The sequence below is a fragment of the Lytechinus variegatus genome, chromosome 1 (genome assembly GCF_018143015.1).
Source record: "Lytechinus variegatus isolate NC3 chromosome 1, Lvar_3.0, whole genome shotgun sequence".
NCBI classification, from domain to species: Eukaryota; Metazoa; Echinodermata; class Echinoidea; order Temnopleuroida; family Toxopneustidae; genus Lytechinus; species Lytechinus variegatus.
In genome coordinates this window covers 6,502,468-6,779,119 of record NC_054740.1, presented here as the reverse complement: position 1 = coordinate 6,779,119, position 276,652 = coordinate 6,502,468, and the positions used below count along the sequence as shown (strand labels likewise).

General features: G+C 35.3%; 5 protein-coding genes across 9 annotated transcripts; 2 read left to right on the top strand and 3 right to left on the bottom strand.

Moving 5' to 3' along the window:
- Window positions 1–16,023: 16,023 nt before the first annotated feature.
- Window positions 16,024–123,217, top strand: LOC121415967 (cGMP-dependent 3',5'-cyclic phosphodiesterase-like). 3 transcript variants are annotated; one of them, XM_041609567.1, is made up of 24 exons: window positions 16,024–16,215; window positions 29,747–29,806; window positions 56,134–56,295; window positions 66,001–66,075; window positions 71,852–71,893; window positions 78,527–78,595; window positions 84,797–84,927; window positions 88,419–88,530; window positions 88,848–88,887; window positions 100,829–100,892; window positions 102,022–102,082; window positions 102,893–102,916; window positions 107,014–107,074; window positions 107,923–108,039; window positions 108,609–108,647; window positions 109,250–109,323; window positions 110,640–110,717; window positions 111,295–111,417; window positions 112,098–112,291; window positions 113,716–113,803; window positions 114,837–114,959; window positions 118,069–118,281; window positions 118,810–118,955; window positions 119,386–123,217. In XM_041609567.1, the coding sequence occupies exons 3-24, from the start codon at window positions 56,146–56,148 to the stop codon at window positions 119,639–119,641; spliced, it is 2,280 nt and encodes a 759-aa protein (XP_041465501.1). In that variant the 5' UTR covers window positions 16,024–16,215; window positions 29,747–29,806; window positions 56,134–56,145; the 3' UTR covers window positions 119,642–123,217. The 3 variants fall into 3 exon arrangements, with proteins under 3 accessions (XP_041465501.1, XP_041465352.1, XP_041465426.1); XM_041609418.1 differs by lacking the exons at window positions 16,024–16,215; window positions 29,747–29,806 and adding an exon at window positions 50,970–51,236; XM_041609492.1 differs by lacking the exons at window positions 16,024–16,215; window positions 29,747–29,806; window positions 102,893–102,916 and adding an exon at window positions 50,972–51,236.
- Window positions 123,218–127,690: 4,473 nt separating this feature from the next.
- On the bottom strand, window positions 127,691–140,528 carry LOC121415883 (hsc70-interacting protein-like). Its single transcript, XM_041609297.1, has 7 exons — window positions 140,175–140,528; window positions 134,118–134,266; window positions 133,417–133,639; window positions 132,585–132,798; window positions 130,378–130,494; window positions 129,658–129,918; window positions 127,691–128,103 (listed from the first exon to the last, which is right to left on the bottom strand). Exons 1-7 carry the CDS (start codon window positions 140,282–140,284, stop codon window positions 127,855–127,857), a joined length of 1,323 nt encoding a protein of 440 aa, XP_041465231.1. The 5' UTR covers window positions 140,285–140,528; the 3' UTR covers window positions 127,691–127,854.
- Window positions 140,529–151,974: 11,446 nt separating this feature from the next.
- LOC121415739 (serine/threonine-protein kinase DCLK1-like) lies at window positions 151,975–198,835 on the bottom strand. Of its 2 annotated transcripts, none has more exons than XM_041609176.1 (14): window positions 198,643–198,835; window positions 196,811–197,548; window positions 180,315–180,411; window positions 169,392–169,505; window positions 167,691–167,821; window positions 167,210–167,258; window positions 165,362–165,512; window positions 164,636–164,693; window positions 164,049–164,168; window positions 163,099–163,379; window positions 161,947–162,024; window positions 161,311–161,488; window positions 160,187–160,300; window positions 151,975–159,415 (listed from the first exon to the last, which is right to left on the bottom strand). In XM_041609176.1, the coding sequence occupies exons 2-14, from the start codon at window positions 197,531–197,533 to the stop codon at window positions 159,311–159,313; spliced, it is 2,199 nt and encodes a 732-aa protein (XP_041465110.1). In that variant the 5' UTR covers window positions 197,534–197,548; window positions 198,643–198,835; the 3' UTR covers window positions 151,975–159,310. The 2 variants fall into 2 exon arrangements, with proteins under 2 accessions (XP_041465110.1, XP_041465035.1); XM_041609101.1 differs by having other exon boundaries at window positions 198,701–198,835.
- A 4,477-nt stretch (window positions 198,836–203,312) lies between these two features.
- On the bottom strand, window positions 203,313–257,785 carry LOC121415599. Of its 2 annotated transcripts, none has more exons than XM_041608913.1 (7): window positions 257,574–257,785; window positions 251,282–251,355; window positions 229,187–237,988; window positions 228,713–228,754; window positions 219,462–219,611; window positions 215,688–215,799; window positions 203,313–210,697 (listed from the first exon to the last, which is right to left on the bottom strand). In XM_041608913.1, exons 3-7 carry the CDS (start codon window positions 237,941–237,943, stop codon window positions 207,141–207,143), a joined length of 12,618 nt encoding a protein of 4,205 aa, XP_041464847.1. In that variant the 5' UTR covers window positions 237,944–237,988; window positions 251,282–251,355; window positions 257,574–257,785; the 3' UTR covers window positions 203,313–207,140. The 2 variants fall into 2 exon arrangements, with proteins under 2 accessions (XP_041464847.1, XP_041464926.1); XM_041608992.1 differs by lacking the exon at window positions 257,574–257,785 and adding an exon at window positions 257,294–257,503.
- A 1,871-nt stretch (window positions 257,786–259,656) lies between these two features.
- LOC121415523 (ganglioside GM2 activator-like) lies at window positions 259,657–275,035 on the top strand. The gene is made up of 4 exons (XM_041608793.1): window positions 259,657–259,894; window positions 265,855–266,049; window positions 269,034–269,189; window positions 273,231–275,035. Exons 1-4 carry the CDS (start codon window positions 259,733–259,735, stop codon window positions 273,381–273,383), a joined length of 666 nt encoding a protein of 221 aa, XP_041464727.1. The 5' UTR covers window positions 259,657–259,732; the 3' UTR covers window positions 273,384–275,035.
- Window positions 275,036–276,652: the final 1,617 nt, after the last annotated feature.

The following is a 276,652-nucleotide window of genomic DNA, read 5'->3' as shown; positions in this document are numbered from 1 at the left end:
TTTTTAAACATGAGTGTGAGAGTTCAGCTTTTAGGCCGCTTTCTTTGTTTTGATTCAGCATATTTTTTTAGGGTATTTGCTCTGTTGAAAAGTATAGGAGCTTGCGCAGTTGTAGCATTTTTTAACTTCCTTTAATTTTACAGTTCTTCATAGCCCTCATAAAAATACAAAAAAATTTCAGGTGCATGATAGAGAGGAAGATGGATAAGATTTTCAATATATTCCAAAAATCCCTATCATTTAGATTATTTTTTTCTTTTGTTTACCTTTTTTATATCAATTTAAGTTCAAAATTTGTATACCACCGGTTTCCTGCAATTATAGCTATTTATTGCCAAAGGTAGATTTCTTCTATCAGCCAAAATTAATCATAAAAACAAGAACAAGGGATCCATATCGAACTTGATTTTTAAATGTTATTAATTCAGGATTTTTTATATAGCTCTAGCTTACGTTGAGGAATTCCAATCTTGAGGCCTGGCTAGAAGGCAATCTCCAAGGAAGGGATTGCCGTCATACCGTTCCCCCGTTTCAGTCACTAAGTGATATAGAATGCACAGCTAAGTGCATCTCATTGTGAGGTTAATTTAGAAGAGTGACAATCCTGGAGGCAAATAAAATTCATCAAAATCTGTAATTTCACATTTTAGCTCGCTAAAGGGCAGGGAGTGATGGGGGAGGAAGGAATGAAGGAAGCAGGGCAATGAAATGGATTGAATGTGCAGTGGATTGAAAGAGGCAGACAGATATAGAAAGACAGAGAGAGATTAGAAAAGAATGTAACACAGATGAAGGGAGAGAGAGAGAGGGGCAATTGAGAGAAATATGGAGGGTAGTGATAGATATATCAAAGATTACCCCCATTGTTTCTTAAAATTCTTTGCCCTGATTTCTGTTAATTTAGATGAATAAAACAAATTAAGGTAGTAAAACTGAATGGTTATTTATATGAATTTGTTTGCTTTATTGAATCAGAGTCATCAGATATTTTAATCCATTACTTACTAAAAACTGTATTATTATGAACCACCCATCATGATGTAATATGCAATCTAATTGAAAATAAAGAAAAGGAAACACTTGTAGATGTTTTGTTCACTTTAAATCATTCATCAGCAAACGTTAGATAATTCCTTTTCAGCTCAATATTAAAATATCTCTGCTTTGTTTTAGATTCATGTTAAACTAGTCTCTGTATTTTGCATTCAGTTGCTCCCCTGCAAACGCTTACTCTCCTTGCTTCTTGGACCCCTGTTACATGAACCTAACAATTGATCACATGGTTTATGATTGATTGTATTGATAAATATGCACATTCAGTCACACCAATCAACATTACAATCAATTTCAAAGCTCTGTGTTACCGGGAGCTCATGACAGTGTGCTTATGAATAGGAACAATATTCATATTTTTCAGCCTGCAGTCATTGGTTATTCTGATAAGGTTATTTACCAGCTCCGGAAAAAAGTACACCCCGTATGCCAGTGTCTCGGGGACATTTTGATTTTGGCCAATCTAATATTTCTCTTTTCTCCCCGCTTATTGTCGCCAGCAGCATCCTCACTACAATAGTCGCTATATTTTAGAAATGTTTTGACCAGAACCTGCTTTTGTTTATACTCTATGCACGCCTTTCATTCTTTTTATTTTTCTATTTATTATGATTATGATTAATATTGTCATTTTATTTCTTTATCTTTTTAATGGGGGGAGGGAAGGGGCAAAGGTTATCCAGTTTTCAATTGCAAAATATATTTATCATGTAAATCATTATAAATGGGTTTCCCTTAACCTTTTTGAGATTGATATTATTTATGTTTAAGTTATCAATCTGTTTCAAAGAAATCTTTGTCCAGCATGGGCTGTCCATTAAATTGATTTGGCTTTCTTGCATTTTTTGATTGCTTTAAATTCTACACATGTTTTCTTTTAGAAAGTTGGGTTAGAATAGAAATTATGTTTCTTTCAAATGAAATCATATTTCGTCCTTTTAGAATGAAAATGATATTGATTAAAGGCTTAGTATTAAAAGTTTAATCTAGTAATGTAATACATTTAATCCTTTGGATTATAATAGAAATTACTTATTGAAATTAAATCAAATTTCATCCTTTTAGAATAAAAATGATATTGATTTTGTGCTTGAAAATGTAATCTACATAATGGACACAATCCTTTGAAATAAGTTGGTTATGAGAGAAATGATGTACCATTCAACTTCAGGATGTTTCATCTCTCTCTAAAAATATTGCTCATGAATCTTTTAATGGAAGAAAAGGAAAGAAAAGAATAGACAAGAGGAGAATGAAGTGCATGTAAAGCGATGAAAGTGTAAGCAATTTTAGTTATTGTATATTGATCTTGAATTTTCATTATAAAGTAATCAAAATTAGGCAACCGCATCGTATCTAAGTAGCGGCCAATATAAATATGTACATTTCATTTTGTTTGCAGAGCAAAGAAAAATATCTTTATTTCAGTTGCATTTGTCCTCATGCAAATCCCCCTCACTGAATAGAATAGGAGGGCACAAAGGATTGATTTTTTTTCCAAATTGGATTCTGTTGACCTTGGAGTTGATATAATTACACTGCCAATTCAGGAGTATTCTATTTGAATGAAATGTTCAACACAATCCAATTGGCACTCAGTTAAATGATATTTGCACTTTGATGACATGGCAAACATTATGGATCATTGAGTTTTAATTGAGTATAACCCAAATCTATCCGATATTATCCATGCTTTAGCAGGTAACAAATGATGGAACAGAGAATGTCACATGAGCATCAACAAATCAAACTAACTATTGTTCTGTCACTTCTGTGAGCATTGCATTATAAACCGGGAAGTTTTTTTTTCATTCATTGTTGAGTAGATAAATTATAGTCTTGAATTCTGTAAGCACATACATGTATACATGTAGATGTACTCTACAATGGATACAGTAAAGTATTTATTAGGAATGAATGCAATATTCTATTTCTAAGAAAAAAATCATGTAAAAAACATTGGCCCAGTTGAGACCATATGTAGTATACCATAGGCAATTCATTTATAACTGAGATGCTTGCCATAGTTAAGGTCAAAAGTGTGTGTTAAATTACATTGCCCATTTCAGAAATATATTTATATTCATTTGAAAATTATGAATGGAACATGAAAGAGTATGGCACATGTCACAGTATATCCCTACATTCAATGCTGACAATTTGTTTTACTTTTATCAGTCTTGGGTCAATATTCATTTTGCTGATAAAACTGGAGATTATCTTAACAAAGCCTGAAAAAGCATAGAGTGATATTTTTTCTCTTAACAGTCTTTTAACTCGGGGGGGGGGGGGGGGGGGAGGGGGTCTTTATTCATTAAAAATGAGCATTCTACTAGCGTTGTAAAGTGAGAAAATGCAAAAACATACACAATAACAAGTTTAGGGCAAATTTCTTATGCCTATTTGCATAATTAAGATATGAGCAATTAAAGTTTTACTATATAGACTTGAAGTTTACATGCGGCTCTATGTGTGTGCAAATTTTTGCGGTGATCGCGCAATCAGCGGCCAAGATCTGAAAGGGGATTAAATTGACCCCCTCCCGTATATCCTAGTCTAAAATAGCCTAGTTGACTTATGGTTAAGACAACAATAATGCAGTTGAGACAATGCTTGGTGTTGTCATTTTTTTTTCAAACATGTGCATCCGTGGTACTGGTAGCACTTTCATTTATTTGATGCAAAATGCAAGAGGAAAGAGCAATGTAGGTATAATGCTTGCCGTGCTGGGAATGGAACCCCAGACTTCTGTGGTATAGTCTGGCACCTTAGACCACCTGACCACAGTAATCTGCAGGCACAGATCCTGATTGAAACTTTAATCAGCAAGTGTGTCTTCACACAAAGACTAGTAAATACAAAACTTGCTAAGCGAGAGGGCCTTCAGTACACAAGGCATGAGTAGGCTGCACATTCAGACCCTTAACTCGATTGAAGGGTTTTCAAAGCAGACTACGACCACAGCACTTTACGGCACCTCTTTATTTCCTTACCTAACCCCTTGCCGTCACACACCCCATCTCTGAATCAGTGAGGTTCAAATGAGATTTATGGATTGAAGAAGATTCCAAGTCAGGAGAATAAAATTTGAAAGGCATGTATCGCTTCTTATCATTTCCAAACTTACACACAAAGGTGAACTCAAACAAGGACAACAACACCTCCAAAATAGAAGTCATTAGGCAGTCTTTTGAACCCTTCTTCCCTGATTTACAACCAAGCACTGAGAATGCTCGCAAGACCTTTTACTCTCTGGTTTTCCTGGGAAGTGACGCTTGAAAAGAATTCTCATGAGAGTACATGTTGCTATCCCTCGCTCGTCATAGAGCTTTACATGCTAGGTCATGTTTATCTTCGTATTATAGTTAAAACTGAAGAAATCTTATTGATCAACATCAACAGGGTTCCCAGCCCATCAGGGAAATCAGGGAAAATTATTTTACTTTTTCCAGTCAGGAAAAAATCAGGGAATTTGATTTTAAAAAATACGTCAAATCAGGGAAAAAATCAGGGAATTTTGATCAGCCCAAAAGTTGAAAGCATGGTAGTCAATCAGACTCTGTTATATTTTGTTTCATATCAAAACAAAACATCTATTGAATGATGGTTATGGTGGTACTTTTTTGTTTTTATACTGAAATTCATGTTATTCACTGCAACAACTTAGAAAACATGCAAAACTGGGAATGGGTTTAAATAATTATCAGTGAATTTTTAAACTTCATCAGGCAAAAAAATCAGGGCAGTTTGTTTTCTTGAAAAGCTGGGAACCCTGAGTCAAGGTATATTGCTGGCCAAGATCTAGTTAATAAATTATATTCAGTTCAATTTTTTTTTATCAAGCAAAATTTTCTGAAGTGATAAAAACAGAACATGCTGAAATCATTAGAAAATGTACAGTGATGATAGGCTTGAATAGAGGCCTTTCTTTTGACAAAATCAAGACTTTTGTTGGGCAAGGTAACTTTCTTTATAGAGCACTGTATATTGCAGCACATTCAACTTTATCTCATGCAACTTTAAAATGATTCTTAATCCATTCTGACTCTCTATATCCCAGACTAGCTGCTTCATTAAATACCCATGGTGATGTTTGGCCTGGTTTGGTTTACTGTATAAAAATCACAACAAAATGCATTGTGCAAATATTGAAAATAATTAAACATTGTGTCCCAGAAAAAAGGAAACCAGGATTCCCATTTTTTTTTTGTCTTGCCCACCAGAGGTGAAGTTGAGACTTAGGGATCCAAATGTTGTCTGTCGTCCATCCATCACAAACCTTATGACACATAACTGCGCAACCGTAAGTCACTTTTCAACCAAACTTGGATGGTAGATGGACTTGGGAGATATGCATGTTATGCTGCAGTCAGAGGTCACATGTTATGGTCAAAGGTTATTTTCAGGTCAACGTTAAAGTTTACATGCAAGACTCTCTTTGACACCTATCTCCGCAACCATAAGTCACTTTTCAACCAAACTTGGATGATAGATGGACTTGGGGGACCTGCATGTTATGCTTCAGTCAGAGGTCACATGGTAAGGTCAAAAGTCATTTTCAGGTCAATGTTACATGCAATACTCTCTTCTGACACATAACTCTGCAACCGTAAGTCACTTTTTGACCAAACTTGGATTGTGGGTGTACTTAGGAGACCTGCATGTTATTGTGTTCGGAGGTTTATGGGCAAGACTGTTATGACAAGTGTTATTCCATCCTAGTCATTTCACAATGAAGTTTTGATACAATTCTGTTGCATGCCCTCGCAAATCACAATATTTCTGGGTTTTTTCGTAAGTGGGCAAGACAATATTACTTATAAATGCCTTTTCTTCAAAGGAAAGTGAATTATATTTGATTTCATTTATATCATCATACAAGTCACTTATTTTTCTTTAATTTGATACCAAATATATGACAAACACCTTACACATTAACGAGCAAGACAAGTTTGAAATTTTAATGTCAGAATCAGGTTGTGCAGAAAAGTTGAACAAGATTGGTTTCTGGTACGATGACCGTGCTGATTTGATGATTGGGTCATTAGCATTTCTTTTGTATTTGTTAAGTTTCTCTCAATGATCCCTGAAATGAGAGTGGATTCAGATTCACACGTTAGTTTCTGCGCAAATCGTCTGACATGCCTCACTATTTATTGTTTGTAATCTGACATGCACAAACAATTTGCCAAGATGTTGGTCTCTATTAAAGATAAGATTCTACTCTTACCATAAATATCACATTTATAGTAAAAACATATTAAAAAATTGCTAAATCTGTCTCTGAAAACTGGTTTCCTTTTTTGTGGGACCATGGACCTACTAGGTCCATGTTGGGATGCTCTGTATACACAATAAAACAGATACGGCTGGATCACTGTATTCAGAGTCATTGATATGATGACTCTGTTCTTCCTAGAGGTCTTTAAGAATCAGATATAAGCAATTATGGTACCAATGGCATATCATCAGTTGGTATGGAGTCAGTCTTGATAGTGTGATTCTAGTATTAGGGGTTTTTCTTTACCTTTTTTCTCCTCTTTCTATATTGATACCCCAAGCTTACCATTGTCAGCGTCATGGTGCCTGTGGGGATTTAGGTTCACCATCGCTCTCTTATTTTCCTCTATGAATGAATGATTCAGAAATTTCAACTTGATCTAACTAGCTTGAATATCCTCTCTCTTGTATCTCTGGTGGGTTTATATGGATGAATATCAGGGGTTTTTTTTACCCACTCCCCATCCATTTTGGGCCAACATGATCGTTGTGCTGATTCTTTTATGAAAACCCTTTCTTTTTTGATAATGACATTCATTTCAAACTATTTTGTCATTTAAGTGAGGAAAAAAAGAATTCCCTACATTCAGTATGTTTCCAATGCTACTTGTTCAGATAGACTTAAGGTTGTAGAAATACACATTTTGATATATTTCTAATTATACATATTAACTACATAACTCATCGATGGTATTCAACTTGGGCATACCATGCAGTCTCTTGGTGCTCCCACACATGACCTATCAGGAAAAATAAATAGTGAATATCAGGTCACCGTCTTACAAAGAGCTGTACTAGACATTAGTAATTTTGTAATGTAATGTTGTAAATTAATAATTCTGAGTTTCCCATTTTTAAACTACACAAAGTTAGATCAACTGCAATTTGTGTTTGAGTTCAGTTTGTCAAAACTCTTTTGATACAAGATTGGGCTCAAGAATTTTGCCAGTGTGAAAGGAATTACTCCTCATATCCTTGAAAAATATATATGTGAGGCAAAGAAAATCTGCATCCTTTTGATATGAATCATGTAAAGTCTTGCTGAACCGTGAGAACTTTATATCTTGATATGCACAGGCATGAATATGCAAAACAATTTTGAGCTCGCGAAATTTATCTGATATTTTTCTGACTATGCAGATATGAATTCACCATTTTTTTTTCATGTGTTCAAGTATTGATTAATCCAATACCCAGGTTCAGGAAGCCAATATCATGATGGTCATTGATATCAGATCATCGTCTGTCAGTGTTCTAGCTATCAATCTTGACACCTGTATTCAGAGCTGATAATGATTATTTTTTGGATTTGTTCTGTATTTTCTACATGCGTCACATTTTAGTACTGTGTAGGATCCTTGAAAATGGTTGATGAAATTGTCACCTATAATGAATAGAGCATGGATGGTTTCTGTGTATCAAGGCAGGTAATGGCAGCTGTATGTTATTGAAGAGATAGATGAAGAGAGACAGAAGAGGGTGGGGTAGACTGAACAAAATCAATCTTTGATACATATGAGAGACTACAGCTTAATGGATTTATATGTTGCCAGTTGGCAACATCGGCATGTTGAAGGGATTGGGGAATCTTGGATTTTAAAAAATTCTCATTCTGATACTTGAAACAAATATGGTATGAAATGAGCTGAAGATTGAGAAGAAGAAAAAACAAGTATCATGATTTAATATTCACAGGAAGTATGTATTGATAGGGAGAAAATCTGAGTCAACAATTAAAAACAATGTTACTTCATGTACCAGGATGTGGTTTCACAAAGTTTTATAAGTTTTTTAATTGCATGCGGTATGTAATGCATTGATCATGACATGGTCAAATCATGCTCTTTGTGAAACAACCCTTCTTGTTCTTGTAAATTGTAATGACATAGCGATGAATATAGGTTCTGAGCAAACCATCACCTCTACAGATGCACATGGCTCAAATGAGAAAGAGAGTAACAAACAGGCAACGCCCCCCCCCAAAAAAAAAAAAATAATTATTGCTACTCTGAATCTATATTTTTTTAGTTTGGTCTTAAAGACCTCAATTCATTTTCTCTCTCATGAATTTCTAATTCATTTCATACAAATATTTTTTAGAACTTATTTAATATGTTGTTAAATGTAAAAAAATGTCAATGTGTGAGTAGTTAAATAGGAAATATAGAATGTCACATTCTGATGTTAGAATCAAACAGAAAGGGACAGTCCCTGTTTTTCCATTTGAAACTTATAGATAACCTAATACCAAATGTTGCCATACAATATATTCTTGCCCTGTTATGCCCTGTAATATTGTCCTAAATTACCCTTTTAGGTGATATTAGGTGACCTGAAAATATACCTGTATAAAAATGCTTTTTGACAGACATTGACTCATTATTTTCATTGTTAAAGTTCAAATGTGTCAGTCATGTATGTAGGTCTGTTTTTTTTTTCTTTCTCAAATATTCTGCAGCTCCTTGAGTATTTAGTTAAAGTGCGCTAACTAGTCTTATGTATTATTATTATTATTGTTGTATACTACCTTTCTATATTTTCCTCAGATAAATAATTTCCAAATTTCGCTATACTACACGTTCTCACAGCTAGATGTATAGGGTTTACATGTAGCTCCCTGTCCAGACTCAAAATGTTCAATCTGATACTTTGAAAACAATGTTGTTTTTCTATCATATTCATGTACATGAAGTAACATTTCCTCAAGCTCTTAACTCTCTTCAGTGTGTACCTTTAGCACTCTGAAAGGGGATTCAGTGCTTTATTCATAAATCATTTGACTCATGATGTAATTTATTTACCTACACTTTAAAAAAATAAAAGGGTGGAAAGGGGGAAATCACGTTTTGAAGGGCTGAAGAGATGGAAAACACCATCCCTCCTTGACTGTATTCCACCGTTTTCACCTTTTGAGTTTTTGGAGTGTACAATGTGGAAAAGAGTAGAAGGCATTTTTTAAAATTCTCTTAAGTTTGATTTTGTAGCCTTGATCACATCTGGAATTCATCTCTAATTGTAGAATGTCTTGTGTGAATATATGATATTTTGCATCATCTATAAATGCGCAATTAATCCAATCTGAAATAATTGGTCGCTAAGACTTGTCCAGCATTTCATTTCCTTGTATATATTGAAGTTTCATACTAGATTGTAGAGTTAATACAACTTTCCTGATTGGAAGTGATCTTCCGATCAAATATCATGATACGAGTTTTGAAAATGAGATCAATCCTTTGCAAGTATCTGGAGACTTGAAACAAATGTGCAAATAAGATGATGATGAGAGAGAAAGTTTGGGGGAAGCTGAAGCGTACAGCAAGCTGTTTGTCAAGAGCAAACGGCGAGCTGCCACGCTCATGATCCAGCCCAACACCCTGCAATATCGGTCCAAACCCCCCAGAACACAGCGGGCATTGATTTCAATCCCATTTGCATTACTACCGATGTAGAAAAGTCAAAAGAATTGCAGTAGCTCCCCGGGGCATGCTGGGTATCACATGACTGCGATTGTCGTCATCACTGCTGGAATGCTGCCGCGCTGCGATAATGTTCCCTGAATCGTTTGAAATGAAAGCTTCTTTGCTTTGGCGCTGAGCTGATAAGCTTGGAGCACTCTAAATCTAGACTTTAGGGTTCTGTTCTTTCGCAAATAATTGGATTGCGCTAACCAGCAATGAGATTCTGTCTCCACTTAAATTGTGTTACTGATGAGCTACAACTATCTTAAATTTTGGTCAGGGATGGGGGTGGTAGGGTCAACCTATGTTTTCTTTTTAACATTCAAGCCATAGACCTATTGTCTTGCACACATGGTTGTTAATTGTATTCTAACTTTCTTCAATTGTTTTTGTCTGTGACTCAGAAATAGGGTGCTTTTTGAGATGGTCAGCCAGTCAGTCTGTATAATTGTTTGTATTTATAATCGACAGGTTGTATGTTATAGTGATGTTCTCATTGTCAATGCATGTGTGTTTAATACAATCAGTGATATAACTAGATTTTTGTCAGTTTTATTCTGTTCTATAGGGTAGTCTGTTTCATTTGATCTCACCTGGGCCTGTCGCATAAAATTAAAACTCTGGGAAAAAAATGCCAGAGTTTTTCAATATATTTTATTGTCAATGGCATAATTTTGTTTGCCAGAGTATTTTGTTCTTTGCAAGACACCTGTTGTCACATTGGTGCTAGAACAATTTTTTTGGGGGAATATCTGTATGCTTTGAATGCAGCAAAGTAATGTGCTTGGCACATAATGATGTTAGCTTTCAGGGATATGATTGAAGACGTTTTTTCTAATAATAATATTGGAAAAAAAAACACATTCACTTCATAGAAGATGAATTTATTTCAGTAAACTTCAAATTTAGAGTGATTTTAGAGTGACCTATAAATCACCAAAGACCCCTCCAGTGAGTATAGACTGAGCTCTAAGATAAGTACAGATGCAAGTTTTCACTCTAAAAGTACTCCAGATTGATTTACTAAAAATTCACCCTTTTCTAAATCTTTTCAAAGATTTTCTTGATAATTTTTTTATTTTTTTTATCGAAGTGACAGTGGGAGCAGATTTTCTGTATAGAAATTTATTTATGGATATGATGACTAATGAGAGTAAGACCCCCACACTCCTATAGAAAAAAAAAGAAAGAAAAAACATCATTAACTCTACATTCATCTTGAGCAAATACAAAGTTTGATGGAGACTTTCTCTTGTCATACCGTATGTGTGAATCTTATTGGGGATTTTCCACAGTCTATGAATTATGAAGTATAACCATTTGGAATTTGGATCCGATGTAAAAAATGCAAATTTTAGATTCAGGTTATGAATTGGAATATTTAAAGGAAGAGAATATGAGACAGATGTGACAAGATTGAGGATCAGAATGCTTTATTGTCATAATGAAAAAACAAAAACATATTTTTGAGAGGGGAAGAGAGTATTGGCCGGGACACGAGAGAGAAAGAAATACATGTAGACGAAAGAAAGAGAGAGAGAGAGAGAGATATGGAGATGAGGCGAGGGCCCTGTCTTACAAAGAGATACGATTGATCCAAGCAATCTCAACTGTATGGAGATCCATCCATGCCATAATGTTTTTGACATGAAATGATCTTGACCTTTTTATTAAGCAGACTGACACTGAATATTTTAGAGAGAATGATATATAATACGAATAAAAATTGAATATACATCATTTAACTAGAAAATATTTTGAACAAATTTGCATTTTAGATGTTGATTTTGCTGGCTGTCCATAGTTCTGGTTGATTGGATCAATCGCAGTTTTCTAAGACGGGCTGAGATTATCATTTACATGTACAAAGATCCTTGCCATTGCCTTTAGTACACTTTCATTTTGATATTATGCTGAAGAAAAAATGGCTACCTTTGAATTGACTTCAGTCAATGTACTGCAAGAGAAGAAGAAAATCTTTAAAGCAAGTATGAATAAAAACAAATTATTTCATGTTGAAAGAAAGGAATTGTGAAGATCATATCATGTTCTTCCCATTAATAATGTCTCATGATTCTATTGTGCTCAATATAAAAATACAATTTGAAATACATAACACTTTTAACATTTTTAATATTTGGTAAATTTTACAGTGTGTTCATATCTTCACGAGATAGTGCCTGCCAGGAGTATGATGTACATGTATACAAACTATACATGATGTTAGGTTTTGAAAAGTGTAAAAAAAGATTGTGGACAATTTGAATGATTTTAAACTTAAAACGTTTCCCTCCCATACATGGATTGGGGGGGGGGGGGAGGCTAGAACCATTGTGGGGTGTCAATTTTTTGTAAGCAAAAATGCTTCTGTGAGCAATAACAACCCCCTTTTTGTATTGTAAGTTTTTGTTTGGGTGCATCAAAATTTTGTAAGCAAAAATGCTTCTGTGAGCAATGATAACCCCCTTTTTTATTGTCAGTTTTCATTTAAAGAGCCCCACTTGTTTAATCCTTGGATGGATTCCGCTCTGGTTGTACCCTCTTACATGTACAGTACCTCTTACTCTCTTTTTCTCTCTTCTGTATTGTATTTAATTACCCTTTTCTCTTTCCCTCTTAATTCTCTTCATTCTCTCTTTTTTGCCTGCCATCCAACTGCACCACTCTGCGTATGTTGAACAAATAATTATTCATTCTTTTATTCTCTCTTTTAGTTTTGTGTTTTTGATAATCCTTTCCCCTCTTACATTCTTCTTTGTTTTTTGTTTTTTTAGTTTTCCATCGTTAAGGTTTTGGTCTCATTCATCATTTTTATCATTGTTGTTGGTCTTGTGCTTTTCATTCTTTCTCCCCTCCTCCTTTCTCTTTCTGTTCCTCTTCCCTTCCCCCATCCCTATTTAGCACCCTCTATCTTTTCTCAATGCAACCTTTCACCACCCTCCATTCTTTTTTCTGATCATTATTATCACAGTCTGCCTATCTTTCACTCTGTCTTTCTCTCCTGCTCCCACTTCTTTGTCTTTCACTCTGTCCTTTCACCTCCCTATCCCCTGTCTTCCCATCACCACCCCAGTCTGTCTCTCTCTCTCTCTTACTCCTCCCCCTTTCTCCTCTTTTCTGCACCCTCTCCCTTTTCTCCTGTATTTTTTTTTTTCACTCTCACTGTCTATCTCTGCTCATTCTTCATGTCACCTCTGCCCAATTCAAATGGTTAAAGTACTTGACATGTTTGTTACAGCATGTCAAACCCATGCCCCACATCCAATCATGTCACATATATCTATACAGTGTGTCCCAGAAAAAACAAAACCGAGATTTAAGTGACGATTTATCACAACGTAATCACAAATACAATAGACAAATGACCTACCAATGTAAAGCTTAGAATCTCCTCTTTCATCTGATATTACCTAGATGATTCCTCATTCACGCATGAGTGAGCAAAAACAATTTGAAGAAAGGATACCAAAAACTCATTTGGTGGAGGGTATCTGAATTTCAAAAAGAAAATCACAGGTCTAAAAAGTTCAATATCTGCTCTTTTATTTGATGCCTTAATCACAACAAATCGTCAAGATGTAAAAAAGTTATGTTCCCTCGAAACAATGCTTGTATTTCCATAATTTCATTAAATAAACATGCTTTCACCGGTTTCCCGCAGAAGCTATCGCATGGTTAACAAAAGACTCAATGCATGGCTGATCGTCAACAAAACAGAGTATCGAGTGAGTTTGAATGCTAGCCTGTAAAACCTCTTCATTTTGTGAAATTATTGAAATTCAAGCCTTATTTCAAATAACCAGAATTTTGTTATTTGATGACCATTTTCTGTGATTGAGGTATCAAATTAAAGAGCAGATATTGAACTTTCTAAAAATGTGGTTTCCTTTTTGAAACCCAGATACAGCCTGCCAAATGACATTTTGGTATCCCCTCTTCAAATTGTTATTGATCACGCATGCGTGAATGAGAAATAATCTAAGTAATTTCAGATGAAAGAGGAGATTCTAAGCTTTACAATGGTAGGTCATTTGTCTATTTTATGTGTGATCAAGTTATGATAAATCATCGATAAATCTCGGTTTCAGTTTTTCTGGGACGCACTATATAGCAGTCTGCACTTTAGAGACATATTTGGGACAAATTGTCACTGCATGTAGGTTGTATCTCAGGTACTTCTTGGACATAAGTTTTCAGTTTCATTAATCTCAATAGATTTTCTTCCACATTCCCGCTGTCTATACCTCCAACACAATTCATCACATGTCAAAGGGAAGAAATAGATGTATCTATGAGTTTTCACTAGAGCACTGTGACTGTCAAGTTTTTTATTTCACTCCCTGAACATTTAGAATTTTGATATTTTGTCACCTTTTGTCACCCTAGTCCATGTCATATAGTAATATCATCATTAATTTGAAATTGACAATTATTTCTGTGTTCATGAACTTCAATTATGTTACATGCAAAAAAAAAGCTTAATCAACTTAATGCATTCTATTCTGTTTGTCTGATACAAAATAATATTATCCTCTTTTGTAGTTTGTTTGAAAGTTCATTCATTTTATGAAGTATCCAAGAGGTCTGTATACTGTTGATTTTGAAACAAAGACATGCAATAAACCTATACGGCAAACCCCAACCTCCAAATCCTTAATATTGACACATTGATCAATAGTCTTATAAATGTTTTGCTGTACTATCTATCACTGAAATCCAAAGAGAAATGAAATAAATTAATGTGTACTTTTGTCAAAACTTGCCGTTCCCTTTGCTGCTCTCATGGTCTAGAATGGGCTATAAACTCCTGCAGAGCATTTATCCTCATATTTTGGGGTTTGACCGTGAATGCCGACATTTCTTCCAAATTGCCGGGAAAGTAGATATGAGGGGCAATATTGTTATTGATTGCATGGAGCGATGTGCATCGGAAGGGTTTTTAGGAAGCGGCGCTCTTCGGCAGAAAAATCAATGGACCAACGTTTGCTCAGAGATGAGGGGATGATCAGGGAGAGAGAAAAAGAAATGAAAGAAGAGAGAAAGAGAATGGTAAAGAGTGAGAATTATACGTATGTTGGTAATCTATGTCTTCAGGGGTAGTATGTGTTTACATGACATCACTTTTAATAGGAGATGTAATTGATGTTAATTTGTTTTGTATGGTTTTCTGATGTACTGTCAATGGATGGCTGGAGGTATTCTGACTTTGCAGTATTATCTTGCATATATCTCGCATAAAGTACATTTTAAAAAAGCTGATGAAAGTGTCAACATTGAATGTGGTTTTAAGATGGATTTGAGGTTTTCATGAGAATTTTTTTTAGAGTTAGAAATCAGCAACTGCTTATTTGCTTATCACCTAGAAGTTATAATACTTCCCTTATGAATTCAGTGCAACTACACAGGGAGAATAGCATTCCAATGTGATTGCTCTAACTATCATTGGAATCATATCCAAGGGCCTTCTTGGTAATTTTATTACCCCACGTGAGGGTAGAGAGCCCTCGTTGGCCTAATCTCATTTAGAGCACATACGTGGAGCCGATCACGGCTGCTAGCTGCTGGGTTATTTATCCGCCTGTCCCGGAGCAGCGTGGGACACAAAGGCTGTAATCCCAAGCCAATTTCACTTGCTATCTTGGAGTTCTCTCTCTTTCACCATCTCTCATCCTGTCCCGTACTCTATCATCCCGCCTGCTTGTTATCGCACTGCCAGACGACGATGCCGTGGTTGTTGTTGTTTTAAGCCTGGGCCAACCAACCGACCCACTGACGCTTGGCTACCAGCAATCATAATTTGAAGAGCCAGCGGCCAGTCTAGCATGCTGTTAGGGCTCCGGTGTGTTAGAGGACGTACGCTGCATCAATCAATTCACTCCCCCACCCCCCCTCCATACCCAACAGGGGCAAAGAGTTGAGTTACTCGTAAGTTGTGGTGTTGATGGAACGGAGGATTCTTCATCGGCTTACGCCAGATGGACAGGAAAGTGAGCAAGGCTCTACCTTTATTAACTTTCATCTTGCAAATAAATGACATTCTGGATTTTTAAAGGCTTTGATAAAACCCCACGAGTGGCTGCATTTATCCATCACATCAGTCTTCTGTGACCACGCGACCCCCTTACCCTATTTTACCGCGAACATCAAGTAAGATCAGGAGAACAAGTTGAGAAAGAAAGGAGCACTGTTTAATCAGGGAACAGAATACCTGCTTAGTGACGGAGCAGTGTTAAGCGTTTGGAAAGTGTTTGCTGTAGATGTTTACTTGCTTTGTCGGTCTCTCTTTCCCTTGAAATGTAAACTAAGACGGGTCTTTGGCGGTCTGCTGATGTTGTAGGGTTAAGAGTAAGCTGGCCAAGAGAACTACTACAGGAGTAATAACACTTCTTCAACTACTTTTTGTTCATACTGTCAAATAAGTGAGGTGAGTGAAATACTTAACGTGAAATGTTAAACTAGCATAATGCTGAAAATTCCATCAAAATCGGATGTAAAATAAGAAAGTTATGACATTTTAAATTTTTGCTTATTTTTCACAAAACAGTGAAATACACAACTTAGTGACATGCAAATGAGACAGTTGATGATGTCCCTCACTCACTGTTTCTTTTGTTTTTTATTGTTTGAATTATACAATGTTTCATTTTTTACAGATTTGGCAATAAGGACCAACTTGACTGAACCATTTAGAATTAAACAAGGCTGATTCCACATGTTCAGGGAGGAACTAATTATTGTTTCACTTGACAAGGAGGAGAAAACAAGAATATTCCATATTTCATATAATAAAATACAAAAGAAATAGTGAGTGGATGACATCATCAGTCTTCCCATTTGCATACCAAATTAAGCAAGACTTTAAAATGTCATAACTTTCTTATTTTATATCAGATTTCGATGAAATTTTCTGTGTTATGCTCTTTGGAGTTTTCTCTTTTTATTCAAATTAACCTTTTTTTTAGGGTGGACTTTTCTTTAATTTAAAAATGCCTTCTTTAATCCTAGAGATTATTTATAATAAAAAGGTGCACATTTTACCTCTTTCTTATAAGGGCTGCAAATAAAATCAATGGATTTTTTCATTTTTCAAAACTCTTTTCTTAATTTTGATGAGATCCTACATATACTTCTTAGTTATTGATAACAGTATTCATACAAGTTTCATTCACACTATCCATTATTTGAGTTGTGTAATTTCAATCAACTCTACAATATCTCTCAAACTGAGTTGAGTGTGTCCGAGGAACTTATCCTATTGATATATTATTTCCTGTACTTACTGGCCATATATATAAATCATTTAATAATAATAATATATAGCACTTATGAGGCGCCGAATTATCTAGTTGCCTATTCAGTGGCGCACTATATATTACCCCGACTGTAGCTCCAGCTGCTAAAGGCGCTTGGTGCATTCAAGGAATTAATCATGCCGGGTACCCATTCACCTCACCTGGGTTGAGTGCAGCACAGTGTGGATAAATTTCTTGCTGAAGGAAAACAGGCCATGGCTAGGATTCGAATCCACGACCCTCTGTTTGAAAGATGAGTCAGAACTACTAGAACACGATGCGTCCACATTTGTTGTGATGTAATAATTTACTGTAGTATTTAGGTCATATTCCTTGCTTTTACAGACCTTATTGTTAAAAAGAAAAGTGACACTAGATAGTTTAGCATTTGTGTAACCTCAAAAATCTGGAATAGCTTCCCCCTAGATGTCAGGATAGCATCTGCAAATAACTTTGAATAAAAAAAAAAAAATCAAGACATATTTTACAAGCACATGGAGAGGCTTATGATTATGGTGCAGTGGGGTGTACTGTTTCTGTGATTTGGGTTCAGTGTTTGTATATCTGAAATATGTATTCAACATTGTGTCATGAAGTACATGTATGTGTCCTTGTGAGGGTAAGCCAATCAGTCAAACTTTTATCATAAATTATTGGATTGATTCGTCAGTCTGCAGGTGTTACATTCTGAACGTAATTGTACTCTTTGAATTATAGAAACATGTATGTTGCAGACAAAGAAAATAAAAAGAAATGTTTTTTTAAAAGGAAGTTTAATGTTTGTACTAGCTTATCCACCCCTCTACTCTTTTTCTCACTTGCTCTCTTTGTCTCTCTCTCTCTCACTCTCTCTTCCTGCCTTTCTTTTTGTCTCTCTATAACTCTGTCTGCTTGTATTTTTCTGTCTTCCCCTCTCTCTCTCCCTCTCTCTCTCACACACACACATACACACTCTGTCTTCATCATTCATGTTGTTCTGTCTGTCTGTTTGCTTGTCTATTTTTCTGTCTCTGTCACTATCGATCTCTCTCTCTCTACTAGTCCCATTTTTCTCATAGATGTAAAAACATTGCAAGACCAAGCATCTGCCTTTTTTTATCTGGCGTTTCTTCCCTTCACACCTATCCTCCTGAAAAACATGATGGCATTTCAGAATTTATGTTTTGCTCAGGACCGAAAAACACGACTTAGTTTTCTGTCTGTAGTATGCCTTAATGTGTCTTACTATGAATAAGAAAATAGTGTTCTGAGATTTGAATGAGAATTAATGGTAATCCAGTTCAAGCTATTTACTGTAGACACCATGTTCTTTATGATTTTGCTTCATGACTTTGACAGTGACTGTATTATTGAATTCAAATTGTGTAGCTTTGCTTAATGAAAAAAATATCACTACCACAATGTATGGATAATATATTGTAATTAGACCACTCCCTTCATTGACATGATAATTGAGACAAATATGACCGATCGTACACAACTATTGTATAGGCTGTGTTCATCTCTACCAAAACTGAACTATGTGAGTCAGTGTGTAAACACATATACATACAACTAGATAAATTATTCTACTTTTGACTCTGCATACCAGTAATTAACTGAAGTTGATTGGACACGTATATATTATCACATCCAATTAATTTGATCAGTGATGTCCTTGGATCAATAAATATGGAATCTACAGAGATAAAATTGAATTAAGATGCATTCAAGCAAATTCCGAGCCTGGAAACTTGAGCCTGATTTGTGAATTATTTTTGCATTTTGTAACTCTATCTGTTTCAACAGAGGCATTTATGATCATTTGCTTTTTATTAAGTATTTAACCAAATGCTGGATATAAAGTTCCTTTTGAACTTAGGATAAAAATTATGTTGCAATATGACCTCTTGAATATATTTCAATTTCCTTAATGACTATCACTGCTGGTTTTTTTTTACATCATTATGAATGTTTTTGAAAATCTCTTTTGCCGTCACATATCTTTTGCAGTCATGATTCTTGCAGAATGACCGTTTAAAACATATGTCTATCAACATTTGATGATTTAAACCTTTTCAACATATTAGAACTAATGATAATTGCTTGTATAAAACCATTCTTGCAACTATATACAGGTTTCAAAATGGCGTTCCTGAAATGCATTCTTTTATTGTTTTGTATGATGTAACAACAAGCTTGAACTATGCAAAAATTATTATTCTATTATTTAAAAAGTTTTTTGCTCTTTATTTCATTTTTACTACGGAAACGCTATTCAGCAGATAGAGAGAGAGTCGCTCATATACACAAATATACACACACACACACAGGGAGCACAAAAGAGAATGAGAAAGAGACCCTCACCCAAGAAGTGGTTTGTTGAATTCAGTATTCATATCTTGTTCCCATGGGAAAGTGGTAAAAATGGAAGTAGTTTGAATAGGATTTCTGTGGAGGAATATTCATTTAGAGAAAGATCAGTGGAAGATTTAGTCCGTGCTTATTCTTTAATTCCTCCTAGGAATCATGCATGAAGACGTTTTTCTATGCAGTTCTATATCCAACAGTAACAACAACTTGTTTCTAAAAATACACAATGTTATATTCTATCTGTCTTACAAATATTGTGTCAAATTGACATTTTCCTTTCCACACTATTGGCAGAACTTGAGGTTAATACGAATAATGCAATGTATATTATGTTTGTTAAACCTAAATTAATTTTATTTGAAAAAATCTGAAATTAGGAAGGTTGATTCATGAAGAGAATATTAATTTGATGGAAAACACTTATTTTAGAGGAACTAAATTCTGATTTACTATTCCAAAGGTTGGCAGCTCTGGTTATCAAGTTTCACTATGATTGGTCTTACTCTTTTTGTCTGAATATGCTGTCAATCCTACTATATATCATGGTACTATATTATGATTTATCTGTACCCTCAATATTTTTCTCCATATTGCAAAGAAGAAAGAGTAAAATTTCTAAGAGAATTAGCATTATTTGGATATTTAATGAATAAGGCAAATAGTACAGGCCACCCAAGTGAAGATCTTATACTGTATATGAGGTGTCTGTTGGTTTGGTTTGATTTCATTCATAGTTGAAAGAATACATAACTATATGAAATATTACATGATCAAATATTTATATACAATAAAACGATAATTAAACTTAACAATACATGTAATACAAAATTATATGAATTGCAGAGATATCGCATGTGACATTGGTTTCATAGGTGTACAAAGCCCTATGCATGCACTGCTGTAGTGCCAGCATGAGTGCTCATAACTTTGAAAGTAACTTTATTATAATTGTGATTTTTTAAAATAGTTTACTGAAAAATCTCAAATGTAATGATTTTTTTGCTAGATGCTCTCTTATATTATCTTTTTATCAATATAAGGTAATATGGAAATGATTTTAAAAGCCCTTTGTTCTACCAAAAAGCTTCAAGTCCTGGAAGATCAAAAAAATGAATGCTCAATAACCGACAACAGGAAGCTTACAATGGTATATTGTGTGATGTTGAATATTTTTGTTATTTTAGCTTTCTTGCAATGTTGACACTTAACTCCAAACTTTACTTTCAAAACTTTCAATGAGACTCTGAAGCTGCTTTTGAGCATAGCCAGAGATGATGACACACACAGGCTGAAAACTTTGGACAAGTCCCTGCTCATGTAGAGCGAGTTCGTGGCTGTTGGCAGTGGATGTTGTTAGACTGCACTAAGTAGATAATGGTTTGATACGTCGTTGTCCACCCAAAAGTAGTATTAAGGGTACCCTGATGCAGATGTACTAGAAATCAGCCTTGGTGGAGGTGTCGTGGTCGAGTGGTCTAAGGTGCCTTTTAATACTAGATGCAGGAGAGTTAGGGGTTTGATCCTTGGCTATATGTATGGCACTTATGCCCTTCAGCTAGGCATTTAATCAAGTGCTTGTTCAGTCCAACATTGAAATGAATGATAATGCTTCAGGCATTAATGGTTCTATTATGTTCACATATTTAGGAATAGAAATGAAAGTCCTTGCCAATCCTCCTTTTGCTATCACTGTTAAACCTCATCTTTAGACTCGATAGATACCTTCATATAACAGGATTTAATTCACTTCATCATGTTATCTATTCTCATTAGATAACATACTTCCACACATTAACTCTCCCCTTAAAACCTGGAATGTAATCTCTCTTCCTAACTTAATATCTCTGTTGTAATGAAGCCAGGAGTCTGCACCAAATGTCACATCCATGGCAATCTCATATCATGTTGTTTGAATATGATCTTGAGCTGAGTGTGTTTGGATTGATTACTTAGTATAGGTGGCTTCTTGAGGGGAGAACCGATTACTCTCTCCTTATATGAAGCTATTGATGGATTAAATTGGACTTGGGGTTGACATTAATTATATGAGCAGATGAAGCTGATACCTTATAGAGGAACATTTGAATGTGATCTGATGAAATGCCTTTAACTATTGCATAAACCATAGTGTGTTTCAAGAAGATACAACACAAGGTCAGTCATTTTATGAGAAACTTTAAGAGACTTCGGCCCCATTCCATGAAACTTCATAACAAAAACAAACTTCAATGACAGCAACTAATGCTGTGTTTTTAGTATTTCTATTTTGTTTTAATATTGTAACAATTTTTTTCCATTATGAATTGGAAGCCGACCCCCCCCCCCAATTTTTTTTTTAATTTTCTTTGTTACTTTCTGGCACATTGTTTAATACTTCCATGTAATGTTGTTCTGTAAGTGTAAGCATATGGACAGTATTGATTAGTATAATTATGAAGTTACATCACCATCATCATTAACCCCACCATCTTCACTGTATTCTTCATGATCTCCATCATCATCAGCATTATCATAATTACCACCTCCTCAACTACAACCATCATCACCACCACCAACACCAACACCTCCACCATCACCACCACCACTACCACCACCACCATCATCACCATCATTTTTTGATCATCCTCATATTTCTCCTCATATTTCTCCTCCTCCGTCGCCACCACCATCACCACCACCACCATCATCATCATCATCACCAGTACCACCATCATTATCGTCATCACCATCATCATCACAATCATCAGCATCATCATTACCATAATTTTCATGATTATCATCATTACCACCACTGCCACCATCATCATCATCTTCATTATCATCGTTGTCATCACCGTCCTATAGAGTCGTATTTGGTTTTTCTTAAAAGTGAAAGTCTTTTGTGTGCAATTTTCACTTAGCAATTACCTGAAAAGAATAGAGTTATAATACCCAAGGCAAACAATACAGCCTTCATGTTGTTCAAGAATTTGTCTGGGCTTTTCTTCCTAACTTGTTTCTCAGCTCTGATTGCCATTAACCACATTGAATCTGTGCCCACAACCACAGAGAAGGGACTAGGGAGGTAACCACTTGTTTTAATATTAACTAAAGTCTTTGTTACATGGTTCCAGAAAGAAAACTTGATACTTGTAAATTTACCATAAAAAAGAAGTTAAAGCCAGATCCGATCAAATTTGATAGTTAAATTGCAAGTCTTTTTTGACTAGTTGGTTTCCAGAAAAAAAAAAAATGTTTTCTCCCAAATAACATTTGACTGGAAGCTGAGGTATTATATTTCTAGTGAATTGTTGAAGTAAAGAATCACCAACATGCCATGATGAAACTACAGTAATGTGTTGTTTCTAAGAAACTTAGGAGTTGAATCTTCTACGATTGCCTTTAAATCAATAGTTTTGTTCAATGCTAGAAACAGGATTTTTTTAGATGTTTAGTTCAACCCTTGGAGCTATTTTGTGTGAGATATAATTTTTTTTTTCAAATCGTCATGTGAAATGGTGAAAAAATGTCCCTTTTGAAGGTGATAAATTTGTTCTTTGTTCTTGATTACGTTAAATGACATTTGGTAAAGATTGTTCAAATGCAATGGAGATAAAAATAATTCTTTGATATCATTGATGCTGTGTAATCGTGGTTTGAACAGGCATTGGACACATTTTCATATTTTTTCCATTATCTCTAAAGATGCTGCTCTTCTTTTTGTGAACTCAACATTTTTTTGTGTTGAATGCATTGTCTTATATATCATATACAGAGACAATCTTCACCTATTAAAGAGAAAATATGCAACATTGCTTTATGTACAGTATGGAGAGTTGGACTACTGAAACTGTTGCTTTGAAATGAACATTCCAATTTAAGAATCGTCTGAAAAGGGAACTGAGACTTTTCAAACTTTCACAACTTTCTCATTTAACTGATTTTGATGGAAGTTGTTATAATTGCTTCTCTTTAATCTCTTTTAGGCGAAAAATTTCCAGGGAATCATTCTCTTTTAACTCATATAATGTGAGAGAAACTTAAGCATTATGTGATGTACAATTATGTGGTGCTGATCAGTCACTACAACAAGTTTAGAGTGGCAAAAATACACGCATTAAGACTGGATTCGAAATCGCACAACAGAACCATTATTCCAATTTTGCATATGCCACGCCGACACAAGTGACTCAAATTTCTTTCTTCATAGCATCCATATAATGTGTACCCTTTAACATTGCACTGTCAAGTATAGTCATTGTAATGTTTATTTCCTAATGGGTTGAGATGACCTAAACATTTAGCATAGAGTGCAAGCTAACCAGAAAGATCAACAATAATCATTGATGATTGCAAGCAGCTCTAACTGCTCACACTCTCCTGCAGTGATGATAGTGGTGATTGATTAGGCTAGTGAAGGGTCATTTATTGAAACTATTCAATGAAGACTAAAGTGTATTCAGACCGACTCTGTCACCAGAATACTCATAAAAATATAAGAGAACTTTTTTAAGCCTCAAGTACCAATAACTACTTTCAGCATTCATACCATACCGTAGTAGACCCTGTTTAAGTTCTCAAACTGCCTTTTCAAACTGTAATTTTGTTTTGTAATTTAAATGATTCCAGTGAAAAATAAGGCTACTAATGAATGTTTAGCACGTGTGAATCCAAACTAGGATGACAAATGCTTATCACAATCACAAATTTAGATTTTATTCTGGAAGTGAATTCCAGTTAAGTTTCACTCAAATTACGGTACAAATTTTACGTGTGAAAGGCTTGACCTCCAAAACATCTTTCGGGGGCGTAGCTTGCATGTACGTGTCCTTTCAAGCACTTCCGTTGATAATACAATTTTCATGCACTCATCATATTGATGCAGTGCTTTGATTGGCAAGTCTCAAGGACACATTCCTCCTTCGCTCGGGAATTCGAATTGAAATCAGTTTTCTAGTTAGCGTGTGATAGGTCCAATGATTCTAAAGACGAATTGCAATCATCAATACATTGATGATTCAAGATTCACGTGTGAAAAGACCCAAAGTTGCAATTCTGATTCTGATTAGCAGCCAAGGCCACGGCGCTCGCACCCAAATTGCTCGCTGGTTCAAGATAGTTCTCATGAATTGCTTTCTCACTGTGACCTTGTAAGAATCTATGCAAATGTTCTGGTAGTAATTTTGAGTACTATTCTGCAGGTATTTTCTTTCAGGAATATATTTATGAGGATTTTCGTTTTACATTTGCAAAATATACATAGTATTTTCTGATTGGAGTAAACCTGTGCAAATTTCCAAATCAGTGATCAATACCTGGGCCCTATTGCATAAAGTTACTATTATGGTAACTTTACCATCCAATGGTAACTGATAGTAGCAATGCTCATCAGCCAATCAAAATCAAGGATTCCATGAAGGATACCATTGGATGGCAAAACTACCATTTATCTTATCTTTTATGCAATGGGGCTCAGGTATTCTTTAGCTTCGAGGCGGTGTGAATGCGCCTAGGAGAGTGTGCAGAGTCTTGATTGAAAATCGGGAGGAGGTGATGGTGTCAGGGGGAAATGTTTTCTCGCAAAACAATCAAGTGATAATTGGCCCAGCGGTCCAGGTCTTTGGCTACAGTATATACCGAGTAGTCTTGATTGATGGTACATGAGATGGGATATGTGCACTTGGTAATGGACGTTCAAGCCCTAGAGTGCTGCAGTGGCAATGTGTTAGTCAGTTGATCAGTGTCATTACCCTACAGTATGAAATCAGACATCCTGCCCATTCTGAATTTATTTTGATACATTCCTACACACCCTGTTGTCAAATGCTGTGTCTTTTTTTAATCATTTTGAATAGCGAAATCATTTTGGTAAGGTTTGGAGATTCATATGCTATGTACCAGAGATAAACACATGTCAAGTTAAAGGTCCATTCATATAAAAATGAGAGAAATTAATCAAGCATAACTCTGAAAAAAAATCAAATTAAAAAAATACCATTTTATAATTTTCAGGTTTTTCAGTATGTATGCTTGACATAAGTGATATATGCATATGAGAAAATTAATGATGTCACACTCAATGTTTCTTTTGTATTTTATACCGTATGACAAATTATATATTTTTATTTTGTATATTAGATGCCTTGAGATTGTGAAATAGCTCTTGATTAGATTAATGTAAAGATTCCACATGTTTTAGGTGGAGCCAAGCTATGTTTTTAAATTGGAACATAGGCATTTTATAGGATACCACAAGGAGATCAGAAAATACCTCATTCAGGGACAATATAACATATGGCTGAAAATGAGAGGATAATTAATTCAATGGGTTGGGCTGATGATGGAGGAGGCACTGAATGTTAAACCCAATGTTAAAAAAGGAGGGGGTCTCCAAAGTAAATCAGTCAATGCTCCCCTGCCCCTCTGATCATAGAGACAATTTTTTTTATAAGTTTGAAATTTCTGTTTGATCCCACAAATCAGTAATGCACAAGACAGTTGATTTTCAAATACTTCCTTTGTATATTTTTGAATGCAATATCAGATATTTCATTTTCTATATCTGATAAAGAACATTAATTAGAAACCATTAATCAATCATGTATTACAATGATGGCAATTGCATATGTTCATGGAGGAGTCAAATTACATCTTTATACTTAAGTCAGAAAAGCTATAATATTTCATTTATTGTAGAGTGAACTTCAGAAATAATGAGTTTATGAAGTCATTGGTTTTCTCATTTGCACACTATACCTATGTTGTGCTTATTATTGTTTTGGTGAAACCTGTAGTGTAAATGATTTTTCTTTCTTATTTCGAATACAATTTTAATGAAATTCGCAGCTGTGACAGTTTCAATTTTCCCTATTTATTTCATTAAAAGTTGGGGTGAACTTGGTGTATAATGAATTCCTGACATGACTTGTATAGCTTCAACGACTTTCAAAATTTGTAAAGCATCCTTTCTCATCTGTGATTAAAATACATTTTTGAAAAATCACTTGTATGGACATGAATAGGTCTGTTGTTTAGGAGTGTAGACCAGCTATGTGGTGTATTGATATGCCGCTATGACCTTTTTTGTGCAAACTTTGCATTGGTGCAAGTACATATTAATTATCCTCAAAAGAATCACATATTAGGAAGATCATTCCACCAGATGGTGCTTTAATTCTCTGATAAGTGATTAAGCATCCCATACCTGACAAGCCTGCTTGAGGCATGTAGCAGTAGTGCATTCCTGTACATGATTTACATGATGTCATGTCTCGCCGCCGTGATGCTGTATTTGATGAGATGATCATGTAGCATTAATGGGAAAGATGGTTGTGAATGGAATGGGGTACGGCTATTAAAGTAGAAGGGCACATTTTGTCCAAATCATGAGAGAAAAAGATTGAGTAGATGGACTCTGACCTGATGCCATTCCAGATAGCTTTGGCAACCATTGTTTCTTTTAGGGATACATGTAAAAGGGTTAGGGTATGAGTGTTTCCAGGGTTGCAATAGCTTACTTGTATCTTATTGCCAAGTACTTCAGTTCTGACATTGTACTTACCTTAAAATGTTCAGCTGCTGAAGGACCATTTTACATAGGAGCACATCTTCCACTACAAAGATAAATGGGCCAAGTAGATACCCTTGAGGAACACACTTTATGCCTACCGATCCATATCATTCACATTGTACAGAAGCCAGAAGGATAAAAAAAATCCTCCACATCCAGTCTTCTTTTTTGTAGAATGGTTTTCTTTTTTTTGGGGGGGTGTATAAAGGAACATTTATCCCAAAATAAGGCAATATCATTTGATATGATTGGTGCTGGATGACTATAAAAGGGATCAAAAGAATAAGGAGAAATGCATATTGCTTTCACTTGAAGTTGTATTAGAGGATAGAGTTATATTATACATATTATACATGTATTTCCATTTGAATGTATTTCAAAAGGATGAAGTATTTGAATACAAGATGATTTTAAGTCTTATCTACCTTTGAATATACTCAATTATTATTGTTTTTTGTATTCACCTATACTTATCTGTTTTTTTTCTTTGTTGGGGAATCATTGGGACATGCCTGTCATTCAAATTATGGGAGATGTCAATGCTCATTTCCATCTGCGGCATATTTTTGTATCTTGAATTTCATGATTCTTTTAAACAGATTTATCATGTTTGAATATATAATCTAATTTGACCTGACATAAAGATATAGCTATTACTCAATGAACATGAAGAAAACACTTGTCATCACACACAAAGTAATAAATACCATGTATGGCACACTCCATTCACTCACAAACATTTGCTTAATTTCCATGATATTCAGATTTCATTAACCTACATGAAATGCTGGCTGTCATTTCGACATCAATCTAAACATCACCCATGACACACTGAAATTTAGAAACACCAATGAATTCTTGTCAGTTGAACAATTATCTGTCATTGAGCATGCATAGAGAAGCAGCTTGTGTTTAGACAACAATATAAAAGTTTAGCTATATGAGCAATTCATGTGTCTGAATGCTGGCACTTGTAATGAAATTTCTGGTAACATAACTTGAGTCAAAGCATCATTTAGAACTACATGTAAATAAAAGAATCCCCTTTTGAGCATAGTCTTGACAATCTTGAATCGATATACATGTACATGTAACTTAGGATCTTGGCATAACAGCAGGAGTGCTGGAAGACTGCATCTCGTTAATGTTTTTCTTTCGAATAGGTTGAGATGTGTCTGAACATAATATGCAGTGGCAATATGCATTCCTATACTGGAGAGAACAAAGTGTAATCATAAAAGCTTCATGATCACATATTCTGTGTGAAAAATTTTCCCATTTATAAACACTGTCATTGTGCTAACCCCTAGGAGACTGTATAATTTTGCTAAAACATACATTTTCCATAGACTCAGCCGTAGATATATGAGGGCTTAGTGGCGAAAGGGTTAAATTGGAGCATTTTACAATGACTTTTACAATGACAATTTTAAATTGGATATATTATATTTGTATTCACAACTGTGTTACATTGTGTTCTTTCGTAGTGTTTTTGTAATAAGTTTCTAAATAAATGTTTTGTGTCTGAAATGGGGGATGGATTGAATAGCATAGATCTATAGGCTTCCGTCACATGATGGTGAAACAAAGATGTGGTATTGAAGATGACCACACAATGAATCATCTTATAGCTTTCATTTGACAGAAACAATTTTAACAGGGATTGTTGAATAATCCATTGATGATGATATACATTTAGTGGTTAGTGGTCATGAGGTTGTTGATCTAGTGCAGTACATTCTTCTTCATGAATCTTCTTGGTAATCCATTGAAGACATTATCTCATACAATTAAGACGGTCACTTCCGAGCATACAGAAATATCATATATTATTTTTAAAAGTCAATTTTGACAAAAAAAGTGGGAGTTGCTTCCTTTTGTTGTGTGACTGCACAATAGTTATCAACTGAGATAACCGAGCTATATGTATGTGTGTAAATACAAATATTTTTTTCAATGGTTTTTAGATGTGACTTTTTGTTGTAGTGTGGCTAGATGAGCTAGCTTCTTTTTTTCTAGACACTTTCTGTCACTTATGTTGTATATCTACATGTATGTCTATACATGCATATGATTTTTTATTCATTGTGCTGAATGTTATGCAATCTTTCCTATTAAACTGAAACCATGCACCATCTTAATGCAATAAATACTGACCAACTGCTAGCTATTTCTACGTACTGTTTCTAAATCACTCCTGTGCCTATTGATATGATAATATGCATGTACCTGGTTATTGAACTTATAGTATTACATGTAGCTTTTTTTTCCAGGTGCGTTCTGTGTGCTGATGAATATATAAACCAGACTTGCATGGAAAAAAAAACTAAGCAAGAATGCAAGATCAAAGTCATCGATAGCACTATATATGGATATAATTTGAAGAAACTTGTCTTTGTATTATTTCTAGTCTTGGATCATGAATGATTATGATCATTTTCATAATGCAGATTGAAAGCTTTTCTCCAGTCTTCATTAGATATGAAATGATTATTTCATGTTAAACATGAAGAATAGCCTATTGGAAAACAAGGAGTATAGTAAAGCCTTAAAGATAACATTGCTTTATCATTAGATACTAAAAAAGTTTTATCCATATGTTTTATACAGTATTTCAATAATTATGTTTTCATTATATTTTTATCGTATTGATAATATTGGAAAAATATTGCTTATAATTGAATTTCCCCCTGAAAAACCAATGCCTATAATGCACCTGAATTTACAAAATAGTATTTTGTTTTTATCTTCATTTCTTTCAGATTGTTTGTGACTGTCCTAGCGAAACTGAACTACGAAGACTCACTCTTATTGAAAGACATGTAAGTTTTTATTAATATGAATGTATGTCATATTTGCTTATCAGGTCATTGAAAACGAACCACTAGGGGGAAGGGAGGTATGGCTCCAAAGTTTATAAAATATAGCCCCAGAAGAACCTCAGATCACTGCAATAGGTTCTGATAAAAATGTGACCCGACATGAACTCAAGTACACAATATGTGTTTAATTTATTCTCTACTGTATATGTCAATGTGCATTATAGCTATTTACAGACGAAAAATGGCCAGTGCTATGATCACTTTTTGATAAACTGACTTACTTACACAGCATCAGCAATTTTCCTATCAGTGTGATTTATAGCCTCATGGAAAAGCAGGGCATGGGTTACACATGAGTTGATGATTAAAGGTATGTCATTGCTTTTAAAATAGAAGAAAATGGGATGTAATCCAATATAAGCCTTTAACAAGTCTTTTGGTGTTTATAATTCCACGAAATAAACATGAAGTCATCAAGTGTAATTATTATCGTATATTTCTCCCTTGAAATAATACAGAATTCAACATCTGCAGGGCCCATCATCAAACATTATTTTTTCAAAATTTAATATTGTAATCTGGAACACAAAGCAATAAAAAATTTCCATATACAAATGGATATTATTACAATACTGTTCACATTCATTGATATCAAAGACTGTAGGCTGGTAATAGGAAAAAAAACATTTTGATGGTCACAAAAAAGGTACAACCGCCAGTCAAAGGAAAGAATCCTCTGGTAGTTCTCATAAAGTAATTGCAAAGTAGCATTTCACTGGTCTTTGTGAAAATGGCCCTATATCTGTCATTCAAGTCCTACTGCTTAAAATAAAGTAGAAAAATCAAAGAGAGAGAAAGAGAGAGGGGGGGGGGGGGAGATTGAAAGAGAGAGAGAGCGGCTAATAAGACTGGAATATCAATTTAATTTTGAAGAACATCACCTGAGAAATGTCATAGAATGTCACCGTGCCCATACAACATTCATCTGATACAAATTCAACCTTTCCTCATAACAATTCTGAGTTAACTAATTGGATCTAACATTCAACAATGTTGACAGGTGCTCAATTTTGCTTGTGTATTCATTGCAACTTTTTTTTAATGCATGATTATTATTTTTTTGAAAGGTGGGTGATAATTACTGCTAGTTTTCACATTCTTTTCATGGTGTTTGGGAAGTGTCATCATAAAATGGTCCACTATTAAAGCAGTGTTCTTAGATTAACCCTAATTTTCATGATACGACAAAATTTTCTAAATTGATCAGGCCAAAACATCTGTGCAGTGCATTTAGTCTATAAGTACAATTGAGTTAATTTCTTGTAATTTGAGTATCTCCAACAGCTGACACCACATAATTTTGGGGTAGATTTCAATTTACTTTCTGCAAAGCCTTCAGAAAGTCTCTTCTATATTTATTTACATCTCATACCCAGAACAGATGTTTATCTTTAAAAAGAGATTGATTGATCCATTGGATATCTTTATATTACCAAAAACCAAAAGAAAACAAAATCCTATTTATTTCTCGATAAATCTATTTTCTTATCTTGCAGATGTAGTATGCTTGAAGCCTTTAATAAAAAATTCAGTTGTCAGCAAAAGTGACAATGTGCCACAATAATTGAACCGTCTTGACAGCTTCCATATCTTATTCATAAACTTGCAAATTATGCATGAATGTGCAATTGAATTGGACTCCACATCATGCACCAATCATGGCTCATGATTTTGATGACAGTCATTGTGTGTCCCTTTCATACACATTTTCCTATGTCTCTACAAAATGAATGTGGGTGCATTCTTGTGCATAACACTTGTATGCTTTTTACACTAGCAAAACTTTCCATAACCCCATACTGGGCTAAATTGCCATCTAGCCCCTTAAGTAGTACGGGGTTAAGCTTTGTCCACTTTTCACACAGCATTTTTTCAAAGTAGGCTAACCTCACCTATAGTACAGGATTATTTAGTCCTGTTAAGTAGCTGGGTTAATTGAGCAATGGCAGTGCTAAGAGTGATTGTCCGGGTTAAGAGTCGCAAGTGCAAAAAAGATTCTCGGCCAAGCTAAGAATGATGTTCGATGTATGCCCTAGGGGCAACAGAGCCAGCGCTTGTCCAATCAAAGATAAGTGCTCATGAATGGCTACCACTTGTCCAGGATTACTGGATTTTGTGTGCGAAAGGCAAGCATTTTTTTTTAGCCGGGAGTAGGCAAAAATTTGGCCTGTGTAAAAAGGAAAAAAAAATGATTACGGGGTTAAGGGAGAGTACAGAGTAAGGAATAGTATGCGGTTAAAAAAACATAGTGTAAAAAGCCCATTTGTTTTGCTAAATTCCCCTTCCCAATGTACATGTTACTATTCCAATTTATTGCTAGATTAATGTGTATGCCCTAATATAGTTTTGATGTGGTGAATGTGATTTAAAAAAACACACCAACAGAATGAAAACAAAATTTGTTCGATGAAATTTTGTGACTTTACTAAAAAAACTAATTTGCTGGGCTGCCTAGTGCATGATAAAAGATACCTGATATATTTTTTAATATAAACCATTTCATTAGCATGGAATGAGCTTATAATGTTAGAATTATCTTTGTCAGTAGTTTTCTTGTATCTTGAATACTAATAGTTAAATCTCTTAGGGCCACCTTTAAAGATATTTATAAACCTTCCTATTGAAGAGAGGGTGCTACATGTAGACATTGAATGGAAGAATAAATAAAAAATCAAATCTTCACAGAGAATCAATGGATGTAAGAGGTTCAATAGTCACTACACTACTGTAAGTTTGAAATGTCGGATGATACTCAAGTAGAATGCACACTTCAGACAGAAGCGGTTGCATCATAATGTGTAATTGATATTTACAATGTAGTTAACTAAATCATATCAATTCCTCGTACTGTTTCTTACATCTTTTCACTTCAAATGCACAGAGGGACATTTCATAGTAATTTAAGGATATGTGATCGCACAAGCGCCTTTGGTAATTCAGAGTCGACAAGTAAGGTGGCAACTTGCCATGAATATTCAACATTGGTGACAAGACCAATCCCTGTGGAACCCCTCAGTGTGATTGTTAGCTGGATGTCAACCTACATTCCTTAACCTAATCAATACATTAAAAAGAGTAAAGCATCAAACAGACAATACTATAGATACAATGTCTGCCAGAAGTCAGCTTTTACAAAAATGTCCATAGGAAGTAACATGCCTCTAAAGCCTTGCGCAGAGTGCATCAAATCTTATAGGCCCGAATTCACAAAGGTGGTTTTTGCAGAAACCATGGTTTCAACCGTGGGTTTTGCTGATTTTGCGATTCACAAAGGTGGTTTCAAATGAAACCATGGTTTCAACAGTGGGTTTTCGGCATGATTTTGAGTCAACTGTTTTAGGTGGTTTCAAACCGTGGGTTTTAGGAAAACCATGGTTTTTAGGCACATTGACCAATCACAGATCAGTATTTCGGTACATGCTGAGCAAGTGCATAGACGACGATAAATCAGCTTTGCACGAAATGAAGAGGAGCGAAGCGCTTAATATCGGTATTTGCCGAGCTGTGAGAACATCGTAAGTAATTTACCATTTTATAGTGACAATGAATATTTTTTTCTACGTCTGCATGTATTTGTTTGTAAAGAAATATTATAATTAATGCTGTACATGCATGCAAAGTTAAGAGCGGAACGGTTTTCTTGGGATGGAAAAAGCATTATCGCACGCAAGTTATTTTCCAGTCCCACGCGTGAAGTTTTGTGTCCTGTCAAAATATAACGAAGAGCTGTCCCACCGGCGGGACGCGACTCGCTCAGGAGAAGGCATTCATTGTGATATTATCTTACTGCAGAGCGGTAACATGACAAAGCCGCCAAAGTAGTCATGGTAGTCAGACTTTCAACCACAATTGTGCAAAATTCAAGAAAATTTTGTTCTTAATTAATTTGTACCTTAGTAGTCTAATTAAAGTAGTCTAGTGATCACAAAAATAATTTTTCAACATTCACTTATTCAGATCCAACTTGAGAAATGTACTAGTAGATCTAGCCTCGCACCCCTCGAGGACTCTGATATTTTTTATAATTTTTTTATCATGAAGCCGTAGCCAAGTTAGACACGCTAGTCTAGGCCTTGGGTTAACCCAGGGAACTCCCGCCTGCGTAGCGGGCGGGAGCCCAGGAGCTCACCGTGTAATTGACCATACTCACGGGACAAGGGTAGATTATGGTCAAAATATCTAGCGAGATAAATTATGAAAACAGAAATTATGCACTTACCACGATTATATGGATGATGGTCTAACGAGTGGCAGTTTTTCTGACATCTGGGCACAGACTGGAACCTCAAAAAATGAAAAGTTTTCTCCTACCCCCGTCTCGATCGGCCATTTTTGTTATGAATTGTTACAAAATGGCCGATCGAAACGGGGGTAGGAGAGAACTTTTCGTTTTTTGAGGTTCCAGTCTGTGCCCAGATGTCAAGAAAACTGCCGATCGTTAGACCTTCATCCATATAATCGTGGTAAGTGCATAATTTCTGTTTTCATAATTTATCTTGCTAGATATTTTGACCATAATCTACCCTTGTCCCGTGAGTATGGGTCAATACATGAATTACATGAGCTCCTGGGTTAGCCTTGGGTAGGCCCTAGGGCTATGTCAGTGTGTGTCGAAGCTGGTAAACAATTGATGGAATCCCCTTCAATATCCACATCACTGCAAATTGGTTAAATACACTAAATTTAAGTTTTATACCTTTTTTACACCTTATATCATAAAAGGAATAAATATTTTTATAGGGCCTAAATAATCAGATCGATCTGGTGGCCATTTTTTTTGCAAAATCTTCCCATCCCTTGCTGCGCATTGCGTAATACAATAGGCTTGACTCGCTTTGTTTACATTCTTGATGTAGCTACAATACGATTAACACAGGGAACTCCCGCCCGCTAAGGGCGGGAATTCCCTGGGTTACAATACGATGAGCTATGTTGTGAAGCACCGTTCTGTAGAACAATTAATTGAATGGATTATTTTAACAAATCACCCAAAATGATAATAAGAATTTACATTTTGGTTGGAAATCTGGCAGGTTTGAAGAGATGTTGAATTATGTTTCATGTCCATTAGATTTAAAGCTTAATTTAATGTAGATCTATCTGTACTTTGTTTATTTCCGCAGTAAATTTTTGAATGGGTGAAAACATCTTACAAGTTAACATGCACAGGCTGTCCTGAGAGACTATTAAAGGAGGATTGTAAGAGAGGTATGTTCATTTTTGTTGTTGTTTCTATGTGGACTTTTGTCTATTTTCTAAATTTTTTCTTTGTCACCGTCTAAAACTTTTTTATCTAATTTGTTGTCATGATAAAGAACCACTTATTTTGATCAATTTCAATCTTGGTTGATGTACACATCTGACAGTGACTGAATTGATCTAAATTCCGTGTCACATGGTCATAGAGTATAATGCCTAAATGTCAAAAATTTGTAGATCCAGTTGATCAATTTAAATTTAACTTTATGAGAATGGCAGTCTGATTAGGTTGTGGGCAAAAAAAAGTCATTTGACCAAATATATGCAGATTTAAAAGGTAGGCCTATTAATTTTGACAGTACGCAGTAAAGGTAGTTAAGAATACATATTTTTTTAATGTTTAAATATTTTCTTTTGCTTCTCACTCTAACTCAATAGGAATATGCCAACAAGAACTGCAATGAGGAGTCGTTGACAGGAGGAAACTTTTTAAAAGAGACCACACACTACCTCATCAACATGCTTGAAGATGATCTGAGCCTGAAGAGGGACAAAGGGCCTAGTGATAGACTACCTTTCTGCAAGTATTGACAATTCTGCTTTTGTATGGTGTAAGTATTTTTTTTAATGAGAAAGTTATATGACAATGACATCTCAAGACAAGCCTAGTGTATGCAAGTATTAGTGATATTCTTGTAAGAAGGAAGACTCAATGTAAAAAGTGATAATAAATTTTGGCAACTGCCTGTTTTTAATTTACAATGAACTGTGCATATGATAATACAATCAGAAATGTAAATTAGAACTATATGTTTTGTCATCCATTGTGGACAGATTCTTCCAAAATCCCTAATTTACATTAAAGAAAAAAATATGAGAGGTTGCATCATGATCTTGGTTATTTGAAAAAAGTATTGCATCGGCTATGCTCAATGTATGTTTTTCACACAAATGTTTATGGGATACGGATAGGTTTAGCCTTTAGACCAGTAAAGTAATTTTTAAAGGATTCCATATGGGAACCAGTCTTTTTTTTTCAAATCTTACAATGTAAAGACAATAGAATAGTTACATTTTGTTTTCTCTTTGTCATCTTAAAAAAAGAAAAATAAATACGCAGAGTAAGATGCAACTTCTGGCAATATATCTTCATTTACAGGATAATTTCAGGGAATACGTGGTGATGAGGCATCAGTGTTGCAATTATCTGTTTGTGAGTGATCAAAGATGTTTCGCAAGCCATAGCAAGAAGAAAGAGGTTTTGTGAGAACTTCAACAACAAGAGATCTGAGATTGAGGCTACCCAACAACAACTGTGTGAGTGATCGATTGGACCCATGTCTATACAAGAATTCCTGGAGGGAAACAAGCCTTGTACTTTCCTGAAGGGCAAGTCCACCCCAACAAAAAGTTTCTTTGATATAATACAGAAAATTCCAATGAGCATAACACTAAACATTTCATCAAAATTTGATGTAAAATGAGAAAGTGTTGACATTTTGAAGTTTTGCTTATTTTCACAAAACAGACATCCTGGTCAGTATGCAAATGAGTGACAAAGTGACGTTCTCCACTCAGTGTTTCTTTTTGTAATATACTAGTATCATGATTTTTTTCCCTCATAATGTGTATAAAGTACAGGTGAGATATGGTTTGATTTCTCCCTAAAACTTTTGTAAAAAGCCATTGTGGCAACCTATACTCAATTCGATGAAGAGTTTTCTCATAATTGTGAATTCTGTAAAAAATCAAGCATTATGATATATTTCTACAGAAGAAAGAGTGAGTGTGTGATACTGATATAGACTTGTTTGCATATCACCTGTTTTACCACTTGATTAATTAATTTCTTATTTTACATCCTATTTTGACGTTTTCAGTGCCATGCATGTTTTATTTATCTCTATTCCATTCACATTAACTTTTTTTTGTACAGTGGACTTGCTCTAGAACAGGTATTTTTTGTAATGTACAAGTAAGAATTTCATTATTTATTTGTGTCTTTTTTAACACTTTTTTTCAGGGGTGGGGGGGTTGAATCGACCTCTCTTGAGATCTCTGCCAATGATCACATTAACGCCTTGAAAATTGGTTACATTACATTTTACATTAATTAATTATGCTAATTTCTGCATAAATCATACTTTTATACCATTGCTAACAATCAAAATGAAAAAAAAATCCTAGATTGAAAATGAATTTCTTATGTATTTTATTTTATGAATTTCTTATGTATATCTTTGTTTTTCAAACTTGTTTTTTGCCAAAATTATAGCAGAACATTTTTTTAAAGCATAATTATGCTGGAATCAAGTAATTTCACCTGTGAAAGTAAAAATAATCATGTCCATATGAAGAAGATGAGAAAATTCAAGATTGACTTGTACACAAAATCATGTTTTGGAGCAATTTTGGGTCAGACATGCACTTATGTAAAGTTGAGTAAGTTTCCAACAGCATGCCCATGCATCGTAAATTTGATCTCAAAAGATGTGCATGACTTCAAAGTAAAAAGTCGGCGAGTAGAATGGTCGTAAAATTTCGCACAGCAGAATGGTTGTGGAATATGTTGAGGGAGGGGGTTCATTCACCCTATCCCCACCATAGTTCTATGCCCCCCCCCCCTCCCCCGGGTTTTACATGTAGGGTTAAAAGAGCACATTATTACTAAGAATTTCACATGAATACAAGTATTTGAAATGAACTTTTATCAGATTTAGTTTCTTTCAGACTACATGTATCTTCAATTATTTTTTCATTAAAAAAAACGCTATTTAATCAGGACGCATCAAATGCAAATTCCTCATTTACTTTTTCATTTGAAATATTCTCACATAATTTAAGTTGTCTATTTCAAATGCTTAAGATTAAAACTTTGATAGCTCACAGAAAGTTTATTGCATGCCCCAAAATATGCGTATGTGTCCATGGGGGTCATCGATTCTCATTGCTCTTTCTTTGTTTTTGCATCAGTTGTGTTTACACTTTGTACAGATAACCATTGGGGATTAAATATCATATGCATGTCCAAGAGGATAATAAGGTCAAAAGATCATATAGCATACACTTTAGATTGATTGTGATATCAGGCAAGACTGGTGGTTCACCTTGTTTTTTGTTGAAATGTATTCTTTTAAAGTGTCCCCAGGGCAACAGCCTAGCTAGGGCAACCAGGTAGCCTTATGAGTAGAGCTCAACTCTGGCAAACAGGAAAACACTAGCTTGGCCTGGCACATGCACATTTAGGGAGCATGAATGAAACAAATTAAAAGGGCAATTAATGCATTTTCTTGGAAAAAAAAAAAATTCAATTGACCCCAAAGGATAACCTGATGGCCTAGTTTGGGAAACCAGGTAGCCTAACAAGTAGAGCTCGACTCGGGCAACCAGAAAAATACCAGTTAATAATTAACAATAATAATTATTCATTTGGGCCATTATTGTATTGTAATACAAGAATGATGTGGCAATACATGAAAACTTAGACCTTATTATTTCACAAATGTTTGTAATTTTGCAATGTTTTTAAAATGCCAATTGATTATTAGATTTTCAGTGTGTTATATTTTATGTAATTTCCTGGTGTGATTTTCCAAGGTGCAAGATGGTTTCATGCAAATTTAATAAAGATATACAGAAAAATGATAAAAGAAGAGTAGTCTTTTGCCTTTTTTTCTGATTTGGACGAAATAATCATGAAGATGATCAAGATGAATTTGGTGGTGATGAGGATGATGGTGTTGGTGCTGCTGATGGTGACAAGTGTGGTGGTGGTTATACATGTAATGGTGATGATAATGAGGTTGATGACAAAGATGATGGCAATGGTGATATTAGTGTTGATGATGATGGTAATGTTGATGACGATAGTAATGATCATCCCCTTTCATCTTCATCACTCTTATTTATATGTATCCCTCTCATCTACATCTCTCCTCTAATCATCTCCCTTATCATCTGAGTTCATCTCCATCCCTCATCTCACCATCTCCATCACTCTATCCTCTCATCTCCATCCTCAGTTTCCCTCCATCCCTCATCTCCATCACCCTCATCACCTTCATTCCTCCCATTATCTCCATCACCCTTATCAACTCTATTCCTCTCATTTCCATCCCTCTCAACATCTCCATTTTCTCATATCTCCATTCATCTCAGGAAAATGCATATACACAAGATAGAATTCAGCAGTAAAAATACTTGTTTTGAAATATAATATCCCTCTGTGAAGTGGGTTTTATTATTTGCCATATGAAGTTGAATAATTACATAGTAAACACTATACTTAACCAAATTTGCATTTTTGAAAGAGAAACTGAAAGTTTCATGCACATTTTCAGTGGATATAAAAGTTTTCAGTAAAATTACATTTTTAAAATAAATTCCAGGGGGGGGGGCAACTGCTGCATAGAGCCTTGCTTTTGAACATTTTTGGGGCCGGGATTATATCGTCCCAAGCTGGCCCCCATGTATATTTTCCTTTAATACATTTTTGGGGCCGTGGCAAAAAACGCCCGACCCCCCCCTGCAGCGCCTGTGCATGTGTACTATACATGCAATTTTAGCCTGAATGATGAATCGAACATCTACAAGTCAAGAAATTGAAGCCTATTACCACTTAAAACCAAGCTACACACCATGGAAAATAAATATATTTATTTTAAAAAAGTAGAAGGGCAGATCCTATGAATGTAAAGCTTCATCTAATTTTGTCTGAAGGAGAGCAGCAATAGACATTCTTTGATCGATGAATTAACAGGCTTAGTCCTACAAGTCGTTGTAGTAAACTAAACTCAGCCAAGCTCGGCTCTTTGTCTTTGACTGTACATGCACACTTCCATTGGGGATATCTTCGGGTCTGAAGCGCCCCGGCAGCTACGGGGGCCGAGCTACTAGTAATATTGAGATGAAAAGCACCCGAATCTTTAATCCGTTTTTCGCTACTCACGATCAGAGATAAAGTTGACAAACCTCAACAAATCAGGCATCTACACTAAGTTTTACTCTTTCTATGAAGAAATTGAGTTGAGGGAATACAAGGCAGTCTATCTTCTGCGACAAAAGTGAAGAAAATAATTTATGATCACAAAATTAAGTCAGTTGTTTGAGCGGGGTCCCGGGGCCGAGTCGATCACCAAATACAGTATACAGCAGCTAATACATCTTTTCCTGGAAATCGCAAGATAATAGTAGCTAGAAGCGCACAAAATTACACCTTTTTCATTTTTTTATATTTAAACGAAAGTTGTAGTAATTGAAGAATCAGACCGTATTGCCACTTATGCCAGTGCTAGCTGTAGAATGTAAGTTTTCAATGAAACTGAGCATGCTCAGTACGCGCTAAAAAGGGGAAATCCCTGGTTTTGAGGTAAAACCTGTGGTTTAAACCATGGTTTCATTTGAGTCCACTGTTGAAACCATGGTTTCATTTGAGACCACTGTTGAAACCGTGGGTTTTAGAAACCATCGTTTGTGAATCGCAAATTTTAGAAACCATGGTTTTTCAAAAACCATGGTTTCTAAAACCCACGGTTTCTAAAAACCATGGTTTCAAACGAAACCACCTTTGTGAATTCGGGCCAAAATGTTTCTTTGACTGTGCCCGGACATGGTGAAACAAATCCCTCACTTTACATCTGTTGATTAAGTAAACTTGTATTTTTCGTTACATGCATCAGCTCTAAATCATATGCAAAGTTGCAATATATTTTTTGCCTATTCTCAGTGTTTAATGCATTAAGGCAACAAGTAAACTCTAATTAGTACAAGGTAACTAAATACCATAGAGCTGTTGAGTAAGATTAGGACACTTACATGAAGTAGCATTGTGGGGATAACTGAGATAAAAGGGGAATGTTTGCCCTGCTCCCCCTCCTCCAGCCTTAAGGCACTGTCACACCTTGGCGTTTTAGACAGCGTATGCCCGACGTATGAGGAATTTGGCGAATACGCTGGCGAACGTCGAATACGTTACGGGTAAGTTTTGCATACGTTAAGAGTACGCTAAAACACGCTGGTATACGTCGTCATACGGCGAGGTCGTCGAAAATTTTGTGCAAGCACAAAATTTTTCGACGTATGCCAGCGTAAGGCTCATACGTCCCGCATATGCGGGCCATAAGTTGTAGGCAACTTATGGCGATCGTTGATACACGTTGACACACGTTACTCGTAAGTTACTCATAAGTCGATGTACGTCGAGATAATGTCCAGCGTACCCTAAAACTTCTAACCTATGAGTAACGTGCTTTGAACGTATGTGTAACTTAACTCCAACGTATATTGACGTATGAAGACGTGCTCCGGACGACCACAAAACTTACTGAACGTGTTTATAACTTACAGCTACCGTATAATGGCGTATTGACAACGTTTATCATGTTTATAGGAATTGGTATATAAAGGTTGGGTTCACAGGAGTTTTCTTCGGCATGGCGGTGGTGTTGATAGGTGATGTATCGTGCGGTTATGATTTGAATAGTCGAGCGGCAGCCTTTTTATAGGCTACGACACGTGTTCGTCAGCAATACGCTGCCGCGCGCTATGCGTAAGTTAGGCTATCGTAGGGCATAAGTTGTGTACGCCAGCAATACGCTAAGCATTCGTTGGAATACGTTACTTATAAGTTAACGAAGCGTTCGATATAAGTTACTAATACGTTATGTATACGTCCAACTCGTTATGAATACGCTAAGTATACGCCCAGAGTTGAAAAAAAAAATCAAAGTTCAGCGTATGCCGACGTTTTAGAGAAATTTTGATACGTCGGGCATACGCTGTCTAAAACGCCAAGGTGTGACACCACCTTTATATTATAGCACCTGTCCTGTCTCTATGCTGTTTGATCAGGAAACCTTACAATTACAATCCTTCCAAATGACCCCAATTTCCAGTAGTATTCCCACCACCACCTAGCATTGGCAGTCCTAACTCAATGATGGGAAGACGATACATCCGTCACATCGCGAGGCTCCCGAATTCCATGGAATAACAAGAGCACCTTCACTGTGTTCCAGGGCAACGATTTCCGATACGTCTCTCCGGGCCAATCGGGCCATAACAACCATTCAATCTCCTGGCACCCAATCAGAGATATACAATTTCTCCTGGATACCTCCAAGCACTAGTTTTATGATTCCTCCCTTCGTTTTCCCCCCTCTCCATTGTCTCATTTTGAAGATGAGCAGCAAATGAAAGATGAAATGGGGAAATTGGTTTGTGTGTTGGGGGGGGGGGTGTGGGTAGATGAAGGTCATTTTGGGGATATCAGCTCTCTGGATTCTTTGTTCATCACAATTTTCTGTCTTCCTTGTACATGTATTTTTCCATCCAGTGATATCAATTTTTGATGTCTGCTCTGAGAAAAAAGTATATCCCATAGGATAACCACCTCTTATCCTCCCACTGTGCATTAGTATCTTTTATTGGTGGTGGTGGTGGGGGGGGGGATGACAGGAGTGGGAGGTTATTGGGTGGGGTGGCCATGAATTGAGTGGGAAGATAGATAATTTGAAAGTTACTTTCATATTATTCCAACAGATATCTACTGATTGAATGCATTGTAGAAAAGTGCATAAAAGAATTTACGAAACCTTGCTAGAGAAAGATTTCTGAAAAATAAGTGATTGTATGTGGCTCTTGAGTTATTATTTTGGTCAACACTTCCTTTTCCTTTTACCATATCAGTAAGAAAGGAAGAATCCCTACACTCTTAAAACAAATCAGTCAAATAAACTAGACCAGTAGTCAGCTGGGTGCAACTGATATGTCTAGTCACACTTCTGACATATATTCTAGTCAGAAATAACTCAATTTCTAGTAAAATACGACTAGAAAATAGTCAAATATGACTAGAATAACAGTTGCACCCAGCTGACCCTATAAACCAGTTAACTAGTAATTTTTGACTGATTTGTTTTTAGAGTGTAGGATGCATGGATGACATCATATATTCAAAGAGACTTGATAATTCACAATAAACAAGTGTATTGACTATGGATTAAACCTAGGAATTGAGAGGTAAAATTCAACTAAGAAGCTTTCATTTCTATATGATTCAGCTTCACAAACATCTCTTTAAAAATCAGTTTTGTTATGATGTTGCTTTTACATACAATGCTGAACCGGTACATTCATTTTTAATGAGGCAGTAATAAAGATTTAGGTAAAAGTTTGATATATTTTTTTGAAATATTGCATTTCTCAGTGATATATTTTGTAAACAAATAACATATTCCTTCATGACAAAAAAAAATCAGGAAAACAGTCTGATTGGGAACCACAAATTGTACATCTTTCATTTCTTGAAAGGTCAAATTTTAATGAATTTGATGAATTTGGAAAGAGTGAATTCATTTTTCCCCCCGCCAACATGACAGGTGCACATTTTACATGAAAGAAAAGAAACATGAAATTACCAAACTCACAAGGCTTTATTTATAGTAGGTTCCATTTAACTTACAAGAGCATAATGTAAAACTTGAGAAATAATGCAGCATTATATCTCATTCACTAACTGTTTAATCATACTCTTTTGTCGGTTCTAAAATCAATTTTTTCTTCACTTTAATTTGACTTGTTTTTGTTGCTTAACATGGCCAACTAAGTCCTAAAAATATTTATTATAATTGATAATCCAAATTATTTGTAATCTTCATTCATGGCTGGTTGGTCCTTCCCATTGCCATGGTATGAGATGTCTGCACTGGTAGTGCGAAACAACTTTCTGTACTTTGCATCACCAAGAAATTTCCAAAGATTCAGCGCTTTCTGGAAATATGTTCACATTTGCATGTTTGAAGATGCTAGCTAGTCGATGCCAAATTTAGAACATGTTTGAAGGTGCAAATGTTCATAGGCTTAGTTGCACCAGGAAGGTGCACAGTTCTACACAGGTCTGTAAAGGTGTTCTTTTACATGGACCTGACCAATTGTAGGCGGACGAAGGGAGACGAATGGGAAAAATGGATGTGAATTAAATGAATTTAAACAAAATTTCTGTCAAATCATGCGATCAGTAACTATTGTCAAATTTTATCAACGAACGGTAAGCGAAAGGTAAATATGAAATGCGAAGGATATCAATGTCTCGGTTCACCTCTGAGTAAATTGCAACCGAAGGCGAACGAAGGGTTAATATAACCCAATAAGACGAACGAACAGTTAGCAATGGTGTGAAATGGCATGCGATTAGAAACGAAGCCGAGGGAATAGATTGGGCGTTCTTGTATTTGTGTCATCGTGTTGCTTCGTTAAGGGTTCTTTCGAGATTGATCCACTTTGGCAAGAGCGCGATGGAGGACTATGGGTGACAATAACACATGAACGACGAACGAACGATTACCACAGACTAAATAAGAGATGTGAGTTCAAACAGATGACCAACAATTTTTCAATTCGTTGGGAAATTTTAAACATGTTCAAAATTCGAATTTGAATTATCGCACCTGTTAGTTCATAAGGTGTACGACCCCAAACATGGAGGGTAAATATGATTGTCTATCAGTTACCATTGAAAACAATTTTTTTTTAAATGCATTTCGCCAGCCATCGCAAGGCATATTTCAGGCAATTTGGTTAGGTATGAGGGGGCCTTTACAAGTGTGTCATTAGTAAAAGATGCAAAGTTGAACCAATGGTTCTTAGAGTGCACAGGCTTTGCTTGAGATTATCCATATGATCGTTTGTAAAGGAGATATCGTTTGTATGGAGATATCGCTTTGTATTTTTATCAAAATGCAGAATTGAACAACAAAACAAAACAGATTGATTACTTGCAGACATATATTTATAAAAAGCTCTTATTTGTCACCATATAAACTGCAAATGTCGGAACTATGAAATAAAATCATTATTTCAGTGAAAGTAAGGAAATCTATTTAAGTTTGAATTTTAGTCTGACATGGATAAGTCATTACAAAAAGATAATGTTAAAACTTCATAGAAGACCTTAGCTATGTAAAGTACCCCCCCTCTCCTGTGCAAGGAATGCTCCCCAGGGAGTGGAAATTGTGCACTTTTCGTGCTTGATTGAAATGAATCCAATGACCGGGGTAATAATATGCTGTAACGCACTTTGGGTAACCAATTCTGGGGAAAGCGCTATATACACTCTAAATTACAGGGATTTAAAATAAGTCCAGATGGACTGTAGTTAGGGACCAATCGATTTTTGGATTTAGTTTTAATCCTAAAGACTCAAATTTAAATCTCAAATGATTTAAATTTAAACCTTTTGAGATTAAAAAAATGAATCTTAAGGATTCAAACTAAATCCGGAATTCGATTGGTCCCTAACTACAGTCCATGTGGACTTATTTCAAATCCTTGTAATTTAGAGTGTATAAAAATTGGTTATTATTATTATTATTATTATTATCGAACCAATGCTTTTCCTGGATTTCTGCAGTTTTATTATCTCTATTATCTGTTTGTTCTCGTTGACTACTGATAGAACGTTAGATTCCTCTGACTTTGTAGGAAGACTGGATGTTCCCTTATTGTATCGGTATCATTTGGAAGATAATGTTTGTCATCAGAGCTGTTTTGATAAAGAAACAAATCTTCATCCTCCGGGCTTTAATGCTATTTATTTTCTAGTTTGTATGGGAATACAGGAAAAGTCATGGGATATGTTGTGTAGATTTGCTTTACAGAAGGCATGCTTTTCAGAATGCAGAATAATTTATTGGCAACTCACTTATGACTTAGGGTAATGTAAATGCACCTTCAGAGAGAATATTTCTGGAAATATAAAACTGGCTTTCATGTGATGAAAAAAAAAACCCTTTTCTGGAATTAAATTTTGAATTTTACATGCTAAATTATGAAACAGTGACCAGGGCCCTAAATACTAAAATAGTTGAGCATGAAAAGGTACCTGAGATAATCGTTGGTGATTAATTATTGTGTGATTATCATTTACATTACAATTGGTTGCACTTCAGTTTTATGCAGTGCAGTTTGCCGATGGAATATTTATTAAAGAAAAATTCAAATGAAATTAAAATCATTCAAATGAAATCAAACTCTAGTGCGCATGTTATTTTTCTAGATGTTTCATTTACATGGCTTTTATGTGCCATCACAGACAACTAGATTGATGTTAGAATGTTTGAATATTGGAGCGTTGAATTCTACCACAATGGAGTATTCCATGCTGCAAAGTCAGTTGCTCCATGGGAAGATTGTGATCATGGAAATGAGAGCGATTATTAACCTGGATCCTTCTCTTCAAACAATGTGGCCAGTTTGCACATCTTATATATGAAGATGAGAGAGAGAATAAGAAGACTTGAAATATCCAGAACAAGACAATGGTCACGTCCCATAGGAGAGTCTCTCTTCCCCTGTTAGGGTATGATGATTGTCAGCCAATCTCATTCTCTTAGTCCCAGATATTATGGAATATGTTGTGCTTTAGTGCTGTATCTGTGTTGCAGCAGTCTTCACCTTTTTCCTTTAATTATGCTTATGTCATAAGTTTTATAAGTACATAATGATTCTAATAAATAAAAGTTTATACTTACATGTATGTATTTGTATGAGATCATAGAATAAACATTGTCTTCTTTTGTTAATCTATTAATGTTTTATTAAGGGCTTTATACTTTTCAATATCCTTACATAATATGATGATTTTAATCAATAGAAATTCATAAATTTGTACCTCCAGAGATGGTTTTCATAATATCTGTTGCTCAGCTAGTGAAATCTTTATTGTTATTGTACTTCAGTCCTTTTCTTTTTTTTTCAAATATTTTGAAATGACATGGATTATAATATTGATAACAGGTATAACTCCTTAGAATAGACAAGGATGATTATGCGTTTCTATGTAATCGATAGCTTACTGCAAAAATAGCGAGGCTGTCTTGGAAATTGTACAAGGACTGAACTCCTATTAGGTACTTAAGGCTTCGCTCAATCAGCCAGAGTTTTAAAATAACTATGCTATCTGATCTGGCAAACTACATGCATCTCGGTCAGAATGATCCCAAAGATTATATGTAATGAAGACACTATTAGCGGGTTATTTCATCGGTTTATCTCTAGATCAGAATCACAAGTCGACTTTGGTGCTTAGCAAAATAATGGGTCCTTTGGCAAATTATCCAAATCAATCACTAGTCCTGAAAATTTGATTTCAATTCTTCAGCATCGAGCCCCTGACCATGCAAATCCATCTTTTGAAGACTACCCTGTGAACTTGTGCTATGGCTACAAAGTTGACATTTATTCACATTTCCATAATACATCTAACCCTAATGCACTCGGCGGCGGCAATATTCCTAATGAAGTCTAGCAAGTGAAGACTAGCACACCTGTGCTCTATGTCAGTGATAGGGTGGAGGAAACCTTAGATGGTGTTTTGAAGAGCTGGTTGTAGAGCGCTCAAGATGCGCTCCATAAGAGGCTAGTAAAGAGTTTCAAAATTGTGATGAAGAAGCTGGAGAGGGTAGCGACCCTGAATAATAACTGTCACAAATCCATGTCCTCTTGAGGAGCCCAATGCTCTCATTTAGAAGGAAGGAAAAAAGAAAGTCTCTGATTTCTTCTTATGTGGTACAGACTGTATCAAGATGGCAAAGGAAAGCTATGAGAGAAACATCTGGAATCGGAAGGATGTGGATGTAGATGTATCTGTTGATGATGATGATTCATAGACCTCTATGCTTTTATACTTTAGCATTATTAAAATAGTTTTGGGGATTCAAGTACTAAGTCATATTGAACTATATTTACTAATGCTCAGGCCCCCCCCCCCTCCCACCCCAAAAAAATCAAAGAATACTTTTTCACTGGTTAAAATAGGATATGAGTGTGACTTGCGGTAAAACACCACACCATCTTCACATATCTTGAATCAATGGTTGTCAAGTTTCAGTCACATTCAGGTTTTTTTTTATCTATTAAAACTATCGACTGAAAAGCTTTTTACTTATTTTGATTTTTTCTCTTTATAATGCTCAAAACTTTTTGTTTTCTCTTTTCTTTCAAAAACTTACATTGAAACAATAGTACTCTATGGATATATTAATCATTTGGTGAAAAGAAAGTTAAGGATATTTTACAGATGCAAATTTATGCAATATAGGATGAGAACTACACATGGAGGGCATTTTACTGTTTAAGCATATGGAAAACAAGACTTCAAATGGCAAGATAAAGAAAGCATAGAGAATCGATTTGAGAGGAGTAAGATTTCATTTCCAGAGCGAGAGAAAAAACTAATTATGCATATCATGGTTGCTATCCAAATGGCGGTTTCATCCGTCATTCTGGGCATCTCTTCCTTCCTAGGCTCCATCCCTTGATAAAACAACAACATGCAACTATAGCCTTCAGTCACGACTTACCCGCTATCTCTAATTGTTGTACCTCAGAAGAAAACGTGGAATTATGGCGTAAGGGACACCTTGCCCTGACGTGACCACAAGCGCTTTTCACGATCAGGCAAACTATTGGTAGGGACAAAAATGAAAGCCAATCCCTTGCTAGACCTCTCTAACTCTACCCTCTTATTTTGCTTAGTAGAAGCTCATGTATCACATGGGGAATGATAGCAACCCCACAGAGGATCTTTCGACCCACTTTTCCTGCTTTGCTGCATAGCTGCAGACTGTAGGGGTGATCCAGTCATGTTTTTTTAGATTCCTCTTCCTGATATTATTTTTTCTGTTTTAAACAGTCAGAGTTAAGTCAGTTATCTAAATATGTAATGTAGTCAAATTTGGTTAAGTGACCACTTTTTAAAAAAATGCCACCTGTCTTTAAATGCCCAAATTTTGTTTCCCTTTTAAGTCTTTCTACTTGAATATTAAAGGTCTTTTAATAATAATATTCCGCATTTATATAGCGTTTAACACATCGGAAAGACGTCTCTAAGCGATTTACAGATATATTATTACCCCAGTCATCGGGTCCTTGCATGCCCGCATACAATGTATGCACCTTCTCCACTCCCTGGGGAGCATTCCAACAAGAGTTCCAAGACTCAATTGCTAGGCATACTACATAGGCTTTCGCATCCTACCGGGTACCCATTTAACACCTGGGTGGAGAGTTGCAAATTGTGGACTGACGCCTTGCCAAAGGCGAGAGTAACCACGGCGCTTTTAAGGCCAATTGCTCATAAACACCACTTTTTATGTCTCCACTGGATATTTAAAGACATGTTTCACTGTATCAAAGTGTTTTTGCAGTTGAAGTTGATAAATAAGAGAGGCATTTAGTACTTTGGCATGATAACAGTATGACATGAGAAGTGAAAGAGTTAATAGACTGAGAGCAGGGCTGGCAAGTCCAGCAAACTCCCTGAAAGACTGACAAATTTTCAAGTGATTTTTTTTTTCCCCAAAGCATTCCTACATTGATTTCTTCAATTGGATTGTGTAAGTGTAAATAAGAAAGATCTACCTCGTAAATATACAGTAAATTCTCCCTGAAAGGTGAATATTGAAGTTAGCAACTCTGAGAGGGGATCAAGGGCTTAATTGAATGAAGATTATCTCACTTTATACTGTTCTGTTAAATGGTTTCTTGAATCATAGAAGGAACAAATACCAACCTCAATTCATCCCAAATCTTGCTATTTCTAATTACCATAGAAATTTGCTTGAAGAAACAGGGCAACTTAATCAACAAGGGTGGGATTTAAGATTTTTCATTCAGTATTCTTTTTTAAGGTTTCCAATTCAATCTTACAGTTTACATAATTTTTTGGGGGATTATATGCCTTAAATTATAATGTACAGTGTACTATTCTGGTAGTAACATTTGGGAGAGATTATGAGAACGAAAGCTGTAAGTGTTATGATAATTTAATGGAGAAGAATCTCAAAATAAGTGAATGTAAAGTATGTAATTTCAAAACTTTTTTTGGAATGGATTACATTGCATTTTGAATTGGTTCTTAAGATCAATTCTTTTTTTCATATTGAATTGCAAAATTTAGGGGTCAAATATCATATATATTTGTGAAAATACCGTTCATCAATTCATTTAGATAATCTAAAGCTTTTTATAGGATGAGGATATTAATTCTTAATTTAAGTGTAAAAAAAACAATGAAAAGTGACAGTTAGGTCAAGATTTTTTGGCGGCGCAGCTGTGCGCTATTATTTCAAGCCATACTCATGTGCAGAAAGATTGAGTAGGTGAAGAAAATGTCAAGTAGAAAAAGAAAACCACTTCTTACTGAATTTAAATTTAGGTTGAGGCACTCTGGGACTCATTGTAGGGAGGATCACACATGAATAACAAACCATGAAAGGACTAGGGTTTGAGGAGAGCACTGTCTTTTTGGATTTGAGAGAAACGTTTGATGCCTGTCTACTGATTAACAGACAAAATCGTTGCTGTTTTCTCAATCCAATTTACTAAGGATTTAAAACCTAAATTGGATTGAGAAAGTAATGACTTATCACAATTTCTAATCAGTAGAAAGGAATTTTTAATCATTAGAGTTGTTTCTTTGAAATCAAAGAACTATTGCTCTACCGCATGCATTTTCTTTTTCGGGTTTGAGACATCCATGTTTTATACATGACGTCAGCTGAGATGTTAGGCAGTATGGTTCACGCTTGGAGCATTTCTGTCATTCGATGAAGAGCATTAGGAAAAGTTGATGTGAACATCAAGCCTTGTGTCCAGATGTCCGTTTATTAATTCCCCATCTTCCTTTTAGCGAGAACGGGCATATTCTCTGCGTTCTTCAAACATTGTTGAGCATCTATCCATCGGGGCATGACCGTAAAGGAGGGATTTTGGTAGTGGATCTATTCAATTAGATCTTCAGTGGAGCGGGAGAGTGTTGTGGCGAGGAGGCCAAGAGGAGAACAAGGTCGCTTGTTTTTACACGATCCGGAAAGAGACTCTTCCTTTTCAAGCGGAGCGTTAGCGCATCCCATCCAAGTCTAGATCGTTACGTGAACATGATCATGATTGCATGTCACATTGAAAACATTGTATTGATTCCATTAGATTTCTCCATGAATGCACCGTGTATAGGTTCCAGCTTGTCTGTAGAGTTCATTAAATAATTTTTGCGTCTGCCAGTTCAGGGTTAGGTACATGGTATATAGTGAATGTAGGCCTGTCATCTGATTCAATTTGTCTAACGTGGTTTGAGTGCCGATTCTCAAGGATTCCATACATGGCTTGCCTTAAAGTAAGTATATAGTATTCTCTCTGAATAAAAAACCTTGAAATTCATTTTTCAAACATTCATTACATTACATTATTCAAGTAGCTTACCAGCTGCTGGAAATAAAATACAATTTCTGTTTGTTATTTAAATATTTTCCCACAGTAATATTCATTGACTTAATTATCAGGATGTGTTGAGTCATTGACACACTTGATTCAGAACACCCTAAAAGTAATATGTCAAAATAGATTCATTACAAAAAAGTGCTGTGCATTGATAATCATTTTCTGATTTGCAATATGAGGTTCTTTTATAAAGCAGAAATATTTTGACATACTCTGGTAATTTGCAGTCACGTCGTTGGATGACATGAAGTATGGATATTCATAACATTCTAATTATTAGAACACTCTGTCACAACTTTTCAAATTAATTTGGTATGTGATGGTGGTATTGAATCAACGATGCCATGAACATTGCTTGATCTCAGTGATTTAATATCAATATCTTATTGAATTCTGTACTTAATATGGGGTCATTAGTGATCATCTATGGACCTCAGGTTCATACGCAACAAATCCTGTGTTAAACAAACAAGTCATATTACTCCGGAATTAAATGTACACTGTTAGGTCTACACACATGGGGGCTATTACAACACCTTCTGTTGATACTTAAACACTCTGTAGTGTTATGTTCAAAGTCTAGGGTGTAATTTTAAAATCTCAGTGTGTGCTCCTCTAGGGACACCAACTGTTGTCAGTTTTAACACCCTGATATTACAGTGTAATATGTTAATATCTACCTTAGATGGGGTCATTAGGGATCATGGATAGATACAAGGTTTAGAGTAGGTTAATATCTACAGAAGATTGGGCAAACGATATTCATTGATAGTTCTCAGGTTTCTAGCTGGCTATATCTCTTTCTTGTATTTTATCCTATTTTTTGTATAGAGTTCTGTGGGTGATCGTGTCTGTGTGGGGGAGGGGGGGGGGTCCACTGGTGGTTTGGAGTAATATATTTGTAAACAGGAGGATGTCATCTTGGTTTGAACAAAATAACAACAACAACAAATAAACCATATCTTTTCTGACGTTGGGGGAAAGAATACAGGGGTCATACAATCCATCTAGCACAGAAGCACACTAATCAAAGTTTGACATGAGATTGACATTACAAAGATCAGACAGGTCGAGAATAAGACTGTATCAATTACATTCAATGGATGATGAGTTTGTTATGGTATTGCATTACTGCCTTCTGAATCAAAGCATGTGACAGGGTACACTGTGGGGGGGGGCTTCTGATTTGATGCACATTATGTCTACACGATGGAGACAGATTGACAGTCGAATTCGAAATTCAGAGCATGTTCCCATACATACACATACATGTTGGTCATTACACAGGCATGAGATCGATGGGGAAGAATGTTAATGACGTTCTGATGGAGTCATGTTCCCATTCCCGGTTTGAGTCTAGTGTTATGAGATCCAGATCTACGGTTTCATATTAGAAAGGAAACAGAAGTGGGTCAATTTTTTCAGAATTTTTCATTGAGTAAAAAAGGGGGCTCTATAGCTTTAAAAAAGTACGCAATTGCGTAAATAACGCTAACATAAAGAAAAAAAGGGAGAGGGAAAATAAGGAGAAGGAGAATAAATAGGAAAAGGAGAATGAATATGAAATGGAGGAGGAGAAGAAGAAAGAAGTAGATTTAAAACATGAAGGAGAGAAAAAAGAAGAAAGAGAAGTAGGAGAAGAAGAATGAGAAGAAGAATAAGAAAAAGAAAAAGGAGGAGAAGAAGGAGAATGAGGAGGAGTGTTACCTTAACTCTCTCTTATAGAGGATGAGCCAATCTTCTTTGATACATTGGTATTCATGGGGTATTATATGGCACTCTAAGGTAGTTGTGTTGATGTTCACGTATGGCATGTTGCTCTATCGCAACCATCAAAGTCTTGTTTGCAATTCATCATGTCCAGCGTAGCGTCAATTTACCTCTCCGACACATGTATCTTGGTCATCCAATACTCCCGAGATGTGTGCTTTTGTATAGGAGCGTGTCAAACCTCCTCCTTATTATGGCTGTTCACATTGCTTTGGTTTTCATTCCATTCAGAAATCTGAAAGAAATCAACATCCTATCCAAAATAAACATTTTGTTTGTATTGCTCCCCCTTTTTTCTGCTGATTTTATCTTATTTTCATTCATAAAAAAGAAGAAGTAAAAACATAGAAAGAAAATTATAATCCTCTGCCCCACCCTCTACCAAAAGTCAAAGTGATGCTCAATATTATGCATGTGGGCCATATTGTTTGTATCATAAAACACATTGCCAGGGGGATGTTTCTTGAAACATATTTGAAAATATCAGTTAAAAATTGGCAACTGATGAATCAGTTTAAAGAATGAAACTGATATGTAGGATTCATATTGCCGAAAGCAGACCAGAAAGCAATTGTGATTTTTCAATCAGTTGCAATTCTTACAATTGTTTTTTACATACAATTTAGTTGTAACTGAGTTGAAACACTCCATTGTCAGCACTGATACTCTCTACCCATTCTGTGTCACAAGAACAGAGCGTAGAGAGAGAGAGAGCCATATCTGAAATTACCAAGTAGGAGTTTGAGATGATCCTACGATGTTGCTGTCCAATACTTTTCATATGTATATGGGTCAATCAATCCTCATGGGTGATAGTGACCTGTCAGAACATGGTGTAAGGATACACACCGATAGAGCTCTAGACTTATCTGATTTTGTCATATGGACAGCTGAAAGATTTTTTCAAAGGGGTCATAGAAACTTGAAATATTCCATTTTCTTTCATTTTACGAATCAGACATTATGTTTGCTAAAAACTTCTATTTAAAAAAAAATAATGCATTAAGTAAATTTACAAATTATTCATTATTTTGTCATTTTTAGATACCTTGTCTTGCTACAAGGGCTCATGTGACATGCATCAGATAAAAATCAACTTTTGCAATTGTTGCAAAAGTTGTTAGTTTTTGGGTAACCATTTTGTGGGGCTCTTTTCCCCTTTTCCTTGAAAATTTAGTTTCATTTTCATGAACCTTGATATTGATAACAAATTTATAAAGACGATACATTGAGGATGTATAATTTGATATAATGACCATTTGTATTGTGTGATTTTTGTACAAAAAAAGACAAACAAGGTACAAGTACTGTCTTGAAGAACAGTATATATAATCTCCCTGGGTTTTCTTACAGAAAGATATTTAATCAGATGCAACTCAAGAAATCAAATGAAATTCATCTTTTTTTGTAAGTGAATCTTTAGGACCTGCATTTGTTTCTCTTTTTTTGGTTGTTTTTTGTTGTTAAAACACTGCAATCTTTCAGCATCAAGGCCCTGTAGTATTCATCCAACTCTATTCCTTCCTGTTCATTGGTTACCTGTACATGACATTATATTATAGTATTGATGAATGACCTGTGCCATGTATTCAATTTGTGCTACCCTGTTGGTAATAATAGAGCGTATCCTTCATCATTAGTTTTAAATTGCTTAAAACCACAAGTTATTGGCGGCTACATAAAGTGAATTAGAGTGGAAGCTCTGGAGCAAATTATACTAAAAATGATCCCTTCTCACATCTGTTGCATTCTAAAGTGTTTTACTGGATTGATGCTGAATTCATCAATTACATTGCTTTGTTAAAATGTCATGCTTATGAAAAGATCTGATCTTTCAGTAAATTTCCTGGCTGGTCCCTCCTAATTGCTCAGTGTAGCCCTCTTATCTATCAACTACACTCCTAAAATGTATATGATTAGTAGGCGATCAAACTCTACAACATTGCATTCATAAATTATGACAATCTGATTTGAAGGGTTCAGTCTAAACTCTAGGGACTCATTTCCTAAAGAGATACAATTATAAACGTAGCTTATTTGGAAACTACCATGGTAACGGTGCTCAGCATCCAATCACAATTAAGCAGTCCTTCACGTTTATAATTTCGTGGAGCTCAATAAATCGCTCTCCTTATTTTTTTGAGGAGCTCAATTGAGCTCCTCAGAATCGCTCTCCGTGAGGAGCCCAAATCAATTCATTACAATACATGTATGATAAATAGTAGATTTTTCTTAACATTGTATATGCAATAGCTGTGTTAGCTAATAATTAATCTGTGGTGAAACTAGGCCTGGGTCACGTCAATACGTTTACAAGATGTCGTAAGCGCTCCTGCTAAAAATAAAAAATAAAATTGCTAAAATTTCACATTTTACATCTTTAAATCCATGAAATGGCCTTCTTTTTTCCATAATTCCTTGAAATGACTTTGATTTAGTTGAAAATATCAGAAAAATTAAGAATATTCACCTCTTTCCTGACTCTGATTTGAACTTACCTCGGTAAATATTGTATTCCCACATGTAAACTTCCATGGTGTTGCCATGAAAATCTACATATGGGACTACATGGGACTGCAATATTTACCGAGTTTCAATTAAAATCAGAGTCGGGAAAGAGATGAATATTCTTCATTTTCTGATAGTTTTCAACTAAATCAAAGTAATTTCAAGGAATTATGGAAAAAAGAAGGCCATTTCATGGATTTAAAGATGTGAAATTTTAGCAATTTTTTTTTCATTATTTTAGGAGCAAGATTTTTTGCTCTCCTTATTTTTTTTTTAGGAGCGCGGTAGGAGCGCCAGCATGATCGCGCTCCTCAAAAATGAAGGTCTGATTAAGGTTTCCATGGTAGTTACCATCTAGGCCAAATATAGTTGTTATCTCTACAGAATGGGCCAAGATATCCTTCATCCTAAAATGAATCTCTGTTTTCCTAAAAGATTCAAAGAATTTACCATCAGAAGTTAATCCAGCTAAAGCAGCCCGATTAAATGTATTTACTTCTTTCTACATGATACAGATTGGTGTGTGTATGCAGCGTCTTCGAGGCGGGGTAGCCATGGGAGGCCCTCAAGGTCAGCATCAGGTCAGTTCTACTGTTCATGATGATGCTATTCTCCAGCTGTGTGCTGACCTACATGATACAGATGCAGCATCTATGCAGCTCAAGGTCATCAGATATGTAAGTCCAACCTTCATAGATATACACCTATCATTAGTTTTGTCAATTCAATACGGTGTCCGATAAGTCTCATGCAGATGTGTGCAGTAAAATACTGGAAGCTGCAAGCATAATGCTAGTAGATGCTATTTCATGCCGACGGAGAGATATTTTTGCTCAAACTTGCATTCTATTATTTTAAAAATAACCAGATGATGCTTAATCTAAATTTACTGTTATCTTCTTATATAAGAAAACACATTCTACCATTTAGCATAATCTTACAGACTAATATTTAATAGACAATTAGATATGACACATTGCGTTGGTATTGTCATTCAACTTTAATCAATCAATCTTACATACAATCAGAGCTCTCAATTTTTTTTACCATGTTTGTACCTTTTGTCTTCTGTTTTTCATTCTTTGATTTCGCTATCTGTTCATTCTTGCATTTTGCTCCTGGCAGTGCAAATTAAAAAGCCCTTTGTATTCTGTGCTTCTTTTAAGTTTCTAACATTTCTGCATCTTGTCTGAACATACTTTTACCATATCAATTATATCCAGGATTTCAATTCTAAATCTTTTGGTACAGTTAGCACCTTTAAGACCCTGTTACATACTATAGGGATCATTCCATGTAAGGTTTTGTCAGTATTTCCACTGAATAAGCTACTACAATTGCATGCATATGATTGGTTGAGAGTAAAAGTATGCGAAAATCACTGACAGAATGTTTTCATCAGGTGTTATTTTTATACCGTCTCAAGGCAAATATTGCAAACATGAATGTTTGATTGGCTGTCTCTTTCATCCTGATCAATGGATTCATGCATTAAACCATAACAAAACCAAATGACTTAATTCCCTCGCTGATCCTCTCCGCTTGTAAGGACGTCATAGCGATTTCCTGCCCAATGGATCAATGGTTGCCAACATTCGCTTGCTGCTTCTCATTCACATATAAACTCTGTACATTGTCGTTGCACCCATAATCGGCAAACTTAAAAAAGGCGAGTGATGTCCCCTGCCGCCACCGTACGCAGGAAGTGTAAAGTGAGCACCGAGTTGCGATCAATCACGGTGTGGCAATTCTGGTCCATTCGCAATCTCTCATAGATGATGGTGCATGGCACAGGTGGCATGATGATTTATTCTATTGAATCTAGAGGTATGAAACGTGAGCGCAGCAATTTGATTTAATCACAAGATTGCTGATAGGGTACACATGGGAGTTAAACATGTTTGTCGTTCACTCTTCCCCCCTCTCTCTCCTCTTTCTCTCTCCCTCTCTTCGTCCAATTTTTCTTTGCAAATAGGAGTCAAATTGAAAGTCATTACCAGGAAACCATTTAGGCATTTGTTTCTCATGAGACAATTCCACTTTGGTCATTTTTTTATATGAGCAATTAAGATTTGCAAGAAATTGGATAGAGTATAATTGATAGCCCTAGCTGAAGTAGCGATTGCATTGTGATATTTGTAGATTTTACTTCTTCTGAATAAAACACTAAAGAGTAAAAAGCAATTCATTTTAGAGTTTACGGGGAGAGGTACTGACATCGCAAAGACCTTGTTCAGTTTATATCACTCTTCTGTTATGCAGACATATTTTTATCAACCTGCTATATTGAAATGAGAATTTTAATTATAAATCTAAATTAAATGGTAATACAATATCATTTAATTGGAATGACATTGACCTGATATTCCAGAGGACTGTTTCATAATTTAAAAAATTTTTTTTTAACTCTACTTCATAATACACTACTGGAGACCATTTTTGTGTAAAATGAGATGCCTCCCAAATTTAATACGAAGGGAGTATAATTTTTTTATAAAATCACCCCAAATTGTTGCTGATTATATTAACTGTCAGGAACCTAGTTTTCGCTCAAGTTTTCGGAAACTTAGTTTTTGGCATATATGCTGAAAGACAGTCTTCAACCTTATCGGCTAACCGAATTGCAGATCAAAATTCTCATTTAAAGATTAAGAAAAAAAAAAAGAATTTGTTTGAAACTTCATTTTCCTCCCTTTGAATTCACCAAGGGCTCTTAACCATTGTTTCTACATTTCTATCAGTCTCCTGAACTGTGCATAGGGTAAAAACCGCAACCTAGATGTTGCAGGTTTGCATATAGTGATTTTACGAACTGGTTTCTACTCACCTGCTCAAACTATGTGCGTAATATGCCTTGGTAATCCATAGTGATTTAACACGCCTCCCTCTCCATTTTCCATCTTACTGATATCATTTTTTCTGATTATGAAGGGGATGGGATACAAAGTGCTTTTTTGTGTTCTATTCGCTTGAAAAGCTCTACGATGGGGAGGGGGCTAAGGTGCAATGTTTCCCCACTGACAGGGTATCTGTTCTAATCTCTAAAGTGCTTTATGGTTTAATCATGATTTCAAGATTGAGTGGTGTGTAGATCAACACCTGTACTGTCCCATCCAATTTACTTCTCTGTTCAATTCTCCCCCAAGCCTATGCTTAGTCAACTATGATTGGCACAAGATGTGCTTGGACAGGTATCTATTGGTGTGAATATGCATTTACACATGTATATTCAGGTATGGTATAGAGCCCCTGTGGAGAATCAGTTGATCATTTTGCCCATGATTTGAAATATTTATATACTTATACATGGATATATATCGATAGGTTTTTTTATTTGTTTTGTTTTGTGCAGAAAATAGTGTTTGGCCATTCTTTTGTATCTCGAAAAAGCATACCTTCTTTTTTTTTGTGACATGGCATGTCCTCCGACATATGCTCCAGTCTTTATATCTCAGAGGGCATAGGATGAGAGTTAGGATTGTAATAGAGTTTTTGGTTCAGAATAATGTGAAGGTAAGGATTAGGGTTTATTTAGTTTTAGAGGTTTGATTTTGTGTTTGGCTAAACATGCAGATATTCCATCAGAGCAATTGTTGCCGGAGAGAATGACATGGCACCTCTTTATTTTATCATCCATTATATATTTTATATTTAATGTTATGACAGTTTAGAGTGTCAATTTCACTATAGCCCTGCTTACATCAATATCATTTTTCCTGAGCGGAGTAGACATGCAATCATATCACACATGCTCATTCAATAGAATGTACTATAGAAACATGGGGGTAATTTCAAGAATATAATTAAGAATGACTCTTAAAACTAATCAGTCAAATTGACCAGACCAGTAGTCAGCTGGGGGCAACTGATTTGACAATCACTGATAATCACATTTGTGACATAAGAAATGACTATGTTCGAGTAAAATACGACTTGAAAACAGTCATATATGACAAGAATAACAGTTGCACCCAGCTGATCCTATTAATTAGTAATTTTGACTGATTTGTTTTTAGAGTGTAGGCCTACCATGTAAGGTCCCATCAGTTTGAAACTTGATTTTTACTCAAGTTCATGGGGTACACCTGTTGATGGGGTTAAACACCTAAATGTATTAAAATAGACGTCAAAATTCCCTTGAAATGTGGCATTAAGTAAGTTTTTGATAAAGGCCTATATCTATTCATATATTTAAAAAAAATTCAAACAACTTGTTTTTATTGGAGATATGTTATGATAATATTCATCCTTTCACCATAATATTTGATATCTTCAGTGACATTGCTGCTGTTAAAATACCAGTTCGGTGGGTTTTGACATAGTGTGACGTCAGAGTGCATCTGCCTTCATTGAAGGAGATTTATTGCATCTTGAATTAGGTTAATTGGGAAGGCCACATCTATCAGCCCATTAAGGGTCTACTATAAACACTAAAGCCCCTTCTGTTATTACACTTGATAGATAGAGAATGGTGTGTATCATACAGGTGGTTCAACTTGAGAATCTTACTGAAACTTTCATTAGAAATACCTGCAGATATTCATAAACCACCTGAAGTGAATGATACATTCCAATGTAAAATCCCATTTAATGTGATTGGCAGATATCTGGTGATGCATTTTCATTAATGTATATGTGATTGAACTAATCAAGGTAATATTGGAAAATGTCTTTTTCAGAGGATTCAAAGTGCTGTTTAAAGGACAAGTCCACCCCAACAATAGATGATTTGAACTAAAGAGAAAAATCCAACAAGCATAACACTGAAAATTTTATCAAATCTGTTGAAAAGTAAGAAAGTTATGAAATCTTAAAGTTTTGCTTAATGTCACAAAACAGTTTTACGCACACCCTGGTCGGTATGCAAATGTGGGGACTATTTCTTTTGTATTTTGCTATATGAAATATGAAATATTCTAATTTCCTCCTCACCTCATTGTAAAGTGAAACAATTAATTCCTCCCTGAACCTGTAGAATCTGCATTGTTTAAAACTATATGGTTTAGTCAAGTTGGTCCTTATTGTCAAATAAAAAAAATGAAATATTGTTAGATAATTCAAACCATAATAAAAATAAAGAAGAAATAGTGAGTGAAGGACATCATCGACTGTCTCATTTGGATGTCACTGAATTGTGCGTATCACTGTTTTGTGAAAAATAAGCGAAACTTTAAATATGTCATAAATTTCTTATTTTACATCCAATTTTGATGAAATTTTTCAGCGTTATTCTAGTTGGATTTTTCTCTAATTTTTTCAAATCAACATTTTTTCTGGGGTGGACTTGACCTTTAAAGCATTGTTGAAATTAATTGGATAGATGTGTTTTCAAAGGCTATAAAGTGTAATCTTTGGAGGGAGTTTGCTTGAAAGGCATGTGTTTGAAAGGAATTGAAGCCAGCCTTTTTTTTTTCATTTGAATATGCCACATCTGAAAGGGGGGGGGGGTCAATGATTTTAGTCTAGACTGTACCACATCTAGATGATTTTGAATCATTTTTAAAGCATGACTCCTTTGGCCATTTCAGTCCTATATGTCTATTTTGAGACTTTTCCACTCGTGTAATGTCATATTTAGTAACCATACTAGTTCAAGCTGCCTTCACGATCGATATCGATTCCAGGACCCAGCATTCAAATTGCACTGGATAATCTTATCATTTCCTGGGATGCATAATTTATGAAATGAAATTCTGTATCCATTTCGGATGAAAAAAAAATCATATGACTATTAACCAGTTCTACAGGAATAACTGGTCAATGTCATTGCAGTCAACTGACACAGAATAACATTAAGAATGTACAGGACAAGCTGTATCATTAGGATATGAGAGACATTCATAGATTAGATAAAAGACAGGGCATGATAATAAAAAAGCTTTGATGTAAGAGTGACTATGACCATGAAGCAAGGGATACGATAATGGGAAATACATTTTCATCGTTGTTGAGACTGCATTTTGCAGAGCGTTTTAGATGAACAGAATGACCTCAATATACCAAGAATGCTGGAATGGTCATGTTATTGATATCATAGTGTTTTCTCAATTCCCGTTATGAATTTGTACCATGTCTTAAAAGCACAGATCTGACAGACTTTAAAATGACATTACATGATGAAATGACAATGCCTGATTTTCATGATTTCAATTTTAACCTTTTTTGTTACACAAATCAAGCAAACATTTTTTTGGGAATGTTTGATCTCGTTCCTCAAATTCATTTTGTTTGAAATTTGAATATTATTCACTTATCTTTAAATTTTATCATATTACAAAACATCAAATATCTCAGAAGATATATGGTTTGTATATTTGGATAATGTGTGGCACAATCTATCAAGTGACACGTTTCCATCTCTCATATAAATCTTTATTTCAGGATGTAGCATCTTTTTTTGTTTTGTTTTGGCCAATCAGCAAATGCAATATTTCACATGTATCACTCATTGTCAAGATATAGAATGTGTTAGTTTACTTTGTGTCTATCATAAAGTCCCCATTTTTCTGCCATACAGAAACAAAATAAACCAAAAAATCATAGCATTACTTAATTTTACAAAATGCAATTTTGAGGACTAACACATTTTGTAAACACTCAAAACATGCTATTTTGATAATATATTTGCTTTTCATTTCTTTATTATACATAACAGGGAAAAGGTGTCCATGCAACAACACAGTATATACTCATCTATGCTTTTAAGAGAGAGAAGGGAATTGCCTCTATGCATTTCTTCATCTTAACAACTGTATTCTAAGCATACGCCCTAATTCCCACATGCCTTTAGATCATGGAGAAATTCACTCCCTTACGATGACAGTTAGATGCTACAGACCTAGTATCATACCATATTCAGACTCCAGTGGCTTTGGCTATATGTATTTATGTGCATTTTAAATTAGGGGGAAACAATTTCATACTCCAAGGAATATTGAAAGGGATTTGCATCCGCGTTGTTATGAGAGAGTTAAAGGAATATCCAATAGCTATGAAATAAATTCAAATGGGGTAGGGGTAACTGACAGTGACATGGGTTGGGTTTCTATCTGTCCAAAGGTTTCTCACTTCATAATGGTGTTTTCCAGCTTTTTCATTCCCTCTCTCTCTCTTTCCCTTCTTTCTTCCTCTCTCTCTCTTCCTCTCTCTTTCTGTATATTTCTCATTCTTCCATCCTCTCTTTCTCTTGATCTATGTTCTTTCTTTTTCTTTTCCCTTTCATGTCTACCACCTCTCTCTTTGAATCTTTTCTCTGTCTCCTCCTCCCCACCCTCCTTTTCTCTTTCTCACTTGCTTTCTTACCAAACTGATGAATGTACCATTTCTCTTGTTTACTTTTTTTGCATTTTGTTATGTATTTTTGCTTTAATGTATTAAAATTTTCATTGTATTTTCATTTTATTTCATGCTTTCTAATGATTCCTCTTGTCTTTCTGGGGTCCGTTGCATAAAACTTTTTACCTGAGAAAACTCAGGTTGTTTTTACCAGAGTTTTTGCCCTGTGTTAAAGTCAATGGCAGAAATCAGACCAACCTTAGTTTTCAGTTTTTACCAGAGTTTGTTTTAAACACTGTATTAACATTATTTTCCCCTTTCCTCTCTTTTCATCGTCTTTTCATCAAGCACTATAAATTTTAAAGGCTTCAAAATATTTAATAATTGATAATTAATAAAATAATTAGTGACCAGATGAACATAAGATTTAGATTTAGACCTGGAAGATTTCAATTTAGAGCTACGGGATTTACATTTGAGGTTTAAGACTTAATCCTTAGGATTAAAAGTAAATCTAATGCTTGGTGGTTGGTCACTTTCCTATGCATCTGGGGGCGTTTCATGAAAGGACCTGTCGGACATTTTATTCGACAAGTACCAGTTCATCCGACAGTTACCATAGGAACAGTGCCCCTCAGCCAATCAGAATCAAGGAAAGATGTCAGATTTGACAACTTGTCAGATGAAAATATTGATTAAACGCTGTTTGAAATGCCTAAAACTTTGAGTGCAACCTTGTCCTTTCCACATTCTCCTCATGAATCTATATCCGTCAATCTTTTTTGCAGGTTGTATATTTTTTATTACCATAATCCATAACTTACACTTCTCCTCCGTCTTTCCTTTCAATCCATATTTTGTTTCTCTTTCCAGTGCTAAACCATTTACTAGGTCAACCCCATGAACTTTTACAGGCAGGACAGTTCCTCTTATGAATCTAAATTGCAGTTTACTTTGGAGCAGCCCTTCATCTTCTGTAGGAATCATATTCCAATGCAATTATAAGAACAGTATTGTTTAAACACAATATCATTCGTTTCAATCTTGATACAATCAAATAATACCTTTACCCTTTATCCTTTTCTTAACCCATTGAACCTGATAGGCCGGAATACCGGCCTTGCAGTAAGTGTGCAAATACCTGATAGGCCAGAATACCAGCTGAAGCCATGTTGTTTAAAAAAACATGGGTTCTAGATGTCAGGTGATCGTTTAAAAATGATGTCATCTTTCTAGTACGTGTAGGATATTTAGTTGATAATTTCAGTCAAGATTGGTATTGATTTCGGAAGGTTTAACCTAAAAAATGGCAAAAATATGCTACTCTACTGCGGAGGCTCATGTGTCATGTGCAGTAATACACGGCAGGTCACATGCTGACTATGGGGAAACTATTGACAAATTTGACTTTAGTCAAAACATTGATTTTTAGCCTAAGACAGTCAATAAAGTTGATATTTCTGTTTGTAGACTAGGTCTACATACAAGATGCTAAAGAACTTCAGCCATGCTGGGCTGGGCTGGGTTCCAGCTGGGGAAAGATGCAGTTGGGCTCGAATCATGGGAGTTTGTGAACTTGGTCGATACGTGCAAATGATTCAGGGTGTGGGTCACGTCCTTTTCAAATGAATCTTATATTGCCTTTTCATTATCATCTTATTCCTGGTAACATAAAAAATAATGATGTCAAAATACAGTCATAATGGGATGATATGAAATTTATTGTATCATATAATGCTAATTGGCATCTTTGACATGTTTAAAGTTATTAAAGTGATTCAGTAATTGTATAATATTGAGTGAAATATAATGATACAAAACATAATGATCAAACTACAACTTGAAAAGAGTTTCAATTTTCATCGTGCTCACTTCTTTGTTGTCATTACAGTAACCACTATGTATTGTATGCATTTGGTTATTTCATATCAGTATTAGATATTAACTGATTGAGGATGTTTGAGGAAAGTATTAATAGTCATGAAATTAAAGGAATAGTTCACCCTGAATATCATTGATTTCTTTCATAAAAGCAGAAAGGCTAGAAAAGGTATTAAGGTTTTGTAAGAAATCCTTAAAAATGTATAACTTTTTGTAGTGTTGATTTTGAAATGTTACATGCAGGCAATTCCCCATTATGTCTTGGTATATAAACTCCTTAAAATGCTATTTCCTTAAAAATTTGAAAATGATTTTATCTTTTGCAATTCATCATCAAACTCATTATTTGCTACATGATTTGATAAGAAAAAGTTTTTCACTTATCATGAACCCTTAATAATTGGAATTAAGAGATAATATATGACATAGACATATTGGGTAGCTGCTCAGATGTGACGATACTAAATCCGAACTTGAGAAAATCTATTCTTTGATGGGTGTCTCTTAACATCACACATACATATAGATGTGTTTCTCTCTCATTTGCCTAGTTTTATGAGAATAATTTGATGAGAGGGTGAACTTTAAACTCCTAAAACAGCTTTGTGATGACTAGAATACGAAGTGTGAAATTGTGGTCTCAAGGAGTGTTACTGATGTTTCAATTTCGACTGTTTTCTGCTATTCATATTCAAGTTGTTGCCAAAAATCGAGTTGTTGCTATGAGCAATAATTTGAGAGAGAAAAGTTAATTGAAAACAAGGCAATTTTTTTTTCTGATCATCATAAAAGTCTAGAAGTTCTTACGTAGTTTAAGCATGCCAAATGTGAAATGAAAAAAATCAATCTGAAAACTGAGTATTCTAAAAAATCAGAAAACACACATAAGCACATGATAATATTTTGATGAATTATAGTTGGGAGGGAGACTTTTCCTCTGACAAATTGGTCTGCCTTTTTATGAAATACTCAGCTCTTACTCAGGTCCTACCAGACAAAATATCTTGTGGAAAATAATTTGCAGTTGAATACATGAACAATTCATGTTCATTTTGTTGGATTCTGTTAATATCCATGTATAATCTATGCAGTTTGAAATAAACCTCAATTTAGTTTTTAAAAAGGATCATTTAGTATTGATTTTGATGATTGGAAGTATGATAAAATGTACGGAAACTTCTTCTATGAATATATTTTCTTCATCTTTCTTTTTCTTTATCTTACAGCTGGAGAAACAAACCAACTCTGAATGCTGTACCCTACTGGTTGTTTCAGAAGATACAAATGAATTATTCTGCCAGGTAAGATAATCCCTCTTTCTTCTTTTATGAACAACCTAACGACCTAATAATAGACCATCAATGATACAGTAGAAGATGTATTGTTATAATAAGAACATCTAGGTTCATTAGAATAAACCAAGGGGGCGGTGTTATACTCTAAATGTGACTTAATATGGCCATTGAATTTACAGTTGTGGTATATGATACATCATCACATTGGTTAGATCATTCTCAGAGGATGCATTCTATCTCATATTCACCAATGACATTACATTTTTAAATAAAAGACTCAAGTCTTTTTGAAACAGCCATTTATGTATGTAGTTACTTTATTGTGTTTAACTTAAAACACTTGCCATAGTCCTTTTGAAACAACCTTATGTGTATGTAGTTGCAGTTTTTTGAAAAGGTTACTTTCAAATTAAAATTTTGGTGATGTGAATATGCAAAAATAACAAAAATCGAACAAATAGGAGTATTTCACCATTGTATCTTGAATGATAATTGGCAGTACTCAATAAACACAGCTTCATACAGGGAAGTTGATTATCTAATCCAAAATTGTCATTAAAACACCTCCCAGTCGGCAGCATTGCAGCAGTTGTGTCGGCATGTTGAAATAGAGAGATTGTTTTGAAGACAAGCTCCTTGCGTACTCCTGCAGACAGCTGAGCATACTAGGTTGTCACACTCGTCTTTACTCACTGACCGATCACTATCACACGTTACGCCGTCCTACTCACACTTTGCGTCTGTCGCTACTAGACAGTATTCACAGCTCCTGGGTCACTCTGCTTCAAGCTATGAATTTGATTTGGTTGAAGATCCGCTGTGTGAGACATGTCAGGAGTGTCTTCACATTATTGTGATGCATTAAGCACAAGTTGTAATTTGAAAAACTGGAATAGGTATCTGATATGAATTACATTTCAAGGAATTATTTATCTCTTTCATTATTGAAATTCTATCATTTCTTTTTTATTTGGTTAATAATTGCTCTCTCCTGCAATCATATGCATATTTTCACGTTTCATCTTTTTTGTATTTTCATTTTCCTTTTATGGCACTCAATGTTTTATCACAGTGGCAAAATTATTTTCTCTCGAGAAATTGTGCCAAGGCGCATTTCTATAAGGATGCACATCGGTTTATGGAGAGGAATAATTGCCATAAGTCCTCTAGAAAGTGTGGACTTCATTTTTCAGTAGAATGCTGAATGCTCAACTGTGTTCCCCTTGATGTCTGCCTAAAAGGGCTGTCTAAAAGGAAAATATAGCATGAAAATTAAAAGGAACATTTCAAACAGGGAAGTTAAAAAGGGATTTATATAACAACGTATCAAGTAGATGTTAAATGCAATACTCTTCGGAAGGCGATGGAAGAATATATTCCTTTCTTGTCAACATAAGTATAGCAATCTTGCTTAAAGGACAAGTCCACCCCAGCAAAAACTTGATTTGAATAAAAGGAGAAAAATTCAAGAAGCATAACACTGAAAATTTCATCAAAATCGGATGTAAAATAAGAAAGTTATAGCATTTTAAAGTTTCGCTTATTTTCAACAAAATTGTAATATGAACGAGCCCGTTACATCCAAATGAGAGAGTTGATGACATCACTCACTATTTCTTTTGTATTTTATTATATGAAATATGAAATATTGTTATTTTCTCGTCATTGTCATGTGAAATGAAGTTTCATTCCTCCCTGAACACGTGGAATTCCTTTATTTTAACATTTTGTGCTTCAGGCAAGGAGGTCCTAATCGTCAAATTCGTAAAAATTGAAATATTGTATAATTCAAACAATAAAAAACAAAAGACAGTGAGTGGTGACATCATCGACTCTCTCATTTGGATGTAACTGGCTCGTTCATATAACTATTTTGTTGAAAATAAGCGAAACTTTGAAATGTCATAACTTTTTTTATTTTATATCCGATTTTGATAAAAATTTTCAGCATTGTGCTTGTCTGATTTTTCTCTATTGATTCAAATCAACATTTTTCTGAGGTGGACTTGACCTTTAAGTACTGCATTGTCATATCACCTTCTCAGTTTGTCCAACTATATAACATGCTTCAAGCATTGGATTTATTCATATACAGTGCGTCCCAGAAAAAACGAAACCGAGATTTAGTGATCATTTATCATTACTTAATCATAAACAAAATAGACAAATGACCTACCAATTTAAAGCTTAGAACTCCTCTTTCATCTGATATTACTTAGATTATTTCTCATTCACGCATGAGTGAGCAAATACAATTTGACGAAAGGATATCAAAAACTCATTCGGCGGGGGGTATCTGGGTTTCAAAGAGAAAACCACATCTTTGAAAAGTTCAATATCTCTTCTTTAATTTGATACCTAAATTACAGAAAATGGTCAAGAAATAACAAAGTTCTGGTAATTTGAAATAAGGCTTGAATTTCAATAATTTCATAAAATGAAGAGGTTCTCCAGGCTGGCTTTCAAACTCTCCGTTTTGATGACGATCAGCCATGCATTAAATCTTTTGTTCACCATGCGAATGCTTCTCTGCGAAATCGGTGAAAACACGTTTATCTCATGAAATTATGGAAATACAAGCCTTATTTCAAATTACCAGAACTTTGTTATTTCTTGACCATTTTCTGCAACTGAGGTACAAAATTAAAGAGGAGATATTGAACTTTTCAGAAATGTGGTTTTCTTTTTGAAACCCAGATACCCCCAGCCAAATGAGTTTTTTGTATCCTTTCTTCAAATTGTTTTTGCTCACTCATGCGTGAATAAGAAATAACCTAAGTAATATCAGATGAAAGAGGAGATTCTAAGCTTTAAATTGGTAGGTCATTTGTCTATTCTATTTATGATTAAGTTATGATAAATGATCACTAAATCTCGGTTTCGTTTATTCTGGGACGCACTGTATAACTTGAACAATAAACATGCACATGTCCTAGAATGGATCACCCTTTGCAAGTCATCTTATTTCGTGTAATGTTACTCCATATAAAACTTGTATAAATATGTGTTTGTTCAGTTATTGTACCCTCGGTTCCAATGTGTATTATCTGTTGACTGATGATGCATTTTCTAGGCCTGCAATAAGATAATGTACCTCTCCTCTGAAATAGAATTCCTGACTTTCTGTAGAGTTATTTTAATGCTTGTTTGTTGGTTATTTGTTTTGTTTTTTATTTAAAAAAATTAGAAATTAGATCTATCTGTCTGTCTGTCTGTCCTTCTGTCCGTCCATCCGCCCACCCATCCATCCATCTCTTTATGTGTATTCATTCATATATTCTTTTATTTGATTTGATATATTTGTTGTTTATTTTTATGTATTTATTTATTTTTTTTGGGAGGGGGGTAGTTTAAGGAGGGTGTGGCTGTCTTTAAATTCTATTAAAAGTGGCAAGAGTTTGTGATCTATTGCTCCTCCTGAAAATCATTTGTGAAAAAATGAATTGAATTTGAAAGATTCAACAAGAGAGAGGAAATATTAAGTGATAAGTGAAGGTGTATAAATATTGGATATTCTAATGTGTGATTAAAGACTGGAAAAGTGGTCTGGATGAATGGTGCAGTTTCCTTCAAACTTCATTTTGTGAAATGATTGTAATGGGTCAAATCATCTTGCTTTGAACATACATGTATCTGATGTGTACACTCTCAAGAGTTTACTATTTGCATGGGGTTATAACAGGATTATATTTCAACCATATGCAGTATTCCTTTTTACCCATTCAAAATGTGATGTTGATGTGTGAAGATAAACCAATGGGAACATTCCCTATTCGTTTGCAATACTGGGCTCTGTTACTTAAAGCTTTGCAATTGATCATAGGGCTGATATTTACGATTGATCATGCACAGTAATCATTGCAATCAATCATAGAACTCCACCTCATGATCAATTGCTAATCTTTATGATACAGGGTCTAGGGCTCCGTAACAAAAGCATAAAGTTTGATCGTATCCTTGATTTTATGATTGATTGTACATTGTGGTCAGTGCAATCAATCGTGAAAATTTGTTCTACGATCATTGCTAAGCTTTGTGTTACAGGCTCCTTGTTGGTAGTAGAAATGGGAACAGGCCCATACCCATTAGCAGCGTTGGTTAGGGATGGAGGACGGGGGTCCCTTCTTACTTTGAATGATAATCATAGCTGAGAGTGCTTACTAAGAGGAGCACCAATCTGACTGAAAGCGTTGACCGTAATGGTCGACGACGCCACCACGTAGCCATTGCATGCCCCTTGACATGCTAAATAAACACAACCACAACACCACAAACCCCCCCACTAACTCAATTACGCTTTTAATGTTTCCCCCAGTGCCTTAAGAATAAGAGGGGTCCTCCTAAGAGGCGTTTGTGGGACGTAGTCAAGATTTTGGAGGGGGAATTCCACCCTATCCATCAGACTCTCGGCATGTTTCAGCTTCCATCAGACATTTCTCCCACGTCATCTGGTCTCCCGTCTTGTAATTTGATTTGAATGTTTGTCTTTAAATGTATCCATTAGGTTGAATTGTGCAAGAAAAACATCTAGGAAAAATATGGTTTGATATCCTTAGTGACGATTGATGTGTGACGTGGATGAGCAAACGTCATAACTCAAATTGATTACTGTAATTCTTCATAAGCTGTTCTCTTTGTAAACAAGCCTTTCCCAGGCACATGGATGTATGTGTATGTGTGTTACTTGACTTGTGACCTTTTCAGTCATAAACAGTAGTAATTTCATTTTAATTTGTTGGATTGATTTGATAAATAAGATGTATATAGTAAAGGGAACGGGGCGGTATTCATTATCGTGGCAGTCACTGCGATTGGACTACTCTGCCTATAGGTCGAGTATATACAGTGCATGGTTTTCAATCTTTCAGAACAAGGCAATTTAAACTGGCCTTGGCTCCTCTGTTATTACATGTTTTACCATGTTCACACACCATGAAAATATGAGATTGCTAATTGATATGCTGACTTGTCTTTTTTGTGGTGGGATCACCGAAATTGAAATAAGGATACATTTATTTTTTCATTTAAAGGTCAAGTCCAACCCAGAAAAAAGTTTATTTGAATAAACAGAAAAAAATCAAACTAGTGTAACGCTGAAAATTTCATCGAAACTGGACGTAAAATAATAAAGTTATGACATTTTAAAGTTTCGCTTATTTTTCACAAAACAGTGATATGCACAACTCGATGACATGCAAATGAGACAGTTGATGATGTCCCTCACTATTTATTTTATTACTTTGTTTAAATCATACAATATTTCATTTTTTACAGATTTGAAATAAGGACCAAGTTCACTGAACCATATAGTATTAAACAATGCTAATTCCACATGCTCAGGGAGGAATTAATCGTTGCTTCACTTGACAATGAGGAGAAAGTTAGAATATTTCATATCTTAAAATACAAAAGAAATAGTGAGTGGATGATGTCATCATTCTCATTTGCATACCAACCAGGATGTGCAGGTAACTGTTCAGTGAAATTAAGTGAAACTGAAATGTCATAACTTTCTTATTTTACTTCCAAGTTTGATGAAATTTTCAGTGTAATGCTCGTTGGATTTTTCTCTTTGTATTTAATTAAACTTTTGTTGGGGTGGACTTGTCCTTAAATTATGAAATAATACATGAACACCACATAGTATCCCTATGAAAATAGTCTAATCCATGTTTTATGAGAATTTTTCATTAATTTTTAAAATATCAGATAACCATTGAGAGTGTGCCTGCAATATTTTTATCTAATTTGTAATGTTGATATTTCATTCAATTTCAAACAGGTCATTGGAGAGAAAGTACTTGAAGAAGAAGTCCGATTCTTGGTGAGTAATTTAAACACTTACAATGGGTATTATAAATTGCCTATTGCATGGTCTACACCCTCTTAGTCTACAATCTTACAGTCCTTAGAATCCTTTTGGTCTCATCCTACATGGTCTAGTCCTGCTCTACAACTAGTTCTGCTATTTAACCATTTGGTCTGTTAAAGGTAAAAGACAGTAGTTGCAGTAAAAAATCATTTCATGAGAAAGTCTTTCAAATCAAGGTTAATTATCAAAATATAATCATACATGTACTTCTAGATCTGTAAACGTACATGTATCTTTGTAAAATCATGAAATCTTAGCTAAAAATCGATTTGAGAAAAGCATATGTGGGACAATGTATGAATATTGTTTTGAAAAATAACCAACATTTGATGGAATTATGTGCTTAATTTGTTCATTTTTCATCTATTACACTTTTTTTTCAAGAGCTATTTGGCACATATGTTTTATTTATACATCCAAGCATTTTGGTGGTAATTTAATTAGAATCTGTTTGACCTTTTAAGATCGTTAAAGATCGTCACAACTGGTATTTATCTTTAAACACTACCTTACAATGTGGTTAAAATAGCTGTATATGAATTGGATTTCCTTTTGACAAAGTAAGACTAAGAAATATTAAAGTGAAAATTGGACTAACTGGGCATTACTCATTCTTGATGCCATGTATATGTGACCAAAACCCCTTTTCTTTGCGCTGGCAACTTTATGCTCATATTCATATTATTTTACAAATTTTCCCATATTAATTGACTGGTATTTAGCAAAAAATGTACCATTGTCTTCTACAGTCAAGAACTTACAGATATTCCTCTGTTTCATTTTGTCCTGTGTGTTAATTCTTTCATTTTGCACTGATCAGTTGAGATCAATTTCAGTATGTTTGTACCCTAATACTACGTTTGAAAAGTGAAGTTGAGATAAAGAATAAAATTCTAAAATAATCCATCAAGGACATGGGGCATGGTCTGAACATGAATTACTAGTTGTTAAAAATAGCGGGAACTGTAAAACTTTCAAAATGAAAATTACCTAAAGATGTATATTGAACCATCTTCTTTACTGATTCTGGATTTACTTAGTAATCAAGTGTTTGATGAGCTGCAAAATAATCAACATTAAAAAGAGGATTATGTCAAGTGCATAATGGCAAATGAAGGGTGAAATTTGTTTCCACAATCCTCTGTCTAAATGGCTAGTGTATAATCCTTGTATTAGATGATCAGAATGCTGGAACATTCATTACCAGGGTGTGAAATATCTCACCCTCCAAAATACAAGCTGTGCTTCTTGCAATTCAGACCTGATATCCCAATCAAATATTGATTATATTCCCACACTCAGAGGGTATAGATTGACTTTTACACCCAGCTTTTCTGAGAAAAACTTGTTTTGTATTCTGTCAAATTGGCTAATTTGAAAATGGGTCACCTCCGACTTTCATCCGGATTTCATCCTGTGAAGTTGCTGTTTCTTGAGTTTCTGCTGTTGTTGTTTTGCAATTTTGTGTCGGAGTATGGAATAAGGACTATAGATCTATCCAGAGATGCCCTATAAAATATAATGATATACTTTTAGCAATGGATATCTGTTAACCGGGTGCTGTTTTGTCTGCCTATTAGAATTTGTAGAATTGGCAGTGCAGTTTCATTATTATAAATTCATCATTCAGAAATAAATTAACATAGATACATGTTTCTTCAATTCTCTGAAAAATCTTTTACAGTTCTGTTGATGTGCAAGAAATAATTTCATGAGTGATGAAAGGTGTTTGTGACCAACAAACTGCCAATTTCCCTCCAAATAATTATGATGTTAATTACAATATTATTGATGTGCTCATGATAATAGTAATTTAAGGATGTTGATTATAATAATGTTAATGATAATATGAACTGCAACAACAATAGAATACTAATAATGATGTCGATAATGCTAGTAAAAAGTTATGAGGTCTATGAATTACCATTTTCCATTTATTTTCTGTTGACTTCTTTAGTTCTTATCAAATTTTGTCGAATGACGTACTAATGTGGGGTTAAATTTGTATATTCTTGAAAGCGATTTGTAGAATTGTAATTCTTTATTGCTTGCATGAACATGTTTCTTTCCGGACTCATTTATTGTTTGCATTTTGCTATTGCTAATTTTTGAATTTGAAATTTGCTAATTAGTTAACATACATGTAGTGTCTGGGCATTAATAGTTTATCATCTTTTTCAGTTGGGGGGGGGGGGTGATTTGTTGATTAGTTAACATACATGTAGTGTCTGGGCATTAATAGTTTATCATCTTTTTCAGTCGGGGGGGGGTGTCATTGCTCAAAGTCCTGAAGAAGAAGAATAAAACCCTATTCCTTAGAGCAGAGTGCAGCAAGAAACTGAAATTTGTGACAATTGCTTTAGCTTGATGCCAGATGAGCGCATGGCTGTCACCTGCTTCTGTCAAATACTTGCCCATACCCTCGGAAGGATGAGAGGAAAATTAGTGAAATTGTAGCCAATAGCTATTGATATAGATTTTACACCACCATCCCCGTACCTCGTGAGAATTCAGGTTGTAGATGTAGTCACATTACAAAATATCAAAAGAAAAAAAAAAGATTGAGGCAAAGAGACAGGTGAACTAGAATTAAGTTGTGATGGTTTTATTAATTTATATTTATTCCATTCCCACAAAAGAAACAAAAAAGTTAGAATTATAGTTAAAATTGCTTGAATTACAGAACACACTAAATGAAAAGATTATTTTAGTTGTATAAGTAAAGAAACACTAAGTAAGTACCGATAGGCATTGACTTTGCAAAACACAAATGTTTGAATATGTAAATGGGAAGAACCACATAGAAATAATATGGTGGACCACAAAGAAGGGAAAGGCCAAATAATAAACAAATGGAAAAAATTGAGACATAAGTGATACAAGGGAGAGAGAAAGAAGAAGAAGGTGTGTTGAAGTTGGGGAGGACAAGGTATGAAATGACAAGCATATAAGATCTAATACAAAAAGAGATATCAGATCAATACTATTAGAGCATAATTTCAAGCACTACAGAGATGATCACAGCACCCCATCCTTCACTAACTGAGGCCTCTTTCGAGACAAACTTCTGCTGAAATCGTGTCATCCCAATAAACGGAATAAAGGTGCCTCGGGGATTTTTACAAGGAAGGCAAGATTCATTTTTAGTGGCTTACTTTCCACGATATCATTCACATTTAAAGTTGCATTATTGCATCGGTGCCGGCTTGCTTAAGGGAATATCCCAAGAAAATTAGTTCTTTATGAAATTTATGTCTTGACGTCATCACCAAAATGAATGCACTGTAATAAATGTAGGTCTTTAGCACACATAAAGCCCTCTCCAGACTAAAAAAAGTATATGCTGAATATTTCACAGTACTACTTTGGGGTATTTCACAAATGCAAACTTTTTCACTTTCTATAAACACTATGCTACATAACAGTACATAATTGAATGGAAATTCAATTAAAATCGGAAAATGTTGATGTTGTTTATAACTCCCATTGGGCTTGCATAAACTGGTTAAGGAGTAATTAGACTGCCTTTTTATTTATTTTTGTAACTAGCATCTCAATTTTAAAGACTTGTCTCTTATTTATTACTCATTGCGATGACTTGAATTGGGCTTTGAGCTTGTTAATCTATGGTTTGGATGAGAAGGGTTGACAGTGCAAAGATGAAACAACATTGGTGATTATTGATTATATGTACAGACTGTATGTTCAGGGCTCTTCCTGGTAGCATTTTATCGATTGCCAGTTTCTGCATCAACAGAGGTTTACATGTTTTCTCACCTTAACCACCCCCCCTCACTCTCTCCCCTGTTCCCCTCCCATTCCCTCCTCCTCTTCTTCCTTCTCTCCCCTTCTCCCCTACCCTTCTTTATCCCTTCTCTTTCCCTCTTCCCCTGACAAAAATGTGACTTTTAAGAACTTTGAGAATTTAGAATAATATGCATGTACAAGAAATTAGTTCAAATGTCTTATTGTAAATTGTTTTTAGGGAATAATTTGTTGTGTTGGTTTATTCATAAGCCAATTAATCCAGATGTACCCTCGTAATCACACAATGCCAAGTAATATCTTTTTGTACTTCTTGTGTTGGCTTGGATTCAACTCTGTTCCAAGTTAAAGTAACTCATACGAGTTACTTTAACTCGTAATTGAGTAATTTTTCAGCAGATGCCACACCATTCCTAGCCAAATTCAATTTGAATCATGTTTGAATCATTTGAACTCAGAATAGTTTTGACTCCTGCTGGCATCACTCCAAGTCACATTTGACTCTGCAGATAATAGAGTCCTCAATCCCCTCCCCCCTACTCCCTCCCTCAAATTTAGCTATTTCTTCTCCTGTTCTACTTATCTTCAATGCGTTTTCCTTTTCTTTTTTTACCTCCATTAATTTTTGTTTCTTTAGTCTTTCCTCTTCTCTACACCTTTAATCACATTTTCCATTCATGGGGGCCTACCCTATTTTCAGAACCATCCCTGTTGTAATATCTGATTGGCACACATTCATGAATTCCCAATTATAAGGCGATTGCAGACACACCGACATACGTACAAAGAGTGTTATAGCGGTGCCCCAATTTTATATCTCTGATTCCATACACCTGTAGACTTATCCACTTAAGTTGTAAGAGTAAACAAGGAAAGATCTTCTCTCACTTTGTTCATATATAACTTGGAGAATGAGAGATAGATTGATTTTGGTTATAGATTTCAAAGCCCAAGGTTCATGGCCATGCATAGTAATGTAGATCAACTTCTTTGGTTTGTGTTTGGTTTGTAGAATAGCCTTGACATTTAGTGCATTGATCAACATCCAAAGGAATATGTATAGAGTGTCCCAGAAAAAATGATTCTCAGATATTTCCCAGGATAGACAAATGATTCTTGATATTCCATTCACATCATTAAAATGTTAATGTCTTTGCCTTTTGTTTCGATATACCTAAAATGAAAATAAAAAGTTCAGACATAAGCAACAAAGAAAATGTTACCTTTAAAAAAATGATTGCACAGAATGATTTTTTTTTCATAATTTGATAGGATAAAACAATAATTCCTTCTTTGATATTTGCCTATGCTGTTGTATCTATAAAGAGAGGATGAACATGAATTCATGCATGAGACAATGGACAAATTAATTAGTCCAAATTTGTATTTCATTTATAAATTCATGCTTACATTTTGATTGCAATTTGCCAAGCACTAGCAGTTCAGTGAGTGTTTGCTATGAAATATTGAGAAAAAAATTACCTTTATAATGAGTTGCCAATTACAATGGAAACAAATTTCATAATTGTAAGATCTGTTTCTTAAAACAGGTTTCTGAAACAGCTTTTTTTTATTTGCAAAATGCTCTGTGGTTTTCTTTTATATTTGTGGAAACAGAATGTGGTGACAGTGGTCTAGACCCTGTTCTTTCATTACATTGAGAGAAACATGGGTTTGTATCCCAGTGACGGAAGGCAATTTCCTTCAGCCAGAAAATCATCAATTATGTGTTGCACTCAGCAATTTCATCTTGAGGTGAAAATTTGAAAAGATGTGCCACATCTTGAAGTCAAGGATGATTCATTGGGATATTGCAAGTATGGTGTTGAAATCTTGGGTTGGTGTTGTGACAACACCAACACCAGCCACAACACCGTACTTGAAATCAGGCTGGTGTTGGGATTGACCTCTGCAAATTTGACGTATTTCCGGCAGTTCGTGTTGAATGATTTCAAGTTCGGTGTTGGTGTTGGCAATCTCGAGCTCATGAACAGGCAGCAAACACGATGAAACATCCCCGTAAAATCAGCTTTTACAGTGAAGAGGAGTACAAATCATTTGAGCGTTATATATTTTGATAAAACAATATTGTTTGCTTTTTCGAATTCTTGAATTGACTAAAGCATTGGCATTCTGTACGATGAGAATTATTAATTGCAATTTTCTCCCCGATTTCACTTTCGTTGTTGAGACTTCTCGCGTATGGTTGAGATGATTTAGCAGCATAGTGCACAGGTATAATGTCTTTAGCTATCGATTACACAATCGGTAGCGTTCTTCTGAACCTAGCTTGGTGTTGGAGCTCGGTTCTGCTGCCTTTTTACGCTTTCAACACCGAATACCGTATTTGAAATCACCCATTAAATTGTTTATCTTTCAAACCCAAATTTTTTCCCAAGGCATGGTTTATTACTATATTGGGATATGTAAATAGAATGAGAATTTCACATGATTTTTTTTCTCCTAGAATTTGGAAGTGAAACTAATAATCTGAATATGATTTCAATGCGAAACATTTTTTAAATTTCTCCTGATTTAATTATTCAATACAGTTTGATAGTGTCCCAAAAGGTTTGTGTAGAACTGTTCACTAGAATTCATCCAGTCACACAAACAATTACACATCAACAATTCTACTCTAGCCTCCTGTGGATTCCAGCCAAGATTTCACATTACGATTTGTCAGGAAATCTTACACCACTGGAATCCATCAGTGCTATTACTAACACAATTATTGTATCCTAAGATACGTGTAGTCCCACTCTATCATCATTGTGTTTGTTTAAATCTCTGCTTTTCTTTTCTACTTTGTTTATCCAGGTTCCTCTGTGTTGTTTTCATAGTGTGCTCTTAAATAAGAAGATCTTGAGATTAGATGATATCAAGGAGGTATGTATCAAAGAAATTATTTTGATAATATTATATCTACTCTCGAAAATTAAGATCTAAAAGATTTTTCCACTCTCTTAATGAGTTATTGAATAATTTTCACAATCAGTTAAATGTAAACTTGTGCATCATGTGTCTTTGTTACAAGTGAAATTCCATTCACTCTTACAAAAAAAAAGGACCGACTCTTTCCTAGGTATATGAATTTATGGAGGTCATCTCTAAGAAATAATGATGGTGTGTTTTCATATCATTGTCCATAATTGTCAAAATGTGCTTTATGAATATTATTTTATATTATTTCAGGCCATATTGGTTATTAGTATGTCATTGTGAAGAAATAGATTTGATTTGCAGTTGTGGTTATGTTGACCAAGCCTATGGCAAGTGTTTGGCATTTTCACAGCCTTAATATTCAAATAACCTATAGGTCCAAGTTGAGAAATTCCAATATATTCAGACATGTCAAGATTCTTTTTTTTTGCAAAAGAAAAAGAAGGAAAAAGGAGAAATACACTACTATGCTGAAAGAAAATCCCTCTTGAAAATGAAATTTCCAACTTTTTTCTTGTTGTAAAGAAGACATAAAATAAGTTGTTTTCCCCAAGTATGTAACACCGATAGCAGTCTATGGCTTCCTTCTCAAGATAATTGATACACTTGATAATTATCACAACCTGTCTTTAAGCTGTAATACCAAAATATACATGTATGATCAACAATAACAGCCAAGGTCACTGAGAAATGTGTTATACTCATCAGTGTTTGGTCCGAGACAATTAGCACTCGAGACAGACACTTATTTTCAGAATCAGCGAAGACGAGACCGAGACAATTACCTTTGAGAAAGACAAGGCCGAGACAATACTGCCCGAGACAGTAAGCGAATCACTAGTTATTTCTACACGATGCCGCAGTACAGGTGTGACACAGCTACATGTATCACATCATTCTATTATTTATAAATGCACTGCATTCGCATAAATCAACAAGTTATTCTGAAAACAGGTGTCGCTGTTTCGTCTTGTTTTCATTTTCATAATTTTTTTTTAATCAGGATAAAAGTTACCACTGATTTAAACTGACAATCATCAGTCATCAATCATCATCACATTTTTCATTATATTCATTGATTTCATTTATAACAAATTAAGGAAGGAAGGAAAAGAGACTAAGAGAGTTTCCAAAGAAAAGGAAAAAAACTAAAGAATTATGGAGAGGCTCAACTCAACAAATGCACAAATGGAAAGCATAGGACAGAGAAACGTACTAGTTGGCAATGGTTTTTACAGTCCTATTTCACTCTCTTTTCTTCATAAACATATGTCAGAAGCCATCAGAAAAAATACTGTAAGCAACTGCTGATTACAGAGATCACCACCCAACCACCACCTCGCATCATTACACCAAGTGCAGCCTCTTTGTGTAGTAGGAAACTCAATATAACAAGGTTGGCTACAAGATATTGGCTACAGGGGCAGATCCAGCTTCTGCCAATAGGGGGGCCCCGAAATTTTTTTCACCCATATTTTCCCAGATCGGACACTCCAAGTTGATTTTTGTTTTGTTTCTATGAAGGGGTTGTCTTAATAGTCACTTCCTAGCTTTATTCTTATAAAAAACATAAATCTGTAATAATCTCATAAGCCCAATTTAAATAGTGCAAGTGCGAACATTCTGGGCAATGCTTGTGATCCTGAATAAGATTTGTATGTAACTAGATAATTGCCACGAGCGCGAAGCACGGGCAGAAACTTTTTGATGTGCCTTATATGGCCTGATCGATAACGGACCTGTTATGGATTTTTGCAGTTAGCCATTAAGACAATACAACAATTAAAAAGCGCAAAGTTCGAGCTGAAATTTTTTGACATGCTGACATTAAAAAAATTGACATTCTAAGCACTTTTTGTAATCATGGATGTGGTAGGTATTGTATAAAGTACCAGTCAAAAGTTTGGTTACACCTGTAATCGATTTTGGTTTGGGCGGAGACATTGTTGTTGCCATGGTAGCAAGAGTTTTTGTCTCGCCCACCTGAGGTGAAGGCGAGACTGAGGGATCCAAACGTCTGTCCGTCACAAACCTTAAGACACATAACTCCACAACCATTAGTCACTTTTCAACTAAACTTGGATGGTACATGGACTTGTGGGGCCTGCATGTTATGCTGCAGTCAGAGGTCACATGGTAAAGTCAAAGGTCATTTTCAGGTCAACGTTAAAGTTCACATGCAAGGCACTCTTTCTCCGCAACCATAAGTGACTTTTCAACCACACTTGGATGGTAGATGGACTTGGGGACCTGCATGCTAGGGCCATTGTCGCCATGATAATTGTATTTATTTGTCAAATTTCTATGTGAGCTCTATATATCGCAATGACGGATGACGTGGTGGGTTCAGGGGATTCATATGCTCGGTTACGTGACCTGCCAAGCATCTCTAGTTGATATTGAGATGAGACCAGACATAGAGTACAAGAAATCCCAACACTGATACTCATAGAGTAACAGAAAGGAAGATGTTTGTGTTTGTCCTTGACAATGTCTAGTGAAATGTGTATACATGTATTTCTTATGGAGCAAGGAGAAGAGGAAATTGATGAAAGATGGAGAAAGAGATGAAATGGAGAAGAGACATGGAAGAATAATAATATAATAATAAACAATTTTTATATACCGCAAAATCGCAAAATTGCCTCTAAGCGGTTAAGAGAGAGGAAAATGAAGTATAAAGGAAATAGAAATACTTTGCACAACAAAATGTATCAAAACTAATATTACAATTTACAACTTTCTCGCCAGATCATGAATAAAGAAATACCATCAAATGGGCCAATAAACATATGATATTAAGATTTAAAAGAGAGAGAGAGAGGGGGGGGGGCAGCAGACAGACTGTAAGGAAGAAGAATTGAGGTGGAATGATACAGTACATGCAAAAAAAAGTTGGTAGGTGGAGAGACTGATATGGTATTAGTGGAAACGGATGAGAGTTGAAAGGAGGATGTGAGAAGAGTTGATTTGGATTAATAAGATGAAAGGGTAGACACATAGAGAAAGAGTGGGTGAGATGTAGGTGTGGTAATGATGATGAAGATAAAAGATGTAGCGTTGATGTAGTGGGGATTAGTCAAAATAACCAATGCATTGGTGAATGTGTGTCCAACCAACAAATATGGACGTGATTATTGGTCAGGGTCTACCAGAAATAGGTTGATATTGAATCATATTTATCCACCAGACATATATTCATCAACAGATTGGTTACTTTGAGCTCATGTGATATAAGTAGAAAGGATTCAACAGAGAGGGACAGAGAGAAAGAATGGGGGAGAAAAGAGACTGATATTGATAGGATTTGAGTCAGTTAGTGTCCATTGAGTTGACATTCCCTCAGATGTAAGGTTAGTAAAAGGGATTGCTATCTAATGGAGATATGAAATAATCATGTGACAAACATACATTACTTCTCCCCAAATTGATGAGTGTTACATGTAACTTGAAGATTGTGATCATGAACCCTCTTCAGATATTGTGGATTATAGATCACTATATTTCCCTACTGCTTTACAGTAACTTTAGTAAAGGCCTTTCTGAATTTACTGGAATGAAACTGTTTACTCTTTTGATCTTGAAGGAGTTGATTGCATCATCAGTAGTCAAAAATGGTCAGGTGAAATGATGTTAATTATGAAAAGATCAGGTGATTGCAATTATGGTAATCATTATGTGATTGAAATATTGACAATCATGTGATTCTTAGATCATTGTACCATCAATTGGTAATCATTAGATGATGACATGATTGCAATATTGACAAATCATGCAGTGATTATACAGTTGTAATATTTGATAACCTAAGCAGATGAATACAATGTAAGCAATCATCCAACTATCAATGAATTTTTAAATAAAACAAATTCTTTTAAAAGTTTGGTCACTTTAGTCACAAAGAAATGCACAACTTTCAATAAGCAGAAACTGCTGCGTGAATCGGCTTGTTTATTCCACTGTTGGATTTTTTTTCCGGAATAGAATCTGTCTATAATGTGATGACTTAGATTAAGGTTAAACATGAAACTTGGCTGGAGGGAAAGTTTACTCAAGAATCGTAAGATAGTGTCTGAATCCTCTCATGGGCCGTTGTGTCAATCTTGGCTTAATAAAGGTTCGCTGAGAACATGAGAAAAAGACTTTCAAATTTAGACAACCGCAAACATTTGTATCCTTATAAAGACTTTCATGTATACTATAAGCATAGCTAGGTAGAGTGGATTGAGACACAGCAGTAAGACAAAAATAAGATCTCTGCATTCTAAAATAGGAGTTGTTTCTTGGCTGTCTTTATTGGTGTCATACTGTGAGATGTGTTGATCTAGTATCTCATCTCATTAGTTCAGATTCTCAAATTATCTCGCTATTACTGATCTAAAGCTTGAAAGATTTGAAATGGAGATGCAATTAATGGGATATTTGGGTTTTTTTCATATTTTTATTACAATTCCGGGTCAACTTAAGTTATTTGTTGTTGTTGACATACAGTGCGTCCCAGAAAAAACGAAACCGATATTTAGTGATGATTTATCATGACTTAATCATAAATAAAATAGACAAATGACCTATCAATGTAAAGCTTAGAATCTCCTCTTTCATCTGGTATTACTTAGATTATTTCTCATTCACGCATGAGTGAGCAAAAACAATTTGAAAAGGGGATACCAAAAAGTCACTTGGCGGGCCGTATCTGTGTTTTAAAAAGAAAACCACATTTTTAAAAAGTTCAATATCTGCTCTTTAATTTGATACCTCAATTACAAAAAATGGTCAAGAAATAACAAAGCTCTGGTTATTTGAAATAAGGCTTGAATTTCAATAATTTCAGAAATGAAGAGGTTTTACAGGCTAGCGTTCAAACTCACTCGACACTCCGTTTTGTTAACGATCAGCCATGCATGAAGTCTTTTGTTACCGTGCGATAGCTTCTGTGGGAAACCGGTGAAAACAAGTTTATTTAATGAAATTAGGGAAATACAAGCATTATTTTGAGGGATCATAACTTTTTTAATTCTCGACCATTTTCTGTGATTGAGGTATCAAAGAAAAGAGCAGATATTGAACTTTTTAGTCATGTGATTTTCTTTTTGAAATTCAGATACCCCCGCCAAGTGAGTTTTTGGCATCCTCTCTTCGAATTGTTTTTACTCACTCATGCGTGAATGAGGAATAATCTAAGTAATACCAGATGAAAGAGGAGATTCTAAGCTTTACATTGATAGGTCATTTGTCTATTTTATTTATGATTAAGTTATGATAAATCATCGCTAAATCTCGGTTTCGTTTTTTCTGGGACGCACTGTATAATGGATTACATATTGAGCTTATTTGCAGGTGAAGACACGTCATAGTTTGGTTCAGGATATCTTAACCGTTTTAATTATATAACAAGTTTTGTTGAATTACAACTTCCTTTGTAGTGCTTTATGGGATATTTTGAGGGATTTAATATTGCGATTACAATTCTGGGTCAACTTTGAATATTTTTTTTATTGTTGAAAAAGGCATATAATGGAAGCTTATTATATCTTAAAATGCACTTTTTTCAGCATTTTATTTTTTTTTCTGAATTGAAATCTGAAAGGCATTAATTTTTACTACCACGAATGGGGCCAATGAATAGACACTTTATATGCGCCTCGCAGTTGAATTTTGTATGATTTTTCATATTACTGCGTAAATATAAAAATCAACATTGAACACAGTACCAAGACCATAGCAGTCAACCACTGAATACCCCATAAAACAAGTCTTGTTGAATGATATTTTTTTAATACACAACAACCAATGTTAATACATGGTGGTTCAGCTCCTGAATGACTGGAAATATGAAAAATTATGATAATTATAATATAAAGCATTTATGAGGCGCCCATTTATCTAGTTGCCTATTCAATGGCACTCTATAGATTACCCTGGCTGTAGCTTCAGCTGCTAAAAGTCCTTGATGCATTCAAGGAATTAATCCTGCCGGGTACCCATTCACCTCACCTAGGTCAAGTGCAGCACAGTGTGGACAAATTTCTTGCTGAAGAAAAACAAGCCATGGCTAGGATTCGAAACCACGACCCTCTGTTTGAAAGGCGAGCGTCAGTATGATAAGTATGAATAAGACTAAACTTGTTATTATTATTTTCTTTATAGAGTGATCTTAATGACTTGAAAAGCAAGCTGAAGGTTGAGATCAAGTCTCTACTGGCTGTACCAATCATCAACCAAGCTACCTCTAAAGTGGTGGGTGTTGCTTGTGCAATCAATAAACGAGGTGCAAAGAAGTGAGTATCATTTCCTCTTTATTACTCTTTGCGTGTCCATTGATGGTGTTAAGTTGCTAAAGATCATATCATTGTTGTCATAAAAAACAATAACATCATTAAACATTGACAACAATGTTATTATCACCACCATCATAGTCATCATCATCACCATCATCATCATCTTCACTATTATCTTATTGTGTGACATTAATTGCTTTCAAGAATATGAAGACAACTGAAATATTGTATTTTCAATTCTGTCTCTTAAATGTTCCTGAGTTTTGTGATATTTCATGTGTCTATATTGATTGGAAGAATATTTTTGTTTACTTGAACAATTGAATTTTAGAATGAAAAAAAAGAGACGTTTTGTTGTATGGTACCTTGTATTTTCTTTATAAGAAAAATAAAAATTGTGAAAAGAGTCTCACTCTACTAATTGTTAAGTGTATATTTTGCAATATCTTGCAATTTTTTGGGATAGAGAGTTAGACTCTTTTTCAAAATGTCTGTTTTCTTATCAAGAAAATTTCACTCAATAGTCGACTCTCATCATCGCAGCATAACTATTTTGTGTTGCAAAAAACGGGAGCGAAAAGAAGCTTTCTAAAAAAAAACAGCTCTTCATCATCAACAAGATGTGTACCCTTCAATCTTGCGCTTGACCATGCAAATCAGATCTAAAGTAGGTTGGGGTTGGCCAATGCACTAGTTTACCATTCATCCCCAAAGCTGTCACTCGGTGCAATCATGCGTGTAATGCATATGTAACAAATGATTGGGAATATTCAGTTTTGACCTGTTGACTGTGAACTTGCCATTAGGTCTTTAGTGTTTTTTTTTCTGATGGCTATTGACATATGTTTATGTAGAACAGAGAGTGGAAGAGGACTGCAAAAAACTAACATGGTGTTCTTAATGAAGAATAAGTGGAACAGAAATTGGTGGAAACAGAAAGATACAAAGAGAATAGTCTTGATAATAAGTGGTATTGCTGAACACTGTCATATTCATGAGCAGATGGATTAACAAGTGTGACATCTAGGATTGCCTGCCCAATTTCCTTTCAAAATCTCTGTATTGCAAAGCTAGAAGCAGTATCAGGATATTTTGAAGAAAGGGAAAGGGGGGGGGGGGGTGGACAAGACAACCTACAGTTGATGTCATATTTTATTCAATTGAATCATCGGGGTATTATTGGGTTACACAGACCATGCCTCCCCTTTCGATTCTATTTTTTTTTTCTTTCTGAACTTTTCCCCCTCTCTGTTTCTTTTTTTTTTTCCCACCAGAATTTTTTTTTTTTGGGGGGGGGGCAGTCATCCATGCATGTATGTAAATACTACATTTTGGGAATGTAAACTATGTGTTAAAAGATCTGGCTGTAAGGAAATGCTTCGCAGTCACATCCCCGTTCATTTTCTATTGTTTTATCTTGAATAGAGAAGTGGAATGATTGTTAGACGACTACCCTAATCTAATGTATGTTTGTCTAAATGTCACGTTGAGAGCTTATTTATTACCCTAACACAGCGAGGGGTGTTACTTTCACTCATCAAAATGAAATCGGAGACAGGCAGACTGATAATCATCGGGGCCCAATTTAGCATGTTCTATCCCATCATGCAGCCAATTAATTTGATCGGCAATAAATATCTGCTCCTCGCATCATCGATCCGCTATCCCTGGAAGTTGTGGAAAAGATTTGTTTTGCTGCATCATTGCTCTCTTCCTATTTCTTCTTTTCAAAATAATAAGCAAAACCTTTCACTTTGGATAAGTAGATGGAATTGAGCTGTTAGCTTCAGGGTATTTTTCATTTTCTCTATATTGGGGAAACTTTATAGTGATGCATTCTATATTGCTGTTCTTGCATTTCATCATTAAAGAAGGGTTTAAAAACAGTTTATTAGAAATGGCATAAATTATTTTTAATCATCATCATCATGCAAATAAAATTTCTTGTCATTTATCACTCCTAAATGTTAATCTTAATCTGAGTTCCATAATACTTATAAAGAATTTTTTCAAATAATTGGCTTTCATACATATTTCACAATAATAATACTTCAGATTAGTACTCAGTAGGTTTTATTGAGAGAGCGGAACAGCGTTTCAATGAATTAGATTGTTAACATATCCCATGTGCCATCCTATTGAATTCAAAATATTCCTCAACCATGCCCAGGGGTGCCAAATTACCCCCCTTTCTTCTCCCAGAGGGCATGGATATCACCCTGCATTAACATCTTTAGATTAAGTTAGAAGATCCTATTCAGTGCTGGTAATTGATGCTAAGTTGGCATGACAGAAAGAGATGAATTAGATTTAACTGATAAAACGTCAATCAGGGAGTGGAGGCAGAAGATACAGTACATGGTGGTCTTTGAAGACATATCTGTACTCAGCTCTCTGGATTGTATTTCCCCAGGGTGTCAAACTGGTTTTGTTTGGATTTTATCAAGTTTTAGTCTAACAAGATCAGTTGGGTGTTAAATAGGAGTTCATCTGGAGTAATTGTTATATCACTTTCAAGATATAGTCTCAGTGATGGAAATATTTCATCTAATTTATGCTTTTATACATGTAACATGGAAATAGCCGTTGCAAGATTGGAGTACATACGATACATTTGTGATGTTAAAAAATATACATTATTAGGTGAACAAATTTCATTAGGAATATCATGAAAATTTGTTAATGATTTTGTATTTGATCTTTCAATCACTTCGGTATATCAACATTCTTTAAAGTGACAAACCATTGAGGCTTCATTTGTTTATGAATGTTCTGATAGCTGCAGAGACTAATTCATCTTGTCATCACTGGCAATAAATTATTGTACTATTGCATATATATATATATAGTAGGCCTAGCAAGAATGGAGAGAAGTTGAGGTTGGGCATTTGAAAAGGTTATTTTAAATTGCACAATATTTCTGTTTAGAAAATAGCTTCCTACAGATCCTGTTTGATTTTTTTTTCAATATGAAATGCTTTTATCACATATTTTCTTGCTGGCCACAATAGTGATCTTGAAGAGAAATGGGTATGAAAGACATTACTTTAACAAAATTAGGGCATGTAGGAATGAAGACCATAACCCATTTCCCTAAAATTTTCCTTAACTGTGTATTCTAAACTACATTACTGTTCTCGACATTTATTATGATGTTCAGTGTTTCCAACCATTGACCTGTTTTTATCATGAATTTCTTTGATTTGATGTCAGTAACTTGTAAACACTCTCCACCAATGTGATAGGCCAAGTACCTGATAGCATGAAAACATCAATTCTTACTTATTGGAATATCCCCCCCCCCCTGAATGGAGATTGTTCTGATATTTTTTGCAGGTACACCAAAGTCTAATGATCTGATAGTAATCTGTAAAGCATAACACAGAAATATTTTGAGTGTGTGTACATGTGTGTTTTTGATGTATGAAGTGTTTCATAAAAGCAAGATGTCATTATTAACCAATGTATTCTCTGTTACTTTCAATATTTAGATACACAAATGCAGACATTGACGTGATCAAACATTGCTTCAAATACACAGTACCTGTCCTGACGAGTACATTAGCCCTACAGAAAGAAACACAGCTAAAGCATGAAACACAGGTATTCACATTCTCTTATCTGCCATCACGTTCAGAAGTTAAATAATTACCCTTCACCAATAAATTATGTTGCATTAGTATGTTTATACTCCTATAGTGTTGTTTCAAATCTAGTGATCAAATTTCTAAAATTCTGGAAAAACAGCATTTTAATTATAATTCTTTGATAAGAATTTATATGACAGATTTGCCTCTGTATGTATTATATTTCAAACGTTTTACCATATTATGTGAATACAATTTTAGACCTTTAATAATCCTCATGAATAGCATTCCATGGTAACGTCTAGTTTGGTCATTTTTCTCTCATTGCTACAGTGCATGCTTCAAGTAGCCAAGAACCTCTTCACGCATCTTGGTAAGTTCAAAGATGATGCAATCCTCTGGTCTCAGGTGCCCTTAGAATTAGCTTCCTTGAATGCACAGATCAATCTGCATGCCCCTCATAGTTTAGACGTCATCCCTTTGTCAAAGGCTCATCTTTTCACCTTCCAAGAGTCTTTCGAAGGAACAGAGTTAGATGTAGGCTTGGAGAGTCTTGAGAGTTGTGATTCTTTCGGGCGTGTGAGAGGGTGGAGGGATATGTCGGAAAAAGAGGTTGAGAGTGTGGAGGAGTTCTTGCATCTTGAGAGGTCGCTATTAGCAAGCGAGGGAGCAACTGATGATGGGGTTTCAGATGGATCAGACAGCAGTAGCACTTGCAGTCAAGGTAGTCTGGTTGGATCGTCAAGCTCTAGCAGTGCAGGAAGCCGACGGGTACTCTGGGATAGTATGGAGACTGAAACTTTGCAAGCATTGACTGAACTTGGTTTTGGAAGCAGTGTATCATTACAAGGAGACAGGTACCCACTATTCAAAGTCGCCAAGTCCTCAGGGACTTCTAGTAGCTCTATCATCTGTGCCAAATCAATATGTAGCTCTGACAGTTGTCCCCATTCCAGTACTACCACTCTTGCCGTTCCTTGTGAATCCTTGGAAGTACTGACCTCAAAGCCGTCAGCCAGTCTTGTGGATCATAAGGGCAGTGCCAAGAGTATCCTATGTGAATGTTGTTACAGGAGAGCTTCATATGACATGAAATCTGAAGGTCCTCAGCATGATCAGCAGCTGCTACCTTCATGTAATAAAAAGACAATTCCCAAGGTCATACTGACCACCCCAGGTCTTTCAGAGTGTCTTTTGCTTGAGGATTTCAATGATGTTATTCCATGTGAATGCTACGTGTCACCAAGTGGTCACCTTCTCAATACTGCCTCTGCTTCCAGTCAAACCGTTGGTGCAGGCATCAAGCCAGACACTGCAAGCATTGATCATCAGTTCTCTGCAAATGATGCTGTCCCTGATCCCCAAAGTAACAATTCCTATAAGGTGTTCCAGAGCTCCAAGGTCCTTCTTGGGACAGATGACGCTGATAGATTGCTGTGTACTAGAGGTTCTACCTTCCAGCTAGACTGGAATTCATCCAATGTAGAAATTCAGCAGATCTCTCAGTCAAGCCTCCCAGTGTCCAAAGGTCCAAGTCTCCAAGAAACATGTAGGTGGACTGTTCTTGGTTCTACAGTTGTTGATTCAGTTTTCATCTTGGCTTTTACAGTTCTAGTTGGGAGTTATGAAGTATAACTCAATTTTTCTTGTGATTTAATATTGCATTGATTTTCAGTGTTCACAGCATTGTGCTGTAGTTCTTGTCATGATTAAAACTCTCTGAAAACCTGGGGAGTGTATCATAAAACAAATAGTGATAAATCTGCTCTGAGCTAATCTGTTTTGTGAAATACTTACCAGGACTTTTTTTTTTGCCTTTACAGTTCAAGTTGACCTGTTTGAATTTCACTACATTTCATAGTTCTTTGACTTTATCGGTATTGTTGCTTAACATGTACATGTAATATTACAATGCTCTTTAAAACAAGGTTCTAGCCATTACAAAGAATAGCTCAATGGTCAACCATCTTTAATGAGGAAAAAAAGAAGAAAGAAGCCTAATTAAGTAAATCTTGGTTATAAGTCTTATATCCCACTCCTCCCTTGGAGATAAGTTAGTCAAAAGAAATGCAATCCCTTAATCCATGTTCTCCTTGCCAGTTGACTATTGAGCTCTTTATGTGCATGCATACATGTATCATGTGTTGGGGAGTGATTGATATTCAGTTTTAAAAAAATCCCTTTTGAATTTGTTCTACTCGTATAGAGTTTTATCAGCATGCAATATGGAAACTATTCTACATTTATCATTAATCTTTTTAGTATTTATTTCTATTTTCATTTTCTTTGTGCTTTTTTAAAAATCTCTTTTTCTTTTGTTTTCTTCCAGGGGAGTGGGATTTATTCATGGGGTAATTCATTGGGAGGGGGGTTTGTTTAGAGTTTCATTTCCATGAAAACTCATGATGTCATTGTTTTTCATTTCTCATGGAGATGTTTTATTATCTATTTTGTTAAAAAATATTGTACTTATTCAAAAGATGACATATTTCATTTGCATGCTGGCTATCCTTATTCTCTTTTGCTTTGATTTACTTTGTTCTGTTGTTATTTTCTCTCTTTGCACAATGAAAGTTCTCATTTCATTTATATAAAGGTGTTTATCTGATTTCATAATCGTTGAACTCACTTGATCATGTTCATACTTAAATTGATAATTTTTTTTGTACATACAGCTGAGGTATGAATATCTGTTCATTGGTCAGTGTATAAAATAAATCTGAAGAGCTCGGTTGCATTATTCCTTAGCAAAATAACAACATATCTTCTTTTTGAATTCTGTTAACAAGATATCTCTCTTGATATCATCTTCTCTCTTACCTTCCTGTGCCATCGGACACAAAAATCAGAAGCTTTCTTAGCGTTGAACTTTCACATTAGGATCTTATCCTCTTAATCTGATTTAGTTGCAGAAAACCCTGTTTGTTGCTTTGCCGTTCTTAAGCAGCTGCAGGGGGGGAGGGTGCGTGGTAAAGTAATTGGCCCCGCATTGAAAGCAATGATGATAAAGAGCTTATCCCACTTCCATCATATTTCTCTCTGATTGATTTGCAAAGTATCTTGAAGAGATTGAGGCTCGGACTTGATTATGGAGGTTAGCGGCAGGAATGTGGAGGTAAATGGAAGGCATTGACTCAGGAATTTGAGAGAGGGGGGTGTAAGCCAGGGTAGGATGGGTGAATAATATATCCGGTGGATATGTGGATGGTGAGATTAGGACATGAAACTATGTATAGAGCAGCATAGGAAATGCATGACGGCAATGGGCGATTTTGCCTCCATCACAGCCCTAAATCGCCCCTAAAATTCCGCAATTGTAGTGCTTTAGGGCGACCATATTTTCTACTTCTGCTACAACAATATTCAAGAATATGAATAAAATCAATATCCTACATAGGGCAGAGAATTTTGAAGCCCCTGTAGGTGGTTGTTAATGGCTTTGTGTTTTGGGGTCTTCCGTCTTTTGTCCATCCTGTAATCCTCCCATGATCTTATTGTCCATCAATTTCCAAATATCTGAATGAATCTCATATTTAATAATCTTCAAAGCAAAAACAAGCTCAAGCTAGACTGTGTAGGTTATGTACCTGATTAGAGGTCAGCTGTATTTGTGGATGATATGAGCTTAGGTGAGTGGATTTACCCTGAAGGTTTAGGCTAGGGATTATTAAGAGGGCAGGAACGATTGGAAAAATCCTGATGAATCCACCTAGCTTCATTGATATTTACAATATATGAAGAATTATTAAATAGATGGATGTAAGCTTTTAGACATAACACTATTTTGTAGGTCTGTAGAGGTCATCTCAGAGAGCAGAAGTATTGAATGAATATGCATGCTTATGTAGATAATGATCCTGATTTTGATTGTAATCATAAAATGAATTTTGGATGATGTTCCCAAAAGATAAAGGATTATTAATGAATATTTTCCATGCCCATGTGATAGTGTGCCATTGTGCACGGATTGGTGAGTGTATGCTGTATGACAAATTGCGCCTGATAAACCCAGAACCTGTTTATCCTTTCAAGGTGATTGCAAAAAAAGAACAAATTTACTTTTTATGTCACAAATAAGCTAATAAATAGTGTGATACATGTTACACAAATCTGATGTGGAAAGGTTCATCCATGCATGTGGACAGAAAGTCACAGATTTAAAAAAAAATAACAGTGAATCATGATTTTCAAGTAATGATGGATTATATAAATAATAATTGGAATACCAATATTTGATTTATATTTTTTTCTTGCCTGCATAGCAGAAGCAAGCATCGTCAACATCATATCTGAAGCAAGGTTAAGTTTTTTAACTGCCATCGTAACATTGGAAATTTGACTTATTTCATGAAACTTGAGATAAGGGAATTCAAGTATCGGTATATATATAGAGTAATGTAATTTCAAGTCACTAGGCAAAGTTCACAGGTCATTTTGGGGTCAGTGAACTGATATCAATGTGGAACATCTTAAAGGAAAAGTCCATCCCAACAAAAAAATTACTTGAATAAAAAGAGAAAAATCCAACAAGCATAACACTGAAAATGTCATCAAAATCAGATGTAAAATAAGAAAGTTAAGACATTTTAAAGTTTCGCTTAATTTAAAAAAACAATTATATGCACATCCTGGTCGGTATGCAAATGAGGAGACTGATGACCTCATCCACTCACTATTTTGTATTTTATTAAATGAAAAATGAAATATTCTAATTTTCTCATCGTCAATTGAAACAACGATAATTCCTCCCTGAACATATGGCATTAGCAAATGTTAAATACTATATATGGTTCAGTCAAGTTGGTCCATATTGTCAAAATTTGTAAAAGAAATAAATATTGCATAATTCAAACGATACAAAACAAAAGAAATAGTAAGGGACATCATCAACTGTCTCATTTGCATGTCACTGACTTGTGCATATCACTGTTTTTGAAAAATAAGCAAAATTTTAAAATGTCATTTACTTATTTTACACCCAATTTTGATAAATTTTCAGTGTTATGCTAGTTTGTTTTTTCTCTATTTATTCAAATCAACATTTTCCTGTGGTGGACTTGACCTTTAACTTGGATAAAAATTCATATTTTGATTATTAATCAAACTTAATGAAACTTGTATGAGATGAGATGGTATTTTGATATGAATTATATGAAATGAATAACAAGTTTTTAAATCAAGGTCAAACGTCATTTTAGATCAATTAATTTAGGATTCTTCATCAATATTTTTCTCTCTTTAAAAACTATTCATGGTAGTTGTCAAAATTAAGATGCTGATATTTTGAATAGTGCAATGAAGGCCAGAATACAAGAGGCATTCCACTTGTTCATGAAATAAATGCAAATATTGGCTCTTTGTGTAAATAGATATTTCAATGTATCACACTCATAGCCATTCAATATTATCTAACCAGTGACTGATATTGACAAAGAGATGCTTGCTGGTGAAATGATCAATATATTTTAGTGAACAGAAGATACACGTATATCTATGTATGTATGTTTGTGTAGCTGTATGATGTTACCTACCTGCGGTCAATTATCAGTTGGTCCAATTCTCTTGCTTGCCAAGTGCAAGTCAAAATCAAGAAAAGGAAGAGAATTTTGAATTCGCTTCCCCTTTCGGGCAAGTAAATATAGTCAAGCTATCAAGAAATGAAAAAAAAATCAAAGTCAATTGATACATGTATAATGTGAAAGTCCATCATTCAAGTTCAACTCCAACAGTGGTCAGATATACAAAGTTCCAAAATTCAATTGAAATAATCATTTTTTGAAATACTAGAATGATGATTTTGGCATGGTGGATAAGTTTTAGCGCAATCAAGATAAACATGCATGTGTGATCTGGACAAGTAAGTTTGAATTATAGAAGGTGGGGGGGGGGGGGGGTAGATCACTTCTATTTTATAATCCTATCAATTAATTGTTATAACATCTTTACCTTTCAGTGTGTAAAGTGCTTTGTTCATTTTCTGGTTCTGGGACCTGTGATACAAACCATAGATATTGATTATACGATGGATATGTGCGATTGATTATACGATAGATATGTGCGATTTTTAAAAAGTAGTTCAGAATTTTGGGGTTAATGTGATATAGGATCAAGTTCATGTTTTTTTGTGGTGTACAACAACTAGAAATTGTGTGCAATACTGTCCTTTATCATGTTTATACAAAAAAAAATCTGTCTATCAGCTTGTAAAATCATGGTTTCAAAAATCCAATGTACTATCCCATCAGAGAAGTAAATTAAGCTCTGATGATGGAAATTCTGTTCTGATGATGAATATGTGTGATTGATTATACGATGGATATGTGCGATTGATTTGCGATCGATTATACAATAGATATGTGCGATGAATTTTACAATGGATATGTGGGATTGATTATACGATGGATATGTGCGATTGATTATGCGATGAATATGTGCTATTGATTACATGATGGATATGTGCGATTGATTATACAATGGATATGTGCGATCGATTATACGATAGATATGTGCGGTGAATTATACGATGGATATGTGCGATTGATTATAAGAAGGATATGTGCGATTGATTATACGATGGATATGTGCGATACTAATCACTACAATCTATTATGGAAATCTGCCTTATGATCAATGGCTTAGTTTGTTTTGGGATCCGTAATTCTAGGCTATTCTCTTGAGACCTGCACAACACAAATCTTTATAAGAATGCAAAGAAAATCATAAGAGAAAAAAATCTACTCAACCATGGTTGTGTAAAGCCGATGGGTATGAAAATGTAATTGAAAAATAAATTATGTATGAAAGATTGATGATAGCTGAGTTCAATGCCCTGGACCAGACTAAGAGGAGCTTTTATAATCATGAATGTGATCAAAAGAGATGAGGGGCAGGAAACTTGAGTAATGCTATTCTCAGTCATCCCTAGCTTTGAGGAGGTGATACATGAAACCAATTTACAATGCATTGAAAAATATCATTGGTAAGATGACAATTTTAGTTCTTAATCACTTTACATTTTCTTTTGCAAGAATTACGCTGTAAAACAAAGCTTAGTGATTGATCATAGATTGATATTAATGATTGATCACAGATAGATTTTAATTATATTTTCTGTATTGATGTAAATAGAAAAAGATAGTAAATAAACATTACGCAATTGATTTTGAAAATCATTGCTGATTAATAATTGAGGTTTGAAATGAAAGCGTTATTTAGTCAGATGACTTGAGAACATGCCTCAAGAAAAAAAGGTTAACTGGGAAGCTGTTTCAATTGAAGCTATGTATTATCAAATTGCTAGTCGTAAGGACAAGTCATTTGTTGTTCAAGATAATTTTATATGATGGGTGTTATAGCAAGACAATGATTTCTAACTGATTAAACTTGTTATATTCAATGGCATCCCTTACCCTGCAGTGCTTAGAAATGGTATAAAACTGTATTTTATTTTTCTTCAAGAAAATAGAGTTACCTACAGTGTATCCCTTTTATATTTTTACGTGATTGCAACTAAAATCTTAGAATATTACTTATGCTTCCAATAAACCTGTCAATTTTTATTCTTTGCTTTATATCAGAAAAGACTTTTTACTTGATTCTGGTGATACATGTGACCATTCAGAGTGCGAAATATCTAGTGTAGAGTTCATACTTATGTCAAGATGTGGTGGACATCTGTATGATCACGAGCTGGAAAAAAAAACACCAATCAACTTTAATAACTCTGCCCTTTTAGAAATAGCATGAGATTCTAATGCATTTAGAGTGTGAGGTATCAACTACTGTACTTCATCCAACCTCGTTTTGTTATTCTCTCTCTCATTCTCTCTCCCACTCACTTTCTCCCTTTCTCTCATTTCACATCTGCCCCATTGTTTTTCAGTTCTGTCCTGCATTTGGTTTTATATTTATAGATTTATTGTTCAGTTCATTGTATATGCCTCTCTTGTATAATTTTCCTGTCGCTTTCTAGCAATCTCTTTTCTAATGCTCCATGAGTTTTTTAAATTTTTAATTTTGATGTTATATCCACCCCTCCTCTCTTTATTCCTCTCCCTTTGTCTGTTTTCTCTTGTTCTCTCTTTCCATTTCCTTCTCCCTTTCCTCCTTCTTTTCCCTCTACTCCTACTCTATCTCTCTCTCTCTCTCTCTGTTGCTCTATAAATCTCTCTCTGTCTCTTTATCGCCTCTTATTTTCTTTTTTCTACCACTCTCCTAGTATTTCCCATCAAGTCAGACTGTTCCAGAAAGGATCAAAATTGATGTGTCCTTTTCGTTTATGTCCCATTACCATTTCCCGTCTATCCGTCTAAAGTACACTCTGCACTTCAAACGTTCTGCTCGCTTTATCTTCCAATTTATTGACATTTTCGCTTGTGCCACATCTTCATTTTATTTTTCATTTGTAGACTCAATGCATTTCTTTTCCCTTTTCCAAGAATTCTGAAGGTTTTAATATTTCTGATTGATTTGTAATTTATCAGTTGGCTTTGAGTTATCTATCTTTGTTCTATTCTCCTTGGAATTTTAAAATGTTTCCATATTTTTATGATATATTGAGATGCAGTCAATGAACACTGTTTTAATATAACCATGGCATGTATGTGAACAAAATTCTTATCATTGAATAAATTTTCAAAAAAGATTGAGGCAGATATTACTACTTGCTTGATAGAACTCTACTTTCATTGTGATTGCTTAAAATATTTTAGGAATAGTTTGTTGTCATTATAATTTGCAGTTTAATATTTGTGTTTGCATCATTCTATAATGTTATTGGAAGAAACTATCATTGGTTTTGTCAATGATTTTTGTCTCACCTGCGAAGCAAAGTGAGACTATAGGCGCCGCTTTTCCGACGGCGGCGGCGGCGGCGGCGTCAACATCAAATCTTAACCTGAGGTTAAGTTTTTGAAATGACGTCATAACTTAGAAAGTATATGGACCTAGTTAATAAAACTTGGCCATAAGGTTAATCAAGTATTACTGAACATCCTATTAGAGTTTCATGTCACATGACCAAGGTCAAAGGTCATTTAGGGTCAATGAACTTAGACCATGTTGGAGGAATCAACATCGAAATCTTAACCTGAGGTTAAGTTTTTGAAATGTCATCATAACTTAGAAAATATATGGACCTAGTTCATGAAACTTGGACATTAGGTTAATCAAGTATCACTAAACATCCTACATGAGTTTCACGTCACATGACCAAGGTCAAAGGTCATTTAGGGTCAATGAACTTTGGCCGAATTGGGGATATCTGTTGAATTCCCATCATAACTTTGAAAGTTTATGGATCTGATTCATGAAACTTGGACACAATAGTAATCAAGCATCACTGAAAATTTTGTGCAAGTTTCAGGTCTCATGATTAAGGTCAAAGGTCATTTAGGGTCAATGAACTTTTGCCGAATCGGGGGTATCTGTTGAATTACCATCATAACTTTGAAAGTTTATTGGTCTAGTTCATTAAACTTGGACATTAGAGTAATCAAGTATCACTGAACATCCTGTTCGAGTTTCAGGTCACATGATCAAGGTCAAAGGTCATGTAAGGTCAATGAACTTTGGCTATGTTGGGGTTTTTTGTTGAATAACCATCATATCTCTGTAAGTTTATTGGTCTAGTTCATAAAAAAGTGGACATAAGAGTAACCATGTATCACTGAACATCTTGTGCGAGTTAGAGTAGTATTCAAAGTCAGCACTGCTGCTATATTGAAACGCGTGATGCAGGTGAGACGGCCAGAGGCATTCCACTTGTTTTTGAATAAGAATTATTGTCACTTGACAGTAATTAATGCTGTACTTTTTAAGAGAGCAAAGCATGCAAGCCAACTTTCTTTTCTAGGGACATTGATATCTTATGTTGATAAATCCATTTGTGTACAAAGGCAAGACTTCAAAAAATCTATAAACCCCCTGTCATTCTCCTTCTGATATACATGAAATGCTTTCAAATGTTGAACCCAGCACATTTTTATACAATCAAATGATAATATTCTTACCTTCCTCACAGATATCAACTAATTATAAATCAATAAAATCCTATCTTTGGGAATACCTTACAAGCATGTATAAAGCTAATTATGGTTTCCTGCATCATCTTTTTAGTTGACCCTCATCTCATTATGTTATATACTCCCATCTCGAGAGCATTTGGTACATGTAGACTTAGCATCACAACATATATATATATATACAATTTTAAGAAAGTGCGTATCTATGAAAAAAAAATAATATAGTATCGCGAGCAATATGTGAGAGTACATTGACCGATGTCTGAATGGTTATCTTTATTGGTCATATCACTTCCAATTTTCCATAGCGAGCTGGATGTATGTAGTATTGTTCTCTTCTCATGATATTTCTGGTTCATATTACTACTTTGATTTCTTTATGAAGCTTAAGAGATATAGCTAGGCTCGGGCCTGCAATGATTTGAGAAATACTATTAGTCCTCTATCTGTAGCTTCTGATTTGGGTCATTTGATTGTTGTGTTATTACAACTTGAACCCAAAACTACTATTATATCCTATTTGTATTGAGAAGAAATATTCATGTTAAAACTTCTACAATTCAATGGACTTGTGTGTGTTTTTTAACTTTTTAATTTCAATTCAACATCATGCACTAATTTCTTCACCAATTTAGTTCACCTCTTAATTGATTTCACCTAATTTTACTTTGTTCCATTACTTCTTTAACTACGGTTCTGCATTTTACTTTTATTGTTATTATTTTGAAAAAAAAAACACACTAATAAGCAATATTTTAGATAGTACTAGTAGTATAGTGAAGGAGTTGGTCTCTATAAGTGTTAATGTTACACATTTATGAGATCAATAGGTGAAGAAGAAAACATTTCTTAAAAGCGTAAAGGAGATGAAATGGCATTTTTATAAGAATTCTGTGTTACTTGTTTAATATATTTTTTTAAGTAGTTCAGAAATTTGGGGAGAATGTGATCCCGTATAGGATCAAGTTCATGTTTTTTGTGGTGTACAACAACTAGAAATTGTGTGCAATACTGTCCTTTATCATGTTCATACAAAAAAAAATCTTGTCTATCAGCTTGTAAAATCATGGTTTCAAAAATCCAATGTCTCCCATCAGAGAAGTAAATTAAGCTCTGATGATGGAAATTCTGTTCTGATGATGGAAATTATCAGTGGTTTGTAATATATCCCTGAAATCTATTATTGCCTCTAAGAAAACTATGCTATAAATGCATGGTTGGTATGGTTACAGTACAAACAATTCCATTTTGCCAATTCTTATTTCTTGTTTGGTTTTTTTTTTTTTTTGCAGGATTTTCTGCATTTATTGAAATAATATACATAACAAATTAACAATGCTTGAAACATAATCATAATATAGCATAAAGTACATAACCAAGTGACAATCTTATATGTAGTGACTGAAGACATGAATACATTAAAAAAATATATATATATATTAATGAGTAAAATGCAGAGGCAAACTATATAAGCAAATACATGCTTGAAGCATAGCAGTTTTGACTCAGTTGCAGTGAGCAACAGTTAACTGTTAAGAATATTATGAAATCAACATGTTAATCATGGTTCATATTATGTTTTGACGTACATGCAATCTGAACGAGTACACTTAGGTACTTCAAGAAAGATGTATGCTATAACAATTAACAGGAATAGGCATATTTTGGCATGTGTTATAATATACAGTAGTTTGAAAAAAAAGACCCTTTAGAGACGATATGCCTAATGTTTGTTTAATTTTATTTTGCTAATTACAGGGCCACTGGCAGGATATCTGGTATATCATGTATTCATATAAAAACATGAGATGGCTATTTTGGTTACGATTCATTTTGCGATCATGACCACAACTAATATTTCTCTATAGATAACTGTGTTACCATCCAACAAAAAATGCAGTCATTTGATTTACGTCATTCTGACCACACATTTGTATCATGTTTTTCTTTTCAGCAGTTTCAATCTGAGACCCACTCACATACCATCATCACTTACCCCATTTAGTAATAATATTCTACAGAAAAGTAAAAAGTGAAAGGTTTACATTCATTTAAAAGGTTAGAAATCTTTCATAGACATTTAATGAACTTTTGATAGTCTAGTCTAATGAAATTTGAGACTCATCACAGACCATCATTAGTGTCCCATTTTAAAAATACTTCTACTATACAGAAAAGTAAAAGTGAAGAGTTTTCATTTCTTAAAAGGTTGGATATCTTTCATATGCATTTTAATGAACTTATGATAGTTTTGTCTACTGACTGACTGGTTGGTTTGTTTGATGTCTGCAGATGATGTGTATGTACTCCTGAGAGAGATCATGCAAGAAGCAAGGAACTTAACTCAGGCTGAAAGGTAAGACTACCAACAATAATCATATTTCCAAGAAACTCTTAAAAAGACAGATGATGTCTGAAAGTGTAAGTATTATGAACTCATGGGTCACCTGGGCTTTTCAGAACACTCATCATTTTGATTTGATTGATCTGATTTGATTTAATGTTTCATATTCCACAAAATGTTCTTTTGAATTCATTCTTTTGAACATATTTAAAAAAATTACGACAAGCAAAACATTTACTGTCTGACAAAGACATTCATCAAACAGCTTTCCTTTTTTTATCTATTCTGAGAGGGAATACCAAGGGTGCACTTCAATTAAATTTTCACAGGGTCATGTAAAGGTAATGTGGATCTAAATTAGTTTTTTCACTTCCAGTCTTCAAGTTCACAGAGGCCATTGACCTAAAGAGCATGGTATGCAATAATGAATAAACTCATTCTTAATAAACACCTGATGAGACTCAACCTTAAGCAAAGTGAAGCAGCTGAATTGGATTTCATCAATAATTTGATAACCAGCCCGAGGCTGAAGAAATGTCTAACCATCATTTATCTTAAGTGCTCATCTCTTCCCTCTGTAAATAGATCTTTTTTAATTATACATTTTTAGCCAGATTTGAAATTGTCAATTAAAAAATTGATGTTTAGGCAACCTTACAGATTAAAAGTAATGATTGTAATACCCTTTTCATAAACCTATCCTCCAATTAGCCGCCTAAGAGTAATGCGGATAATTCAATAAAAATTGCGTTCATAAACTCCGAAAATAAGCCGCATTATTTTTACGAGCGCCCGTCCTGAAAAGGCGGATAATCGCCATGACAACTGGACACGCCCCCTCCGATGCGGTTGTGTTGGAAAAGGGTGACCTTGTGACCGCACCATGGCAATTATCCGCATTATTTGGAAATGCGTTCATAAACTCAAAATCTTATCCTGATGCCGCTATTATGCGGATAATAGCAGCATCAGAGTAATGCGGATAACTCTTGTCCTCCAATTTTACGACCAAATTATGCTGCTATTAGCCGCCTAATTCATAGTAATTGGGTTTATGAAAGGGGTATATGAGGCAAATGTCTCAATTATGACAACTTCACTGAAAATGTCCTTGCTTTTCTTTTTCTTTCTGCAACTCTAGGTGTTCCCTGTTTCTTGTGGAAAATGATGAGCTTGTAGCCAAAGTATTTGATGGCCAGCTGGTAAGGAAAACTTTTTCAATAATCCTTGTTCCCTTTGTTTTTATTTGGCTATTATATTATGTGTAGGAAATTACATAGAGTAGTTCTCTCATCAAAACATCATTTCAAACTTCTTTATATGTTGTTGATTCATTGCTCTATTTTTTAATTGATTTTGACTTATTATGAGCAATTTCAACTTTGAAATTTTACATTGCTAATTTGATATGATCTGTTAACTGGTAATTTATACTAAAGTGATTGTAGAGACTCATTATTTGCCAACAATTATCAAAATTTAAAGGTTCCTCTTCCCTGAGATCAAGTTGATTTTAATTGATAATTTAAGATTAAAAAAAAAACAAAATAAAAAATAAATGTATGCGAGTAGAAGATAGAAGACTAATTAAGTTACAGACATTTTTACTTTTGTGAGATACAGGGGCCGCGGAACGGTTTTCAAAGTGGGGGGGGGCTGAATATGCAAAAAATCCCAATCATATGGTCATTTTTATGTTTTTGTACACGGTTTGTGGGGGGGCTAAAGCCCTCACCCCCTCCCCCCTTCCATGGCCCCTGAGATAGTGTTATAATAATGGCTTTATTTTACAATATTGACAGCCAAAAATTTTTGAGCCTTATTAAACTGATATACATGTAATTACTCCACTCTGTCTTGATTTTTTTTTCCAGTTTTTATATTTCACTGTTTTGTTGATTTGATAGTACTCTCTTTGTACAAATTTAACTTCATCTCATGGTTGAGTAGTCCCTTTACAATCAAAACACTAGAGCAATCATTGATGATATTCTTGTTAAATCTGGTTTTAGATACAATCTAACAAGTCACATGAGGTATGTATCTATAGGACCTAATATGTTAGCCTGACTGCCTTCTACCTGCATTTTGGGTTGGACTTTCTGTATTTCTTTCTAGTACTGAAAAGAAAGTTGTGATCTGGGTCTTGTCTAACAAGAGATGTGATAGGTCCAATAAATCTCAAATATGGAGAGCCTTCAGTGTTATGATCATTTATACATGTATGTATTTGCGTATGGCTATGCACTATTAAGAAAATGATGATAAAAGCTCACAGGTTGGTAAAAACAACAATGTTTGCATAATTGTCATTAAAAAATTAATAATTCAGCTGACACAATGATGATACTGATAATGATCATGGATGATAGTGGTGATGAGAATGATGATGAAAATTATGATCATAATATTGTTAATTAATATAATGCAAGATCTATAGGCCTATGTTTTATCCTCTTCTGTGCTTCACAACTCATTCGGTGGAGCGAGTAATTGCTGTAATGGCAAAGTTACCAGTTTTAACTCTTTATGAACCAAGCCCCTGCTATAGCGGCATTGCCAAAATGCATTGTATCTAGATAATGACATGACTGGCTTTCCATAGTTGAGACCAATTGGATCAATCACAATTGTTTGTGAGAAGAAATCCTGGTCATATTGGGGAATGATGGAGAGTGAATGCGTTGTTTCTTTTTTTTCCAGTATAAAGCATGTTGGTGATGCTTTTAAGAGTTTAACATTACTATTAGGGAAACAGATACATTCATTTAAACAAACTGACATGTTCAAGCCCAATTTCAGAAACAACTACAATAAAACACAACTCTAAAATTCAACTCAAGTTGATTTTCACCCAATGAAAAGCATGTATTTTGGATTTGTTAAGTTTAATTTAAACACGCTTCCACTCTGCACCATGTTTTAGGAGAACACCTGGCTACAACACCACTGTATTCATTCAATAAGAATATATTCTCTTTGCAAAGAGCCAATGTTCAGGCATGAAATTACTCTTAGAATTGTTATACACTTTAACAATTAACTGAAAGTTTAGATTTTGTTGATGATTTGGAGTAGCAGGACCCTGGGAAACAAGGTTTCATGATTGATCATACAATTGATTTTACCCATTGATCGCGCATGACAATCAGTGTAATCAATGATGAAAATTAGCCCTACGATCAGTCAGCAAGCCTTGTGTCATTAGGCCCATGTCTTATATATTATATATACGTCTGCATTCTTTTCTGTTTTCAAGATTGGGAAAATTAGGAAGCTACTTGGTCAGCCAACTTGACTTCAGAAACTAATCCATGCCTTTATATCCTATCGATAGATTCTTGCAATTTTGATTTTTTTAAGTGAAATTCATAACCACATTTACTTCAACTACAAATATGGCAAATCTTATAAGGCTTACATCTCTCTCTCTCTCTCTCTCTAGAAAATCAGAACATATTCCATTCATTGCAATCACTTCTTTCTCATTCAATAACACAATTTACATTGATTTACACTATTCTTCATAGCATTGCCCATACCTGTATGTTGAATAGCAGCTAAACTTTAATTTTGATATTTTAAGGGCAATGCCACTTTCTATTGGGCACATTTCTAAATTTCAGCTCAAATAGGAAAAAAGAGATCAAAGAGCACATAAATATCCACAGAAAAAAAGAGGAGCAATCAAGGCCAGGACATAGTGGCCTTGGGTTAGTTTAAAGGTCAAGTCTACCTCAGAAAAATGTTGATTTGAATCAATAGAGAAAAATCAGGCAAACATAGTGCTGAAAATTTCATCAAAATCGGATGTAAAATAAGAAATGACATTTTTAAGTTTCGCTTATTTCTCACAAAATAGTTATATGCACAATTTGGTCACATGCAAATGAGAGAATAGGTGATGTCCCTCACTCACTACTTCTGTTTTTTAATTGTTTGAATTATACAATATTTCAATTTCTACAGATTTGACAATAAGGACCAACTTGACTGGACTATAAAATGTCAAACAATGATAATTCCACATTTTTAGGGAGAAATAAAATCACAGGACAATGAGGAGGAAATTAGAATATTTCATATAATAAAATACATAAGAAATAGTGAGTGAGTGATGTCATCAGTTCCCTCATTTGCATATCGACCAGGATGTGCAGATAACTGTTTTGTGAACTTAAGCGAAACTTAAAGATATCATAACTTTCTTATTTTACATCCAATTTTGATGAAATTTTCAGTGTTATGCTTGTTTGATTTTTCTCTTTTTATTCAAATCAATCTTTTGTTGGGGTGAACACGTCCTTTAAGCGTTGTAGCAGCCTCATTTTATACACTCTTCTTTCTCCGTTCTTGATCTTCCTCTTTGCTGCTAATATTCTGGTCCAAGAATACTTTCAGTTTGGGTGAACAACTTCTTTCTGTAATTTCGCTTGTTCTATGAAATAAGTTACCTGCTCATATTCACAATATAAAGGTCTTACTCACCCCACCCATAAAACCTTAAGTAGGGCCTATCTTCCTTTCATTGGTACATGCCTCTCTTGGTTGGTTAAGGGAGATATCCCTCTCTATTTATAGTACTGACAATCAATGTCATCTTCTTTTTTTTCTATATTGATTTATATTGAAGTAAAGATTATTATAGGTCTCATTCATTTTTATCCACAGAAATAATATTTTTTACGTTTGATTCTTATGCAAAGGGGGAAGGATGATAAAGAAGTTCTTTTTTTTTCTTTTTATAAAGTGGTATTTTAAAACAAATTTTACTTAAAGCATGTGAATGATATTTATCATAAGGTACACTCTCTCATCTTCTTCTTCAGGGTTGATCTACCTCCTTCAAGATTGAAGATTAGCAGATCTTGTATGATATATAATATAGTCTAGGAATATAATGAAGCTGTGGAGGTTTCTATAAATAGGGATAGGTTCTTGTTCACTCTACAGTGTGTATCAATAAAAAGTTTGCACTTTGAAAATGTCCTGGGAATTGAAAAAGATACAACATGGGGATAATTTTTTTCACATACATTGTTGGGTATGGGTCTCATCTATCAAATGAAAGTAAACATTTTGACAAAATGTTGCACCTGAGTGAGCACTGTCCATTTATGTAAAGCTAGCGTAAATCGATCTGCGCAGGAATGCTCATTTTCACCCTTTGTCAAGGAAAGATGGCGAAATCAAAGTGACCGTGTGGTACATTTTTCATACATTTCTTTTGCATTTGTAGCAAATTGAAATAAAGCAGTTACATTTTGATATTTTATGACAACTTTGCCACCATAATTAACATTTTAACCCTAGTTAAGCAAAACCTTTACCCTTTTGATGCCTTCTGGATCAATCATAAACCAATCATAGACCTAGAATCTTTAGTTGAGATTTATAATATGTGATATTAACCTCAGAGCGATTGTTGCTGCAGTGTGAGTCACAGCCAGCATGCATTGCCTGTGATCACAGTCAAAGAAATTGTTTCCACACCTTCCATCTATATTTAAATTGGAAAAAAGATGCTGACTTTTGGCCAGATTATGTTTTTACAGAATATTTCTTTTAGGGGGAACAAATCATTTCTACCACGCAGTCCTGTGGGATCAATATTTCTTTCCTATCTTTGAACAATATCATTTTAGTTATTTTGTAGTTGGGATTGGAGGTCTGCAGATGATGTGATATTAGTGTGTAATTGAAATCTTTAGAATCTAGGGACCTATAAAAGTTTCAGCTTTACAATTCATTTTATTTTGTTCTGTACTGCTTGGATGCAAGTTTATTCAAGGTTGTTAGTAAGTGTGTTTGTGTTTTTGCACCGGCACGGAATGATTGTGGTGATTACAACTTGCTCTCATTGGGCTCATTTATTATGTTTGAGTAATCTTTGCAAGATATGAACTAATATTCACTGAAGAGCCAACAAAGATTTTGGGCATTATGGAATTATCTGTACGCACCACAATCTAACAATATGGAATAAGGAATAATGTTTTCTTTACATTTCCATAATTCAGTATGAAACTTTCTGAAGGTATATTTATATGAACATATTGTTTTGGAGTCTTTTTTATGATTTTAGAAGTGTTTTATTTCTTAAAAACATGTTCGTTTTTGTTTTCATTGACAGGAATCTGGTGAAGTGAGGATTCCTATCACACATGGCATTGCCGGTCATGTCGCTAGTACAGGTTAGAATCATAGTGTGAATGCTCCTACCCTTATTTAATGTATGAGAGCTTTCATATTAGATCTTATATCTGAAAGACTCATTTTAGTGTTTTTAAATTCAGTGTTTACTGTATGTTGAGTTTTTGATGTTTAGAATGTGTTTAGGTTGTCAAACAGCCACAAGCACCAATGGAAATTTTAATGGATGATACTGATCATGTTATCTATGTACTCAACTGTAAAAGATTTGTTATTGCTTTTTATTCAAAGATCTTACACTTAAAGGGGAGGTTAACCCTGACAAGAAGTTGATTGTAAAAAATAGCAGAAAAATTATTAAAAATATTGCTGAAGGATTGAGAAAATTCTATCAAAGAATAAAAAAAAGTTATGAGAATTTCAATTATATGATTTTTGACATTATATGTGTGCAGCTTTACTACATATCTTATGGTAAAATAAAATCAATTATGATGTAAAAAAAACCCCGTAAAATTCTAATAAATTTCTTAATCTTTAATGGATTTTCCTCTAACCTTCAATATTTTTTTCTGCTATTTTTACAACAAAATTTTCTTCAGGGTGAACTTCCCCCATTAAATTCTGACTTTGCTCTCATTTCAAGTGCTTATTGATGTCTGTGTGCCACAATTCCATTGGATATTTTGTTTAGGAGGGTCCAATATTAGATGATGTAATCTATGATAAATACTTGTGTTTGGTGATATGATGATAGTTTTGTATTATACTAGTTGTTGCCATTCTAAGAAGAGATAGAAAGAAGGAGAAACTAACCAAACTGTAAAATAAGATTGAATGTCTGTTTCATCCTTCACTGATTTAATATGCTGCCCTCATTGTTTTGCAGGTAACATCTTGAACATCAAGGATGCATATTCTCACCCTTTGTTCTATCGAGGAGTAGATGATAGTACAGGATTCAGGACCAGGAATATCCTGTGTTTCCCTATCAGAGATGGACCAAGTATGCTATAATGTATTTCATACTAAACCCTGTAGTTGTGAAATAAAATGTCCTGGATATCTCTGTATCAAACCTATGGACTTTCAATATTGATTTTGAAGTCTGTGAATTCACCAAGTTCAATTTATTGGATTTTTTTTTTACTTCTCTTTTCTGAGTGTTGTTTTATTCATTTCTTAATTCTATTACTGATTCTTCTCTTCTGTGAAAAGAATCATGTTTTTATTTGTTTTGATAATCTATGGAAACAGAAATATGTTCAAGAAAATATTTCAAATTATAGAAAATTTGAAGTTCGAATAAAAAATACTAGATAATAAATAACGTTGATGTGTATCCTTATTTTTCAATCCATATTTTCTCTGTTTAAGAATTTGCATTTTTCATATTCAAGGTATACATGTAAGTAGATAATTATGTTTACAGATGTACATGTATGAACAGTTTACTTTCTTTTTTATATGAATTTCTTTTCTTCAAGTCCATGTTTTTGTTTTCTATTTAACTATGTCAATGTTTGTATGAATTTGTTTCTTAAACTTTTTGTATTTTCTCCTTTATTTTTACAGCTGTGGTTGGAATTGCTGAACTATGCAATAAAATCAATGGTAAGTGAGAATACTGCAGGGCCAAGTTTCACAAAGGACTTCAAACTGTTGTTGTTTTGCCTTTAAGGCAACTTCTATGATGATAAGAGGGCTCAGTAGCCGATCACAATTGAGACTTCCATAGTAGTTGCCATAATGGTAAAGTTACCATAGTTGATTTTATGAAAGAGGGTCCTGTTGATTCATCCTCTGTTATTTTGTAGTATGTATACCCATTCAAATGGAGAGAGGGAGTTATTGGAATATCTTTCCTTTGTTTATTTAGATCTGTAAAAAAAATTATACAGATTTCAGGGAGCAGTCAGAGATGAAAATTTCACATGATAATGAAAATCTTCAGGAATTGGAAAAAAAAGAATAAACAAACCATATTAAAATCACATCTAATTATTTGTTGCTTTCTGTTTGACCATTGCAATATGTGAAAGCCAATCTAACCCCCCCCCCCTTTTTTAATATGGATGACATAATTCAATAGATGCCAAATGATATTTAGAAGGATCCTTATTACCGTGCATCAATATTATCAATTTGTGGTTACTCAGTACTGTCTGAATTCATCATTCCAATAACACATGATGCATCTTTATCTTTTCTTTCAGGTCTGTTCTTCACTAAACATGATGAAGATGTGGCATCAGCATTTTCCATATACTGTGGAATCAGTATTGTACATGTAAGATACCCTTTTGCATCTTTTGCACTTGCATCTCTTTATTCCCATTCATTGACTTTATGTGAGATATAATTTTATTGCCTTCCTAGAGTTTGAATAAAGCATTTCATTTCCCCCGACAAATTTATGTTTTTCGCCAAGGGATTATTTTTGCCCTAAGCTTTTGTATGGTTTAATTATTTCTAATCTAGTATTTGAATCTGGTTGGATCGACATTCATATTTAATGTTCTGTCTGTGAAAATGAACAATGCATTAGGACTAAGTCAATTTTGAGTGATTAAGATCATGTGAACAGAGCTCTCTTGTTAAGCATTTCATGAAAAGTTTTGTCAGTGATTGTCGCTGACTAATTTGCTGTCAGCCAATCAGGTGCGAGGATTTTCAGTAGCTTGTAACAATAGCCAGTGAAAATCATTGACCATATTCTTCATGAAGCACTCACCAGGTCTTAATGGTATTCTGAAGTGTTTTGTCAAATCTTAGTAAAGCAATGAGTTGAGAAGTTAACATCTTGTAATTATGCTTCAATTATTTAACTCATCTTGATTCCCAAGGATGAGAAAAAGTAAAATCTTGGAAAGTAAATTGGGAGTGGCCAATAGGACACACCACAGATCACCTACATTTGGCTTTTGAACTGGTCACACTTTGCAATAGTGGGATTCAGTATTCTATCTTAATAAGCATCTTTCTAATCTATTCAACAGCTTATAAACATTTATAGGGATGCTAGTCACAATTTAAAGTACATTTGAAAGGTTTTATCGTATTACATGACTGGGTTTATTGGAGGTGATGTATGATACAAAGAAGAGAAGGTAGAAGGCAGTCATTAACTCTTAAGCTGCTTCTGTATCCAATGGCACTAGATAATGCACCTATCTTTCATTGAGTAATGATTCATCTGGCACCTTAAAGAAAAAAATAGAAATACCAGATCAAAATTTGCTGAGGGGGCTGCTATTATAAAAAGGTTCTATTTCATTAAATTCAGACCCTTATTAGAGCTATTTATGAATGATAGTCCCTCCATGTTTGCACTCTTTCGGATATTTGTAAGTCTAGGCATGGCTTAATGTACGACTGGTGACCAATTTGGACATACAGTATGTGACCTGCCACTCCAAAACCAACAATAGTTGACCAAAATGAATATTGAGATACTAGTTGAGCTTGAAGATTCATTTCCAAGCTTTAAAATGATATATAATATCGGCACCCTCTAAAGAAATCTTGCCTGCTCTGCATTTCCACTAACGCACTTGGCTGCATGCACTATTTGTATATTATCATGAGGATATTTATCTTTTACAGAGTTTGCTTTACAAGAAGATGAAGGATGCTCAATACCGCAGCACACTAGCCAATGAGCTTATGATGTATCACATGGAGGTAGGGCTAATGTGATATCAGTTTATTTTACTTTGGTGCATTTAGAGGATTTTTCATTCATAAGACAGATGTATTTAAAGATTATTACAAGTTTGTTTTTGTGACATTTGAGCGAAAAGAATTAAAATTTTCACTGAAATGTGAAGTTCTAAAATATGAGCCACTTTTCCCCCAGACACATCAACAAATGATCAAACCATTTCAAGTAATTTCATAAAATTTTGGTGATAATTTGTAGTTAGTGCTAAAATGTGTGTCGACAGTCCCTTTTGCATTTTTAACTTTGAGAAAGTTGTTGGCGTGCCTTATTCCAGTCATTTATATTCTTTCTGAAACACCTTTTAGAATTCAGCTGGTTTACTCCATTTTAAATATAAGCAGGTTTTGATCTACTTTGATGTCAGTTATTTGTAACTAGTGTAGCAGGTCCTTGGATATCAACTCTTGAACTTTTCAATGCATGCACTTTGCAATAAGGTTGTGTATTTTGTAAGAATTTAAAAAAAAACTTGTGATTAGGATGTTTATTTTATAATTTTGAAACCAATGTCTCTTTATTTTCTTTGTTCATTTTCAGGTTGGAGAAGATGAGACGAAGGTTCTTCTCAGTAGTGACATACCCTCAATCAAATCCTTCAGTCCAAGGATATCAAACTTCACATACTCCCCTCGTAGTATCCCAGACTCAGAAACACTCAAGGTAAGTAGGTAGGTGGTATTGAGGATGGCAAAGATTATGTTGGAAAATTGAACCAACTGATGATGGAAAGGACAGTGGTATTTTTGAGAAGAATGGAAGTCTTAATAAGTGGTGGTAATGATGACAATGTTGATGGTTGTGGTGGTGGTAGTGATGTTGGTGATGACAATGTTGATGGTTGTGATGGTGTTGGTGATGTTGGTGATGATGACAATGTTGATGTTTGTGGTGGTGGTAGTGATGTTGGTGATGGTGACAATGTTGATGGTTGTAGTGGTGGTGGTGATGATGATGGTGATGATGACAATGTTGATGGTTGTGGTTGTGGTGGTAGTGATGTTGGTGATGATGACAATGTTGATGGTTATGGTGGTGGTTGGGTTGTGGTGATGGTGACAATGTTGATGGTTATGGTGGTGATGATGAAGATGACAATATCAAAGATGATGATGATGATGAATGATTCAGGAATAGTGTAAAGATGACATCATTGTAAATGACAATTATAATGATAATAATTGAGAAATGTGAAATGATAATGGGACAATAATGCTGATAGTGAGTGTAATAGTTACGTTGATGCTGTCAGAGATGACAGCTGTTGCATTACTGATGATGATTATGTGATGATGACTTTAACAGCCTGTAGTGTAAAATATTCTTCCCCTTTCTTCTTACAGGCATGCATGTGTATGTTTGAGGACATGGGTATGATCAACCGCTGGCGCATCAACAGGAGAACCTTAGCCAAGTTCTGTATGCTGGTCAAAAGAGGCTACAGAGATCCTCCATACCATAACTGGTACCATGCCTTTACCGTTGGTCACTTCTGCTACCTTCTCTACAAGAATCTAGACTCCCTCAATGTCCTCACGTAAGAACCTCTACAATCTTTTCAAATATTCTGTAGTATTTTAGTATTAGGTGTTTTGTACAACGCCTATTTAGCTTGTAGTATTTTAGTATTAGGTGTTTTGTATAACGCCTACTTCGCTTGTTGTACGCGAGCAAATGGGAGGCGGAATGTCAAACATTCCTACCGTTGCACAAAAGACTTACCATCCAAAATGTACCGTTCAAAATGTACCGTTGCACGGCTTTAGGAGGTGACGTCACAATACGATTTAATTCATTGCGCTCAGTAAAAATGAAGGTGAAATGCGCGTATAATGTGCAATGCCCAAGGTCGATGTGTGCTTGTGGGATTTTGCTTTTCGCTTTCAATATTTTTGCTCCCTTTTCATAGATTATACTGCAGGCAAAAACTCTTGTTTTTTTCATATTTTCGCTAGATTCCGAGGCGTTGTACAACACAAATAGCGAATATTCTTATTCGTGCAATGGTGCGAGATTTCGCAATAGGTGAAAGAAAAGCTCTATTCAACTCGGCTAACGCCTCGTTGAATAGAGCAACTTTCTTTCACCTCGTGCGAAATCTCGCACCATCGCACTCATGCCTATTCGCTATTTGTATATTATAGGGATAAATCTCGCACCATCGCACTCATGCATATTCGCTATTTGTATGCTATCTGATGCACACTGCTGGTCTACTTGTAAGATAGTCTAATACCATGTTGGATTAACTCATTTGGTCTTATGTGAATTTCCCTTAATTACTGTTTGGTCTATATTATGGTTTGTCTTATACCCGCTTAGACTAATTCTCATTTAGTCTAATGTCTAGGTGTTATAATATCAACTTCATCTACTAATTAAACTCATTTATAAACAGCTTGTACAACCAAATAGACAAAATTGTGTTAATCCAATACAAGATTAGATGGAATGTATTTATCCTAATTAAACTGGAAATAAAACAAAAATGGTGAATGATGAGGTGGTCAGTAGACGGATACGGACTTAGCAATATGAGTGAGACCAATATAAGGATGTTTTTTAAGTGTAGACCAAATGCCAATTTTGCATTGCACATAATGATTTGTATCCTGACTTTTCAAGTTTTATACCACCTTGTTTGAAGTTTTGTTTTGATGATTTCTCTCCTTATTCTTTGCTCATTTTCTATAATATGGGAATTTCCAACGATGGTGATGATGAGGAGAAGGATGCAGATGATGATGGTGATGATGATGATGGTGGTGATGATGATGATGATGATGATGGTGATGATGGTGATGATGATGGTGATGATGATGATGGTGGTGATGATGATGATGATGATGAAGATGACGATGACAATGATTTTTTTCTTGGAGATTTGTCTATATTTTTTTCAGAGAAGGGAGTGGGTTCAGGGTTCAATGTTCACACTTCAACTTTCTTATATACTTACAGTGAGATGGAGGTGTTTGCATTATTTGTAGCCTGTCTGTGTCATGACTTAGATCACAGAGGAACAAACAACAGCTTCCAAGTTCATTCAGTAAGTTTATCATCTTATTGTTGATCCACAAATATATTTGATTTATCATAGATTTGTGCATGATATCTTAACCCTAATTAGGCCGGGCTTATTTGGCTGTTCTGTGGTGGGTGGGGAGGGGGTGTTGATTCAACCCCCTTCCCTGAGATCTCAGCTGCCGATCACGCGAGCGCTGCAAAAATTTGCACACTGGTAGGTGTGCGATGTAATCTACAAGGCTGTATGGCAAAATTTTCCAAAAAATGAGATTTTATTTTACATGAATTAATTATGCTAATTTATGCATAAATCATACTTTTTGCTCTAATTCACTAAATAAGGCTCCTAGAATGCTAATTTTTGGTAAAAATATTCTTTATAGCATTCTTAACAATCGCAATTGAAAAAAAACTTTGGTTTGGAGATCAATTTCCTATGTATTTTATTGTTTTATGAATTTCTTATGTATTTCTATGTTTTTTCAACCTTCTGTTTTTCTTTACCAGACCAGATTTATTGCACAACCTGTTTGAAGCATACTTATGCTAAAATCAATTGATATCAGCTGTTAAAAGCAAAAATAATCATATCTTTATGAATAAGATGAGAAAACTTAATTTTCATTGACTTTGCACACAAAATCACGTTTGGTCTGACATGCACTTACAAAATGTAGCGTAATTTCGGAACCGCGTACCCGGGCGTCGCAAATTTGGTCTCAAAAGATGCGCGAGACTTGAAAGTATAAACTCTGTGAATGGTGCGGTAAGAAAATTTCCCACGGCAAATTGATTGTAGAAAACGTTGAGGGGGGGTTGATTCAACCCCTTCCCCCTCTGTCTTATGAATGACGATTTTTAACCACTTTGATTACTTTTTCACCCCATTGATGCCTTTTAACAACTATGATTACCCTTTTTACCACTTTGATGCATTTTTAACTACTTTGATGACTTTTTGGCTTTGATTTTTTTCCACTTTGACCACTTTGAACATTATTTTCCACATTGATGACTTTTTGACCACTTTTACGATTATTTTCTTTTTTTTATAGCAATCAGTACTTGCAGCTTTGTATAGCTCGGAAGGATCAGTTATGGAGAGGCATCATTTTGCACAGGCCATGTGTATCTTGAACACAGAGGGATGTAACATCTTTGAGAACCTTAACAGAGATGTAAGATCAATATTTCTACCCCCCCTTGATCCTTCCTACCCATGTGTATCTTTTTAGAACTTCAAGAGACTATTATGCCTCCCCATATTTTTTATCTTTTATCATGACTAATAGTTAATTCATATGTAATAGAATAGATGTAATAAAATTTAGGTATTTTTGACCAGTTATGCACATTTTCTTCCTGCAATCCAGGAATACAAGAATAAAAATACCACTTGGATATTAATTTCTACACCCTGAATGACACCCCCTCCCATTTGAGAAAAGGTACCATATACCTAAAAATTGCATGTTCTTGTGACTGTTTGAAATGAATGATTTTAAATATTCACTGAAAATAGCAGCCAAAAGGCTGAAATACAATATTTACATACAGAATAGGCAAATATCAAAATGAAATTGTTCTACAAAATATGAAATTATTTGAAATACCCAGCATGTATATCAGAAGAAAGCCTCAGTTCATCTTCAATTGAGTGACAAGAGATTTTTTAGGGTAAAGATCACTATTTGAATTAAAAGTGCAAGTACTAATTGAAAACGGGGAGAGCGTCCCATTTAAATACTTGAAATCGAGTCGAAAACGCAGCCCCTACAGATGTATGCTGGCAAAAAACGGCCAGCATAAATTGATAATAACAAGGCCAGAATACAGTGAAAAGGTTAGAGGTTAGGCGTGTTGTATAGTCTGGTGTTGTACATGGCTGTATGTATGATTGATGATGTCATAATGTTGGTTACACGTGTCACTGTATCCTGGCCTTGCTCGCTCGACTGCTTGCAACCTAGGCCTAGGTGAACTTCTCTTATATACCAGTCAAGATTACAGGTGGCTTGGTTCATAGTTAGAAGGAGTTTACCACCCCTGGTAGGAGCATTAGATCATGCACTAAACATTAGCCGGCTCTGACCAATGAAGAGTCGCCTTTCAAGGTTACTATGCTAATTCAGATTTTCTGTATACAGTGAATGTTTGTGACAAGAATGCTTGCCTGAAAGTACCTATCCATAAACGGCTAAATATGCCAGTCCTTGTGCAGCATATCAGTTGGTTTACTTGAATACTATTTGTCTTCTAAGACTGCATTATTCTGGATGTACAATAAGGCAGAGGTGACCCTAGACCATTGAAATATTATTGGCATTCAAAGCAAGTGAATGTGCTTTGACCAAGGCTTCTGACTGAGGTGCAAAAAAAATGCATTGTTAGATAATCTAGTTTACTTGAACCCACTTACATAATGCCATGCCTGGCATTCTTCCCTCAAAAGACTTAACTATTTGGAAAATTTGTATATCCCTCTTTTATTCATACGTTCAGCTCATGAGCTGCCATTGTTTAAACCTAGCAACTTTTGTTCATGCCAATTGAAATGGCCTACTGAACATGACATTTACAAGGCATTAATTTTCCTTGGTGATTATAAACTTAAAGGGGAAGTGATACAGTCAAAATTTAATCAAATATGGAAATCATTCATTAAATCTTCAAGGGGTGTTTCATCATTAAATCTTATATTGATGAAACATTACCAGAAGGGAGCAAACCATGTTTTACATTGTTGAAAGAGGTGTTTACAGATGAATGAAAACCATCCCCCATATCTTTCTCTTGTGGAAGTATAAAATCATGTGATCATATTGGCATTTAAAATTTACTTCTTCCATGAGCTCTAAATATTTACATGCATTCCAGCATAGTTGGGAGCCAAGTTAAACTTTATAAACACAAGTGGTTGCTAATACCTTGGTCACATTTGTTCTACGGCGGCCGTACGGCGAGTCGAAAACAGCTGTTTTATTCATTTTTATTCAAACCACCTATATGTAGCTGGTACAAAAAGAAATGTTAAAACGGCTGTTTTCGACTTGCCGTAGAACAAATGTGACCAAGGTATAAAGGTATTTTATATGGGGTTGTCTATCCATCTCATCATCATTCTCCTTTTGACCATTAACCTATGGGATATATACAGTGCGTCCCAGAAAAAACGAAACCGAGATTTAGCGATCATTTATCATTACTTAATCATAAACAAAATAGACAAATGACCTACCAATTTAAAGCTTAGAATCTCCTCTTTCATCTGATATCACTTACATTATTTCTCATTCACGCATGAGTGAGCAAATACAATTTGAAGAAAGGATATCAAAAACTCATTTGGCGGGGGGTATCTGGGTTTCAAAAAGAAAACCACATTTTTTAAAAGTTCAATATCTCCTCTTTAATTTGATACCTAAATTACAGAAAATGGTCAAGAAATAACAAAGTTCTGGTCATTTGAAATGAGGCTTGAATTTCAATAATTTCATAAAATGAAGAGGTTCTCCAGGCTGGCTTTCAAACTCACTCATCACTCCGTTTTGTTGACGATCAGCCATGCATCAAATCTTTTGTTCACCATGCGAAAGCTTCTGTGGGAAACCGGTGAAAACACGTTTATCTCATGAAATTATGGAAATACAAGCCTTATTTCAAATGACCAGAACTTTTTTATTTCTTGACCATTTTCTGTAATTGAGGTACCAAATTAAAGAGCAGATATTGAACTTTTCATAAATGTGGTTTTCTTTTTGAAACCCAGATACCCCTCGCCAAATGAGTTTTTGGTATCCTTTCTTCAAATTGTTTTTGCTCACTCATGCGTGAATAAAAAATAAGCTAAGTAATATCAGATGAAAGAGGAGATTCTAAGCTTTAAATTGGTAGGTCATTTGTCTATTTTATTTATGATTAAGTAATGATAAATGATCGGTAAATCTCGGTTTCGTTTATTTTGGGACGCCACGTATAGTTAATGAATGTCCTGTCACTGTCATCTGACTAAAATAAATTTCAAGCAAACAAAAAGAAAAAAAAACTAAAGTTCGTTCGATAATTTTCTACTTTGATACTATGGTGGTTTCTGTCAATTAGGCCACGTGTTTTTTCCCGATCCCGCATTAGGGAACAAAGCTTTTGAAACAAGGGTATAGCATTATGTTTGTGCTTGCCTAAAAAAGCAGGCCCCATTCTGTACTGTAACTATTTGTGATGTATTGTGAGGTGATAGAGGGCTCTGTTATTCACTTTATTTCTCTTTCTTTATTCCTTTATCAACAGGAATACCAGAAGGCTCTAGACCTGGTCCAGGACATCATCCTAGCTACAGACCTGGCCCATCATCTCAGGATCCATAAAGACCTAGAGAAGATGGCTAAGGATGGGTATAATGTTGACAATGCAGAACATCACAAGCTTCTACTCTGCATGCTGATGACATGCTGTGACCTTTCAGACCAGACCAAGAACTGGTCCTGGACTAAGAAGATTGCTGTAAGTTTTATTTTCCTTCCACATCATGTGGATTCCTTTTAAAATGTTTTTAGGTGGATTGAGAAGTACAGTCATTTCATTGATTTCAGTAGTATTTGCTATTATCAAATGAGAGGGTTAGATATCTGAAAAAACTGGTCCTGCATGAATAGAGAAGAAAATCAAGTGAAGGAATATAAGTTAAATGCAGTGCAAGTATTGAAAGAAATACGGCTTAACTTTGAAAATTCATACATAATAATTTCTTTTGCATAACCAGTCACAGCTTGGCGACTCGATTGTCATAATGGATTTTATATTGTGGACAATGCAATTTATGCTATCATTGCTATGCTTTTCTGCTATGCAGTACTGGTCTGCTTAAGGTTATTATTTGACTTCTGCAGAAGACTCAACTATACCTTGAAGGATGTTCTGTGGTAATGTATATCTGATGATAAACTGTGAAGGGCCAGCCACCTTGGTGTATATTACCTACTGTGCAGAAATCTTGACTAACATGGCACGTTCACTTTGTTCTTTATACAGGAGCTGATATACCATGAGTTCTTCAGTCAAGGTGACCTTGAAAAGGCCATGGGATTGGAAACACCAGAGATGTTTGATAGGGAGAAGGCTTGTATTCCAGAGCTACAAATAGGATTCCTTGATCATATAGCCCTACCTCTCTACAGGTAAATCCATTAATAGCCCTTACCCCCTCACCCTGAGATGTTTGATAGAGAGGCTTGTATTCCAGATCCCTACCTCTCTACAGGTAAATCCATTAATAGCCCTTACCCCCTCACCCTGAGATGTTTGACAGAGGGAAGGTTTGTAATGTTTTTCCGAAGTGCACCTGGTAACTTTTGCCCTAACCCCTGCCTTCTCAACATGCAAATCCTTGGTGATTTACTCACTATTCAAGGACTAATATTTCAAACATGAATGCATATCCATTTTTGTTGCAAGGAATGGTAGAATGGACTTTAAGCCCACATCTCTCAGTTCTGCCTTCATGCTTCTAATTTGCTAAAATAAATAGACAAGAGTATGTTAAATTCTGAGGTCTTTATTATGGGTGAATGAAACCTTGAGTGTTGATATTTCTTGTATTTTGTGTAGGGTACTTGGTCAGGTGTTGCCCAAGACAAAGACAGTGGTGGATGCAGTGGAGTCCAATCGAGTGATGTGGACTAAGCTAAGAGACGAGACCAAACAAAGACGACTTAGCAGCACCAACTCACTAGACTTCTTCCATATTCAGTTCAAGAGTGAGCTCAATGGAGACAAGATGGCTGAGGAGGACGAAGACAGGGAAGAGGCGGAAGCTAAGGCACAGGGTGAAGATAAGATTGATCACAACGATAACCATAAGTGAGGAGATAATATCATGACGGACTGGTGATTGCCGTGATTGAACACTTTGGTGGATGAGTACAGTAAAATAGGGAAGTGGATATGTCATAGATTGTCATAGTAGAAACCGCTCAGGTGATGGCTTGAGTGTTGAGATTAAACAAGCAATGACAGCTGAACTTGTTCTATTGGGCATTAGAATACCTGAACAAAGAAAATGCCACCATCCTTCTCTTTTGGATAATCTTCAACAGAGTGACAACAGTTCAGATTTAAGAATATGAGCAGCACGGGAGGATATAGCTTTCATGAACACAGGAAGCATGTGTCTCTGTATAGCCTGATTGTTATGTGGCTATAACACTCTAAGATTTCTACTAGATATATGCCACATATTCAGAATTACTTGACCGTATATCAACATCTTTGTGAGAGAGAGAGGGAGGGAGAGTGGTGGTTTTGTTAAGATGGTAACCAAATTACAACAATGGTGCATTTTCAAATCAACAAATCTTCTGATATCTTCTGAAAACTACAATCAAGTATGCTTGAAGAGGAAGGAAAGGAGTAATGATGAATATCAACTGGAGTGTGTTTGATAGTACATATATATGTAGTAAAGAAATATCTGCTTACAAATGTGTGTCCATATGTTGTTGATGACTGAAATTCTGAAATATCAATGTTCCATGTCATTTTCATTGACCGAAATACTTTATCACTTGTTGAATACAAAGCAGAAATGTAAAAAAAAAAAAAAATCCCTTTTGAAGAATTTAAGTTTTGCACAAATTTATTTTTTGTCTTTCTGGCCCACTGACTGCCAAAGAACTATTTTGAGGATTGAAAGTTAAATGACCAGTATGCATCCATTGTGTTGATTAATCCTTGGATTATAAGATTATAGAAACATATAAAGGGAAAGTAAGTTAATGTTGAAATGGCTGAATATAACCTTAACACTTGATTTATACTGAATTCATGATATACGCATTCTAAAAATCTCCATTGGACCAGTGTGCGACCACTTTAGTCCTAAAAATCCAAATAAAACTATTTTCATAAGAAGGAGGCGTATTATCCAAACTTATCAAATATCTTCATACGCTGCATTTACTTGATATGTGGGAGGATGATATCAAATTGAATGTATCCATCCCTCTGACCAGTACTTCAAATCACCTTTTTCCCCATTCTTTTCGACAAATGTATTTATTGAAGCCATTCTCAATTGTTATATCATATGAACAGTACACATTGTTTCACAAGTAGTATATTATAGTTTGCTTTTCAAAAAGTCTGTCATTTCTTTGTGTTCATTTTAAGCCGATGTTTCAGAGTTGTTGAAGAGAAGAATAACAATTTACATTTTACAATGAATTGGGCAACCTGGAATATTTTTTTTTCAAACCACCCATGCATCACTCAACCAGAAGAGTACAGTTGGGAGTTTTGACAAGATTATTTTCCTGGTTCTATTGTTTGAATCATGACCAGCAAGATAGTTTGCTCAAGGGTATGAAGTACAGTCCAAAGGGAAAAAAAGCCATTTATTCTTCAATAATATGTGTGTGCATGCATGCAATTTCCTTGGTAATTTCAGATCTATACATGAATACATATACCTAGGGCCTGAAGTAGAAAAGGAAAACTCTTGCAATTTTTTTTTGCCTGAGATGTTTAATTTGTCCAAGATAATGGCATAAATTTGTTTGCCAGTTTTTATGGCAAAAGTTTTATGCAACAGGCCCCAGGGGTATTTTCACAAGAGTTATAAAGTTTGATTCTAATCTATGTGCCATCATGAATCTATGCATGAAAATTCAGCAGTGTGCATCCCTCAAACACGATGTGACTCATCACATAGCAGGAAAAGAAATAAAATTATTATAAAATGAGACATAATTGCTGCGTAGTATTACCCTGACTGCAGTGCAGCATCCTATTGCAAATAATGCCAGGTACCCATTTATCTCACCTTGGTTGAGTTCAGTACAATGTGGTAAAATGTCTAGAAGCCTGAGGAAATTAATGCCATGACTGGGAATTTGTATCCATGACTCTGAAACAAACAGTAAAAAAAAACTAATATTTCTAAGATGTCAGTCAAGTTATTCTTGATAGCTCTTTGTGAAACCACTGCTGCACTATTTGTGTACTGCTAAATGATATGGATATGAGATGAAGTAATAGTGTGTGACAATATTGATAGTTCTATCCAGTCAAAGCATCTGATGATTACTTGATGAAATAATAACCCTAGTAAAATGTTTGTTTTCTACTGAAATAAAGTGTTGGTAACAAGACCTCCACTTTCACTGCTTCCCCATGCTACAAATATAATTGTGGTAATTCATTTTGTTTTGTTCTTATGCACATTTTAAAGCTTTATATTGTTTTTGCTTATTAATATGTAAATATATAATCCCTTTGGCATATTAGAGGGAGAAGATTGAGAATACATATTTATACAAAAGCTTTGCACTCTCTGAAAGAATTTATGCAAAATAATATTATTTTCACACAAATTGCTAATTTCAGGTATTTCATTGCATTTCTTGGCTGCTTATGGATAGATGTATATATTGACAGACTATTTTATGTGTACAGACTATGACCCATGTCTTTAAATGCTTGCATATTGTATTTCATAGTTGTTACACTTGAATATAGTTTTGCTTTCAGTCGTTGCTTTTAATATGCCAAAGCAATTCCTGTTTTTAAAAAGGAAACGGTTCAATAAGAGGCCCATAAATGTTCTTGAGAGCTTTCTAGTCTTAAGACATTTAGCATTCATGCAATACAAGGTTTATGAAAATTATTTCAGGTAAATTGTTTTATTGCTACACTTAATATGCATATTGTTTACCCGAAAATTTTCCTACAGATTTTCTCATTTTTTTTCATGCTGTGAGCTATATTGTACTAGGCTATATATATTATGTTGGATTAGATAGTACTATTTGAATGTTTATGGTGATATATTGTTTCCTCAGGGTGATCTATGTGCAATTTTTGTTTTAACGCGATTCATATATCTGGTTTCAGCGAACTTTGTTTCATCAGGTCATCCAAAAGAAAGGCTACCCCTGTGTATACTTTTTAATATTGGCTGCCAATCTACCTATTATCAGCTCTTGTTTAGTATTAGTATGAAAACCAATTATGAAATGTGGATGTTTATGTTGATATGGTCATGTACCCGACGTTTTTAAGATCAATGGCTTAAAATGTAAGAGGATTCAATCAATCCTAATTGATTGTGACAAATGGTTTGTCAATGCCTTAAAGTTAATAGCACCTTTAACATTACAGATCATATTAGGTAGTTTTCACAAGGTCGTGCAGAATGCTTTCAAGAATATATCATCAAATGCCATTCATGACAGAGCAATCAAGAAGTCTTTGTCAAATTTGTCGAAAAATTGGGGAATCACAACCGCAGTTTCGTCCTGGATTCTGGGCATATTTGCAAGTTTTTGTCAGCTTCGAAAACTGCTAGTCTGGTTTGGCACTTTACGACAAAGACCTCCCAGCTGTTTCTTGTTATTTGACAGGTATTATCTATGTTCTTGAAAGTGTTTCGCATCGCCGTGTATAACTCTTAAAAAAAAGATGAAAACTTAGGCCTGTGCTGAAAGTTATCACGTAGAAAGAAAGAGCAGACTTGGTGAACTTGAGAAAACTGCCAGATAGATCCTATGGATTTCAAAACCTTGAACCTACAATTTTGCAGAATATCACTCCTTAGGTTTTTTTTGTGTCTGAATCCTGGCTCTCTGTCTAAAAAATGAAGATGAGATGTCATAAGGAAGACTATCTCTTTTGGTTACAGTGCTATTTCTTTTTCTTTTCAAAAATTAGGTTTTGTCTTTCCAGATGCAGTTTCAATGTGTGCTTCAAAATGTAGGCACTTTCTCTGTCTCACTCCCCCCCCCCTCCATTCTCAAAATGTGCGAGTACATTTTATCTTTGAAAAAAAAAGATCTCAATATAATTTATAATTTATTAATGGATATGGTTCTATTACTAAACCTTTAATATGCACAAAAACATGTACGGTGTATAAAGAATTATTTATCATATTATCAGTGTATTCATAAATCTTGAACAGAAAATGTTTTCTGAAGCTTGATTGATTTGTATATTGTTAAAGTTTTTAAATGTGACTGTTGTATTATGTATATATTTGAATTGTTTATAAGAGTTTTTCAAAGGTTTGTCATAGTTTATATTGTATTTATGGAGCAATTCCACTTATTTATGTGAAGAAATCTGAAAAAAATTCTTTCAGATGATGTTTGTCCGGTGAGTGTGGGATACATTATTCTTGATAAGATACATTGAGCATGTTTAGTATTAAACTTGTTCAACTTTTGTCTAAAGGCTTGCATGGCCAGTTTGGCCAGATTAAACTTATGCAACAACTGATTGGCCCAATGTATGGATTACAGAATATTTCAAGAGACCTTGGTGGACGTTTTCATCATTATGAAAATTTGTTGTAAAATTTATAATATACTGTATCCTCATATGATGATGCAGGCCTGTATTCAACTTAAAGTCAGAAATAAAATTTGTGGTTTAAGTATGGATGGCCAATTGTTTTACTAACAGTAGAGATACCATATTTCAGCTCATTTGGCTCTCTACTATCATTCATAATTGTTTAGGAAGTATAAAAAGATGATTTTCGTCACCATCAATGAATCAGGAAAGAGCACAGCAAACATAAGGTATATACAACTTAAAAATTTTGACTTCCCATAATTTTAGCACAGAGTTAGACCATGGTCCAAGTTAAACCTGACTTCAGAATACAGGCTTTAATGTTTTCCTTTGTGCCTCTCTCCATTCTTACATGTATACAATAATCTAACCCCCTGATTTTCTTTTCGTTCTTTTCTATCGGGCAATCTTATTGTTACTTTAATAACTTTCACATCTTTGTTGGAAAATTTATCTAGACTTTTGTCACATTATTAAGGAAATAAAATACAATTTAAATTGAATTATGCTAATGGATAGAGGCGTCTATAGGTCTCTTGGATTATCGATATGTAATATACTGAATCAATAATTCTTATTTATGATTAGCTATTATAGTTATATAATTTTTAGATTTATGCACTTCTAATTATTGTAGTCTTTCTGTTCTACTGAAATTTTAGTTTATAATATATTTTTACTTTTTTGTAATAGAAATATATCAGACAATATATGTATATTTTTCCTGATTTTAAATCTGTACATAAACAACCGTTTTATACCACAAATTTTGTAGTGGAATAAGTTTGATAATCCACTTCAAGCTACATCTGTCATACACATTCTAGATTACACATAGACCTTTGTGTATCACCCACACGTGTCAAATTCTCTTTTAAATGTATAAAACAGAAACTGAATATGAAGCATAAGACTATCTGGGCATTGTTAGTTAACATAAAGTGTGCTATTGTACCCTAAATTGAGAGGAACAAATTGGTTGGTAATTTTCTTGTCAAATGAGGGGAAGAACAATTATGATTACAGACTTGATAAACATTGGCCAAATCGATCACTCGTACATAATTCATCTGTGCTCTGATGTGTTTTGGCCTAAATTAACTAAAATGTATATTTCATTCAAATGCACTTCAAAACAGGTTAATGAAGTCATATATGTATACCCTTTTGGCTTTCATTTATCCACATTGACCTACTCAAGCAAAATGAACCAGGCTGATGTGTACATGTATTATTTTGCTTTAAGATACTGTTATGTGTATTATGAACAGTAATTAATAGTTGAAATTAAGGGCTACTAGCATTGTGGTGATGTGTGATGCCTATGTAATGTGCTTTTCATGCATCCATGTATTATAAATCATTTGGGATAAGCCTCAATCCCCAAATCATCAATATGAGAGGTCTTAAATTGTACAAAAATCACTGCTTATTTTATTGTTGTACATATGAGAGAACATGGTAAACTAACAATTGTACAGAGTTTGCAGTTTTGAGTATTCAACAACATACAAGGGAATAGAGAGAGAGAAATGTATCCACATGGTATGTGGGTTATATAATAACAAAGTATATTTCTATTGGAAGAAATAAAGATTTTAAAAGGGGAATTGATGTAATATATCACGATGTTTGTGTATGTTCTGGTAGAAGCATTGGTTTGAATTAGCTTATTCTTGCAGGCAATAAAGAAACTTGTTTGAATATGATAACTTGTTCCAATTTAGTAATTTCATAAGTGATGAGGAGAAGAAACTAGCAGCATGTAAATGGACAGAAGATGTGATAACAGAGAGGAATTGATTTACACTAATACAATCAAGTTGTAATAATCAGATTTTCACATTTTATTTGAAAAGGAGTGAGCTAATACAAGTGTGTAATGAACAATAATCAGGCATTGTTTTGTTTATGCGCCTCAAAACAATTTAACAAGAATTATCTTGCATATTTCAAAAGGGACTTTACTATAAAAAAAACAGACATTTCAAAATGTTAGACACTATATATCTGTCCCAAACAACAACAAAAGATGTCATTCTATTTTGATTTAATACAGATACATCACAAAAACATAAATTCACAATCAACCCTTTACACTATTGGATAGCAGCCATAAAATGGGAAAGGAAACTTGTAATCTTTAAAAGATCAATAATTCTGTTTCCACAATTAAAACATGTTAATCAAATACATTTCCTTATTCAAAGGTATACATGGGCTTTAAGACACACTCTTGAAAATTGCGTCATGATTATTGATGCCAATCAACGGAAAGACAGCTACATGCAGGCAGAAAAATTAACCTGCTTTCATGATGGTAAATTTCAGATTTTGAGTAAACATGGTCACTAAAATACATTTGTGACCAGTCACCCCTAAGCTTTAATGATTCATGACTTGGCAAGTACTTGATTGAGTACAGAAGAAGTTAATAAAGAGCTTCAAAAATTCAGAGAAAAAAATGTTTGAAGTTTGGGGTTCACTCAAGCACAACATGTGCAATATCAGTGTATTTTCAATCAGTCCGCAAAAACTGGTGTCCAAGAAACTTTTTACTTGAATTCCTACATCTTGTCTACAGTTGTAAAGAAATCTCTCAGATATGATTAATTACCGTAATACCCTAATTATGCTTTTAGAACACCATATTACTATTTTGGCTATTAACAGAGCTCCTTCATTGGCACTTATTGTTGGGTGGCTGGTATCTTGCACAATGTACCTGATATTATAGCGACTCCACCAAGAAGCAAGTGTAAGTAAGCCTTTGCCATAAAAGAGGGGGGGAGGAGAGCTCCAAATGAAAATGTTCCTTTTGAGTTTGGTGGGGACTCCTATCTGCTCACAGTGGACAATTTTCAACAATTAGGAATTGGTACATTATTTCCCCAGAAGAGAAAAGTCAACAGGAATTCTGTCAGGTTATGGCAAACAAAATGTTGCATAAATGATAATTCTTGTATAATGCATGGCACCATAACCAATTTTAAACCTTTTATAGTATATGAATTGCTATCAATTAAACATTGCTTTGGAATTGGATAAATCCTTGAGCAAAAAACTGTTGACCCCGATATCTGCTTACATTTATATGGATATAAACAAAGTTATAAATTTCTAAGACTCACAAATATTATAGGGCATAACCATACAAACAGTTTTTCCAGTAAAAAAAATGAAAGAATTTTGGTCTCAATGATCCAAAATATTTTCCTTCTCGACCAGTTAGGAATTAAAATGCACATAATCCACTTTCCTTGGTTTATTTCAATTATGGTACATTATAAAGGAAGTAAACTATATGTGTTTCTCTCCTAGAATAAGTGTGATGACATAATAACAAGAATCACTTCAAAAAGTTCCATCACATGTAACAAACATTGTTGCATTATCTGAATGTTATATTATGGAAAGGTGTTTCTTAAAACATAATCATCATCCAAAAGAACTTGATATATACACTGCCCTACATAAGCAAAAGGAAAAGAGTGACATGCCAACAAAAAACAAAATTTAGGTCATTTAGATTTTCACAATTCATGCAGAGTGCTCGATTGTCATGCTTAATTTTATCACAACCAGAGGTGAATGTTTGCTAGGCAAAACATTTTAGTATTGCATTTTGTAAGGACAAATGAATATTACTCTAACAAATAATTCCATGTCAATTAGTTCCTTTTGCTAACTTAGGGCAAATTAAATGTATCAGGAATCAGTGAGACCTCAATCAATATCTTGAGTGCTGGCTCCTGGTGCTGATGGTTCTCCTTGAGCTCCTCCAGAGGAGGGTGGGGTTGATGGTGGGGGTCCTCCTGCAGGTCCAGGCCCTCCTGCTCCAGGACCACCCGGTCCTCTTGGAACCTTTGATTGCATCTTAGCAATGAGTCTGGTGATCTTAGGATTGTCTTTATACTTGGCAATGTTTGAAGGGTCGCTGCTGATCTCTGCAAAGGCTTCTTGGACTTCTGGATCCTGATGGGAGATGATAACAATGTACATAGATAAGTTCACATTGAAATAGGCATTCATATTTTGTGACCTGCCACCCCCAAACTGACAATAGTCCCCAGGAAATATTCCCTGTAAATAGCCAAAATATTAATTTTTTGTGTTCAGAAAGTAAAAAATAGCTCATCTGAAATGTTAACTCTTCTTCTTCATACAGTCAAAATTTCAAGTTGTGAAGTCAAATAGAAAACAAGATACAAGAGTTTCTTTGACACAATGTTTTGCGGACTGCTTAGAAGTTTCATTCACATTCAATCAAGTACTTATTTGGTTTATTGTTGATCAATCTTGACAAAAACATTAGGATGTGCTTTTCAAATAATCACAGTCACCCAACATGAATTTTGGGTGACTGACTGTGGGTTTTGGAGTGGGTGGTCACATATTTTATTACAAATATTGATTATCAAACATACAAAATCTAATGAGACAAAACGGCTTTTAACAGGTAGTATGCATTTGTACAAAAATACAATATGAATATAAAACAATGCGGACAAGATAGAGGTGGATAAAAGGAGACAAAACACTAAAAAACATCAAAATCTTGTAAAAGATGTGTGAAAAAATGTGATAGTCATATTCTATTAACACATTCTTTTACCAATTCATGAATGCATTATTGTATTATATGCATTAGAACCAAGATCAATTTTTTTGCCATATACTAGGCAGCTGCATTTCAATTTTTTAAGCACGTATATATCCTGTCAATATCTAATGACCAAACTCAAAATCAATAAGCTGACCACAAATTTGTTTCTTTCTTTTAAAGAGAGGGTTAAAAAATACAAGACCTAATTCAATTGGTAAGTTTTAATCAACTTCATTCAATAAACTACATGTAATTGACTCAATGTCAAATTATTCATGGAGATATTGACAGAACAAATGAAATGAGGATTCATGTGTGATGATCACTCAAGAAAAAGGTGTCATTGCATGCTCTTTAAAGGACAAGTCCACCCCAACAAAAACTTGATTTGAATAAAAAGAGAAAATTCAACAAGCATAACACTGAAAAACAAAATAGTTATATGAACGAGCCAGTTACATCCAAATGAGTGAGTTGATGACATCACTCACTATTTCTTTTGTGAAATATGAAATATTTTTATTTTCTCATCACTGTCATGTGAAATGAAGTTTCATTCCTCACTGAACACATGGAATTCCATTATTTTAACATTTTGTGCTTCAGGCAGGGAGGTCCTAATTGTCGAATTCGTAAAAATTGAAATATTGCATAATTCAAACAATAAAAAACAAAAGAAATAGTGAGTGAGTGACATCATCGACTCTCTCATTTGGATGTAACTGGCTCGTTCATATAACTATTTTGTTGAAAATAAGCGAAACTTTGAAATGTCATAACTTTCTTATTTTACATCCGATTTTGATGAAATTTTCAGTATTGTGCTTGTCTGATTTTTCTTTATTTTCAGTGTGTGAAAATGGTCTTAAAAACGCTTTGATATCATATATTTGATGCAAGTTAGTATGTGTAGAATGGCTCACCTGCAGGGCAGTAATAATCTCAGGGTCGGACATGATGCCACCGATATCAGGCATGCCTCCTCCCATGCCACCAGGCATACCACCGGGAAATCCCCCTGGCATACCACCAGGCATACCACCTGGCATACCACCAGGGAATCCCCCTGGCATACCACCGGGGAATCCCCCTGGGAAGCCACCAGGCATACCCCCTGGAAACCCACCAGGAAAACCACCAGGAAATCCTGATTCAGCTTCTTGCTTTCTCCTCTCTTCATCTTCCTACATATATAAAAACAATTAATAAAAAAAAACATTGAAAACAACAACTTGTAGGAGAAATACCATGTTTTAGATTACTTTATCTAGAACCCCCCCCCCCCTGAAATTTAACTGAATTATACTAGAATTGTGTCCAAACATTGAGCAATTACACATTACCCAGAGGTAGTAAGTAGCAATCAAGGTCCAACAAGTCTGTTAGAAAAGAACAGAGCTAGCTGGCAGTTTAATGTTTTTAGTGTGCCATCTTGTGCCAAAACCATGCAAACAGACTTTTCTCAATCTCTATCATTAAGATCATGATCTTTTTCACTGATATTGCTACTACTTTGACTTTCACAAAAACTGTTTTTATCGAGTTTTTCAGCATTATTTTCCAATGGTGAGTGTCAGAACCATTTGAGCATGATGTTTGCAAACAATCATTCATTATTACAATATATCATTTGATTTTCTTACCTTTCTTGCTTTCTCTTGGGCTAATTTTGCCAATCTGATCCTTTCCTTCTTCGCCTTGATTTCTTTGTCTTCTTGTTTTCTCTCATACTTCCTCTTATGTTCTGCAATCTTTTTGGCCTGCAAAGAGAATATTAAATTATGTGATTTTCCTTTTCTATTAAAAAATAGCCTTTTGCAGTTTACACACTTACTTTAGGGCAATTCCATAAAATGATCAAACTTTTTTTTACGTCCGGCCCCCATTTTTAAGTTCTACTTCACTTCATAAACTGACCATGGTCATTTGAGCGCATTACAGACTGTCAAAAGAACCAGAAATCAGAGACAGAAAAATTCATGAAGGCCCCACATATAGGGGGCAGACATACATATCTTATGGAATTTAATTGCCATTTACTTTCAGTAATTGCATCCTGATCTTCAGCTTATTCCATATTGAGAAAGAATTTGTGATTTTATATCAACAAGACAGATTCATCAGATAAGATACATGTATGTATTTCACATCATAATCGTTTTAGGACACATTCTTTCATACAATACAGTAATGGAAGAGTAATGTACACTTTGGGAAATTACCAAAACTAAAGAAATTATCGAAAATCTTTTTCTTTCAATACCACTGGAATTTCATTGTGCACTATGACAAACCCAGCACCAAGAATAAAGCAGTCAATGCAGCAGTGTAAATATCTAACTATCAACTACTGTGAAAATGTAGCAGGTTCATTTGAAAAGAATAGCTTTTAATACTGAGCTACTCAGTAACTTCATGAATGCTTCTTTCCAGTTGACAAGTAACAGGGTATTCAATTCCCCTGTGATCAATGAATAGGCTAGACAAGCTTCTGAATATACATGTAAGCCTGAAGAATAGGGCATGATGGGTTAAGGGACATATTCCATTCAAATTACTCAGAAATATACATAGCCCGATGAGGATTTGAACAAGACGTGGTAAACTCCTATTCACTATGAACCAAGCCACCTGTAATCTTGACAGGTATATAAAGGAAGTTCACCTAGGCCTAGCTTGTGAGCAGTCGAGCGCACAAGGCCAGGATACAGTGACACATGTAACCAACATCATGACATCATCGATCATACAGCCATGTACATCACAAGACTATACAACATGCCTAACCCCTAACCTTTTCACTGTATTCTGGCTTTGTTATTACCTATTTATGCTGGCCTTTTTTGCCAGCAAAAATTGGTAATGCTAGTGGGGCTGCATTTTCAACCCCTAAACCAGATTATGCTAATCATTTTGGGGATGAAATTAAAATTTATGAAATAATTTTTATGTAAAAAACAGGACCCTGTCATATAAAATGTTGCGAACGGTGGAATAAAATAAATCTCTGATAATCACAAATTGTGATTCATTTCATTAATTGCAACTTTTCATACAACAGGGTCCTATAGTGAATCACATTTTAGTGACATGACACTAAATCAAACCTAATAAAATTTTATGGAATAGGGACATAAAACTTTTAAAATGATCATGAAAAATCAAAGCCTTAGATTTTCTATGTTGGCATTTAACAAGGTTCATTGACTGGAGTCTTGTGCAAAGTGATCAGTGATGCTTGATAACCCAATATTTAGGTTCATCATGAAATTGGTCCTTATACTATACTTATCAAAGTTATTACATTTCAAAAATCTTGGTCAAGATTTCATTTTGACGATGATGTAGGTCACTGCCTTCGGAAAAGCGGCACTAATGAATAACGGTCAATATTACCATTATCTACAGCTGTATAATATGCAATTCAAGATATCATTTGTAACAATTTATGACTGTTTGCATGTTGGTAATCATGATTTTAGATTATTCACAAAGTAATCTTGACTTAGTAATTGTGACATCAATTTTTACTGCTTACAAATTGCTACAAACAGCTTTTAATTACTTTTTATACAGCTGTAGCTAATAATGATTATATTGACTGTTGTAAATTTTCGGAATATATCATAGACATTTACATTTCCCTCACTAGGCCCATTTTGCCCTTGTCACAAATCTGGCAATATGACATCACTTGGGGAAAATGTATGTGATATTTCCCTTCAAGCCAGTCAATATCATATAATATGCACATGTGACAATGATCTCAATTAGTTATTGTCATCTTGTGATTCATCATAAAACCCTGTGTCACATGATCCTTAAAAAAAGAACTATTTTCTAGACTTACATTTGGCTCTACTTCTTTCAGCATCTCATAAGCAGATTCATCAAAGTCCAGCTTGCAAGCCATCTGTAGGTCCTTAAAAGCCTCTTCCCAATGGCCCAGCATTCGATGGGCTTTACCCCTCCACTTGTAAACCTGGGCAGAGTCAGGGTTAAGATCTTGTCCTTTGTTACAGTCACGGATAGCTGCATTGGGCTTCTTTAGACGGACATAGCAGCTGTGGAAAGAAGGAAATCGTGGACTTGTCTATCATAGTGTCTGGAAGTATATCATCAGAAATATGAATTTGAAACAAAACTAGGTGATTACAGGGGACTTTTCAAGGTAAGTTTGTGTATGCACTATTAAAGGTACAGTACTGCATGCCAAATGTACAACTAGAGGAGTGCATACCACAAAGCACCAATCCATGCTGTATTTGCAAGATCCTTGAACGCATTTTATAATAATAGTGATAACAACTCTTATTTACCAAGGGTAGCCACTCTCAGCTGTAAGCTGTTCACCCAACGGGTCCTTCATAATTATTACCCTTTTCCATTCTCATACGTCAAGCACCAACAAGAAGGCAGAAGGTCTCATTTTTTGTAAATCTTTGGTATGACTTGGCCAGGGATCGAACCCGCGACCTCCCGTTCATGGGGCGCGCAATCTACCACTGAGCCACCGTACAAATTAACCTTGATTCCAAAAGAATAAAACTACTTGTTTGAATGAAATGAGTATAACTGATGAGAATCTTATTATTTTCATTTTATGATTGATCAAAGGTAAAAAGCTAAAAAAGTCACAGCCATACCTCATTCCACCAAGAAGATATATGTGATCATCTTACCTTGCTCTCTTAGCATGGAACAAAGCTGAACGTGGATTGCGCAATATAGCTTGAGTGAAAAGCTGGACGGCTTCTTCCAAGTTTCCATCTGACATGGCAACCATTGCCTCAGACTTCTTTTGGATAGCTTCCTCTTGCATTTCATCTGTAACTTCAAGACTTGTATCTCCCATCTCTTGAGGCTCATCCATGTCTGGTTCAATCACACCATCTTCATCAAGTTCTATAAAAAGTCACAAGTTAAACCAGTAACACATTAAGTTTCATTATTTTAAAAAGGGCATGGCCACAGGGCCCATTTGTTAGTATTATTTTATGTAGCTGGGATACCCGCTTCCGAGCAATTATTACCAGGCCTTGACGTTTGCCAGCATTGGGGGACAAGATATGTCAAAAAGCTGAAGCATTGCCTTGGGCCAAGTTTACAATTTTAACGCTGTTGAACAGTTTTCTTTAGAAATCATTGAACATAGAGAGATAGACAGGGATATAGAGCAAATATATACAGCCTTTGATCAAAGATTTGGTGAAACTATGATCCCCTCAGTGACGCAAATGTGGCCATTATCCTTCGTTGCTGCGCTCCTCAAGAAAACAGTGGCATTCCGTCATCACTTTGGGAACCATAGTTCCAACAACTTCCTCAAAAAGCAGTAAATATCTGTTCACTATTACATGGCTGTGCATAATTGTTAACCTACCAAGATCACTTTCTTCACTCTCTGGTTCCATAGGTTCTGGTTCAGGTGTTGGTTCCTGTGCTGGCTCTGGTGATGGGGGAGCCTGAGCAGAAGGTTCAGGCTCTGGTTTGCTCTCCGTCTCTTTGGGCTCTGGCAGCTTGGCACCAAGGCTGGTCATGAGATGAATTGAGAAATATATTGAAAATCATAAAAATGAAGAATTATATATCAAATTAAAGGGGAAAAAAAACACGATAGTGTACATCATTTGATGAAACTCTCTTAATTGATATTTTAAAGTTCTCTCTCTGAATGCTTCAAACACGCACAATTACGTCCGCGAAATTGGGGTTTTTTGATGACGTGTTCGAGAGACGTGATTGGCTCTCCAAAGTCAAGCTCCACTTGCATGCAAAACCTGTTGTGAGGGTACATTTTCTCCACACTGTCACTGAATACTTCGATCACGAAATGAAAGAAAACCCAGAAGTTTCTCTAGATTTTGGATTTTCAAATTGATGATTTTGAAGATGAAGAGAATGATGAAGTTTCTAGCTCTAGTGACGTGGATGGAGATAAATTAGGGGAATTACGTACGATGAGTCGGCCGGACAATTCAACTTGCATGCCGATTATTTGCTACCAACTCATGCAGCTGCTATAGTGCTAGCTGCACTTACCGCAGGCCAAAATAAATCCATGAAAATGAATTCCAGCCTGACCATCCAGACAGAGTCTGTTCCCTAATTTACTCTAAAGAAGGAAAATAATGATAAAACTGTACTTACAAACAAGTAAATATATCCGAATCTGAGAGCAAATCAACTCAACGAATAGCAGCAGACGATTATGCACCGACGAGAAACTTCACGTGGCTAGGATAAATTGTCACTCGTTCTGTTAGATGTAATTTCGCCCTCATTATTTTGACAAAATTACTAAACTCGGAGAATTATTTATCTATATAAACATAAAGTAACACCTCGTACTATTTTTAAATTATGATAAAACCCTTTTTGAAGCAAAAAGTTAAGGTAAATTAAAATTAGATGTAAAAGATCATCCCCAACATGTGTAGCTCGTATATTGTAAACAAACCATCCAAAATGTCTATTGAGAGCTGTGCAATACGTGCATCTACTCTCTCAGTCAAGGCGAGCAAGCAATGTGTGTTTGTGATGGTTTGTTTACAATCACATACGAGCTACGCATGTTGGGGATTATCTTTTATATCTAATTTTAATTTACCTCAACTTTTTGCTTCAAAAAAGGTTTTATCGTAATTTAAAAATAGTACGAGGTGTTACTATACTTTTATAGATAAATAATTCCCTGAGTTTCGTAATTTTGTCAAAGTAATGAGATACAAATTATATCTAACAGAACGAGTGACAACTTATCCCATGCAGCCACGTGAAGGGAATTATCGTCGGTGCATATCGTCTGCTGCTATTCGTTGAGTTGATTTGCCTTCTGATTCTGATATATTCACTTGTTTGTAAGTACAGTTATATCATTATTTTCCTTCTTTAGAGTAAATTCGGGAAGAGACTCTGTCTGGATGGTCAGGCTGGAATTCATTTTCATGGATTTATTTTGGCCCGCGGTACCGTATGTGCAGCTAGCACTAGCAGCTGCATATGTTGGTAGCGAATCAGCATGCAAGTTGAATTGTCCGACTCATCATCATAGGCGTAATTCCCCTAATTTACCTCCATCCACGTCACTATGCTAGAAACTTCATCATAATTCTCTTCATCTTCAAAATCGTCAATTTGAAAATCCAAAATCTAGATAAACTTCTGGGTTTTCTTTCATTTCGTGATCGAAGTATTCAGTGACAGTTTGGAGAAAACATACCCTCGCAACAGGTTTTGCATGCAAGTGGAGCTTGACATGGGAGAGCCAATCATGCCTCTCGTACACTCATACACGTCATCAAATTCGAGTCAATTCAGAGACCGATGGGAGGCGTATTTCGGAGAGGCATTTTAGCGCTTTTTAATCGGCGATTTCCACCTTTTGTATTACTTTCGTTATTTTTGAATGACAAAATGATAAACCCCACATCATGACCTTTCCACTGATATATAATAAGGCCATATTCATAATCAATATATTTCTCCTTCAAACATTGTGAGACTGAAAAAAACCAAGAGGAGGGATCACCCACAAGATCTACTGTACAGCTGATTCCAGAGAATGGCAGCACTACGAGAGAAAGATTTTTTTCTTTCAAGTCTGCGTGCATACAAACAATACCACTACACCATTCTGCACCAAATAACTTATCCAATATATCAAGAAAACAATAAGCCAAACATTGCATTGTTAACTTATTCAGCACACAGGGGTTGGATATGTAAATGGTATAGGCAAAGAGAAAACAAAGTATGGATGATTGAAATAAAAATTTTGGGGGCTCAAAAAAGTCTAATATTTTCATTCATATGATTTTTTAATGCAGTTTTGCAATCCTCATTAAACTTCCTTTCAGAAAATGTATACTTTTGAATGGATGGGTAAGCATTTTTAAAATCATGATATACAGGGTTATAAGCGGCTCCCATATGACGTCACAAATTTTAATGTTCATAACTCTCTTTTATATTCTTTGATGAATTTTCATCAAATATTCACTAATATTCTCTCTACATTTCTGCCTTCAAAGTTGGAACACTATTCATCAAGGTGAACTTCCCCTTTAAAAAGGTTTATGGGCTACAGTTGTTATTTTCCACCAATAGTGAGCCTCACAAAAATGTGCTCAAAACTACAATTTTTGAGCCCTCTGGTGAATAATAATTTTTTTTAAATCCCAAAGATTATCATGAAAACTGATCATGAACTGGCATCATTGCACTTGATGCCCCTAAAAAGCATCAATGTTTCTACCTTCTTCAAGGGGAGTGAACAGTGTGTGGTCTCTCATTGACTGTGTGTTGTAAATACATAGTCTTAAAATATAGGTTCTCAGATACATCATACATGTATCTACTAATATTACAGAGAATAAATTAATCTATAATTGTATTTGTATCTAGAGAAACTAAAATGTACTTGGTAACATAATTATTATTGAAAGATTTTACGGTAAACACCATGTATGTATGAGCGTAACTTACCCAGTCTGTTTACGTCACCATTTTAGAATCTTTTGTTATCGATACCAAGATGTACCACACGCGTGTAGAGCTGCCAACTTGGATTAAAAAAAAACTTGAATCGGCCGATAAATATCATGAATCGTAAAAATACTTTTTTCGGTCAAAAAATATCATAACACATGCTAAATGATATTTTTTGACTGAAACAAATATTTTACGACTCGTAATATTTATTAGCCGATGCAAGTATTTTTTAAATCTTAGACTACAGCTCTACACGTGTGTGGTATCGATAACAAAAGATTCTAAAATGGTGACTTAAACAGACTGGGTAAGTTCAGGCGCGTAGCCAGGGGGGGCGGTTGGGGCAGTCGCCCCCCCCCCAAAACGACCCCAAAAAGAAAAAAAGAAGGAAAAAAAGAGAGGAGAAAAGGAAAAGGGAAGGGAGGAAAGGGAAGAAAGGAAGGTAGCTTTGTGGTTTTTCTTTTTATTCTTTATTTTTTTCTCAAAAGAGAAACTCCTTCACTCTTCTTGCTCTAAATTTATATATGAATTTTGCTTCCGCGCTGTGCGCGGTTAGATGACAATATTGAAGTTCTCCATTGTTTCCCCCACCTTTTCTCTGAACCCTGTTTTTCCTCCTCAGCTATGTGCTTCTTGCCAGTTAAAGTTAAAATTGTATAAATTAGGGCATGAATTTGAGTAAGGTTAGGCCGAAGTAATTATATGAAGTTATCTTTTTTTTTAATTGATCGCGCAACTTCTGGGTCTGGTCGGCTCCGGGCGGGTAAAATCTTTATATCAGTTTCTGCCGTCACCTCCATAAAGTCAACTTCTCCCGCTTTTCAGCTCGTTACTAAACAACCATAATTATGGGGCAAACATGTTCCTAATTTAGAAAGAGGAAGGTATGAAATTTGTGTCGTAAAAATAAAAAAGTACAATATTTTTTATCAAATTGTATTAAACTTTATGTCATTTCCCTGTATACATTCATCTCCTGTCCTGTTTTGCGCCCTCAGTTTGAAATTTTGACTGACACTTAAGTTTCTTTATATTCAAAATGAAGCGCTTCAGGATAAGTCAAAAAAATTAGGCATCCTTTTTTTTTATATAGATAGTTTCAATGAATCGCAGAAGTTTCAACTTTTTGCGCACTATTTTCCTTGTAATGAAGTTCAATAATCTTAGAAAATCAATTGAATTAGAGCCGATTGGGTATTCATCTACATTTGATGAAACGTCCGCCCTTTGAAATTTCAGAGTTTCATTGCTCTGCGAGGAATATCTTCCTCTACCAATCTTCTCCTCTGTTTTGCGAGTTAAAAATATGCACTGTTGCTAAATTGTTTGTAATCAAATCTGATCTTTCCAAAGAAAGTATTCAATAAATCTTTGAGAAAACCCTTTTCTTGGGACCCTTTTTATGGCAAGAAAAATTGATAAAACGCTTTAGCTTCCGCGCTTCGCGCGGAGTTATTATCATTTTAATTTCCTCCATTGTATACCTCTTTTGTGCATTCACAATCATTTGAAAAAAAAGGTTCAAAATCGCAATATAGTCAATCGAATTGGAGGTACTAGAGACAAGAGAAACGGATCCTTTTCATTTTAATTTATGAAACACTTAAAGCTTCGCGCGGGAGGGGGAATCTCCCCCTCCCTGCACCCACCCCCTAGGGAGCGCGCTTCGGGCGCTCTGTAAGTGTTGGCACGCTTCGCGTGCATTTACCGCCCCCTCCAAAATGAAATCCTGGCTATGCGGTTGGGTAAGTTACGCTCATGCTCTTATGTTTTTTTCAAATTTAGTACTATTCATGTAATAAATATAATGAAATTTAGTACTAACGGGGGGTTAATATGGTTTGGGCCCATTAACGTGAATTTCGGCTCCGAACATAACGGACAAGTGTTGATTTAGCCTGACTTTGATTGTGGGAATCTCATTCCTACACAGAGATAAATGGGATCCAATTCCAGGCGTCATTGGGGAGTAAGCCCACAAAGTAAATGTTTTTTACTCCCCAGACGCCTCCAGGCTACTAATACAGTGAGTTGGTAAGAACTTACTTAGACTCACTCATTCAATGAACAAGGTTATGATATAACCTTGTTCTCAGTTACATCTCTATGTGTGGCAAAATAAGGTTGACAATGTTTGGATTATTTTCTCTTTTTCGTTTGGAATTTTTTTTACATTCTCAGTTTCCATTACAGCACTGCAGGGTAGGAATTAATTTTTTTTTACATTGGGGCTACCACTGAATATCTTGGGGCTATTTTCAAATTCATGGGGCTACTTTTTTTATCGCTTATGATCAATTACCTTTTGACATTACGAGACTCACTGTGACGCCTAACAGCTCAGAACATTTTTTTTGCTCCCTGTGGTGGGAGAATGCCCTACAGGCCTTACAATAATCAACAGTGATCCCACAGTTGCCTTCAGCTTCACACACTTCAGATTTGAGCCAATCGAGGCCCCAAGACTTTATTGGCTTATTCAAACATTAAAGAAATCAGATTTAAATGTTTAAGTGTGTTTTGACACCCTCACTCCACATCCCCTTTACAACCACACACACATATATGGGCTTATTTATTTTTCATCTTTAAGAACCATGAACAATGAACCAGCCATCAGCCACTTTTGTTATGAATTGTAACTAACAAAATGGTCAATCGAAACGGGGGTATAAAAAGGAGAACTTTTCGTTTTTTGAGGTTCCAGTCTGTGCCCAGATCATGTTGACCAGGAAAACTGCCACTCGTACCTTCATCCATCATGTCCATATATTCGTGGTAAGTGCACAATTTCTGTTTTCATAATTTATCTTGCTAGATATTTTGACCATAATCTACCCTGTCCCGTGAGTATGGGTAAATACACGGTGAGCTCCTGGGCGCCGGCCCGCTACGCGGGCCAGCGCTCCCTGGCCCTGGGTTAGTCTAGAGACAGAGTTAGACTTACCTCTCCAACCATTCCTTGTAAAACTCGAGAGGTTTGGAATGTAAAACGTCAGGATTTGCCTTACAGACAGTCACGAATTCCTTCAGCAACTGTAGTTGTCCTGGATCCATTTTGATCTCTTCCTAGTCTTATCTGACAAAGAACAGAGGCCTAAAATTTAGATCCAATCAAGTCTTGGCAGACTAAATATAACTAGGCGTTCGTTCCCAACACAAATTGTTGCATGTGGTTCACCGTATTATGACTATTATCGGTATCCCAATATCACACGTGTACGAATATCATGGAAACATCGACAGCACACCCTCGACGAGACGACCTCGATAAAGAATAATCTCGAGATGATGCGCGAGGATCGACGTGCGCGTGCGAGCGAGGGCAGTGTTTCCGCCAAAGGTTTCCACAGTCATTGGTTGATTTCCCAAAACTTTTTCCCAAAAATTTTCAGCTAGCGCTGGCAATATTTATTTGATGAGATATCATCTTCATGACCCAATGCAAACAGCTAGTCATTAATATATGTTCTTTTTCCTCCCCTAGGTTAAAAATCCTGGTGCCACCACTACCCCGGACCCGATACTGCAAGTTAACCGAGAACAAAAAAAAAGAAAAGATGAAAGGGAAGAAAAGGAAGATGTTAGATATGATGTTATTTCCTGAATACCATGTCAAAATCAATCTCAAAGTTATCATGAAAGGGTGTGTTTTTCTCGCTCGCTTCGCTCGCTCGGGACTTATAAGCCGTAAAGCAGCTTTCTGCCGTGCGTGCCTTGCTATATGCCACCTCTTTTTTGTACTTATCACCCATTGAGCTTCGGGGCACAATCATAAACAAAATCCTGTTCTCACCATGATATGACCGGGAATTTTTTGATCTTCCCCCCCCCCCCCGGCCACCGACCCCTGTTACGCCCCTACTGGTATATACTACTTTCCTATATGAAGGTATGCCTTTATCTCGTAAGGAGAAGGATATTTTATCTTTATTTCTTTAAACATTTAGGCTCCCTCACCCTTGGCCCTTAATTTGCTTTGGTTTGTTTCGGTTGGTGTTAATGTACAGTGTACAAAAATGGATCATTCTATGGAGACGCATAGGCCTATATACCATTCACTGTTTACCCCCCCCCCCCCCCCTCTCCCTCCCAATACGCCAGAGGACATTGACGAGTGAACTCATTTTAAAACCTTTATCCAATTCAATCAAGGATTTAAAGGGAAGTTCACCCTGGAGAAAATTTTGTTGTAAATCTAGCAGTAAAAATACTAATAAATAATTGGTGAAAATCCATTAAAAGTTAAAAAAGTTATTATAGGAGTTTAAGTTTTAGATAGTGAGACGTCATATACGAGCAGCTGCCCCACTCATCATGTTATGTAATCAAATGCATGAAAATATAATGGTGATAAGTATATATATTTTTTATTTTTAGGAACTGATGTGAGATAATTTGTCTGTTGATATACTGAAGGTACAATTTTTTCACATTAATTTTCTGAGAAAAAGACATTTTATTGATTTACCATGTTTACCATACACTAATTTTGGAAGGCTGTTTTCATATGACGTCACAAATCAAATGATTAAAATTCTATAGAATAACCTTTAATTTATTTATTTTATTATTAGGCAGTTAATCATTTTCTGCTATTTGTCATGGGTAGACCGTAGACGATTAACGCTTAATGCATGACCCCCAAGGGAGATACCACGCTAAAACATTGGGGGAGGGGAGGGGGACCTGTATTTTACTTGCGTTTTTCAGCCTCCTGTTCTCTTTCCTCATTATTGAAGAAATCACAGGGGAATTTAAGGTCACCCCTAATTCGCCCTTCAAGTAGCCGGCCTATATAACCTCGCTCTTACAGAGCCTCAGCTTATTACAGTGAGAATTCAGAAATTAAGAAGAAGCTGTGCAATAAAAAAAATCTTTTCTCAATCATCATTGAGAATTAAAATAAGAAGTTCGATCATTTTTCGAGCTTTGATTACATCAGCTTTTATTTGTTTTCGCAATGAAAATCTTTCCACCCCCACCAATAAATGCGGGCACGGGCGCAGATAGAGGGCTAGGGGGACTTGAGCCAGGCGTGGATCTATGGGGGGGGGCCGAGGGGGCCTTGACCCCCCCCCCCCCTTCGGCTAAAAAAAAAGAGAGAGGGAAAGAAAGAGAAAAAGAGGGGAAGAGGGGAAAGAAAAGAAAAAAAGAAGAAAGGAAGAAAAAAAGAGAGGAAAAGGGGGGAAAGAAAAAGGAAAAGAGAGAGAGGAGAGGGGGAAAAGAAGAGGGGGGAAGGGAGAGGAAGAGGGGGAAGGAAGAAGAGGGGAAAAAAGAGAGGAAAGGGGGAAAGAAAAGAGGAAAAAGGGAAGAGGGGGAAGGAAGGAAAGGAAAAGAGAGAGGAAAAGGGGAAAGAAAGAGAAGGAAAAAGAGAGGGAAAGGAAAAGGAGAAAAAAAGAGAGAGAGGAAGAGGGGAAAGGAAGAGAAAAAAAGAGAGAGAGGAAAAAGAGGAAAGAAAAGAAGGAATAGAAGAAAAGAAAGCGGGAGGGAGAGGGAGGAAAGAAGAGAAAAGAGAGGGGAAAGAAAAGTAGAAGGGAAAGAAAAAAGAAAAAAAAAGAAGAGGGGAAAGAAAGAGAAAAAAGCGGAAGAGGGGGAAGGAAGAGAAGAAAAGGGGAGGGGGAGGGAGAAAAAAAAGAAGAAGAGGGGGGAAGAGAGAGGAAAAGGAGAAAAAAGGAAAGAGAGGGAGAGGGAAGAAAGAAGAGGAAAAAAGAGAGAGAAGGGGGAAGAAAAGGGGAAAGGAAGAGAAGAAAAGGGAGGGGAGAGGGGAAAAAAAGAGGAAGAGGGGAAAGAAAAGGAGAGAGAGGAAGAGGGAGGAAAGAAAAAAAAGAGAGGGGAAAGAAAAGAAGAAAAAAGGGGAAAAGAAGAGGGGAAAGAAAGAGAAAAAAGAGGAAGAGGGTGAAAAGGGAGAGGAAGAGGGGAAAGGAGAAAAAAGGAGAAAGAGGAAAAGGGAAGAGAAAAGAGAAGAAAAAAGAAAGAGAGAAAGGGGGAAAGAAGAGAAGAAAAGGGGAGAGGAAGAGGGGAAGGACGACAAGAAAAAAAAGAGGAAGAGGAGGAAAGAAAATGATGTTCGAACTAAAAGGGCGCTGAAATGATGTTCGAAGGAATGTCAAAATGCTGTTCGAACTGGGGGCAGAATTGATGTTTGAACGGGGGGGGGGGGCGAATTGATGTTCGACGTAGGGGCACCAAATTGATGTTGAAACTAGGGGGCGCCAAATTGATACTCGAGCTAGGGGGGGGGCGAAATGGTATTCGAACTAGGGGCGCCAAATTGATGTTGGACCTACATGTAGGGGCGCCGAATCGATATTCGAACTAGGAGGGCGCCGAAATGATGTTCGAAGGGATGCCAAAATGATGTTCGAACTGGGGGCCGAATTGATGTTCGAACGGGGGGGGCCGAAGTGATGATCGACCTACATGTAGGGGCGCCGAATTGATATTCGAACTAGGGGCGCCAAATTGATGTTGGACCTACATGTAGGGGCGCCGAAATGATATTCGAACTAGGAGGGCGCCGAAATGATGTTCGAAGGGATGTTAAAATGATGTTTGAACTGGGGGCGCCAAATTAATACTCGATCTGGGGAGGGGGGCCGAATCAATGTTCGAGCTAGGGGGGCGCCAGTTGATATTCAAACTAGGGGGGCGCCGAATTGATGTTCGAACTAGGGGGGCGCAAAATTGATACTCGAGCTAGGGGGGAATGATATTCGAACTAGGGAAGGCAAATTGAGTTCGAAGGGATGCTAAAATGATGTTCGAACTAGGGGCCGAATTTATGTTTGAACGTGGGGGGGGGGCACATTGATGATCGCCCTACATGTAGGGGCGCCAAATTAATATTCAACTAGGGGCGCCGAACTGATATTCGAACTAGGAGGGCGCCGAAATGATGTTCAAAGTGGGGGCGCCAAATTGATACTCGAACTAGGGAGGGGGGCCGAATCGATGTTCGAGGTAGGGGTGCCAAATTGATACTCAAACTAGGGGGCGCCGAATTGATGTTCAAACTAGGGGGGGGGGCGCAAAATTGATACTCGAGCTAGGGGGGCGAAATGATATTCGAACTAGGGAAGGAAAATTTAGTTCGAAGGGATGCCAAAATGATGTTCGAAGGGGGGGGGGGACAAATTGATGATCTACCTACATGTAGGGGCGCCTAACTGCCGCCTTGTTGTTGACTCATTGTTCCATATATTGAAAGTTTGAAATGCCTTGGCCTTGAGGTTTTTAGGCCTTGGCCTTAGGGATTGAAGCCTTGGTCTTGGGTATTAAAGCCTTGGCCTTGGAGGTTTGAGCCTTGACTACAACACTGATGGATATATTGATAGATATTATTTACAGAAATTTTGAAGTTTACTTGCACACACTAAGAAATAAATGTTCAGAATTGAACCCCGAAAGGTTGATGCAAAATCAGCACCCTATGGGTTCAAAAATTGAACCCCTGATTTGGGGTTCAAAAATTGAACCCTGCGGTTGGGGTTCATTTTTGCACCATGCGGGTTCAATTTGAAATTAAGGGGTGCAGTTTTTAACCCGCAGGGTGCTGCCGATTTTGCATGAACCTTTCGGGGTTCAATTTTGAACCTTTATTTCTTAGTGTGCAATATGTAAAAGAATAAATGATACTTTCATTGTAATTGTGAAAGTTTGGGATGCGGTTTTTATTTTTTGACGAATCGTCAAATACTCAAATAACTGAAATAACTCTATGGTTTATATCGTTTTTTGTTTCATGTAGTAATGCGTAAAAGACAGCTATATACAGTTGATGATACGACACCTTTTCGTTTCCAACCTACAGTGGGAAATCACGTTTTATTTTTAATAAACGAATTCCACTAAAACTAGTACGTGGATTTACTCAGGCCTAAACTGCATTGCTATCATTTACATTTATTGTTACATCTTGAAATAGTTGATGTATACAAGATACATGGGACCTTGGAATTCATGTTTCACTAGTTTTGTATGAAAGAGAGAGATAAGAACTTATCGTCCAAAATGATTCGAACTTAAGATCATTGTTTTCATATTTATAAAGACACTGACAATAAAGTATAGTTTTACAGTATATTTATCTTTAGTATCTAATATTCTTTTTATATACACCGTTTACACGCATTCTGTTTCTTTTGAAAATCTATTTGGAGTATATAAAATTTGAGCAAGATTATAAGATACATAACCTTTTGATACTTTATATGATTGTTGCAAGAGCGGAAGAGCCAATGTTTGCTGATTAGGATTGACAAGACAACTCACAGTTTTGAATGGATTTCAAGCGAATAACAAAAGATTATATAATACATCCAAACACTTACAGATCTAAGTAGGCAGTGCACTCCCAATTAGTAAATGCTGAGTGCTGACTACTGAATCTACCTCAACTATATAATAAAAAACATGTAAATTTATATCTTTTTTCAAGAATATCTTACCCAAAATCAAATATTAATTTTCTTTCATGCAAAATATGCAATTTAGTTATTGCACAACCAGTTTTCATACGCGGCGATACAGGGGCGTCATCCCCGTAAGATTTTTCAACCCCTGAAGCAAAAAGTAGAAAAGAAAAAAATAATGGGAGCACCCACAAGACCAAAGAATGCCTACAATGCAAGAGAGGTATCTGTGAGAAGTAACTGAACTAGACATTACCCATTTGGCAATGGGAGTACATATTTCGGCACGATTATTAATTTGACTTGAAATTAGGGCCCCCTTAGAAATCTTGGATCCGCGCCTGGCTCCCGCTCACATAATTCTAACAGGGTCTACTCTGATGAGAAGTTAAACGAAATTCAAAGCATCAAATGGTTAAAATAGAAATCGCTCGAGTTTCCCGCTCGCATTGATTATTTTAAAGTGATATTACATTTATTCATGAACACATCATTATAAAACAATTATTCAATTGCCTCTTCTTCATGCATAGGCGGATCCAGGTGGGGACCCGAGGGGCCCGGACCCCCCTATTGGTAAAGCAGAAAAAGGAGGAAAGAAAGAAAAAGGAAGGAAAAGAAAAGAGAAAAAGAAAAGGAGGAAGACGAATGAATAAAATAAGATGAGAGGAAGACTTGGAAAAAATATTTTATGTAACTATATAAAATTTTCGCTTGCGCTTCGCGCTCGCATTGCCATTTAAGTGATCCACATATCTTGTTCATCACGGAGCTTAAATATCAAGTTTGGGAGTCAGTATACAAAACATATTTCTCCTTGGAAATCGAACTTTCATTAATTTTTGTGATTTACATATTGATTTTTAAAAAGTGCTCGGTTAAAAAGTCAGTTTTATGGTCTGAATATTAACATTTTCCAATTGCGATGCGCGTTCGCGAATTTTGATTTATCAGGTACCTATTATTTTCATGTATTCCATAAAGTTTTCAAAATATCCCTTTTCAGGTCTGATTGTAAAAACGCAGCAGCTAGCGCTGCTATGCTTGCCTTTTTGATTGGCGGGTTATGTATGTCTCAATATTGATTGTATAACAAACTACTTAAAATCCCCTTTTCATGACAGTTTATCAAAAATTTCGGCTCGCGATTTGCGCTCGCATTAATGGTTAAAAATATATCAACTAATTAATGATGCATCCTATTTATGAATAAAAAGGTGCTTGAAATGTTCAGGCCATAATATCATCAGATTCCTCGCCCTCCTTATGCATTAATACTAAGATATCAATTTAATATGTAAATTGTCACTTTTGTTTTATCTCGCGCTTAGCAAGATGAATAGGAAGATAAAGATATATAGTCATCATATTCATATGATAACATGTCCTAAGTCAAGGTCCTATGTCTCAAAATTAAAGTAATAATGAAACATATCAGCTCTTTATCATGTGCGATTTATATCCACCTTACAAGTTTCCTACAAAGTGTTTGAAATATCAGATCGGAATATCAAATATTTTAAGCTCGCGCTTCGCGCTCGCTATTATTTTCATGATAAAAGATTGTTTAGAATGCCTAGATTCTAGGTCTTAATCTGAAACACACGCGCGCATTTTCGTTCAGTTATCCAGTTTCAGATCACAATATCAAAATTAATGTAGGAAGATCCCCTTTTCTCATCCCTTTCATGATTTACAAAACACGAATAGAGTATCCCGTTCAAGGTCGAAATCTCGATTTTTTACGCTCGCGCTTCGCGCTCGCATAATTTGATTGTGAAATATGTAATGTTTTCATGGCTAAATGCAAGCAGTCCTTAAAAGGCACTTTTCGATCAGTTCAAAACGTATATAAACATTTCCTGCCCGCGCTTTGCGCTCGCATTATTAATGCATGAAGATCCCCTCTTACTCATCTTTTTCATGATTTAGGAAACATGAATAGAATGTCCCGTTCTAGGTCTAAATCTAGAATTTTTCCGCTCGCACTACGCGCTCGCATCAATTGTATAGTTATATAGCTATCTTGTTCATGATTACAAAAACTGATTAAAGTTTTCCATTCTTTATGTAGAAATGTTAAAAATTTTCAGCTCGCGCGTCGCGCTCGTATTTATTTGATTGTGAAATATGTAATGTCTTCATAGCTAAATGCAAGCAGTCTTTAAAAGGCACTTTTCGATCAGTTCAAAACGTGTACAAACATCTTTTTCATGATTTAGGAAACATGAATAGAGTGTCCCGTTCTAGGTCTAAATCTAGAATTATTCCGCTCGCACTTCGCGCTCGCATCACTTGTTTGATTTGATTTATTGTTTTCTTCTGCATCCATACTTTCGTATAATACATTTTTCACAACATAATAAACATCATATGTTAGCATTTTTGGCATGAATCATAAATAAAGAGTACTAAAAAAATAATTCCAGACAAAAATGATTAACTATATGATATTCACAATTTGCAGGAGGATTGTCATCTTAAGCAGATTGCTTGAAAAAATGACAATCCCAAACTTATAGTAATTGAATTAATACATTTATAAAGCAGAATTGGCATATATTTTCAAATACGAAACATGAATTCATGCAATATCATAATGTAAAGATGAACATGATGAAGATGATAAAGCTGAGGGTGACGGTGATATGATGATGATGATTATGATGATGATGATGATGAAGGCCATGGAGATGATGGTGGTCATGATGAAAATATTGGTAATGACTAAATCGAAGGGGGAATAAATTCACGATGAAAAGGATACGACACAAAAATTTTTACTTCAAATATTCTGAAAATAACATAGATTTAACGTTTGCCTTAAACGAGTGAAGAGACGAAGATTGTTTTACAGACTCTGCTGGTAGAGAGTTCCAAAAATCTGGACCATGGTGTCTTATGGATCTCTGCGCAATAAGCAGTTTGGGGTTGATTAAATGGAAATTTGAAGAGTTACGGGTAGGGTATGAATGAATAGATGTATTCAGAGAATAAAAATTGTGGAATGAAGGTAGATTTGAGCATGTTATTTACGTACTTAAACATAAGAAGTAAACTTTGAAGTGTATTTATGTCAAATACTGTTAGAGTCTTTAGTTTATTGAATAATGGATTTGTGTGTGATAAATATTGGGAATCAGTACAGATTCGAATTGTTTTTTTTTTCTGTAATTAAGTAATTTGTATCAAAATTTTCCATTTTTTATGTAGAAATGTCAAAAATTTTCAGCTCGCGCTTCGCGCTCGCATTATTTAATTGAAGAAAAATGTAATGTCTTCATGGCTAAATGCAAGCAGTCCTTAAAAGACACTTTTCGATCAGTTCAAAACGTATATAAACATTTTCTGCTCGCGCTTTGCGCTCTCATTACTAGGAAGATCCCCTCTTAATCATCTTTTTCATGATTTAGGAAACATGAATAGAGTGTCCCGTTCTAGGTCTAGAACTAGAACTTTTCCGCTCGCATCAATTGTTTAGTTATACTGTATAGCTATCCTGTTCATGATTACAAAAACTGATTAAATTTTACCATTCTTTATGTAGAAATGTCAAAAATTTTCAGCTCGCGCTTCGCGCTCTCATTATTTGATTGATGAAATATGTAATGTCTTCATGTCTAAATGCAAGCAGTCCATAATAGGCACTTTTCGATCAGTTCAAAACGTATATAAACACTTTCTGCTCGCCCTTTGCGCTCGCATTATTAATGTAGGAAGATCCCCTCTTAATCATCTTATTCATGATTTAGGAAACATGAATAGAGTGTCCCGTTCTAGGTCTAAATCTAGCGTGAATTTTTCCGATCGCACTTCGCGCTTGCATCAATTATTGTTTAGTTATACTCATAGCTATCCTGTTCATGATTACAAAAACTGATCAAAGTTTTCCATTCTTTATGTAGAAATGTCAAAATTTTTCAGCTCGCGCTTCGCGCTCGCATTATTTGATTGTTGAAATATATAACGTCTTCATGGCTAACTGTATGCAGTCTTTAACAGGACTGGTAGGCCTACCTTTCCGATCAGTTCAAAACGTTTATCAAAAAATTATACTCGCGTTCTCAGTATTGCAGGCACATCTTTTTTCAGAATGTTCAAATTTTAGGAAAAAATACATACAATTTCAAAAAAAGAATTGCTCGCGCTTCGCGCAGGCATTATTAATTAAGTTATGATATCATACATTTATGTTGATTTAAAGAATAAAGCTAAGAAGTGACTTATAGGACTACCTCCTTCAAAGAAACTGACGAAAAAAAACAGGCTTCGAGCGGCCGATCGGGGAAAATATGGCTGAAAAAATATTTCCGGGCCCCTTTATTGGCGAAGACTGGATCCGCCCCTGATTCATGTGCCTATGAAATAAGATAATTTAACATGCCTTTAAGGCACTTATGATTGCCTGGGGGAGGGAGGGGCCGCCATTTTCCCGAAAAGTACACAGGGGCGCCAAAATCAGGTCGAATTTGGGCCCCCTCCCTACGAAATCCTGGATCCGCGCCTGACTTGAGCCCCCTATTGCATGCAACCCCAAAAGGGAGATAAAAAGTGAAAGGAGAGGAATAATTTGAAAGTAAAAAAAATATAAAATTAAGGTAATTACATACAACGTAAAATCCAACAAAAATAAACATGTAGCTGCCGACTGGGACAAAATTGTGATTTTTTGTGCCCCTCCTATTTGCGAAAATTGGATACCCTCCTGGACCCCCCCCCCTCTCACCTCTGTATACGTGCGTCAGTGAGTATTGGTGAACTGAAATATACTAATGATGTCTTGATGAGGATAGCGTTTATAAAGATATTTGACATCTCAGTCGTCGACCGGTCCGAAAATTGACACGCGCCGTTGTAATCTATTGTTTATGTAACTCTATGGTCTGACATGAAATGCACGTACAAAACGTTGCGTAATTTCGGAACCACGTACCTGGGAGTCTGGTCTCAAATTAAAAGATGCCCAAGACTTGAAAGTAAAGTCAGCGAGCGGCGCATTACTCAGCTCTGGCTGAGTAATAAATAATAGTCATAGAGTGGCAGACTCTTGTTTTATTTTTTTTGTATTCCTTTCATATCCGCAATTGTCACATTTTGGCATTACTTTATTATAATCAATTTACTTACCTGTCCTCTCCTACTCATTAAGACTGATATTTTTTTCTGGATCCTGCAGACTTAACAAGCTTTCCTTTTTTTTATGCAGGTTCCCTCATATTTCACTATTTTAAATTGTCTTTAATTCCAAATCGCTATTTTCTTTAATTTGAATTAATTGTTATGCCTTGTCTGATTTGTATTCTCATGAGTTTTCTGATATTGTTTTCATATTGTTGTTTGTACTTGTGAAATATATAAGTCAAATCAAATCTAGGTGCGGCCTAGATTGACCTCATGCAGGATTTTTTTATTTAATGGGTAACATGGAAAATATTTTTATTCAACTAGTGTAGTTAAGATGGTGACTGGCATATGACATAATTTTGTTTTATCACTTGCTTGCATTATATTCCTGTGATTCATCTCATGTTACAATTGTCTATTAACAAAACAAGCCTATACCTTCAAGTTCAACCTCCTGATCAGAAATATTTTATTAAGGAATAAGGACATAATGATTAATGCAGTATTATGTTCATCTTCTCTCAACTGGGGGTCGTTTCATAAAGCTGTTTGTAAGTTAAGAGCGACTTTAAGAACGACTGGTGACCATCGCTAATACCATTTACCACAAGAAAGGATCACCAGTCGCTCTTAACTTATGAACAGCTTTATGAAACACCCACCAGATTAAAGATGGATATTTGTTGATGTGTTGATCAAGGCTCTGGTAAACTTTCCTTAAAAAAACCCTTTCTTTGAAAAAAGGTATAAATGGGTTTCATTTGAATACTTTAATAAAAAATGCTTTGAAAAAGTTGAGGTGTAAATCATCATTAATACAAAGAGTGCATTCTAAATTTCATGGATTGAAATTTATTAAGATTGGCTTTGATTAGTGACTAGCCAAACACTGGAATTAGATTTAGACCTCAAAGACTGAATTTAAAGCTTAAATATATCATTTCAAACCATTTGAGATTTAAAAAACAATCCTCAAATGAATTCAAATGAAAACCAGATTTTGGCTGGTCACTATAACTACAACTAATCAGGGTTTATTTAAATCTCCTTAATTCAGACAGAACTAATAAAAGAGAAACGTTTTTTTTCACAAGACATACACAGCCAATTTATTGCACAAATAAATAAAAGAAAGGAATAGTAAACTTCTCCCAATCACATGAGAGAAATAAAGAGCAGCAGCATCTTCTTCTTTTTTTCTTACACAAGACTTAGTGAATACATGGAAAATTATCATTCTCAAGAATTTTGGGCATGAAAGTTATGAAGGATCAAAATTATCATCAGCGATGTGATATTTATAGCAGCAAGATTTGAAATTAATTCATTTTGTTGAAATTAACAAATGATGTATGAAAAATACTTGATAACAAGATGAAAAAGAAAAATTCTTAAAGACACATGTACTAATTGATCTTTTACACAAAAACTCACATAAATAAGTACTGAAATAATAAACAAAAATTCCCCACAATTTTTTTTGTTTCAGACATTGAGGGGGCTAAATTTGAAAGATAGCAAAATAAAATTAAAATGCATATCTGTGTGTCACCAATGCAGAATTCAAACAGAATACACAACACAATTAAATCATGATAGTGATATAGAAATAGTCAACCTGACTTGATGCTTCACTATCACTCAGTGCAGTGTAGGAATACATAAAAAATGATATGTATCAAAATAATGTTAATCGCTGCATTTTGAATAAAATTGTATGACAACAGTGCTTCCAATAATTCTTGTTAATCATTAAATGCTCATAATTCATATGCTGACAAATTTACATTTATGATCAAAATCTCATTTTTGAGAAATGAACTTAATTAAAGAGTACAATACCCTAATATGTACATTACATATAAACCATGCTGAGATGACAGTACATGATTTTCATGTTCGCTTATTACACAGATAACATGCAGGTCTACTGACCTTGGGAAATTGCATAAGAATGATAGTTGCAACATTCTGTTTCATTATCAATTACAAAGAATACATCCAGGAACTATTGGCTATTCATATTCATCATATGAATATTTCATGTGAGGAACTATTGACAATGGTATTCATGTCACTTACGATCAATTGAAAATAATACTTTTATCCTGTCCATATACATTACTTCAGGCTACATCAAGTAAGACCCTAGAGAGTTCTCACATAATTTGCTGCTAAGCTTATACAAGTATCCATTAACCTGTTAAAATTAAATAAAATTATTGGTATCCAATCTACATACAAGCCTCTACATTGTTGATATGTTTTGGCAACCCTCTGGCAAGCTTTAGGGTTGCAAGCAACATTTTTCCCCACAAAGCACGCATAAAACCTGACTATGCTTGTAATAAGATGAAAACCAAAAGCAGGAGCATCAAAACAACCATTCAAAGATAAAAAAACAAAAAATACAAATCTATAGGAAGGAAGACAACATTACAAGGAAATCAAGCTCAACAAACTTTGAAATTTACAAAATAATTCATTAAAATCAACAACTGAACATGATTAGTTAATTAGAGGTTAGTATTATTTGGTTCTTATGCTCAAAATTGTCAAAACTTCAATATCATACAAGTACACATTCCCTCCCTTAAATATAATTACTAGCATTGTGACATTTTGTTTTGATATAACATCAAATTACTTACATTTATGGCAGTGAAATTAGAGCTTTCTTCATTCCATTATTTAGTGCGTTAAAGTTAAATTTGCCTCACAATACACCATTTAAGAAGGTAAACAAAACATTGTGTTATTAATATTGATGCAACTTTTTCAGAAAATATATTACATTTACAATGCATTTTAAACTCAAACCATATAAATAAGATTGCACTGTAATATTTAACCCTGGCTTTTGTTTTCCAGCAAGATCTTTGAAATAATTTGCTGCAGTATATACAAAGCAATACACTAAATGGAAGGAAAATTAAAATTTTGAATGGATTTCTTAGATTTTGTAGACATCAAAGACACATGATTATCTTTTTACATAATCTGTACAAAATTTCAAAGATCACATTGTTACACACTAGACTGTACATGGAGCATTCCGCTCAATATAAGTACATATTATCATTATTAATGTATGATATCATATGACAAATTTTCACTAATCTGTAAACTAAAATGCAAGTTGATTTTTTATTACAATAATTGACAAATACTCTCTAATGAGAATTGTTCAATAACACATTGCAATCCAATTCTGGGTGATGGTTGAAAAATATTTTCAAATTGAAGGATGATCTTTACAATAGTATTCATTAAATAAGTACTCAATATTCAAGCTGCACCTCTTTGTTAGAACACAAGAAATTATATGTTACCTTTATCAAATCTCTGTCTATTAACATTCATTGCTTTCAGTATTTTTCGATGTATGTACAAGATTCACTTTAGCCACAAATTACATTCATCCATAAACAACGATTTTATTTTAAATACAAGTTTTGTTCAGAGAAATGCAAGTCTCAGTGACTAAGCATGTATCTACAAGGTTGGCTTTGCAACAAGAACAACATCAATAATTACATCAAATGTTACATCATAAATACATGAATATTAAATCATCAAGATGATTAAGAAAATTACAACGATGTTTTAATTTACATTGGTAATTGCAATTGAATCAAAGTGTTGGTTTGATGATACCATTTTAGTTATCATTCATGATTCAAAAGTTCAAACAGCAGACACATAGATAATTAACTTAAAATGAGGTGTCAGGGAATAATTCTGCTTACCAAATTTGATCAGTATTTTTGGTCAGAACAGAAATTTTCTCAGCGTAAGTTGTGTACAGACATGCATGTGTACAGACATGCAGTCTGATTTACACTATAAGATGTTCATTGCAATGAACATAGTAGTCATTGTATTTCTTAGACTAAAACTGACCTATATCTATGTGTAACCACCATGTCTTACAGTATTTTGTAGGTAAGAGACATATCTCAGTAGAAATTAAATCATTTTATCTTGTCTGAAAGAGAGATGAACAGTAAATTTATGGTTTTCTTAAATCATATATACAGTATTGTAAAATAGCAGAATTAACCTACAGCATAAATAGTTGACATCTTGCTTTGTCAAGAATGGTCATAGATTATTGTATGTACAGAAGATAGGTCTGTAAGTACCTACAAGTATTGGGCAACTTTAACAAGGATGAACTGAACCTCACTCTCCTGCACATGAACACAAATACTTCTAGCATTATATTGACACAAAGTCATATGTGCTAAGACTGTATTCAACACAATACATGATAAAGTTTGAATTCTGTGGAGAATTCAAAGAAAATCTATTCTATGGCAATACATGAATACAATTCACTGATTTTTATTCTATGAAATTTCAATTCCATAGATGGAATTTGCATTTCTGTTACACACACACATTTACTCACACGCATATGCCTATGCATGTGATATTTCTATCTATGTACACTATCATGAAACAATTATCTACAATGATGAAACCGGCAAGAAAATAAATAAGTATGTATGACTTGCATAGGGCAAAATAAAGAGAAAGTGTCACTCAACTGTATATAGATTTAACAGATATTAGCTTCAATACATGAATTCATCAATGAATATCCAACAGCTCACTTGAGAAATTGAGATAAAATGATGAAAGTTTGCAGTAGTTAGAATTGAAGAAAGTTGTAGCTACATTGTAAATATACACTTGCTAATTGCAAGAAGCCAACTGCAAATAAAGTCTTGCAGAATGATTAGTTGTATGAAAAAAAGATGATTGTCAATAGAGAATATATACAGTCAAATTTATGAGATTCCATATGAGCAAGAAACAACAATAAACTTCTGACTTTAAAAAAGACATATAATTGATTGCTTGTGTTTCATAAAAAAGATATTAAAAAAGAACAGGGAAAAACAATGAATAAATAATAGAAAAAGTACCATGTGTTACGGCCATACAACAATGCTTCAAGTATTTTAGAAACACTTAGTACAAACATGATTAGTAAATGTTCTCAAGGATATAGCACATCTCAGAGTAGCAGCAATACTAGGTGATGGATAATTCAAGATATATAAATAATTTCAAGGTAAGAAAGTTTGCATCTACATTCAAGACTTTGTTTATCATGATCTATAGACAGAGTGACTTCAGTGGAGCCAAGCTTAGAAGTTGCACATTGCATGCTAAAGCAGACTCAAAATCATTATTTGGTTTGAATGGAAGTATAACATCTGCTTCAGTCTTCAACATGTTTGATGGTAAACTAGATAAAACAAATCACAAAACAGAACTGAATAGTACTTAAAGCTCTTTGTGATAACTGAATTCCATATTGAGTACTATTATTAGGGTGGGTTACTACTGGGTGTCTCATCAAAAAGAGCATTGGCGGATTCAAGTGCTTTAGTACAAAACATGTCATAAACAATTATATAAAGGTCAATGAATTTAATGAGCTTTTTTCATCCCGTTATTTTCAAATTTTGCATGATTGTGTAACAGAATCCTTTTAAAAACGCCTTTCCAAATAACCAATATGATATAACGGGGAAAGCTGTCTCATAGGCCTATGCCTTGTAGGCTTTCCCAAAAATTCCTTACTTTCTTCTGCCACCAAATTCCGCTAATTTCAAAACTAACAAAAACAAGCAAAAAAAACAGGCAGATAATCAAAAGCATTTCACTTTTTGGTATAACTTCAAATCTTCGTATGATTTTCTTCATTAGAAGATGTTTTTATAATAAATGATACCATTAATATACAGTTTGAAAGAAAAGCACTTTAAAAACATTAAGCTTGTTGGGGGACATTGGCCTAGTTAGGATTTAAAAGGCATCCAACAGAGTATTCTACAATTGAGGATTTAAGCAATAACCATGCAACCTTGCCATAAGATGTAAACCAATTTAAGGTTTGTAAATTTGATAATGCACATACATATACTTTTCTGTACTAACATGACACACCTAGAATGGCAATATGTTTTGTCTCTGATAATTCTGAATGCCCAGAAATCCACAATAGTTTGAGGCCAACAGAGAATCTCTGGCCTGGCCTCAAGGGAATGGAAAGAAGATGAGAATAAGAGGAAAGATGGGATGATGATGATGAATGGATGAATATGATTGACGTTGAAAGTATGTAAGAATTATGATAGAAACACTGGCTACAGAAATGATTACATATTAATCATGCTAATGATAATGATGGTAATTTCTATAATAATAGTATGAAGATGACGACGATGTAGCTGATGATGATAATCGTGACGAGTTCCACTTTTGATTGTGATTATGATCATTAATTACAACAGATGTGTGATGATGGAGGCAACAATAATGGAACATGTTAACACTCCTTGAATATATATTTGATAAGATCCAGTTTTCGTTTTCCTGCTAGAACACTGTTCATCTTCTAGTTAACAACAAGTCAATGTGTATTTTTGTACACCAACTCAAAGCAAATAGGTATCACTTCCCTGGTACATCTATTTGCCTATAACTTTATAGTACAATATAAAGTAATGTCATAATATGTGCTTAGAGAATATAAGGTGGATTGACGGATGCTTTCCTGATTTGTCAAGAATTTGCCAGCAAGACTTTTTGATCAAGACACCCTAAACAAAATAAAACAACCCCCCCCAAAAAAAATGTCTCTTTTTATTAATATATTTGATACATCAATATCAATGCTATCTAATGGTGTCATTAATTACTATGATTGCCTTTTCAGAAACTCATTGTCAGAGAACATGATTATCAATATATTTCTTTTAAAAAAAAAATTGGCAAAAGATTGAACAAGAGATGAATCTAGAGTTAACATATCTGCATGTCATATATCCCAGATTCAACTAATTGAATGTAAACATTGCATGAATACAAGGGCATTGAAAACCAAAATCTTTATGAATCTGGTGTCCTGTGAGAATTAAAGAAAAGAAAAAATTCCGACAGCAATATTCATTATTTAACATTAAAACTAAGTCATGTGGATTGTCATTGTGGCAAAATATCTTTTGAGGTAAATGTATGTGCTGATTGAGGTGATATAATTATATTCAATCAGAGCTTAAATGTTATAAAATAAAATGAGATTCTTCATTGATCTTGCTATTATGGATTGAAAGCTCAGTTTTGAATTGTAAGCAAACATAATGTCATGATTATATAAAGGTGAAATTTAAAGAACAAGGAAAATATCTTTAAAAAAAATAGCAAGTACTGATAGGTGTTTTAAATAGTACCCTCTGGCATTAAAAATATGCAAACATTTTTATTGGAATGCTTTGTAAATTTTTAATTATTAGAACATTTTTAATAATTTAAAAATATATTTCAAAGTACTTTGTGAAAGAATGTGCTCATAGATTTATCAAATGTCTAATTAATAGTACTTATTATTTCAACTTCTGCAACATTTATGAAATTCAATTACTTAAATAATTTATGTTACACAAACATGATGTGTAGTACAAACCCTTAACATGCTGTCACTCATAAAGCACCAAAAGACGATGGGATACTGCAAGAAACTCATTCCATTCAATTGCATATATAAAATGCAATATAACCATTGATGGGTCAATTTTGGTGATAAAAAATAAACCTATAGCTTTTGTTGCGAGAAGCACACTAACAATCAACTGCAAGGTTGCATATTTTGGAATATAAGCAATTGATTTTTGGACCTAAAAGAGACATGATATTGATTGTAAGATTCTCACAATGCCTTATTATAACTTTAATATTACTTGTGGATATAATTTCTCATCTTCATCCTTTACTCAATATTCTCATCCAATTGACCAACAAAAACACCAAAATATCATTGCTGAAATTTTGGATCAGATCTCTGAATCTACCTCAAACATAGAATGTGGGTTCACATAGCTAATATGATATTGATGAGAGCTGTATGTGATGGAACTTATATGGGACTGGTGGAGCAGGTACTTCCCAAACAGAATCTTCAACACTCGACATAAGACTTTAAATTCTGTTCCCCAAATGAATGAAAAATCATAAAATGATACTTATCATGTTATTGACAGCTCAACATCATGTAGACCCAATGCTAATCACAGGCTCATGTCCATTTCAGTGTCGGGCTGATTGTGCAAATATTGCGCAAAAACACCAGTTTTTAGCACCAGTGTCCTATGCCAGTGATTAAAAAGCATACAAGTGCCTATCACGAGTGTCTGACACTAATGTTTAACACTTGTATCGACACCAGTATCCAACAAGAGTCTAATACAAGTGTCCAAACACCAGTGTGCAAATTCACATAAAATAAATCAAGTGTTGATATTGGTGTTGAAAGAATGAATCAAACTGATGTGTGTGAACACTGCCAAAACACCAATAAAAACCTTCAACATTTTACTACAAAACTCTCATGAGTTTAACCTCACTCATTGACATTCCTTGTTGATACTCTACATCCTTCCTCAAATAGTCGAGTGCCTGAAGAGAGGATAACTCACTGGTAGTGTTTACACTGAGAGTTGGTGGAATAAAGGGTGTGGTCGATGGGTGTCTAGAAAGCAAGTTCATCTTGTAGGGGTATATCCTCTGCTCCCTCGGCTCCTTCCCTGGGGCGACGCCCTTGGAAGTACTTACTGTCCTTATCAAGTGCTGTAGCCTGTCACAAGAAAAAGAAAGAAGAATATATCAAATACAAGATGATAAGTAAATGAAGAGAGAAAGAGTTTTCTATATATCGATATGCACAAAAATTATAAGTGTTATGAATCAAATTTTTGCATTTTTCCTTTATGTAACCAATGCTCAAAAACACACATTAAAAATCATAGAATATGACAAAATATATAGCATTCTTTCAGAGTACTTTAAAAAATATATATCACCCCTTCTTTTGAACTGAATTCTAAATCTTCTAAATTAGTTAAGAAAGTAACATACAACTCCTTGATAGAAATGTTAGAAGTGAGGTGTCCAAATACAGGAAAGAAACAGAAACAATGGATAGAATTACATTATAATGATGGATACATGTAGGAATATGAAGGTTTCATAATGAATTATATTATTGAAAATTTCTGTTCATTAATTTGTTCTGTGGAGCCCTTATTTTTATAAAATCAAAACTAATCATCTGACAATTCAAGTCACTTGCTTATTTTATGTTATTTACAGTGCATGATTCTATGACAGATTTGTCAGTGCTCCAAGTTAACACAATATATTGCATGTTTAGTCATACAGCTCAAGCCTTTAAAGATCAAATAACTTTATGCCTTTTTAAAAATTTCTATATTACATTTCATCAGGAAAAAAATTGAATTGGGTTGAACAGAAATGCATAGATGAATTATCCTGCATTTACAAAATCATTAGGACTGCTATACCAAGTGACAGGTGAAAATGAATGATTTAGACAAGGGGTACATACAGTAATGACAGCAATACCAGCAGCACTGCTAGACTCTTTAGCCTTGAGTTCAAAGTTCACACTCAGTTCATGGGAAACATCAATTGGTACGTCACGGTTGATAGCATTATCATCCTGTGAAGTGATAGATGGAATGAATGACGAGTATATTACGGTCCATGAATATGCCATGTTTACAATATATGTATCAAATATGCAAGTATGGGTACAGGGAGCTTCTCCACCCGAGCTAAGAAATATAAAACACCTTTTCACTGAAAATTGCAAAAATTACTGATCTGCAAAGGGCCTTTAACAAGTACATGTATGTGTGATCATGGCAGTATATGATATAGCATACTGTTTATATTACAATTATAATCTTTGACCAAGAAAGGTGTTTCTAACTCAATTTATACTTTAATGAGAAGCAATTATAGAATTTTAGTGGAACATAAGAGTACACACAAATAAAATAGTAGATATATTATATACAATGTATAGGCCTATATATATTTTTAATGCTTTGGCATGTTTTGACATACACAATGGGTAATGTATATGATAATAAAAAAGGGCATCATTTACAGAAATGCATCATCACTGACAACCTTCGTAAACAAACCTATGGTATCGCAGATGTAGAGTTCAAAGACCAGCAAAAATGAAATTTCAGACATGAGATTACAAATAAAGGAGTACAAATGTATAATGCGGATTAGCTGTGATGTAGGTGTGACATTAGGAGAAATGGGCCAGGGCTTCTGATGCTGGAGTGTTACATCTAATATGAAGGTATGCCTTTGTTAATTGCCAATGAATGACAGATTGTCAGAGATGGCAATCTTCATGGTAATTCCATAATGTAACCAAATTAACCTTGTACATCTGACCCCTATTTTTTTATTTTCTCTTTTACACCTTTCCATATGAAGCTCAGGATGGTCCTAAATATAGGGAGGTCTGAGGAGCATTTCATCAACATGTTTCATCCGACAAGTTTACTTGATTTTGATTGGCTGAGAAGAGCTGTTACTATGGTAACTTGTGAGATAAAACATCTGACAAGACCTTTTATGAAATACTCCTTAGACATGGCATTGTCCTTCATGAAATGTGGAGCTTTCTGACAAAAGGCGACCTACCTGCACCCATGGATGGTCCATGACATCAACGGCAGAGAAACGTTTCTCAACATCGCCCTCTAGCATCCCGCTGATGAGATCTTTGGCCGAAATAGAGATTTCATCCCAGTACGGCGAATCAAAGCTGAAATCACAGGCTACGATCTTATCAAACAGCTCCTCTTGTTTATTAGCTGGGCTGTATGGGGTTGAAGAAAAAAAAACAATATACAACCATGTGATACAAAATAATTGACAAGATATAGCAGTTTTGGAATTTATGTAGACAGATCTGTATAATTATCTGCAATTAATCTTGTAATGTACCTATTACTTTTGACTTAACTATTAACAGTACTGATGAATTAAGTGTTTTTTTCAAAATATGTTTAAATGTCTCTTATATATTCATGTACGTAATCCTGTAATAATCTGAAGTGTCTGTTACTTGGACTACAATTCAAATTTGAGATCACATTGGGAATTTTGTTTACTATTTCAATCAAGATTCTTCATAACAGTCAATATTTGCTTGCTATGAATAAAGGTAACATTTAATACTGAAAGAACAAATAACTTATATTGTGTTAATCAAACACTTTTTTACATGAGTTTTCAAAAATCTATTCTAAGATATCTCATGATTCAGATTCTTACCTTCTGAATGGAGGAAAGCCACAGAGTAAGATGTATGTAATAACACCAGCAGCCCAGATATCTACCTTCATACCATACCTATATAGCAGATAGGAAGGAAAAACAAATCATAAATATGATTCATTATGAATAATTATTTATATGGATATCATTTATATTAATTTTTCATGGGGTTAGAGAAGAATGAGCAAGTCTAGTCCATCAATTACTTTTTCAATAATAATTTTCACAAATTGCTTTAAACTATAAAAAAGAAAGATAAATGGTCATGCCTTACATTGTACTTCCCCATTGGCTGTGTCTAGTGTCCATTAATTTGTCGGTCATACTCTATATAGTGCACTTTAAATATGGGTTTATCCATGTTCTGCATTATAAAATCTTGCCAGAACTTTAGGAAAGTAAAAAAATACATCTACAGGTAGCACCAAACTATGCCTTTCCCCTTCAAGTTACAGAAATCAACACATTGTCTACAAGGCAAAGCTGGGGCATGTAAACAGACTCAGAACATTAAAGGTCAAGTCCACCTCAGAAAAATGTTGATTTGAATCAATATAGAAAAATCAGACAAGCACAATGCTGAAAATTTCATCAAAATTTGATGTAAAATAAGAAAGTTATGACACTTCATAGATTCACTTATTTTTAACAAAATAATTATATGAACGAGCCAGTTACATCCAAATGAGAGAGTCAATGATGTACGTCACTCACTATTTCTTTTGTTTTTTGCTTGAATTATACAATATTTCAATTTTAACGAATTTGACGATTAGGACCTCCTTGCCTGAAGCACTAAATGTTAAAATAATGGAATTCCACGTGTTCAGGGAGGAATGAAACTTCATTTCACATGACAATGACGAGAAAACAAAAATATTTCATATAATAAAATACAAAAGAAAGAGTGAGTGATGTAATCAGTTCCTCATTTGCATACCATCCGAGATGTGCATCTGTTTTGTGAAATGAAGCAAAACTTTAAAATGCCATAACTTTTTATTTTACATCCGATTTTGATGAAATTTTCAGTGTTATGCTTGTTGATTTGTTCTCTTTTTATTCAAATCAAGTTTTTGTTGGGATGGACTTGTCCTTTAAGGAATTTAGTACTGAAAATTCTACATTATTGAGATTGAAAAGACTCACCCTGTTTCCATGATAATCTCAGGGGCCACATATGTAGGGGTTCCGCATACGGTGAAGAGAGGCTCCTTCACCACTGTAGCAAGACCAAAGTCACCTAGTTTGAGTGACTTCGTACCATCTTCATGCTCGCACACCAAGAGATTCTCTGCCTTGATGTCACGATGAACTATGCTCATGGAATGTAGATAATAGACGGCGCTAAACAAGTTGTGCACCATGCAGCTAGCGTCTCGTTCTGTGTACTTGGTGGTTGTGGAGATGGCATCGAATAGATCTCCACCCTGGAAATGGATCAACCACATAAAATCTATTATATGAACAAATATCAAATCAAAATGATTTTGGCTACATGATGGTCAACAGGCCATCCATCAAAGGAAGTAAGATCAACAGTGTTTCCCAAAACAGGAAATAAATGTAGATGTTCAAATGAACTTATTGTTATTAGGATCCTTCTTGGTGTCCTTCACAGCCTTAGAATTACCCACAAGCCTGAAAGGGGATCTATGACTGTTCTTTGGTCATTCCGAACAGGGACTGGACACAAGATTATCAAGAGTTGTGTACAATGTATATGGGGATCCATTGTGAGATAAGCATGGTCTAGAGTGGGACTTTTGGGAGATGAGAAATATCCTCTATAAAGTACTAGCCTAAAACATGAAGTGGAGACTTGGTATATCCACACTTTACAAGCACAAAGTACAGTATGATGATGCGACAGCAGAGGCTGTTCCAGAACGACAGAAAGCATGGAAGTAACAGAAGATTGATATAACTAATTCCATGACTAGTTATAGATGTGTAGGGCAATCAAAGTCTTAAAAAGTTTTATATTGACCCTCGATAACCCTTACTGCCCTTGACTAATTTCATGACTAGGTATAGATGTATAGGGCAATCAAAGTTTACAAATGCCTTAAATTGACCCTAAGATGACCCCTTCTTACCTTGACTAGTTCCATGACTAGGTATAGATGTGTAGGGCAATCAAAGTCTTCAACCAGTAAGATAATGTTAGGATGCTTCACCTGACGTAGGATGCTAACCTCATTCTCTATCATCTTTTCCTGTTGCCATAGGAGCAAGGATGAGGAAAATATTGGCATACCGGTATGTAACATATGATATTTCTATTCGAAGATAGCAATTTCAATAAACTAATGGCTGAATACTATTGTAAGGTTGAAATGATCATGTTGTTTTAATTTATCTTGATATTCCATACAAAATTTATCTGTATGACTATTTGGAGCCAATTACTGACAACTTTATATTAAGAGGTATCGGAAGTAAAAGTATGTTTTCTTCTTAATAACTTATAACTCAAAGAATAACATTGGTGAAGATTTGAGCAGCAATCTGGATGTCGTTTATTAGAGGGATGGTATTATACATGTATCATGTTACCCTCTTCTATTGAATAACAGACATCATGTATCTATGTTCATCAAGAATACAAAATGGGGGATAATTCAAATAGAGAAGAGTCCTGTTTTCAGAATACCAAACTGGAATGAAGAATCAATTATTTTACCTTTCCTTTACATCTCCTCTTGCTAATGATCTTGAGTGCAAACTTCTCATTAGTTGATCTGCATATCATAAGGAGAAAAATATATAAAAACTTAAACAAATCTATAGCAAAATATCTTTAATTGCATAAAACATATACAAAAATATATATATACCAAGTGGTTCTTGAACCACAAGTCTCACTTGTTGACTTGTTGACCACAACTTTGTGATCAATCAAATATGCAACATTATCTTTTGACCCCTAAATGACCTTTGATTTTATTATCACCATCATGAACACACATGTGGTATTACCAATGATCATATGTACCAAGTGTGAACATCATTGATGCAGAAATAAAGAAATGTGAGCATGGTGAACCAAAACTTGACCTTTTGACTCCTAGATGAACTTTAACCCCATCATCCTCAACAACACACGTGTTTTATTACCAAAGGATCGTTTGAACCAAGTGTGGTCAAAATTGATGCAGAAAAAAAAATATGAGAGCAAGTTGAATAAAAACTTCAAAAAAGGATTTGTCATAGTGATTTTGTAAAGAAAACATATACATTACCAGCAGCAGCATAATCATTAGCACTATTATCATTACTATCAGTATAAACATTAAGAAGCTGGTCTGTTATGCTTTCATCTAATTTTCAAGTTATTGGTTTGGCTTTGCCCAACCTTAACTAAATCTTTAAATACAGAGAGTCAATATACTAAAACTTCAAATCATACCTGTTCTTGCATTCTTTGACTACAGCAAAGTTTCCATCCCCGATGATACGTCCAATGATGTATTTCTCTTCTAGATCTACCGGTATATTGCTCCTGGGGCTAGGGACAGGGGACGCCCCATTACGCTCTCCAAAATCTATATCCCTTGAAACTGTAAATTATGAGAAAACATATAATTCATTAATAAAATATTCATCATCATCACTCCTTTTTTAGTCAGCATTTTCCCACTTACTTACTCTCATGCTATGACATTACCTCTTTCAACTTCTTTTTAACTTGGGCTACTCCTTCAATTCAATTCAATTCATTTTTTAACCATATAAAAATATTCAAACACAATGTAAAATAACATATATATAAATGCATTAATGTAGCAACACATACAACATATAAATATAATTAATACATTCATGTAAAAAATAAATATATGGTAAGAGGCAACCAAAAAGATTAAAATCTTGTAGGCAAGTGCCCCTTTACAAGTATTAGACCAAACATGATTAGACCAACCTTAAGCTTTTCCTCATCATATTTTACCACGTAATCTTTGGTCTTCCATTTCTGCCAATCTCACATCCACTACCACTTCATTAGTTTAAAATCTATTTGTTCATAATGATCTGTGCTTAACCATATATAAAACAAAATTAATGCGATCGATCTAATCACTTCAAACTACTGAGAAAAAACGTGGTGACCATGCACCTACTCCCCCTGCAGTGAAAATATTTAAAGAGAATTAAAAGTATATATTATCTAAAAAGCTTTTTTTAAGTACCAAAATAATTTAATTACTTCATTAATTTATATACTTCTACAATACTCAGGGATATGTGACATGACTCTTTAAACTTGGATAGGTTATTCTCACCCGCACTTTATCACACCTTCACTAGGTTAAAGTATGACCCCTATATTGACATTACCATGACATCCCAACATCATATAGCTTCACGCTATGTTTGTTAAGAGATGAGGTTTCACATCTTGGCTTGGAGTTTTATCAAAGCCAGTGGGCGGTGTTATCCCTGTCTTACTGAATGTATAATGTTATATTGTCATCTACCTATTTTCTCTAAAGTTTTGTCAATCAATGTTTGCTTTAACTCATTCATGGGAGTTTCATCAGAATCAAAATGCAGTTTTACCAGTATTGGATCATATTGCAAGACATAATGTGGGGATTGTTTGACATGCTTCATAAATAATTCTAAAAAGAAGAAAAAAGAGAAACACTAACCAATATTGAGCTCGAAATTCAAGAGCATGCACGAAGGTGTGGCTTTAAGAGATATGCTTTAATTTTTACAGATTGTAATTTTTGGTACAGACTGCCATTTATATCTTATACAATTATGCTTATGATTTAACAATTGATAGTATCTATTATGCTGCAGGGCAGAAACAGGACAAAATTTTGCAATCACCTTCTAAGATAAGGAAGGATGTTACAGATAATTATTCAAACCTTCAATCTAAAATAATTTCAATGGTACTGGCCATAGCAATTGAAATATAAACAGATCACGATAGACCTACTTATTGTCAGAAATCACATACCATTTTTTTTTTAGTAATATGTGTCCAATAAACATGCCATGCTGCCGATAAAGATTGTAGTTATTTGAAAGATTATAATGAAGACGGTTATTGCAATGAATATGACTTAAGACCCCAATCCTGCAATCAAGGTAATAAAGATGGTAATAGCTCAGCAGCCAATCTAAATTCATGTTTTCTTGATGGTTACCATAGTGACAAAGTATACCCCAATCATTTAATCTTCATGAAAAAGAAGCCTTTTTGATATCTTTGAATGACCTCACACAGGTATTATTAGCTTACCTGATCCATTCTTCAGCTTCCCTGAATTTGTGCGAATCATTTCTTTGCTCTGAAAATAGGAGAAATTATACAAATAATGATTATAATATCTTCATCACAGGAATAGTGTAGAAGACATATCATAAAGTATCTTTTCACATGAAATGAAATAAAATGAAATAATATTCAATGAAATGTTAAAAGACAGATTCGAACTACAAATAGGGAGCTCATTTGACATTGGAAAAAATGTATGAAATCTACATTTATCTGGTTACTATAATCTCTCAAATACTTTCGCTTAAATTTAGATAAACAGAAAATTAACTCATCTAATTATTTATTGTTATTGTTTATAAAGTTAATTATTATATAGATATCTAGCTTGAATTGTAACCAAACATATAAGTACAGGTAGAACACCCAGTTCGAGTTCAAAGAGTTTGAAGCATATTTCAAATCTGTTCATTTATTTCATTCCGATTATTATTTCTAGAGGTACCTTTGTTCTTACTGATCCAGCAGAGTTTTTTCTTTGTTCACTGAGTGTCTTAATAGAACCTCTTCTAGGTTGCGCTGGTGATGACGGTTTACCCAATGGAGATCTTGGGCTAGAGTTGGGCGATCCATTCACTGAAAGAAAAAGACACTTTTATTGATGAATATATTCACTTTATGAATACATGTAAGATATTACACTCGCCTACATTAACATTCGATGGCTTCTTATTTTCATAATTGTGAAATCAAATTGGAATTCCAACTTGACACAAGTGAGAGGGGATATTCCCAGTGGTGAAAATTCTCATCTACTCTTAAATTTCAATATGTTTAGGGCAAGGCCACTTTTATACTGCACACTTATACGTTACAGCACAAATCTGAAAAAGGTATCTCTCCAAGGCATTTAATATAGCCATTCAAAAGAGCATAGCCATGACCTTGTGATCAACTTTAATTACAGCCCAGTTTACACTTCTACATGTACTTTCAAACTTACAAGTATCTTCTAAACATTTTTCTCTTACGAGGCATGAAGTACAAATATGTACATCATTCAAAAGCAGTAAAATCATATACTGAAAAAACCTTTATTACAAATTAAATAAGAAATATTTATATGAAATGATGAAATACAAAATGTACTTAAAAACAATCAAATATAGCTTTCATTGAACTAGCAGCTATAATACAACATGATAGCAACACATTAATTCATATTTTGCTAAAAATCTATAGCGAGAAAAAATCTAGGAGAACACATCCATGTGATAGGAATGGCCATAATTTATAACCAGTTATTACATTCACTGTCTTGTCATATAAATGCCTTTATATACAGTAGGAAACTTGACATAATTTGATAATGCTCTTTTCATAGGATGGTTGTGGACATATCGCACCAAGTGGGTGCGTCGTGGTCTAGTGGTTCTGACTCTAGCCTTTGAAACAGAGGGTCGTGGGTTCGAATCCTAGCCATGGCGTGTTTTCCTTCAGCAAGAAATTTATACACACTGCTGCACTCGACCAAGGTGAGGTGAATGGGTACCCGGCAGGAGTAATCCCCTGCATGCACTGAGCGCCGGTGATAGTAGCTCGAGCTAAAGCTGGGGTAATAATAGCAGTGCTTTGTATCCTCTGGAAAAAAACACTTTATAAATCCAGCTATTATTATTATTATATCATCGCCGAATCCACGAAGTGGCACATGCGCAAAATCACTTTTCAAGATAAATGTGAATAATTTTTTTTTACATTTTCAACTCAATTTCAACTTGCCCATTGCTATCTGATTGTGAAATTTAACAGAATGAAGAATGCACAAACCAAAAGCCAGCAATCTGCTGCTGCCTTCCATGTTAAAAATTTATTGAATGAACATCAAATCTTGACGTAGCAGTGAATCAAACACGAGCGTTGTTTTGAGCGCAGAAACGGCGCACACCTGTGTGCCAGTTTGTGGATTATTTTACAAAGGATTTTAAGGCTTGTGTTCACTTATTCACTTCAATTATCTCATTAAGTAGAGAGAATTGGGTTCTAAATTTCGGTAAAATGATAGACCATAGCTAGAGAAAACTAAAACTGAAAGAAACTTAAAATTTACTTTCCACATGTTTTTCAGATGTTGTGCCACTTCATGGATTCAGCTACGATATGATCAGGTAACAACGCATGAGATGAGGAAATATATTGTCCTTACCAGTACCAGGGACAGTCTTGGGTAGAGAGTATAGCTTGCGTTGTAGAGAAGGGCTCTTCAGCATAGCACGGTCCTTACGAACTACTTTACGATAAGGGGATACATTCTTCAGGTCTGCAGTAGAAAACAAAACAAGAAACCTTGGATTATATAAGTAATTCTTGTTTACCCAGGGAAGCCACTTCTGCTCTTATGAACTGTTTTTCCCAGCTAACCCTGTATAAAATAATGTCATCATTACCCTTCCGCAACCTACCAGTAATGTGTCCAGCGCCTGACAAGAAAGAAGAAGGTTCCCTTTTTAATAGTCTTTGGTGTAACTCCACAGGGGATTGAACCCACAACCTAGCTGCTGTTCATGAGGAAGGCACTCTACCACTGAGCCATCAGTACAACCAGTTGGATCTTGTAGTGTATTCTCGTCACTCACTTTATCTTCATTTCAGTCAACTTCTAGGTTTCGTCTACTTGCCATCTTAGACACTTTTGACTATCTTGTGAGAGTCTTACAGTAGGTCAGTTTCATATAAAATAATGAATCCTTAATGACATTGAATGGGAAGGAGAAACAGAAGAGGAGAAAAGACAAAAAGTCAAGAGCTCCCCCCCAAATAAAAAAATAGAAAGGACTATTCAAATGGTCATAATTAATAACAAAACTGAATATCAAGACTGAATACTGTAAATATGTATTTGTATGTGTTTTTCTTATATATGTACGTGATGAGCAGCAAAAGATATTTTTGCCAGTATTATTATCATCATTATCATAAAATCTTCAATATCAGAAAAAAATACTTGCCCAAGAAAAGTGAGTAATAAAGTGATCCATCAGTGTTAATAAAGTTCACAGCATGACCCTCTATAGGGCACTGTCAAGAATGATGGATTTATAATTAAAATTATTTTGCGCTGGTACATCAAGACAGACTTTAACATGGTGACGCATTTTTCGCCTGTGGTGTTGGAGACGAGTCATCATGATCTTCCTACCACCAAATAATAAACCTAATTAATATAAGACCAATTTCTGTATAGAAATTTCTTTGGAATAAAATGAGCAAGTATGTCCCTCACCCCTGATTCCTCTTTTCTTCTACACTTCCTTTCTTTTCTTCATAAACGGCATATTACCTCCTGCACAATTTCATACATATTTTTTTGTAAGCTAATTGAATTCTTTTTCTGCCTCTTGACCGAGTGCCACCCTTATCTCTCTCTCTTTCTGTCTCACTTTCTTTAGATAACCAACCTTTCTACTTTTTTCTTGAGTACCCCATAAATGATCATTAAAACCTATCGCTCGTGACAATATCTGAATTGATTGCCATCAGTTTCACTTTCTTACCCCGTAGTCACAGTGTACTTGTATTTAATGTCTTACGCATATCATGCAAACCATGGTAACTGCAAACTGCACATATCATGGCAACAACTTAACAGCAATTTTTGCTTCACTGAAAACATATTTGTAGATTGCCATAATTATCATATTAAGCATATATATGCCTTCTCTAGAAAGTAACAACCAACACTTTTTTTCAGGTTAATATAATACCTTCATGTACACATGTGTATAAATGTAAATTGTGTGTACTCGACCCCACAACTGTAGGGTTAAAGGACGGTCTTTGGAATGACAATTTTAAGCAGATTTTTAAAAATGGTTTGGAAATTATAGAATCTGTAACCGCACTAGACTGCATGGTAGTGTGTACACAATAACAAAGCACAGAGTTGCAATGGTGTTCCGATGCTCTTTGGAATGAATAGATATATTTGGCAAGAATGATCAACATAGAAAAGCAAATGATTTGGAATGCTGTTTTTTTCTTTTTTGTCTTCTCAAGAAGACATAGATGCAAAATTTGAGGTACAGATTAGGGTCTTCTATGTGGCACATAGCCACCACAAATAAGAAACTTAGTGCCGTGGTGTAGTGGTTCTGACTCTCGCCTTGTAATCAGAGGGTCGTGAGTTCGAATCCCACCATATGGCCTAGTGTCCTTTGGCAAGGCGTCAATCCACAATTTGCCACTCTCCACCAAGGTGTTAAATGGGTACCCAGTAGGATACGAAAGCCTATGTAGTATGCTTAGCAATTGAGTGTTGGAACTCTTGTTGGAATGCTCCCCAGGGAGTGTAATAGGTGCATACATTGTATGTGGGCATGCAAGGATCCGATGACCGGGGTAATAATATATCTGTAAAGCGCTTAGAGACATCGTTCTGATGTGTTACGCGCTATATAAATGCTGAATATTATTATTTTAGTGCCCCCACCCCATCCTTCCTAGACCTACTGTACTTCTCTTTTTTGTCTTGCTCCAGTCATATTTATATTTCATTCTCCATCAAGTGCGCATTAGGCTTAAGTATGACCATATATTGTGCTACATCGGGGGTTTCTTACATTCAAAACCACAGTATGCATATAAGCAACACATAAAGCAGTGTTTGGGCATTATGAAGTCATTTAATGCTCTCCATCATGAAATATTCATAAGATCTTAGAATGTGAGCTGTAAAGCTATACTGTGGTTTCCACAAAGGAAGCTTTGGCAAAGGCAGCGCTGGCATATGTCCGTTGAACTGTATGAGATATGTACAATAGACTGACCTAAAGAGGGTTAACTACAAGGCACTTTTTGCATTAAAATATAAGGAACAGTTTCAGTCATCCACCCCTTTCACTTAAATTATATTGTCAAATCAAATGATAATAAAAAAATAGCACAATAACTTTTTAATGGTTTAATGATGCATTTTATATAGATGGGGGGGGGGGGGAAGGTGGGCTATAAGGGTTGTATGAACCTTAATCATGACTGAATTACATGATATGTTATTGAAAATTAAGTGATATTATACATAAATAAGTATTGAATTACTAATCACAAAAATTCATCCATCTTGCCAGGCAAAAGCTAGGGTAATTATTCAAGTCCATTTGTAGGGGCTGTGGAACTGGGGTGGGGTTCCACCATCACCCCCACTTCCAAAACTATATACAAAGATTTAAAAATGACCATATGATTATGATTTTTACAGTCAGCCCCCCCCTCCCACTTTCCAATCTGTTTTTTTTCTTTGTGGCCCGATCTGTCCACCAATATCAAAAATTTGGTGGCCCTAAAACAGTAGAAAACATTACAATTTAGCAAAAATTTGGTAGCCAAACTGGGCCACCAAGTGTGAGCTTTTACACAATTTTGGTGGCCCGACTCTCAATTTTGTTTGTCCCAGGCCACTGCTTATGTCGAGCCCTGCTACTTCATTTTTAGGTTTATCGGAAGTCTATGACTGCATGTTAACAGTACGTAAGACATTGTTTACCATGCAGGGCCAGGCCGAGTAATACAAACAAACCATTATTTTGTGGCGCACCGTGGTCACGCTGGCGCGGGAAAGGCACCAAGAGCGAATTGCAAAACGCGAAGCAAGAAGTCATTTCCTATGACGTAACGATCCTTTCACTTCCGGGTCGCATTTGGTAACGCATTAGGCCCTGTGTGTATTTACAGTGAAAAAAGGCTGGGCCGAGCCGCAGCTGAGACAACCTCCAGAGCTGGGCCAAGTGAGTGGTCACTTTTGGTACCACATTTGGCCTTTAAAGTGTTTACAGTGAATTTTAGGCCGGGATCAGCTGCGGCTCATCCCAGCCTTTTTTTCACTGGCAACGGGGTATAAATTATAATGAGGCAGCATGGACAACTATCATGAGGTATATGATTCAAGGCCTTGCGTTTACTGGGGTGGAGTTAAAGTATCACTACAAATAATATTTGCCTATTATATCAGGCAAATATTCCCAGCTAAAATATATTTTATCTGTTTAATGAAAATGAAAGAACAAAAACCTTTAAAGACTCTGACCGGTGTAAAAGCAATCATATATTGAAAGAAAAGTATTGATTCATAGAATACAAATATACCAAAAATATTCTATATATCTCCTTCCATTTTTTTAGAAATATTAGATAAAAATCAAAGAAACTGCTCCTCCAAAGTACGCTTCGATTGAGCACCCCACGTCGCCTCTAAATGATGACGTCATGTTGTGTCTGGAGGGTTGCGATTCCATAGGTTTGTGTACAAAAGCATTGGGTATTTTCTTCCATTTCTTTATTATGAATCCAATTTTTTTTTCGTTTTCAGATGAAAATGGCACTCACAATTATTCACTTTTCAAATTGATGGAAACCCACAGCTATTCAATACCTTTTTTTGTGATTTCTTTGTTTGGTTCTTATTGGGCCTAAATTGCTATGTCAGGAAAATTTGTCATACATAATCTGAATGCAGATAGAATTGAAATCTACACCAAATAAGCAAGAAATAAAATATGGCAAAAACTAGTTCAAAACTGTAGATTTCATAATTTAAGCATGTACGAAAAAATATATGTGATATCACTCTGTGATGGAAGTGAGGAAAATGAAATGCGTAATCTGGAAAGCAAAAAAATAACCGTTTTTTTTGTACAAACCTATGGAATCACGACGCTTCTTACACAACGTGACGTCACGGTCTCAAGGCATTTGAAAAGCACAATAAAGCCTAATTTCTAAGCCGGGTTCGAAGCCCGATAATTGGAATATTCTTAAGCAAAATACTCAGCTGGGAAGGGGTGAAAATGAATAAAGCTCACATTGCTGTATTAAGTAGCTTATAAGCTTTCGATTGGTATATAATTTGTGAATTTCATTTTTGGGTCCGGTCTGGGTCTTTAAATGACTGTGATATAGATGTAACAAAACTGCAGTCTGCAGACGTAATTACCTTCTCTCAATATCATCAATAAAGATTACCTCTATATCCCAATCACTATAACCAATGGACCATGAACTCCCAAATCATTCTTCAGGTCAGTGGGTCATTTCCCACCAGGGGCCCGTTGCATAAAACTTTTTACCTGAGAAATCTCTGGTAAAAACTGGAAACTAAGGTTAGTCTGATTTCTGCCATTGACTTTAACACAGGGTAAAAACTAAGGTAAAAACAACCTGAGTTTTCTCAGGTAAAAAGTTTTATGCAACGGGCCCAGGTTGCACAAATATTGCCTAGGTAAATGAAAGTAACACCAATCATGATTTGTTAGGGGAACATCTTTACCCCTATCTGGAAATAGTATGTTCAATATATGGCTTTTTATTTACTTATTGAAGGGTACGGTCAGACCATGGATTGGTTCAAAAATAAAAAAGATATTGCACAGAAACCACCCATAAATCTGTGATTGAGGGGAAAATAAGAATAAATGAAACACACACTAATGGGTTGTTTGTTAAATCTGTGACTCCACTTAGCATGAGTGCCCCCCCCCCCCCTCCTTCCCCGGTCCCGTTCTGTAGACAAAAAGTAACTGTAAGAGGGAGACACACTGATAGCAGTAGGCTCCGCTACAGACTATTTCATATAGATTCTGTTCCGATACATATTAAATTAAGAGTGTGGCTTTTGACTACTCCCACTATCTGCCAAGTTCACAATGCATAGCCATATACTGTACTGTATACATACAGTACAAGTACCATGCCAGCCAAAGTAATCTTCTTTCCAATACAGCATGATGAGAATCAAGACTGACAGATTTCCATGATCAAAATTAATGATTGGAAAATTGTAGCAGCCTGTCAAAATCATTAGACTCTGTGCTTTACAGTTTACAATGTATAATGCGTTGTTTTACTACTGTTGGGAGGATCGCTTACGGTATACACCTCTCGATCGACAGGCATAAAGAGTGTTATGAAATACAAAGAAAAATAAACTCAGTGTAACATCAAAATTGTGGGAGAACTGCTTATGATAAATAGTAATCATACTCTATATAATTATGTGTTGCATTTTTTGCCTCCCCTAAAATCTCATTTTTACAGAAACACCAACTTTGAAATAAATGCTCCTTTACAAGAGCTTATAATCAGCAGTCACATTTGTCACAACTGCCACTCGTATGAAATGAACTATTTTGAGCTACATGTATGTTAGTTTTCATGTTTCCAAACATTGATTGTTGCTTTAAAAAAAAAGAGTTGAGTATGAACACACACTTGGAGGCAACAGTCACCCCAATCATCCAATACCCACTTAGCTTTATCATGCCGACTGCCACTTGAACAAAATATGAAATTTGGTGCACCTACTTTTATAACCAACATGTTTAGTTTTTATGTTTCAAAACGTTGATTGTGGCTAGAATAGTTGAGTATGAACACATCCTCAGAGACACTAGTAACCCCAGCCTCCATTACCCTCTGTGCTTTATCAATCTTTTGAGTCATGAGAGAATCACATGAAGTCATCATGTTACACGATAATGAGATTGCCAATTTAGAAATATGATTCTAAGGAAATAGCTCCTTGACAAATGTCTTCATAAATTGGTGATGATTCAAGTGTACCTATCATCTCTCCTACCCCCCCCCCCCTCATATCTCCTCTATCAAGGAAGTAAATCCCCAAAACATCTATTTTCCTTACGATATACATGTCAATTTGCAAATTATTATAAGGTACAAGATTGACTCAAACATTTTAGATGATTCCTTATTCAAATCTGAAATTGAATACTTTTTAACCTCAAAATACAATTTTAAGATATAATTTCAGAGCAAAACGACCTTTGTTTTCCCAATGATAAATCCATATGTACTCAACTAAGAATACCAGTAATCTTTTTTTTATTTAGTTTGTCACTTGAATATAATTCCTATATTGCTTCAAAAATGCAAAAAGCAATAATTGAATGGTGGGTGTACATGGGAGGATAAAGTTACATCAGTATTAAAGAGAAACATCAATCATGCCAATCTATTGCTGACAAAATAAGAATGGAAGAGTCATAGTTAAAGTGATTTTGTTCAATTTATCTCTAAAAATTCATTATATCTTTTCAGGATTCTAAACACCTGTTTCCTTCTATACATTTACATGATGCAAGATTTTCATCTTACAGAGAAATTCTGCTTTTTTTCCATTTAGGTAAAGCTTATCAAATTGTGATTGTGTCATCGTAGGTTATAAATATAATTGGATATGCTCTTGATCCTGTTCCAGATGCTCATCAAGTTATTGTTACACAAATGGAGGTAAAAAAAATCAATAGTAAGTTAATCATGCAGCAGCCAGTAAAGTTGGCAAGTTCAGTCCAAGAATCAAATATCCAACAAATGACATGTTCACCATCGTGACTCATCTGGTCGATTCCCGCTGAAGCTAGCAGCCTAATTTGTCGTCCATACCGACAAGGCGTAATTAAATTCTGCACAAATAACATCAAGGTAACCGAGTTTGATGTTGATTTGCATGGGGATCAGACAACACAATCTTTAGGAACATGTACAGTATTTTCTCAATACTGGTATGCCAATAGTATTGGATGGTGATCGATGAGTTATAATCTTGGAATTGAATTAATTTGAATTCATATGGAAATAAGACTATAGCTACAATGTCGTGTCAACATCATCAGGCGTTGATAGCACTATAGGTAAAAGGAAAAACAGGAATGAGAAAGGGAAAATAGAAGGGTCTGACTTCGGTCAAATGATGACTTTGATCCATGATGTGACTTATCCGTCAGTCACATTTGCTCTATGGCGGCGGCCGTACAGCTGTTTTAACATTTTTTGTACCAGCTACATATATGTGGTTTGAATAAAAATGAATAAAACGGCTGTTTTTTACTTGTTGTATGGTCGCCGTAAGGGAAATGTAACTGTAGCATTATGCTTAATTTAAAAGGCAGGTGGCAGGTACATGTAGGCAAATGGGAGGAGAGAAAAGGGCTAAAGATGTCAGGAAAGAGAAGCGAGGAGAAAATTGGACCAGGGTCAGTATCACAGGGGGTAGAGAAATGTCCCCCTTATGATTTTTTATATAGTTAATAAGGATTTACAAAATGAAATTAAGAGGCTTGGGCCATGTAAAATGAGAAAAAAATATGTCATAATTAGATCGTCTTGCCACCCTCCCCCTTTCAAAACATACTCCTAGTGGAGGTATGTTTGCAATGATCAAGTAATTCCTTATCTTATGAAGAGAGCTAGCCAAATATACTTTGTAAATGGATATTTGAAAAAAAAACCTTTGGAATAATATTGATGCAATATCATGCAATGCATATACTCTACATTTCTAGTTTCATGAATAAGTAATAGTACATAGTGCCTGGATGTATTGCAATTAAGCAAAACTGAAATTCCAATGTCTACTTTGCTGGTAGGTCCATGATCTTATGAAGATAGGAAGTTGTTTTTAATTGATGTTTCCTACTATTCTAGAGGCTTATTATGAATAATGAGATCAAGGACTACAGGAAAATAATCTCAATTTAATTATCCTGAAACTATGTTTCTCTAAAATAAAATTTTCCCAAGATAGTCAGAGTCATTCTTTTCTCTCATGTAGAAAGCACAGATTCAACAAACATTTATGTAGCTCTGATTCAGTCTGAACACACACTGTCTAAATGGATTTACAGCAAGGTAAATAAAAGGCTATAGAAGTGTTGGTATTACTATCATCATTAATATTTTATAATTATCATATCCAAAGTCTTTCACACGCAAAAACACATTTGATTTTAATATGATAAAGCCTAACCAGAGAGGCTTATTTACTCAGAATTCACACAACATTGTCTTGTATAGAGATCAACGCTCTTTTATCTTAAGGGACACAATGTTCTTGATGTAGCTGAATCTGTGCAATGCTTCAACATGCTTTAATTATTTCAGTCATGATCAATGCAATATCATACAAACTATCTGATGCAGTTGCTACAAGTCTATTATTAATTTGGTACACATCACTGCAAAGTCATCTGTCCGTTGCAATCACTGTACAAATGTCTCGTTTTGAATGTGGTTTTACAAGCTCAAAAATGAGGCACTCCTCTGTACATGTATGCCTCAACACTATGTTGATTTCAGAGAGTGACTGGCACTTATGTCAAGAGTACGGCCAGCATTTTAGAATCAAATTTCTGCACTCGGGTTACAAATTAAGAGGAAGATGGAACGAGACGACGCCTGAATGCCATCTAATAAGGAGACAGATGGGTCTCCATAGAAACTACATGAGTTTCATTACCAGACATTTGTTTATTAATCACCTTTACGTCCATGTTATAATTAATCATCTTGTGACAATCAATCTTCTGATTGGCATATATACCAATTCATACATAAATGTAAATTTGAGGTCAAATTCATTGTTGCATGGGGGTGTCTCATTTAAGTATGCATACAGCACCCAAATTATTATCATTATTATTGTTGGTTTGGCATCACCTGTGCCTGGGAGGAGAGAATCATTTGTAAGGGAGATTGCAGTATCCTTTTAATGTTCTGGATACAGAAATATTGTTGTACAATATTTGATTGGACACTTTGAATTGTGATTTGCACAAGTCCTCATTCTGAATATGTATCCTTATCATCAAATATGATGTACATACTGTAGGTCTGATGTGAAGATTAGATTAATCCTGATTTGAAATAAATCAAAAACAAAATAAGCAACTCTGAATAGTGGCCAGGCAAACGTTTGTATTTCAACCTTTCAGATTTGAATTCAATGCTACATGTATAAGATTGTACATGTACGTCTAAATCCTTTGAAATTCAAAATTAAATGCCTTTATATCTATCAGATTTAAACCTTCAAGCTAACTTTGGATTGGTCCTTGATTGCATTCTAATCTACAGTGTGTATCAAAAAAAAGTTTACACATAGAAAAAATCCTGTAAAATCATATATTTGTAATATATTGAAGATTTTTCCACATTTGGACATTGGTGCAGATCCATTCAAACAAATGATGATATTAACTGTCAAAAAATATTTCCGCTTGAGTGAGCACCACTTACTTTTGAAAAGTTAGTGAAAAATTATTTGCGCAGAACTTTAAAATAGTTATGCAAGTAAAAGTAGACCTCAATCATGAAGAACACATATAATTTAGCTAGTAAAATGATTTGAAGATATCTTTTACCTTTTTTAACTTGTTTCCTTGGGTTTCCTTGCCCAAAACACTTTGAAGAGTGCATTGCTCCCCACCGCACTCCCCCACACACCGAGGCCATCGTGACGATATTTGCTTTACACTGAGATGTGATTTACATGAAATGGCTTAGGCTTGATTTTCATTTTGTTAATCATGCTCAAGCTTGGGAAAAGTGTGGAGAAACAAGTATTAAATGAAAAATAAAATGAAAACCCACTTTAAATGATAAAAACATAGTGAAAAAATGCTGGAGATGTCTGATATAAACTTTTGTTCAGATTCAGTTATGTCCTCAGATCCAGCTGGCACAAAAAGGGTAAAGGCTGTGCTTATAAGTGTTGAAATTTCGATTTGGGTGGCAAATTGTTACAAAATGCTTGAACGTATCCGTTTTATTTCACTTGACTAAAAGTCCAAGGGAAATGTAGTATGAGAAATGTTTCACAGGGTAAGTTTGATTTCGCCCCGGCTTTCCCCTTGACACAGCCGTGAAAACAAGCATTTCTGCGCAAATAGATTTCTGCGAGCTTTACAAAGATGGACAGAGCTCACTCAAGCGTAACATTCTGTCAAATCTTTTACTTCCTTTAGATAGATGAGACCCAAACCCAAGATTATATATGAAAAACATACCCACATGTTGTATATTTTTTTAATTCCCAGGGCTTTTTCAAAGTGTAAACTTTTTTTTGATACACACTGTACATCTAAGGAATTCACTGCTGCTTTATCTTGAGTGAAATCCTAAAAACATCTTGAAATTTAAAACCTGTTTTAGTGTTTATACATGGCTGGTTCTGGTTTGTTTTTACTATCAGCCCTAGTATGGAATAATCTCGTGCCCAATCCCCCTCCCTTCCTCAGTTTCCTCCCTCCCTCCTTCCCTCCCTCTGACGTGGTTTACTCACCATCCATTGCAAGATCAAAATCATCATGGCAGAACCGTTCCTGGCCGTAGGCGATGAATACATCATCATCCTTGAAGAAATCTTGGAGGGAATGGATCTGACAAGAGAAGAATGAGAAAAAGAGAGGATTTAAAAGAGATGGGAGGAGACAAGCGATGATTGCTAGGTTAATCAGGAAGCATTCACACTTCATTTGGTTTATCTTGTGTATTGTCTCATGATATACACTGATTGACATCTCATTACGTATATTCGTACACTCACATCTCTTTCTGGGAGTTTTTTTTTAATTTATTTTTTGTTATAAAATAAAAGTTATATAAACATGACTTGGAGTGTAAGACAAGAAAAAGAAAATAAACTGCATCTCTATGGGTTAGCTGTATGTCTATAAATGTTAGATATAGTACTTTTTTCTTTTGATAAAGTTTGATTTTTTTCTCCAATTGTTCTTATTACTCATAACTGTTCATATAGCATGATTTTATTGATTCAGTATTATTAAAAGAAGTTCAATAGACGTTCACGGCTGTAACAAAATTGAAAATCTGAATCTGAAAGAGAAATTATTTCATTAATGCCCAATGAACAAGATAAAACTCTCATAGAAACATACATGGATCACAAAAGGGACGTTGAACTTAGTTCTCTTATACCTTCCCCTAACAAATATTCAGGAATCTATCACATACTTATCTCAATGGGACTTCATTCTGATGCAATTTACATCATATCTTTTTTCTAAGTAACTCATCCTTTTGCTCCAAAATAGCTTATTAACACTATGGTTGTCATGGTTATTGGGTCTGCTTTAATACAAAGCTTTCATCAAAACATCTTTGATATTTTTGTACATTTTTGCATTACTGTCTTTACAGCATCTCCAATGAAAGGGAAGGACCTGCCCCCAAATTAAAGATACATGAAATAAAATCTAAATAGCAACAATGCAAGTCTGTTTTTTTGTTTAAATTCACTTTATTGGCAATTGTTTCCTTTACCTATATGTGGACTATTCAAGATTATTTGAAGCATTAATATTTTATATGGATTAAATTACAAGCATCATTGGGTTAGCCAGAGGGGTATGTATCGGTATCACCAAGGCAATCATGATTAGCATTAATGATAGATAGGAGGACAGTATGAATAAATGCAATTAGGGAAACATGGAATCCACACCACATTCCTCCATACCAGCTTTTTAGAGGGAAAATCAATCCTAACATCAAGTGGACTCTAATAAAAGCAGAAAAATTTGAGAAACAGAATAATGTAAATTTAACAAAACTTATTCAACAGATCTATACCAGAATTGTGATTTCTTTTTAAGTTTCATTCTCTGACATTATTTGCAAGCTGGTCTTCCTTACATTGTTTACTACAAATTTGTACTTATTGTGTTTTGTTTTCAGTATATTTGGAATATTATTTGAACATCAATAGATATCCATTCAACATATCTATTAGAAAGAGGGAAGTAGTTATGGAATTTCTGATACATACAATGTGGGGGGGGGCAGGGAGGCAGCTTATTTTGCAACTGATGAAAACAATTACCTTACATGACTCAATGCATTTATTGATAATTTTCTCTTAAATTTTTGTTTCAATTAAAATTTTGATGTCAGAACTCAGAAAGGACATTCCCTTGGCCAGCAGAGGAGTGGAATAACATTTGTATCAATACGAAAATGGACTTTTTATGAGGATATACAGGCAATAATTATGGAATATTTTTTCAGGACGAAAAATCCCAAAGATTTAAGAAGAATGACTGAATGGATACAGGTGCCAAAGAAAATTTCAAGATAGAAGATGGTGGAAGGTTTCCCCATCTATCCCAGGGCTATTTTGAATCTAAAGTAAATCTAAATATTCGGCAGGTCATCAAACGGATGCCCATGGTAATAAGAGGGCAGCAATGGTGCTAGTAGATCGGACACTGATTAGCTTTGGCATAGACTCTTAACCATCCTCGGGCATTGACACTCTGTGCTAATGAAACATTATTCACTAGTATCTTCATCTATACTAGCAGGCCATATGGTAGAGGAATACTTGATAGGTGCCATGGCTGGCATCGGGATAGGTGAGCTGGAGGGGCAGTCTATTGAATTCATCCCATATGACTTTTGACTAATTTGGGAGCAATGTTTGTCAGAATTAAGATATTTTTTTTATGAGACAATCTTCCATGTAGCTCACAATAATTGTTAGCAACCAAGGAATGCAACATGTAATGTTTTTAAATCATGCATGTACATGTACATGTACTCTGGATTTTTATGAACCATCATTATGGTAAGGTCCCCTATAAAGTCTGTGCAGTTTCCCTTGTTTGCGCACACGCGTATCTGCGCACTTCTAGTAAAAGAAGATACGCGATGACCACAAACTTTACAAATGCAACACATAGAAAGATATGCAATTTAATAATCTGACTCAAAATGGTGAAAAATGAAGAATTTGGGGCATTTCATGTGACAACCTCAAAACACAGCCTTTCTCATCATAATCCCTGAACCATGTGCAAAGTGAATCTGAAAATGACTGGCCAAGGTTTTTTTCTTAGAAAATCTCTCAAAAATTTTCATGAAATTTTTGGAACACTTACTCATTAGAATATACATGTAAGGAACATAAAGAACTGAATTTTTGTGTGAAAAAAAAATCATGACTAATCTTAATTTAAATTGTTAGGGGTGCAGACATGGGGCCCCCTTCATACATGAAATAAAAATCATAATCATAATTAAAGCAAACAATATCTAATTTTTATCAAGTGTTTTGTGTGCTTTTTCCATATTTTTATCATTCAGGCCTAATAGACTTTCCTCTCGTTTTATTCAGAGCACGCCTTGCGTTGAGACTAATTTAATAACTAAATACACTCTTGACTTAAAACGAGAGTTAATGGCTTTAAAATGGAAAATTATAATATATTACATGTATACACTATTTATAAAAGTTAATGGCTGATAAAAGTTTACAGGTAAACATAGACCTTATGGTTCTAGACTTCAACCGATTGTTTATCATATTTAACTACCTAAATAATAGCCTAATAATAGATAATAGACTGTGAATGAACCAAAAACTAACCAGTAGGCCTATTGAGCATTTTAAAAATATGATACATATAGACATTGGTAAAAACTACTTGTAAAACCATTATTATAAAATGTTTAAGATTTTTCTTTACATGCAGAGTTTCTACTTTTCTCATTTTTTACGTTTTCTTTAGTATTGGAAGTATACATAGCAAGCTTTGACATGAATTAACAAGCGATTATTGGGCTTCGGATCTTCTGAAATTAATAAATTAAACTATGATCATTTTATTACTATTGTTACAGAATAAATTTCACAATAACACATCATATAGACAAGAAAAGTATAGCTAATATTTTAATCCACCCATCAAAACATTGAGATATCGGAAAAACAGTATATCCCAATTCAGCCTCATACATGAAATTGTTTCCCTGGGGGGGACAAAGCAAACCCAAATACGATATCAAACCCAATATGCATGCAATACGGGAAACGTGAATAAGCTTATTTATTATTCTTCAAGTTCTAACTGGTCGGACAATGTCTCTGAGCCAATGTCTTGGTCCGCTGGCGCTTTGCTGGATTTATTTCCAGTCATAGTTAGTCTTGAATTGCAGACCGTTAATACAGACATGATTTTTTGGTGTTAATTGGCTACACTTTTTCCATGCAGTCTCACCACATATGGCAGTACAGACTATAGGCCCTACAAGTATGATGAAATGCAAGTACATGTAGGCCTTCTTCCTGTACAGTGTATAACACACTACTACAAAGAATAACACTTTTCCACTGAAAATAATTATTTCAAAGAAATTCTCAGAAAAGAAACAAATAAATAAATGGTCAGAATGTAAGGGTTATCACAAGTGACTTTTCCGTTTTGAAAATTAGATTGCCTGACATTGCGCCATCGGGGAGGGGGCTAATGTTGTGGTGGCGATCAGTCATTTTCAGGGCTTAAACATTACATTTACTGTATAATCATTTTCATATTATTTTCTTTGTCAGAGGGGAAATCAGTGCCAGACGGTGGATGAATATTAAATGGGGGGATGATCAGATATTTTAAAAGGTATGAAGGTTCTGTACCAGTGCCACATATAAAGACAACATTGTAGAAAAGGGGGTTTGTTACTGCATATGAATTAAAAAAAATTAATGAAATTTGGGCAGTGAAAAAAAGGGAGAGGTCGGTGTAAAACTGAAAATGCAAAAAAAAAATCATGAATATGAAATAGGCCATGCTTAAGTTTTGGATTTTTTCACTATCTCTATGGTAATCAGGAAATTGTATAATTCCTCTATACAAGTAGATGTGTCAATGTGTCAAAAAGTAATATCTCCCATGCTCTGATATTATAATAATATAATGATATTTCCCTCTTTGATACATTTTGTGACACTCTTTCTAACTTTTTTTCATAAAAAATCCCCAGCTTATTTTTGCAAGTAATAGATAAATTTAGGCATTTCAATCAAAGAAACTAGGGTTTGCATTTATAAACTAGTCTATGCATCCCAGTCCAGAGACAACCCCATTTCTATACTCACAGTGTTTTCACATGGTAACGGTTTGCATGTGAAATCAATACCCAACACAAGCCGCGCGAGATGGGGGAGGAGAACCCTTTCTCTCCTCACCACAGAATGGAAGATGGGGTTATAGTGGCCATGCATGGAATAAGGAGTCATTCCCTATGGTCAAATGGGCACTTTATGTTGGTAGCCTTGTGACAAGGAGTCGATAACTTCTTCTCTTTCATTATTGAATACAGAGATCATAAACCTATATTCTAAAAAACATTTATTTCGAGCAGTCTTTACCTGAATCTAGATTACTACCCAGGTCACTGTATTCTGCTTGCCAACAAGAAATTTATACAGTACTTGACTCTCTAATGGAGATATTGTATGGATCTATGTACAATAGGGTATAATTTCAGCAATTATCACTATACATGTATCTCCAATTGCTCAGCCAACAACTTTTATTCATTCACATCTAACGGTTACACTTCGTAATTCCGAAGGTTTTTATTCCGAAAGTTCGTAATTCCGAAACACGTAAATTGCCTATACCTCGATGTTCGTTAATCCGAAAACATAAAAGGGTTTGTTAATCCAAACATTTGTGGCGTTATTCCGGAGGTTCGATAATCCGAAAACGAAATAAGGTTTGATGTTCCGAAGGTTCGTTAATCCGAAAACGAAATAAGGTTCGTTGTTCCGAAGGTTCATTAGTCCGAAAACGAAATAAGGTTCATTAATCATCACATTTTCGGACTAATGAACCTTCGGAATTACGAACCTCATTTTGTTTTCGGATCAATGAACCTTCGGAGTTACGAACCTCATTTTGGTTTTCGGAATTACGAACCTTCGGAATTACGAATGTATGCGACATCTTACAAGCACCATTAAGCACCTGGGTTGAGAGCAGCAATGATTATTGTATCTGATTTATATTACTTTCTATCAATTTTTTAATAGAAATGGAATAAAAGAATTGAATTGAATTGATTAATGCCTAAGGAGGCTATTGCTGCACTAGTAATTGCTGCACTGGACCTTTAAATCGAGGAGTTTAATTTATCCATGATCCATAACATTACAGCATACATTTTAAAACCATTTTTAGCCTTTCCATATATTATAGAAAAATTTCTATTCACTCCTATGGAAATTCTCAATCAGCTTATAAAACAAGACCTTTTTTAATGATAATATTTCTGCACACATACATTTTCTCTTGCGGAATGTTCCAAGGAGGGTCTGCAAGAAGATACTAGTCCGTTTGAGTATAAATAAGCCCATGTGGAAAAACACCATTAAGCAATTACAGTTTTGTGACATTTTCCCCATAATGTCCCTATTCCAATAAGGTCTGTAAACAGAGACTAATTAATAATATGTCTGGCCTGGCTGGTCGCCTGAAACAGCCCAGTGTGTGAAGAGGAGCCCTTTGTTCTCTTTGTGTGTTGAGGGAGACTTTGGATGCTCATGTGTCTCCATCTTATTGTTTGCACACATGCAGCCTTGCCATGGATGCACTGCAGTGTCAGGGATGAATGATGAAACATGTGATAGAATAGAGGAGATAAATGCACATGTATGGAAGAAAGGAGGTAGCACGTGTCAAGAAACATGTATTTTCCCATATTGCCGCAAGAAGGACGTTAATAAAATTTGAAGGCAATATCTGCGGCCAAACTAGCAGACAATGTCTTCATCATGCACCAAATAAAAACTGTTTTGGTTTATGATTGGGGGTTATAACATCGGAAGGTTTATAAGAAAAAATCAATAATAATAAACCTTTAGGGAAATCCTAGTGAAGCATTTCTGTCCTTTTATTTGCATAGGAATATTTTTGAATAAGGCTATGAACCAATCCATCATAAAAAAATGCAATTATATCAAAGGCTATAGAGGCTAATAGAGCTACCGGATGATTGTAAGGCCATTGCTTCTCTTAGCAGGAACCACCATTGTAAAGTTTTTACTGAAAATGTGTCATAATACTACACATGGATAAACATTATCAGGAAGTAATCAAATAATGTATATAAAATATACTGGATCGTTAATGTGAAACAATAGAACATAATCTATAATGTGTATGATTGCACAATTTCACCGTAAGGAGAGTAAGTAATATGATTTGAATTGTCATGCAAATGAGAAGTTGAGAAGTTGAGAACATTGTATGACAGTGCTGTACTTTGCAATTATTAAGGAAAAACAAGCGAGAAGAGAAAAAAACCCTCCATCTCAAATTTGGTATCAGTAGGAAATTTTCAAATTACAATACTTTTTGCGATGATTTCTGTAAGGTGATGGGCTTTTTATAATTCATTGGTATTTGCGACCAGATGGTCATATGTCATTCAACAAAACACAAAAGAAATAATGAGTGGGTGATATTTCATCTTGATCCCCTCATTTGCATACTCATCAGATGACTTGTGAAATTATTCGAATCTGAAAATGTCATAACAATAAAATTCTTATTTTGCAAAAGTCTCATTTGGATGAGATTTACAGTATTAAAGCTTGTTTGAATTTTCTCTCTTCATTCAAACACAATTTTTGTTGGGGGCGGGGACATCCCCTTTATGGAAAGTAATCTCCAAAGGGAATTAAAACTAAAAAAAATAGAGGGGAAAATATGAGATCAATACACACACAAACATTCCAGGTTGAATAATAATTACATTGTATGAATCACCCAACTTCTTAACATACTCTCTGTCACTCAATATTAATTCACATGGATCAAACTATGGAGGAATTCAATGTCTGCAAAAATAATCAACATGATTTGTTCAGCAGAAACAGTGCACATTGCAAAATAAGCCTACTGATAATAAAATGAAAATTTGTACTTGATGTGTAGATCAGTTTTCATTCATGTATTATTTCTATATGTTTTATAAAGGCAAAAATAAAGAGTTACATTAAAGTGAATTTTAAAAAGTAGATTAACACTTTCATACCCCTTTCATAAACCCATCCTCAAATTAGCTGCCTAAGAGTAATGCGGATAATTCAATAAAAATTGCGTTCACAAACTCCAAAAATAATCCGCATAATTTTTACGAGCGCCTGTCCTGAAATAGGCGGATAATCGTCATGAAAACTGCTAACGCCCCCTCCGATGCGGTCGTGTTGGGAAAGGGTGACCTTGTGACCGCACCATGGCAATTATCCGCATTATTTGGAAATGCGTTCATAAAGTCAAAATCTGGTCCCAATGCCGCTATTATGCGGATAATTGCAGCATCAGAATAATGCGGATAACTCTGGTCCTCCTCCGATTTTACGACCAAATTATGCTGCTATTAGCCGCATAATTGGGTTTATGAAAGGGTTATCAGTTATCAGTTGCTACATGCAAGCAGACAAGCAATCATTTGCATGGATTTAGATTTACTTGTTTTTAACCACAATGGATTTACAATTGACTGCAACTTGGGCTGTGTTTATGTGACCTCAAGCCAGAATCATGATTTGAATCATGATTCAAAACACAAACATGAATCACAATATCACAGAAATGGAAAAAAGATCAGCTTATTAAAGGACAAGTCCACCCCAACAGTTTGCATACTATGAAGTACAAAAACGCACAATTTAATGGAACGCGAGATATGGAGGCAACTAATCTTGATTATATTGCACCTCGCTATATGACAGGAAAGACTAGTCTAACGCCGAGGACATTGAAGCGGGAATTAAGCAACTTAAACTCGGAAACGACCTGGCGCAGATAATCTACCAGATTGAAGAGCGCCAACTCAACTCCAAAACCCACCAACCAACAAAAACTTGATTTGAATAAAAAGAGAAAAATTCAACAAGCATAACACTGAAAATTTCATCAAAATCGGATGTACAATAAGAAAGTTATGGCATTTTAAAATTTTGCTTATTTCCAACAAAATAGTTATATGAACGAGCCAGTTACATCCAAATGAGAGGGTTGATGACATAACTCACTCACTATTTCTTTTGTATTTCATTATATGAAATATGAAATATTTTTATTTTCTCGTCATTGTCATGTGAAATGAAGTTTCATTCCTCCCTGAACACGTGGAATTCCATTATTTTAACATTTTGTGCTTCAGGCAAGGAGGTCCTAATCGTCAAATTCGTAAAAATTGAAATATTGTATAATTCAAACAATAAAAAACAAAAGAAATAGTGAGTGAGTGACATCATCGACTCTCTCATTTGGATGTAACTGGCTCGTTCATATAACTATTTTGTTGAAAATAAGCGAAAGTTTGAAATGTCATAACTTTCTTATTTTACATCCAATTTTGATGAAATTTTCAGCATTGTGCTTGTCTGATTTTTCTCTATTGATTCAAATCAACATTTTTCTGAGGTGGACTTGACCTTTAAATATGAGCAATGTTTTGCACAAAAAACAGATGTAGAGTCCCTTTTCCATATTACCCACTTTTTACACACTCAGACAGAAATTTAGACAAATGAAATGAATAGTTAAAAGTCATTTATGAAATAAGAAAAAGAGCAATATTATTGAAGACACTTGATATTTTTTTTATTTGTTGTGATCAATATATAATTTATTTGTTGAATCACTAAGGATAATTTTACGGTTCTTTCTTTACATTTTCCATTAAAAGGTAAGAAACTGAACATCAAACATGTACACTTGCTCAGAGCCAACCAATCAAACATCCAGAAATTGGGAAAGGAAATTAAATTAAGTTCCAGAATATTCATAAGATCTAAGAAGATTTGCTTGAAGATAATAACTGGGAAGTCAAAAACCATCAATGTGTGAATCAATGATGTGAATACAATCTCATTATGAAACCTGTCAAAAACAATAAATGGTCATTATGTATGAATAGTGACTCACTGTCCATTAGTAGTGGTCATTAATACTGGGGGAGAATGATCATCTCATTAAGTGGTCTGGTTTGCAAGTAATCAATACAGGGCTGGATGGCAGGACTAATTCTTTTGCTTCGCAGCCTTGCAGTTTGGAAAGTGGTTGGAGAAAAAAAGCTAATTGTATAGGCTACATTATAAAGTTTCATTGCACTAATGCTTGACTTCTAGACCCTACGCTTTTCTCAAATGATTCCCATAAATGTGTAAGAAATCCAAATGTTTCTAGAATCAGAAAACATTGAAGAATGATAATTTACTGATGCCTGGAAACAGCACAAAATGTTCTCAACATTTTTTTCCCCGTGATCAAATCTACAGATGCTCTCAACATTTTCTGATGCTTTTTGCATAAAATGTGGTTTTCACAGAAACTATAGTCAAATTCACTCAAAATGTATCAAGTTCATATCTAAATCATAATAATAATAATATAGCATTTATGAGGCACAGATCTATCTAGTTGCCTATTCAGTGGCGCACTATACATTATTATGTCTAAATCATTATCTCATATGCTGATGCTTCCACATTTCTTTTCACTAAAACAAGAAAAATTAAAAAATCTATTGAAAATAGATTCTGGCCTTGGTCAGGGGAAAGTTGATATTTCATCTTCATTTCATCCCCTGTTCAGTTTGGGGCTATTTTCCTGTTTTCAGGATTTTATTTCTACTTCTTTTCAATACCTAGCATTTAAGATGATTGGGGCTACAATATTATTTTGCAGCTTGCCATGACTATTATTGACAGGTTAAGGTCAAATCGCCTGTAGACCCAGTGTCATTGGGATATTCATGGAAACGGTGGCAATGTGTAGCACTCTCTCTGAATTATACATTTCGAGGTTTGAAAACGGTTTTACAATCCTTACCATAGAATGAGTCATTTGTGAATAATCTCCACAAAAAGGGATGTCATACACCTTTCATTCTTGTTGCCTGATTCATGTAAATCACAGGAGACTCTTGAATCAGCCAAGATTACAAGATTTTACTCCCATAGGATTCAGAAAAATCACCCATTATAATCAGTATCTCTTGTCATTTCTGCAATCTCCAAAAAGGGCTCATTATCTCACTCCCTTTCCACCCCCCCCCCCTATCCCCTCTTTCTCCTTCTGTGATTATTTGAATGAACTTCCATGTGCTGAAATTTATTTAGACAGTCAAATTTCCTGTAAGCTCTTTCTATTGTTCTTGCAATTTCTTTCCTCCCTGTTTTTCATCTATTGTTATAAAAAAAAAAACTCAAATTTTACAGCAAATGACCCATAAAAATAATTTTGTATTATTGGTATTGTATGCCTTGAATCTATAAAGATGAAAATACTATCTTACTTTTGGCGGCCCAGGCGTAATCTAACATTTATACTTTGTAAATTTGTTTTATTCTGAAAATTCAAATCTTCAATTATCTTTGCCTTAATATTGCATTTCTTTGAAATTGAGGAAAGCTTAATAGCATGTCAGTTTCTCTCATCCTTCACCCCTTGAGCTATCTCTCTGATCATGTTGGTATCGTGTTAATCTGACCTTTCTCCTTCCAGCTGCATCTCATTTCCTACATTTCGTGCCATGCATTTTACTGAACAATTCATGCATCAATACAAATTCACCATATCATCTTTATTCTCTCTGAAACCTAATGGGGTGTCTTTAAAGGATACACACGAAGAAAATTCACGAAAGTGATGATTATAGACAAATTATATATGGATGGAAAGGTATTGTCTTTTTATACACAAATATATCACTAAAAAGTCTTATAGATGTCGTGGAAATGCAAGAAATGAAATTATTAGACACCCTTCTCAGCCCCCCAGACCGACAATCACGCAGCCGAAAACGGTCGAGAATAATGACGTCACACAATCGACGAGCTCATCAGCTCTCTGTGCATCATGCACTGAATCACCTTACTGACCTGTTCAATATCTTACGCGTTTTCTTCATGTTATGTGACATTCAATTTCTGTTTTCGACAACTTCAGACCAAACGTGAATCAGAACTGTGTTCCTTTGCCCGTTTTTATTGAATTGTGGACTGTAAAGACCGATTTTGTCTACTGCATTCGTCATTGTGTTGCTCCACTCCAGTCAGTGAGTGATCAGGGTACCGGTAGTCACTTAAGAACCAAGTTTGAAAGGATACTCGTAAAATTACGTCACTCTCGCCGATGAATATTCATTAGATCGTGGTCGTGCGTGTTCAATACACACTGAGTGCATGCATGCAGAGTTTGTATTGAACACGCACGACCACGATCTAATGAATATTCATCGGCGAGAGTGACGTCATTTTACGAGTGTCCTTTCAAACTTGGTTCTTAAGTGACTACCATGAGGGAGTCGCTGCCCAAAGTAGGCCTAGAGAATCTAACTTGAAAATAAAAAGCAGCAATTAAGAATTAAGATTTAATAAATACAGGACTGAATAGAATCTCACATGAAAATAAAAAGAGAAAAAAGAGCTGGTAGGAACGGGAAGCTAGGAATATAATTGAAAAAAAAAAAATCCCGAACCAAAAAAAATCAGAGTTTCGAACCAGGATCCCCGCACTCACAAAAAAACTACGTGCGTACAGATTTGTCCACAGAGAGTATCTTTCTTGTTCCCGGGTTCATAATGATATATATACAAAGTGCGTTCGCTGCTGTTGCCTCGCAATGCTTCAGCGATCCAACTGCAATTCCAATCATTTCGGGATGGATATTGCCATGTTTTTTTGTGGTTCCTGAACTTGCTACGTAATTAAATTTCATAATTTTTATTCAGTCGTGAAGATGAATGTCTAATGTCTATGTTTTATATTGATAATAATATCAATGTGGTGCAAGCATGATTTCTAAGTGAAAATATGCTTTGTTTATTCACGTATATTTCTTCAAAACAAATAATTTTTTCTAGCTAAATATCGGTTACCAAAATATGTTAAATGTGCATTTCATTTTACTGTTCAGAAAATTCAAACTTTTATCTATGTAATAAGACCAATCTTGTGAGGAATAAACAATTCTAAGAGCAAAAAACGCTGATTGGAAAGATCGTCTTCAATGGGCTGCTGTCAGCTCAGCTGCTCACTGCTCTTGGTGTGACGTCACTCAGCTGGAGCTTGCCAGAGGACGGACGAAGGCAGAAATATGCCATGAAAATAAGTCATTTTTGAGAGCTGATTTCTGCAAACTCTAATTACTATTTTAAAAAGTGAAGTTATATATCTGATTAGTAATACTTCCCCTTTATAATGATGACCACAAAAAGACATTATAAAATACTTTTGATTCTTCGGTTGTCTACTTTAAGTAACAACAAGAATTGTTCTACATGATTTTTCACATGCAATATTTAAAATACAAATCATTGTATTTTATGCTACAAGGCCCCAAAATATAATATCCTACTTAAAGCTCAGCAAAGTACCAACCTTGTCTTTTAAGATAAAGAACACTATGCAATTGATCCAATCAATCTAAAATATGGAAAGCTGACAATGACATGATTTTGCTTCAATGAGGCATATGCACTATCCCTTTGTAAATTTAAAAATGTATCCATCTTTACCTATATCTTTCTTGTCATCTTCATTCATCTACACGTTTTTATGATACAAAATGACATGACAATTCTGCTGGAACTTTCTATCATAAGCAGAATCATCTGTCAATGTTTTTTAGTTTCGTACCAATTTTGAATATATTTATTTACAAAATGGTGAATACCTTTCAAAATTGTTCTCTCATGGAATAACCACATTAAATAGATAAAAAAAACACAAGTCAACAAAATCGCTTTGCAATCTTGGTTCAATGTGCCGATGTACATGTATATGTTCATCAACCCCCCCCCCCCCCTCTCTCTGTTTAAAATCACATCAACCATCTAAAATTCTCTGTCCATCTATTCTCTCCATCTCCCTCCTAACCATCTCTGTGACCAGTCATCCTTGCATCACTCATCCATCCCATTCCATAGATCCTACTGGTGACTCACTATGCTTGTCATCAACTATCTTCAGCTCTCAAACCAATAACACATGATGACTAATACTGACACAGATTCACCGCTAAAAACAAAAGCTATAGCCGAGTGGATCACTCAATTCGCGGAAATTAAATGACTAAACTCGCTGCTGCTGCTGCTGCAAAGACAACAAATGTAATACTACAAGTAGCAGCTTTTCTTGGATTGTTTATGCACATTTGGCAAATTTCATCGAATGGAAACACATTTTGACTAAAAAAAAAAACAGTCATGCACCTGAGACAGAAAAAGTGTCAGACTGTAAGATGGGGCATTTTCATTTTAGGGGCCATTTTGTATTTTCAACTTGAGTTACTTCATAAATATTGCACATTATATACAATCCTTTAACCTCTTACAAACCTCAGTAATAGAATTTGTGTTTTAAAATTTAAGTTAAAAACATAATAAATAGAATATAAGCTTTGTTGCTAAGGAAAACCATAGTGAAAAAAATATTTTTACATCCATAATTCAACATGATTTCATTTCTATTCTTACTGTTTGAATAGTTTCCTTCCTAGAGCTGCGTTCTACAAACATTCATACTTGTATTTCTGCTTTCCTTCCATTTTTAAAAGAGTTCATGTATTCGTTCTGCAGAGTCAAATTTGACTAGGAATCATCTGTGAATATCAGCGTGGAGTCAGCTCAACATTTTGACAGTTGAAAAAAAATAAATGTATTTGATTCAGAATGGTGGCACATCAATTGAAAATTGACTCAATATGAGCCAAAGTAAGTTGAAAAACAAGTTAATTCTGTTGACTCAGATGTAATGGATACACTTCCCAACTGAAAACATTTCTTTTTCAGGTTCAACTCATGATAAATATTCTCTCTTTATTATTTCTTCCTTTCCCTCCTCCCCACATCCTCCACCACTTTGTACAAGAATGGAATTTTTCTTACTTAATTTTTAGTTCTGTTTCTCTTATTATCAACTACCTTCTCTCAAACTTCATCTTTTTCTTCCATCACAAGAATCCCCGTTAAATTACGAGAACTTTTTTGGGCTAAAAAATACCCATTAATTATTCCTGCATTCACACCGCCCTGAAACATACCCTTTAGGGATAAGTTCCCGAAGTTACGAGCATGCGCAGTATGGTCTGATAAGCAGGCAAGGCGCGAGATTCAAAATCACTAGCCCAGCAGCCACCCACGCCGCCGCGCCCAACGACACGCTGGGCTTAAAGTTCCCGTAATTTGCTTTCACATCGCCAAAATACCTGCGACCTTGGAAAAATCCCCGCCAAAGTTCTCGTAATTTCGCCAAGTACCAACTATTTAGCCGGTATTTTTTGGGGGATATTACGCGTAGTTTGCTTTCACATTACCAAAATACCTGGTATTTTCTGATCGGGGTAAATTTCCTGATCAGAGAATACCTGGAACTGACGAACTTCGAGGCGGTCAGAAACCACCTTCTTTCTTCTTTCTAGAGCTTATTTTCTTCTTCTCCTCTTCCTTATTGTTCTTGCTTTATTGAAAGCAAAATATCATGCTTATTAATCTATCAATCTTTACTCAGTCTTCATGGGTTGCATTGGAAAGAAGTTCCCGGCTTCATGACCAATCTCAGAGAAGCAGTGTTATAGGCTTTAGTTCTTTAATTGGATATTGTAAAAACATAGTTGTTTCATCTCCTTCTGTAAATATAGGCACACAATCAGCGCAACAAGGAACCAGGACACAGATTGGACATTTCATAGGGTTATAAGTAAACATCTTATCACAAAGAACTGAGAAACACTGGAAATTAACTTTAACACAATGGTTAGACCTAACTTATATACACAGAAACGGGAAGCCCCCTGTATTTTGTAGGATGGTTTATATCCAGCAAACAAGATTACTAGCCAATGAGAGTAACTTGTTTTTTTTTTATCTCAATCAATGAAGTACAAGTTGACGAAGTTCTGTGAAATGCAATTTATAATTCTCCCTAAAAAATATAATGCAATTTGAAACTCTGATCCCAGAAAAATTTGCAGTGTGTTATATATCTCTGTAATAGTATTATGTACAATCCTCTGATATAAATGTTATCATCAATACCAAAGTAATTCATATCACATAGGTAGATTCAAATCAGTGATAGGTCAATACACCATCACGTAACCATCGCTCTGAGTATTGCATAATTTGTTATATTCTAGGTTTGACATCACCTAGTGAGTATTTAACTTCATTGTATTGTAAACTGCGGTGGGAAGGTGACATCGCTCGCTGCTTACAAGTTGTGTAATCAGGTAGTTTACTTGATGTACGTGCTAGTGTTAACGCGTCAATTGCATGAAGAATGCGCTTGCTGTATTTTCCCAAAAATTTTCTAATATGATGTAGATGGAGCTGTGCAAGCAAGAATTTTGGGTTAATTAAAAAGCCAGATGATGAATGCAGTCTCTGATGGTGAATCTACATAGTACATGGACTATATAATAACAGAAATTGCCTTGTCTTTCTTTTTAATAAATAACATTTCAACTCCCCTACGAAGCTACATTTTTCACTAGGGAGAATATTTTCCCTCAGCACTGCACACATAAAATATAATATTCATTGGGAAAAAATATAGCTCTATCAGGAATAAAATGTTACATAGGTAGGCAATATCTGTATATTTTATGTCTGTATCTAAGCAAGTGGAAGAGTTTACAAAACACTGAAATTGTTTACAAATTTGATTGTTCAAAATTTATGTTTAAGATCTGACACCAGTTGACCACCCCTTTTGTTCCACTCTTATTAGAACAAGCTGAATAAGCATCCTCTCTTATTAAGTACAGGTGAGTGTAAGGTAAATACACTTAGCAGATAGTTAAATATCACAGATAATTGTCACTTGTCAATAAAGCTACTGGAAGATTTTCACACACCATTTTCTCAAAACCATGTTGCAGTGCAATATAATGAAATCACCATTATCATCTTCTTGCCCTCCCGAAGTAATTTGCAAAGACTGTAAACTATAATCTTACCTGTCTTCCATCTAAGGTGTAAAGCTTGCGTACAGCACCAGAATCTAACTTGATAGCCTCAGTGATATCTGTTAGGACCTGCTCAAAGGAATGTGCCGTCTTCTTATTGAGCAAGATCCTGGCAGCTTTGCGGGGTTTTGCTCCACTCTTGATAACCGTAACAAGCCTTGGTTTAATAAAATCTCTCCCATCATCGATCAAACCGTCTGTTGTCCGTGGGAGAGGTGTATTACTGTCCCGCCCATCTTTCTCCTTCCTGGCTGATCCTACCTTCCATGCAGGATCATTGGTTCTTGAGTATTCCATACGCTTGAAGATATCCTGCGATGAACACACATAGCTTTCTTCCGGTCGAAGCATATCCAAGCTTGTGACTTTACGAGTGCCATCGATAGTAAAGACATGCCTTACTCCTTGCGGTAAGTGTGCCTTGTCAGAAAGAGTTCTTGTTAAATCCTCTAATAAAGCTTCAAATGTCCTGAAACGCTCTGGAGATACGGCGTAAACAATGCCTTTGAAAAATCTGTCCCCGTTTCTGTAGAAACGCACCTTTTTAGCTTTCTTGTCCGTTGTGCGTTTCTGGAGCGATGTCCTGATTAAAACACCATGTGCACTGTGAGCTGGACTTGGGATTCCATTGCGAGCTGAACGCAGACGTGATCTATCAGCAGAACTCCGGAAGTGCTCCTGGAATTCTGCTAAGGTAGGGGAACTATAAGCCATCTTATGATGCAATACCTGTTTGGTGGAGAAGATAAATCAACTCAAATAAAAATTGGTAACACAATAATCAATCACATCGTGTTTTGGACTGCAAAGCCCTATATACATGTACATGCTAGATCTTACATGAATCTGAACAAAATAGGCCAACATCTATAAATGATCTTTCACAAAAATACGAGCTAATACTGACACTGAACTATTGTTCTCTATCTTTCTCGATACATTATTCAATTTTCATAGATACCTAGATGTACATGATGTAGGCATGAATATTATACAAATTCTTGGCATAAATGTCAGACCCTACATACAATAATAACTGTAATATAAACTGACAGAGTAAAAATGAAAATCATAAGGGTTGGTGGGATTTAATCATTAACAAGAAAACCATTGTATTCTATTTGATAAAAAGAATTATTATAGCAATTTGTCTTTTGAGAGAGTTATTTTCTGCAAATGTTCCATATCTTTAAAGGAATATGTGCACATACTTATGAGTTATGATCAAATCTCTGAGAGAGACTAAGAGAGTACCTGCATGGATTTCTTTGAAGAATCCAACATAAAGTCTAATACTTAACTACATTATCAAGTTTCTTTCTTAACATATTATATTTGTAGGTAACTATTAACTAACATTTACTCTAGTCATAAATTTGAGCATGAAGTGGGTAAATTACAATTGTCTTCTCATTATCATGCCCATAAAAGTGTTGATTATTAAGGCAGACGAATTTGAATTGTTCTAGCCTTATCTAGGAATACAATTATTGAATTAAAAAGCTACACACTATCACAGATCAGACCAAAAACTTAGCTTTGACTTGATAGACAAATCAATGATTAACAAGCAATGAATGTGAAGCAAGGTGAAGTAATATTGTCAGTTCATATCGAAAATCAATTTAACGTTCCATCCCCTTTCTAGATTACATGTGTAGTACACTACAGATTGTACGGCTTCCCGGACAAAGGGCGTGCACCGTTCCCTAGCTACGCCCAACGCAGGGGTGTACCGGTGCGCCCTATCGGTCACCGTTCGACAACTCGAGATGTTGCTTAAAAATATATATGTAAACACAAATAAATCGAGTTGCTTTTACCTTCGATATTACCTTCCTAGTCCGAAAATCCCAGAGCACGCGAATAGGTTTCACTCACCTTTCCAGGCAGGAGAATCTAAAATATGGTTAAAATTGAGGAAAATATCTATGCCGGGTTTAGCTCCTCTTTCTGTCGTGTCTACCACTCAAGTACGCCACCGATGCAGATGTATGCAATTAGATGACCCACCTGCTAGCTGCTCGATCCCGCGCGCGTGTGCGCTGTGATGCAGATAAGAAAGATGCAGTTCGGATGAGAAAAAAAGAGGTCAACCGGGAGGTCAACAGCGAGTCAAAGGAAAATTCCATATTTAACTTGATAAAATATGGAATGATTGTTATCGATGATTACACCCAACATGTAAAGAAAATAATGAACAAACAAAAAAACGATGATTACATCTTGACCGGACAGGCAAAAGTGGCCCCTGAGATGGGGGTTAACCCCCGCCCCCCTCATTTCCATTGATGCTCAATATTATACTTTTTTTGTTGTTGTTTTACAAAGTAAGAATGCTCGTCTGTAGAATTGTGTTTGATTTGTACTACTTTATATTACTTTGTAATATGTTTTGAATGGAAATGGAACAAAACATTGAATTGAAAAATTGAAAAAAGGCGATCATCCCTTTAATTTTTATTTATTTTTTTTATTTTTTTTTTTTTGGGGGGGGAGAGAACCGGGGGAGAATTACACTACGCAAGGGGGCCATGCCCCCACAAAATGTTTCACTAAGAAAAAAAGAGAAAGGGAAAAAATGGATGGGAAAAATAAACATAGGGCCTATAGGATATGATATAAACCTAAAATCTATTTTTAAACATCAATATTTTTGTGTTATAAAGTCAACAGTTCTGCTCGTTCACATCTTTTTATATTCATGAATGCAAGAGACATCTATCATTAGCAGTTACGGACGGTTGAGGTCTCGGGGTAGAAGAAGGGAGGGATTTTTAAAAGAATATGAAATTGAAACTTATGATACCATTGGACCTTTAGTCGTTTTGTTGTTTTTTTTCCATTTGGAAAACAATAGGATCATCTTATAGTCATCTTTCCCTACTCCCTGCTAGCGTTGTCCGGCTGAACTCAGCTGAGTAGTCCCGGTCCTAAAGATCTGTGCTTCTCATCAGATTGTATAAAAACAAAAATAGGTCCTATACTTAGCAAAGGAAGTAAAAAGGAACATTACAAAGGATCAGAGAACATTATCAGGGAAAATTAGGCATGCTTTTTTTAGGGGGGGGTAAGAGTTCTTCAGCTTTCTTTTATTTTATTATTTTTTCGTAGTATGCTTGGTTTTTCAATTATAATGCTCGACAACTTAAGAATTTATCTAATCATAATTATTTAACCCATCAGCATATAAAATGAAAGGGAAAAAATGATCTACCATCTATATATATATTTGTGATTCATCTTGCTTATCATCATAATTTCATTGTGGGTTGATCATTCTTGTTACAAATCTTTACAGCGAAGGGGACAGTGAGGGTAACACAGATGTGACCATCTTTTCTTACTTAATATGCTATATAGACGTGTCTGTGAATAATGTGCATTTATTACTCCCTTCTTAGCTGAAATTCTGAATAGACCCATATACTTTGTTCTTGAATACGAAAAGATGAAATAACAGAGTAGATCACAACGTCAAATTTGCATTTTCGGCACATTCTTAGATTTGTAAACACTTGGAACTTTTTTTGTATATATTCCCCTGCATTCTTAACTTGAATGATCCCTATAGCTTCCAAAAAGAGAATTCCAATTGCTAATTTAAAAGCTAGAAATGACGCTTCGATAATTACTGACTATTCTGAATGCTTACTGCCTCATTTTGAAATTAAATGAAAAGAACTCCAAACTTTCAACAAGCATCCTTAATCTTATGTAAAAAGAAAAATATTCAATGAAAATTTGCACGGCAAAACCGATCTACGCTAATAAAGGCCAAACATATTATTTCGGAGGGGAATCCTATGTTTACTCTAACTTGTATAGGCCTATTGTTGTTTATTTGTCATATTTACATTCCAGAATTGCATAAGGGGCAGCTGAAAATAATTTATCTTTTGAACCCTGGTCCAAAACACATTTCTTCCTTATGGTTGAGTGAATGGCAATATTATGTATATATTTATGTATCAATTGAAACATAATTATAGTTACACAGCCAAGAGATCTCTTTGTTTTATAGGCTTATAATTCCCTTTGCCTCCCTCTTTTATTTCTATTTTTTTTATTTAGATCAGTTCGAAAAATCATAGGGAGTCACACATGCCACCACAGGTGCCACCCGTGATATTAATCATAAGGATACATGATTCACTCAATTGTCTATAGATTCGATTCAATAAAAATGTTTTATTATCATACAAGAAAAAGACAAAATGGCCCCACCATTTTTAAATCCGATTTGTTCAATCTGTAATGTTTGTAATATTGACGAAAAGTTGGATGCAAAGTTTGATTTCTAAAAAAAAAAGAGATTAGACGAAAGTCCCTGGTTGGTCTCATAGTCTAATCCAAGGGGAGAGTGGGGGGTTAATTCTAGTTCGACGACCGTTCATCTAACCATTTGGTCTAATTGCCACGGTGTAAGAGGTGTAACAATTCATACTTAATATTCCATAAGCTTTTCTTTGAACCGTTTATAATGCCAGTTAGGCCAAATGAATATTAGACCAGGGAGTTGAACCATGGAGGTTCCATGGTTGAAACAAATAGTTATTAGTCCATTCAGTTCAGTGGTCCATTCTCGTCGTGATTGTAACAGTCAGCCGCTTCACAGGTCTTCAATCAATAGCGCCCTCTATGCTATATCACAAGACTGCCTAAGACCCAAGTTCTCTTTTCAACTTTGTAATGATTTGTAATCAAGCAACATTCTACACGTCAGTTATCGCTTTTCCTACGTTTGATATTTGTTTAAGCCTCAACGTTATGAACTTATTGCGTTCCATTACATTAAAAGATTCTTTGCAGCCATGGAGCTCACAAATGGAGAGGGGGCTGGGGTGACTTTTTTTTAACTGAACATTATGATCATATTTTGTTGGTGCACTTTCCTTTCACTTCAGTTTTCCTCCATTTTACACCTCCCTTTAGGAATGAACTTAAGACAGGCACTCACCCCCATCAATAAATGTATCATTTACCATCAAATATTTACATTCTACCATCACCTAGCATCCTCTTCCTCCTCATCATAATTATCTCAATCATCTTCATCACCACCAGCAAAATTGAACACCATTATCATTCATTCTTATTACCATAATCATGTATTTTCACCAATATCATTTTCACCCTTGTAATTATAAAAAAAAAGAGGGAGGGGGTACTTTCAGCTGAAGAACAGAGTAGATAGAATGAATTCAGACAAACAAAACAATGGAAATTTCATCACAATTGGATGTGGAGTATCAAAGTCATGGGGATTCAAAAAATTTCCATCATTTTGGCCAAAGTTCTATTCATGTTTCATAAATATGCAAAGAGCGAGCAGATACCTCCCCCACTTATTCTTTTGTATTTTAATGTGTAAAATGTAAAAATAGGATTAACTGCTAGTTTACTGTGTAAGATGATCACTGCTGAAAGTTATAATGTACATCTATGAATATATTAATTATGATTTTATGTAATAAAATAAATGTAAAATGGAGACATGACATACATCTAATCAGATCACCTGTTGCATTTTCAAGAGAGCATGTATCTGTTTTCACAAAAAATTATAAAATTTTAAAATTCAACTTATTTCTTTTAAGATTTTGATGAAATTTTTCATCTTAATCTATTTATTTTAGATATCAATATTTTCAGCCTTTAACACCATCACATCCCCAAACACATGCATTTTCTGGTTTAGTAACATGTTACTACTCTGGTTACTGAACGCTGAACAATTTACTGGACATTATAATGTGGACATCATGCTCCTATAATAATAATAATAATAATATAGGTATATTTACCCAGGGAAGCCGCTTCAGTTCCGAAAACTGTTCTCCCAGCGGGCCCTGCTATTATTATTACCCCGGCTTTAGCTGGGCTGCCTAGGCGCTCAAAGCATTCAAGGAATTTCTTCCTACCGGGTACCCATTTATCTCACCTGGGTTGAGTGCAGCACTCAAATAAAACAAAAACATTTTTAAAACATGGAAAAGGGTGTTTTTTTTTTTCCAGTCAATGCATATCATGAAAAGGGTATCAAAGATTTGCAAAAAATAAGGAAAAGTGTGGATAACCTAAAAAATATGTGTTCAATAAGCATGAAAAGAAACAACTGAGGCAATATACCCTGCAAATCCTTTGGCAGTGTTTAAACTTTTGAAGACATAAACAAAGATTCTATATTGCTTGCTCAGTTATTTGATATAAGTAAATTGTTTTAAAGGGCAGTATACATGTATGCACTTATATTGCCAAAACATCTTTGGAAACAGAAGGCTTAGTTGAAATGAAAAGGGTATATTTCCAAAATTTTATTTGAAAATACTTAATGATAGGAAAACATGACAAATACTTGTTTTGCTTAAGGATGATTATTCATTTGGGTCCATTTTGAAAGTAAATAGTGTCCACCTCAAATGCCCCCACCCCCTCTTGGCCTGGACAGCGGGCAGTGCACCAATGAAGATACAACCAAAAATCAAACAGATCATGTTGATCACCTTTTATTGTTGAAAACAACATTTACAATCTACTCCTTCATATAAATGTCTCTGTACAATATATTTACACATGATGAGGAGCTAGTACATAGATAAATATAGACAAAGGAAGGATGGCAGCTTCTGTTTCAGGATTGATTCAATTTTTACATGACGACTATGAAAAGAAAATATGACAATTGTCTCAAATACATCAATACTCAATGATGGTTGCAAACACAAATGATCTGGTTATTTACGAAAAGAAAGTATTTGACATTCATCCACCTTATAACAAAACCAATAATTTCAATTTAATATTTGTAGAATTAGAAACAAATCCAATAAATATTTATTTTACATGATCTGGGAAGCACAGCGAGGCAGTGTCCACCTACCATTATTAATATTAAGAGCTACTCACTGTCATACCTACGGGGGGGGGGGGGGGGAGAAGGGGTGGAAGAGAGAAAGAGAGAGCACAGTCCCCCCCCTTCCGACATGGTCTTCCAGATAAATCAGTTGAACTACACATATGACACATAATTCATTTATAAAAAAATAAGTCAAAACTTTTCTCTATTGAACAGAAATGATGGTGTTTACAACAAACCAAATATCAAATTAATTATGTAGTACTGCTTGTTGACTAAGCAATGAACGAGAATACAATACATTTATATACAGATTACAAAATTAATGTACAGATAGGATAAACCAATTATCTTTTACATGTATATCGTGTAACTTTGAAAGCACAATAAGCAATCTGATAAAGCAGAAATTAGTTTAAAAGGCCCTGTCACACAAATTCTGTTCCAGATAAATGTGTACCTAACTATATCATATAACTCTCAGTAACAGCAGCTATGGTAATATTTCTATTAACCAGGGCCCCCAACATAAAAGTAAACGATAATCGTACGCTTCATTTTCATGATTGATTATACATTGGAGTCAATGCGCAAAAAAAATGTCCTATGATGATTTTTAAGCTTTCGTGTTACCGGCACCAGATCAGTCTCTTTGGGATACAGTATACAATAAGAAAAATAATTCATTTCTATTTGTTTGAATGAACCAGGATTTGGACCAGGTAAGAAGGGGCCCCTTACTAGATGGTCTTGATACCTAACAAATACAATCAATCTTACAAATGACATCAATTATTAACGTGTGGAAATGCTTTGTAAAAAAACAATGAAGATGGTAATTAATTGTAACACTGATTGTAAGATTGATTGTAACTCAGGGTTCCTTCAAAAAACCAAAACACAACATTAAACATAAACACAATATAAACCTCTTCTTACATATGGCTTGAAAAAAAAAACGCGGAACATAATGATTTATGAGACAGCCCTCATAAATACTATTTCTCATGGACTGTTCTGTCAAACCTCTTCAACAAAATATGCAAGTTATACAATAAAGGGTGAATAAACATTCTACAGTCGTACATCTTGAACATAATCACAACTAGAAGGAAATTTATGCCTCTGTAATTACACATCCATCTTCTGCAGGTTTTTTTCATTATCAGGTGGCCCATGTGACCTTTGAATCGACACTCCCATCTGCAATCAAATTTGAAGTTCACGACCCCTCAAAGGTCATTTGGTTATTGTGACAAGATTTATTCATATAATGACCTCAGTGACTTTAGAAATTTTAACCTATGACCCCCCCCTCAATCTAGTCCAATCATCCTCACTCCAATAAAGATTCTGAACAAAGTCTGAAGTTGATCCCTCTAACAGTTCTTCAGTTATCAAGAGAATCGAGAATGAAACATGTGCATACATCTGTGATCTTTGACTTTGATGCCCCCCCTCCAAAAAAAAAATACTCAGATCCTTTTCACTCCTAAAAACATACTTGGACCAAGTTTTAAGTTGATCTTGCAAAGTTCTTTAGTTACTGTGAGAACAAAAATGGGAGGGATGGATGGCCCTAAAACATGATTGCCTCTGGCAACAAACTAGGCCTGCCAGCAGTGGGCAGAATCCTGGCATCAGATAATTAGACCTCATGGCAAACAAAATAATGATGAATTGAAAAAATATTATTTCTCATACAAGTGAAATTTAAAAATGGTATCGTTAGATATAGTCTGCAACTCTGTATTTGAATGGGTCAATCTAAATATTTAAAAAAATATATTTTTTTTATACAGATTTTTTTAATGTTTTAATTCATAGCAACTAAGGTAAATTATTAAATATCTCTCAATTTGCAATTCTTATAGCTGTTAGAGCCATGTTAATACTACTACCAATGCAATGAATTGAGTTCTGAAAAAGCAACCACAGGGTGAATGAGAGGGTGAAAAAAGATGAATATGAAAGATAAAAATCATAAATTTCAGCGGAACTGTGCCTCCACAGCAGATGTACAAGTTGCGCCCTTATTGTGATATTGCTCCTTTGCATTATCACAAGAGAATTGGTTGACAAAAGGAGTTTAACTCATCCTTCATCCTTTAGTTGACATTTCTTTGATTTTGTAGATTCTAACTCATGGTGTGTACTATGTATTATGCAAGCCTATTGGAGAAAGGTAAAACTGTCTACCCACAGGAAAATGTAGGCCTCGCATAATAATGAACGATTGTGGCACATCACGTATTATGAAGTACTAAAATCATGATTGCAACTCTTGTACAAAGTAAATAGAAAGAATTGGATTGTCTGGCTGGGAGTACCATTGATGACATTCAATGTTTCTGTATTTGTCACAAGACCAGAATTGGTGTCTGTTTTTGACAATAGTTTGATACAAAAGATGTCACAAAGGAACTCACAGAGATGTGAATTGAATCTTATAAATATGGGCTTGTATTTCAAAAATTGTACACTTTTCATCCTTACCATTCAAATATTGCAGTCAAATAATTTTACTAAAAAAAATGGTGAGAATAACAACATGTGGCGTTTTATAAAGCTTGCAATCAGAGATGTTGGAATCAAATTTACTCAACCAATCACAATGCACAACATCAGTAGCTTATAACAGAAGCTGCTACCTATCATCAATAAGACAATCTTCGAAACAAGACCAAAATGAGCAGACATCAATGAACTCAATGTTTGAGGCAATATGCCTTCATTAAAAAAAGCTGTTGCTGAATCATAACCGAGTTGAAAATAATCACGAAAAAGAAAATTACAAAAGGGAATTTATGGTAAGTGTGTCCGTCAATTGACAAATTTGATTTATATCCTCACACTGATGAAGCCATAATATAGATGTAATTTCACATATAGACAAAAACCTTTGAATAAGAATAAAGATGTAGAAAAGAACAAAAACAAGGGAATAAAATTGGATAATTAAAAAAGATCACAAATTGACAACATGCGCAATATACCAACAAGATGCTGATTTGGAGCTCTACCTTTATTATACAACGGTGAAAGCTATGAATTTTAGCTCAGCGACAACCCCAAAATTAATCGATCATCTTAAAATTTGAAATATCTCATGGGGAATGCTGTTATGAACAACTCCTTTAATATGTAAACAACGTGAAAGAAAATTGATTAGATGCAATTCAAAAGTGGAGATCATATACAAATTAGCATTCGACTAGTATGAAGACATTGTCAAATTTGAGATCAACATACAGGTTTTCAGATTGGGATTAATTCAAACATGATCCATTGCCATTTATTGTTCAAACTTTCATTTCTCTGACTAAAAATGTTTCATGCTTTTATTAAAGTGCAGTTTGCAGGTTTGATTTTACTGCAAATGAAATATAAATATTTTGGTTGGAAATTTTGCAGAAAAAACTGAACAATAGATTCAATAATATTTTAAGATCACTTATCAATTCAGGGTTTCTTAGAAGCTTCTGTGATTATATACTCCATAACCCCAGGTTTTTCAAAGAGTTCATCTAGCTTCTCATCATCATAGTCGCCCTTGAGAAGTACATTCAAGGTACCATCCGAGTTCTTCTCAATGTCCAGGAATGAGATAGCTTCATCTAGGGTCAGATCATCTTTGAATGATGAAGATGGCTTCGGCTGTCCTCTGAGGGAAGATGGTTCAGCTCGAGAAGATATTTCCAGAGGTCTTGAGTTCGTTTCATCAGTGGAAGTTCCACCTTGGGACAGTGTCTTTGAGGGTAGGAGACCAGAACGAGTGGTGTCTTCACCCCGGTCACACATAGCGTCATCTATTTCATCATCAGAAGCAACGTCCATATCTAAGGAGAGGGGCGAAGATCGATCTCCTGCATCAAAAAGAGCCTCATGGTCTTCGTCATTCCCCATCGCAGCAAAGGATAAACATGCTGCATCATCATCAGTCAGAGTATCCCCGACAGAGAAGCTTTCATAATTTTCTTCTCCAGAAGGATTTGCATCATGTATGGGATTGGTGGAGTCCTCAGCACTAGAACTTTCCCCTTGCTTCTGGGTTGTTTGACCATTCTCAGTAATGGATGAACCTTTTGCCGGTTCCTCAGCAGAGGTGATAGCTCTAGGATTTGCATCTTCTATGTTCCTCATGACTTTGTTAGCAGATTGAAGAGCACTTTGGTCTGATGGACTGCCTTCAGGCTCCTCACTTCCTGGGCATTCCTCCTGTGATATACAAGTTCCACCTTTAACTATGTCAGTAAGATCTTGCTTTTTGTTCTCAGCCTCACTTTGTTGGCTTTCCTCCTGTGATATACCCGCTAAATCATCCTCAAGGTCAGCAAGATCTTTCTTGTTGCTTTCAGCCTCACTTTGTGGTTGTTTCTCCTGTGATATACCTGATCCACCTTTCACATTGTAAGTGAGTTCTTGCTCTTTGTTCTCAGACTCATTTTGTTGGCTTTCTTCTTGTGATTTACCCGCTACATCTTTCTCCATGTCAATGAGATCTTGCTTCTTGTTTTCAGAGCCATTGCTACGATCGTCTTCCTCAGCAACATTATCATCTCCTTTTTTGTCTGATTTCATCTCATCTTCGTCATCATCACTGCTCTCTTCATCATCCCCACTAGCTCCATCACTGACATCTTCACTATCACTGTCCTCAGAATCAGAGTCCACTGAATCAACCAAATCTTCATTGCCTACACGGGTTTTCACACTTGATATCAGATCAGCCAGGGCACCCATTGCCCGTATGGAGCATGTTTTCTTCTGTGAAGTTATTGATGAGTTCTTCTCTTCTGCTTGAAGCTGGTTGCTTGACAAACTTTCTGAGTCTTTGGAGTATGAAGTGGAGGCTACATTTTCAAAGTCAACATGGTGTGAAATTACCTTTTCATGATGGCCTTCCTTCACGGAAATGTTCCTTGATGCTGTTCTATGGTTTAAACTCCTAATTCCATCATCACTTTCTTCAGAAGATGATGAAGAGCTGGATATATCTACCATGACTTGGGTTTGTTGAGCATTGTCTTCCTTCTTTCCAGTTACTGTACACTTTCCTTCTCGAAATTGTGAATGTTTCACTGTCAAGGCTGCCAAGGCAGAGGTACTTTCTTGATAATTCACTGCCTCATCAGAACTAGATTCCTCACACAATAAGTCTTTTGTCTGTGGAGATTCTTGTTGCTTCCTGGATTGGCTTTCATTGTTCTTTCCTGCAGGTTGAATGTTATTTGAGACAGCAGATGTCAGGTTAGATGTAATTTTGAGGTCATTTTCTTTCTCATCGGCAATCAACTCATCACAGATCCTCTGTCGTGTAACTTCTTTTTGCTTCCGTGATACATTTAAATCACTCCCTTCTTTAGGTTGTAAGCTCTTGGAAACTGTGGGTGTAAGGACAAGTGTGCTTTCTTGATCTTCTTCATCATCAGAGGAATCAGAATCCAGTAAGTTCAAATGTTCATTAAGCTTCTCCAAAGACAGTTGTGCCTTTGCCTGGTAGCTGTTTGAGGCAAGTCCAACAGATGTAGTGGGATTTGTGCTGCTTTGATAGCTCACCTGATGGTTCGATGAGGCAACACCTATGGGTTTCATTATTTCAGCTGAACTCGGTATGCTATCTGTGACACAAGCTGTAGAAGCCTGGTCCCCTGGAGTCAGTGGTTTGCTGGAAAGTTTCTCTGGATCTCTCCTACCATCAGCTGAATTAGAAGCTGAGACATCGGATTCAGCTCTGGTGGGCCTCTGGGCTCCATTAGCCTTCTTTCCTTCAGAACCTATTGCACTGGTATCTCCTTTCAATCTGTTCATTATTTCATCTATAACATTCACTAGAGGAGCTTTGGATGTTTTTTCACCCATTCCTCCTTCACTGCTGAAATCGGTTTTCTGGGAGGAGCTGTTGCCAGGTTTACTGATTTGAGTATACTGAGACTTTGTAGGAACGGAAGAAAACTTCCCAGAATCTTTGCCTACTTTGGATAGCTCTTTGTTCTTAGCTTGGCCTTGACTTTCACCTCCTTTCAATAACTCTGAATTCTCCTGACTCTTTGAGTTTTCCTTTGTAGTAGCCCCTTTTGACTGTTCAACAGTGATACCATTTTCTTCTGCTATAATTAGGAGATCATCATCATCGGAATCATCACTTTCCATCAAACTGGGCTTTATTCTGGGTGCCAATTCCTTGACTTTTGGAGCTGATTTTTTAATTGGAATTTTCTTACCAGTTAGTCCTGTATGTGATTTTGCTTCCATTCTATCTTCAAAGTCCTCTTCTGAGGAAGAAGAATTATCCAGATCAACGACTGAGCCAACATTTGAGCTTTCCCTTATTTCCAAAGATGAGCCCTTTTCCTTCCCCTTGTCATTGGTATCTTCGTCATCCTCACTAGCAGGGATGAAGCCATCATCACTATACTCCTCTTCCTCATCGTAATCCATCAAATCCTCTTCAGGCTCAGCCTCATCACTGCTTGACACGTAACACTCAATCGGTAAAGATTCCTCTTCACTGTCATCATCGTCCATACCGTATAGTGAATATTTGTTTTGTATGCTCTGTTGAGAACCAGATGGCACAGAGCTGAGTGAATGTCCTTGATCTTTCTTTGCTTGTTCTTTAGTCTCGGAAGACTTCTTCAGATCTCCGACCGTAAGAGGAGAGTAACTCACACTCTTTTGCTTAGCTTTCAGGACCAGAGTCTCATTGGCTGGTGCAGGTTTTTTCAAGGTTGATTTTTGTGTGCTACTGCTGGATTTCTTATCTGGGTGAAGTTTTTTCTTCTTGCTCTTTTTCCTCTTGGAGATGCTGACTTTGTTGGCACTACTATCAGTACTTGAATCCAATTTGAGGTATTTTACGGTTGGTGGTTTGGTCGTTTCGACTTTGCTTTCCTGTATTTTGCTTTCTGAAGACGTGGAAGTTTTGTTTTTGCTCAGACCAGACCTAATCCGATCCATAGATTCTGCAAGCTTAGAGCCTTCAGGGAAAACAATCTGCCCACGACATCTTGCATGATCTGAACAAAAAAAGAGCACAGATAAAAAAATTTAATCTCATCTCATTGTATCATAATGACATTATTAATGAAATAAAAATTCATATTTAAACATTATCAAGTGACTAGAAAAGAAGAATGCCACTCAATTATTCTTTAATAATGGTAGTTTACAATATCTGCAACATGAATTCTAGCTTTCTCTGAAAATTCAATTCAATAAAACTAAAACTTCTTTTAGCTATGTACAACTATGCAACATATTACTATTTCATCCAACTCTCTAAATAATCTCCAAATGTTCTAATTTGTTGTAGAAACTCTTTGTGGCGTTCTTAGCAAAAAAAAAATTTTGAAGGAAAATTATGCGTGAGTTGCACACGACAAGAGCCCGAAACGCAAGCATGAAGTCCAATCGGCTTTGTCCCTTGACCCTATCTTGGCCTCGGAACCGCCCCCTAATGATTCGCACTATATTTTCACTGCGCGAAACTTTTTTACAGCGTAGCTCACTTTCAAGTCTTACGCAACTTTTGAGACCAATTTTGCGTCACCTGGGTACGTGGTTCCGAAGTTACGCAACATTATGTAAGTGCATGTCAGAAAAAAAAATGCTCAAAAAAACATGATTTTGTGTACAAAGTCCATGCAAATTGTGTTTGCAACCAAAAATCATAAATGTATGATTTATTTTTAGTTTTGCTGGTCAAAATGTATTTATTTTATGCTTTTTATGATATCAGAAGAGTCTCCAACATTGAAAAAATAATGAAAAATAAAAGGTTAAAAAAACAAGGAAATACATAAGAAATTGCAAGGAACAATATAATACATAAGAAAATGATTTGATATCGCAATTTATTTAAGTACCCTTGCTAAGAATAACACAAAGAGTTTCTATACCAAAAATTAGATCATTTGGAGATTTATTTAGGGAGTTAGAGGAAAAAGTATGATTTCACATAAAATAACACATAAATTAGCATAATTACTCAATGGCGATTCGCATGAAAAAATTACTACACAATCGTGGAGATATGTCCTAGGCAACCCACGTGCCAATTTTTGCCGCGACCGCACGGTCAAGACATCAAGGGGGGGGGCTCTGTTGCCCCCCGGCCATATGAACTCCTAAAATACCCCAGCCTATATAGAGTTAACCATAAAAGTCCCGGAGGGGGGGGGGGGCAATCTGCCCCCTCAACATTTTTCACGATTAATCCGCTGCGCGAAATTATTTGACTGCGTCGCTTGCTGACTTTTTACTTTCAATTCTCGCGCAACTTTAGAGACCAAATTTGCGATGCCCGGGTACGCGGTTACGAAATTACGCAACATTATTAAGTGCATGTCAGATCCAAAATTGCTAAATAACATGAATTCATGTACAAATCCAATGCAAATTGTGTATTTAGCAACAATTCATAAAATATCACTATTTCTACTTTTACTGATTAAAATTGATTAATATTGTCTTGTTTATAATCAAAATTTAATATGCAACAATTTCCATAAAAAAAAACAATAAAAAACAAAAAAGTAAAACACAAAGAAATACATAAGAAATAAAAAAAAAAAATACATAAGAAAAAATTGTGATACCAATTTCTTTCTATATTTGATCAGAATCCTACAAAAAGTCTGTAAATAAAAAATTAGCAATTTCAGGGCCATAATAAGTTAATTAGAGCAAATGTTTTATTTCATGCATAAATTAGCATAATCAATTCATTTAATAAACAACATCTTGATTTTATTAAAAAAAAATTAATCATACAGCCTTGTAGATTTTATCGCACACTACCACTGTGCAAATTTGTGCGGTGCTCGTGAGACCAAAGGCCAAGATCTCGGGGGGGGGGGGGGGCGGAATCTGCCCCCCCCTCGGCTGTGAGATGGGTCCAAATAACCCGGCTCTTTTAGGTTAAAAATGCGAGTCCTGGATACTCTCTGTTGTAATCTGGGCATATCTGAGGGGTCTTTCCTCCTCAAATTTAATCACATTTTATGGGTAAATCTAATATATTTTGAAAGTTAATAAATAAAGAAAAGGCTCAATAAAGTCATTTTAGATTCTAATTCAATTTCAAACCATCAAATTTATTGTTCACACCAGTGACTCTTCAAATCTCCATTTTTATAGGTGATGTAGTCAAATGAAGATGAGGAAAATGGTAGTGTCAGAGTCATTTATACCATAAATGTGCTTGTCTCTGTTGAAATGCAGCCAGAGCACTAGCTCAGCTGAGCCTGCAAGTGGCTGGCCAATACCCATCGAGGATGAGATTGGGGACCCACTCAACCCCAGTACATTCACCAAAACTGATGCGGCACGTGAAAAAATTGCGATAAAAGATAAATTTCTTATGTATCATATTGTTTTTTTAAATTGCTTATGTATTTCTCTGTATTTTGACCTTTTGTTTTTCATTTTTTTTTCAATGTACTTTGTCAAGGACTGTTTTGAGATCATAAACAGCAAAAAATAAATCCATTTACACCACCAAAACGAAATATACTAATACATTTATGATTTTGGTTGAAAGCACAATTTGTATTGACTTTGTAAACAAAATCATGTTTTTGAACAATTTTTGATCTGACATGCACTTACAAATATTGCGTAATTTCGGAACCGCGCACCCAGGCATCGAAAATTAGGTCTTAACCCTAAAAAGACTGGGGGGGAGGGGCTGATTCAGCCCCCCCTCGACATCTTTCGCAATAAATCCGCCTCTTGAAATTTTTTGACTGCGTCGCTCGCTGACTTTTTACTTTTAAGTCTCGCGCAACTTTTGAGACCAAAATTGTGACCCCCAGGTACGCGGATCCGAAATTACGCAACATTTTGTAAGTGCATGCAGACCCAAAATTACTCAAAAGCGTGAATTTGTGTAAAAATCCAATGCAAATAGTGTTTTTAGCCAAAATTCATGAATGTATCATTATTTTTCCTTTTCCTGCTTAAAATCCATTAATTTCATCTTTTTTCTGGTCAAAATAAAGTCCCCAACAATTTCCATTGAAAAAACAATAAAAAACAAAAAGTCAAAAAACAAAGAAATACATAAGAAATTTAGAAAACAATAGAATACATAAGAAAATAAATGTGATGTTGAAATCTTTTTAACATAAATTTGATCAGATGCCTATCTAGAGTATTTGAAACAAAAATTAGCATTTTAGGGGCATTATTTTATTAATTAGAGCAAATTTATGATTTGACGCATAAATTAGCATAATTAATGAGCAATGAGATTTTCGCAGAATTTGATATAATAATTTTGTAGATAATGCCATGGGTAACACGCGTACAAATTTTCGTCGCGATCGCGTGATCGACGGCCGAGATCAGTCTTCTTAGGTGTCGAAATAGCCCAGTCTATTTAGGGTTAAAGATGCACAAGATTGAAACCATAAGATTGATAAGAAGTCAGCTAGCAGCGCTTTAAAAAAATTTCACGCAGCAAAAATATTGCGCGAATCATCAAGCTTAACCGGATGCGAGAGGTCCATCTAGGCCGGGTGGGGGGGGGGGGAGGACCCGTCTACATTGTAGATAAGGTTAAGCTAGAGGCACACATTTGCATATTGGATAGCCAAGTTAGCTCACTCATTTAACCCTAAATAGACTGGGCTATTTCGACACCTAAGAAGACTGGGGGGGGGGGCTGATTCAGCCCCCCTTATGATCTCGGCCGTCGATCGCGCGATTGCGACGAAAATTGGCACACGCGTTACCCATGGCATTATCTACAAAACTATAACATCAAATTCTGCAAAAATCTCATGTTTGATTAATTATGCTAATTTATGCGTAAAATCATAAGTTTGCTGTAATTAATAAAATAATGCCCCTGAAATGCTAATTTTTGTTTCACATACTCTAGATAGGCATCTGATCAAATTTATTTAAAAAAAATTTCAACATCACATTTATTTTCTTATGTATTCTATTGTTTTCTAAATTTCTTATGTATTTCTTTGTTTTTCGACTTTTTGTTTTTTATTGTTTTTTCAATGGAAATTGTCGGGGACTTTATTTGGACCATAAAAAAGATAAAATTAATTGATTTTAAGCAGTAAAAGGAAAAATAATGATACATTCATGAATTTTGGCTAAAAACACTATTTGCATTGGATTTGTACACAAATTCACGTTTTTGAGTAATTTTGGGTGTGCATGCACTTACGAAATGTTGCGTAATTTCCGAACCGCGTACCCGGGGGTCACAATTTTGGTCTCAAAAGTTGCGCGAGACTTGAAAGTAAAAAGTCAGTGAGCGACGCGGTCAAAAAAATTTGCGCGGCGGATTTATCGCGAAAAATGTCGAGGGGGGGGCTGAATCAGCCCCCCCCCAGTCTTTTTAGGGTTAATGCTCAAATACAGACATACATGTCGGTTTTTCCAAGAAATTAAGATACATAGTTCCACAAGTGCTTGTCTGTGTTGTGATCTTAAATGCTATTACTTTATTCAGAGAATATTATGATTTCAAAGAGTTAAGCTTATGTTAATCTACCAGGTTGGTGTTTCATAAACCTGTTCGTAAACTTACGCACAACTTAATGTACGACTGGAACCTGTTCTTAGGTGCTAAATCAGTTACATAGGGATACATCATTTAGCACAAGAACGGGTCACCAGTCATGCGTAAAGTCATTTGTATCTTACGAACAGCTTTATGAAACGGGTCCCAGATCTAGATCTACAATGATACAGGGGCAATTAACCTCGATTTTAAAGGCATTTGCATGAAATAATTCTCTTCTACACCTATATATTTTTAGCTTTGGCTTAATAGCAGGAGGCTGGTACACAGAACTAGCTTGGAACAGCCACACGGGCTGTTGACGAGCTACTTGTCTTACACATCAGATAGATTCACATGTTTGGAAACTGTCTGCTTTACATCCAGCAGGTCTAGTTATGTGTGCACATTTCAACGTGTCTAGCACTACCTGGCTGTTGGGGATACAGAATTCAAAGATCAAATATAACTTTACTTACGCAGCAGATTGCTATGTACATAGACCAGACGTCTCTGATGTTTCTTGACAAGCTCTTTTTCCCTTACTAGCGCTTTCTCCTTCTCCGTCAGCCTCTCTACCTCTTCAACAGCCTGTATTTTATTCAAGGAAAATAAAAATAGAAATATTAGGATAGGAATTTGTGTGACACCACAAATATTACCGCTGGTTAACACTTTTTTTTCATATCGAAAGAAAATTTAAGAAATTATCTCAACTGCCACACGAAATGTAAAATTCGATTTGGAATGAAACCAAGGTTACTATAATATACTGAGAGCTATTTTATCGTGGTACATGTGTGGTGTGACAAATCTGAAGGTGAACTTTTGATAAGTATATTGTCGATGCTATGTTAAAGGGGAATACCATCTGGACAGCACAATCCTTTTTGACAACAGCAGAAGAAAAAGAGAAAACTATGATAAAGAATGGATAAACATCTAAAAATGTTGAATGGGTAATCAGGTCACATGCACACTGATCTCCTGCATCATGAATCATTAACTCCATGAATTGCCTATTTTTACCAGTGGAACACCTCTCGCAGTCTCACCTGTATTATGCAATTTAATATAGCAGCAGTATTCAATAAAACATTCATATAATAATAAAATAATAAGTTCATTGACCCCAAATGACCTCTGATCTTGATCATGTGACCAAAGTCACTGCAAAACAATCAGTGATACTTGATTACTCTTACATGTCTTCTTTCATGTACTAGATCCATTAACTTTTAAAGCTATGGTGGCAATTCAACAATAGGCCTACCCCCAACGTGGAGAATGTTCACTGATCTTAATACTTGGGGCCTGTTTAAAAAAGAGTTACTTTGCCATTATGGTAACTTTGCTATTATGGCAACTTCCTTGGTTCTGATTGGCTGCTGAGCCCTGTTACCATGGTAGTTGCCATACATACAAAGTTACAACAGTTGTGAGTCCTTTATGAAACAGGCCCCAGGTCTTGGCCATGCGACTGCTCACTGCTATTATGTCCAGTTTCATAAACTAGATCCATAAACCATTCAAGTTATGATGACTATTCCACAAATACCCCCAACAAAGCCAAAGTTTGTTGACTCTAAATGACCTTTGACCTTGGTCATGTGACCTGAGACTCGGGCAGGATCTTCAGTGATACACCATTACCCTTATGTCAAGTTTCAATAGATCCACAAACTTTCTAAGTTATAATGACATTTAAATAATTTAACCTTATTGTTGGAGCGCTGCTGCCATTGGAAAAGCGGCGCCTATATTCTCTCTCTGCTATGCAGGCCAGACAAAATTGTTATAATTTTCACTGTATAACATTAGTTATACCATGAACATTTATTTCATAACACTTGTAAAACGAGGCAAAAGCAATTTTGTGTCTCGCCCACTTATGAAAATAACCAGAACTATCGTGATTTTCAAAGATATGCAAGAGAATTATATCGAAACTTCATTGTGCAATGACTGGGATGGAATAACGCTTGACATAAGAGCCTTGCACGTAAACTTTAATGTTGACCTGAAAATGACCTTTGACCTTACCATGTGACCTCCGACTGCAGCATAACATGCAGGTCGCCTAAGTACATCCACCATCCAAGTTTGGTTGAAAAGTGACATACGGTTGTGGAGTTAGGCGTCATAAGAGAGTCTTGCATGTAACTTTGACGTTGACCTGAAAAAGACCTTTGACCTTACCATGTCACCTCTGACTGCAGCATAACATGCAGGTCCCCCAAGTCCATCTACCATCCAAGTGTGGTTGAAAAGCGACTTACGGTTGGGGAGTTATGTGTCATTACAGGTTTGTGACGGATGACAGACAGACGACGGACGGACGACATTTGGATCCCTAAGTCTCGCCTTCACCCCTGGTGGGTGAGACAAAAAATAGCTAGTTCATTCATCAAGAATCACAATAACTTGCAATTTATGATTCACAACCAATGAGGGTGCAGCAAATAGCTTGGTCACATTTGCTTCACATTTGCTGTACGGCGAGTCAAAAACAGGCATTCCATTCATTTTAATTCCAAACCACCTTTATGTAGCTATTACAAGAGGAGTACCTCTGGCAGTCTCACCTGCATTACGCGATTCAATATAGCAATAATGCTGACTTTGAAAACTACTATAAAATAATTTTTCACAAAAAACACCAATCAAATAATGATAAAATACTATGTTCATTGACCCTAATATGATATTGGACCTTGATCATGTGAGTGTGACCGTGTGACCCAAGACTTGTCAGTGATACGTGATCACCCCTATGTCCACATTTCATAAACTATATCCAGAACTTTGAAAGTTATGACAGTAATTTAATGACCTCCAACATGGCCAAATTTCTTTGACCTTAAAGGTCAAGTCCACCTCAGAAAAATGTTGATTTGAATCAATAGAGAAAATCAAACAAGCACAATGCTGAAAATTTCATCAAAATCAGATGTAAAATAAGAAAGTTATGACATTTCAAAGTCTCGCTTATTTTTAAAAAAATAGTTATACCTCCTTGCCTGAAGCACAAAATGTTAAAATAATGGAATTCCACGTGTTCAGGGAGGAATGAAACTTCATTTCATATGACAATGACGAGAAAATAAAAATATTTAATATTTCTTAGAATAAAATACAAAAGAATTAGTGAGTGATGTCATCAGTTTCTCATTTGCATACCGACCGAGATGTGCATATAACTGTTTTGTGAAATGAAGCGAAACTTTAAAATGCCATAACTTTCTTATTTTACATCCGATTTTGATGAAATTTTCAGTGTTATGCTTGTTGAATTTTTCTCTTTTTATTCAAATCAAGTTTTTGTTGGGGTGGACTAGTCCTTTAAATGAACTTTTACTTTGGTCATGTGACCTGAAACTCGCACGAGATGTTCAGGTATACTTGATTACTCTTATGTCCAAGTTTTATAAACTAGACCAAAACGCTTTATGATAGTAATTCAACAAATACCCCAACTTGGCCAAAATTCATTGACTTTAAATGACCTTATTCATGCGACCTGAAACTCACACAGGATGTTCAGTGATACTTGATTACTCTTATGTCCAAGTTATATGAATCAGATCCATAAACATTAAAAGTTATGATGGTAATTCAACAAATACCCCAACTTTGTCAAGGTTCATCGACTCTAAATGACCTTTGACCTTAGTCATGTGACTTGAAACTCAGGCAGGATGTTCAGTAATACTTGGTTACCCTTAAGGCCAAGTTTCATAAACTAGGTCCACATAATTTCAAAGTTATGATGAAATTTCATAAACTTAACCTTCGGTTTAATAGGTTTGGTATTGACGCGGCCGCCGTCGTCGGAAAAGCAGCGCCTACAGTCTCTGCTATGCAGGTGAGACAAAAATGTTTAAAAAAGGCCGTTTTTGGCTTGCCATGCAGCTGCCGCAAAGCAAATGTGAACGAGGTACTCGTATAACAATCTCTTTTTCATAGATCTTATGACATAACTATCTTACAGGATATAGGAATACACGTGAATAGACTTAAAGTACAATCAAAACCATTTTCCATTTTTTTAAATAGAAAATGACATTTTTTCAACCATACAATGTGAGGAAGCTGCTGTCTTATGATGTCACAAATAAAAAAAGATTCTGATCATTTTTTAAATCTTTGATGGATTTTCCTCAAACCTTTTTAAAATCATTTTCCTGCTCTATTTTTGGTCAGGATAGACTTTCCCTTTCATGGCTTTCAATGCTTGTTGAAATTATGTATACCTGATTCAAGATGTGTATCTTTGGAGGCATTTTGTTTACATCTGAAGAGGATCCATGCAAAGCAGTGTTGAGCTGTTGGAATGTCTTACGGAGTTCATCCCTTCGTTTACGCTCCAACCGATTGTGATGATATGTGCGATCACCATCCGTCTGTGGATTTAATGCAGATGAATTGAACTGCTGTTTTATCTTATTTATTACCTCATTAAAAGCACAGTTTGATACAAACAGATTAGAAATACATGTAGTTGGGAAGGAGGGTAAATTGAAGAGCACAATAGCCTCATATGAATAGCCCAAGTTGATTTCACTTCATTGATTAAATACACAATACTTAAAAATATAATATAGGACAAGAAAAAAGGAGAGCTAATGAATTACCCACAATTCTCAAATGAAAGGGGTTGGTATATACATGTGTAGTAAATATTTGCAACAGCGTACATAATTTAAAATTATACTCCGGGGTAAAAATATTGAAATTAGATCTAAATGCAGTAAAATTTACAGCGCAAAAAAAAAGTATGATAAATCTGATAAAAAAGACAAGTTTATTGAATTTTAAAGTTAAGCATTATCATCAGTTTCATTGTAAAACCAAACGTTTCCAAAACAGCCCATTTCCTTACTTTATAAATTTATTAAACGCTAACTTGAAATAAGTTTGTGTTCCTTGATATAGCTAGTTACCCGGTTGATATACATAGGTCTTCAAACATCTACTGTGCAAGTTGTGTTTTGCTAATATATCACGCCTAATACTAATTTGTTATTATCATTAGCTCACAAGCTTCAGATGAAAATTTTACAATTTTTAGAACTTTTTAAACTCAAACACAATTGAATAGGTTTACAGGTCTTTATTAGTCATGATTTTAATGCATGTATTTCACATTGTAACAACTAAAGGGAAACAATGTTTTTTTTATGCCAATATTTTACTCATTTTTATTAAGATTTCTCATGTGGTGGAAGATGTGTTGTTTTACAAACTGCGTCATTCTTCAAATTTTAAGTAATCGTTCTCAGGATTGAGCAGGACGGTTTCTTGGGACGGGCGACCACTCTTCCCCCCCCCCTTGGTTCTTCTTTTTTTAATTTTTATTTTATCTGTATGCTTAATGAGTGCAAGGTGTGAGGGGTGACTGCTGGGTTGGTGGGTGCAGTTGTTTGATTTAACATGCTTATGGTGTTGGATGAATGAGGAGTGTGCTATGAATGTGAATGTTTTTTTTTGTAAGAGATTGTTTGTCGGCCCTATTAATGCATAGCTCCAGTGGGGTTAGCTGACCCTAAGTTCCGCCTGAGCGATGGATTTGAATAACTAATTCCATTGCCCAGGTTGAATGGTGTTGTTGAGGGATTGGCATTCCCTGGCTGGAGCTGTGCATTGAACTTGACTGCTCGCTCATCCCCAGACACCCTCCTGTCTTTAGTTCTTTTGTTACTTGCTTAAATCTATGCTTTTATTGTTTGAATTTGAGTGGCGATGTTTGTCAATAAGCATTCTTCCACCACCACCAACTTTCAGATTTCAAATTGGCCGCATATGGGATGTCATAGTGATGTAAGGCAAGGACTACTCTTCCATGTACTCCAATACATATTATGGCTAAAATGTCATTTTTCCCAAAAGTTTTTATTTCAAATTATATTTTTCTTTCATGAGGACATAAAACAATATACTACATGGGTTATATTTAGATTACTGCCCCAGGGGAATGGGTACTTAGGAGAAAACCACAAATCCCTGATAATAAAGTACATGGCCTATGGGAAAGTTGTCCTTGCCTCTTGTCATAATTTACTTACCCAGTTGCCAATTTGAAATCTACATAGTATTAGTGATCTCAATTTTAAAGCAGCTATAACTTTCTTATTGCTTGTCCAATTTCTTTCAAACTTTCACCATTCTGTTTAATTTATTTTTCTCCTTCCCAACACAACATTTTATGGCCAAGGCTGGATTCCCCTTTAAGTTGCTGTATATTCTTTTAATCATTTCAAGTTTTGATGTTTTTAAATCATCTATTTATACATGTATATACCTGTAAATTTTACACAATTCAGCCTTTTGGCTGCAACGTGCAATGATTTTGAATAAAACCTTTTCAATTTCAATTTCATTATTTTGTGAAAATGTATAAAATAAACACACGCCATCATGAATATGCAATAAGTGAACTAATGAGGTCATGACCACATATTCTGTTTTCTTATGTTATGTCATAAAGTAATATTTCTTTTCATTCATGTGTGCACGTGTCTTCTTATAATAAAGTAAGAAGCAGCAATATCTTTCACATTATGAAATAAGTTGTCATCCAATTTTGTTAAATTCTTGTTGAAAATATTCGAATATAAAAAAATATTATAATAATAAGAAAAAACCAAAAGAATATGTAGGGATATGGCATCATCAGCTAGTTCATTGCATGTTCAAGAAGCAATGTATAGAATTTTTCAACTGAAATAATGACAAACTTTAAAATGTGATTAATTTGTTATTCTTTGTCCGATTCCGATGAACAGCGTTCTCGCCAGTGTATAATACGCATGGTGCAAACACCATGCGTGCGGAAATAGAGACCAAGTGGAACCATGCGTAAAATTTCAGCGACATGCGTGGAAAAGTTAAATGGAAATATTCAGAAAAAAATAATACGCTCCATGAACTCATCTTAGTGATTATCAACTTCATTTATCGGGTTGCGCCGAATTCCCACCAACTTAAGACCACTTACAGGCCTACTACCGCTAGGAAAGTGGCAAGGCGCCCAGCTAGCTTGCGGCTGCTATTGCGGGCATTTGACGGCACGGTACGGTCGTTCCGTTGCCTATTCCCCCGTCTGCCCCGCACATCACACCGGCTATGCTCCATAACCTACCGGTAGCTGCGCTTACTGATATGATGGGAGTGGAACTTGGAATAAATGCATTGTATATACAAGGAACATGTACTTGTACTGTGTTTGTCATTTATCCCGCCCTCTATACACACAATGAACGAATAGCAAAGGAGTTGTACTGTGTTTGTCATTTTATCCCGCCCTCTCTGCACACAATGAACGAATAGCAAAGGAGTTTGAGAACTGTGCGTGACCGCTATGGTGAATGGAAGTTAGGCCTGGGACGATTGTCATTTTTACCATTCAATTATTTCCTGAAAAAATAATCGAATGATTCGATTGTTCGTCGGGACCAAGGTCTTTTAAGTCACAATAGTTGACCTACTTTATGGTGAAATCTCCATCAAAGTCACATGTTTAAAATAAATGAAAGTAGGACCTTTTTCCCCTTCTCCATGATATTTATATCAAAAGAAACTACATGAAATGAGATTAAAACTTTCAGTTTATTGTTCCAATGAAAATCCTTCCTAAATCCATGCTGGTACTCTGGTATTATGCATGCATCCCTCCAAGTGCCACACCCCTGCATATGAATGAATCAGCCCACATCAGCCAGTCCAAATTTCAAAGCCCAAAGATGTAAACAACTCATTCATGAACTATTCTTTGAGACTGACCCCAGGTGGAGCATTTCTTGAACAATTTCATCCCTTGCCCACACCATGTCCCCGCCCCCACTTGTGGCACTGCCCACAATTCTACACATGTATTTCAAAAAAATATTTTGCAAAATATTTAATTTGAAATACCTTTTAAAATTACGATTTTTTTATCATTTGAACCTACATGTATAACTGGGTCTATTTTTGGAGACTAGTCGAGAAAGTACCGGTGAAGACGGGCGCATGTTGGAATGTAGTTTTCATTGTGTGAGGGGGATAGAAAAAAGGTTGCATTATTGTTTTGATACATGGAAACAAAGGAATTCTCTGGCTCCCACCCTTATCTTTCTCTCTCCCTCACACACACACACACACACAGATGGGGGAGGGGTCAATTTATTTCTGAAGTCATGACCTCTCCTGATAAGGGAACCACTGCCTTCTTCTTTGTTTCCCCAAAAGTTTCATTGGCTATCCGAAGGTCCAATCAGCTCAAGTGAGCTTGGTTGTGTGTTTTCTTATTGTTTTGTGCACGCAGACAATGAACTCATTTTGTGTATCGAGGGCAAGGTTGGGTGGGATTAAAAAAAATTCGGAGCGCTTTCATGTTGGTGTGTAACTGTGAATGTAATACAATCATTGATTATTTTTGAAAAATTATCTCAGTAACATAATTTTTAAACCTGTATGAAGTGTCATCATTGTTTTCTTGTCATTTTGTTATTATTACTTGGGTATTCGAGTTCTCCCAATGTCATAATCGGGATCTGCCGAACATTCGATTTGTGTAAATTTTGCTAATCGATTGGTGATTGGCGGCATGCCAATCGAACCATTCGATCAATCGATGTTTACTCCCAGGCCTAGCATTTATGTGCATTTGTGTGGGCTTAAAAATACGCCACAATGGGGCTTCCTTGGCGTCTCTATTTGATGAAAAGGACGTCGCTTCCGCGCTCCGCACCCACCCCCCCCCCGGAGTGGCAGCACAAGGCCCCGACATGGGTGAATTTTTTTCTGGCGAGACCGATTCCGATGCATCTTGATTGCTTTGTTCATTATTTTCAGCCTGGAGAACCCCAAGCCCTTCAACACTGAGAATTCATAGATATTGATCTCAGTTCACGGTCTTGATGCTTTAGTGTACATTATTTTGTTTTATCAAAATTGAATAAACAATCAATGTAAACTTGCCAAATATAAAGGACTCCAACCAACCAGGAGTGAATGAATACTTTTTCAGAAACTCACATATAAACTCAATATTCATACAATATGATCATGACATTCAAATGTCATAATTTGAACACGATCTGAAAATGTTCAGCATATTTATAAAATAATTTATCTGTCTGCAGTAATTGCAGAAAGATCAAATTAATCATTCAAGTTCAATATCGGTCACAGACTACTTATAAAAAGTAAATATGTAGCCAAGATAACTAGTTGGTGGAAGCATTTATAATTTTACTAATAGTCAGGGGCCTTAGGCCCGAAATTTGAAGTTTTGGGGACAGAGTTTACAAAAGCACCAAACTTTCCCTATGTCAATATTAGGTCAATAGCTTTATTTTTTCCCACAGAACATGGTGTTGAAAATTGCATCTTCATGCAAAAATATGCTAATTTATGTAAATTAGCAGTAATTGATGAATGAAAGCCATATGCCAATAGGAATCAATTACTAAAAATTAATAAAAAGATACCAAACTTTAGGAAAATGTCTATCAGGTCAATAGCTTTAATTTTTCCCACAGAACATGGTGTTGAAAATTGCATCTTCATGCAAAAATATGCTAATTAATGTAAATTAGCAATTTTATGCATGTAAGCCATATGCCAATAGGAATTAATTAATAAAAATTAATAAAAAGATACCAAACTTTAGGAAAATGTCTTTTAGGTCAATAGCTATAAATTTCCTTATCAAACATGATATTGAAAATTGTGTCTTCATGCAAAAATATGTTAATTTATGTAAATTAGCAGTTAATATATGCATGAATAGTAAAAATTAGTAAAAAGGAATAAAAGGAAACCAAACTTAAAAGAAAATCTCTATCAGATTGATAGCTTTATTTTTTCCTATCAAACGTGCTATTGAAAATCCCGTCTTCATCCAAAATATGCTAATTTATGTAAATTAGCAATTATTTTATATGTATAAATTAGTCCCATTCCAATGGGTATTAACAGTGGAAAAGGGGCCAAACTTTTGAAGTACCTCTATCAGCTCAAAAGTTTAAATTTTACCAGCAAAACATGCTATCGAAAATCATATTTCCATGCAAAAGTGTGTTATATCATGTATATTATGTAAATAAACAATAATATATGTATGAAACTGTATTCTAATGATTAAACAAATATTGCATAAAGCATAAAGCCGTATGGCAACCCAAACAGTGGCAAAAATCCAGCCAGAGCAGGCAAGAATCGAGCCAGAGCAGCCAGAATCGAGCCGAATTTAGCCCGAATCCTCTGATTATTGCAAAATGACGATGTGAATAGCTAATCAAACGACTATGCCTAAATTCGCCAAGTACGCCACCGAATTTCCCGAAAATGCGCCAGATTCTTTGGGCTTGCCGTTTCGGCAGCTATTCGCATGCCATTTTTCTAATTTCTGGCCAATTCGTCTCCCTCGTCTATTTTGTTCTTTGTAATGATTCGTACGATATGGAGAGGCAAGAGTCGGACCTTTGCTCTACAAATGCCTCCCAAAATCCAACCGAATTCCATCGGAATACATCCCGATGTGGCCCGAATGGAATTTGTCGTAGCCACATTCGGGAGTATTTTGGAGGTATTCGGCTGGATTTGACCATTTTCATATCGAGCTGAATTCCTCCAAGAATATTTCCTAATTACTCCTGAACTTTCCTGCATTCGGGAGGGGAGAACAGAGTGCTCCAAAGTCTTTATGTGTATTCGGATGGATTTGCTGCTGATTTGGTTCCGGGTTAACCCATGTTCTATGTAGGCAAATTTCTAGATGACAAACCAGAATAGGATACAACTGTGATAAACAGTCTCTGCAAACATTCAGATGATAACCAAAGTACAGTAGCGAGAATACATCACGTCAGTCCTGGTTTAAGCTAGGTTTACACCAAAATCTAATTCTCCCGAATAAATTCAGACTGATACTGCCTGATTCACATGGATTAGGGAAGTTCCCCCAAATAGAGAAGAATGGGTCCTGAATATGTCGCGATTCAGCGCAGAATCGCCAGGAATTGACCAAATCAATTTTCGCCATCCCCCAAAAAAGCAGAATGCCAACACGAATAGTGGAAGAATTGACCAAAGCATGTCCAGAATCCAGCCGAAAGTGACCTGATATCTCTGATTTACAGCAGAACAATGGCCTGAATGTGGACCTGAATCAGAACGAATGCGCCGAGCTCGGACGGTTCGGGACAGTTAAGTCCAGAAATACAACAAATCGTCCGAATCTGTCCAGACTCCGAATGACTCCCCGAATCCAACCGAATGTCACCCGAATTCATCTCAAATGTGGCCCGAATGAAATTTGTTGTGGTAACATTCGGGAATATTCTGGAGGGTATTCGGCTGGTTTTGAACAATTCAAAATGAGCTGAATTTCTCAATGAACGTTCCCGAATTTTCTCGCATTTACGGAGGCAAAACAGAATATTCCTGAAACCACCAGAATACGTGTATATGGATGAATGCGCAGCTGATTCGGTTCCGTTCTAACCCTAGCTTTAAGCAAGTGTTACACCAAAACCAAATTCTCCCGAATAGATTCGGACCAATTCTGCTCAAAATGGCCTGGATTCAATACTTATTCATTTCGGATTCGAGGAGCTCCCGGAATCGATGCAGAAGGATCAGGGACTATTCTGTTCTCCCTTCCCATCGGGAACATTCGTGGAGGGATTCAGCTTGTGTTGAAATGTTTAAACCAGCCGAATATCCTCCAAAATACTCCCAAATGTGGCCATGACACATCTTATACGAGCCACATTCGGGATGTATTCGGATGGAATTTGGTTGAATTAAATTTGGGCAGACATTTAGACAATTATTTTTGGAAGTCAGTAGCTCTGATTCGGGAACTATTCCTGACCGATTTGACTCTGATTCGGTCTAAAATTATTGATTGGGAGAATTTGGTTTTGGTGTTACTTAGTTTTAGAGATAGATATCAATTCATTAGCCATTTAAGAAAAATCACTGAAATTATTCAGAAGGATCAGGTCTCTTTGCTCAAATCTGATGTGTCCCTGTTATAAAATAAATGTACATAGTTGTCAGAGGGGCAGACATGGACAGCTTTTTCTGACATGAGCACCATCCATATACCCTCCTCTTTCTGACAGGGGAAAACTCTACTTGGGAAAGAAATCTGACCTCTTGATTTGCTTTGAAAAGAAAGATGAAATACTGGTTTATCTTTTCCATATGATTTTTTTTATTAATTGTGAAAGGGGTATGCACAAGATTTATCATTTGCATAAATTTGCATTTTAAACATGATACCCTCCTCTGGTAGCATAGAAAGTCACCATAATGTATGAATTGTGTTACAGTGTCTTATATGCATGGTGTTGTGCTCGTCCCTCGGTTTAAAACCTCAAAATATGATAGTTGATGAGTTTTACACATTTTTGCATAAATTTGCATGAATTAACATTGAAAATTGATTCTTATTCTGGAACTGTACAGAATCAATCTAGATTTGATGCCCAATCAAAATAAATCCCAAATACCCCCCCCCCAAAAAAAAAAAAAAATGAAAATAAACAGGCTTCTATAGAAAAGTTTAGGTCTGTACTATACTATACAGTAATTTACGGTGAGTAGTGTAATTTTGCAAAAATTAGCACTATGAAATATGATTCCAGTCATTGATATCGAGGCATCCTATCAAGAATTAATGGTTTTGATACCGTTGACACATATGGAAAAAAAATGTGATTTTGACAATTCTATATGTCGACATATGATAAAATATGTGTTTTTACATATAATTTGCATAAAATTTGCATAAATTAACCTTAAGAATGATTCACATTCACCAATGTCTTAAAAATCGACCTGCAGTTAAATATTTAGCAAAAGAAGACCCTAATACACAAAAATTGGGCATTCAAAAATTATTTTTAGTGAGAAATGGCGAATTATGAGTTTTTTTCATAAAATTTGCATAAATTAGCATTTTAAAATAGGGTGCCCTTCACCGATTTTGGGGCACCCTATCTAGAATTAATGCTTTTGATACCAGGGACCCACATGCAAAAAATGGCGGTTTTGTAAATCCTGTCCCCAAAATTTTGCTAAGGCCCCTGACTATAAGACTATAAAACAAACAAAGCGGTGCAAACTTTCCTTAAATTGGATAGCATATCAAAGTTTCTGATTAACTTTGACTCCTAAATTGCAATTTTGACTGTTTTTTTTTTACTTACTGTCTGATTGCAAAAACATATCAAATGTAAACAAAGATGTTCAGAAGTGAATTCACTTGCTCTGGTGATGAAAAGAGGAATTAATACCCCCTTTTTTCAGATAAGGGAAATCTAGTACTTTACTTGCTGAACTGCAAATTGTCTATACCAATCATCTGGCTTCATCAGAAATGTCTAAACAAGCACTTTACATTGTACAGCAACTAGAAACATATATCAAACCATAGTCATTTTATTTGATATCTGAATTCAGAATTATATATTATCGAAACAAAATATGTCTATTACAGACAACTTACATGTTCACTTGTTTTCTCTTCCTCTTTCGACGATTCCTTTTTCTGCATAGAAAAACAAAACAAGTTGTGTGTCATGAAACAGTTATGATGCGAAGGATATTCATGTAAACTATTAAAGGGACATGTTTTTATTGAAGATACTTAACATCCAAAAAGTATACGTGTGTGTGCATATTTTTTTTTTACTTGTTTACATGAAAAGCCCTTTTCAAGCATGGTACGAGCTGAAGAGTTCAGGGTGTCTTTACCATTGTGATTTACAATATCTAAATTTATAAAGTATGTCCTCAAAGAGCTATTTATATAAAAATAAAGGCATTATCGAGAGAGGATGCTACTGTACGTGCCAAATTTGAGCTAAAACAATCCCAGTTTATAATTCTAAGATACTGGAACGCTAGGAGATACTGCAGTACAATTCATAACATTGATCATTAACCAGCTGCCATTAACCAAAAGCTTTTAAAGACTCACCTTGTCAGTATTATCCCTGTAAGAAACCATGTACAACTCAGAAGGACGAACTGGAGTTTTTCTCTTGGACTTCTTTTTCTTCTTGCGATTTTCATTGGTACTTGATGAATGTTGCAGATTGGCTTTTGAAGGGCCATAAGTCAATGATTTTGATTGTCCATGTCTTGGAGAGCCAAATCTATGTCCAATCGACAGTTGCAGTGATAGTTTACTAGGTGAATGCGGTTTAATTTTCATGGGTGATGTGTGTTTGACTTTCTTTGGTGGTGGGCATCTCTTCTGCTCCTCTTGCAATTTACTGGATAGTCTTGACGTTATTTCCCGAAGAGAGGAATACGGGTTTAAGTTTGGAATAGAGGGCTTGACACCAAGAACAGTTTCCACATCGATCTCATCATCGTCATCGTCATCTGTATTGACCACATCTATTTCTGTCCCTGATAGAAAAGAATCTGTGTTATCACTGTCCTTTACTGGGATTGGTGATGTATTTTGACTGTTTTCTGGAATGTCATCAGACACTGGAGACATGCATGGCGGTGATGGGCATACAGGGGATGAACATATTGGAGTAGTACAGTTCTCATTACTGGTAGCTACAAATTTGATGTTCAACATTGGTGCCTTCTTTGGATGAACATCTGTGCTTTTAATAGGGGTAGTTACCTTTGGGACATTCTTAGACAATGGTGCCTGATCCTTTGATAATTGCTCAGGTTCAGAAGGGGCTGACACTTTGGAGGCCATTGGCACATCCGAATCTTGAACTTCCGGTGAAGCTCCAGTTAATTTCTGGTTGGGAATAGAGTCTACTGCAACTGAATTTTCTTGTTCATTTTCAATAACAGGAAGGATCACTGCAGAGTTTGTCCTTGTGCTCTGGGCTTTCTTTTGTAGCGAGTCCATACTGACAATATCTTTTGTATGTGAAAAGCTACTCCGACTTTTAATGTCACTTTCATGAGGAAGATCATCTAGGCTAGTAGTTGCTGATAAGTTTGCTGGATTATCTTCTCTAGATTCCTGCACATGTTTCTGTGGAGAAGGTACACCCATTATCAAGTCATCATTTGGGGAATCCTCTAGAATGCTTTCATCTATTCTAAGGGATGCAACAGATGAACTATCATCATCATCTGCAGGTAACTTGTAGGGAGCCGAGACTATCTCATCAATTTCCACAGGTCCAGAAGTATCCTCTTCACTAAACCTCGCAAAGTGCTCAATATCAAGTGTCCCTTCAGCATCCTCAGAATTCATCCTTCTTTCTACATCGATTCCATCACTTCTATTTGCGTCTTGTACAGATTTAGCCCTTGGTGGCTCAGACAATCCAGAAGAAACAAATTTGCTTCCTTTTTTACTTGGACTGTCACATACTATCTTCTCATTCACCAAAATATTGTCAACATTCGTTGAAGTTTCTTTGCACAGATCATCTTGTATACTAGTACATGATGAAACCTGATTACTTGGACAGATGTTTTCCAGAAGACCTGTGGTTTCACACAAATAATTCTTATCCTCAGACTTTGATGTTTCACCTTCTTTGATATTCTCCTCTGCAACAGAATGTAAACCATCAGATGTTGCTTCTTGATTCAAACCTTTACCTCTTGAGGAGTCTGAATCCTCATTGTCATTTGGAAAGCTTGCCTTTTCACACTTTGGTGATTTCTTTGCAGAAACATCTGGTAAAGGTGATGTCAAGTGTCGTTTGAGAGTTCTCTGTGGCAATGAATTCCATGGGGACCTTTTATCCTTCTTTCTTTGAAGAACAACCTTCACACCTTCTTTCTCAGTAGTGAACCAAGGGCCCTTTATTCCTTTGTAACTTTGATATTCCAATGGTCTCGGCAACTTGGGATCCTGCAACCAATCGGGAGCATTATTTTTTATCTTGACAGGACTCACGCTCTCGTCAACCCCATCAACAGAAGTTCTTTTCACAATCTCGGACAACTTCTCAAACTCTGGTAGTGATGAAGATAACTTCATAGAGTTTTCTACTGTACTATCAGGCATGGCAGATATTTTTCCTTGTGTATTGGAAGTAGCTGATTCTTCTACTGGATTAGATTCATGTCCTTCAGGTGAAATTTTACTTTTTTCTGGCATTACTCCTCTGAGTTTGGAAATAGCATCTTTTCCATTTTGGGCTTCCTTGATATTCATCTTCTCTGTAGACAGAACTTTTTCATGTGGCTTTTCCAAATCTGGATGAATTGATCTCACTGGGCTAGGTCCAACAGTTTCAGGTGTTGAGTTACTTTGGGGTGACCTTAGTTTACACACATTGGAAGTGGCATCTATCAGCTTTTTGCCTTCCTTTTCATTTGTCTCTGTTGTGACAGGAACATTTTCACATTTTTGTTTCAACTCTGGACCAGTCAATATAATTGGGCTAGATTCATGGACTTTGGGTGTTATGTTACTCTTGGAAGGCAGTGTTTCAGCGATACTGGAAGTGACATCTGTCACATTTCGGGCATCCCCTACACTTGTCTTTGCTGTGACCAGAACAGTTTTGTGTGAATTTTTCAAGACTGAATGAGCAGATGTAATGGCCTTTGAATCACATCCATCAGCATTGTTTGGACCATCTGTGCTCTTGACCAATGAATTTTTGCTTTCATTTACATCTCCAATGTGACGTCCAGACTCACGTTTACGCAGGTGGAAACGAGCCCATTGATGTCCTTTTATCAAGAGTTTCAGCTCAAGGTCCCCTGACAATAGAACACAATTATTTTGTGCTTGTGATTTAAAAATCTTGTTGATTCCTTGCTTTGCTTCATGCTCAATTTTATCTGTCCATTCAAACTCTGGGTCAGTCATCATCATGATATACATTGATTTATCCAACATGAAGAATGTCTTGCTTATCGACATCTGACTTTCTTTTGACATTGTCCCAATTGGCTTGCTGGTTGAGGAGATTTCTTTTTTCTCATTGCTTGCAGATGCAGAGGGTGAAGATAGGGCTAAGTTCTTGTGAAGAGGGGCCTGTTTATCCACATTGCAAGCTGCATCCTGTTTTGTGGAAGAATTCTGCAATGGAACATAGGTCCTTGCTTTATCTTTTGCATTTACTGAACAAGTCTTAGCTGGTACTGCTTGCTGGGCTGCATTAATATGAACAATAGACTCTGCCTTCTTAAATGAGCCTGAAACCTTAGGCCCTTGAGATTGATCTGGAAGATTGGATATTCGGAAGATTCCAGGGTGAATTTCTGATATTGACGCTTGAGAAACATTTGAATTCCCATCTCGGACTGCTTTTGCTACATTTGAAGTTTTTTCCTCTATCCCTGATTTTAGTACTATCCCAGATGGTGTCCAATGGAGCTGTACAGGCAAAACAGGCTTCTGCTGTCCAGAAGTGATCTTGGTGGACGAATTGCTCAGAATATTTGGGACATGTTTTTCTTTAAATTGCATTGTGGCTTTCACCTGTGGTATAGGTAATTGATCAGAGGTTGTTGATGTACCACCTTGTGCATTTGTTAGCTTTGACTGAGGAGCACTAGATGTTGAGGTTTCCTTCAAAACTTTGAGTGGTACACAAGTGGCTGGTAATAGTATTCGATTTCCATTTGGCAGTGCCACCAGGTTCATTAGCTTTCCATTCAGCAAGTATTGTTGAGATAATTGTAAGTATGTTGCTGTCCCTTTAGAAGTTGTTTCAGTAGCAGGGATGTATGACACGTTGCTCTTTGCTTCAACGGTTTTATTGGCTTTGTCTGCAACTTCCTTCAGCAGTGTTCTCTTGGAATTAAGCTGTTTTGATTCATTCTGATTCACTTCAGAGATCTGCATCCTCTGATGTGGGTTCTGGTTACCCATATTTGAACTGTTCAAAGCCATTTGGGAAGCATCATCCAAGTCAGAAGATCTTTTCTTTGTCGAGCTGGTGATTCCTAGTTGCCTCCTCTTCCATTTAACCCACTTTTCAGGCTTATCAGTGACAAAATATCTAGTCCTGGCACAAGTGCTCATCATGTTTCTTTTCTCAAACTCTGGTAGATGATCTAGAAGTTGTAGCTTTTTTGTTTCTACTGTTGCACTTTCAGTATCACCAACCCTCCAAAACTTGTAGGAATCATCATAAAACAGCATGTCACAAGATAATGATGGAGGCCGTCGTGTTCTTGTACCAGTCACACACATTGATTGGGTTTTTTTGCACATGCAATTGAGCATGCAATCCACTTTGCGGCAATGATTACTCAATTCTTGCACAGTTTTGGAATTATTTAGACACTCACATATGCATCCAAGTCGACAGTATTCCCCACATTTTTTCACAATTTTTGTCTCAGACTGAATTTGAGTTTCTTCTCTTGTTGGTTCTTTGCATTCAGTGTTACTTTCATGTGGAAGAGGTTCATGTTGTGCACTACATGATGGATTCATCTCCAAGATGGGCTGTTGAATTTCATCTGCTGAATTTTGACTTTCATCACTTTCTTCTGGCTCCTGTTTAATCTTTTTAGTGCTAGGCATCTCTTCCTCAGATTGCCGTTTGACAGCAACCTTTCCAGACACAGAAAGTACATTTCTGACTTCAAGGAACCCTTTAGATTTCTCACCAACCATATTTGAATCTTGATACTCCTTTTCAAATAATGGTCTTGAAAATGATTTTCCATAGTTTTCAAAGGGAAGCTTGGGCAGTTTTCTTACTAGGTCATCTGGCCCAGTTCCAAACACAAATCCATCTTTTGATCCATGCTTACTTTTATGTTTGTGTTTCTCCTCCTTCTTTTTCTTCTTCTTCTTCTTATCTTTCCGCTCATGGTTTGAATCTTTGCGAGTCAAGCTGGTGTAATTTTCAGAAGCAACATACAATGGTTTTTGTCTCTTCAGTGCCATGTCCAATGTTTTCACAGAATGATTCTGCCTACATGGTACTTTGAAGACTACTTTGGCACTATTGACAGATATTGTAGATGGGGAGATGAGAGGCTTTATCTTATTGTCAACTCCTTGCAGGAGATCTTCCAGAGCATCACTAACAAATGCAGATTTCTTTGAAGCATTAGGTTTCTCAAATGGTTTGAACGGGAGACTTTCCTCTTCAGGAAGCCTTGATCTGGGCGGTGACTTGTCTCCAACCGGCTGAGTGTGTTCCTCTATAGGATCAACAGCTGCAGTAACATCACTTTTTGCGGCAGCTAAGGATGATGGCAAATGTAGCTGCTGAACATTGACTGGAATGTGTGAAGTAGGACTCTTCAAAGGCACTGTGCTTTCTCTTGGTTTAGTGGACAAGGCTAGAGGACTCTGTTCAATCTTTGAAGGTGATGTGCTGTTTGCTTTGGCTTTGGTAACAAGTTTTAATTTCAAAGATGGCTTCTCAGATGTTGCAGGTAATTCCTTTTGACAAATTGCCCACTCCTGATGCATAGGTTTACTTCTTTTTATCTGTGCCTCTCTGTGTGACCTCTCCGCACTCTGGACTTTGCTGATTGTTTTCTGGAGACCAGGAAAATGTCCATGCTTAAGTCCAACAACCTTCACTTTATCAGAGGGCTTTTCTTTATGCTCTGTCTCGAATTTGTCTCCTTTACTATTCCGTACATGCAGGTTTGAATTATATTGCGAGTGTCTTGATCCTGAGAGCTTGATGGAATTGGAATTACTACCTATTCCTCTAAAATTTGATGCCTGTTCCGACTCTGACTTTGATCTATGTCTTTTCTTATGCTTTACTCTTTTGTGTGTTCGATCAAGTTCTTCATTTCTCACTTCAACCACAAGGTCATTTTTCCTGACTTTTTCCAGAGCAACTCCTTTTCTGCTGAGAACAGGGTGGACTATTTCCGTAAGACCTTTGCATTCCATGGACCACAATAAATCCTTTTCTAGTGCCTGGATCTTTGCTTCAATTGGGCTGAGTTTCTTCCTCTTTTTCATCTTAACATTTTTCACAACTGGATACACAAATTTCTTTGCAGGAACTTTGTTTGATTGAGTAGACTTCTTCTGCACTTTCAATTTCACTGCCTTGGAATATGACACAAGGTCATCCCTAGATTTGAATGATAAAAATGGTATATCATCCACTACATCTTCCTCTGGAGTAGGCAGGCTTGCAGACGGTAGTGATAACTCCATTCCACCAACTGATGATTGATTCACTTCTAGACAGAATTCTGGAGGTTGACTAACCCCATGGTGTTCATCATTTTGCTGTTTTCCTGTATCAGGTTCTGTGATTGAAGTGAGCATGAGAGGACTAGGTAATTGTTCATTAGACAATGAAGGGGGACTGTGATCATTTGATTTCTCAACACAAGAATTACTGACTGGTGAGTTGAGCAACACATTACTCATCAAACTTACAGGACCCACATCAGTTGCTTTGTTATTAGATTCAGTGCTGGCAGAATCATCTGCTGGATGATTGGTGCGTATTGACTGATTCTTTTCACTTGAACAACTGTCAGACTGCACTGGGGAGTTTTGAGAAATATCAGAATGAACAGAGGTGCTATAGGGATTTCTATCAAATTGAAGCTTTACAATGTTTGTAGGTGGTAAAGGCCTCTTAGCACTACTAAAGAGACTAAATATATTCCTGGCAGATTCAGTTGCATTTTCGTGGTCAGATTCTTTACTTTGAATGAGGGAATCAGTACTACTTTCTTCTTCAAGTGCTTCGAGGTGTACGTTTGATGGCTCCTTTTCTTCAGCTTGCACATTTGAATTGTTGCTTGCTTCATTCTGCAGGGTTGATGCTTCTTTCTCTTCAGCTTGTACATTTGACAGCTCTCTTTGGAAAGCTTGCCCATGTGTATTTGAATCACTATTTCTTTCAAGTTGTACATTAGATGAATCTCTTTCTTCAGCTGGTACATTTGTCAGTTCACTTTTTTCAATCTGCAAGTTTGATGGATCTTTTCCTTCAACTTGTGCATTTGTCAGCTCCTTTTCTTCTGCTTGCACATTTAATTCATTATTTTCTTCAATCAACACATTTGATGGCTCTTCTCCTTCAGCTTGCACATTGGAATTGTTAGTTACTTCAAGTTGTATGTTTGATTGTTCACTTTTCTCACTCTGTAAGTTTAAATCACCACTTGTTTCATGTTCTTTGTTTAAATCCTCAGTTGATTCCACCAGCACATTTGAACATGATTCACCATGAAAAGCACTGCATTCTAACAAGCTATCCAATTCCTGCAGAAGGTGATGTGTGTTGGGTTGAGCTTGTAACTTTGGAGGGCCCTCCTCAAAACCCTCTCTTCTGGAAATATGATTCTTATTTTTGTGAGTGTCTCTGGTTGCCTCTAAGGTTTTCTCACTTGCACTTTTTGATAAATCATTAGAATTTTCCCTTTCATGAAATCCCTCTACAGATCTTGCACCATTCTCGATAAAAGACAGAGCTGAACTGTTCAGAGAAGCACTTGTTGACAGTAAACTATCTTCCATACCAGTTGAACAGCTATCACTGAATGAACTGCTTAGGTCAACATTATGAAAGTCACTACTTGTTTCTACGTCTGATTGTAAACTCCAAACACGTAGGACATGACTCTCCTCTTCATGTCCTACCCCACTACCCCTCTCATTTTGTGGTGAATTAGGTTGCACTTGCTCATCAATAAATAAACAATCACTTTCATCATGTTCACTTGACACATTACTTGTAGTATTCCTGTGTTCAATTTCTGGAGGTAAGGTAAGAGTGGGCATAGGCAAGTCCTCACTTGATCCATCCTTATCCTTGGTGGGACTAGATGTATCATATGCATCCTTCTCTACTAATGAACAGTCCTTATCTTGATTCGGTATCAGAGAGACCAGCTCACTATCATTAAAATGTGCACTCTCTCTTCTGTTGTCGGCTTTACTGATATCACTCTCTTCAACACTGGAATGTTTTACTGTCACAGGGTTTTCGATTCTATCTCTAGTTCTTGTTCTTTCTGTCAGGCGAATTATGTTTGTATTTTGTTCATGATTCCGTCTGCTCTCTGGCCTTTGGATTCTGATATCTGGAGGTTCATTTCCTGGCAAGTCTGCAGTTCTATGACCTATCCTACTGTTAGGTTGCTTTGTTGCTTCCTTACTAGGATCATGTTGGGTGTTTTCGCTATAAAGGTCCTGGCAAGAAGAATCACTAGGCCTTCTAGCTAGTTGAGCAAAGAGATTCCTTGAGGCATGTTTAAGTGGTTTCATTTTGGACAAGAGATTGAAAGAAGGTGGACTGGTCTTCTTGGTTGTGTCTCCTTCAGATGACTCTCTCTTTGTGATCCTTCCATCTTGTGACAAAACTTTTTCAGCACCACGCACTTTGTTGTTGTCATCTCTGTGACAACCATTGGTGACAGAACCAATTTGACATTGATCATCACTATCCACATTCTCTTTAACTTTCGGAGCTGAGAAGAGTGACCACAGGCTTCTCTGGTCTGGATTTTTCTTATCACTGCCTGCAACATTTCTTGAATGCCCGGATCTGCTGTTGATGTCACAGTTTGAGGCTGCATCTGGGATTCTCTCCTTGTCTTTGGTGATAACCATCGGAGTGAGAAGCTCATCATTGGTTTTCTGGAGCACTCTTGCACTGAGAGACCACCCAGAGCTCTTCCATGTTGTTGGAGATGCCTTCACTGGGATATGATTAGACCTTAACTCTGGCTTCAGTGCTTGTCGTATTCTTGACTGCTCCTTACTGGCTATGTTTGGTTTCCCACTGTGGGTGGATTTCCTTGCATTGCTCTTAATCTTTATGGATTCCATCATGTTCGCACCCACATGCTATTCTCCAAGACCATGCTTATTAGAGATCTACAAAAGGAAAAAAAAGAATGAAAAAGACAAAAAAGTTACAGAATCTCTCAATAGAAAAAGTGTTTCAAAAATATTCAAAGAGCTCTGATAACTAGTAACCAAAGGCATTTGAAAGGAGGAGGGGGCGGGTAGGATTGCAAAGGGTTGGAAACTTTCCAAAAATTTCCATAAAAAGTTTCAGGAATTTTCATTTTTCACAAAAATTGTGTTTTTGAATACAAAATTTAAAATGCTATCATGATATATTCTTTTCATTTGTATAATCTGTATAATTCTTTAAATTACCCAGGGTCAATATTCATCACTCCCTGGGGGGGGGGGGGGCAATTACATTGACGAGTGGATACCATGCGCGACCACGTAAACATGTAAAAAGGATGTCTTTTTCACGATAGGGCACGTTAGGTACGTAATGTATTAACGGTGTAAAAAACACAAAAATAATGAAAAAGGGTATCTAGTACGCTAGGAAAGCTACGTGCTTACATGTAGGGTCAAATTTGCGGGGGTGATAAAACAAAATTAAAATGTTTTTATAAGGGATGACCTTTTTGCCCCAATACTACGTGTCTATAGAGTCTGATTTTTGCAAGGTTTGGAAGGTGGGGAGGTATATTAAACCAAAATTAATGATGTGTAAAGGTAAAACCGATGATCGACGGGCCCGTGACATAACAATAAAATATCGCTATACTTGTTTTACAGGTTCATTTCAAGGAATACTTGCCAAAAGTATCGTTTTGTTTCCAATACTTGTTAAGGGTAGGGTTTCACACGCCAATACTTGTCTAGGGGTGCTTTTCGAGACCCCATGGTTGCGCATAGTATCCACTCATGAATGGAAGTGGCCCCCCAGGATCAGAGTACATACATGTACGCCTACATGTACATGAATATGTATCAATAAAATGAAACATGACTGAACACAATGTACAAAATAAAGCTTCTTATCAATTCAACATGAAACAATGCAAACGCCAAGCGTTGTCTCGCCTGCATATTGCAGTCATGAAGAGACTGCATGTCAAAACTATGCTATATAAAATGCTATAAAAACACATCTTTTCCGCCAACTCCCGCTTGCCAGCACTGGTCCTTCATTGTTTAAATTTTCAATTGCATTTATGTGTGTTTCTATGTTTTATTTCTCCTCTCAATATAATGCACTTTGTATCTTGTATTAGAAAAGGCACTATAAAAATGTATTATTATTATTATTATATGACTTCTGAGGCTGTCAGCAGTTTAGGGGGTGAATTGTGGTTCTGACAGTTTACATACATGTATGCATTAATGGTATACATGTAGGCCTACTTTATCCCTACAAAATCAGATAACACTAAGAATGCTGTTAATACTATGAAGCTATAATTATTTCCATGCAAGTAAGGAAATAAATGTTAGTGAAAAAGAATGTAATTGATAATAATGTGAATAAAATTGTAAAATTAAATTAATTTACGTGTTATAGCAAACTTATTGTTTGAAAAATGGAGGAAAGGTTGTTCACGAAAGATAAATGAGCGTGATCGGTTCATCATGGACAGACATTTTGATAGATTTTGAAAGTTTTGAAGGCTTGTAACAAATTAGAAATAAGATGAACAAGGTTCCTTTGTGTTTTATAGTGAAGGGTAGGACAAAGTATACTGAATGATGAAAATAGTTTGTTGCCATGGTTACCTACAAACATAGACCTGTATCAACTAAATGTGCCATATCACGGACGGACATGATAGAAATGTGGTTTTTAGAATTTTTGTACATGTACATTTTTATTGTTTCTATCTAAGCAGCTTAACATGGACCAATAATTGTTAATGCAACTAACACTCGATATAATAGCTTCTATGTTCAGCATATTGAATTCTTATTAAACCAGTATCAAACTTCTGAGAGAATTGCAAATATTTTCCATCAAGGACGGACATCTCAGACGGACATCACGGACGGACACAATCAAAATACATTGGAAGTACCCTGTAAGAAGTTCTTAATACTTTTTTGGGGGAACAAACGCTATATAGTATTGATGATTTGTACATATTTTAATATTATTAAACAGTATTAGTTGCACAATCAAGTTGCTACAACTTCAATCAAGTTGCTGCAACTTGATTTAAGATGTACAGCAACTTGTTTTCTATGCTAGATGCACAGTATAATCTAGACATATGAAATTCGAATGTAAAGAATATATATTGTCTTTTTAAATTGTAGAATACGAGTAGGTTCCAAATCAACAGCTACTAGTGCTGCAGCCGAACCGCCGAACCGAATGGAAGTTCGCCGAACTTGGCACTTCCGAACCGGACCGAACCAAACACAAAGGCCTGGTTCGGAAGTTCGGTAAAAAAAAAATGTTAACATGCAATGCGTATATGTGTGAAGACTACATACTAGATTTAAGTATAAAATTGAACAAAAAAAATTGGTTAGTGATTGTGCACAAAGAGAATTCCACTCAATATATTTTTAAAATCCACTATGATAGCTCCCATCACGTCTTTGATTGAACTGTTATCAACTTAAGAATATTTTATTAACATAAATATATTTTTTCTTGATAAAATGAGGGGACATTTTGAAGCTTAACTCGGTATAAAAGTGTGGTGTAATTACGTATTGCCATAATCGATCGTGATCGTAATCGGACCTAATCATTTTGTATTTAATAAAGAAAAAGAACCAGACATAAATTCATTCCTCGTAAATGACAAAGTATGACAGTTTCGGTCTCGTGTTTGATTAAATTTTTATCATTTTCAATTTTTTTTATAAACATGAATATATTTTTTTCCTTATAAAATGTGGGGACATTTTAAGCTTAATTCAGTTAAAAAGTGTAGTTGAATTACGTATTGCTGTAATCGGACGTACAAATAATTGTTTTGTATTTAAAAAAAAGAAAAAGACCAGACAAATTAATTCCTTGTGACTGACAAAGTAATGGTAAAGTATATATATTCCACCTTCTGAAATTTCCATATTAATATAAAAGATAAATAAATAAGAGATGAAGGAATGAGGGTGAAAAACAGAAAATATAAAAATTCAAACCAAATCAACGCATGTTCCCTGATCGATGTTCCGGAAATGGTTGGTAAGGAAAGTTGAAACAGGAAGTCCAAACAACCTGCTCTCGGTTGCTATTATACAGGTAAAATTTGTATTCCGAACTTGAAACGTTTTTCCATTGTCAATATTTTCTTAAAAGTGGTTTAATCTGGTCAATTACTGAAAATGAAATGATAAATTATCAGTTCCGTCTTAGTTCTGACGATCAACGCCGGGTGATTTCACAACACTAAAATACAGTGTAGTCCCATGTACTCATTTTCGTGTTGGAAATATGTTTGAAGTCACGTAGCGTTGATCTTTCTGGACAAAGAATGGACTGATATTTTATCTTTTTAAAGTAATTCATTGACCAGATTTCACCACTTTTGAAAATAGGGACTTTCTAAAACACTCATATTCTTTGGAATGTGAATTTTACCGGTATAATAACAGTTGAGTGGAGGTTGTAAGTCTACTGTTTCGACATTCCCGATCAACACTTTCCAATTTGAGAAGCTGCGTTGGCAATGACATCGTAATTAGGCCTGGGACGATTGTCATTTTCACCATTCGATTATTTCCTGAAAAAATAATCGAATGATTCGATTGTTCGTTGGGGAATCACGTCTTTTAAGTCACAATAGGTGACCTAATTTATGGTGACCCCCCCCCATGAAGAAATCTCCATCAAAGTCACATGTTTAGCATAAATGAAAGTAGGCCCTTTTCCCTCGTTTCCATGATTTTTATATCAAAAGAAACTACATGAAATGAGATTAAATCTTTCAGTATATTGTTCCAATGATAATCTTTCCTAAATCAATGCTGTTACTCTGGCATCATGCATACATCCCTCCAAGTGCCACACCCCTTCATATGAATGAATCAGCCCAAAGACGTAAACAACTCATTCATGAAGTATTCTTTGAGATTGACCCCAGGTGGAGCATTTCACTTGAAAAATTTCATCCCTTGCCCACACCATTTCTCCGCCCCCACTTGTGGCACTGTCCACGATGCTACACATGTATTTAAAAAAAAATATTTTGCAAAATATTTCATTTGAAATACCTTCAAAATTGCGATTTTTTTATCATTTGAACCTACATGTATAACTGGGTCTATTTTTGGAGACTAGTCGAGAAAGTACTGGGGAAGACGGGCGCATGTTGGAATGTCGTTTTCATTGTGTGAGGGGGATATAAAAAGGTTGCATTGTTTTGAAACATGAAAGGAATTGTCCGGCTCCCACCCTATCTTTCTCTCTCTAGGGCCGTCTGCACCATCCCGAGTTTTCAAATTAGCGCGCTATTTCTGATCCGGCAAATTATCCCGATCTGAAAAATCTCGAGATTGTTTGTAATGCAGACGCAATTATCGCGCTAGTTCGTAGGATTGATCTCGAGATTGCAATCCCAAGTCAACTCGGGTTTATTTGCAAAATAGCGCGCTATTTACGAATTATCGCGCTAATTCGTAGGTGCAGACGCACTCGGGTTTGGACTCGGGTTAATTTATTCATGACCTTCAGTCCATAATGCAATTCGCGTTCCATTTCCGCCTTGGTAAAAACATAAACAGCGATTATACCGAACGCATGCGAAAGTCAACTTTATCATAGCGTTCATCAATTCCCCAATCAGCAACGATGGTGTCAAGCCCCCCGTGAATGGATTTTGGGAGAGACCAGACTGATGGGGGAGGCGCTCGTTATCGACGATGGTCATAGTCAATAACAATACTGACAGCATTGTCGTCTTATTCCTTCGCAAAATGTGAGCAAATAGCATTTTTTTCCTCCCCTCTCTCTCTCTCCCCCTCTGTCGTTGCCTCGGAGTCCGCCATCATATTAAACGAAGAATACTTCACTCGCTTATAATTATAGCGCGGCTGAGCTGAGAGGATTGTTGCATAACAACGGTCGAATTCGGCGAAAGAGTACATGGACTTGATTGCATATCGCGGGAAGTTATTCAAAAGCGCGGGCCGTTGAAACTCCAAGATCGAAAGTGCGCATGCTCGGAATATCGGGCTTGTTGCCTCGCTCGAGCAAGAATCGCTCTTCGTGCGATGGTGGAGACGGGGTTTCTTGAATCTCGAGATTAATCGCGAAGAGGGCTGATCAGGCTAAAATCTCGAGATTGAGCAAACTCGGGATGGTGCAGCACCGCCTTCTCTCTCTCTGTCCCTCTCACACACACACAGATGGGGCTGGGTCAATTCATTTCTGAAGTCATGACCTTTCCTGATAAGGGAACCACTGCCTTCTTCTTTGTTTCCCAAAGTTTCATTGGCTATCCGAAGGTCCAATCAGCTCAAGTGAGCTGGTTGTGTGTTTATTGTTTTGTGCACGCAGACAATGACTTATTTTGTGTATCGACGGCAAGGTCGGGTGTGATTAAAATTTTCGGAGCGCTTTCATGTTGGTGTGTAACTGGGAATGTGATACAATTATTGATCATTTTTGAAAAATTACCTCGGTAACATAATTTTTAAACCTGTATGAAGTATTCAAAAACCGTTGTCATCGTTGTTTTCTTGTTTTTGTTATAATTACTTGGGTATTCGAGTTATCCCAATGTCATAATCAGGATCTACCGAACATTCGATTAGTGTAAATTTTTCTAATTTTTTTTTTCGATTGGTGATTGGCGGCATGCCAATCGAACCATTCGATCAATCGATGTTTACTCCCAGGCCTAATCGTAATCGATCATGATCATAGCTACTTGAAAAAAATATTCTGATCTTTGTAATTCTGTTTCTGTCCTGATTCTCTCATTATCAATATTTTTTCTTTTTTGTTTAAAGATTAAAACAAAAGAAAGTTCAACAATTTTCATAACTATTCTTTTTAGAAACAAAATTTATTATAAATATATGACAGATCATGCTGGAGATCACTTGTTTGTGGGTCGGCGATCTTTATTTTTTTATATGATAAATATAATTTGGCATTTATTGCCGAACCCCGAACCGAACCAAAGTTCGGAAAAAAATTGCCGAACCCTGCCGATCCTAACCCGAACATGCCGCCTGACTTGCAGCACTAGTTGATCATGTCATGATCATGATGATTTTTAGGCATTAATTTTCCAAGAGCAAAGAGTTTTTTTTAAGGTAAAAAATCTGAATCGAAAAGATCAACAGGTCGCTGATCCTTATGCTTGTTTGTTGGATCAAGTATGACACAACACTTGTCAGGGGCTCTCTTCAAATCCATCTTTTGCACACATATAAAAGTGGAGACACCCCATAATATCAACAGGCCTCATGTATTTAGGCAGACCGAATCCAAAATTGAAATTGATATACCAATCTAAAGCTTATTAAAACTTCTAAACACTGCAGTGCAAGAAATGCATTTTCACAGTTTACCAGATAAGTGATTTGCTTAAAATTAGCTCCAAAATGGACTTCGAAAAAAGGTATTCATGTAATTTTCACAAGCCTCAAGACTGTGATGTCATGTGCTATTAGAAGCATTGTAAATCCATAGGTTTGTACATAGAAAAATTTATTTTTCTGCTAATATCAGATTATGCATTGCATTCTACTTTCTTCTTCTCCATCACTTTCTGCAAGCTTGAATTGATGAAATCTACAGCTTTGGACTTACATGTACATGTACATGTAGCTTTCCAACTCTATCTGCATTCCAATAATGTTTAACAATTTTTCCTGACAGCAATATAGCCCCAATAACGGCCAAACAAAGTTATCACAAAAATTGTGAAGAGTTGTAGGTTTACTCCATTTGTGTTCTGAATAATTCTCAGAGCCACTTTTCACTGCAATTAGAAGCTAAAATTAAATTCATAATCTGCTCAGCAAAGTTTCTCATTTGCATATGAATCTTTCAACAGTATTTCACTCGTCCACCATGATGAAATTAATGTCCGTCTGTGATCATTTTTGATTGATAAAATGTATGGATTTTAGCTACAGTGTATGTTCAAATAAAATGATGTAGTGTCCAGTGAAATACTTAGCTATACACTTTTATTTCTGTTCTATTCCGATAAAGAATAAAAAAACTTTTCATCTTTTTTTCCATCACGGACGGAAATTTCAAAATGGAAATGTTAACACCTACCCAAAAAAATTACTTCCCAATATTCTTGTTCTACTGTATTATGTCTGATAATAGAGTTGTTCAGAGTGCAAGAACATCCAAACCAAATAAGAGCAACTTTAAAAACAATAAAACTAGAGTGAATTTAATTTGAGTAGAAATGCCCGTCCGTGATGAGAGGTAGCAGCACCCCCATGAATAAAATGGACTATTCCGGTACTTTCGGAATCATCAATCTTTATGAAATGAAGTTTTTTGAAACCTGAGATATCAAAGATTATTTCAAAAGCAAATTTGATAAAAGTACCTAAAATAAATTTTCACCTCAATGCTAACCCTTGACCGATCATGTTCAAATATAACAAGTGGAATGCCTCTGGCCGTCTCACCTGCATCACGCGATTCAACATAGCAGCACTGCTGACTTTGAAAACTACTATAACTCACATAAGATGTTCAGTGATACTTGGTTACTCTCATTTCCACGTTTTATGAACTAGACCAATACACTTGCAGCGATAGGATGGTAATTCAACAAGTACCCCCAATGTGGCCAAAATTCATTGACCTCACATGACCTTTGACCTTGATCATGTGACCTGAAACTTGCACAGGATATTCAGTGATACTTGATTACTCTTATGTCCAACTTGCAAAGTTATGATGGTAATTCAACAGATAACCCATTTAGCCAAAGTTCATTGACCTTTGACCTTGGCTTGGTCATGTGACCTAAAATGTGCACAGGATGTTCAGTGATACTTCATTACTCTTATGTCCAAGATTTATGAAATAGACCAACATACTTTCAAAGTTATGATGGTAATTCAACAAATACCCCCAATTCGGCCAAAGTTCATTGACCCTAAATGACCTTTGACCTTGATCATGTGACCTGAAACTTGCACAGGATGTTAAGTGATACTTAATTACTATTATGTCTAAGTTTCATGAATCAGATCCAAAAACTTTTAAAGTTTTGATTGTAATTCAACAGATACCCACAAATCGGCCAAAGTTCATTGACCCTAAATGACCTTTGACCTTGGTCATGTGACATGAAACTCTAATAGGATGTTCAGTAATACTTGATTAACCTTATGGCCAAGTTTTATTAACTAGGTCCATATACTTTCTAAGTTATGACGACATTTCAAAAACTTAACCTCAGGTTAAGATTTGATGTTGACGCCGCCGCCGTCGGAAAAACGGCGCCTATAGTCTCACTCTGCTTCGCAGGTGAGACAAAAACTTATTGTGTATGATTTTTAGCCATCTTGCCTCGACTTTAGCAGTAGGGTTTTCTAAATTGATCTGTGTGCATATGATAAGTAAATGATGCAAGAGTGAAGTACTAAAAGCTATAGAAAGTTATTGTTGTACAACACAGCACAGTGCCAATCATGGAACGTTCAATGACCTTTGACCTTATTCCAATTCGACTCATATTCGAACTTGACCTGTGCCTTCAGGAGATGGACCACTGGTATGAATTGGTGATCCCACCTCGAAAATATAGAAAGTTATTATGTGGACAACATAGCACAGTGCCAGTCATGGAAAGTTCATTGACCTTTGACCTTATTCAAATTTGACTCATATTCGAACTTGACCTGTGCCTTCAGGAGATGGACCACTGTATGAATTTGGTGATCCCACCTCGAAAATATAGACAGTTATTATGTGTACAACATACCACAGTGCCAGTCATAGAAAGTTCATTGACCTTTGACCTCATTCAAATTAAACTCATATTCGAACTTGACCTGTGCCTTCAGGAGATGGACCTCTGGTATGAATTTGGTGATCCCACCTCAAATAGAAACTTATTGGGCGAAAACATAGCACAGTGCCAGTCATAGAAAGTTCATTGACCTTTGACCTTATTCAAATTTGACTCATATTCGAACTTGACCTGTGCCTTCAGGAGATGGACCTCTGGTATGAATTTGGTGATCCCACCTCGAAGCTATGGAAAGTTATTGGGTGTACAACACAATTGATGACACCGCCGAGGACGCCAGAAATAGTGATACCTACATGTACATGTACTGTATGTCTCGCTCCGCTAAGCAGGTGAGACAAAAAATCAAACAACACATTAATTATTATTTTTCATTTTTCCTGTAAATGCCAGGGTTTCCTGCCTACCATTTACCATACATGTACATTACAACTATTTACTAGTACATTGCCCCATACATCTAGTCTGCAGGTACAGACCCCTACTGAAACTTTGATTGACAAGTGGGTCTTCACACAAGGCTAGCACAAATACAGCTTTCTGTTGAACAAGAGGGGACTTCTGTTCTCAAGAAATTGGCAGGGGCCTTAGGCTGCCTATTCAGACCACATTCCTCAAGAGAATGGTTTTCACATAGTGCTTAGTCTATAAACCCCCAGCAGCTACATGTACATGTATGGCACTGGCTTTCCAGGAACCAAACATACTGTGTATTTCCGAGATGCCTCCTCCATCCCTCCCCCCCCCCCCAATTTCAAAAAGGGGGAAAGAAATAACAACACAATAGATATACTCTGGCAGTCTTCCTGCACTATGTATAGCAGCAGTGCTGACTTTTAAAACAACCAAGACAAACAAAATTCACAAAGGGAGAATGTACCATTTAGCAACTAATACAGTAAATCGACTTTTACATGGACTTCATTAAAATTCTGCATTGACTTAGGTAAACTGTTTCAGCATATTTGACTTGTAAACGACTGACAAAGCACAATTAATTAGCATCATCTGCCAGGGTGCAATATCAGAATATTGTTACATGAAATTCCTGAAAATTGCCACAAAATTCTTGTTTCTTCCCATGGAAAGTTTCCCCCACAAAAATTCACAGGAATTTTGCAAACCTGAGAGGGGGCCATCATTTATTAACTCCTGCAAATATTCAGGGAAATACATTTACTGTATTTAGGAAATTACTCAGACTGCATCATAGAACATATGCTTTTTAATACAAAGTGTACAATAGCAGTTTGTCGAGATCTGATGTTCATGATATAGAAATAAGGTTGAATGCCTTGGTAGTACGATTCAGTGGAAAAATTATGGGGATTAAAATTGCAAAGAACAAACGGGAATGGAAAAATGGGGAGGCAAAATGGTAGGAGTAAACATGTACATGTAAAGCAGGAAAGGTAGAGTGGCAAAGGGGCCATATTTTGTGTTTCAATTCACTATTAACAGGTGGAATCTACCAAAATTTACTCATATATGTATGTACTGTAGGGTGACATTAAAAAAGTTGAAGTTTTCATTTTTGGCACTGGGCGCCTTACAGTTTGTACACTATAACATGCCCTTTTTTTTGCATTTTCGGTCAAAATAGGCAAAGGTCGCCATTTTCTAAAGGCACTTGTGCAATTTGGGTAGTCCAACATTTATGCAAGTAGCATCGTTGGAAAGTGAATAAGATGATTGTATGTGAATTATAACAAATTACTTTTGACACATACATGTATGTAGGAGTGAGTTTGAATACATTTGTATCAACCTTTTGACCTTGAATGCCCCCCCCCCCCCGTCCTCAATACATCTCAAATAACCTATCAAGATTTTGTTATATCTGTTTGATTAGCAAATCAATTTTGAGAAGAAAAAAATACACCTCCTACATGTACAATACATGTATATAAGCTATAAAATGTCTTTATTGTAAAATGAATGTCTGTTTTTTTAACCTACTGTGGTTATTCAGCCAATATATTCTGGCTGGGGTGACATTCATATACATGTTCTTAATAGCACATATTGTAGTTTACATGTAGTACTTGCATGCTGCAACAATCAAAGCATGTGCAGTTCCATTTGAAATTGTTTTGTATGCTCACTATTGCTCTTCAAAACACATCACTTCATATCCAATGAGAATATGCTGTTTAAATTATTGAATGAAAAATCCATACATAGGGTGTTGAATTGATCAAAACAAAGATAAAATGTGAATTGTTTATCATAGTATTCTAGTAATCACAGAACTATATGTATAAAAAATAAAGTTTAGAAAGTACAGTTTAACATGATTCAAAAAGTTAGCTAGAATTTCACTTTATTTTATTTCTCAAACAAAATCAGAGCCTAAACTATTTCTCACATTATTCTATCAATATTGATTCACTCTAATATTATATTTTCCTTGAAATAATTTGATTTTTATTGTCATCTGATTCACTACATACATGCACACGCATACTGTACATGCTGTTATTTTGCGTACAGAATTTTTTTCGAGAATCATGGGGTCCCGACATTTTCGTGGGTTGTTAAATTTGTGATCGGAAAATGTACGAAACACTTCCACAGCATTTCAAAGAAGCAAACTAGTGCAAATCATGTACTCCTAATAGTTTCCATGCTGATGTGTCTCTTGTACATAAATATGTCCGAGTAAAAACAGTTACAAAATGTGGAAAAAAGTGGCTTAAATTTCACTTTTTTGTACCATTAGATCTGAAATTTCATCATGTCACAGTTTGACCTGCAACAGTAATCTTTTGAAGTTGTGTTCTGTTAGATTCACTTTTTAAAAAGTTGGTTTCAGTGCAAAAATGTTGAATTTTGTGAACAAAATCTTACACACTAAAAGATCTGGACATGTGACTTATGAATATTAATGAGTATGCAAAAAACTGCCAATATGTGATATAGTGAATCAGATGACAATAAAATCAAATTATTTCATGGAAAATACATTTTTATATTACAGAGAAGGAATAAATGTTGATAGAATTATGTGATAAATTGTTTGGGCTCTGATATTGTTTGAGAAATACAAAAAAAGTGAAATTCTAGCTAACTTTTTGAAGCACTAACTGTACTTTCTAAACCTAATTTTAAATTTAAGTACATATCAAGGTGCATATCACAATTTTTTAACGACACAGGATGCTTTCAATAGCAAAACTTTGCTGTTGGGGATATTGGCACTGACTATACAGGTGTTGTTAAATTTGCGGTCGATTGTCAATTCGCGAAAAAAAAAAACCCTGAGAAAATAACAGCATGTACAGTATTGGCAGCTATCAATATTCATAAGTCACATTACCAAGGCTTTCAGAAGGTGTAACAGACCTTCATTTTTGAGGAGTGCAATCGCGCCGGCGCTCCTACCGCACTCCTAAATAAAATGAGAGCAAAAAATCGCGGTCCTAAAAAAAAGAAAGAAAAAAAAAATTGAAAAAAAAATGCTTAAATGTCACATCTTTAAATCCATGAAATGACCTTTTTTCCATAATTCCTTGAGATTTCTTTGATTTAGCTAAAAACTATCAGAAAAATGAAGAATATTCATCTCTTTCCGACTCTGATTTTATTTTAATCTCGATCAATATTGCAGTCCCATGTAGTCCCATATGTAGATTTTCATGGCAACACCATGGAAGTCTACATGTGGGACTACAATATTTACCGAGGTAAGTTCAAATCAGAGTCGAGAAAGAGGTGAATATTGAAATTTTAGCAATTTTTTTTTACCAGGAGCGTGTACGACATCTTGTAAACGTATTGACGTGACCGAGGTCTAGTTTCACCAAAGATTAATAAATAGCTAACACAGCTATTGCAATGTTAAGAAAAATCTACAATTTATCATACATGTATTATAATGAATTGATTTTAGCTCCTCACAGAGAGCAATTCTGAGGAGCTCAATTGAGCTCCTCAAAAAAATAAGGAGAGCGATTTATTGAGCTCCATGAAATTATAAACGTGAAGGACTGGTGTAAGATTCTGTTCACAAAATTCAACATTTTAGCACTAAAACCAACTTTTTAAAAAGTTAATCTAACAAAACACAACTTCAAAAGATTACTCTTACAGATCAAACTGTGACATGATGAATTTTCAGACCTAAAGGTACAAAAAAAAGTGAAATTTAAGCCACTTTTTCCACATTTTGTAACTGTTTTTGCAGGGACATATTTATGTACAAAAGATACATCAGCATCCCAACTTTCAGGAGCATAGTTTGTATGATTTGAACTAGATTTGCTTCTTTGAAATGCTATGGAAGTGTTTTGTACATTTTCCGATCGTGAATTTAACAACTCGCGAAATTGTTGGGACTCCCGCGATCCACGAAAAGTTCTGTACGCGAAAACAACATCTTGTACAGTACTACAAACACAGGAATACTTACTTGTGATGTAATGTGTACAATATCTCGTATGCCTTCACAAGTCTCTTTACATGACATGTAAATGTACAGTTTATCTGGGGAAATAGAAAAGATGAACAAGATTGGAAAATAAAACTTTCTTAAAATGAAGCTCCTACATTTTGTAGAATGCTCATTTTTGGTGTACATGTTAATATTCTTTGTAGCATTTCTACATGGATGTAACAATTTAGTATGTATTAGTTTCTGCAATGTTTCTTTTTTCCCTTCATTTTTCTTTGTGCTTGTTTGGCCAAAGTCATTGCAGAATTTTTTCAAATCATAATGAAAAAAATAACTAATTTCAGCTATAATAAGAAATAAGACATTTGCATTGAATTTGCACATAAAATCATATTTTAGAGCAAATCTGGGTCTGACCTGCACTTTGGAACTGTACCTGGGCGGCACAAATTTTGTCTCAAAAGATGTGCAAGACTTGAGAGTATTAAAAAAGATAAGATCCAATAGCGACACCTCCAGTCCTCAACTACTCATACCTGGCCAGTTTCCTGACCCATAATGCTAGTGTAGTCTAGTATATACCCACATGAATGATAACATGCTAATTAACTACTCAATAACCAGCAAAACAATTACTTTTCCTCTCAAACCTTTTAGTTTCTATAAACAAATATACAATTTAGGTCAATCTATTCTCTGTTGTTTTTTAATAGTAAATCTAAAAAAAAAACATATTTTAGACTACATATTTATATTACGAAGTCAATGAGACCACACACAGTTCACTCCCTCTTTAAGTCAGCAAATAGCACAGTGAAAAAAAATATTGTGCAGCAGAATAGAAATGGTTGAGAAGAGGTTGGTTCAATTCAACCCTCCCCCCACACGGTTTTAAATTGGGGTTAAAGGGATGCTCCAGGCTGAAGATTTTAAAAATTCAATAAATAGAGTAAAATTTACAGAGCACAATGCTGATAATTTGATCAAAATTGGATAACAATTAATATACCGGTAGTTATTCAAAGGACAAGTCACCCAACAAAGAGTTGATTTGAATAAAGAAAAAATCCAACAAGCATAACACTTAAAATTTCATCAAAATCGGATGTATTAAGTTTTGCTTAATTTCACAAAATAGTTAAATGCACATCCAGGTCGGTATGCGATTGAGGGAAATGATGATGCCATCACTCACTCCCTATTTCTTATGTATTTAATTATATGAAATATTCTAATTTTCTCCTCATTGAAATAAAGATTTATTTTGCCCCGAACATGTGGAATTACTATTGTTTAATATTTTATGGTTCAGTCAAGTTGGTCCTTATTGTCAAATCTGTAGAAATTGAAATATTGTAATTCAAACAATAAAAAACAAAAAAAAAATACTGTGAGGGACATCATCGATTCTTTCATTTGCATGTGACTGAATTGTGCATAACTATTTTGTGTAAAATAACTTGATTTTTCATCCAATTTTGATGAAATTTTCAGCATTATGCTTCTCTGATTTTCCTCTATTGATTCAAATCAACATTTTTCTCAGGTGGACTTGACCTATAATTTTAAAGATTTGCATTATTCCGGTGAAACAGTTCTAGGCATGTCTGTCTCTACATGGGCTGATGTCATATCCCCAATTGTTCTTTTGTAATTAGATTCATTCAAGTTTTTTCGTCTAAGAACTAAACAATTCCAGATTGACAACTGATTAAGTGCAATAGATATTTATTGCTGCAACTTATTTTATCATAATCACGACACATCATTTATTTTTTTTACACATGTATGAAACAATGAAACAATTATGATTTCATGAAATAGCGTAAGAAAGGGAATGTGCGGATGTGACATCAACAGCCCATCTAATGAATATTTATGACGACGTGCATACATGTATTTCTGTTTTTATAAAATATTGCTACATATAAAGTTCTATACATGTAAATTAGAACTATAAACTGTTAATATTTGTTATCAGATTTTGTCGAAATTTTCAGCATTTTACTCTGTGAATTGTAGATATATTCTCAGCCTGGTATGTTGTGGAAGTGCTGTAAAAGTGAAAACTGATATGAGCACTGCAACAAGGAAGGAACATGGTAATGACATATTCTGAACAGATGTGTAAGCATTTACTTGATCATTCAAAAGACTTAAATTCTTTCTTCTGTAAAAAGAACAAATCAGAGATCAAGATCGACACAATCAAGTACACATGATGTACATGTGCAAGTCGCCCTGAATTCAAAGAATACCTACATGTACAACACATGTACCGTACATGTAATACCCCTTTCATAAACCCCATTAAAATGAATTAGGCGGCTAATAGCAGCATAATTTGGTCGTAAAATTGGAGGAGGACAAGAGTTATCCGCATTACTCTGATGCTGCTATTATCCGCATAATAGCAGCATCGGGACAAGATTTTGAGTTTATGAACGCATTTCCAAATTATGCGGATAATTGCCATGGTGCGGTCACAAGGTCACCCTTTTCCAACACAACCGCATCGGAGTGGGCGTGTTCAGTTGTCATGGCGATTATCCCCCTTTTTCAGGACGGGCGCTCGTAAAAATAATGCGGCTTATTTTCGGAGTTTATGAACGCAATTTTTATTGAATTATCCGCATTACTCTTAGGCGGCTAATTGGAGGATAGGTTTATGAAAAGGGTATAATACATCAGAATGCAGTATGCACACATGTACACCTACACATGGTGTAGAGGCCAATTACTGTTGTTGTTTTTTCCTGATTTATGACTGCATGATTTTTTTTTTCAAGCCCATGTACATGTCCTCCACATGTATGCAAACTGTCATATTTTGCTATATATTATATTTCCATAATTGGAAGAGCTCAAAGAGAGCAGGATAACTGTATTGTTCATATACATGTTCATGTCATTAGCATGGACATGTCCATCAAGGACATTTTGCTGACTCAACTATTCAGATTCAGATACATGTACTAGCAATACTGATCAATTGATGCATTCATAGTATCCTAGTAACATGTCCTAAATCATACATGATAACTCGTACATACATGTAGTGTAGATAATGAGCATGTCACTGTTACACAAGTCTGAGCCATTAACACATGAGGGCCTTCAACAAGTCTAGCACTGGTGATATTAAAGAAAAGGTGCAGAGATGCCAAGTTCAAAGACCAGCTATGCATGAGATTTTCTGTGGATCTGAGTGAGATCACAGACATTGTGTACAATGTATGGGGATAGGCTGTGATAGTTGCGTGAGACAGAGATTTGAGGGGATGAACAAGAGTCCAAAATGCTTGAGTCTCACGCATAATGCGTGAGACTTGGTAGCTCTGAAGGTGAACAGGGTAACAGAAAACTGGGCATTTAAACTGAATAGCAGTCTTTAGAATGTGTACACTGTACATACATGTATACCTACAAGTACATCATGTACAGTACATGTAGCTAACTGCTTCTCAAATGTAAAACATCATCAAAAGATGGCATTTCTATCTACATGCATGATACAATGAATCAGTGATTCTGAGCCAGTGCAGAAAACTGACAATCAATGGTCCCATAAATCCTTTTTTGTGTACTGTTGTCCAAGAGAAATGGTCATGGTCCCATGCACCCATTTCTGTGGGTAATTTTAACCACTTGACTGTGGACCATGGACATGTTATTATCACATGCTTGGCAATGCTACATTCAGTGCGAACAACATACCTGCTTTTCTAATTGTCTTTTTAAAACATCGTACATAACGACTCGTCAACTACAACATGTATTGTAGCATCTTAACTAGTATACATGTACATGTAGATGCATATATCAAGGTTTTATAACAGGCCAGTTACTTTAAAGGGGAATATATAGGCTTGTGTCGAAACAGAAAAATCAAAGAATAAGACCAAAGAAAGTTTGAGAAAAATGAGACAAGTAATTAAAAAAGTTATGAGCATTTGAATATTGCAATCACTAATGCTATAGAGATCCTCTATTGGCAATGCGACAAGGATGTGTGATGTCACATGTGAACAACTTTCCCTTTGATGGAAAAATACCCTCAAAATGTCTATTTCTGCTTTTTATAGTGGTGATACAAACTTTTTATCCATGATGTATTCTAATTTGTATTACATGCCCTCCTATAGAAAGAACACATGATCTACTGATAGATAAAAGAGGCATTTTAGGTGAAATACTAAAGTAATGGGGAGAGTTGTTCACAAGTGACATCACACATCTCTGTCGCATTGTCAGTTTGAGGATCTCCATAGCATTAGTGATCGCAATATTCAAATGCTTGTAACTTTATCATTTGTCCGATTTTTCTCAAACTTTTGTCGATCTGTTTCTTTGATTTTTCTGTTTTCATACAAGCTATCTTGTTCTAAAGGTTTCATGCTCCTTTAAGATTTCAGCTATAATAAAAGGAAGACCCATGTGATATTGATGGCAACAAATAGATGACTTGATTAGTACTACTGAAATATGGACACTACTTCACAAGCAAAAATAAATACACTGTAAAAGGGGAAAGCATTTTCCCTTTGATCTTTATCAAGAACCAGATCGACATTATTTGTAACACCCCCAAAAATTAAGTGTTGTGATTTTCCTAAGATTGGTTGAAAATATGTTTCAACATTAGTACAAATGCCTGTATTTTAGTTTGTTATTGAAATTCAGTCACATTACATGTAAGAACCAGGAACAGCTCTGCAATATCAATGAGACCATATTAATCCTAGTGCTGCAAGTCAGGTGGCATGTTCGGGTTCAGTTCTGTAGGGTTCGGCAATATTTACCGAACTTTGGTTAAGTTCGGGGTTTGGCAATGAATGCCAAACAAAGGATCACCAACCCTCAGCCAGATTATCACGTCAAAGATCTGTCAAATATTTGTAATGAATTTTTATTCTAAAAAGAATGGTTATAAAAGTTCTTGCTTAACTTTTATTTATTCTTTCTTTGAACAAAAATATCTGAGTTATGTCTTCTTTCATTTTTGAAATAAAAATACCAAAGAAAAAATATTGAAAACAAGACAATGAGGAAAGAAACAGAATTTCAAAGAACAGTTCTTATTTCATGTAGATATGATTATGATCAATTGTGATGTCACTGCAAACGCAGCTTCTCTGTAAATTGTTGATTGGGAATGTCCAAACAGTACCTAGACAAACAACCTCCACTCAACTGTTCCTGGAAAAATTCATATTCCAAAGAATAGGAAATGTTTTAGAAAGTCCATATTTTCTGAAAAGTGTTAAATCTGGTCAATCACTTACTTTAAAAAGATTAATAGTCCATTCTTGGTCCTGAAAAGCTCAATGAGCACTATGTGACTTCTAACATATTTCTAACACGAAAATGAGTACATGGGACTGTACTGTGTATTTTTGTGTTGTGAAATCCTTCAGCATTGATCTTCAGAACCAAGCCGGAACTGATATTTTATCATTTCATTTTCAGTAATTGACCAGATTGAATTACTTGTTTTAGAAAACATTGACAATGGAAAAACCTTTTAAATTCGGAATATGAATTTTACCGACTTAGCAGCTGAGAGTGAGAGCAGGTTGTTTGGACCCATTTCAACTTTCCTTATCAAACATTTCCGGAATGAGACGAGGGAACATGCGTTGATTTGTTCAACCACCAGGCTATTCTGGTTCAAGGCTAAGTCACGATGAACTGGAGGAATACAAATACCCTTGATCTTCTTTCTGACTCGTTGTGCTTGTGCCATTGTCATTCATTTGAAGCTGTAACCAGTTTCAGAGATAGCTGTATTATCTGCATTATAAGATCTTCCGTTCACCAAAATTCATTCTCAACGAGGAGCTGTAATAATTGGAATTCCCTGCCTGAGTCAGTTGTAAGTGCAACTACTAGTAGTCTGAATCAGTTTAAATAGGACTTGAAAATTTTTGGCACAACCATCCTCTGATTGAAGACACAGTAGACCTTACCAAAATTGACGTTGCCAAAGATAAGAAATTAAACAAGGGGTACATAAGGATATTGCCTTACATCTCAACATCCAAGTAAATCCAAGTGAAGTCATATCGACCTCGAGAAATCTGCATGCCCAGCAGAACCCTGCGCAGCACGGGCCGTACACGGCCTACGGTTCAGGCAATAATGGTACACTGGCTGCGGCCATACACCACGTGCTTTCGCGCACGTAGTTATGGCGCATTGAAACTGAAATCAATTTGGATCGTATTACGGTTGGCGTACCATTTATATACATTTAGCCGGGAGATAATAATCAAACGAAATACTGTAGAAAAATAAATCACGAGCATACCCTTTAAAGTGCAGGTAGGCTCGCGAGTTAAATGCAACAACCAAGTTCCGTCGTTTCGTGACTGTGATTTCCAACTCACTTCCCTCTCGGTCCAGTCGCCATATTGCGATACTCGTATTTCTACTTGCATTGCATTGTGGGGCATAGGCATAATTTTGGCGGCAAAATATTCACGATTTCAATATGCCACGTGGTTGATGATGTGATACCGCCATATCGTTCAAACGAGAGTCAGTGCTGTCTGTTCTAAGATCAGTTTCGCAAGTACCTGACATATTGCGGGCCTATATACTGGACTTTGATATTGACTGAGCAACCAATTAAAGAGATAGAGTCCTAGCTGGACACAGGCCTACATTGTAATCAACGGATCCTGATTGAAACATTGATCAAGGCCATAGCTATTAATTTCATCTTCTAGGCATATCATATGAGGCTAGAAGATGAGTTTAATAGGCCTACTAAGAATCGAAATAGAAATAGAATTAAGAAATGGAATTAAAAACAAATGCATAGGCCTAATTTGTTAAAGAAAACATGAATCAAAACAAAATTGTAAAAAAATCAACAACGAAAAAAATGAAATAAATTGATTATAAAGACAGATAAAAAGAGGATACAATATGATTGGCCTACTAAAAAATTGAAAGAAAAAATATAACGAAACAAATGATAAGAATTGCTACTGAAAGAAAATAAAAGAATTAAAAAAAAACACATACCACATTGAAAAAATAAAATTAAGTCCATCACCCCATTTGGAAGTTTGTAAAAAAGAGAAATACTGAAACCGGGACTGAAGCATAACACTGCAAACTGAATTTCATCAAAATCGGAAGTTGAATTCGCTTCGTTCTGCACTATTTCTATATACACATCCTTGTCGGTATGAGGTGACTGATGACGTCATCCACTTACTACTTCTTTTTCATTTTATTATAAAGTTCGAATTTTTTCCTCACTTTTTGTCAAGTGAAACACTGATTAATTTCTCCCGGAACACGTGGAATCAGTAATACTATATGGTTCAATCAAGTTAGTCCTCATTGTCGAATCTGTTTAAAATAAAATATCATATAATTCAAACAATAAAAAACAAAAGAAATAGTAACTGGAAATCCGTCGACTAACTTAGTGTGCATAACTGTTTTGTGAAAAATAGCCTAACTTTAAAACCCTTTCTTTTTTTACATCCGATTTTGATGAATTGCTAGTTGGATTTTTCTCTGTTTATACAAATCAAAAATTTTCTGGGCTGAACTTGACCTCTATAAGCCATAGTCTACATAGGCCTATATAGGGCCTAGCCTATCATAAGTAGAAGAAAACATAAAAGAAGAATAAAAAAATTGAAAGAATAAAGAAGAATTAAACAGACTAAGTAGGATTTGAAAGCCAATAAAAAAGGATTGAAAGAGATTAAAAGAAAGAAATATATAAGATTTTGAGAGAAAGGAGGCGTAGAGCATATTTTATCCGTCGACTAACTTGTGCATAACTGTAAAAAAATCGTTTTTCATTATTTATTTATTCATTTTTCCAACAAAATTTATAATGCAATAATTCCAATAAATAAAACATAACATTAGAAAATAAAAATGACATAAATATTCAAATAAACTCAAGAATATATGCACCTCATCCAATATTTCCGATTCCAACATAAAAAAGTCATGAAGGAGAAAATGAAATATATACCTATTAAAATGAATATATACTTATACTTTTGTATACCTAAATTTTTATAGTATAATAATATATACCTATCAGTATATAGGCAGGCTAGCTATATAGGCCTACTGATAGAAGATAACAGAATAAGAAAAAAAGGAAATATTCATAAAATATGATAGAAAAGTAGATGGAAAAAAAAGAAAAACCCATAAGACATTTTTGGGTTTTTCAGGTGGAACCGGGAGATGGAGTTGTTGCAAAATATACCAAGGAAAACTTGAAAACCGCACGTAGATGTACCGGTACCGTTACGCTTAACGCTTATTATGCAAGTACAACCGAAATGCTCATGTACCGATGAAACTACATACGGTACATAATTCCTAGCGCTAGATGTACATGTACAGCGCACCAGCACGCACGCGCTATCTTTACATGTAGTACCGGTGTACTCCAGCGTTAAGTTTTAACACGACAAACTAATTATGTATCACAATACGAAATTGACTGTCATATTCATGACATTGGTCGTATGCTTGCCTATTATTACTGCATTTAACCAGGAAAAGGAAGCATTCATCGCTCTTATGAAATTACTCAAGTTGCCACAAAAACCGGAGAGGTATGTTTCTCCCATGGACGCAGAGGTAAGCAAGCAACTCTAGTCTAATTTTTCTAATTCACCGACCCCCTCACGCTCCCGAGACCCCGGGCCCGCCGGCCGCCGCTGCACTAAATACTTGTAGATCTGGGTCAGTGGCTGTGATGTCAGGCCGCTTTTACCCTTTTTACACAGGCTAAAATTTCCTTAACCCTGTACTATAGGTGGGGCTAAATTGCCATTTAGCCCCACCTATGTACGGGGTTAAGCTTAGCCCACTTTCTTTTTACACAGCATTTTTGCAAAGTGGGCTAACCCCATACCCAGTTGTGTGTCCGGACAGGTTGTGTGTACGGACGATCAATTTTAGAAAGTCATTTGGAAAAATTTACAAGTGAAGTTTCATCAATTTTTAATACAAAATGTTAGGAAATATTGTAGAGAAGGAAATAGAAGATGATTACATCTATTGAATTCTTATTTTTAGTGTAATCCAAAGACAAAAAAGAAGGCTTCAAAATTATAAAGTGTCCGAACACCCGACCCCCCATACTACGGGATTATTTGGCCCTGCAAAAAAGCAGGGTTATCCCACTCATTCAATGAACAAGGTTATGATATAACCTTGTTCTCACTTATATCTCCATGTAGGCCTATGGCAAAATAAGGGTGGCAAAGTTTGGCTTATTTTCTCTTTTTCTTCGGGGCAAATGCTTGATTTCTTTACACCGACAGTTTCCATTACACCTATTATTCATACAACTTGACTCTTATTTAAATTTGATTCTTTAAATTCTTAATTAAAATTAGAGATCAAAAAATGAAAATTTTCTTGCCATATTACGTTCCACCAATAGAGGGCATACAAGAAAATATGCCCAAAAAATTCAAGTTTTTGAGCGCTCTGGTGAATACAAAAATTATTCCCAAGTTACTAATGAAAATTAAATTGTAACTGTATGGAAATTAGTAATTTTGGTCACAAAAGTGATAGTTTAATGATATTTTTAAGTGTGTGCTCTGTACAACATTGGCATACCATAGTCCTACCTGTAGATTCCCCACAGGCAGGGTGATAATGATAATGATAGCAGTGAACAAGTGGGTTATCCCAGCAATTGCGGTGCTGAGAGTGATAGTACGGGGTTAAGATCGCTAGTGTAAAAACGAAAGCATGTGTAAAAGGTGTACGAGTGAAGTACTTGTATGGTCAGTTCCCCCATGTCTGCGCGGTCTCCCAAGTCTGCGCACCCGCGTATCTGCGCTATTCTAGCAAAAGAAGATACGCAACGCGCACAAAATTTACACATGCAATACATAGACATGTATTCATAAAAAAATCTGACTCAAAATGGTGGAAAAATAATGGATTCAGAACATTTCATGTGACAGCCTCAAAATGCAGCCTTTGTCATCTAAATCCCCGAATCGTGTACAAAGTGAATGAGTGCGCAGACATGGGGTACCATTGTTTTTTTCAATCTGATAATGACTGCCCGAGGTTTTTTCCAGGAAAATCATATATTTCTTTCAAATTTTTATGAGATATTTGGCACACTAACTCATTATGATGTAAGAAACATTATCAACTGAAAGATTTTGTGAAATAAGAAGAAGAAATTCATGTTAAATCTTAACTCTCAATTGTTAGGTGCGCAGACTTAGGGCCCACCATCATACTACGAATGATCGACAAAAACCACTAGTCCGGGGTTAGCGAGTTTCGTGTGTGAAAAGCAAGCATTCCTTATCCTGGGTTAGCAATAACAATTTGGCATGTGTGAAAAGGAAAAAAATAATACGGGGTTAAGGATAGTACAGGGTTAGCGATAGTCCGGGGTTAAGAAAATCTTGTGTAAAAAGGGTATTTGACTTTGTTTCCGCGACTTGAGATTAATGTTGTTGAAGTTGTTATAGGAAATTTAGGGTGCACTCAGTTATAATGATTTCCATAGTGTATCAAAATACGATTGACTCCTGCAGCCAACATTTTGCTAACTTCCAGTAAACGCCTCGTCATATTTGTCCCAGAGTTTAACATCACTTTTCTTCTTAATCATGGCCATGGGTGGCAGAGATAGATGTGCTGTCTATAGCTGCAAGAACTACCACAGATTTTATGAAGACAATTGCAATTTTGTTTCATTTTTGCGCACTGTCTGCGTATTTTGAGCTGTGCAGCTGTGACTGTGCAAAGTTGTATGTGCGGAGAGTGGGCACTCTCGGCCCAGGTACAGTGTACGTCGGCAAGGCAGCGAAGGAAACTGGTCCCAGAATTCCAAGCAATAATAAAATTATGATCAATAAAACAAACTCTGCAGTAGATTTGATTACTTTAACTTTATATATTTTTGTAAATCAATCGATAGTCAAGAATACATGTTTCATGGATAATTATCTCAATCATGATTTTATTCAAAGTAGACCTATAAACCGAGCTGTGATTTCTTTTTCTCTCCACATAGGCTACATAATTATTGCATATAATTCAGGATTGTATTGTCGGACATTCTGAAGTTTTATTAGTGGCATACTTAGACAAAATAATGAATTAGATAGAAAAAATGAGAATAGATGAAAATATATTGAGAGAAAAATAAGTTTAAAGAAATGAGGAAGCTGATTTGTGAGAGAAGTGACTGAATGCGATGAAATTAATTGAAGATGTACAAGTTGAAATAAGATTTTTTTATCAAAAGAATGGAATATCATTTATCGGTATGTGAATTAAAAATCCATCTGCTAAGTTTCAGACAAAATGAAATTACAGAGAGGTTGGAGGGATAAGGCCCATATGGGATCTTAAGTTATGTTTTAGATTCAGGGATTTATTTAATCTTTATTCTGCATGTAATAGGTCTATACTAGCTTATTTGTCTCACCCCCTCTTAACATAGAGCTCGTATGATCAAACTCAAAAGCACGAGTTGTAAAAAAGGACTATATTTCCCCCCAAATAACAAAAACTAGCTAAATTTAATGGAGAATGAAACCATTAAAACAAGATAGCTTGTGTGAAAACAGAAAAATCAAAGAAACAGATCAACGAAAGTTTGAGAAAAATCTGACAAATAATGAGAAAGTTATGAGCATTTGAATATTGCGATCACTAATGCTATGGAGATAGCAAATTGGCAATGCGACAAATATGTGTGATGTCACTTGTGAACAATTCTCCCCATTACTTTAATATATATTTCACTTGAATTGCCTCTTTTATCACATCTATCCATAAATCATGTGTTCTTTTTACATGAGGGCATATACATATTTTTTAAGAATACATTATGGATAAAGAGTTTGTATCATCATGTAAGAAAAAGCAAAAAGAGACATTTTGAGGGTATTCTGTAGTCCACCAAAGGGAAAGTTGTTCATCAGTGACATTACACATCCTTGTCGCATTGCCAATGTGAGGATCTCCATAGTATTAGTGATTGCAATATTCAAATACTCATAACTTTGTCTGATTTTTCTCAAACTTTCTTTATTGTTATTCTTTGATTTTTCTGTTTCTACACAAGCCTATTTGTTCCAAAGGTTTCATTCCCCTTTAAATGGAGATACAATGGTCTACATCATGATTCTCATGAATATTCTTTAATGGAAAAATATGCTATCTAATTTGGATCGCCGACGTGCTCTTTTCTAAAGTCAACCGGCATTGACCCGCAATCACCATCTCACTTTTCCCACAAAATCTTCTCAAGTTTAGCCCCAGAAAACCTCGAAAATACGGTGAGTATTGAGTTCATACTTTCACTGTGCAATCTTGATACAAAGATTGTTCTACATTCAAGTATCCAAAATAATTTAAATTCGAAGAAATCAGACTTTAAAAAAAGCCTGGATTTTGAGTGACACTACACAAAACATATGGCGTTGTATGGCTTCCCGAAAGCCGATTCCGCGTTTGCCCCCTATCGCATCCCGTGATCCTCTGCGATAACAGATGCCCTCACACGACAAACGCTATTTGCGATAAGGTCTATATATTTTTTTTCGCTGTTCCGGCTGCATTCATCCACTCCAATGCAGTGGTGTAACAGGCGGGATGTGGTGGGCCCCCCTGGCGGATTTCTACGGGAAAATAAAAAAAAGAGAAAAAAAGAAAAGGGAGGGAGAAAGAAAGAAAGGGAAAGGGGAAGAAAAGGGAAAAGGAAAGGAGGAAAAGGAAAGGGAAAAGAAAACAAAGATTTTTTTAATGGGAAAGAAATGAAAGAGTATTTGAGAAAGAACAAATCATTCTGAAATAGGCCTATGTAATACAATGAGCATTATGGGAAATAATTAAGAAGATGACAAAATGGCAAACAATAGCGGGGAATGAAGGTAGAATGGAATTATTCAAAAGCTAAATTGGAAAACAAAGAAAAGGGACAAGAAAAAAAAATAATATGACCGGGCTGCCGAGGATAGAAAATATAGAGCGGGAAGAAAGATGGACTGCATACAACATTGTATGTGCACAGATTGTGCTACAAGCTTGCTATAAAAGTTTTATACAAATAAGCTACGGGTAACCTTCAAATGGCTCTATAACGCCCCCATGTAGTAACCCTTCCTACATTAAGCTTTACATTCAATCAGTGGGGTACAGCCCCCCCCCCCCCCATATGCCACTGGCGACTTTTTACAAATTTTCCCACATTACTATGTTTTGCCCCCTCAAAATATTTGGTTCAACTGGGTTTAATAAATTAAAGCTATACTCTGTATATACCCGCGATTTGGGGTATATTTGGTACCTGGGGTACCAAATAATAATCCGCCATTTTGTTGAATTATTCATTTTATTTTTTGCGCTGTACCCTAGGTTACCAAAAATGTGTACAAGTATATTTTAATGTTTTGTACAGATTTTTTTTTCTTTTTAGTGATCTTATGTAACAATTAATGCATGCAAATGATAACTTTATTCTATTTGTTTACTATTATTGGCATAAGATTGTATCAAAGAAAGGAAATAGGCGTTGTGATCATTGTCCCCATCATTGTCATGATTGTCGCACCGATCGTACGACCGTGATCACCATGACAACAATGTAACTGTACACTATTACATCACGAGATGGCGCTGCACAACGCCGTACCCCGGGGTACTACGGTACCCCGGTGTACGGCGTGGTGCATCATAGGAGTATGGGAGGATTGGGCCATGTAGGGACAGTGATTTTCCGCGATCGCGGAAAAGGGACAGAATTCACGGAAATGGCCTTTTGAAATGGAAAGTGGCATTTCCAACTGAAAATCTCGGGAAACATATTGCTCAAATTTAGGCCCGTTTTAAAAGTCCATTTTTCATGCACGTATACACGGCATGTTTTTTGGTCGTGTACACGTTGTTAACACTGTGAGAGTGAGTTATGTTTTCATGTCGACACGGACCCGCATCAACATGTCATAAAAAGGGGTCTATATAGCCGAAGTCGCGGTTTTATAAAGCTTACCTGAGAAGTTTGAAGTATCAATCCTCAAAATTGGTGCAAATTTAAAGTTTACTCAGCTTAGCAGCACATTAAATTAAATAAAGAACGCAAAAGAAAATCAGTGCAGCCTGCAGGGGCTTTTGGGGCTTTGACCTCATTTGTAAATAAATGTAGGCTCCCACCCTAGATGTACGCATTAATTGGCGCTAAGGCAATTTCAAATATTTTGGTCTGCATCAATAGCCGGTTCAATTACTAGACTGATATATATCTACTGTTTCGGAGGAGTCTTTAAAAACATTTTCTGGTTTTATTTGTCCTACATGTACACGGACTGATGTCTTCCATTTGGCTCGTAATGGTGGAGGTTGAACCGATGGTTTCATAACTACAGCGTCTACATGTATATGCACTCGCGCACCCTCCTACAGTAGGTTACTGCTTAATTCCCCCTTTTGATGGGTGAAAAGGTGAAATTTGTCCATTGATCTGTACCATATGTATTCAATAAAATATAATTGGCATCTGACTCTGATGAAATTGATAAAGCATTCCTTTTTTTTTCTGGTTTATACAGTTGTTTCCTTTTGAGCAACCCATTGTGACATCATTCAGCTGGAAGTCATGTGGTCCCAATGACCCAATCACAGCTGACGTAGTTCTCTCACCAGATCCTCTTGTTATCCCGGGTAATGTCACGGTAGAAGCCAAAGCAACTCTTAAGGTTGATGTAGTTTCCCCAGTGAAGGTTTCTCTTTCCATCAAGAAGAAGGTATGTACATGTAGTGTTAATCTATCTTAATATCTTGTATTCTCAATATTTGTTTTATTCCTTTTCATAGACATGACAGGTTGACTGGACAAAATTTCATGGGTTGTGGGGCGATTTTTCACCCGAAATGCTTAATAGAGTCCTGGAAAATTATTTTGAAAATAGCCCTCCAAATTTCCCCTTCACTGCAATATGTAATGGTGCATATGTACATGACATCACTGTAATATTGCACAGCGGCTGCCGGACCACAATCAATTGGGCAAAGCAAATTTTCAGAGTATTTCGTTTCATGTCTATTTCTAACAACAAAATATAGGATTTTCATCATTTCATGGTTTTTGTCTCACCTGCGTAACAGAGTGAGACTATAGGCGCCGCTTTCCCGACGGCAGCGGCGGCGGCGTCAACATCAAATCTTAACCTAAGGTTAAGTTTTTGAAATGACATGATAACTTAGAAAGTATATGGACCTAGTTCATGAAACTTGGCCATAAGGTTAATCAAGTATTACTGAACATCCTATTAGAGTTTCATGTCACATGACCAAGGTCAAAGGTCATTTAGGGTCAATGAACTTAGACCATGTTGGGGGAATCAACATCAAAATCTTAACCTGAGGTTAAGTTTTTGAAATGTCATCATAACTTAGAAAATATATGGACCTAGTTCATTAAACTTGGACATAAGGTTAATCAAGTATCATCAAACATCCTGCATGAGTTTCACGTCACATGACCAAGGTCAAAGGTCATTTAGGGTCAATGAACTTTGGCCGATTTGGGGGTATCTGTTGAATTACCATCATAACTTTTAAAGTTTTTGGATCTGATTCATGAAACTTAGACATAATAGTAATCAAGTATCACTGAACATCCTGTGCAAGTTTCAGGTCACATGATCAAGGTCAAAGGTCATTTAGGGTCAATGAACTTTGGCCGAATTGGGGGTATTTGTTGAATTACCATCATAACTTTGAAAGTATGTTGGTGTAGTTCATAAAACTTGGACATAAGAGTAATCAAGTATCACTGAACATCCTGCGCGCAATTTAGGTCACATGACCAAGGTCAAAGGTCAATGAACTTTGGCCATAATGGGGGTACGTATCTGTTGAATTACCATCATAACTTAGCAAGTTTATTGATCTGACTTTTGAAACTTGGACATAAGAGTAATCAAGTATCACTGAATATCCTGTGCAAGTTTCAGGTCACATGATCAAGGTCAAAGGTCATGTGAGGTCAATAAACTTTGGCCACATTGGGGGTATTTATTAAATTACCATCCTATTTCTGTGAGTGTATTGGTCTAGTTCATAAAATGTGGAAATAAGAGTAACCAAGTATCACTGAACATCTTGTGCGAGTTATAGTAGTTTTCAAAGTCAGCACTGCTGCAATGTTGAATCGCGTGATGCAGGTGAGACGTCCAAAGGCATTCCACTTGTTCATCATTGCAATCAGTTGTGAAAAGTTACCCTGTAAATAACAAAAACAATTTTTGGATTGCAGGTTGACCAAAGAGAGAAAAACATCTTATATTATCTGACTACATTGTGTAATCTCTTGTGATCAGAAGAACATGCACACATCAGCTTTAAGAGAGGGGTGTGCTTTCAAAGCATATTGAGAAAAAAGGGTATGTTTCTAGAACATGGGAGAATAGATTGACCTCTTGTCTCTTCTCCCATATTGATCTAGATTTTCTTGTGATCTGGTTCTAATTCCTTGATATAAAAGGAATTTATACATTTATACTGGAAGCATGTGAAAAATGTTTGTTTGAAAACTTGTTGTCATACATGTTTGTACACTGATATGATTCATAGCCCCTCCTTTACAGGGATTTCCATTTTTATTACTTAACCATGCCCTGTACATGTTGGTATCGAAAATAGTAATTAAAAAAAAGAAAGCAACTCAGAAGAATATGATTGAATCTTATGTAAAAAGAGTTATAAACTGTACAGAAGATGAAATGAAATGACATGATTATCTATGATTCTGTCATTTATGGTGATTCGTCTGTTGCCAACTCATCACAAGGTCTACCTATTTTAGTGTAATGCCTTTCTGGCCATCACATTTTGTCTACTCTAACAGCCATTTGGTCCAATAATCACTTTGTCAAATCATCAGTTTGCCTATTCGTCTCGCAACCAGTTGGTCTAATACCCGTTTTCTTTTGATACATTTCGCCAGATTAACACATAGTCAAATTAGACCAAATGGTATATGGAAGAAATGGCTATTGGACCAATGTTCTGGTTATTAGATGAAATGGTGAGTGGATGAAATGTCAGTACATGTAGAGCATGTGGATAGTAGACAAACTGTTGGTCTAGACCAAATGATAGTAGACGAGTTTAGTAATTGGACAAATTGGTATTCGACCAATTGGAAATAAACCCATGAAACCATTCTGTATGTTGATAATGTTGGCTGAAATGGTATGAAATTAAATAAATGATGTGATTATCTTTGATTTTCTCAGTGTGTTCATAAATAACATACATGTACACGTAGGGTAAAATGAACTGAACCAAAATATGATGCTTGTTTCTGTCAGATCATCATAGCATGCTACAAAACCATTCTGTATAAAGTGTATGTTGTTGGCTTAATCATATGATTATTTTTTATTATATTTCAGATCATACATTGTACATGTAGTATGCCCTTAAACCATGATACTATTATGATAGTGATGTTTGAAATGAAATGAACTAGAGTTACATGATTATGTTTATTTCAGGTCATAGTACATGTACACCCATAATAAATAATTCCTTACATGTATGTTGAAGATTTCAAGGTAACTCTCTATATTTTTTCTTCTGATGAGAATATTTGAGATCGAAGTTTAATAATTTGTTGCGACATGATTGTTTGATTGTGTCAGTTCATGGTAATGTGCCATTATTTAGGTTGATAAGAAATGAGTGAAATGAAAGATGAAATGATTATGTTTGATTCTGTCAGGTCATAGTATGGATACCCATCCCTTGCGTTGATAATGTTGGTTCCTGTACCTATGAGGATATCTGTGAAATGTTGAATACAACTTTCCCACCAAGTCAACCTTGTCCAGAGCCTTTTGCTTCATCTGGATTACCATGTCATTGTCCTTTCAGTGCTGTAAGTATTAGCTTTTTATCCTTTCATCCTATTACTCTTCCTTTTTTGCATACTGTCAGACTTTCTCATCTTATTTCTTTTTATTTATTCCCTTCATTTTGCCTTCTCCCTCCCCTCTGTCTCTCTCTCTTTTCATGTTCATTTATTTTTATTTACTATTTATAATACTCAATCATTCCCCGTATTCTCATTTTTTTTTCTCAATATCCTTGCACATTATTAAAAGGAATTATCTTTTACAACTTTAAAGCCACTTTTTCCTTTTAATGCCAATCTGTCTTATCTAAATCTTTCATTTATTTTTATTCCATTGCATTTGTATGTTCTCTTGGTTTTAATGATATTCAGTGACTGCGGTCTAATCTCATAGCTATTATAGACTGTGATTGAGATATAAATGTAGATCTATCAAGTATTATGGATTAGTACTAAATAGTAATACTGAAAGTATTGAAAGGTACCAAGTACTTAAAAATTGAGAAGAATACTGATGTACATGTATGCAAAATATTGGAATCAAAACTGTCAGTTTTATGTGTTGTCCTAGGCTATGGTATTTCTTTTAAAATAGTGATTTCAGCTTTTAAAATAACAGAAATGTTCTTAGTTTGGCAGCTCTGTAAACATTGGTGTTTGTATTCTCTGAATATTGTGTATTGCCAATTTGCCATCCACTTTTTTGAGGCATTTCTTAAGGTCCAACATTGAATTCAAAGGCAGTTCACTTCAATGTTTCACATTTACCGCACATGTTATGTACTCCTAATACACTACCATACTTTGGCAAAAAGAATGAAGTTTAATACAAGAGTATCATTTGTCGTAAATGAGCAATGTGTGTTCATCATTTACACAGGCATCAATGCAATTTAACAGCATATTTTCTTCAAAATCTTTCCATAGAACGATCATTTCTTCCCCAAATTTTGCCTGAACGTGCAACATACAAAGGGTGTTTCTGACTGTTTCAGAAACAGCAATGAATAACTCAAATTTGACTAGTGTGTCACTTGCTTCCTTTTGCCAAAGTCAGGCAGTATAGTCAGTGAAGCCTGAAGGATAAATTAATGTCTAAATCTGCAGGTTCTGTTCCCTCTTTGCTATTATTATTTCATTTGGCATAATCAAATGTATAACAATACAATGTAAGATAAGGAGAGTCACATGGATGCCGGGGAAAGGAAAATAAAATTAACTAAATAACTATAACCCGAAGGTCATCCTTTCCAATCCATGTGACTATACAAAGATAGCATGTATTACAAAATAGTAAGACACAATTATAGTTGTTTAAGATCATAACACAATAGAATCAAACATGGAATCAACACTTAATAAAAAGGAAAAGAACAAAATGAAAGCTTCTTCTCCTTACATGTTGGTTTGAGTGGCAATTAGTCATATTTGACTATTGTCGCCATTGACATTATCTACATGTATAAATTCTCACTTCTCATATCGTTACCAATATGATGTATAAATATATGAAATATTTTGCTTGTGCATCCTTCCATTATGAAAAAGGATAAATATAGTATATAAAAAAGACTAAACTATTGTCAAAATGGCATGTAAACAAATCTTCACCAAAAACAAGCCACTATCTTCGGCCCAGTTCCAAATAGTTGCGCTTGCCCTGCCCTTTCAAAGATGCAGTCATAACGGTCAGCCAGTACATTGTGCCGATTTTTCGGACTTAAAAAAAATGCCTAGGTCACCCATGCATAGACGAGGGGGCACTAGTGTACCTGTGCTTACAGATGGGATAAACATTAATAATTTTTTTATATATACAACAACAAGGCGAAAACTCTAGTGGGTTTGGTTAGTTAAATGTGCAGAACATATTATTGGCGAAGAAGCTCAAAAAGCATTGAAGCTAGAGACGTAGCCTGGATTTCTTCAACTTTTATTACTACAAGCTTTCATCCATTTAGTTCGGCCTTCTTCAGGTATCTGAAGATGTAAAAGACATAATGGCTTTACATGTAACATGCATATATTTGGATTAATTTACTAAATATAGGTATATCTTTGTTTTACATCGGTAATGTTTAATTAGGATTATCCAATTATCCAGTAGCTATTAAAATCAATTAAGTTTACGCAGATTTTTATTACAAATATTTGTTTGAAAGTATGTAGACATATTGGGTTATGTGTGCTGTATAATACATATATCTCATATGATATATATTATCTCAAAAGAAGTTGTATTGCATTGAGATGATATATATTATATGAGATATGATTATATATTTTGGACAATGTAATATATAATGTCTGACAGTTTCTACCTCAGGACATCTATTACAAAACCCTGTTTGATGAATCCCTAATCTTAGTAGATCTTGATTAAGACCAGCAACTCTAAAACGGAGACGATGGAGTACAGTTTCCTGTCTACCTAGATTACATTTATATGTGGATAGCACTGATGGTTGCAGTTCTTTCAGTGCTGTGTTAGTTTTATTCCATCTTTCTTGCCTAACTATCTTACAACTTTTTGAAATAAGTTGCATAATTTCTGATGTTTATTGATATGAATTTCTATTTTGTTTGATAAAGCTTGTTTTGCGCAGGAGTCTGCTATTTCATTATCTTTTATTCCACAGTGACCAGGGATCCACTCCAGGTACAGTAGGGCTTACAGGAACAATAAGAAAAAAAAAATGTGTGTGTACCCAGACTGACACAATCTGGATGAAGAGGGCACTGTGCAATATAAATGATTATCATGCACTTATGAAATTATTGGCATATGACAAAAAAAAGTAATCATATTCTATATTTTGATAGACCTTATTGGCTGAGAAGCCAACATTACAGTTTGAAACAGTACATTACCCCTGCAATATATGACCAAAAACAAGTATTATAAATGACACTGTCTCTTTATGTACCGTATTCACTTTAAATCGTCCTACCTTCAGCTCATTCTAATCCTTAAAGAAGTGCCATTATGATCTGTTTTTCCATATTTTAATGCAGTATGTTCTTTTTCCTTCACAGAGCCCTTTACAAAATACAATGCTTAAAAAAGAATACAAGAAACAAAAATTATATTCCATTCAATATTCATTGCACACTTTCACCCCTGCATTTTTCAGTTTATTCTGTCACACACAATTCTAATATACCGGGACATGACAGCCTGAGCCTGGTCCATCTATTATTATTATTATTTTATTCGGCATACAGAATCAAATAAAATATTACAAACAAGTGAATACAAAATGCAATAGATTCATACAAATCATAATATAAAATTCAAGACAAAATTACGTTGTATCAGGTGCGTCTGGTCAAGCTGCCAGGGTATGGAAAAAGTTAACTTAATAACTATGGTCTGCAGACCTTCCTCCCCATACCTAACTGACCAGACGCACCTGATATTGATTGAAATAATACATATATACATACATGTATATCACAGTAAAATACATACATTTGGTAATGGTCATGATGTATAAACGAATGGAGAAAAATTATGAAAAATTATTAAATCATTGCATATAATCACTAATTCAAAAACATAAACATAACATAATCATTGTTTAACGGCCTTGTTTTATAATGCTTCCAGGATTACATGTACATCAATTGCTGTGATAGAGTGAGAAACAGTTTTATGTAAACGGAATGAAGATATGCTCAAAATACATTATAAAGTGAGAAGTTTATACAGTTGTATTTTGACATAATCAAAAATTATATGAAATATTGCACCTTAGGGATATCCTTTGTTGTTTATTAGTATTGTTGTTATTGTTGTGATTGTTAATAGTAGTAGTAGTAGTTATATTAGTAGTGTAGTAGTAGTAGTAGTAGTAGTAGTAGTAGTAGTAGTAGTAGTAGTAGTAGTAATCAACACCATATCATGGATACGTGAATCCGATGGATGATAATGAATTTTTAATCTTACAGTTTTTATATTCTCCCTGTCTCACTACCACCACCAAAACTGAGGATCGTGCTCTTACACCATTTAAGTATTTTTTATTTTACCAAAAATTGATTTTTTTTTTATACCTGCCATAGGGGGATTACAACTTGCCTGCAACTCAAGTTGAAGTAGATGATACTGGGATACCGTCTTGGCTTAGCTCCGGTGATTATCAAGTCAAGGCTGTCGCTCAGGATAGCAGTGGAAAGGAGCTAGCCTGTTTCGCCGCAACTTTGACCCTCAAATAAAGAGACTTTCTTCCCAAGGAGGATACTTCTGGAGTAAGGGATTCATCTTATAACCTTAGTATTAGCGTCAGTAACCAGATTGAATAACAAAAATTACATTTGAAGATATACGTTCAATGCAAAGTATGCATTTACCCCAAATTTATTTAAAATCAGTCGAAATATAATCATGTATTGTCTTGATAAAAATCTAAGAAAAAATCTGACTTCATATATTTTGGCACTTCATACTTTATTTTTTTACATAAAGTCATTAAAGTAATTCATGAACAGCTTCATGAACCATACCTAGAATACATGCAAAGTCTTTGAACATACATGTATCCTTGTCTTGATAATTTGTGTCTATTCTCTTGGCTCAAAACCATCATTGAAATGAAGAATTTTTGAAAGGGTAGTTCGTTCTAAAAGGAAATTAAGAGTTGAATTGTAAAGTTGAAATTTTTAAATGAAAGTTTCAAATTTGAGTAGAGAAGGAAGCAGGATCACATTGACCGGATCAGAGTTTGGAGAGTGTTAATTAACACCTTAACTCAGAAATAACACTGACTTTTGAGAGTTTGGTCAATCGAACAAAATTGAATTTGTAATAATTTGATGTTTATCATTCATGCAAGATTGTCTTCCAAATTCCCTGCTCTTGAAGCTTGGTAATGATGATATCAATTTGTTCAACTTCACTACAGTGGGAATATGGAGTGCCAAAATGTTAAGTTCTGTTTTAAATTTTGAATCCTTAGAAACTGTTACTGGCAAGTAACTTTGCAGTAAAATTGTGTTTTAATTGTATATTTTTGTACGCTTTGAAATAAATTTTTTTTAAATGACAAATCACTTTGGCTTCACATATTTTAGTTCCATTTTTATTTTTACTTTACATTTATGAACCCATTCTCAGATCATTTTAATTATTCTTACCATTCTACATTCCTTCTTCAAAATATGTACATGTATGTATCTCATAACAGCAGTGAAGAGAATTTTTTTTAATGAAATCATAGTATTTTGTAGTACATATATTTGTATATTTTAGAAAATGTTTCACAATTAAGATGACCTTTACATGTGGAATGCTATATGCATATACATGTAGACTATTGTTTGACTTGATGATGATGATTTTATTTCAAGGGTAACTTTTTCATGAGAGGGAGTTGAAGAATTTAATAAGCTTTTTTTTTTCAACTGAGCAATACTATTTTTCGAGTCGAGTTTGGGAACCAACATATATTTATTTACATGGTGTATCGTGAAACCCACGACCCTTTTCTTTGCCGCCACGGAGACCTTCAGAAAATACGGTACATCAAAACTTAAAGTCATAAACTCTGATGTACTTTCAGCAGACATTCATTAATGTTTTTTTCAATTTTATCAAAACCATACTGGCATAAGCCCATTTATAACAGTTAAAAGCTACTGAAATTCTCCAATTTGATTGGCTGGATTTCCAAAAAAAATCTGAACTTATCATTCTCATTAATATGTGACACTGACGTAGCTTTGCAGTAAAATTGTGTGTTAATTGCATATACATGTATTTTGTACTGTACACCTTGAAATATTTTTTTGAATGACAAATCAATTTGGCTTCACATATTCCAGTTCCATTTTTATTTTTACTTTACATTTATGACCATTTTTTATGAACTCATTCTCAGATTTTTATTTTTCTTACCATTCTACATTCCTTCTTCAAAATATGTAAATGTGTGTATCTCATAACAGCAGTGAAGATAATTTTTTCAAATGAAATCGTAGTATTTTGTAGTACATATTTTTGTACATGTATATGTAAGAAAATGTTTCACAATTAACATGACCTTACTATTGTACATGTAGAAAGCTACATGTATATGTATATGCATGTACATGTAGAATGCTACATGTATGTATATATGCATGTACATGTAGAATGCTACATGTATATGTATATATGCATGTACAATGTAGACTATTGTTTGACTTGATGATGACGATGATTTTATTTCATAAGAGGGTGTTTGAGAATTAATTAGTTTTTTTCAACTTGGCAATACTATTTTTCCATTGCTGTACTTTCCTTTAATTGTTGATTTCCCTGAAATAAATATTAATTTACACATAGAATTTAGAAATTTGTCAATTTGCATGGAAAACTGGCTTTTTACATTTCTGGTCCACATTGCCACTTTAAAACATTTAGTGAATTTTGAAAGTGATTTCTTAAAGTGCAAATTACATGTAGATGCCCAGGATGGTATAAAATTGTATCAATTGTGGAGCTTTGTGGCCCAGTGGATAATTCTTCTGACTTTGAAACAGAGGGTCCCAGCCATGGCGTAATTTCCTTCAGCAGAAAATTTATCTGCATTGTGCTGCACTCGACGCAGGTGAGGTGAATGGGTACCCGGCAGGATGAATTCCTTGAATGCATGAGTGCTGAAAGGCAGCTCGAGCTAAAGCCGGGGTAATAATAATAATACATGTAAAAACGTGCCTCGGAATAGAATATTCTAATGTAGATACATGGGGCTGTATAAATTCCTATTATTATTGTACAGTGGGATGTAATGTTATCAACTTTTATGCTGGCCTGCGATCATTCCATCCCACACCTGTTTTTTTTCTGAAAGATTGATCTGTTACATCTTAAGTTTTTCACCTGTCTCTGTTATAATAGAGTGAACCATTTTATCATTGTGAAAATTTTGATTTTTTTTTTGCTTTTAATGGCAACATTTCCTAATATTGCTTATTTAAGCAAAAAGCCCGAGTTGGTGAAAAATCATTTTTAAAAAAAGATCAAATTTTATCTTGGCCATCTCTCTCCTTCCCACTGGCACATAATGGTTGTGTATTAAAGACGAAAGCAATATTTGCAGAGTAATCACAATCTATATATAGTACTGAGACAGAGATATTGTCAACATTGTTAACAGTATGTTATGTAACACAGATTTAATTGATTGGTATACTGTTACAATAATACATTGTTATTATTATAATACTATTGAAGTCTTCTTAAACTATCTATGCAAAGCAATATGTGTGCTGTAATTGAACAAAATGTTTGAAGGCCTCATTGTATGCGTCAGTGATATGAAAAAAAACATTGGTAAAAAATAATTGTATGTGAGTGTTAATGAATTATGCATTAAGTCAAATTAAGTCAAGTTCAAACATTTTGATTTTTTTTTCGTTTCTAATTTTCATTTTGATATCAAATTGTCAATGATATAAGTGCTATACCAGGATTTCTTTTACAGTAATCACATTTTGCCCTGCCT

Bases quoted from the DNA above. Each gene is read 5' to 3' on its own strand.
- LOC121415967 (XM_041609418.1), top strand. The intron at 108,648-109,249 runs GTAAGTGAGAAT...CTTTTCTTTCAG, and splicing joins ACTATGCAATAAAATCAATG to GTCTGTTCTTCACTAAACAT. The intron at 112,292-113,715 runs GTAAGAACCTCT...ATATACTTACAG, and splicing joins GACTCCCTCAATGTCCTCAC to TGAGATGGAGGTGTTTGCAT.
- LOC121415523 (XM_041608793.1), top strand. From the start codon at position 259,733: ATGTATCACAATACGAAATTGACTGTCATATTCATGACATTGGTCGTA. The intron at 266,050-269,033 runs GTATGTACATGT...TGATTCTGTCAG, and splicing joins CTCTTTCCATCAAGAAGAAG to GTCATAGTATGGATACCCAT. The intron at 269,190-273,230 runs GTAAGTATTAGC...TACCTGCCATAG, and splicing joins GTCATTGTCCTTTCAGTGCT to GGGGATTACAACTTGCCTGC.
- LOC121415739 (XM_041609176.1), bottom strand. From the start codon at position 197,533: ATGGCTTATAGTTCCCCTACCTTAGCAGAATTCCAGGAGCACTTCCGG. The intron at 167,822-169,391 runs GTAAGGACAATA...TTTTTCTTTCAG, and splicing joins CAAGACTGTCCCTGGTACTG to TGAATGGATCGCCCAACTCT. The intron at 159,416-160,186 runs GTATGTACCCCT...TTCTTGTGACAG, and splicing joins CTGGTATTGCTGTCATTACT to GCTACAGCACTTGATAAGGA.
- LOC121415883 (XM_041609297.1), bottom strand. From the start codon at position 140,284: ATGGATCCAGGACAACTACAGTTGCTGAAGGAATTCGTGACTGTCTGT. The intron at 132,799-133,416 runs GTAAGATGATCA...TTCTTTCCACAG, and splicing joins TTCCATGCTAAGAGAGCAAG to CTGCTATGTCCGTCTAAAGA. The intron at 128,104-129,657 runs GTGAGCCATTCT...ATCTCCCATCAG, and splicing joins AGATTATTACTGCCCTGCAG to GATCCAGAAGTCCAAGAAGC.
- LOC121415599 (XM_041608913.1), bottom strand. From the start codon at position 237,943: ATGATGGAATCCATAAAGATTAAGAGCAATGCAAGGAAATCCACCCAC. The intron at 228,755-229,186 runs GTGAGTCTTTAA...TTTTCTATGCAG, and splicing joins ACAGGGATAATACTGACAAG to AAAAAGGAATCGTCGAAAGA. The intron at 215,800-219,461 runs GTATACATAATT...AATAAAATACAG, and splicing joins AGATACACATCTTGAATCAG to GCTGTTGAAGAGGTAGAGAG.